The sequence below is a fragment of the Lissotriton helveticus genome, chromosome 11, assembly GCF_964261635.1.
Source record: "Lissotriton helveticus chromosome 11, aLisHel1.1, whole genome shotgun sequence".
In the NCBI taxonomy this organism is placed as follows: domain Eukaryota; kingdom Metazoa; phylum Chordata; class Amphibia; order Caudata; family Salamandridae; genus Lissotriton; species Lissotriton helveticus.
Genome location: NC_136072.1, coordinates 1,096,048,178 through 1,096,336,535, shown reverse-complemented (window position 1 = coordinate 1,096,336,535; position 288,358 = coordinate 1,096,048,178). Strand labels below are relative to the sequence as shown.

At 45.2% G+C, this 288,358-nt stretch overlaps 1 protein-coding gene across 1 annotated transcript; it reads right to left on the bottom strand.

Annotated features, from left to right (window-relative positions):
* Positions 1–106,349: 106,349 nt before the first annotated feature.
* RAB36 (RAB36, member RAS oncogene family) lies at positions 106,350–232,169 on the bottom strand. The gene is made up of 11 exons (XM_078667756.1): positions 232,068–232,169; positions 225,476–225,581; positions 159,100–159,191; positions 154,310–154,375; positions 153,048–153,149; positions 152,812–152,876; positions 146,134–146,185; positions 143,613–143,694; positions 136,437–136,527; positions 127,601–127,720; positions 106,350–111,211 (listed from the first exon to the last, which is right to left on the bottom strand). Exons 2-11 carry the CDS (start codon positions 225,542–225,544, stop codon positions 111,147–111,149), a joined length of 804 nt encoding a protein of 267 aa, XP_078523882.1. The 5' UTR covers positions 225,545–225,581; positions 232,068–232,169; the 3' UTR covers positions 106,350–111,146.
* Positions 232,170–288,358: the final 56,189 nt, after the last annotated feature.

Sequence of the window (288,358 nt, the reverse complement as noted above, 5' to 3'; positions counted from 1 at the left end):
TAAGCTGAACCAAGGTGAAGGCAGCACTGGGGGAAGGGGACCATGTGGCCAGAGGCACTGGACAACGCCATTTTGAATAAACCCAGAGGCTGGACAAGAAGGAAGGAGCAGGGGCAGGAAAGTGATGTGTCACTGTGTGATAGGGCCAATAGAGGCTTCCTGCCAGCCCCCTCCTCAAATTCTTAAAAGCACTTGCACAGGAAGAGAAGCTCTCTCTGGGGTGTGGTCTGCTGAGGCGGAAGGTGCTGGGGCCTGGCAATGGGCAGTTGGAAGGAGGTACCCCCCTGACTGCCCCCCGGTGCCCTAACAGCGCCAGAAGAAGAGCCCAGTACCGGTGTGCAGAAGCAGGGAGAAGGGAGGCCCCGGAGGAGAGCCAGGAGAAAGGCTGGCGCAGGGAGCCAGTGAAGACCGCTCCCTGCAGAAAGCACCCTCCTGGGGACCGGGGGGGGGAAGGAGAGTGCTCCCAGTGGCTGGGGGACGCCACCAGGAGCAAGAAGACGCGAAAATGGGGTAGATCGGACCCCCAGTGGCAGAGATATGGCCCCCGGAAGGTAGGCGACCGTTGACCCCTAGGAAGAGCGACGACGAAGCACTTGGGGCTCCGCCGCCAGTCTCAGAGATGCCCCTGGGTGGGTCAGGTTCCGGGGGCTGTCCCCCAAAGAAGTAAAGGCGGGGAGCGCCGTTGCGCTCCCCGTGAAGCTCCCTGAAGGGGGCCAGGAGCCCACCCTGGCCCCCGGTGTTTCCAGAGGGAGGGGAGCACCGTCGAGCTCCCCTTGAAGATTTACGGGGGCCCGGGACCCCATCACTGGGCCCCGAAGAAAAGTTGGGGAGCTCAGTCGCGCTCCCCATGAAGATTCCGCAAGCGGAGCACCAGGTGCCCACCCTGGCGCACGCCGAAACCGCCAAAGATGGGGAGCGCTGACGCGATCCCCGCGAGGAGAAGGAGGGGCCCGGGACCCCATCCCCGGGCTCCGAGGAGACCAGGTTAGAGGGGGGAGCCGTCGCAGCCCCCCGAAGATGTCCGGGGGCTGGTTGACATAATGGGGTGAGTCGCCACTGGGATGGTGCCAGTGAGCAGGGCCCATGCCACAGGCTATGAGCCACTAACTGCATTAGGGGCAAGATGATATGCATACATGGGAGTGGTAGTACTAGACCCCACCCCGTTGAGGGAGGGGTGGAGATGTCATGCAATGTCACAAAGTAATTCCAACAGCTTATGTATATTTGTAAGTTGGTGCATAGTATTGAGTAGTGTGCATGTTTAATAAATGTACTCTTACTTTTATAAAGCAAAGTACAAACTGGACAATCAATTATTGAGTGTTATTTTTGTGCACCTGCAAATGGAGATTACTAGCCCACACCGCCTCCCTTGAGTAAGCCTCTGCTATGCAACGCTACCCTCTTAGAGTCAGGCGCTACAATAGGGTGTTTGGTTCCCAGTGAAGGACAAACATAGTCATGTTATTTATGCCGGCCTCACAGATGCTGCCTCGTTTTCCAACACTGACACAGAGCCCTGTTTTACTACCCTAGCGGTTGTTGCCTAGTGTGTCAGAGAAACAATCAAATTCAATGTGGTGGGCAGTAGGCATGATAACATCTTTAGGCTATGGCGATATTTTAGTAATAGCTGGGAGTTGTAAATTATTTGTGTCATACTCCAAAATATAATTTAATAATTCTATTATAGTTACTCATTTTTAAAACCTCACAAACACCCAACACATGTTTCGATGGGAATTCCCTTTCTCAAGGCTTCAAATTAACATGTTATAACCTTTGTTGATACAGTGGCCCAGAAAGGGTATTTAAATCCAATATCCTGTACATGTTGATATTCCTAATCGAAAATCTTTGCTGCAAAAGGTTGCCCCAGATGTGAAAACAGTTTCCAATTCAATGTAAATATTAAATATTCGCCCACTGCAGGTATCAGGATATCATCTCTCCATGGTAAACAGGGGTTCCTGTGTGTGTGTATTGTATTGTATTGTAATGTAATTGCATTTATATAGCTCTTACTACCCTTGACGAAGCGTCAAATTGCTTTTTCGGTGAATAGCACGCTACTCCGGAACCCAAAAGCACTAGTGGTGACTTAGTATACTGAAATTTGAAATTAATTTGAGAGGTGGACATGTTAGTCTGTTATTTGGATTGAGAAGGATAGTGGAGAGATAGAAGAGGGAAAGGTTTGCATCGGATGAGTGATTTAGGTTCTTCGCATGGAGCGAGCATCCCATAGACATTAGCTGGAGACAGACGAGTGGTTGAATGAAGCCCAGGGCTTGTGGAGCATCAGGTCGAGGAGGATACATAAGCCAAGTAGGGGATGATTGTAAAACCTCTGATGAAATAAGTGAGAATAATAAACTAACCTTTCGTGTTTATGTATGATAGTCCTTGGCACCGGTCATAATCCTCACAAAGGAATATTGCACCTGGATCCGGGCCACCATGGTCCAACAGCCTGCCACCAAACGATTTTGCAGTTTATTGGGTGAATAAACCAAACACATTTAAAAAAATGGATCCTCTGTTTATACAGTTAAATGATGTGGTCAGAAATGGGAAGTGTGACTGAGGTGCGGCTCACCACACTATTTACTCACTATGAAACCGCTTGAATAAAACCTTGTGTAATTCCTCTTAGAAATATTGAGTAACCCACTGGCCTGGTGCCCGCGTGGTCGAGAAGTCATATTTTCTACCCGATCAAAAAACTGAATGCGCCAACCGCACCCTATCCTCCTAAACAGGAACTCTCTGTCCCATGCTGATGACATCATGTTACGTGGACGTTTACCATTGCATCATCAGCACGAGGCGCTGCAAGATGGTGTCTTGGGAGTGTTGAGGGGCAAGGAAGAGTGGCGTGCTACTCGCCAGAAAAGCGCTTCAACACCCATCAGGGGTAACAAGTGCTATATGAATGCAAATCTTTCTTCCCCTTTTATCCATCCACTATCCTTCTCACTCCAATTAACAGACTAATATCCACCATTGAAATTACCCGATATTTCACCATATGAATTCACCACTAATCCTTTATAGGCTTCCTGAATAGCGTGCGTCAACAAGCGAGCGATAAATAAATACAAACCTTTGTCCTCCTCTATCCTTCTGCTATCGTTCCAAATCCAAATAACCGACTAACCTATCCACCACTTAAACTGTACTTGCATGTTTCACTATACTAATTCAACACTAATCCTCTATGGGTTCCGGAGTAGCGTGCTACCCGCCGAAAAAGCGCTTCGACGCCTCATCAGGGGTAGTAAGCGCTAAATAAATGCAATTACAATATAATACAATACAATACGTACTAGCTACTCCCCGAGACTCATGCTCTTTTAGCCCTCAGCTACCCTCCCTCCCAGACGTTTGGAAGCTCCTGGTGTGTATGTCGCAACACAGACCTTTTCCCCAGACCAAAATGTGTGAAAAATAGATGGTCAGATGCATAAGCAGCCTCTCTATGCACAGACTATGCATTCCATGCACACCTGAGAGCCTCAGATAGTGAGTGAGGGAAGATGCTCCAGAGGCCATAAATATTTACAACAAGGGGTGGTGATGGACAGAGTCTCTGAATTAAGCAGAAAACTCTCACCCAGTCAAGAGATCAGGGCTAGATCCAACACCGTTTTTTAGCTCATTGCACCATCCCAGTTTCAGAACCTGGCTGTATGCAAATTAGTCTGTCCCTGGCCCAGTGCATCATGGGAACAGGGCAGACCAGACTACAAAAGCCAATTCTTACACTGGGAAGGAAACAAGCTTCCGGGGACCGGTTTCTGGCATTTCAGCCGTCTTCGGCCCGGCTTGCTTGAATCCTGATGGTGCAATGAGCAAGGGACTCACATCTGAGTATACCCTTCCACGCTTAGGGTGGACAAAAATATTTACAACAAGGGGTGGTGATGGACAGAGTCTCTGAATTAAGCAGAAAACTCTCACCCAGTCAAGAGATCAGGGCTAGATCCAACACCGTTTTTTAGCTCATTGCACCATCCCAGTTTCAGAACCTGGCTGTATGCAAATTAGTCTGTCCCTGGCCCAGTGCATCATGGGAACAGGGCAGACCAGACTACAAAAGCCAATTCTTACACTGGGAAGGAAACAAGCTTCCGGGGACCGGTTTCTGGCATTTCAGCCGTCTTCGGCCCGGCTTGCTTGAATCCTGATGGTGCAATGAGCAAGGGACTCACATCTGAGTATACCCTTCCACGCTTAGGGTGGACAAAAATATTTACAACAAGGGGTGGTGATGGGCAGAGTCTCTGAATTAAGCAGAAAACTCTCACCCAGTCAAGAGATCAGGGCTAGATCCAACACCGTTTTTTAGCTCATTGCACCATCCAAGGCAGGAGTGGGGTACCAGTACATCCCACATACTAGTGAGTGCAGTACAAAGCAAATGTGTCGCAACCGGGAGGTTCACACGATGTGCTTTAAATGGGCCGGTACTGAGTACCAGCACTTTTTAGGGCTCGCCTGCTGATGCGCTTCAGCGCATAGCTGGCGAAGCTCTATAGGGGCTTATCCAGTGTTTATCCACTGGCGATTCCACTGGCGATTCCTTCAAGTGCATGTGCTTTTTAGGTCATTGCGCTTGCGCAAGCCCTAAAAAGCGCGTGCACAATGCCACCAGCCGCCTGCCTGCCTGCCTCGCATTACCACATCAAAGGCAGCCCTCCGAGCGCATTTCTCACCCCCTAATTATTCACGGCCGGCCGGCAGGCACATCAAAGGCTGCTGCTGCCGTGACTCGCATTTCTCCTCCCTCCTCCCCTATCACTGCCCAGGCCGGCCGTACTTTCTCTTTACAAGGGCGCCCATTCCTGAATCACTTGAAATCTCTCCACATTATTTGCATTTTGTTAATTAAAAAAATTAACTTCAACACAGCGTTGCACATTTTTCTCGACTTCGGAAGGATGAGTCCCAATCTCATTTGTACAAAGTGTTGTAATGGGATTATTGGAGAGTTAGAGAAACGTGCTCACAAGTTACATTTTTATGCAAATCATCTGAGTAAATAAACAATAGCATGGTGCCGTTTGCGTCCTTGACTTGATCTGGTTTTTATTTTTATTTTGCTATTATTCTCACAAAGGCTAAGAAGGTCTGCCTACTTTAGTATTAAGTGCTATACGTCGCATAAGCAACAGCTAACCATTCACTCACCCACGCAACGCCACTCACCCATGCAACGCCACTCACCCACGCAACGCCACTCACCCACGCAACGCCACTCACCCACGCAACGCCACTCACCCACGCAACGCCACTCACCCACGCAACGCCACTCACACACGCAACGCCACTCACACACGCAACGCCACTCACACACGCAACGCCACACACGCAACGCCACACACACACGCAACGCCACACACACATGCAACGCCACACACACATGCAACGCCACTCACACATGCAACGCCACTCACACATGCAACGCCACTCACACATGCAACGCCACTCAACCACGCAACGCCACTCACACACGCAACGCCACTCAACCACGCAACGCCACTCACCCACGCAACGCCACTCACCCACGCAACGCCACTCACCCACGCAACGCCACTCAGCCACGCAACGCCACTCAGCCACGCAACGCCACTCAGCCACGCAACGCCACTCACACACGCAACGCCACTCACACACGCAACGCCACACACACACGCAACGCCACACACACACGCAACGCCACACACACACGCAACGCCACACACACATGCAACGCCACTCACACATGCAACGCCACTCACACATGCAACGCCACTCACACATGCAACGCCACTCACACATGCAACGCCACTCAACCACGCAACGCCACTCACCCACGCAACGCCACTCACCCACGCAACGCCACTCACCCACGCAACGCCACTCACCCACGCAACGCCACTCACCCACGCAACGCCACTCACCCACGCAACGCCACTCACCCACGCAACGCCACACACCCACGCAACGCCACACACCCACGCAACGCCACACACCCACGCAACGCCACACACACACGCAACGCCACACACACACGCAACGCCACACACACACGCAACGCCACACACACACGCAACGCCACTCACACACGCAACGCCACTCACACACGCAAAGCCACTCACACACGCAAAGCCACTCACACACGCAACGCCACTCACCAACGCAACGCCACTCACCCACGCAACGCCACTCACCCACGCAACGCCACTCACCCACGCAACGCCACTCACCCACGCAATGCCACTCACCCACGCAATGCCACTCACCCACGCAACGCCACTCACCCACGCAACGCCACTCACCCACGCAACGCCACTCACCCACGCAACGCCACACACACACGCAACGCCACACACACACGCAACGCCACACACACACGCAACGCCACACACACACGCAACGCCACACACACACGCAACGCCACACACCCACGCAACGCCACTCACCCACGCAACGCCACTCACCCACGCAACGCCACTCACCCACGCAACGCCACTCACCCACGCAACGCCACACACCCACGCAACGCCACACACCCACGCAACGCCACACACACACGCAACGCCACACACACACGCAACGCCACACACACACGCAACGCCACACACACACGCAACGCCACTCACACACGCAACGCCACTCACACACGCAACGCCACTCACACACGCAACGCCACTCACACACGCAACGCCACTCACCCACGCAACGCCACTCACCCACACAACGCCACTCACCCACGCAACGCCACTCACCCACGCAACGCCACTCACCCACGCAACGCCACTCACCCACGCAACGCCACTCACCCACGCAATGCCACTCACCCACGCAACGCCACTCACCCACGCAACGCCACTCACCCACGCAACGCCACTCACCCACGCAACGCCACACACACACGCAACGCCACACACACACGCAACGCCACACACACACGCAACGCCACACACACACGCAACGCCACACACACACGCAACGCCACACACCCACGCAACGCCACTCACCCACGCAACGCCACTCACCCACGCAACGCCACTCACCCACGCAACGCCACTCACCCACGCAACGCCACTCACCCACGCAACGCCACTCACCCACGCAACGCCACTCACCCACGCAACGCCACACACACACGCAACGCCACACACACACGCAACGCCACACACACACGCAACGCCACACACACACGCAACGCCACACACACACGCAACGCCACACACCCACGCAACGCCACTCACCCACGCAACGCCGCTCACCCACGCAACGCCGCTCACCCACGCAACGCCGCTCACCCACGCAACGCCGCTCAGCCACGCAACGCCGCTCAGCCACGCAACGCCGCTCAGCCACGCAACGCCGCTCAGCCACGCAACGCCGCTCAGCCACGCAACGCCGCTCATCCACGCAACGCCGCTCACCCACGCAACGCCACTCACCCACGCAACGCCACTCACCCACGCAACGCCACTCATCCACGCAACGCCACTCATCCACGCAACGCCACTCATCCATATGCAAAACGAAAAATGTCAAACTCTTCTATTGCGAGACCTATTGCATTTTCAATGCTTGTTGTATTTTGAGACGGAGAGTACCTGCACTGCTTAAGAGAGACATAATACTTTTAACAGGAGAGTACTGTCACTTCTCAGAAACAAGCAGATACTCAAGTACAGGGTACCTGCACTTTTTCCATTTCAAGCACTGTCCACACCCCAGTTGTGCAGTATGCAGAGTGCTTTGGCCCAGGAAAAATGAGATTAGCCAGTGCCTCAGAATCAGTGGTGTAGGAAGGGGGGTGTGAGGCGCCCCGGGTGTCATCATTGAGGGAGGTGACAAATTGGCAAAAATATGTGTTTTAAACACATTTTGTCAAGCCGGGGTGACAAGTGTCAGAAATTTCCGCACCGGGTACCACCTGACCTTGCTACGCCACTGCTCAGAATAAGTTGAAGATCAGCATGATACGACGAGGAACCCCACTGTTGCGCCCCAAGAACCAGCATGACGGACATAGACCACCATTGGTGAAACGCATCCCTAGGAGAGGTGGAGGCCAACTAAGAACAGGGTTGGGACACGATAACCAAACAAAGTGAGCGAGAAGGCCAGAGGCAAACAAGTTAGGACACAGAAAAGTGGAAAACAAATATCCTTAGGGGGTCTCACAGTGATGACAGAGGGAACTCCCATGGTGAGGGAGGTCAGACTCTACAGGAAACTCCAGCCCTCTTTCCTTCCCTATATGTCTCTCCTCTCCAAGACTAAACAGAAATCCAACCCGCAGGCAGGAACTCCGAAAAAACTGCACTGGTGGCCTGGTGAGTAAACTGCAGCTGATTCACGGTTGGATTGGCCCCAACACTCTGGGTCCCGGTATCACTGCACCGGCTGCACCACTGGTACAAACTGTAGTGGCCCTTCCAGCTGAGTAATAGCAAGAGCAGAGTCAGAACTGAAGCAAGGGCTTGACTTAGCTCTAGAACCAGATACGAGCTAAGTCATCAATATAGTTGGAAAGAAAAGTGTGTAACAAATGTCTAGTGCGAATCTGAGAAAGATCTAAAAAAAAAAAAAAAGATTTCTTTAACATGCAGAATCTAGGCACCTGAGTGGTCGTGTGTCTCCATGTGCTGGGTGGATTTTTACCATAGATGGATCAAGGTTATTGTCTATTAAACCACGTACAAGAGAGCTTTTTGTACAGCGCACACACTGAAGTGATGTACTTCAAGACGTTCTCAAATGTGATGATGAAGCAAAGGAGGCGCGGTGACAAGTTCTGGTTGATTTTCACGATGTTAACTTCCAGGGAAGTGCTGGAATGAACCTGGTTAATGAGTTTCCCTTCATCATTTAGTAGTCTTTGATCAGGAGTTGGGAGTCCCAACCCTTACACCAGGGTCAAGATACAGGCTTTTCAGAGAAAATTGAGGATCTCGGTGAGTTGATGGATCTCAGCTGCTCTAATCTGATCCTTCTTTGGGACTCAGCGACAGTAGTGACTATGGAGCCAGTCCAGTCTGTCGCCAGCTATTGGAAGATCTCGCTGGTTTGGGAAGCGCCACCTGGTCAAAGAGGCATCCCACAAAGAGGGTCACAGACAAGAGCTCATATACACCAATCGCCCTTCCACCATTACTGACCTCAAGGTCACCCCGGTGACTTGGCCAGATCATTTCCTGATCTAATTTTTGTTGACTTGGCCAACTCAGAATAGGCAGAAGAAGGCATGGGGATGACTTGGAAGTGGTGCATGCTGTTTTTAAAGACCCCTGGGCAGAGCTGACAGACTCCTGTTTCCCCTCTACACACACATAGGGGCATATTACCAAGCAATAGCGATAATTATCGCTATTGCTTGGTTAGAGACAAAAACTTACCGCTGAGCTGCGGCGATTTTTATCGCAAATAAACCTTGGTATTACCAAGGTTTATCGCAAATGCGATAAAAATCGGGCGCAATGCATGAATATCGCTGAAAAGTCCGCGATATTCATGCATTACCGAGCTAATGCTCTTAGCCATGTTATCCACCTCCCATTGGATAACATGGCTAAGAACTGCTCAGGGCAGGTGTTAGCTTTTGGAGATATTCGCGCTTAGCGCGAATATCTCCATAAGTTGGTAATAGGAGATAGCGATGTTAGCGACTGTTTCCAGTCGCTAACATCTTGGCACGCCCACTTTGCATGTCATTAGTGATAAATATCACTGACATGCAAAGTGGGGCTCAAGATTGTCGCTATCTCCTACTAGCTGTCGCTAACTGGTGTTAGCGACAGCTAGGTAATAGGGAGATAATTTTATCTCTGCTTTCTTGGCTTTTAAAGCCAAAAAAGCGGAGATAAACCCCCTTGATAATATGCCCCATAGTCTCTTTTAGTGCCATCCATAAGCTTGCATACAGACCTGCAGCCTCGCACCTGGTTCCGTCTCCTCTGAAGACCACGTTCTACTCTCTGGATCTGAGATTTGAAAGACTTAAGATCAAAGAAGCCAAGTGCCAGTGGCACAGAGGCTGTGCGAATGAGTGTAGGCTGTTTTTAAGGACGCCCTAAAGCATTACAAATGTCTGCTGAACCCAGTGAAGGCTAACTTTAGAACTTCTCAACGACTCTCAACCGATCCCTCTCAACCTCTTTTTAAGATCGTTAATGCATTTCATTATTGTATCAGCACAGAAACACATCCCTTACTCCCAGGTCCTAAGCAATAGCCCGGCTGAGATGTTTTCTTCAAAAATAGTTTCCCTTGATGAAGATATCAAGGTTAGAAATGAAGATATTTCCATTCACTATCAGTAGCCACAGTCTAGTCATCCTTCACCGCCTCCCAATCCCTTCATTAGTTCTGATCAGCCTCATAAATCTGGCTTACCGCATAATTTACGCCCAGTGGTCTTTCTCAAAGGCCTTTTCTTACTATTGGTCCTCTGCTCTTAGAATGCATCAACTCCTCCCAGAGGCACTCACGAAAAGTGGTACTACGTCTCTCCTAAAAAAAACAAGGCTTAACGGATCAGGTCTGAAAAATTATCAGAACATTATGCGGTGACTAGCTGTGGCTAAATTAAAGGAAAAACATTATTCTATGCAGCTGGCTAAACATCTGGAATCATGTGAGCTGCTAGATGAAGAGCAAGCAGGGCTTGACTTGGGCAGCGGCACTGAATCAGCGTTAACGTCCATATCAGATGATCTCTGGCAGGGTGAGGGGCAGATGGTGGGTCTCAAGTAGCTCGACCTATCTGCAGAGTTTGATGCAGTCAACAATTCCTTTTTAGTAGATTATCTCAGAGCCACAGGGATGGATTAGTGGGTCCCTGTATGGTTCTCTTCTCTCCAATTGAACTGGCCACACTCAGCGTCTCTTCCCCCATGCTACTCTGTTGAAAGGAAATACCATATGGAAACCTGAGTTGTTCAACTTATGGGTTCAGCACTCTGTGGCCTCATCAGTTCTTTCAAATCTAATTCACTATTCTGTCACACAACTGCTTCTTACATTTCATCAGTAGACTACAAATACCATTGGACTGCTACATGAATGTTTATTGGGCATCCGTAGGTGAAAGTTCACCTACTTCTTAAAGCTCAATGGTGACAGACCTGAGATCGTGTTTACGGGAGGCGATCTTTCTCACTGGACCCTGGACTTGTAGCCCTCACAACTCTCCCTTGTTCTGATTCTAGTAACCAAATTAAGGTCTTGGATGTTATATTTGATCAGTAAATAAGTTTCTTCCACAAATTGATAAAGCTTGGCTATTGCAAGATGGGTTCCGCCTATTTAGTATGCCCAGATTGTTTTGCTTTTTTGATCACCCAGTTTTGGACTTTTTTTCTGTGGCTATGGTTGTGGGATATCAACTGGTAACTGGACTGAACTGGTTTGCCGCCAGTGTCCACCTTTTAAGATAAGGCCGCTACGACACAGCTAGGGTAAGGGACACTTGGTTGGTTATACGAGAACACATGTACAGCTGGTTATAAATGATCAAGTGTACACACATGCATGCACGTGTGTACGGGCTGCAAACGTGAGACTACCATTGTGCGCAACCCGGTAACTGCACACAGGTAGCCTAGTGCAGAGGGGACTCTGCAGGGTTAGATACTGACCTTGAGTAGGCCTTGTAATAGCAGTGGGCACACAAAAGTCAGTATGATTTTCTGTTTTGTGCGCTGTGACACTTTATTATACACATTATGGAAATCTGCCTTAGAGTGCGGTTTCGCTTCCCTTTGCCGTACAAAGTCCAGCAAGATATCAAAATGGGGTGAAACGTGCGCCAAGATTGAGTATGCAAATCCCAAGCATATATAAGTGAATCTTATGGCGTATCCAGAATTTGCGTATTTCTCTGGTTCACCTGAGGATCAGAGCCCATGCCTTTTGTCACCCTTCTGGGCCAAGTTAAGTTCTCTCCTCTCCAGCAGAGGGAAAAAGGCCTCTCCGTACAAAAGAAGTAATTAACAGTGCTTCACTCAGTAACTGAGGAGAAATGGGTAGTGAAGACATTCTGCATCTGTTAATTACCTGTCGCACTGTACCAGGGCTGGAACAGCCCAGGCCTCCTGAACAAAGAAGGAAGCCCAAACAAGTGTGCCAACATAGGATAGGGCTCCTTTTTTACGTTTTGGTGGGAAAAGGGGTGATGTGTCACCCTAGGACTGGCCAGGGGTGCCTGCTTCTAGAACCTCCCACCTCCATTTAAAACTCTTGCACAAGGGAGATAGAGTGCTTTTTGCTGTTGGAATCTTGACACAAGTAGTCCGATAACAGCAGTAGCCATGAGCAACTGAAAGGACAAGCCCCAGATGCCCTAAAGGACTAAGGACTCTGCATCTGGTTGACCTCTGGACCAGTGGGTCTCTACAAGGACCAGTGAGGCTGGCTCCCTAAACACCAGTTGGGGAATATCTGGACTTCTGTGCCCCAGCAGAAGTAGAGGAGCACCAGAGACAAATGAAAATTGGAAAGCTGGTGCAGGGACCCAGTAGAACCAGCTTCCTGCAGAATGTGCCACCTTGAGGGCTAGAGCTCACTGCCAGCAGAAAAATGAGCCCAAGATTACCCAAATTGACCCAATGGGGCCCGAGTTATGGCCTTTTGAAGATCCCTGACCTTTGACCTCTGAGAAATGGAGTGTATGGGTCTCCACCACCAAAGGAAAGCAAAAAGAAAAAGACATGCTGGCTCCAAGCACAGTGGGAAATCCACTGTTAATATAGTCACTGCTTTTCAAAGGAGCGCCCCATAATGCCCTGCGGGCTTCCTTATCTACATAGATTTTACCTTCTTGTGGCCTCAAGAGGACAGGGGCACCACCGACAACATAAGAAATGTGCCTGGGGGCTGCAGGAGCACAACAGCCCCCCACCCTTACATTTTGTAAACTGACCCTATGTTTGGGGGCTCAAAGAAATGATGACCTTCCAGGATTTTCATTAAAATGTATGCATGGCTAAGATTGGAGCTTTTGCTTTATTGCTGAGAGTGCAATGATTTAATGGGGCCTGTAAGTATATAAAAAAGTATAAGAAATGACACAAGCACTTGTTATGTTGATTTTCAAGGCTTCATTGAAAGTGCTAGTAGGCTTGTCTGCATATTTGTTGTGATGATCCTTTGACAAAGCCAATGGACATGGCTGGTTTCAAATGATATCTCTCTATATTGTGATGTGTTGTCTGGTATAGGTAGGGGATACTAGGATTTTAGATGTCAAGACCCTTAAGGTGTTAAATGTCTTGCAGAATATCGTCTAAAATCCTGCCCAACTAAGCATGGTCAATGGTCGGGCCTGTGTTTTGGTGCTCGTAGACTACTGCAATGTGTCCTCAAGCTCTTCCACATACAGAAAAGCATGAGAGAATTGTGAGGGGCTTACAAAAATATGCTTCTCAGACTTGGCGTGGCTTGCTCTTGCTGCCAGTAAATGAAATAATTCAATTTAAAGCCCTCTGTTTGGTACACAGAGCTGTTCATAAATTGGGTCTGCTTCTTAAAACCCTTTACACACCAGCTGGATCTTTACGCTTCAATTCCTCACTTCTGAAAATCACATATTTAAACATGCCAGAGGAGGAGGGAGAGCTGAGATTTCGAACCTGGGTTCTGGAAGCACATCCGCCGGAGACTTCGGAGCATTACCATTTTTACTCTGTTCAAAGGTTCTCTTAAAACATACCTGCTTTAATAAAATTGTTTTATTCACCTTAGTTCCTAGCACCAAGATTCTCAGTGAATGTGTGCTTAATAAACTAGAATAATAAAGTAGTTGCCTACAATCACACACTTTTTCACAGGACTCCTAAGGGTGTTTACATCAGATCATCTGCAAATAGACAAGAGTGCAGTGCAGCACCTCCTGTGCACTAGGGGAGGGGGGCGGCTTGCGTGACCGGACTGAGAACGCAAACCACCCCGGACAATTAGTTGGACTGGACCCAGGAGGGGGGGGGGGGGGGGGGGGGTGCTGGTGGGAAACACTGCTGCTGATTTTGTTATTTTGTTACAGGGTGGGGATATTGCTGCACTGCTTCAAACCATCCCCCAGTAACAAACAAGCATTTGCAATGCAATAGGTCTCGCATTTGCGAGAGTTTGAGCTATTGGCACTGTAAATGATAATGCCTTTTATTTATGTGTTTTGAAAACCTGCAAGCGGTGTGTAAACAAGCACTTTGTACTTATAGTTGTTGCTTTTGAGAAGCAAGGCTGGCAGTAACTTCATCTCTTTTACAGCCTTTTTTCCTTCTTGTAAGCAAGGACTAGAAGTACAAAGTGCATGTTTATGCACCGCTTGCAGGTTTTCAAAACATATAAATGAAATGCATTGTGGTTTAAAATGCCAATAGCTTTAAATCTCGCAAATGCGAGACCTATTGCATTGTAAATTCTTCTTTCCTTGGTTATCATGCACACTCCGGTCAACAGGCCCCATGTCGTGTGTGGCTTCTTAAACCTGCCCTGAGTTTTATTCAGCAGCACTACGTGTAGGTGGAGTTTTTGAGCAGATAACAGTTCAGAAATAAAAAGATTATCGGCTGTGATTGATGCTGCAATGCGTGACATATGATGGATGCGTGACATATGATGGATGATGTCATGCGTGACATATGATGGATGCTGTAACGCGTGACATATGATGGATGCTGCAATGCGTGACATATGATTGATGCTGCAATGCGTGACATATGATTGATGCTGCAATGCGTGACATATGATGGATGCTGCAATGCGTGACATATGATTGATGCTGCAATGCGTGACATATGATGGATGCTGCAATGCGTGACATATGATGGATGCTGTAATGCGTGACATATGATTGATGCTGCAATGCGTGACATATGATTGATGCTGCAATGCGTGACATATGATTGATGCTGCAATGTATGACATATGATGAATGTTGTAATGCGTGACATATGATGGATGTTGTAATGCCTGACACGGTGCCACTTAAAAGATTCCCACATGCAAGGCACAGTTGTCGTGAGTGCAGTTTGGCTAGTGCCACTGCACTTCCCTGTATCTGAAATTAAAGTGAGTCAGGCTTGCAGCCAGAGGTCCTTGAGCAGCTGAGGTTTTAAAGTGCCTTTCCTTTAGTTCATTGAGTGCTGCTCTGGCAGCAAAAGCACAGGCCATTTAACAACTACCGAAACTGGGTGCAAAGTTCCCACAGTAACTTATATCAATTCTTTACATCTCAGAGCTGAAAGATTAAAGCAACTCAGTGCGTCCAAACATGCAACAAACTGATTTTCAAATATTCAACAAATGTGCTCGCTGAGATTTTCTTGCTTTACCTCTAATCTGATGAAGAAAGACTGCAACATTCTTGGAGGGGCCTGGAGATGCAAATACGACCTTGTCCTCAAAACTCAATATTGTTCTGCCTTTAAGACTTATCATAAAGTGATCCGGAAAACATGTGCTGACTATATTGCAGAAACAATATAGAACAGTAATAGTCCAGCCAAAAGCATCTTCTCCCTGCTTAACTACATTAAAAATCCACCATCAGCAAGGGCCTCGACTACTCTCTCCAATTCATAATGTGAAGCTTTAGCTACTTTTTTTGTTAATAAAGTTGAGGAGATGTATACATCTTTCCCGCCCATCACTAATAGCAAAAAGTGTACTGATTTTACCAGTGGCCCAGGCACTCTTTTATCTTCTTTTCCAGTTTTATCCTGCGAGATACTAGGGACTCTGTGCCATAAAATCAAATAAGGATCTCCAGCGGATCCTTTTAAACCTGATCAGTTTTGACAATTTCTACCCTTATTCCTACCCACGCTCTGGGAATTAATAAATCTGTCCCTTACTTCTGGCACTGTACCCACTTCATGGAAACACACCAAGGTCATCCCTCTGTTAAAGAAGCCTGCGTTAGACGCCTCCAAACCTGAAAGTTTTCGCCCGATCTCTCTACTTCCTTTTGCTGCCAAAATCATAGAATCCTACATCAACTCTATCCTTACTAAATTTATAGAGGCTAACAACATTCTAGACCCGACACAGAATGGTTTCAGGCCTGGCCACAGCACTGAATCTGCTTTATTGGCTGTGACTGAACAACTGCGGTGTACTGTGGACGAGGGCCGGACCTCCGCATTGATTCTCCTCGGTCTTAGTGCCGCGTTTGACACAGAATCTCATAAAATCCTGCTGCAACGTCTTTAGGAGATTGGCCTAGGAGATTCTGCTCTCGACTGGTTCGTGTCTTTTTTAGCTGACAGATCCTTTCAAGTCATCCTCCCCCGCATAGCTCCTAGAGGCAGCCTGTCCACTATGGGGTTCCCCAGGGCTCAGCTATGAGTCCAACATTATTCAATATCTATGTCCAGCCCCTGGTGGAAGTGGCTAAAAGCAGAGGCCTTTCTATGGTCTCATATGCTGATGACACTCAGCTTGTCATCTCAATATCCAACACCTCTGATCAGCATGTCACCAAGTTCCGCAATGACATGATGGCCATTGCAGAATGGATGATGAGCAATCGTTTGCAGCTCAATGCTAGTAAATCTGAGATCCTACTGGTGAGCTGGGACACCCACCTCTGGAATAACCAATGGTGGCCCTCATCCCTGGGAATCCCTCCTACTCCTAAAGATACTGTAAAAAATCTGGGTGAGTGGCTGGACAGCGTACTTACCTTTCAAGCACAGACAAAACTAGTGGTGGGCAGCTGCTTCGGTCTCTTACGCGGCCTGAGGCCACTGCTCACATTCTTTGACCTTCACACTCGCCAAGTCATCATCCAGTCCACCATCCTTTCTAGACTGGACTAATGTAACTCTTTGTATCTGGGTACCAACAATTCTGGCATTACCAGATTACAGAGGTTGCAAAACGCCACTTCGCGTTCCATCTTCGCACTCCCGCGGTCTTGCTCCACGTCAAAATACATGCATAAATTACATTGGCTCCCGGTGGAAAAAATAATTCAATTCAAATCTCTGTGCATTGCCCACAGAATTTTTTATGCCCAGGCCCCCTCCATTCTAACCAATCTTCTCACTCCCTATATACCAGAACGTGCCCTCTGCTCATCACACCAACTATTGGTGTGCACCCCGTGTCAGAAGAGCTCCAGCAAGCGGCCGCTCTTTCCGGGTTCTGGCTGTGTCTCTCTGGAATGCTCTCCCGAGCATCATCAGGAATCTACAAGACCATAGGGTATTTAGGAAGGCAGTCAAGACCTGGCTCTTCACCTGATTGCTCCCTTCATCTTTTCCTGCCTTTCTGGGGCATATTATCAAGAATGGGCGTTACATTATCGCCGCTTTTATCGGCAGGAAACTGCCGATAAAGCGGCCATAATGGGCTTGATAATATGCTCTATGAATTCCAATCGAAGCCCATGTTAGATGTCTTTACATCTAACATAGGCTTCGATTGGAATTCATAGAGCATATTATCAAGCCCATTATCGCCGCTTTATCGGCAGTTTCCTGCCGATAAAAGCGGCGATAATGTAACGCCCATTCTTGATAATATGCCCCTCTGTCTTTTCTGCAGGTCCAGAGCTGGGACGCCCATTGCTGGGGCAGCCATGCGCTCTACAAATCCAAAAAAGGAAAGAAAGTCTCACGAGATTATCGGCCATATTGAATTTGGATTATATGTGTAAGCTATACACAATGTTGGGGAGTTGGTAAATTTCAAACAATTCTTAAATTGTAACATGTTCAGTAACCTAACTTGTACTGGTCTTCCACTTTAATGCTTTTGCTTACTGTCCATTGTATTTGCTTTTGGGTATGCAAAGGCTATGTGTGATGGTGTGAGCAGTCCTGCTGCTTCTTTGACTTCTGACAGCTCCGTTCCCACAGAAACGGCATCGGAGATTACAGCCACAGAACCACACTTACAGCAGAACTTTGCCCAGCTTCGATGTCCTGCAGAATTACAGCCTAAACCTGCAGTGATTAATAACTGTGACCTGGACAAACTAGCTATCTCATCCGGCAAACTAGAGCCTGCCTTCAAACCCGACATTACAGAGTACAAGGCGAGGTGTGAGCAGCGCAGTACATACAGAGCATCAGCCTCAGCTTGCAAACTAGCGATACCGGGGCCTCTTACAGTATCCGTGTGAGTCTGTGCTGCATACAACCCTGATTGACACAACACTCGCTCTACCTTGCTGGAATCAAATTCACTCACCTTTGGTTTATTTTTAGTTTTTCACTTAAGCAATGCCCCAGCTCCATTGCAACTCAGTTCTTCTTCACAAATGTTGGTAGCGGCACAGATAAAGATCACCAGAAGAAGACACAGCCAGGTTCACAATTTATTAGTGGAGCCTAAGTCACATGATCAAACAAGCACTTTGTACTTATAGTCCATGCTTATGAGAAGCAAGGCTGACAGTCTCTTTTACTTTATATCAAGTAGGGAGTTAGAGGGAAGGACCAGGTTCACCCTCCTAATATTAACAGTAGACAAAAAACTATTGTGTAAAACAAAAGTCAAGAACCTGGTTGTTAATACTCGCAACGCTCATTGGGGTTGGAGTTGCAATAACTGTGATATGTACAATAGAAAGAAAAATGATATTTCTTTCTTGAGTCCCCTCACTCACCAGGGTTTCCCCACGGTGACATGCTTCATCATTGGGCCATCCCAGTCCTCTACGGGCTGAGGCGTGCTGCGACTTGCGAACTACGTAGGAGCACTTTATTGTGATGGACTATGTGTGGTGCATGTGGTGTTGTGAAAGCGGAGTGGTAAGTGTCAATGTGGTTTAAAAATACCTGCCTAGTGAGCTGTAAATAATTTATTCTGGCTCCTGGGTGGTATGTTAAAAGTGGGGTAGCGAACTAGGGATCCTACTGTCAATGGGTAAGGTATGCCTATTCACTTATGCCAACATGTTTCGAGATACCCCTATCTCTTCCTCAGGGCTACACAGGGACCAGCCCTGTGTATGCCACTCCTAAACCGTGCTATAATTAAGGAAAAAAGTGAAAATAATGAAATTAATGCTGCAGGAATAAAGCATGCATTAGTACATACGTCCTAATGGTCACGTTGTACATTAATAAGGGACCTAACTGAGCCCCATGGTCAGCGGAGGATCGTTCGTGTCCTGCCCAAATTTGGAGTACAGGATAATGTGGTATTGTCACCTACGTGTGTTCCTCCGTACCGCATATTGGGATGGCCCCAATGATGAAGCATGTCACTGTGGGGAAACCCTGGTGAGTGAGGGGACTCAAGAAAAAAATATAATTTTTCTTTCTATTGTACATATCACAGTTATTCCAACTCCAACCCCAATGAGCGTTGCGAGTATTAACAACCAGGTTCTTGACTTTTGTTTTACACAATAGTTTTTTGTCTACCAGTCTCTTTTACTGCCAGCCTTGCTCATCGTAAGCAAGGACTATACGTTCAAAGTGCGTGTTTATGCACCAATTGCAGGTTTTACAAACAAATGAATAAAAGGCATTGCATATGGCCATGTCTGAACTGGGGTGGCGTGGTGAGCAAAATAACAATGGATTAAACCCAGATCTGTGACTGCGGGTGAATGTTTTGCCAATGTGCAGCATTCCGTCCATCATCGTGTGTGTTTTATTGGCATTTACAATGCCAATAGCTCAAACTTTAAGAATGCTGGGCCAGGGGACTATGAAACCTATGACTTGAAACCAGAGAGTTGTATGAGCTGCAGCACCAGGTAAGTTCGGGAGCTGTTAGAGCCTTAGGCTGATTGGAAGGCAAGGGCCTCTGGAGCTCCAGTACCAATGAATCCAGAGGGACATTTGAGCTTGATGGGCCACATTTATCAACACTTTGCACCTAGAGAAAACATCCGGATTGGAGAGAATAAAGCTATCAGAACTACAGACAGGGACTGATAAGGCCATTACAAGCTACAAGGGAGTGAGTGGAGAGGACACAAAGGGCTTAGGGGGTGCGGGCACACAGCGATAGTAGGAAGTTCAGGATTAGGGTGATAGCTGCGACTAGTAGGAGCTATTAAGTACGAGAAGGTAGAATAAAGTAGCAGGGCCACCGAGGACAGTGAGGAAGATAACTGGGGGACAGTCAGGTGCACAAGAAGTGTGTGTGTGCCTGGCGTGAGATACAGGTGGATGAGCGCAGACACGAACATGGAAGGAAAAGAAATGCAGGAGCATCTGTAGGCATGAGGAAGAAAGAAAACCTGTACGGGAGGGAGGTAAGACGGAGGAGTGCAGAAGGATCTGAGATGAGGGAAAACAAGAACCCTGGAAGGCAAGGGATGCAGTGAACCGCTGCGAAGAGAGGCTGAGGGGGAGGAATTGGCTAAAAGACGCCAGTTGATACAGGGTGAGCCGAGCCTTCAGGTGAGGAAGAGGGGTACCGATCGAAAGAAAACAAACAATCAGGAAATGAGAGAACTGCCGGGAAGAGATGAGTGTATGATAGAGGAAAGTGGAAAGAAGAAAGGACAGATAAAGTGGCCGCATGACATTGTTAGTAGCTATAAAATGAATGGAGACTGAGCAATGGAGTATGTTTAGAGGAGAGACAGACATACGAGGAGAGGAATGCAAAAAGGGAGAATTTATGAGTGCAAGAATTGGCAAGAAGGGTGCGGAAACTTAGAAAGAAGGGCTCGGTTAAGTAAGACGCGAGCCGAAGAAGCGACGGATGCTGAGCTTAAACTACACCCTCCAAGATCACACATCTAGTAGGTAGTTAAAACAGAGTGTACATATGTGCTTGAACGTGCTGCGTCTTTTAACAGCTTCCCATCACCCCAACCCCTTTCCACCTTTACCTCGGATACCAATGTGGTCACCTCGGGTGCAAGCCTGTTACATATTGCTGAAACACACAAACATGCAGACATTGGTAAAACTGAAAGAAGTCAATCACGCCTCACATATCCTCTCCTGCCTTTCATGCGCGTTTTCCCCAGCCTCCGCCAGCTGCTCCCGAATCTGTAGCTCCGGGCAGGATCACAGCACCGGCCCGTACATCGCCCACGCTCTGCCGCAGTGCCAGCGTGTTGTCTCATTGGCTCCCTGGGGACAGTCCTGTATTCAGGGCTCAATGGTCGTGGCTGCTGGTATTGGGTGTGCGATGTAGCGTGTACATGGGCTGTCCAGGCGCCCTCGCGTACGTGCAAAAGTGAAAGTGTGTCAGAGCGCGAGAGGAGACGGGCGTGTTCACAGCCCATGTCTCCTAACGTGGCAGAGCGCGAGGAGCAAGAGGAGACGGGCGCGTTCACAGCCCATGTCTCCTAAAGCGCGCGGTCACAGCCATTGTCTGCAATGGCTTTGGTAAGCTCGTGCACATCTCATGTCCCACTTCGCTAGCTACACAGCGACAATAATTCTCGCTTCGCGGCAGCGCATGGCGCTGCATCGCTAGGTGAGACCTAAAAACAACAAGGTAGGAGAGCGGCGAATAAAAAGAGGCACGGGCACAAAACAAACAATGGCGGCCATAGTTTTTTTTTCCACAGCCGGAACCCACTTTTATAAAAGCACTGCGGCAGCTGTTTTTTTTTTAGAAGAATAAATACCTGCGGCACCTTATAAAAGCGGGCACCTGCTGTGGTAAAATAAAGCTGCGACCGCCATTGTTGCTAATCAGGGGCTGCGTGCCCGCAGTGCTTTATAAAAGCGGGCCCCTGCTGTGAAAAGCAAAAAAGCTGCTGCCACCATTGTTTGTATTGCGCCCACCCCGCCCGCGTAGTTGTGTGTATGGAAGCAGGCGGTGAGCAGCAGAGAATTGAGAAGCACCCCTGGGGTGATCAGAAGCAGACAGCAGAGAGATGAAAAGTGGCTCCTTGCAGTAAAGCATGTACCACGTGCAATAGGAGAAAGTCATTTAAAAAAAAATTATGCGCACAGACTGTAATTAAAACACAGGGAGATACAACACAAGTAAAAGGGCTAGTCCTTATGGGGGGCTAGAAAAGGAGACTAGGCGGTACTAAGGAGGGACTATGCAGCCTATTCACCAATCAAAAGCAACCATTTAGAAAGGACAGTAACAGAAGCCAATTGAAAAGATGGGCAGAACATGGGCGGAGCTTCAAGTCCATGTCCATGTTTTGGGAAAGGTGTACCTTATTTCAGAACTTCTCCTCTACTTAATGCTCACCCCTCCCGCGCAGCGGTGACGCGCAGCGGAAGCGCCTGACCCGCGCTTGAGTCAAGCCAGAGTCTGCCCGTCTGCGCCCGTCAGCGCTAAGGAGGCGTGAGAGGCGGGAGATTCTGAACAACTTAATACTGTCTACTTGCAATTCTCAGATTCAGGTATGTCACATGACTTTTTGTTATCTTTCCAAGGGCCTCAAGTACCTTGTAATTGTGCCATACCTCCGCAAAGTTGGCATGGCCCTGTTTGTTGTGCCCATTGTCACACAACATTAAGTCCTGAACCTTTAATGGAGACACCTTCAGACGCTACTTTAGTGCGGGGTGGTTTAATTAATGCACGGTCGTTAGCGAAAAAAGCTCAGAACATTTATGATCTCATCACCGAATCACATTTGGACTGGCTTTTGGTCACAGAAACGTGGCTAAAACCGTGGTCTAATCCTGCCCTAGCCATAGCCCTGCCTCATAACTTCCTTATCCAGCGTCTGGATAGACATGGACAACGGGGAGGAGGTCTTGCAATTATTTATCGAAATACCTTTAAATGTTCCACTCAAGAACTGATGCAAATAAAAGAGGCAGAAGCACTAGTATTCTCCTTGGAAATCCATGATTCTCTTGTTTTCTCTGGGGTCCTTATCTATCGCCCCCGGGTCCTCCTTCAAAATTTTTGGAGACTGTAGGCGATGTGCTGAGTGACTTAACACTCAGGTTCTCCAATTTTTCTGTACTGGGTGACCTTAACTTACACCTTGAGTCCCCAAACGATCCTGGGGTTAGCTGTTTTATGGATACAATTGAAGTGCTGGGCCTTACTCTTGTGAACCGGGAATCCACCCACCAGGCAGAACATCTACTAGATTGCATCTGTTCCAATTACCCTAGCTTGACAGTTAAATCCCTTTGTCCTCAGGTATGGACAGATCATTTTTTAATCCCTTTTAATATAGCTGGGATTTTGAAACCCACTATAAACCCTTCAAAGTGTCATGATAAACTTCTTTCTAAAACCACCCCGGATTGGAAGTCACTAGCTAGCAGACCTGACATTATTGAGAAACTTAATAACAGTAGGCCAGTCCTAGTCGATCTTACCTCGACAGATACTCAGACCTTTTGTGACTGGATTGCCGGAGCGGGTACTTTGCTAAAATCATCTAGAAGTGAGAACCTTAAACCCAGGAAGACAAAAAAGAATGCCCCTTGGTTTTCAACAACCCTAAAGCTTGAATTAGGCGAAGTTAAAACACTGGAACGGAGGTGGCGTCGAAATTACGACACCGCTGCACGTAACATCTATACAGCAGCGAGACGAAAGTACCATGCAGGAATAAAATCAGCAAAAAAAATATACTATCTACAAGCCATATCTACGGCAGGCCAGGAACAAAAAGCAATCTTTAAGATTGTTAAGGATTTCATGAATCCTCCAGCTCTATCGCAAGAGATTCCCCCATCGCAAGATCTCTATAACGCGATATCTGATTATTTTGATAATAAAATCCTGGCTATCACGAAGACCTTTCCATCAGGAGCCACTGCAACGATGGGTGTTGAAGAGATAGTAGAGATAATATCTTCCCCCTGCTTTGATGACTTCGCCCCAGTATCCTTGGAGGAAACTGCTAAAGCGATCTTAGCCAGCAAATCGGGATCCCCTTTCGATCCCTGTCCCCCTCCGGTGTTGCATCTTCTAATAGAGATGGTTAATCCAATGATCAATAAGATCATTAATTCCTCTCTAACCACGGCAAGTATCACCAACGATTGGAAACTTGCAGCTGTAAAGCCTCTCCAAAAAAGGCCCTTGCCGATCCTACTACCCTTTCCAACCTGCGCCCGATTTCCTTGTTACCCATTCTATTCAAGCTGACTGAAAAGTTTGTCAATAGTCGACTGACTAACTTTTTGGAGAAGAATAACGTTCTCCATCCTAATCAGTCAGGATTCCGGTCAGAACATTCTACCGAATCAGCCTTACTCTACACTGCAGAAACATTAAGGGCAGCAATGGATCAAGGAAAGAAGGCTGTCCTTATCCTACTTGACCTGTCGGCAGCCTTCGATACGGTCTCACATAACATCTTAGTGGACCGGTTGGCTGCCGCAGGGGTAGGAGGACAGGTTTTGGCCTGGTGTAGGAACTTCCTTACCAACAGACGCCAAATAACAGTGCTAGGCCCATATCAGTCTGAGGCTAAAGACATCAGCTCAGGGGTTCCTCAGGGCTCTAGCTTGAGCCCTGTTCTTTTTAACCTATATATGGTACCACTGATGAAACTGATCGCGTCATTCAAGATCAGTTCTATTTCATACGCTGACGACACCCAACTGATATTGGTGTTGGATAGGGAGCGGCCAGGTGCCGAGGAAGATCTTAAGGACTGTCTTGCAGCAACTTTTAATTGGATGACGAACAACCATTTAAAGTGCAACGCCGGAAAAACCGAAATCCTACCCATAGGGAATCACAATCTTTTCTCCCCAACAGTGTGTTGGCCAGTGGATGCCGAAGTGCCCCCCAATACAATTGCATCTGCCCACAATTTGGGCATTAAATTCGACAACCATTTATCTTTCAAACCCCAGGCTGTAGCAGTAGCAGGCATGTGCTTTCAGATCATAAAAGCACTAAGGAAGTTCTTTGATCTTCTCCCACTATCGGCGAGGAAAACAGTCGCAGTGGCCTTAATAAGTTCTAGGCTGGACTATTGTAATGGACTATACGTTGGAGCTAACAAAATCGTTCTCCACAAATTACAGATGGTCCAAAATGCGGCAGCCCGCCTTGTACTGCGCCTGCCCCATAAGTCATCAGCCTCAGCAGCTTTAAACACCCTTCACTGGCTGCCAATAGGTAAAAGAATCTTGTTTAAACTTCTTTTAATCACCTTTAGGGCATTTCACCAACGAGGCCCAACCTATTTATGCTACGGGTTTAAAAGATACCATCCAACGCGCTGTTTGAGATCTGCGAGCCAGAACTTACTTACTCCCCCTCACTTCAAGTTGGCCACAAAGGGTGGCAAATCCCTTTTTGTATTGGGAACTAAAGCCTGGAACAAACTTCCCCTTTTCTTGCGGTCTTTTTCTCAAGAAGCCCCCTTCCGGAAGGCTTTAAAAACTTGGATTTTTTCTTTGCCTGACGCCATTTGTAGGACCCTAGTGTAATGTTTGTGTAGAACTCAGGACACCCCTTTCCCTTCCAACTCCTCCATCTGAGTTGTGTGAGCGCCAAGATACTCCTTGGAGTGAAAGTCGCGCGGTAGAAATGTCCCTTACATTACATTACATTACATGCCTCTATACAGCATGTCTCGAAGAGATAGCGCAAGCGCTGCCTAGGCGAGACCTAAAAAACAGCCCACACCGCTCCAAAACCGGCCCCCACCCTTCTGGCCCACAGGGTAAACGTCCAGTCTGGCCCTGGAGGCTGGGCCAGTGAGATCAGAGCGTGGGCAACATAAAGGCTCAAGGATCAAAGAGAACCTCTGGCTGAGTCAGTGCCAGGCATCTTGCTCACACCTGGCATCAAGTTTTCAGTGGCTCCCTGCAGGGATCAGACCACAAGAGTAAAATCTTGCCTTAGATAAAAATATTCTGAATGCATTGTTCAAGCCTCTTACCCCTATATTCAGCAAGATCCCACGCATGAGAAGTAGATATTAACTGATGCGTTGGCTTCATTTTAAGGGCTTCTGAGGAGCCCTGGTATTCCAGTGCTTCATAGCTTACAACTTTCCCTGTTCAATGCATGTGTAGATAATGCAGGTTTCTCTGCATACAGGGATTTGCTATCTTGTTGGTACCATTATAAAAAGATCAAGAAGTCCCAGAAGCCGAAGGAAAACATCCCGGCTAGATTAGCTACTCATGCATGGACCCACAAAACTTGAGAGCTCTGCAGTAGACTCAGGTAGTTTAACGATCGACCTGCTTTCTGGCTACCTCCCATGTCCAAAGAATCTGTTTCCCCACAGAATGAGCTGCCTGTTCAAACTAAGGGCCAGATGTACGAAGCATTTTACTGGTCGCAAACGTCCCGACTGCTAAAATGCTTTTTGCCATGTACCAACCCTATTTTGCGAGACGGTTACCTATTACCAATTCACAAAATAGAGTTTGCAAGTGACTATTAGGAGGGGGCATGTTAAGGGTGTCCCTTCCTAATAGCGAGTCACACTGATATGTAGGAATATTTTGCGACCAGGAACGCGGTTGCATAACATTCGCAGTTACCACCAACTTCCAGTTGGTGGTAAGCCATTCACAAACAGGAAGGGGTCCCTTGGGGACCCCTTCCCCTTTGTGAATGTGGGTGCCAACATTTTTCAGAGCAGGCAGTGGTCACATGGACCACTGCCTGCCCATAGAAAATGAAAAGAAAACTTTTTTTTCCCTTTTTAACGCATCCTACTTTCCCTTAAGGAAAACAGGCTGCATTTGAAGAAAAAGAAGTTGCTTTATTTAAAAAGCAAACACAGACATGGTGGTCTTCTGTCCCTAGCAGGCAAACATCCCTGTGTTCTTGCCCATTCCCAATGGGTAGCCAATTGCGACACGCTTCGTGAATATTGTTGAGGCAGGTCCCTTGCAACCCATTTGGGAATCGCTAGTGTGTCTGAGACACATTAGTACATTTCATTTTACGAGTCCCTAATTGCGTGTCGCAAAATAAAAGTTTGTACATCTGGCCCTGAGCTCCAGCCATATTGGTTCAAGAGAAGTGGACTGACAAGAATAAACCAAGGAGCTCGGAGTAGAGCACTGGGCTTCATCTAGCCATCTGGACCGAATGCCTGGAAATGTGGAGAGCCCGTATAATAATGCCGGCTCTATTTAGCAGCTATGACCAGCGCCCCTTGAACTGCACAGCCATGAAGAACCAATTTATGTGGCAGAGTTGACTAAATTATGTGGCAAGAAAAGCCAAATTGTGATTTATAATCGGCACGTTCTGTAGCAGAATAATTTCACTATTTTTACGCAGATTAATACTGGATGGCCAAAAGGTTACACCTCATTAGTACCTAAATACAGCAATTGGCAACCACAAGGTGCCCAGTTAAACTCTACAATGGGCCTGCCACTCACGGTACTCTTTTAAAAATATATATATGATCTAGAAATAGTTTTTGGTGGAAATCAGCAAATTATGCAGCAGACGGTGGATTAAGGTGCAAGTGCTGTAAATCCATAATCATGCGGTAAATGGTGCAGCTGCAGTATTGCAGAATTTCAGTAGTCTTGGCTATATATGGCAAAATGTAATGTAATAGGGAGGATCGAATTTATCATGGAGGCTTTGAGTCCTGGGTGAGAGAATGTATCTTTTATTTTTATATTAGCCTGATTACTTTTGCAGCCTCCCGCCTGTGGTTGTATTTTGTTTTTTGAATCTTTAGCTAATCCCAGCTTTTTATCCAGCAGCACTTCGCATCAGGGGCTCTGCTCAGCTCACACAAGCAATGTTGATAGCAATGTACAAGTCCCAGGTATAGCTGTCTGTCTGCTAAAAACTCAGCACTGACTGAAGGTGTCACACATTTTATTTATTTATAAAGTTGTGACTTGGGACAACTAGACTATGGAATGGTAAAGCTTTATTGGTCTGTAGTTCAGCCTGTCAACTGTTCATTACACAGCTATCTAAATGTAGCGCCAAATCTGGGGCGTCGTCATAAACTACGTGAATGGCGACCAGAGTAAGCGTAGACACATTTTTATTAAGAATGCCTTCTTGATTGGCCATTCCTAGGCCAAGATAACTCTCTAATGCCCTCTGGTGGCGACCAAGGGGAACTGCAACGTGAACACCCATGTAACTCCCAGTGCTTGGCGAAATAATTCACAGGAGCTGGACTGATAACCAATCACAATCCTAGAAAAATTGTTCAAACTACTCACACCTCACCCCTCGCTCCCTTCCTGCATTTGCTTCTTGTCTCTTTCTTTATCATCCCCTTCTCTCCTCCTCTGTCTCTCTTTTTCTTGCTGTGCCTGGCTGCCAAGCAAAGAGGCGTAGTTATGAATCTTTAACAACTGCCTCCGATGGTTCTGACAAGGCTGGGTGGGACACATGAGCAATTCGACCACGGGAATTTATCCTGATTTTTATTTCAGTCAATGGGTTTTGATAAACTAAGCCCGGTAAGACACCCTTCAGCTTCCGGTGGTGACAAGGACAACAAGTGACAAGGCCCTGCCGCTTGCACGAGGGGCCCACTTCATTATACGATAATGCTCCTTCAACTCCATAGTGGCACCTCAGTCCTCTAAACATAAAGGCAGGAAGATGACTGACCAACGGGCGAAAAGACACACAAGACACGCCCTCATGCGTGTCAATTCCGCTTCACATTTAATTTTAGTATTGAACCTTCATTTCCACAGTGTGGGCCCTTGGAAACCTCTAGGGCCTCATTTGTGAGAAATGACGCATCGCTGCGTGAAAGCAGTGATGCGTCACTTTTCACTGCGTCCTCCTTGCGACATACCTGATGCGTCATATTTAATGCATGACGCATCATGTCGCAAGGAGTTACAGATACGTCATTCTGACGTATCTGTAAGCGCAAAAGTGGCGCATTGCTGGAGTGTCAAAAAAGTGACGCAACTCTAGCAATGCGTCCTCTCACATGGGGCAAACCCCATGTGAAAGGGACTGCGTCAGTCTTACGCCTGTTGTGAGGCCGGCGTAAGATTTGGACGCAACGGCGTCCTAGAAGTGACACAGTGAAATCTCATAGATTTCACTGCGTCACTTATACAAGGCTTTTTGCGGGGGAACGCCCCCGCATACATTATACCTGACGCAGGTATAATGTAGCGCAGGGGTTTACAAAGTGATGCATCTGCTTAGATGCGTCAGTTTGTAAATAGTGCGCAACAGGGGGCATGTTTTACGCCGCTGATACGTCACAAAAGAGACACATCGGAAGCGCAAAACTGACGCAAGGCCTCATAAATGAGCCCCCTTGTGCCTAGTGGTGCCCCTCATGCCAGTTGGCGCTGTAAAGGCTGGTGCGATGAGGGCAGAGATCAAGTGGTTTCCAGGAGAGACTTCCCGGTTTCCTACTTCTGGGGCCTGAAAGGGCCAAGGGCCCTGATCCCTGTCGTCCGACACCGTCCTATGCTTTTTTTTATGCAGATTTATATATCGCTAACTCGACACAAAGGTATTGGAGCGCTTTACATGAGCACCGGTTACGTTACACAAGGACACATTCAGGTACAGGGAGATTAAGTGATTTGCCCAGAATCACAGGATGTGGACGCGACCTGCAGCTCCTGGGCAGGCTCCATATAGTGCTGCATTGACAGCCTATCCTAGCGGATTTGATCTTCGACTCTGGGGAGGGAGTCCCATACCACAGAGGACCCCACTCCTGCTCAATTACAGCAGGTTGTACACTTGACAGTGTTCATCCTGACGTCGGCACCTCTCTGTATGTCCGAATGAGTCCGTCCCCATGCTCTGTCCTCATACTCTTTGCAGCACCTCACGCTTATGTGCAGTAACACTTAGAGGGGCCCCAGCCCCACCAGTACGTCACTTTTTGTGTCCTACCTGTGGCGCATTTACTGCTCCAAATTTACAAGGACAGGAAAAGCCACCCTGCGTGGCTTTTCCTGTCCTTGTAAATATGGCCCTTTACACGCAGCATTGTGCGTGAAAGGAGCGTTCCATGGGTGTTGCTGTGGGTGTTCCCACGCAACACCCATTGAACAAGACACATTTCCAGATTTACGAGGATTCGTAAATCTGGAAGTGCGTCTAAAAGCTACACCTCCATGGGACCACTGCCTACTCTTAAAAACTGTTGGCACCCACATTCACAAAGATAAAGGGGTCTCTTGTGGATGCCTTACAGTTTGCGAATGGTTTACCACCAACTTGAAGTTGGTGGAAACTGCTAACGTTTTGCAACCATATTCCCGGTCGCAAAACATTCATACATACTAGTACTATATGGCATTAGGAAGAGACGCCCTAAACACGTCTCGTCCTAATACCGAATCACAAAAACAAAATGCGATTCGATAACGAGTTAGCAAGTCCCATTTTGCCTTCTGTACTGGCAAAATGCATTTTACCGGTCGTAAATGTGACCGGTAAAATGCTTCGTATATCTGGCCCACGGTGAGGAAAGCAGGGAGCAAAAGAGAAAAAGTGATGAAGGGAGAAAATAGGTGGCATGATGGGGGCGAATAGCTGATGGAGAGATATGGCCTGCAGAGACCAGAAGGGTAGTGAAGGGTGGAGAACATAAAAGCTGCAGAGAGGCTTCTTTTTTGATTTTGCCATTTCGTCTTTAAAAGGTCATGGGTGCAATGGACTCTCCCTCCTGCCCCTTCACAACATGATTTGGAAAACATCTCTGTATAGCTGAAGTATCAACAAGGGCCCCAACATGCGAGATCTAAGGTTCACTGACGGATGTGGATGGGAGTGCAACAGAAGGATCTACAGGAAGTGACAGCAGCAAGACTGCAGGCTATGACAACAACAGGAGTTACAACAGTGACAAAAGGACTCAGAGGGGCTGCAGCAGTACTTTCAGGATGTGACGGAAAATTACTGACCGAATCGCCAGTGAAAGAAGGCGGCATGAAAAAGAGTGACAGCAAGTGTGCCAACATGGAACATCACCGCTCTTAGACCAGTGGGCAACACATGCCTATTCTCTCACTCATCCACCCATACACTCATATCTGTGGCGTAAACACCTGCTTCAGATATCGGTGTATAACCTACATGCCACTCCTACATTAGCTGTACATGTTCTGTGAGCAATGAAAGCTTAAACTTCTAGGGGCAGATTTACAAGCCCCTTACGCCCCTTTTACACCGCCGTTGCGTCACTTTTGTGACGCAGCGGTGGCGCAAAAGATGCGCCATGGTGCGGGGTACTTACAACGTGACACAACTGGGAGATGCGTCACGTTGTAAAGCCCTGCACCAGAAGGAGGCGTTCCTGCGCAGGGGGGGGCGTTCCGGCGCAGGAACGCCTCCTAAAAGTTGCTGAATGAAATCTACAAGATTTCACTCAGTCACTTTTGGGCCCATGCTGCCTCAAAACCCTGTGCCTGCTTGAAGCAGGCATAAGGATTGACGCAGCATTGTAACAATAGGGCCCCCCAGAGCATTGCTGGAGCTGCGTGGCGCTCGCGACGCAACTCCAGCAAAGCGCCGCTTTTACGGCACAGATGTGTCATGCATCTGTGCCGTTTTTGCCCCATGGTGCGCCGCATTTAGAATGTGGCGCAGGGCTTTACAACGTGACGCATCTCCCAGTTGCGTCACGTTGTAAGTACCCTGCTTGAAGCAGGCGTAAGGATTGACGCAGCATTGTAACAATAGGGCCGTTTTTGCCCCATGGTGTGCCGCATTCTAAATGCGGCGCATCCATGGTGACGGAGGCATGGCGCACAATAAGTGGCGCATCCCTGCTGATATGCAGGGATGCACCAGTTATTGTAAATCTGCCCCCTTGTGTTGTGTGGGGCAGGGTTACTTGCCCTGTGGTTGCCTTCTTGTAAGAGGATAATTGTTTTGCTGGTACCATGATGTACCTGTTCTGTGAGAACATACAGCTTGTTCTGCTGCTGTCCAATTTATGCCTATATGGTGATATGGGAAGCTTGCACTGCTGCTTCCCAAGCTGTACCTTCTCTGTGAGAGAGAGAAGCTTGCACTGCTACCACCCAAGCTGTTCCTGTTCAGTGAGAGAGGGAAGCTTGTGCTGCTGCCACCCTCGGTATTCATGTTCCGTGATAGAGGGAAACTCTCACTGCTGCCACCCAAGCTGGTCCTGTTCCGTGATAGAGGGAAGCTTGCACTGCTGCCACCCAAGCTGGTCCTGTTCCATGAGAGAGGGAAGGTTGTGCTGCTCCCACCCTCTGTTTTCCTGTTCCGTGATAGAGAGAAACACGCACTGCTGCCACCCAAGATGTTCCTGTTCCGTGAGAGAGGGAAGCTCGTGCTGCTGCCACCCTCGGTATTCCTGTTCCGTGATAGAGGGAAACGCGCACTGCTGCCACCCAAGATGTACCTGGGAGAGAGGGAAGCTTGCACTGCTCCCACCCTAGGTGTCCCTGTTCCGTGAGAGAGGGAAGCTCACACTGCTCCCACCCAAGCTGTCCCTGTTCCATGAGAGATGGAAGCTCGCACTGCTGCCACCCAAGCTGTTCCTGTTCCGTGAGAGAGGGATGCTCACACTGCTCCCACCCAAGCTGTCCCTGTTCCATGAGAGATGGAAGCTCGCACTGCTGCCACCCAAGCTGTCCCTGTTCTGAGAGAGAGGGAAGCTTGCGCTGCTGCCACCCTTGGTGTTCCTGTTCCTTGAGAGAGGGAAGCTTGTGCTGCTGCCACCCTAACTGTTCCTGTTCCGTGAGAGAGGGAAGCTTGCGCTGCTGCCACCCAAGCTATTCCTGTTCCGTGAGAGAGGGAAGCTCGCGCTGCTGCCACCCAAGCTGTCCCTGTTCCGTGAGAGAGGGAAGCTCACACTGCTCCCACCTTAGGTGTTCCTGTTCCGTGAGATATGGAAGCTCGCACTGCTGCCACCCAAGCTGTCTATGTTTTGTGAGAGAGGGAAGCTCGCACTGCTCCCACCTTAGGTGTTCCTGTTCTGTGAGAGAGGGAAGCTTGCACTGCTCCCACCTTAGGTGTTCCTGTTCTGTGAGAGAGGGAAGCTTGCACTGCTCCCACCTTAGGTGTTCCTGTTCTGGGAGAGAGGGAAGCTTGCACTGCTCCCACCTTAGGTGTTCCTGTTCTGTGAGAGAGGGAAGCTTGCACTGATGCTGCTCATTGGTAACCTTTCTATGAACATAGAACAACAGCAATTTAAAATGCCCTATCTGTGGTCCAGTTGCCAGCCACGGCCGGTGGTAGGTGTAACTGCAGGGCGGTGACGTAGGGAGGGGGCGGGGCAGGGTGGGGGGGTTGTAATGTATGGATTACGGACTTTAACAGGTAAGTAAACATATAAATAAATAAAACGAATTTCGTTGTGTGCACTGCATCACCAAATGTGATGCAGCGCGTGCAACGAAATTCGTTTTATTTATTTATTTATATGTTTACTTACCTGTTAATGTCCGTAATGCATACATTACAACCCCCCACCCTGCCCCTGCCCCTCCCTACGTCACCGCCCTGCAGTTACACCTACCACCGGCCGTGGCTGCCAGTTGCACCTATTCTGTAAGGAATGGAAGCTTGCAAAGTTGTTACCTGTGTTATTCCCATTCCGTTTGTATGACAGAACTTTGGGCGACTCCTCCTCTACTGACACCTATTCTTTACCTATTTATTGTGCTGGTGAAAGGTTCACTCATGCGGCCCAAGTAGCCCCTCTGTGGTTAGTGTAGGTTGGGATAAAACCTTTTACTATATAAAAGACAAAATGATTGACATTAACAATGCTTGATTTAATGCACAATAGAAACCAAAAATGTTATTCTCAGGAAAAAATGGTTCAATTACAGAAACCCAGAACTTTTAAAACATGAGTGGAGGACATAGCTGCCAAGTATCTCAGGTCTGTGTGTGATGTGCTTCTCCAGTCCACTTTTATTTTTTATTCTGGGACTTGTAGTCCTGTTTTATAACGGAATAAATAAGACTGCAAATCTCAGAATTCAAAGAAAAAACCTGGACTGTGGCAGCCCATCATGCATGGACCTGGGAAACGTGGCAGGGCTGTAGAGGGAGAGGTCAAGCCACCGTACGTCCTCCCTACTCAAACATTAACTCACAAATGAGTACAGTAGCTCCTGAGAAAAAGACAAATCCAGTACTACAACTCCCACATCACACTGCGGGGTTAAATGAAAGCCCAGCACTGCCAACATGGTGACCTGAGGTTATGGCGATATGGAGCTGGGTGGCTACCCTACCACACACAATGCAGAATCTCTTCAGGTACCACTTGGGGGCCTCAAAATGACTAAATATCAGCCTCACAGTGGTAGCCTCCACTGAGCAACCATCAGCTCAGCTGCCACATGATATGCCTCTTCTCCCACTTATAAAAACTGCTGTCCCATAATGCCAATAATTCCTCTCAAATGTATTCAAAAAATGTCCCCCAGATCTTATCAAATCTTCTAATAACCCTCACTCATAACGAGAAGGTCCGCTCACTAGTTTTAACCCGTTTCATCTCATGTAACCATTCATAAATAGATGGAATCTGCTCTGTACGCCATTGTTGTAACAAAAGAGATCTAGCCACCGCCATAGCAATACATAGCAATTTAGCCTCCTGGTCAGGAAAAGAAAGATCAGGATCAAAACCGTACAAAATTAATTTCTCGTTCACTACAATTTTGATACCACATTCGATCTGAAAATAGCTGAAAATCTCTTCCCAAAATGTTGCAAACTTATCACAGTGAACCATGACATGTGACCAATTAGCTGGAGAATGATGGATGCATCTAAAACAATGTGGAGAATGATTAGGATACATTTTAGAAATAGAAGAAGGTGTACGATAAAGTAACCACTAACTAAAAAATAACATTCTGCGCCAATTCGCCCCTTGTAATGTACCAAAATTAAATCTATTGATGACTGACCAAACATTCAAAGGCATTGCCTGATTTTCCTGCTCCAGCCATTTTTTAATCGCCGTTTGGCTAAAATCCAGCTTCCTACTTTGAGCAAGATGGAGCTTCCATACCCCAGGTTTTCTATCGGGTACGTCACCTAATAATTCCTTTATTAATTGGCTTTGCTGATCCAACCGAGTAATATCCAATTGAGCAAGGAATTTATACACAGTGTTATATGATCCTAATAAGATGAAATTTCGGGTAATTAATTGAGACATTTCCACGAGGGTAATCCATTTCCCATTTCTCAAAAAGTCTGAGACTTTGGAAAACCCTGCCACAGCCCAATTAACAACAAGATCTGAACATTGTGTAACACCAGTCAATGGAAGAATGCTGGATAATAAGGTTGTTAAGTTGATAACGGAGATAGAATATCTTTTAAACAGAGCCTGACGTTTTTTTAAAAACCACTATAGGGACTTATAGCGGATTAATTTGGGAGATTTAAACACCTGCAGAGGAACATGTACCTGATTTTCTTTGCACATTAGATCAATAAATGTATTTATGAATAGATTTTTTGTAGGAAGTTGAAATTTAAATCTGGATAGGTACTGTGCAAAATAAGCATTATAGTAATCCCTAAGATTTGGCAGGGCAAGCTCTCCCTGATCCAGATCCTCATATAAGGTGCTCAGTGCAATACGAGGTGTTTTCTTTGCCCAAATAAAGGCTGTAAACATTAATTCTACTCGAGTAAGGTATTGATGGGTGAAGCACAATGCCTGGCTGCTGATGCCACACCTTAGACAGGATCATTTTTTTTTCATGAGTATGCATCTCTTCCTCCTCAGTGTTCGGTCCCAATACCCACCTTACAGGAATATGTGAGCAAACACAGTCCTCCCCCGCAGTGGGCCCCGAGCAACACCTGGGACAGGAGGAACTCCGGCTTCAAGCTAATATTTACCTTCCTGCAGCGAGATGGCGACCGAGAGAGAGGCACATCCCCTGAGCGGCTCCACAGCTGAGTACATTATCAGCACTTACATTCAATATGAGGCCAAATCAATTATTAACAGGGCTCATGAATGGCAGCCTTGTGGAAGGGCTGCTTCCCACGCCTTGAAGCCATGGAAAGTGAAGAAGGACTTCAGATCTTCAGCCAGGGGTAGAGAGGGGGAGGGGCTGGCGGGCTGCACTGCTAAAGAAGGAGACATCTAGAAGGGATAGCCGGGAGGCCAACCAAATGTCTGTAGTTTCAAGGGGCCAGTGAGGCTTCCACTTGTTCCAGGGCAGGGATGAGGAGTTCACTCGACCCTCCTTCCTTTGCATTCTGGTATTTGTAGTCCTGGAGCTCTACCACCATCAAGCAAAACTACATGTCAAAAAACGAATAATGGCCATGAAGTTGTTGATCGCTATGTGTGAAGATTCAGAGAGTGGGTTGTCCAGCTAGAAGTTGTTGGCATTGTGATTTGAGGATCGATTGTGTCTGTGCAGTCACTGTGTGTGTGTGCGACTCTCAGGATACTTGGTCATGAGCATGGACCCATTCAAATCCATCTCCAGTGCTTTGAAAGGGCTGGTACTGTCCGGTACTGGTTACTGGCTCTTTTTTATTTTGAGAGGAACAGTACCTGCACTTCTAAAGAGTGATGTCATATTTTTAATTGGAGAGTACTGGCACTTCTCAGAAACAAGCAGGTACTCTGGTACAGGATACATGCACTTCTATTTTTCAATTTCAAGGACTGACCAACCCTACATCCGGGTGCGGATCACAAAGGAATTCGGCTTTGTGAAACAATTGTACTTCAGCCAGCACAAGATCGCCCTGGTGTAGGTGTAAGGAGGCTGTTTTCCCTCTTTGATCAGCTTCTGTTTTCATTCTTTCCTTCTGACAATGCTCTCGGACCAGGGCCTCTCCTTGAAGATCCATGTGGTCAAGTCTTTGGTTGATATGGGTGCCACCGGGGCAGTTTCACATTGCTTCCACATAAAGTGACTGAAACCTTACCTCCAGAGGGTGGAATTGGCTGCCGCAACTTGTGACCACTGCCCAGGTTGAGGAACACTGTGAGGAAAGGCAAGGTAGTTTATTCCCCCCTCCCAGACACACACACAACAGCTGGTGAGCTTTAGGACTGGGGTTCACTACCTTCAATCAATCAATCAATCAAGACATTTATAGAGCGCACTACTCACCCGTAGGGTCTCAAGGCGCTAGGAGGGGGGGGGGGTGCCGTTACTGCTCGAACAGCCAGGTCTTGAGCTTCTTCCTGAAGGAGAGGTGGTCTTGGGTCAGGCGCAGGTCGGTCGGGAGGGAGTTCCAGGTCTTGGCGGCCAGGTAGGAGAAGGACCTTCCTCCTGTTGTCGCTCTTCGGATGCGGGGGACGGCGGCGAGGGCGTGGCTGGTTGATCTGAGGTTGCGCTTGGGAGCGTAGAAGTTGATTCGGTTGTTGAGGTAGATCGGGCCTTGGTCGTGTAGGGCTTTGTGTGCGTGGGTGAGGAGACGGAAGGTGATTCTTTTGTTGACGGGGAGCCAGTGCAGGTCTCTCAGATGTCCGGAGATGTGGCTGTTTCGTGGGATGTCGAGGATGAGTCTGGCTGAGGCGTTCTGGATCCGCTGGAGTCTCTTCTGGAGCTTGGCGGTGGTTCCGGCGTAGAGGGCGTTGCCGTAGTCCAGTCGGCTGGTGACGAGGGCCTGGGTGACAGTCTTCCTGGTCTCGGTGGGGATCCACCAGAAGATCTTCCGTAGCATGCGCAGGATGTTGAAGCATGACGAGGAGACGGCGTTGACTTGTCTGGTCATGGAGAGGGAGGAGTCCAGGATGAAGCCCAGGTTGCGTGCGTGGTCCGTCGGTTTGGGTGCGGTGCCCAGGGCGGGGGGCCACCAGGAGTCGTCCCAGGCGGAGGGCGAGGAGCCCAGGATGAGGACCTCCGTCTTGTCTGAGTTCAGTTTCAGGCGGCTGGTCGTCATCCACTCGGCTACATCTCTCATCCCTTCGTGCAGGTTGGCTCTGGCGGCGGCGGGGTCGTTGGTCAGGGAGAGGATCAGCTGGGTGTCGTCGGCGTAGGAGATTATGTTGAGGTTGTGTTGGCGTGCGATGGCCGCGAGGGGGCTCATGTAGACGTTGAAGAGGGTGGGACTCAACGAGGATCCTTGAGGGACGCCGCAGATGACTTCGGTGGCCTCTGACTTGTACGGTGGTAGGCGGACTCTCTGTGTTCTTCCGTTGAGGAAGGAGGTGATCCATTCCAGTGCCTTCTCCTGGATTCCGATGTTGCCGAGGCGTTGCACTAGGGTGCGGTGGCAGACAGTGTCGAATGCCGCAGAGAGGTCGAGGAGGATGAGGGCCGCTGTTTCTCCGTTGTCCATCAGGGTTCGGATGTCATCGGTGGCGGCGATGAGGGCGGTCTCGGTGCTGTGGTTGGCTCGGAAGCCAGACTGTGAGGGGTCGAGGGATCCATTCGTCTCGAGGAGGGCGGCCAGCTGTTTGTTGACGGTCTTTTCGATGACTTTGGCCGGGAACGGGAGGAGTGAGATGGGACGGCAATTCTTGAGTTCGGTGGGGTCCGCTGTAGGTTTCTTGAGTAGAGCGCTGAGTTCGGCGTGCTTCCAGCTCTCAGGGAAGGTGGCGGTGTCGAAGGAGGTGTTGATAATGTCCCGCAGGTGGGGTGCGATGACAACGTCGGCCTTGTTGAAGACGTGGTGAGGGCAGGGGTCGGTCGGCGATCCGGAGTGGACGGAGTTCATTGTGCGGACGGTGTCTTCGGTGCTGATTGGAGTCCAGGCGCGGAGGGTGGCGGTGGGTGGCGTTGCTGCGGCTGTGGCGTGCGTCGGTTGGATGCTGAAGCTGTTGTGTATGTCCACGATCTTGTTGTGGAAGTAGGAGGCGAGGGAGTTGCAGAGGTCTTGTGATGGGGTGATGTCGTTGTTTCCGGCGTTGGGGTTGGAGAGCTCTTTCACGATGTTGAAGAGTTCCTTGCAGTTGTGTGCGTTGTTGTCCAGCCGGTCCTTGTATGCATTTTTCTTGGTGGCGCGGATCAGTTGGTGGTGTTCCCGGGTGGCGAGCTTGAGGGTGGTCATGTTGCCCAAAGTTGGTTCCCTTCTCCATACTTTCTCGAGGACTCGGCAGTTCTTCTTGGAGCTCTTGAGTTCGTCGGTGAACCATGGGGCTTTTCTGCTGCCGGGTCTGCTGGGCGGGGTCCTCAGAGGGGCGAGTTCGTCCGCGCAGTTGCTGATCCACTTCGTGAGGTTGTCGGCGGCCTGGCTTGGGTTCGCTGAGCCGGCCGGAGGGTGCTGGCTCAGGGAGGCGGTGAGCTGGTCAGCTGTGATCTTGTTCCAGCTTCTTCGGGCAACCTGTTGCTGGTGGTGGTGGGTCGTCGTTCTTTTGAAGGTGAAGTGGACGCAGCTGTGGTCCGTCCAGTGGAGTCCTGTTGCGTGGGTGAAGGCGATGTCTTTGCTGGATGAGAAGACGGCGTCGAGTGTGTGTCCGGCGAGGTGGGTGGGGGTGGCCACCAGCTGCTTGAGTCCGAGGTTGGCGAGGTTGTCAAGCAGGGTGGTGGTGTTACGGTCGCTGTTGTTCTCCAGGTGGAAGTTGAGGTCCCCCAGGAGGATGTAGTCGGCGGAGGGGAGGGCATGCGGGCTGATGAAGTCGGCGATGTCCTCGCTGAATCGTGTGCGTGGTCCCGGGGGTCGATAGATGAGGATGCCTCTGAGGGTGGTCTTCGGGTCGGTGTGGATCTGGAAGTGCAGGTGTTCGGCGGTGGTTAGGGTGTCGTCGGTGTTGGTCGTGACGCGGATGGTGTCCCTGTGGATGATGGCGATGCCTCCTCCCATCTGGTTGGCGGTGCGGTCCCTCCGGGTGATCTTGTAGCCCTCTGGGACGGCGATGTCGATGTCGGGTGCTGAGGAGGCGTTCATCCAGGTCTCCGTGAGGAAGGCGATGTCCGGGGCTGTGGTGTCGAGGAGGTTCCAGAGTTCGACGGCGTGTCTGTGGACGGAGCGGGTGTTGAGCAGGATGCACTTGAGGTGGTTGCTGTTGGTGTTCGGCTTGGCGGGTGCTGGTGCAGGGTAGGTCCGGATGCAGGTGAATTTGCAGGCGTGGCAGCTGAAGGGTCCGTGGGTGTGCTTCGGGGTGGCTCGGTGGCATCCCGGGATGGCGCCGGTGTCGAGTGCGATGAGTTCGGTGGCGTTGTAGGTTCGTCGGGTCAGCTTCCGTCGGTGGGGGCCAGGGGTTCTGGCCCTGGGCGCGGTCCAGGCGCGGACGGGCGCAGACGGGCTTACCTTTGGCGCGCCTTCGGCGCACAATCGGCGCGCCCGCTGCGCGTGACCGCTGCGCGTTCGCACGGTCGCCATATATGGCGAAGTGCGCGGGGGGGCGGAGCAGCTGGGAGGCGGGAGCGGGGAGGGTACAGAAGGAAAAAAGGGGCGGGGTTAGCGGCGGTGGCGGGAAGCGGGGAGGGGGGACGAAGGGCAGCAGGACAACAGGCAAAACAGGAAGGAAATTACAAGAACTAAGATTAAAAACAGGCAATATAGAAAGACAAAACAATACCAAAAACAGCAAAAACAACAGGGGCAAGTCAGGCGATCACGGACCACGCTGCTCGACGGCAGGGGGCGTGGTCACGTGGCGGCAGCGAGACAGACCGGCATGGGGGCACACGCAGCAGCTTGTGGCCGTGCGGCGCGGGGGTGTCCCAGGCTAATCCCAGTGTGCGTTCACAACATTGATCAAGGCAACAGCCTCTCTGCAAAAGCAAGGTTTAAAGGATGCCTGAGAAGCTCCGGCAGTACTTCAAGGCTGAGGTGACCAAGATACTGGACCTAGGAAGCATTGAACACCCTTGCAGTCCATTGTTCTTGGTGCCCAAGCAAGAGCTGCGAGACTTGGACTTTTGCATGAACTATTGGGGCCTCACGACACTTACCAGTAAAAACGCTCTTCCCATTTCTCAAGCAGACACACTGATGGACAAAATGGGTGGTGCAAACTACCATGGTATTCTCAGTTTGACCAGTAGCTACTGTCATTTGACAGTAGCTACTGGTCAAACTGAGAATACCATGGTTGGCACCCGGAGCCAAAGAGAAGATTGCATTTTTAATGCTGGAAGGGCTCTATCGGATTATGGGCACGCCCTTATGCTTAAGGAATTATTCTGCTTCCTTCTAGAGGCTTGCAGGCCACATACAGGCTGGTTTAGAAACTTTCTATGTCACCTCATTGGAGGGGTGATGGAAGGTGCACTTCAGATAACTGCAGAGGTCTTGGGAGCATTGCAGATGGAAAAACTGACCATAAATGGAGCTAATAGCCTGATTGCTCGGTCTTCCTTGAGATAATGTCAAGATTAGGTCAGACTCCAAAACTAGTTGGCCCCATAAAACCATGCCCAGGGGAGAGCATTTCTTGCTCTTATTGGGACTGACGACCCACTGCGACCAAATATGGGTCCAACACAGAATTCAGAACTTTAATAGATTGCTTCGGCTGTCTTTTATGTAATTTACTCCCTTAACTCATGCTGTTCTAATTGTCCTCATACGGTAACCACCCTAATTGCCTAACAATTCTCTTTGAAACTATTAATGCTTGTACTCGAATCTAAGTGTATAAAGCTACTTTATTCTATTTTTTCACTTTTTTGTAAAGCACTCTGATACCTTCGGCTCTAGCTAGCGCTATATAAAACCTATAAATAATACTCAGATTAAGTGAGTAGATGGTGGTGGTGGTGATATTGGTATTGGTGGTGGTGGTATTGGTGCTGTTCGTATTGGTGGTGGTGGTGGTATTGGTGGTGGCATTGGTGGTGGTGGTATTGGTATTGGTGGTGGTGGTGGTATTGGTGGTGGCATTGGTGGTGGTAGTATTGGTATTGGTGGTGGTGGTGATATTGGTATTGGTGGTGGTGGTATTGGTGCTGCTCGTATTGGTGGTGGTGGTGGTATTGGTGGTGGCATTGGTGGTGGTGGTATTGGCATTGGTGGTGGTATTGGTGGTGGCATTGGTGGTGGTGGTATTGGTATTGGTGGTGGTGGTGGTATTGGTGGTGGTGGTATTGGTGGTGGCATTGGTGGTGATAGTATTGGTATTGGTGGTGGTGGTGGTATTGGTATTGGTGGTGGTATACACACTTTGCATCCGCCCGTCACAGAATACAGCATTGGGCGGTGGGTCTGCCCACTTTATCAATTCGCTCCCTTTACTTTGAGTGACAGCTAAAAGCCTTTGCCCTGTATTTACACTTGCCTAAAATAGGTCCTTTTTCTTCAGTGACAAACCTGTTTCAAAATGTTCTTTTTATATTATTTTTACATTAAATTCTAAATACCAATTATTTATTTGGTCTACAGCTTGGCTGGCCAGTTAGATGGTGATTCATTTTCCCTCTCCTTTTTATAGTTCCTATTCTGAAGAATTCAAGTTACATTGTAACATTCTAGCTTCATAAAATATGATTGCTTAGTTAGTTCACAATTTAATCTTGTTCTTTCACAAAGAATAATAATGAAATGCATGGCAATGTTAAAAAGAGGTTTGATTAAAAAACATACCTTGTAAAATATCCACATCACTGAATGTTTTTTTAAAATTATTATTGCAAGCATATAAACCTCACAGTTAGGCAGTGGCCAATTTATTTGTATTTTTTGTGACACAGGCTCACAATAAAAAAACCATAAGCAATGCAGAAGCAGCTTGGCAAGTCCAGAACTACGGGCTTTGGCAATGCTTGCTATTAACTTCTAAACTGCAGATTAATTTACCAAGTGGCACTGTGTCACCTGACATCTTCACCTTGGCATGACACTTTAGCAAAAACATGTTGTCATGGATTTGCAGTGTAGTTAATGACGTAGCACTTTTGGGATGGAACACACACCATAAAAGATGCTCTGGGCTGCAAAACCTGGACTGTACAAAGGTGTTACACAACATTGCATAAAGCACGTGCCAATAATGAAAGAGTGGAGGTAGGAGCAATGTCTTCTCGATGGCAAGTATGGCAGCAAGCAATGTATTATAAGGAATAAAATACACCTAACTGTGCAGCATGAAAAGGATATTGCAAGTCACCTCGAAATACCATGACCATATAAAGACACACGGCTGCAAGTAGCACTAACTGTACAGAGAAAGGATATTGCATTTCACCTGGGAGTACAGTGACCTTATAAAAGCCCCCAGCTTGCTGCCTTGTGCCTCTATATGCTCACACAACTCTTGGGGGCTTGCAGTATCCTTCTGTTAATAGGTGGAGCTGTGCAACTGTACAGTATGTCTGGGTGCACGAGAGAGGAGGGGTCCATGGGAGTGCCAGAGGCTGCTAGGGGAGCTCCAGGCTGAGTGTCTGATAAGAAATGGGCACGTTCTGGTCTTTTTTTGTAAAACACTTGTAAATGCCGCAGGCCATGTGGCAATGATTAATCTTCTCCGCGGCTGACTGAAAATGCAACTCTTAAAACATCAATGCCTTCAAACTGGGCGGGGCTGGGAGGAGCCTGCGGCTTCAGGACAGATGTCATTGGCTGCAATAGCATGCTTCCAGAGGCCTTTAGTGGGTGGGGGGTGGGGGGGGGGGGGGAGGGAGGTGACAGTATATAAAGGGGTGGAGAAGGGAGAGAGGTGGCAGTGTAAAAAGGGGCCGGGTAAGGGAGGGAGGTGGCTGTATACAAAGGGGTGGGAAGGAGGTGGCAGCATACAAAGGGGTGGGGAAGAGACATGTGGCAGTATACAAAGGGGTAGGGATGAGATGGAGAAGGCAGTATACAAAGGGGTGGTGAAGAGAGGGGGTGGCAGTGTACAAAGGGGCGGGGAAGGGAGGGAGGTAGCAGTATACACAGGGTTGGGGAAGGGAATGAGGTGGCAGTATAAAAAGGTGTGGGGAAGGGAGGAAGGTGACAATAAACAAAAGGGTAGGGGAGGGAGGGAGGTGGCAGAATACAAAGGGATGGGGAAGGGAGGGAGGTGGCAGTTTACAAAGGGATGGGGATGGGAGGTAGGTGGCAGTATACAAAGGGGTGGAGAAAGGAGGGAGGTGTCAATATACAAAAGGTTGATGAAGGGGGGAGGTGGCAGTATACAAAGGGATGGGGATGGGAGGGAGGTGGCAGTATACAAAAGGGTGATGAAGGGAGGGAGGTGGCAGTATACAAAGGGACGGGGATGGGGGGAGGTGGCAGTATACAAAAGGGTGATGAAGGGAGGGAGGTGGCAGTATACAAAGGGATGGGGATGGGTGGGAGGTGGCAGTATACAAAGGGGTGGAGAAAGGAGGGAGGTGGCAGTATACAAAGGGGTGGAGAAAGGAGGGAGGTGGCAATATACAAAAGGGTGATGAAGGGGGAGGTGGCAGTATACAAAGGGATGAGGATGGGTGGGAGGTGGCAGTATACAAAGGGATGGGGATGGGTGGGAGGTGGCAGTATACAAAGGGGTGGAGAAAGGAGGGAGGTGGCAGTATACAAAGGGGTGGAGAAAGGAGGGAGGTGGCAGTATACAAAGGGGTGGAGAAAGGAGGGAGGTGGCAATATACAAAAGGGTGATGAAGGGGGAGGTGGCAGTATACAAAGGGATGAGGATGGGTGGGAGGTGGCAGTATACAAAGGGGTGGAGAAAGGAGGGAGGTGGCAGTATACAAAGGGGTGGAGAAAGGAGGGAGGTGGCAATATACACAAGCATTTGCAATGCAATAGGTCTCGCATTAGGAAAGTTTGAGCTATTGGTATTGTAAATGGCAACGTTTTTATTTATGTTTCTTTTTTTTTAAATAGCTAAATTAATAGCTTTGTCATTTACAATGCCAATAGTTATAACTTTCGCAAATGTGATACCTATAGCATTTGTAATGCAATATGTTTTGTATTTACAAACCGCGAGAGGACAAAAAAAAGCTCCGGACCACCGCCTCCTCCCAGGCCTTCAAAAGGGACCTCAAAGTTCTCCTCCTCCAGAGACACCTCCAAAAGTAATTCACGTCCTCTTGCTATTTGTGAGGAAGACTTCCCACTACTGATAATTTCTACTTTCCATGACCATGGAAGTGCCTTCCCAGTGTATGCCTGTGATTGGAGGGTCTGCCTTTTTGCAGTATTTTCCATGTACTGGTGTTCGGTGCCCTTTTGTAACATGCACACACCACTTTGCCCTTGCAACACACGGCTGCTACCTCTCACATGTCTTTACCTTTGATACTTGCACAAGTGCCACCTTGCCCATGTAACGCTTGTTCCTGAGCCTGAGTGTCTAGCACTTATTGCAGGACTATACCTCTAATTATACTATGTTTTCTCTTATAACTGCACACTTGTCACTTTCATTTCCTCTTGTGCACTTTTGACTACCTCATGTATTTTGGTTGCTCACAATTTTTACTCAAGTATTTTGTTTGCTCACGATTGTCACTATTAGCTTTACTACCTCATGTATTTTGGTTGCTCACAATTTTTACTCAAGTATTTTGTTTGCTCACGATTGTCACTATTACCTTTACTACCTCATGTATTTTTGGTTGTTCATAGTTTTTACTACCTCATGTATTTTGTTTGCTCACAATTGTCACTATTACCTTATGTAAGTAACGTATGTTTTTGCAACCTGTTCTTTTGTAATGTTTTTCTCATTATGTTTCATTTCTGTTCCTAATGTGAAGCGCTCTGACGCCTTCGGGTAAAGTCCCCGCTATATAAAAATGCATAAATACATAAATAAATAAATACCGCCTTCGGGTAAAGTCCGCGCTATATAAAAATGCATAAATACATAAATAAATAAATACCGCCTTCGGGTAAAGTCCGCGCTATATAAAAATGCATAAATAAATAAATACCGCAAATCAAACATCCTCGTCACTCTGCCGGCCTGCGACCAGGAAGTCAGGCAGTCCGGCGCGACAACCGGAAACAGGAAGTAGGAGGGCGGGAGCCTACCCCGCCTCCCACGGAAGAGCTGCGATTGGAGCCGTGTTTGGAGCACCGGAGCAGGCAGGAGCCTACCCTGCGCCCCGGTGCCGAAGGAGGGAAGAAGAGTCCTGCTGCCGGGCCCTGCAGCTGAGGAGAGCCGCCGCACGAAGGAAGCCGATGAGTGGGTTGCTGAGCTGCGGGGGGAGCATGTGTGTGCGCGCGTGCGGGGGGGGGGCGGCTGGGTATGTGTGTGTGCGTGCGTGTGTGTGTGTGTATGTGTCTTGGAGTGCGTGTGTGTGACTGTGGGGGAGGGTGTGTGTGTGTGAGCGAGTGTCTGTGTGTGCGTGCGTGCATGCAGAGGGGTAGGGGCTGCCTGTGTCTGTGTGTGAGCAAGGGCTGTGAGTTACTCTGCGCATGCGCGGGTCTGACGCGCGCTCCCGCGGTGAAAACTGCAAAGGAAAAGCGCGTGTCAGATTGGTGTCCTCAAAACGACATACGGCAGCATTAGGTCTGAAGCAGACACTCTCAATGCTCACGCATTGAGAGTACGTCTGCTCGACCTAAAAAGGGTGATGAAGGGGGAGGTGGCAGTATACAAAGGGATGGGGATGGGAGGGAGGTGGCAGTATACAAAAGGGTGATGAAGGGGGAGGTGGCAGTATACAAAGGGATGGGTATGGGAGGGAGGTGGCAGTATACAAAAGGGTGATGAAGGGAGGGAGGTGGCAGAATACAAAGGGATGGGGAAGGGAGGGAGGTGGCAGTTTACAAAGGGATGGGGATGGGAGGGAGGTGGCAGTATACAAAGGGGTGGTGAAAGGAGGGAGGTGGCAATATACAAAAGGGTGATGAAGGGGGAGGTGGCAGTATACAAAGGGACGGGGATGGGGGAGGTGGCAGTATACAAAAGGGTGAGGAAGGGAGGGAGGTGGCAGTATACAAAGGGATGGGGATGGGTGGGAGGTGGCAGTATACAAAGGGGTGGAGAAAGGAGGGAGGTGGCAGTATACAAAAGGGTGATGAAGGGGGAGGTGGCAGTTTACAAAGGGACGGGGATGGGGGGAGGTGGCAGTATACAAAGGGGTGGAGAAAGGAGGGAGGTGGCAGTATACAAAGGGGTGGAGAAAGGAGGGAGGTGGCAGTATACAAAGGGGTGGGGAAGGGAGGAAGGTGGCAGTATACAAAGGGATGGGGATGGGAGGGAGGTGGCAGTATACAAAGGGGTGGAGAAAGGAGGGAGGTGGCAATATACCAAAGGGTGATGAAGGGAGGGAGGTGGCAGTATACAAAGGGGTGGAGAAAGGAGGGAGGTGGCAGTATACAAAAGGGGTGGAGAAAGGAGGGAGGTGGCAGTATACAAAGGGGTGGGGAAGGGAGGAAGGTGGCAGTATACAAAGGGATGGGGATGGGAGGGAGGTGGCAGTATACAAAAGGGTGATGAAGGGGGGGAGGTGGCAGTATACAAAGGGGTGGAGAAAGGAGGGAGGTGGCAGTATACAAAGGGGCAGGGATGGGAGGGAGGGGGCAGTATACAAAGGGGTGGAGAAAGGAGGGAGGTGGCAGTATACAAAGGGGTGGAGAAAGGAGGGAGGTGGCAGTATACAAAGGGACAGGGATGGGAGGGAGGTGGCAGTATACAAAGGGGTGGAGAAAGGAAGGAGGTGGCAGTATACAAAGGGGTGGAGAAAGGAGGGAGGTGGCAGTATACAAAGGGGTGGAGAAGGTAGGGAGGTGGCAGTATACAAAGGCGTGGAGAAAGGAGGGAGGTGGCAGTATTCAAAGGGGTGGAGAAAGGAGGGAGGTGGTAGTATACAAAGGGGTGGAGAAAGGAGGGAGGTGACAGTATACAAAGGGGTGGAGAAAGGAGAGAGGGGGCAGTATACAAAGGCGTGGAGAAAGGAGGGAGGTGGCAGTATACAAAGGGGTGGAGAAAGGAGAGAGGTGGCAGTATACAAAGGGGTGGAGAAAGAGAGAGGTGGCAGTATACAAAGGCGTGGAGAAAGGAGGGAGGTGGCAGTATACAAAGGGACGGGGATGGGAGGGAGGTGGCAGTATACAAAAGGGTGATGACGGGGGGAGGTGGCAGTATACAAAGGGACGGGGATGGGAGGGAGGTGGCAGTACACAAAGGGGTGGAGAAAGGAGGGAGGTGGCAGTACACAAAGGGGTGGAGAAAGGAGGGAGGTGGCAGTATACAAAGGGGTGGAGAAAAGAGGGAGGTGGCAGTATACAAAGGGGTGGAGAAAAGAGGGAGGTGGCAGTATACAAAAGGGTGATGAAGGGAGGGAGGTGGCAGTATACAAAAGGGTGATGAAGGGAGGGAGGTGGCAGTATACAAAGGGATGGGGATGGGAGGGAGGTGGCAGTATACAAAGGGGTGGAGAAAGGAGGGAGGTGGCAATATACAAAGGGGTGGGGAAGGGAGGAAGGTGGCAGTATACAAAGGGGTGGAGAAAGGAGAGAGGTGGCAGTATACAAAGGGGTGGAGAAAGAGAGAGGTGGCAGTATACAAAGGCGTGGAGAAAGGAGGGAGGTGGCAGTATACAAAGGGACGGGGATGGGAGGGAGGTGGCAGTATACAAAAGGGTGATGACGGGGGGAGGTGGCAGTATACAAAGGGACGGGGATGGGAGGGAGGTGGCAGTACACAAAGGGGTGGAGAAAGGAGGGAGGTGGCAGTACACAAAGGGGTGGAGAAAGGAGGGAGGTGGCAGTATACAAAGGGGTGGAGAAAAGAGGGAGGTGGCAGTATACAAAGGGGTGGAGAAAAGAGGGAGGTGGCAGTATACAAAAGGGTGATGAAGGGAGGGAGGTGGCAGTATACAAAAGGGTGATGAAGGGAGGGAGGTGGCAGTATACAAAGGGATGGGGATGGGAGGGAGGTGGCAGTATACAAAGGGGTGGAGAAAGGAGGGAGGTGGCAATATACAAAGGGGTGGGGAAGGGAGGAAGGTGGCAGTATACAAAGGGGTGGAGAAAGGAGGGAGGTGGCAGTATGCAATGGAGGGAGAAGGGGGGGAGGTGGCAGTATTCAAAGGGGTGGAGAAAGGAGGGAGGTGGCAATATACAAGGGGGTGGGGAAGGGAGGGAGGTGGCAGTATGCAATGGGGGGAGAAGGGAGTGCGGCAGTTCTGGAGGGTGAGCCAGGTGGAGCAGGCCCATCCAAGGAAGATACTGACCCATCCAAGTCTATTGAGAAGTGGAAAACAGGTCCACATACCTGGGTCAACTTCCCTGCTGGCGCACAACCAGAGAGGCTGCAGCAGCTTAGGCAAGTGTGACTCTGAGCAAGCAACAGAGGCAGGCCGGTCCATCGTCATGTCCAGAGTGTAAATGGGCCGGGTAAGGGGGGACAGCACATAGTGCATCCCCCACCCTTCTCAGGCCTCAGGAAATGGCACTAAGTCCTCGGGGCAGCTGTTACCTCTGTTCAGAACAATTGGCAAATCTTAGGTGGGGACCTCAGCTTTATTTCCTCCAGCCAGGCCACAAAGATAGGATCGAAAAGCAACGGGTGCCTAAGGCCAGCCTTGGTTTAAAAACTGTGCAGTGACCAGGGATATCTTAAGGAGTTTGGGGGTCCTGGGCCAAATGTATTTTGGGGGCCCCTGTTCAGAACACCTTTGAATTTGTGAGCCAATTCCAGCTCTTTCGTGTCTTCTTTGGCAATGTCCTTGACAGTGCACACTCATTCAAATTCTAAATGTGTTTACATCATATTCCGGGATAGTGATGTGTGTTTTCAATATTGTAAAACAGCAGCAGCTCACGAATATTACTGCAAATAATCTCTGTGACACCCTCCTATGCCTCATATGTGAGTTCCTGTTTTGATCTAAAATGAACTTTTATTATGGATGCTGCACGCACCATAAGCACAATATTGCACTGCAGAATGTCTGTAAAACAATCTCACACATCACCAACATTGAAAATATATGAAAGGAAAACAGTAATTAGAACAATTTGTTTAGGAATTATTCAAAGTCATCAGGACAAGCCTCTGCAGGACAGCTGGCTCTATCACGTGCCCCTGAAAGGCTTGGCCTCTGGGCCACTGCCCACTTTGCCCATGCCTTAAGACGTCACTGGCAGTGACACACAAGATTGAGATTCGGAGTTTCATTGGGCGACTGATAGTTTCATTCATTCAATAAAATTCCATCCTATTTTGAAATGGGAGGGTGCTGTGCACAGCTCAAGAGCGCTGGAACGTTAGGAAAAAACACTAAGAACTGAAATAACTTTACATTTGAAGAAAAATATGACTAGAAATGGGTCAATAGAAAACACATTTTTTGACAATGTTACAGTGAAAGAACTCACCCACCCTCTACCTTGGAGCAGAAGGAGAGGTGAAATTAAAGAAGAGATAAGCAAAGGAAAGAAAGACAAAAGGAAATAAAATATGAAGTGGAGAGTAGAGACAAACAGAGAGAGCGAGAGAGGGGAAAACGGCAATCCGTTGAAGAGCCAGGTCTTATTGTTATTATTATTATTATGCATTCTTGATATAGCACATGGCTACCCGAAGGAGTCCCAGCGCTCTGAGTCACAGCTGTACATATCCAGTCTCACTGTAAGTGCCGGAAGAACCAGGTTTTAAGTTTCTTCCTGAATTCGAGGTGGTGGGTCACTGCCCAAATTGTGATGGGAGGGAGTTCCATAGAGTTGAAGCATTCCAAGAGAACAAGCAGCCACCCGTTCTCGCCCTCCTAATCTTAGGGACAGTGGCTTGGAGTTGATTGGAAGATCTCAAGGTCAGTGATGGGCAATAGAATGACAACAGATTTTTTGTATTTTGGGACCAGTGCCCCACAGAGATTTATGTGCATAACGCCTTCAATTTTATTAGTTCTGTGATGGGTAGCCAGTGCAGTCCCATCAGGGCCGGTTTGGCTGATACATTTCTGGGGATATTGTATAGAAGTCTCGCTGCGCAGTTCTGTACCACCTGCAACTTACTGGTGGTAGTCTTGGGGGCCCCAAATATAGGGAGTTACAGTAGTCCAGACGTGTCAGCACCAGGGATTGTACCAATGTTCTACCTGTCGTGTCTGGGAGCAGAGGCAGTATTTTCCAAAGTTGTCTAAGGATGCCGTAGCAAGTGGCCGAAACTTATACAGCTTGGTATTCAAGATTTAAAGAGGTATCAAGCCAGATTCCTAAACTTTTGTGTGAGAAGTTGGCCTGATGTGCAGTGCTCACTATTCTAGTGATCACTATATATCAGTCCAAACAACCCTTATTGATGATTGGTTGTAAGTCAACCTTATAGACCAGCTATCCTAGTAGCATGGATACGAGCAGTCTAAGGCTAAGACTCTAGAGGGCGTGTTAAGCCAGCTGTTTTACCATCACATTACCCCTTGAACACCCAGTGAAAGGACACCACACAAGTGTTATGAAAATAAACAATGTATTTATTAGAATCACAACAACCCTGTACTCTTTATGAGGACAGGGTGCTAAGCACACAACAAAACTCTTACGAAAATACTTTTAAGTTAGCACGTTACACAAATGCCCGAGGGGCACGAAAAACCATATACACTAAAAGTGGAATGCGAATTACTAGCAGGTAAGTAACAGTTCTAATAGGCTTTGGAATCGCTAGGACTGGACTAGGGAATCGTTAGATTTCTACTAGGAGGCCCAGGGGACTCGGGTGCAGAGTGTGCACTCTCACGCGGGATGCGGGACAAAGTCTATGGAGGCTAGTAAAGGCAAAGTTAGTGTTCACGGGCGAACCCGACCTGGTAGGAAGAAAACGACAGTGGATCCTGACCCTTGGATAGTGAGGCTATGCTGGGACACCGGAGTGCCGAAGTTACCTAGCCCAGGGGCTGCAGCTGCATAGGCCTGAAAAGACGTCGGGGATCTCGTTGCCGGACCGGGAGCCTGGAAGGAAGAAGTTGCTGGCAGGCGACCAGTGAAGGAAAGTTCGATGGATCCAAGCCTGGATCAAGGAAGAAGAAAACCTGAAAGCAGAGGGGACCAAGTTCTTGAATCACTAGCCAGTGATTAAGTGGGCACCAGGATGGCACCGGGCGAAGTCACCGCAGTCAGGTGAGTGGGCGCTGCTGGGCTCTGCAGTCTCTCGGACCAGGAGGCGTTGTCGGCGACCAGGATGGAGGTGCGAGCTGTCCCACGAAGGATGAAGTCGTTGGCGTCGAAGTTACCCAGGATTGGGCAACAAGCCTTGGCTAATTCAAGCCCACGCGGTGGACTCAAAATGGCGTCTTGAGTGGACCAGGAGGGTCCAGGGTGCTCCTCTTCTGGGAGGGAGCAAGGGCCAGTCTGGAGCAACCAGACTAGCAGTAGAAATGTCGTCGGGCGTCGTCAGGGAGGCCACAAGCCAACGGGCTAGTAGCCAAACAACGCGGTGAGCAGCGGAAAGCAGAAGGGCCCCACGCAGATCGTGGAGATGCTGGGGGGCTGCACTTCGGAGCTGGAGCTGCTCAGAGTCGGGGCTTCTCGGACCCCAAAGCACTCACCAGTGGAATACTCGGCGGGCTTGCTGTGCAGAAGTCGTGCAGTCTTGGCGATGGCCGGTCCCTCGAGGTCTCGTCGCACCCACGGTTCTCAGCTGTGCTGTAGAGGTGGGTAGAGGTCAGAGGTGCCAGGGAAGCCGGGTCTCGTCGAGCTGGGCAGTCGGATTCCGGAGGAAGGACGTGCAGCAGACCGCAGTGTTCTGTAGATGGTGCCTGCGGGTGCAGGGTGACTACTCCTTAGTCACAAGGGAGAAATCTTAGGAAGAAGTCTTGAGTTCCTTTCGCAGAAAGTAGTTTCAGGATTCAAAGATGATCTGATTTGGAAGGGGGCCAGTCTCTACCTTTATCCTGTAAAAAGGGGCTGGCACGCGACTAAGTCCTGCCCTATGGGTGGGACTAGGAGGGGGTGGTTACACCCACTTCCTTGGCGGGCTTTTCCCCAGCACAGGGTCTGGAGTGACCCTGGAACTGGTTCAAGCCGGTCTATGCACAGTGAGCACCGGGGTGCTACTTGCAGTCACCTTCCTCTAAAGCCCTGCCTACCTACAATACACAAAACCCTGTCTGGGACGGTGCTGGCACCGCCCCTGGCAGGAAACCCTTTGTCCTTATCTCCTGCTCTGGGAGGACTCCCAGCAGCAGGAGGGCAGACTTGTGTCTCGGTGGCAGCATCCATTTTGTGGATGCTAAGGCTCTGTCTGACTTTTAACCGGGTTATAGGTTACAGGCATGTCGTGTCCCTCTAGAAGGGTGGAATGCTAACCCCGTCGCCAGAATTGGCGAGGGGTTAGTATTCCAATTCGTATGACACCTTACTCGACATGTTTTGATAAAGCGATACCAGAGTTGGCACATAACCGCGAGGATTATAATGCACTTAAGAGTATATGGTATGCGATATCATGGAAACGGCTAAGGGATAGATCCCGAAAGCCGCAGACAGGCTCAGCTCATGCCAGAGCACCATCTCACACGATTCCAAGCACTCTGCCTTCAGGATTGTTAAGGCCTGCCATAGGAGTGACTGATAGGAGATCTGTGTGTCCATTTTAGGGTTAGATATAGGTATACTATATCTAAAGCAAAGGGTGAGTACACCACCTTGCCCCAGCTGTCGTGCAGCCAGTTGTGTCAGATTTAGGTAGTCAATCCAGGGGTGGCACAATACGTGCTTCAGCCCCTGGGAGACTTCTGGGTGCACCTCAGCCCTGGGTACAGGGACTTGGAGAGGGCCCAGTGCCAATTCAGTACCTGGGTACAATTTGGATAGAGAGAACAGCTAGGCTGTGGGTCTGATTAGCAGGCCCACAGCCAGGGAAAGTCGTAAACCAGTGCAGCAAAAAGCAAAAATCTGGGTGATCATAGGATTGCAGACCCTACTCTCCTACATGACCCCCCCCCAAACTTTGGGACAATAAACTAACCTTGACCAGGTGAGTCTTCTTGCTCTAAGTGGAAATACCTGGAGAGCCCATCAGCATTGCTGTGATCAGTCCCAGGTCTATGCTCCACTGTAAAATCCATCCCCTGTAGGGAAATGGACCACCTAAGCAGTTTGGGGTTTTCACCCTTCATCTGATTTAGCCACAAGAGGGGCTTATGGTCTGTCTGAATGGTGAAGTGAGTGCCAAACAAGTAGGCCCTCAGCTTCTTCAGGGCCCAGACCACAGCAAAGGCCTCCCTCTCAATAGCTGACCAATTTTTCTCTCTGGGTGTCAACCTCCTACTAATGAAAGCAATAGGCTGATCATTACCATCAAAATTCAGTTGAGACAGAACAGCTCCCACACCCAACTCAGAAGCATCTGTTTGGACAATGAATGGCTTGGAGTAATCTGGACTCTTGAGGATAGGTGCTGTGCACATGGCCTGCTTTAGGTCATTGAATGCTTTCTGACAGCTTGCTGTCCACTGAACTTTCTTTGGCATCTTTTTGCTTGTCAGGTCATTAAGGGGGGTCACTATGGACCCATAATTTCTGACAAACTTCCTATAGTACCCAGTCAGGCCCAAGAAAGCTCGAACCTGAGTCTGGGTGATTGGAGGAGTCCAGTCCTTGATGGCCTGTATCTTACTCTCCAGTGGCTGAACCTGGCCTCCACCTACAAGGTGGCCCAGGTATACAACCTGTGACTGCCCTATCTGGCACTTTGTGGCCTTGATAGTGAGGCCTGCTTTTTGCAGGGCCTCTAACACTTTCCTCAGGTGGACCAGGTGATCCTCCCAGGTGGAGCTAAAGACAGCAATATCGTCAAGATAAGCTGCACAGAAGTCATCCAGCCCAGTGAGGACTTGATTCACCAACCTTTGGAAGGTGGCAGGTGCATTTTTCAGTCCAAAGGGCATTACCACAAATTGATAATGCCCTCCAGGGGTAGAAAATGCTGTCTTAGGTTTGGCTTCCTCAGCTAACCTGATTTGCCAATACCCAGCTGTCAAATCAAATGTGCTTAAGAAGTTGGCAGAAGCCAATCTATCTATAAGCTCATCTGCTCTTGGTATTGGGTGGGCATCAGTCTTAGTGACTGCATTGAGGCCTCTGTAGTCTACGCAAAACCTCATCTCTCTCTTACCACCCTGGGTGTGAGGCTTTGGCACTAGAACTACTGGGCTAGCCCAAGGGCTATCTGAGGGCTCAATGACTCCCAGTTCCAACATTTTCTGCACTTCAGTTTTGATGCAGTCTCTAACATGATCAGGCTGCCTGTAGATTTTACTCTTGACAGGTAGACTGTCTCCAGTGTCAACATCATGGGTGCACCAATCAGTTTGGCTGGGTGTCAGAGAGAACATATGTCGAAAGGATTGCAGAACTTGCCTGCAATCCTGTTGCTGAGGTTCAGTGAGGCTGCCACAAAAGACAACACCATCAACTGACCCATCATCAGGATTCTGAGTGAGCAGGTCTGGGAGAGGGTCACTCTCTTCCTCCTGTCCCTCATCTGTGGCCATGAGCAAGCTCATGTCCTTCCTGTCAACATATGCTTTGAGCCTGTTAACATGGAGCACTCTGAGAGGGCTCCTGGGAGTTCCAAGGTCCACCAAGTAGGTAACCTCTCCCTTTTGCTCAATGATGGTGTGGGGCCCAGACCATTTGTCTTTCAGAGCTGCTGGGGCCACTGGCTCCAGCACCCACACCTTCTGTCCTGGCTGGTACACAGTCAGTACAGCCTTTTGGTCATGCCAAGCTTTTTGAAGTTCCTGGCTGGCCTCAAGGTTTTTAGATGCCTTCTCCATATACTCAGCCATCCTGGAGCGGAGACCAAGTACATAGTCCACTATGTTGGTTGCAGGCTTTTTGAGAGGTCTCTCCCATCCTTCCTTCACCAAACACAGGGGTCCTCTTACAGGATGCCCATACAGAAGCTCAAAAGGGCTGTAACCAACCCCCTTCTGTGGGACCTCTCTGTAAGCAAACAGGAGGCAGGGGATCAGGACATCCCATCTTCTCCTAAGAGGTTCAGGTAGTCCATGAATCATCCCTTTCAGGGTCCTGTTGAATCTCTCAACAAGCCCATTGCATTGTGGATGATAGGGTGTGGTGAACTTGTAGTTCACACCACACTCCTTCCACATGGCAGTCAGATATCCTGACATGAAGTTTGTACCTCTGTCAGAAACGACCTCCTTAGGGAAACCCACTCTGGAGAACACTCCAACTAGGGCTCTTGCCACTACAGGGGCTGTAGTGGTCCTAAGGGGAATAGCCTCAGGATACCTGGTGGCATGGTCCACCACCACCAGTATAAACTTGTGTCCTGATGCTGTCTGGGGTTCCATTGGACCAACAATGTCAATCCCCACTCTTTCAAAGGGAACCCCCACCACAGGTAGTGGTATGAGGGGGGCCTTTGTTGTGCCACCTGACTTGCCACTGGCTTGGCAAGTGACACATGAGCGACAAAACTCCTTGGTATTCTCATTCATATGGGGCCAGTGAAAGTGTGAGACAAGCCTGTCCCAAGTCTTTGTCTGACCTAAATGACCTGCAAGGGGAATCTCATGGGCCAAGGTGAGAAGGAAACCTCTCAGAGACAAGGGGATGACCAGCCTCCTGGTTGCACCAGGCTTGGGGTCTCTTGACTCAGAGTACAGGAGTCCATCTTCCCAGTATACCCTGTGGGCACCTGTGGCATTCCCTGCAGCCTCAGCAGCAGCCTGCTGTCTGAGGGGTTCAAGGGAAGGGCAGCTCAACTGTTCCTTCCCCAGGTCTGCTCTGGAGGGTCCCCCTGAGCCCAGAAACTCAACTTGATCAAGTTCAAGCTCTTTAGGCTCAGTTTCCCTCAGCTCTGCTAGATCAGCCTCCTCAGAGACTTGATCCTCAACCTGGGGCAAGGGGGAAGGCAAAGCCTTACCCTTACTGCTCTTCTTCTTGGGAGGTGTCTGGTCCATAATTTCAGGATCCAGCACCTGTTCAGTGGGGCATCTTCTGGCCTGTGACCTAGTCACAGCAAGCACATGTGCTGGCAAGCCTAACATCTCCATGTGAGTCCTCTGCTCCACTTCTGACCATTGTGATGACTCCAAATCATTGCCCAACAAACAATCAACTGGGAGGTCTGAACTGACTACAACTTTCTTTTGTCCCTTCACTCCACCCCAGGAGAAAGCTACAATTGCCACACTATGACTAGTAGTGACATTGCTGGCATTGGTCACCAGGAAATCAGTACCTGGCATGATCTGTCCAGGGTCCACAAAGTTAGGTGTCACCATGGTGACACTGGCACAAGTGTCCCTATAGGCCTGAGCCATCTTGCCATTAATCAAAGGTGTCTGCCTGTATTTGCCCAAAGTATTGGGACTTATTTCAGGGGACATATCCATGTCCCCTGTACAGACAAGGACAGCCTGAGTGAGTGTGCCAACTAAGTTGTCAGACCCCTCAGTACCCAAGGTTAACCCAACTAATGCCTTGGGAGTGACACTACCACTACTGACTGTACTAGGGGGTGCAGTTGCTTTAGGAGCTGTAGTGGCAGGAGTTTGTCCTCCTCCTCTTTTGGTGCACTCACTAAACCAGTGAGATTTACTTTTGCAGTACTGGCACCACCTTTTGGACTGGCCTTCTTGAGTCTTCTTCTTCTGGGAAGCCTGACCCCCACCCTCTTTGGTTTGTTGGGGACCTGGTGAAGACTTCTGGTCATTTTGCTCATTCTTAACATTACCCTTCTGGTCTGCTTTCTTCTGACCACCCTGGTTCTGGTTCTGGTTCTGCTTGATCCTTGTCCTGACCCATTTGTCTGCCTTCTTTCCCAATTCTTGGGGAGAGGTCAGATCTGAATCAACAAGGTGCTGGTGCAGCAACTGGTTCTGACAATTGTTCAAAATTTGTTCTCTCATCATTAGATTATACAATCCTGTGTAATCTGTAACCTTGCTACCCAGCAACCAGCCCTCCAAAGCCTTAGTGGCACAATCCACAAAATCAGACCAGTCCTGAGACTGAGTTTTCTGGGTGTCTCTGAACAGCAACCTGTACTGCTCAGTGGTTAAACCAAACCCATCAACCAGTGTATTCTTCAGGACCTGGTAATTGTTAGCATCCTCCACTCTTGTAGTGAGGAGCTTATCTCTACCTTTACCATCAAAGGAGAGCCACAGTATAGCTGCCCACTGACTCTGGGGAATGTTCTGCACAGTGCAGGCCCTCTCCAGAGCAGCCATCCATTTCTGGATGTCATCCCCTTGCTTAAAGGGGGGCACTATTTTAGTCAGGTGTTTAGTATCTAAACCCTTCTCTCTATCTCTTGGGAGATTGCTGCCACCAGTGGGAGCTAGCCCACTCATCTGCTGCTCTCTTGCTAGGGCAAGCTTCTCTTTGGCCAGGGCAATTTCTTCCCTTTCAATCCTCAGTTCAGCTTGTCTCATCCTAGCTTCATGCTCCTTTCTCTGAGGGGAAGTAAATCTCCTCTGTGGAGGATTCCTTCTCCCCTGAGAAGAGGCATTAGAGTGCAGAGATCTATTGGAGTCCCTAGAAAGAGATCTATCTCTCCTAACTCCAAGGTTAGGCCCACTTCGGGTTAGTACTGGGGGGCCCCCAGATCCTAGCCCAAGTAAGTCTAAGTTGGTCCTAGTTAGCCTTCTGACTACCTCAAGACCCTTGTCTACCTCATCCCCAGAGAGTACCTCCTCATCCTCCTCCTCAACTGCTGAATCAGTGTTGGGGAGGTCTGGATCCCCAGAGGTTCCCTCTAAGGCTGGCATGCTCTCATGTAACTGAGAGAGCTTTCTGGCATCATATGTCTCTAAGAGACCTATCAGAAAGGGTAGGGTGGGGTTAGACCCCTGTTTCAGTTTCCTGGAGACACAGAGTTGCCTCATCTCCTGAAAATTGAGAGCTGCATATCTTGAAGTGACCTGTGGAGGGTCAACACTGACCAGGGGAGTCTCAGCAGAGTCCCCCTGAGTCGACATGCTTTTCTAGTGAGGTGTAAGTGGTGCACTTACCTACACTATATGTTTGCCTACTGATCCCTTTGCTAGAGTTGTAGTTTAGGGTGTGCTAGGCCCTAGGAGCTACAACAGCTGGTTCAGTAGAACTCAGAGTATTCTAAGCTAAGTTATATGTACCTTTAGTACTTATGTGATCTTTCACAAGATATTCTTAGGGCATGTGTGGTAAAACAACAGCAAGCTCAAATCCCAACCGCTGCTCACCAATGTGAGAAGTTGGCCTGATGTGCAGTGCTCACTATTCTAGTGATCACTATATATCAGTCCAAACAACCCTTATTGATGATTGGTTGTAAGTCAACCTTATAGACCAGCTATCCTAGTAGCATGGATACGAGCAGTCTAAGGCTAAGACTCTAGAGGGCGTGTTAAGCCAGCTGTTTTACCATCACATTACCCCTTGAACACCCAGTGAAAGGACACCACACAAGTGTTATGAAAATAAACAATGTATTTATTAGAATCACAACAACCCTGTACTCTTTATGAGGACAGGGTGCTAAGCACACAACAAAACTCTTACGAAAATACTTTTAAGTTAGCACGTTACACAAATGCCCGAGGGGCACGAAAAACCATATACACTAAAAGTGGAATGCGAATTACTAGCAGGTAAGTAACAGTTCTAATAGGCTTTGGAATCGCTAGGACTGGACTAGGGAATCGTTAGATTTCTACTAGGAGGCCCAGGGGACTCGGGTGCAGAGTGTGCACTCTCACGCGGGATGCGGGACAAAGTCTATGGAGGCTAGTAAAGGCAAAGTTAGTGTTCACGGGCGAACCCGACCTGGTAGGAAGAAAACGACAGTGGATCCTGACCCTTGGATAGTGAGGCTATGCTGGGACACCGGAGTGCCGAAGTTACCTAGCCCAGGGGCTGCAGCTGCATAGGCCTGAAAAGACGTCGGGGATCTCGTTGCCGGACCGGGAGCCTGGAAGGAAGAAGTTGCTGGCAGGCGACCAGTGAAGGAAAGTTCGATGGATCCAAGCCTGGATCAAGGAAGAAGAAAACCTGAAAGCAGAGGGGACCAAGTTCTTGAATCACTAGCCAGTGATTAAGTGGGCACCAGGATGGCACCGGGCGAAGTCACCGCAGTCAGGTGAGTGGGCGCTGCTGGGCTCTGCAGTCTCTCGGACCAGGAGGCGTTGTCGGCGACCAGGATGGAGGTGCGAGCTGTCCCACGAAGGATGAAGTCGTTGGCGTCGAAGTTACCCAGGATTGGGCAACAAGCCTTGGCTAATTCAAGCCCACGCGGTGGACTCAAAATGGCGTCTTGAGTGGACCAGGAGGGTCCAGGGTGCTCCTCTTCTGGGAGGGAGCAAGGGCCAGTCTGGAGCAACCAGACTAGCAGTAGAAATGTCGTCGGGCGTCGTCAGGGAGGCCACAAGCCAACGGGCTAGTAGCCAAACAACGCGGTGAGCAGCGGAAAGCAGAAGGGCCCCACGCAGATCGTGGAGATGCTGGGGGGCTGCACTTCGGAGCTGGAGCTGCTCAGAGTCGGGGCTTCTCGGACCCCAAAGCACTCACCAGTGGAATACTCGGCGGGCTTGCTGTGCAGAAGTCGTGCAGTCTTGGCGATGGCCGGTCCCTCGAGGTCTCGTCGCACCCACGGTTCTCAGCTGTGCTGTAGAGGTGGGTAGAGGTCAGAGGTGCCAGGGAAGCCGGGTCTCGTCGAGCTGGGCAGTCGGATTCCGGAGGAAGGACGTGCAGCAGACCGCAGTGTTCTGTAGATGGTGCCTGCGGGTGCAGGGTGACTACTCCTTAGTCACAAGGGAGAAATCTTAGGAAGAAGTCTTGAGTTCCTTTCGCAGAAAGTAGTTTCAGGATTCAAAGATGATCTGATTTGGAAGGGGGCCAGTCTCTACCTTTATCCTGTAAAAAGGGGCTGGCACGCGACTAAGTCCTGCCCTATGGGTGGGACTAGGAGGGGGTGGTTACACCCACTTCCTTGGCGGGCTTTTCCCCAGCACAGGGTCTGGAGTGACCCTGGAACTGGTTCAAGCCGGTCTATGCACAGTGAGCACCGGGGTGCTACTTGCAGTCACCTTCCTCTAAAGCCCTGCCTACCTACAATACACAAAACCCTGTCTGGGACGGTGCTGGCACCGCCCCTGGCAGGAAACCCTTTGTCCTTATCTCCTGCTCTGGGAGGACTCCCAGCAGCAGGAGGGCAGACTTGTGTCTCGGTGGCAGCATCCATTTTGTGGATGCTAAGGCTCTGTCTGACTTTTAACCGGGTTATAGGTTACAGGCATGTCGTGTCCCTCTAGAAGGGTGGAATGCTAACCCCGTCGCCAGAATTGGCGAGGGGTTAGTATTCCAATTCGTATGACACCTTACTCGACATGTTTTGATAAAGCGATACCAGAGTTGGCACATAACCGCGAGGATTATAATGCACTTAAGAGTATATGGTATGCGATATCATGGAAACGGCTAAGGGATAGATCCCGAAAGCCGCAGACAGGCTCAGCTCATGCCAGAGCACCATCTCACACGATTCCAAGCACTCTGCCTTCAGGATTGTTAAGGCCTGCCATAGGAGTGACTGATAGGAGATCTGTGTGTCCATTTTAGGGTTAGATATAGGTATACTATATCTAAAGCAAAGGGTGAGTACACCACCTTGCCCCAGCTGTCGTGCAGCCAGTTGTGTCAGATTTAGGTAGTCAATCCAGGGGTGGCACAATACGTGCTTCAGCCCCTGGGAGACTTCTGGGTGCACCTCAGCCCTGGGTACAGGGACTTGGAGAGGGCCCAGTGCCAATTCAGTACCTGGGTACAATTTGGATAGAGAGAACAGCTAGGCTGTGGGTCTGATTAGCAGGCCCACAGCCAGGGAAAGTCGTAAACCAGTGCAGCAAAAAGCAAAAATCTGGGTGATCATAGGATTGCAGACCCTACTCTCCTACATTTTGATTCTATCTTTAGGTTTGGGGGGAGCCCCTAGGCAGCTAGGCCATTGTATTTGGGGGGAGCTGTGGTGTTTATCCCCAAGGATCATAAGTTCTGTTTTCTCTCCGTTCAATTTTAGGAAGGAGCGATCCATCCAAGCAGCCACTGTGTTCAGACATGACTCTAAATCGATATCCATCTTCTTAGGGTGGCTAAGGGTACAGAACGAGCTGTGTGTCATCCGCATACGTCACAATCTGTACTCCATAAGGGAGGACAATGTCGCCCAGAGGTTTGAGATAGACATTAAAGAGGGTCGGGCTTAAAGAGAAACCCCGGGGGACACCACAGGTAAGTGGGATTGATCTTGAGGAGTAAATGCCATCGAAGACCTCGAAGGTTGTCTCCTCCAGAAAAGATCTGAACCAGGCCAGGGCTTTACCTGCCATTCCTACAGCTTTAAGTCTGTCCAGTAACGTGCTGTGGTTTACAGTATCAAAAGTGGCGCTTAAATCAAGAAGGATAATCGCCACCGTCCCTCCCTGATCAAGCATAAGACGTGCTTCCTCCATAACTGTGAGCAGGGCCGTTTCCGTCCCGTGATTGGGTCGGAAACCTGTCTGGGAAGAGTGCAGGATCTCGTGTGATTCTAGGAAATTGATGAGGGTTATATAAATGTGTTTCTCTTGAATTTTGCTAGTCATGGGGAGTAAGGAGAGGGTCGGTAATTGCTCCACACCTCTTGGTTAAGGTTTGGCTTTTTTAGAAGTGCTTTAACCATGGCATGTTTCCATGTTTCCATGTCTTGGGCACCTGCGAGGTGTTAATGGAGGCATTGAGAACATTTAGGAGAGCTGGTAGCATGGCCCCTCTTTTTTCAATAGAGGCACTGGGGCTGCGTCACAAGGGGAGCCTGATTTAATAGAGTTCCATAGATGGGTGAGCGTGGCAAGGTCCAGTAGGGGGAGATCCTCTAGAACCGCTGTGTCTAGGGTCCGGAGTGGATTCTCCAGGACTGTGGGGGGAAAGGTGTTACAAATATCTAAAATCTTATTATTAAAAAATTCTGCCAGTTCTATACATCGTTGCGGTGATGGTTCCGCCAAAGAGTCAGACTAAGGGGGACTGGTGAGAGTGTTTACAATCGTTGCAATTTCCTTAGGGGCATTAGCTGATCCCTTGATTTTCTCGGCGTGGTAGAGTGCCTGGGCTTTCTTGATTTCTATTTGGTAAATTTTTATTGCTTCCCTATATGTCAGTTTCTGATCAGGGCTGAAGTCTGCCCTCCAAGCCCGCTCCAGATTGTTACATTTTTGTTTAATTTCACGAATCTCAGGTATATACCAAGGGGATCATTTGACTCTTAGCTTCTTAGTGATCCATTTCTGCGGGATGGTGGCATCCAGAGAATCCCTAATCCATCCATTGAAGTTATTTGAGGCTATCTAGGGGTTGAGATCCGCTGTGGGGCTGGAGTTAACGAGGATGTCGGCCCACTGATCTGTGTCCAAATTCGCCCATTTGCGGTCCCAACTCTTGGTGGATTAGATGTTAATTGTTAGGGCTGATGCTGCCCACCAAATAGGAATTATGCGGTGATCTGACCAAGGAATAGGGGTTGGGCAGTCAGTAACTAGATCATCCAGATTGGAGTTCCTTCGTGAACTTGGAGAGTGTCGGTGTCTGTCTGATGTGGAGTGGGAAGGTGTTCCATGCCTTGGCCGCCAGGTAGGAGAAGGAGTGACCTCCTGTTCCAGTCATCTTAACGAGGGGCACTGTTGCCAGGCAGAGGTGAGCTGAGTGGAGGGTCTATGGGGTGCGTGGAAAGAGAGGTGGTAGTTCAGGTATGCAGGTCTGGTGTTGTGGAGGGCTTTGTGGGCATGGGTGAGAAGCTTGAAGGTGATTCTCTTCTCGATGATGAGCTTGTTTAGTGTCCACAGGTGTTGGGTGATGTGGCAGTGGTGTGGAAGGTTGAGGACTAGTCTGGTGTAGGGTTTCTGGATGTTCTGGAGTCTGTGGGTGAGGTTCTTGTTGATTTCGGTGTAGAGAGCATTGCCGTAGTCGAGTTTGCTGCTGATGAGGGCGTGGGTGATGGTTTTTCTGTGTTCGAGGGGGATCCTTCTGAAGGGCTTCCGTAGGAGTCAGAGTGTATGGAAGCAAAATGGGGGTCCTTTTTGATTTCGGAGTCCAGGATGATTCCGAGTTTGTGTGCGTGGTCTGTGTGTGTGTGGGGGGGGCTTTCCGAGGGCAGGGGGCCACCAGGTGTCGTTCCAGGCATAGGGTGTGGGCCCAGGATGAGTACTTTGGTTTTGTCAGTGTTGTTGTAGGCAGCTGTTCTTCATCCATTTAGCGACTGCTTCCATTCCCTCTTGAAAAGTGTCTTTGGAGACGTTGGGTTCATTGGATAAGGAAACGATGAGTTGGGTGTCGTCTGCGTGGGATATAATGTTAAGTCTGTAGAATCTGGCGATGGGGGGCATGGGCCATGTAGACGTTGAACAGGGTGGGGCTGATGGAGGAACATTGGGGTACTCTGCAGGTGGTCAGTGTGGGATCTGAGAGGAAGGGCAGGAGTCTGACCCGCTGCGTTCTGCCAGAGAGGAATGAGCGGATCCAGTCAAGGGCCTTGTTCCGAATCCCTGCATCATGGAGTCATGGGCTAGAGTGCTGTGAGAGACTGTGTCAAAGGCTGTGGAGCGGTCCAGAACACTGAGGGCCACAGTCTCCCCTCTGTCAAGGAGGGAGCGGATGTCGTCTGTTGCTGCAAGGAGGGCGGTTTCGGTGCTGTGGTTTTTCCTGAAGCCGGATTGGGAGTTGTTGAGGATGTTGTTTGCTTCAATGAAGGAGGTGAGCTGGCTGTTGATGGCTTTTTCAATGACTTTTGTTGCAAACGGGAGTAGAGAGATGGGTCTGAGGTTTTTGAGGTCGGTGGGGTCCGCCGAGGGTTTCTGCAGGAGAGGGTTGATCTCGGCGAGTTTCCAGTCGTCGTGGAGGGAGGCAGTCTCGAAAGAGTGGTTGATGATCTTGCGAAACTCGGGGCGAGGATGTCGGCAGCTCTGTGGTAGATGTGATGGGGCAGGGGTCCGTGGGGGCCCCGGAGTGGATTGACTTCATGGTCTTCAGGGTGTCCTCGCTGGTGAGAGCCTGCACTTTTAAGTTTTGAGGGTGACCAGGAGCTTCAGCACTCTGGTGGTGACAGTACACTTCTTGCCCTTAGGGTGGGCAGATCAAAGGAGCTTATGGAAATATAGGTTTTCCAGAATCTGCTAGCGAATATGGTCGTCAGGGAAATAAGGGTGTCCTGGAGCTACCACTACCAGAGTGAGCAAGAGCTACAGGGTCTGACGGTGAACATGGAAATCAGGATCAGTTGATGAGCTGGAATCCAAATGCACCTGAGAGTGAGCTGGAACCTTCGGGGATCTGTGCCTAAGGAGGAGAAGCAGAGGACTGGAGAGTGGAAATTAGCTTTATGGTCCTTTTAATAGGTGAGTGGTTTAGAGACCAACTGATGGTGAGCAAGTCTCAGGGCCTTGGGATGAGCAACACCCATGGATTCTTTAGGGTGAACAGAAGCAGAAGAATGTGATTCCTTATCTTCAAATGACATTGTAAATAATATCATGATTTGTATCCTCTGAAAAAATATTTTTATATACGCAAAAAGTAATAAAAAAAGAGAAAAATAATGTTTTTTGATAAAGAAAACACGATCTAAATGAAAGCTACTTCTTTCTATTTTCTCTTGTATCTGTGCTGTATACTAAAATACTACAAGTAGAGCTATTGCCAGTAGTTAAATTAGATAGGTTTGACAAGAGGCTGCTTCAGTTTGCGCTTGTATTCTTTACCCTTGACTCTGCCTTGCCGCGCTGGAGCGCTTGTGTTGTTATCAGACTTGCCGCGCTGGAGCGCTTATTTTGTGTTTTCCCTTTGACATTGCCACACCGCACTGGAGTGCTATTTTTTGTTTTTTTCTTATATTGTGCAGGAGCGCTGGTTGATTTATTGTGCATTGCGCAGGATCGCTAGTTACTGTAGTACGCTGTTCTGTTCATTTCTCAAGATGGCTGCAGATCTTATGATGTCCAAGTATGAGGTAACCGCTAACTTCCGCATGAGTGTATGTTAGTGATTGGTAGAGGGTTTGTTTACGCTAATTGTAACAGGTGTTCCCTTGACTCCCTGTCTAGCTGGTGCCCACGGTTCATCCGAACAGAGGGACATCCTCTACTAACCTTCCTGACATCAACCTGCCATTTTTAACTACCTTCCCCACTCCCATCTTCATCCGAGTCTGTTATCAGATCTAGATTGGGGTAAGGTGGGCATGGGGGCGATAGCTCATGTCGTCTCTGCGAAATCTCTATGCAAGAAACAGGTAATCTTGTGGGGCACAAGACAGAATACGTAGCCCAAGTTAATCATCTTGCCCGGACGACATGAGCGATCCCGAGATCACGCTGCAAGACATAGCAACTATGCTTGCGAACATACAGGCAGAAAACCTCAGCTTGCCCCAAGACATGACGGCCTTATAGGGTCAGGTAGTGGCTGGGGTTACGGGTCCCTGGGGTCCCTCTCCTTCTGCTAAAGTTAGGCAGGAGGGACTACTATGAGGGCACCTCCTCCCCTACACAACAAGACAACGCCATACATGTTATAGCTCCCCACCCCACACAACCAGCTCCACCCAAATGCTTTTATGGGGATAGCACCAAATACAGTGTCTGTTTTCACCAGTGCCACCTGCACTTCATGGCTAGAGCAACCGCCTTTCCGGCCGACGCTTCCAAGATTGCATTCATCCTCTCCTACATGGGTGGCGACACCGCTCAATGGTCCATCTCCCTGGTGGACAATGACGACTCCATGCTATACAACCTGCCAATTTTCAAGGAAACACTGCAGCGAATGTTCGCCCATCACACCTTTGTTCAAGCCGCAGAACTGCTGAATCTGAAACAAGGCAACACCGACCTGCTCCATTACATCACGACCTTCAGTAGGCTCGTCATAGAAGCCCGTTGGCGCGAGACCAATAAAGTATCCGTTTTTTACAGGGGTCTACACGATGACATAAAGGACCTGATTTCACAGATGCCTGATCCCCCGGTGAGATAGGTCCTTTCCTCGATCTGGTGGTCAAAGTAAACTACAGATTACAGTAGCGAAGAAATGAGAGAACCAAAGGAGGAGACAACTGGTTCCTGTCCTTCAAGGACAAAACAAAAGATGAGCCAACCCCTTCCAGTGACGTGCCTGAACCAATGAAGATAGGTGGTATACGAGGACCTCTCACCAACGAGGAAAGAGAGAAAAGGAGAAGACGGAACCAGTGCCTGCACTGCGGTAAGAATGGGCACTTCGTCAGGGAATGCCCAGTAAAGCCTACCCGAGCTAAAGGAAGGAGACCGGTTGCACTGCCTGTATCTAAGATGGACAAGACGGGAAACGAGGAAACCCAGTAGGTAGCGGGGTCCAGCTACTGAGTTCTTCATCCAGCAAGACAACGACCCCTGCTTTTTTCAGTGGCAGCCACCACCTGGGTGTAGAGGTGGTCCTACGCGCCTGGACAGGGCAGGTATGGCAAGTAACCGCCCTTATCGATTCAGGTGCCACCGGCAACTTCATTGACACCCAGTATATGAAGAACCTGGGTATGACCACGGTAATGAAGATGAAACCAGAGACAGTAAAAGCAGTGAACGGTGCTGATTTCACTTCCGGTCTTATCCGGTACCAAACTGAGGACTTGAGTATGGCGTTCAAGAACGAACACACAGAAACCATTGTCTTCGACGTAATCGATGCCCCCCAGTTTCGAGTTATTTTGGGCCTTCCGTGGCAGGTGCGCCACAACCCATGGATAGACTGGGCATCCGGAATCCTAGTCTTGGATTCAGCCTACTGCAGCACCTCCTGTTATACCTCTACCGACTCCTCTTTTGTGCATGCCGTACAGGCCCACACCCTACCCATGACAGGAAAAAGCATGGCAACACAAGACAACATACCGGAAGCATACCTTGACCTGGCTGCGGTGTTCGACAAGAAGGGAGCCAACACCCTTCCTCCTTACCGTTCGTTGGACTGCAGGATCGATCTGATCCCTGGGTCCACGCTTCCTTGTAGCCGGACATACTCCTTCACCGAAAAGGAGAACACGCACCTTCGCTCCTACCTGGATGAATACCTAAGGAATGGGTTCATACGCCATACTAGGTCCCCTGTATCCTCTCCTCTTTTCTTCGTGGCCAAGAAGGAGGGGGATCTCAGAACATGTATAGACTTCAAGGCTATGAACGCCATCACCATCAAAAATAGGTACCCACTGCTGCTGATTTCCAACCTACTGGACCAGGTGAAAACGCCTCCATTTTCACCAAGCTAGATCTCAGGGGGGCTTACCATCTAGTCAGAGTCCGGAAGGGTGATGAATGGAAAACAGCATTCCGGACCAAATTTGGCCTCTTTGAATACCAGGTCATGCCTTTCAGACTCTGCAACGCCCCAGCGGCGTTCCAGTTCTTCATCGACAAAGCATTGAGGGACTACATCGATACATTCTGTATAGTGTATATCGATGATATACTGATCTATTCACAGACCATAGCAGACCACGTCCAACACGTACGCGCCGTCCTCCAACATCTGGGACAAAATGGTTTGTACGTCAAACTGGAAAAAAGCATCTTTCATACCACGTCTGTCAAGTTCCTGGGACATGTCATCACTCCAGCTGATATCCAAATGGATAACAAGAAGGTAGAAGCTATCTTGCACTGGCCATCTCCAACCACCGTGAAGCACATCCAGAGGTTTTTGGGATTTGCCAATTACTACCGCCGCTTCATCACAGGCTTCTCCAGGATTATTACTCCCATCACTCGCTTGCTACGCATGGGGGTCCAATTCTGCTGGGATACGAAAGCCGAGCACCCCTTTCCGGAGCTGAAAAGAAAATTCACCACAGCTCCCGTTCTGAGGCACCCCGACTCAGAACAACCGTTTACTGTGGAGGCCGATGTCTCGCAGGACGATCTAGGAGGTGTGTTGTTGCAAAGGGACGCTGACACGGGTCTCCTACACCCTGTAGCGTTCTATTCTAGGAAACTCCAACCAGCCGAACACAACTACACCATCTCAGATCGAGAGCTCCTGGCTATCAAGACAGCGTTCAAAGAGTGGTGCCACTAGCTGAAAGACGGCAAACATTCCGTAATTATGTATATGGATCACCGGAACCTGCAATTCCTTCGCTCGGCCCATGCCCTCACATCCAGGTAATTACGATGGACTCTGTTTTTTAATGAGTATGACTTCAACATCACGTACCGACCGGGAAAGGAGAACGCCAAGGCCGACATACTATCCCACCTTGAGGACACCAACGACTCTGTGTTCGCCGCTGAGCCATTACCCATCATTCGCAAACAATGTTTCCAGGGTGTTGTGCTGTCTTCTGATTTCCTTTCCCAACTCCATGACGACATCACACAGATCGATCTGTCTTCCTTGGTAGAGAACCACAGGGTATAACCACACAGAACGGGTTCTTGTACAAAGAAGACAAGTACTACCTTCCTCTGGTAGCCCGCCAACAGCAGGCCCTGTACATGTGTCACAACCATGTTCTGTCCAACCATCCGGGATATCACAACACCGTGGATCTGTTACAGAGACATTTCTGGTGGCCCACGTTGGAAGATGACACCAGGGCCCATATTGCACATTGTGCCATGTGTGCCCAGGGAAAGAACATGTCTGGGCCATCCGTTGGGCTGTTACATACCATTCCTGTTCCTCCTCATCCCTGGCACACCATTTCCATGGATTTTGTAGTGGAATTGCCAGCCACCACTCTATGGTACACTACTGTCCTTACCAAAGTGGACAATCTCACGAAAATGGCTCATTTTGTACAACTGAAGAGATTACCTTCGGCAGCCGAATTGGCAGTGGTTTTCCTGCAAAACATGGGTAGACTGCATGGCATACCGTCTGTGGTGATAACAGACCGGGTTCGCAATTTGTGTCTCGTTTCTGGAATGAGGTGTGCACTGCCATTGATTTGGACGTTCGTTTCTCATTGGCATACTACCCTCAAACCGACGGTCAAGCCGAGAGAACTAACCACACCATGGAGCAGTATCTCCGTTGCTTACTTCTGTCAGCAGAAAAGGAATGGGCAGAAGTGCTATGGATGGTGGAATACGCTTATAACAACAACAAGCATTCTGCCATCGGTATGTCCCCCTTCTACTGCCTCCGGGGCAAACATCCCAGAACTATGCCATGGGAAGAACCACAGAACAGTCCCTTGCCCTCGGTTCAGGCATACCATGCCAGGCTCTGCACACTCTGGCAGCAGGCCCGGTTTTAACTAGCCAAGGCCAAAGAGTACTACAAACAGTACGCGGACAATTGCAAGAAGAAGGCACCCACCTACAAGAAAGGAGACAGGGTGTGGCTCCATTCGGAATCTCAATGTGCACGGCCCCAAGAAACTGCTGCCCCGTTTTGTGGGACCTTATGTGATCAAGAAAGTGATTAAATGTGTGCCATGAAGCTCTTGGTGCCTCCTCAGATGAAAATACACCCTGTTTTCCATGTCTCCCTTCTACGTCCCGTTCACCCTGAGTGTGATGTGTCCTCCCCTCCTTCTCCAGTTCTTAGGGATGATCACATTGAGTACGAGGTCAGGGCTATACTTGGTTCCCATCGTACCCGGCGGAGGCTCTTTTACCTAATTGACTGGAAGGGTTATGGTCTGGAAGAGAGGTCCTGGGAGCCCCTGTCGCATGTTCGCCACACTTCCCGGTTGGTTCGCGCCTTCCATGTCAGTCACCAGCTCAGCCCTTGCCTTACCACCCCTGTATGATTCTGCTGTTGCAGGTGGGGGTTCTGTTTTAGGCGGGGGTGCTGTCATGGTTCATCTGGAGCGCTGTATACTTTACCCGTGACTCTGCCTTGCCGCGCTGGAGCGCTATTTTGTTATTAGCCTTGCTGCGCTGGAGCGCTAGTGTTGTTACCTGCCCTGAAGTGCTGGAGCGCTTGTATTCTTTACCCTTGTCTCTGCCTTGCCGTGCTGGAGCGCTTGTGTTGTTATCAGCCTTGTCGCCCTGGAGCGCTTATTCTGTTTTCCCTTCGACATTGCCACACCGCGCTGAAGCGCTAATTTTGGGGTTTTTCTTATATTGCGCAGGATCGCTGGTTGATTTATTGTGCATTGCGCAGGAGCGCTAGTTACTGTGGTACGCTGTTCTGTTCATTTCTCAAGATGGCTGCAGATCTTATGATGTCCAAGTATGAGGTAACCGCTAACTTCCGGATGAGTGTATGTTAGTGATTGGTAGAGGGTTTCTTTGCGCTAATTGTAACAGGTGTTCCCTTGTCTCCCTGTCCAGCTGGTGCTCACGGTTCAACCGAACAGAGGGACGTCCTCTACTAACCTTCCTGACATCATCCTGCCATTTTTAACTACCCTCCCCACTCCCATCTTCATCCTAGTTTGTTATCAGATCTAGAGTGGGGTAAGGTGGGCGTGGGGCCGATAGCTCATGTCATCTCTGCAAGATCTCTCTGCAAGAAACAGGTAACCTTGTGGGGCACAAGACAAACTGGCAGCACACTATTTTGATTCCCATCAGGGACATGTCAGGTTTTCATTCTAGTGATGCTGATAAAATGGGTGTATCTTGGTTGGCTCATAGGAACATGTGTAGGAACATGTGTGGCAACATATGAGGTAGCAGATTCCACAATAAAACAAGTGATTATATATTTAAGATTTTAAAAAGCAACAATTTCAATAAATATTAACTTTTCAACTGCTGCAGGCTACAGCACATAAGTGAGAAAATCTAAAATGTACTGAAACACATCAGTTCAGGTGTTTGAAACAAATGCATTATAACACTATACAAATGCCTTTGTCCTAAATTGCACATGAATTTGTATTACTTAATAATGATGCTCATTCAAAATTAGGTAAGCATACTGTGTTTCACTCTTATATTTTTTCTCAACAGCACCTTACCTGATGTATTTCATTGCCTGCAAGATATGTGTTTAAGGTTCATAGTGCACATCTGTTGCACCCTTAACTCCTGTTGAAGTCTTTGTATTAATTGAGTTTCAAGCAGAGTTCTGTGGTGCATGGCATGGTATTGTCTAGTCTGAGCATGTATGCTTCCATGTTTGTTTACTATAGGGCACCGCAGTATTGTTTTCACGGATGAATAAAGCTTTTGTTATCACTTAGTCCACGTGAAGTACCATTTACACATTTGCAAACCAAATACATGTTACAGAACACCCAGAAAACTCAATACTAGCAGTTCAAGCATCCTGTTACTTCTTTCACCAATGGGGAGATTTGAAAGCTGACAGTGTCACAACTAGAGGGAAGGCTACCAGAGGCTACAATGGCCAAAAAAAGCAACATCTCAGGCAAAAAACATTGATGACCTCAAAACAGATGGAAGTAAGACCAGGCCCAATGGAGAATGACTGGCAACATGGGTTATGGCCTGTGTTGTGTGCACTGGTTACCATAGCTTGTGAGTTTCCTTGCTTTTGCGCGTTTGTCAAAACCATAACCGAGCTTCTAACTGTGCTTTTGTAGTGAATGTGTCCTTAGACAGGGATAATAATTAATGGAAAAGTCTGCGGACAGATTTTGCCTATGCAAAAAATTACATTTTTTAAATGTTTCCCAGGTCTCCAAGTTAGCTCTTCTCACAAGGAATCTGATAAAACGGGCCACGCAGAAATAGCTAGTTGTTTGATCTGTGTTGTGAGTCAGACCCCATGCATCTCCTTGGCACTTTTCTCAGGTAAGATTGCAAGGATGATTTATGGTTTCAAGGACTTCCTTGTAAGTGCCCTTGAAGTTGTAAGGCAGCTAGTGTATGTCAGTAGTTCAGGTCCTGCCCAACAGTCCCCACTGCCTGATCTTCCGGCGGTCATTCTCCGCCCACCTCCGAGCTAAACATTCTTTCATTCCTGGAATGCTGTGTTTGGGGAGGTGGCACATGCCTGAGGCCTGGGCCCAGCTGTTATGCAGCGGCTGGTGAAACGTCTCACACATACCTCTGCTAGGCAGAGGAGAGGCGTTCAAACACTGCATCTCCCGGCTCAAGTTTAGATAAAGCAGGTGCAGAGGGCCAGTCCCCCTGGACTTACCTGCAACCAGTCCTCCAAGTGCTTAAGACCCTTTAGGACCCATCTCCAGCGCCTCGAGGCACTCACCTTGCTGCCTCTCTCTGTCTCCCCCCCTCTCGTTCTTCACCCTCATTCTTTTCACCTCCTCTCTCTCCGTGTTTTTGTCACTATCTTTGCTCAGCTATGCCTTTCACTTGCTCCCACTGTTCTGCACCTCTCAATTACCATGCGCCTCTGTTTTGTCTGCTTTTGTGCATTTTTTCATTTTCTTTGTGCCACTGTCTGTCTGCTTTTGCCTATTTTTCTGTGTGACCTTTGTCACGGTCTTTCCTTTGCCTTTCACTTGCCACCACTGTTCTGCGCTCTGTGCCTTTGTTTTATTTGCTTTCGACAGTTTTTTATCCGCTTTGTGCCTCTGTTTGCTCATTTTGTCTGCGTTCCTCCTCAGCCATGCCCCATGCACCCCCCTCGGCGGAGGACCTACTTATTGTTGTTGGCAGGTCGAAGGTGCCTCAAAGGCAGGCCCGTCTGTGCCGGTCCACCCCTGGACTATGCCCAGAGCCAGAAACCCTGGTTCTTCCACGACCCACCACTAACCACCTCACTTCTACACACGCTTCACCTCAGCCACCACTCAACGCTCCTCTGGTGGGCAGCACCACACAACATGGAGGAAGCCTTCACCTGCACCTCCTGCTACTTCATCTGCACCGTCTCAATCACAGCTCCTACACCAGCTTAGAACCCACCAACAACACCCGACACCTCACCCACACAAACATCTTCCAAGAAACAATCTCCCGCTCCCCACACACCAAGATGCATGCTCTTTAACACCACTCGCTCCGCAAACAGGCCATGGAGATCTGGGACTTGCTAGATGACGCTGCCCTGGTCCCTCCTGTTCCTCATGGAAACATCACTGATCGAAGCATCAACACCAAACATCGCTTCGGTCATTCTTACCGGAATCAAGAGCATCATGCAAAACCACCAAACAGAACATTAGGAGGATTTGCCATCATCTTCAAGGACATCCTCAGCTGCAACGCCTCCACAGAATCTGGAACCAACTACATGGAACACCTGAACTTTAAACCATAAATCAAAGACAATTTCACCCTGGGGCAGGACCAATATCTACCAAACTCCAGGACCCCAACCCAACTTCACCAACAACATCATGGACTTCGTTGACCAATTAGTCATCAACTCCAGGCAATATATCGTCCTAGGAGACCTCAACTTCCATCTAAAAGACCAGCCTGACCTGAACTCAGCCACTCTCCTAGACAGCCTCCGGTACCTCGGGCTAACCCCACGCATCTCAGATCTCACCCACGCTGCTGGACACATCTTGGACCCCATCCGCACATCCTTCAAAAACGTCATGATCAACACACCCACATCCATCACTTTGACTAACCACGCCATAGTTAGTTTCACAATCAACAATCCATCACCACAGATGAACCTCCACGACTAGCTCAGCGTGCTGACACTGGAGCTGAGATGGATCGGGCTTCCAGCCACAAGAACAAACTGGAGCATACAGGCCATCTAGCATGCAATATCAACAAGTTCTAAAAATGAATCATCACCAGTGCCAACACCATACCTACCCCCCTGAAATCGAAGCCACATAGCAAAAACAAGAACACAGGCCAGCTGGTACACGGAAGATCTCAGAATGACAAAAGGCACTGCAAATTATAGAACGGAGGTGGAGAACAAGCCAGGCGTGAGTGGAAAAGTACACATTCCAGTCCGCCCTGAAACGGTAGCACCAGCAAATCCATGAAACCATGAGAATGCATCCTACCAGCTCCAATAGCAGCAAATAAACCTTCACCATTGCCAAGGAATTCACTACACCCACTGCAGCAGCTAGCAACATCAGTCCAACTTAAGAACTGTAAGACAACCTCTGTTTTTTGTTGCAGCAAGATCAGAACCAGATACAGCAACTGTGCCCCACAGCCGGACCCCTTGTACCTTGACAGAAGTCTCCCAGTGATAGATAACGACAACACAATAACAACATGGGGCACTATCAGCAATGAGGAAGCCAAAGCAATCATGAAGACCCTACACTCCAGGGACCTTTGGGACCTTGCCCTCATCATGCCTTCAACGAGGGATCACCCGCCATCAGCAAGGCTTTCACACACATCCTCAACACCTCCATCAACACAGCAACCTTTCTGGAATCCTGAAAGCATGCAACTGTCAAAGCAGTCCTTAAGAAGCCCTTGGACAACCCAATCAAAACTCGCCAACTACTGACCGATATCCCTCCTTCCATACCCAGCCATGGTCCTAGAGAAAGCCATTAAGAGACACTTCCCTGACCACCTCGCCAACAACCAGCTTCTTGATGCCACACAATCAGGTTTCAGACTGAACCACAGCACTGACACTGCCCTCATTACAAGCAACAAATGATATCCGGATGATCCTCGACAGAGGGGAAACAACAGCCGTCATCCTCCTAGATCTCTTCGCAGCCTTCAATACCGTCTCCCATCCCATTCTGATTAGACAATCAATGAAACAGGTATTCAAGAATGTGCCCTCCATTGGCTCTGCATGTTTCTCATTGGAAGAACCCAAACCGTCAACATGCCACTATAGTCCTTAGAAGCATTGGAACTACTTTGCGGAGTCCCGCAGGAGTCCTCACTCAGCTGGATTCTTTTCAACGTATGTATGACGTTCCTATGTGTGCTGTTACAATGCAGTAGGTTACAACTCGGACGTTACATCGTCCGCTTTGTTACCACGCATGGCTTTACATTGCAAGTCGTTTCTACGACTTGCACTAGATGGCGCACTGGATTTAGGAATAGTATAAATTACTATTCCTACTCCAGTTAGCGCAACAGCAGGGAATGTGTTGGACTTAAAATCCAACACATTCCCTGGTGTTGCGCGCCATCTAACAGAAGTGGTTGAAACGACTTGCGATGTAATGCCATGCGTGGTAACAACGCAGCGATGTAACGTCCGCGTTGTAACCTACCCACGTGGTATTACCAGCATTGTAAACAATGTTTCCCTTTTCAACATATACATGACTCCACTGCCAGATATCATCCGGTCTCACAATATCAACATCCTCACCTATGCAGACGATTTGCAATGATACTATCCTTCAACCCCTGTTCACCGCATGCATAACCAAAGTGGCCACCTGCATGAAGTCCAACTGCCTCAATCTGAATGCGGACAAGACCAAAGTGGGTATATTCAGGAAGGACGCATCCTCATGGGACTCCATCTGGTGGCTGACAGATCTCTAACCAGCTCCCATGCCAAGCGCACAAGCAACAAACCTTGTAATCATTAACAAGAGCAAATTGGCCTAAGTCAACACAGTTGCATCATCCTGTTTCAAAACCCTCAGGATGCTGAAGAAGATTCTAAAGTGGCTACCGACCAACACCAGGAAAATGGTCACTGATGCTCTCATCACCAGCAGACTAGACTTCGGGAACAGGAATAACCAACAAACTCATAAAAAGTCTCCAGACATTCCAGAATGCAGCAGTTAGACTAGTCCACAATCTCCCACGCAGGGCTCATATCACAAGTCACCTAAGGAAATTCCATTGACTTCCGATACATAAGCGCACACACTTCCAGCTCCTCCCCCACACATACAAAGCACTTCACAACACAGGCCCTGCCTATTTGAACAGCTGTGTACAATTCCACCTTCCCTCCAAGTACCTCCGTACTGCTGGACTCTCACTAGCATATACCCCACGCATACACAAAAGCAGATCAGGAGGTATTGCCTTCTAATACGTTGCTCCTAAAGCCTAGAACAACCTTCCAAAACCCATCAGAGCCTCCTCCTCTCTTCTTTTTCAATTATTATTATAATAATAATATTGTTTTTATTATTATTATTATTATTATTATTATTATTTTTATTATTATATATGCATTTATATTAATAGAGAGCACTATCACCTCCAAGGTATCCTGGCGCTTGCTTATCCAGTAAACCTACCATTGATTGAGTGGACTTTAACCTTAAGGGGCCTATTAGGATGGCGGACGGACCTGAGTTCGTCCGCCACCCCCGAGGTGGAGGGAACGTCCGCAGGGGCTGCGGCGTTCCCTCCAGTGCAATTAGGATGTGACCGCCACCCTGGCGGTCACATCCTCTATATTTAACATTGCAGCGGGTGCTGCTTTAAGCAGCAACCGCCGCAAGGTTAAATATGCATGCTTTGCATTTGCATGCACAAAGCGGCAGGCACCGCGCTGTGCCTGCCGCTTCGCGCATGCAAATGCAGGGGGGTACCATAGGTACCCCCCATGTGCACACCCCATCCCCCTTCACCCTGGGGGCCCGCAACGGGCCCCCAAAGAAAAGACCGTATGCCTTTCCACGGCGGAAAAGCCGCCGCGGAAAGGCATGTGTTCTGGCCCATCCTAATATGGCTGGCGGTGTCTGATAGACACCGCCACCATATTAGAGCTTTTCCGCCGCGGTCGGAAGGCGACCGCAGCGGAAAAGCGGCGGGCGGTCTTGCCGTCCGCCGATGACCCCCCAGCCATCCTAATCTGGCGGGGGGGTCTTTGGAGGCACCGCAGTGATGAATCCGCATCCTCTGGGCCGGTGGTGGCTTCCGCCGGCCCGGAGGATGCGGATTCACCGCGATCCTAATCGGCCCCTAAATACATGGGAAAAGCCAGGTTTTTAGTGCTTTCCTAAATTGCAAGAGATTTGTACTGTTTCTCAGTGTTACTAGTAGTTTGTTTCAAAGCTGTGCTGCTTTAACTGAGAAAGCTCATCCTCCCTGTCTTATTTTCCAAAATTTGGGAATACAGAGGAGATTTGCGGTCGATGAACATAGGTTCGTATCATTTGAATTTCATTTGGAATGATTTAGGGCCTTTTTCCTGAATTGATTTGAAAACTATGCAAAGTGATTTATATGCTATCCTTTCCCTTATTGTGAGCCAATGAAATTATTTCAAAGCTGTGAAGAAAGTGCCATTCTTGGTCTGTTCTATGCTAGTTTTGCAGTTTTTTTATTAGATAATCCAGTATTCCTAACAAAAACGCGTTGTAATAGTCAAGTTGGCTCAGGATGGCACTTTGCACTATCAGTGTTCTAGCTGGTGAGGGTAGGATAGATAAGAGTTTTTTCAGGTTACGAAGTAGTGCAAATCAGGTAGCTGCCGTCTTGTTGACATAACCATCTGTGGGGATTCTAAGTCATCATCCTTTGCTAACAGCCCAAAATTACCTGGGAGTTCCATTTGGGCTTTATTGGTTGAGCAGCAAAAAATTTCTGTTTTAGCTCCATTAAAGTTTAAAGAGTTGTTTCTGAGCCATTTCACAATGTCTTTCAGACCATTGTGAAAGGAATCCATTGATTTTGTTTTCTCGTTTGCTAGTATCAATTGCCTATCATCTGCATAGATGATCAGACTAATATTGTGAGTTAATAAAGGCTGCATATAGATATTAAATAGGATCGGGCTTAGCGTCGATCCCTGTGGAATTCCGTACTCAACTGTTCTGAACTCAGAACGATATGGGGCAGTGAGATAGGTTGACATCTGTCTGTCAGATATGATCTTATCCACTTTAGTGTTGTTCCATCAATTTCACTTTTTTCTAATCTTGACAGTATTACTTCATCATTAATAGTGTCAGATGCGGTTGACAGGTCAAGTAGTATCAAAACCGCTGTTCAACCTTTGTCCACTGTCCTCTGGAGTTCACCCATCGGCAGTCCAAGTGCTGATTCCGTACCATGGTCCGGCCTAAAGCCGAATTGCTCCTTTTCTTGATTTTGATCTTCCAGAGGCATTGACAATCTTTTGTTTACATATTGTTCCAGGATTTTCACCGGAAAAGGTCATTGAGTCTGTAATTACTGAGCAACGAAGGGTAAGATCTGGGCTTTTTAAGTAAGGGAGCTACTACTGCTTTTTTCCAGGTCCGAGGGACTTGGCCCAATTCCAGTGATTGATAACAGATTTGTAATAATGGTGGATATAACTCTTTGGTTCGGCAATTTCATATTTTAGGCAGTAGTGGACCTAATAGAGATCCTGATAAGGTAAACATTGCTATAGCTCTAAAGCCTTCTTTTGTCATTAGCTCGAAAGTTTCAAGCTTGTTGGGGCCTGTAATTGTGATTTAAGGCTACTCTGAGGACATTCCATGCCAAGTGATCTATCGCTTGGGTGGTGTTTTCCATTTTTGATAGGCTATCTTTTGGTAATATTCTCAATGTCTACTAGAACCTGTTCAATTTTGTTCTAAAAAAACAAGGCTAAACATCATCACATAGTACTTTAGAGAGTTTCATTGTTTGCCTGGTACATTCTAGGGTCGTCAATACCCGCATAATATCAAATATCTTTCTAACTGTTTTTGGCTTATAATATTGCCTTAGCGTAGTAATCCTCTTCGTATGTACCTATTTTTTGTATTCATTTAGCCCAAACTTTAATAATTGTTTGTCTTCTTCTAAGTAGGATTTCCGCCATTTCCATTCTAACTTTTGCATGCTTGTTTTGTTACTTTTAGCAATTCTGTGTACCAAAGTGATGAAGGTCTTTGATGGGTTTTACTATTTTTGATAGGTGTTTCCTTACCTAGTGTCTCTGATATCTTAGCACATAAGGTATCGTTGTTTTCATCTGCTGTCTTCCAGGTGTCAAAACATGTTACCAAGTTAAATACCTTCCCCTTTATTTTGGTCTATTTGAATATACCTCGTTATCACGCAGTCTTTTTCTCCGCAGGGAACTACAACGCAGTCGTTACAACAACCGTGTTGTAATTCCGCATACCATTACCACGCAAGTCGTAACAACGACTTGCGGAGGGGGTAATAGTATAATTTACTATTCCAACTCCAGTCTGTGCAGACAGTAGGGATTTTAAATCAAACACCTTCCCCCCCCTCCGCAAGTCGGTGTTCCGACTTGCGGAGTAATGGTATGTGGAATTACAACGCGGTTGTAACGACCGCGTTGTAATTCCCTGCGGCGAAAAAGTTTTGTGGTAAACGTTGTTTACCGTCTATTTAGTTTGTGCAAAGCTCTGCCTGGCTTTTCTTGGCGTATTCCAAATTCTGGGATATAAGTTTTACTGCCTTTATATGAAAAACCACCAATGCATGGTCGGTCCTGCTCAAAGGTGTGATGCCATCAACTGAAATGAGATCTTCAGATGAGACGATGATAAGATCTAGTCTATCTCCGCCCTTGTGTGTTGGAACCTGTACTAGTTGTTGTAGCCCCAATATACTGCAAGAAGCTGATGACCAGGCTCTTTACGTAAGCCCACATGAGGCTAGCATCATTCACCTGCTATAGCGCCAGGATATATGTGTGATAGAATACTATAAAAATACAGTTAACATAAAATAAGATAACATACACGACTGCTGCCTGCCTTTAAGATGGCGGAACTCCCATGGTAACTGAGGGATATTCAATAGCTTCACACTACAGAAACCATGACAGATGCAGGAGGCATTTTTGTCGGCTTGCAGCAGTGGATGGAACATGCTTTTAGGTGCCACCAAATGGAGGGAAATGAAGAATTCAAGAAAAAGGAAACATGAATACAGAAGACGCTGCCTCAGAGCAAGATACAGCTGTGCCCACAGATTTTCCTTACAGTACTGTGTTGCAGCAGCTCATAGTTCAAGTTGTCCCTGCTGCTTTAGGTACATGGGTGTTCCAACCTCCTTCTAGCAATTTAAGGTAGATTCAACATTCTCGTGTAGACAATGATGCTGAAGAAGTTCAAGACCAGAGGGGTCAATGTGTGCAGGGGAAGTTTGACTGTGGAGATGTATGACGTTACCACGCGGTACATCATAACGCGGTACATCACAACGCAGTTTTTACAACGCAAGTCGTTACCACGACTTGCGCTGTAGGGTGATGGACTTAGGAATAGTATGATTAGCTATTCCAACTCCAGCCTACGTACAGTAGGGAAGGTGTTGGAATAGTAAATCACACTATTCCTTAGTCTAGAGTGCCATCCAGTGCAAGTCGTGGTAACGACTTGCGTTGTAAAATCTGCGTTGTGATGGCACTGCAGTGTTTTGACCGCATAGTAAAGGTTGTTTCCCGACTGTGGTCTTAAATCATATTAGAACAAACTTTATCTTCTCAGATCCTAGATATATGTCAGACAAGATGTTTGTGCCCAACAATATTATCAGAGCATGAAAGTCTTCTGCGCCTTCCTTCCTCGAGGCCTACCTGGATTTTGCTTCACCCTGATGCACTATTGTCGTGATGCTGTGCCCTGCTGGATGGTAGGGGGTTGGGGAGGGGAGGGCTGTTGTTTATTTTATTTTATTTAATGCGATTTTATATAGCGCAAACATTACCCGAAGGTCTCAGAGCGCTTTACAAAAGAACCAGTTGCCTTACATAAGGACTTTGGATTACATGAGTCACAATAAAAGATACAAACCGAAAAAATGCCAAATGTACAAGTTGTAAAGTTACTCAATGAAGAGATACAAACAGAAAAAATTGCAAATGTACAAGTTGTAAAGTCACTCAAGGAAGAGATACAAACGGATAAACTCTAAAATCACATAGGAATGGTAGTAAATACAAAGGTCTACTACATATACTGGTGGTTAGAGTTATATATATATACAAATAGTAAATTCACTCAGGATTACATTTTTACAGTAATAATTACACCTTAGCAATCGAAGGGGCAGGGGAAGGAAGAGGGGGGAGAACAGAAAGAAAGGGAAAGGAAGGCAGAATAAGGACAGGAAGGTGAAACAAAACGGGCGAGGGACCAGAGGTACGAACAAGATCGACAACGAGGAGTAGGTCCATGGCACAGGAGAGATGATAGAAAGGTCGCCCGGCTGGGACAGAGGAAGAGGTCAAAGATCATTAAGATGGCGGATTAGGGACAGGGGAGTTAAAGAAGAGAGTCACAAAATAGCGGGGAGCATAAGAGTCCAAGTCAGAAAGTCAAGGGAGCAAATTCCAAAACCAACAAGAGCAAATTTTGCGGAGGGTAACTAGAGAGGGAAAAGAGCCAGAGAGCCAGGAGGGAGGAGGGCAGTCGGTTTCAAAGTCATAGCCGTACTGTCCATGAGCAAAATTTCAAGGCAGCGGGGGCAGTAGTGTCCGATCCGGTGTCTATAGGTCAAGGAAGCATGTTGCAGGCGCCAAAACAGCAGTCCATAGAGCGGGAGGTAACAAAGAGCGGTGCCGAGACTTCATACCTCCGCTATGTCCCCAAATCTGGCCAGATGTCTTGCGAGGAGGCAAAACAGTCAGCAGCAACGCGGGCATGTAGTACGCGGCCCATTACCCCACCGGCTGTGTCTGCCTCGTACCGATGTTGCGGGCAGGTAGGACAACCTCGATGGCAGTCTTTCCCTACAGGGGTAAACCGGCAGAGCTGTACCTTGGGGTGAGGACGGCGAGAGGGCTCCGCAAATCATCAAAGCTAGATGCAGCGGTATCAGGCTCACGTCTTACGACCTCCCTGGTGCAAGCTCGGTATCCTCCAAACGCCATCTTAGTTCACGGTTGCTGAGGAGCATTTCGTCTCATTGCTCGGCTTACCAATGATCAAGGAAAGTGATGTTGTGTTCTGCGATAGCTGCAGACATTCTGATAACGGAATTTGTGCTTCATATGGGTTTTAAAAGTGGAGGCTGGTGTTCATGGGCGAGATGGGCACCGCCCTGCCACCCTTGGGGCATTAAAAAATATGAGCTGGAACACCGAGCAGCTAGCAATAAATTGTGCTGGCTGCTCGGTGAACAAACATGGGTAAATCCAGGTTTTTCTTTGAGGGGGTGGGGGATGATGGCATTGGCTCTTGGCTCTCTACTGTGTGTGCATGCTTTTGGCTGGGCGAAGATTTCTTACACCTTAAGCCAGAAAGCAGAGCAGTGACGACACACAAGGACGAACAAGTGTTGTTGTTCTTGCTGCTTTTTTTCTTATATATCAGAATCTTTTCTATCTTATTGCAAAGATATGCATTGGCAACCCCTGCGGGGCTTGTCTGAACTCCTTGATGTTTTGCACGGCTAACGTTTCAGTCTATAGTTGATATGTAAATGCCATTTGTTGTTTCCATATTCGCTTGCCCCAGCACCTGTTATATTATACTCTTGGCAACGCTGTAACATCAATTACTTATAGCCAGATTCATCATTGAAAATTGCGCTCGCAAAGGGCCAGATTCTCATAATCTGGCCCTTTGCGAGCGCAATTTTTGCATTCATCATCCCAAATGCAAAAATCGCTAATAGCAAAATCGCAAAATTGCGAGGAATTGCATTTAAGGAATCTCTATTTGAGATTCCTTAAATGCAATTCATTAACCATTTTTAATTTGCGAATTCGCAATTTTTGGCCACTATTTACCGCGAAGTCTGACTTCGTGGTAAATAGCGAAAAATTTGAAAAATGCACTTTAGTGCATTTTTCTAAGTTGTATGTTACACACACACATATCCTTTGCACATGTGTGTGTGCAACATCAGTCTACATTTTCATTTCAGGGGTGCTACAGGGTGTCCTTTGGACACCCCTGGCACCCTTGAAATTGCATCCTTATTTGCGATTAGCAATTTGCTAATCGCAAATAAGGAAGCTGTAGGAATCGCAATTTTTTTTGCGATTTCTACATGAATCCCATTTTGCAAGTCCTTAATAGCGATTCCTTCATAATCGCTATTAAGGACTTGCAAAACGGGACAATGATGAATCTGGGGGTTAGTTCCCTCTGAAAACCTCTGGGACTGCGATCCCACTTTAATTTGTTACAGACATTGTGGACTAAATGTACTTAACTTAAACTCGAATAAAAATATATTTTTTTTTAAATAAGAGCCTGAATGCCTTTCCTTGCTTTAGACAATTCAAAAAATCTTATCTAGGAAGTAGAAGGGAGCTCAGGAGGTTATTGGCAAGCTATTACCCCCTCCTAGCTTTACAGATGGATGTCCCTCTACCTTGAAGGCACATTCCCTGAGGCATGTACATCTTTACAGGAAACTATCCTATTAGAAGTTGCTGCTTCAGTTGATGTAGCAGATAAGAGAATGGATTCAGCTGGTAAAAGAGTTTACTCTGCTTCGAATTTTCTAATCAGAGCAAACACCTATGTTAAATGTGCAGTTCAAGCTCTGCTTAGAGACTTTCACGCTGTATCTGAGCAGAGGCCGGCTGGTGCAGACTCCACAGCTCTATGATGGAACAGCAGGTACACTTTCTATACACTACATCTCCTTTGACTCCTTTGAGTGGTAGCTGCTGGTTCCGCAATAGCTACTCAACATCACACTTGGATGAGATTGGATAATTTCCAGAAATCTATAATACTTCACTTACCCTTCACAGGATCCAAACTCTATGGCCTTGTCAAGCACTCAATAGAGGACCACAACTTACAGACCCAAGTTAGACCTCAGGAAAGGGTCGAGGAATGAAAGGGAATGCGTCAGCTCTCTTGAGGAAAGTGTTGTGTCTGGGAATCGCTGTCTCTGAGAACTCTAAGCGCGTGCCTTCCAATGCCCCTCCTCCCCAAAAGGCATGAACACTTGGCAGCAACACTCTCCACAGGTGAGGGCAACTTTAACATGTGTGAAGCTGCTTTTATTTGAAACAATTTTAGAGATTTTGGAGTTAGCAACATATACATCTTCAAATAGTACAAAGGAATTTGCAAGTTAAAAAGTTAAAAAGATACATATAAACATTAAACACAAGAACAAGCAGTCCTTGCATAAATTGGTGTAATGTCTCATCTTTTCTAGAGGTTGGTGTGGAAGGTCTTACGCTTTATATTACTTGCATCAACAGCTCACAATGATAACAGTTATTTCTTATTCATTTCAGATAGGGTTATTTTAGATAGTCAGAGCAAGACATTCACTTTAACATTGTTATAAGTTGTATCAGGATGGGGAGGGGGATTAACCAATTTCCTTATTTTCTTTTTTGTTTGTTTTACAAACGATTTCATTCATCTCTCTCAGAGGATGAATCTACATTGTCGACTGTTGTCCATTCATCATACAATTCCCTCCACTCAAATAGATCTTCTGTCATCTTAAGATCTGTGTGAACTATTTGTATTCCAATACTTGACAGAATGCCCAAAAGCCACTCTGTTAAATATTTCCGCTAGTCATGGAATGACCGTCCCAGTTCCCAGAACCATTGTATGGACCTTTTAGTTTTTTTCCTAGGAGAAGTGACAAATCCACTATTCTAAATTTTATTTACCCTCTGTTAGACCCGTCTGCTTCTGAGAGTCCCCTCACCACTATGATTTCTTTTGTTCCCCTGTACCTCCCAAAATTTGTCGCTTTTTATTTGTCTACCAGGACTTTTTATGTGTTGTTTCATGGGGTTAGATGTTCCTTGACGCCCAGTTGCTCACAAGGTTTGTGGCACCTATTTACAAGGCGCCTGTCCCAAACCTGTGGGATTACAAGCTGGGGTTGTCAACCTGTGTAAATGAACTTAAAATGGTGGACACCCTTTTTTTTCTCATGTGAAGTGACTCCCATTGGAGCCTTCATGAACCCTGGCCTCTTGAGGTTTTGGCGCCCTTTGTTTGGCGCGCATTTCTGACAGGAATTCCTTTATTTTCCTCAGGTACACAAAATGGCTGCTCTAGAACCCCAGTACGGTGGCTGTGAGTGTCCTAAATACCCCTCAAGAGTGCCATGTCATTGTCACAGCCAGAGAAGGTTCTAGAACCTTCTGGCTCGTGCCAGTACCCCAGGGCACTGGCTATATAAGGCCCAGTCCCTGGCGGCCATTTTAGATGATGATTAGAAGATTAGAAGATTGAATGAAGGATTAAGAGATTCCAGACTTGACACCAGATTGCCACCTGCCCTGTTGACCCCTGAGGTGGCTGGTAGCGCAAGCAGTAGAGCAGCAAAGGGTTGCTGGCGTTGTGTCTGACTGGCGTTCCAGTCAGCTACGTGAGAAGTGATCTAGCGCCTACAGCGCCTGCCCAGCGAGTACCTCATTGCCCCCAAAGACTGTGGCCAGATTCGTGTGCCTCCCCGTCCCCCCGGTGGTGGTGAGCTGTAATCGACTTATCGAGTCGCGAGGCAAGAGCAAGTTCGCCGCGACCGCGATCGTCAGCTGTGCCCCCTTCGCGTCAGGTGCCTCTAGAGGGGAGCTCGGACGTCTCCGAGCCCCACCAGCGTAGAGCGCTTCCTGCGCAGATTGAAGGTGAGGTGGTGCGCCGGGGCGGGGAAAGGCCGGCCTTCGTTGGGCGGGACTAGCGTCTCTGCCACTCCCCAGTGACCCGGGAGCTGTAGCTGTGGGCGGGAGCCACCCTGAATGCGGAAGTCGGAGGGAGGTCCGTGGAGCCCCTGAGAGCCCCGTCGCTAACGAGAGGAGTGCTGTGCCCGACTGAATCGTATCTTGATTGCAGCCGATGTGAGGTGGGCCCGTTTCCTCATAGTGAATGCAGCGTTGTGAAGGAACTGTGAACCGGCATTTATTTGACTGTGCGCGAAGGTTGTGTGACCTCTCCGGCAGCCCGTTCGTCAGTCTAATGACTTTGAACTGGTGCCGCCTGTGCTCAAGTGGTGCTAAAGCCCGTAGGCGCGCATAGACTTCATCGGCAAAGCAAAGATCCTATCCCGGTGACCGCCGAGTGCAAATGATGTATTTACTGTGTTTCCTTGCCTTCTAGATATACGTGCATACGCCTTGAGTGATTATTAAAGAGTCCCAAACCTTATTTTGTGCTCAGAGAAGCCGTATACCTGGTCATTGAGAACAACATAAACTGAAAGAGTTATCTTTCCCATTTGAAACGTATTGTCGATGTAATGATTCTAAAGTATTTAATTGGTGGCAGCGATACCAGAAGAACAATGTGGTTGTTTATTTAAATGAACCAATATTTATTCTGATATTTATTGTGATATTCATTCCTGAATTTATTCTATTTATTATTATTATTTATTACCAGAACTGTATGACCAAAAGAAATGTGTATGTGCTTTCCCAGTCAACCCTATTTACAACAAAGAACTTTTATATAAAGGAATCGTATTTTTCTACAGCAGTGGTGTGGTGTCCTTCTTTTTGGTGTGGATTTACAAGGAGTTATTATTGGGTCAGAGCCGGCTTAACACTACAGCCTTCACTTGCCTTGTCACTTGAGCCAAGCTACCCCCTTTGTGCTGGGCTTGCCCATTGCAGGTCCAACACCCTCGTTTCTGTAAGGGATGTAATTCCAATGAACACTGTTGGGGCAGTAGCTTCACCTCATCTCCTACGACAGATCTCAATTGTGATTTGGAAGATGTTGGAGGTTGTGGAGTCTGGCTATCAGATTCAGTTTTCAGAGGATTCAGGAACATGTGTCTACTCCACTTCAGCCCCATGCTGTCCTCAACTTCTCAGAGACCCTTTTTAAGGCACATCGGATGTATTGGACAAGACCATGTTCCAATTCCCAGCAGGGGGTGGAGTACTTTTGAATCCTCTTGGTGTTCAATAAGTCTTCTGGAAACTTCAGGCCCATTTTGGGCTCAAAATAGTAAATCAACTTATTTTACTGAACATTCAAGATGGCAACTCTGCAGTCAATTCTACTGGCTCCAGCAGGTCTTTTAGGCTCCTAGGATTTATTGGATGCATCACTTTATGCGCTCTGGGAAGTCATTACCAGTTGTGGTCCTCCGGTTCTAACTGGCCTCTGCTCGAAGGGTTTAACGAATGCTTTAGCTCCTCTGGTGGGCATACTGCATTTCTGGGGATTCCTGGTAATTTTCTACCAGTGTGCATGGTTAATTTGTTCTTATTTTTCCAGGGTGGCAAGGTTGTTCATCTGGTGTGTGAGGTCCCGCATTCCAAGGACTTTCTGCTGGGTATCACACAGCTAAAAAGCAATGCAGGACTTACAAGGAATCGCAGAATGGGGAATGATTCAATTTGGAATACAAAAAAGGGCTGAGGATAGTTTTATGTTGAGCCATTAGGTCTGAGAGCAAGGTGGTTTTCTGCAAATGTTTGATAAGGTACTCTTATTCCCTTTCCGAATTTTAGGATACATTTTGTAAGTTAATTACTGCAGTACGCGTTTGTTCTAATCAATGTTTATGGTTTTTATTAACTAAAAAAATTAATTTTGCTACCTACTGCAGCACCCACCATTTCTAGTTCACATTTATTGTTATCATTTCTCATGCTGTTCTGGAATCTAACATTCATCTCTGATCCCCTGTCTCATTCTGGATCACCTGCTGAGAATGAAGTTATGGGCCGGCTCACCTAAATAAATAGTAATACTTTAAAAATCAACTTTCTAGTGTAAGTTTTTTTTCTTGGTGCTCATTGGAGTACTGCACTACATATTTTGGCGACCAGTACGGGATACCGGATACGGGATATGGGTAATCTAGGGCCCAAAGACTGTGCGATTATTTTGTGAATAACTAATTGAATCGGACGAGGAAATGGAGAAAAAAGAACTGGTAATTCTGTTTGCCAATTTCTCAGAAATACAAGACTTCAGGGAAAAAGTTCAGTGTGTATGGTTTCCTAATAGTTGAATCAACGTCATTTAATTTCATCGTTGGCGCATGCGTACAACCAGCATGCGACTCACTGCGCTGACGATGCCTGACCTGGATAATACTTTGGGCTTCAGTGTCATTCCGCCAGTGGACACCGTGAAGAGAAGGTGCTTAAACACTTGTATGTGATTTGATAGGTGCCAAATAATCCTGACATTTTAGAAGACATACATGTGTTGTGTGTGGAAACAGACTAAGAGACACTGTTGTGTAAATTCACAAAGATATTTCAAAATCAGATTGGGACTATGAAGGAGTTTCAGCACCAAATTAAACTCAAGACCACCATCAGACTGTAGTGCCCGTACCACTCAGTGAAAACTCTTATGGATATTCTGTGGAACTAACAGAAATGCCCCCTGTTGAGTCCTCTGAGGGGGTTTTGGCTGCTGTTACTGCGTGCAAAAAACCTGGGGACATATCTCTGCATGTTGACTTGCATGCTCTAAATAGAAATATTGTAGTGGACTGTCACCCTTTGCCTGTAAGCATGTTAGAGAATTTAGGGGGCGCCAAATTCTTTTCTACCATTAACTAAAGCTCTGCGTATCATCAACTAATCTAGCTAAAGGGTCAAAATGCTTCACTGCTTTTATGACACCTTATGGGGCTTCGATGTAGTTGCGCATGCTATTTGCAACTGCGTCCCGTGCAGGTAAGAGCAGTGGGACTGGCCTGGTGGGGGTAGGTCGGATTAGACAGACCACCACAAAGGAAAATTAAATCAATAAATAATACTCCCTCATTGTCGTCTGTCAAAATCCCCCTCCATCCGGCCCCACAGCTCTTACCTGCACGGGCCGCGGCTGGCTATTTGGCCTGGCATCCCCAGCGTGTGTTCTCCCAAAAATAATGGATGTGTTGTTTGAGGGTTAAGGTGGCATTCAGGTATTCCAGGATGATATTCTGGTTCATGCACAAAATTTCAAACAGCAGAATGAGAGAAAATAAACCGAGTTATCCACAAGAAGTGTAGCACGACGGATAACAGAAAAATGCAAATGTTTCACAAAATTGTGGAATACCTCAGTGGCGTAGACCTGAGACAGCCCGGAGCGGTACCTGCGTTCGCCACCCCGCAGGCGGAGTGGGGTGCTGGTGAATCCACGGATTGCCGACAGCGACTGTGCCACACTGAAGACGGCAAGTGAGAGCTGGGGAATGGAATCTTGCCATGTTGTCACCCGCCTCAGTGACATTTTGTCACCACCCTCAAGGATGACACCCAGGGCAGCCCACACCCACCGCACCCCCCTTCCTACGCCACTGGAATACCTGGGACAGATGATAACAGCTGAAGGCATTAAGCCTAACTTTAAATTAGTTCAGGCTATTAAGAATGTGACTAAACCACAAGACAAAGAAGAGTTGTGTTCATTTTTGGGCTTAATTGAATAATACTCTCGGTTGGATGCAAGGGTATGACCTAGTGGTTCAACCTTCGAGGAATTTATTAAAAATGGGTGTCAAATAGGGTTGGACAGATGCAGTGAATGGAGCATTTTGCAGAGTTAAGAATTTAATAATTGGAGCCTCTGCAGTCAAACCAGTACATTGTCTAAGGCAGGCTATCACAGTAGATGCAAGTGCATTTGACTGGGAGTTGTGCCGAGTCCATGGTCTGATAGAAAAGAACTGTGGCTTTTGCTTCAAGGACTTTGAAGTCTGCTGAACACAATGACACTGCCATAGAAAGGAAGGTTCTTGCTTGTTCATGGGCTGTTGATAAATTCAAAATGTACATATGGGGAACAAGGTTTGAAATGTATTCAGGAGACTTTGGTGTTAAGCAACAGTTGTTCAAACAAAGCATCATTCAGGCTGGCAAGGTCTATGTCTCGCATTCAAGAGTTACATTTTGACATCTAGTATGTTCCTGGTGGGAAGAGGTTTTGGGCAGGTTACCTTTCTCATATTCCTAGTGAAGACGCTGATGATAAGGTAGCATGTGGGGGTGATTATAATTGCATTGTAGATACTTAACTAATGAAGTGAGTTTGGCAATTCACAGAAGGACTGAATGGAGGGCTACAGGAGGATCATATTTTTAATTTTGCGAAGGAGTATATGATCAAAGGAGCATATTATGAGATAGAACTCGGAGTTCGGAAAGGCCAAGTTTTTCACAGGTTGCACTCGAATTATCAATAGTTAACAAGAGTCAGGATATATTTATGCCACCAGAAAAGGTACAACACAAGTTGATTGAGGTGGCTCATGAAGGGCATTTCGGTGTTTCTGCTATCACTCGTAAACGGAGACAATATTATTAGTGGCCTGGGGTGGCTTTGGCCGGGGACAAAAGACTCTACCAGAGTATAGGATGAATCACTCTTATTTGATCTTTCTCCAATACCCATTGGGCGAGTCCATATACAAGGTTAATGAGATCTCTTCCTGTGAGGTGTGGTCCCATGGGCATCATTTAGGGGTTGCAGCTGCGCTCATGGCTTTCCCCTTGCGACCCCTGGTATTGCTTTTGCGACCACTGGCCTCAGAAATGGCAATTGTATTGTACTGTATTGTAATTGCTGTTATATAGCGCTTACTACCACTGACGAGGCGTCAAAGCACTTTTTCGGCGAGTAGCACACTTTTCCGGAACCCATTAAAGGATTAGTGTAGAATTAGTATAGTGAAATATGAAAGTAATTTGAGTGGTGGGTATGTTAGTCAGTTATTTGGACTGAGAAGGGTAGCAGAAGGATAGAAGAGGTACAAAGGTTTGCTTTGCATATATATATATATATATATATATATATATATATATATATATATATATATATATATATATCCAACGCAAATCACTCCTTCTGGATCCCTCCGACCCTAGGAAGGTGGCGTGCACGCCGGCGGAGTAGGTCCGGCTATTTCAATATTGTCCAAACAATTCAAAATCAGCGCGCTCTCAGGAAAAAAGAGGAGTATGCCAGTCTGATATAAAGTGCTGTTTAATCACCAACAGCACTTAAACAGCACTTTATATCAGACCGGCATACTCCTCTTTTTTCCTGAGAGCGCGCTGATTTTGAATTGTTTGGACAATATGTATATATATATATATATATATATATATATATATATATATTCACTGAAAAAACCATAGGTTATAGACCATATATAGTTAGGAATTAGCATTTACAAAACCTTGAAAATTCACTGAAAAAACCATAGGTTATAGACCATATATAGTTAGGAATTAGCATTTAGAAAACCTTATTTTACTCACACAAAACCATTGAAATTCCATATATAGTTAGTTGCACTAACTATATATCGCGCACCCGCAATCCACTGCTGATGATGTCACATATTACATCATTCATGACATGGTCAGTGACATCAATGATGACATCATCTAGTGTCTGTGTGCTTTTGTAAAGTTTAAATACGTTTTACATATTGAAGAATGACTGGATGGATGGAAGACTGAGTGTGTGTGTGGCTGGCTGGGAGGTGTGTGACGCTGTGCATATCAATGTGTACTTGTATCAGTGATTGTATAAGAGAGTAAGTATGTGTTAGTATATGTGTGAAAAGTATGGTGTTCTGTGTTTAACTAAAGATGAGGAAATCGAAGTGTGATTGATTCTTCACAGGACTGACTAGGTGTATGAGTGCATATGATAGTGTTCTAATAATAACTGACTGTATGTATGAGTAATTGTATGGGTGAATGAGTGAATGTGTGTGTAGACGTACAAATCAGTGAGTGCGTATGTAGTAACTGGTATTGGTGTGTCATGATGTCATCAGTGATGTCATTTGAGATGTCATCAGTGATGTCATCAGTGATGTCATTTGAGATGTCATCAGTGATGTCACTGAAGTATGGTGTTCTGTGTTTAACTGTATAGATGAAGAAATGGAAGTGTGATTGATTCTTTACAGGACTGACTTGGTGTGTGAGTAACTCCATGGATGAGTGGCAGTGTGTGACTGTCTGCATAGGTGTATGAGTGCATATGATAGTGTTGTAATAATGAGTGACTGTATGTATGAGTGATTGTATGGGTGAATGAGTGAATGTGTGTGTAGACGTAGGAATCAGTGAGTGCGTATGTAGTAACTGGTATTGGTGTGTCATGATGTCATCAGTGATGTCATTTGAGATGTCATCAGTGATGTCATCAGTGATGTCATTTGAGATGTCATCAGTGATGTCATCAGTGATGTCACTGACCATGTCATGAATGATGTAATATGTGACATCATCAGCAGTGGATTGCGGGTGCGCGATATATAGTTAGTGCAACTAACTATATATGGAATTTCAATTGTTTTGTGTGAGTAAAATAAGGTTTTCTAAATGCTAATTCCTAACTATATATGGTCTATAACCTATGTTTTTTTCAGTGAATTTTCAAGGTTTTGTAAATGCTAATTCCTAACTATATATGGTCTATAACCTATGGTTTTTTCAGTGAATTTCATTGGTTTTTTAACAGCTAATATCTGTAGCTGTAAAATGTATTCTTCTTTAAATCCAAAAATATATTTTATATGTTTATTAATAATTTTTTTTTTAAATATTTTTTTTTCTTCGTTCCCGCTTCGCGAATCGGGAAGCTTCCCGTTAGCTGACCTTGATGCCGCGAAATAGACCGCGAGCCGGTAAACGTTTCTTTACCGCAACTGCCGCGTTAGAAAACAACATCGTGACGCCTCCCGTCCGCATGACGTTTCGCGTTGTCGCGTGATACGTCATATGACGTGCTACGTTAGCGAACTGGTACGCTTACCGAGTCGCAAAGCACAGGTTTCTGGAAGCAAACCGGGAGGCCCTGCAAAGCGCTTAACGTAAACACAGCAGGTCATGTGACTTGGTGACGGAACAGCGGCACAGAATGACTAACACATCCCTGGTGATGCGCCAGTCATCATAAATCTATCCCTATGCTTCTTATCTTGTTAGAGATGAACCGCCATATGTATCATCAAAGTTTTTTGCATTTCCTAAATAGCGAACTTTAAGGAATAAATAGCGATTCTTTACCATTCCTAGTTTGCGATGAGCTATTTGCTAATTACAAATTACCCATTCATTTCCTTCATTTCCATAGGGCGGTTGGACTCACTTTTAGCTCGAACGGCTGAATGGATTTCCACGAAACTTGGCAAAATTGTAGGGACTGGTAGCCCGATGTGCCTTTGCTATGTCTCAAGATATATGCTCCAGTGGTTTTTACGAAAAATAACTTTGAAAAATATATATTGGGCTACATTGGCCTATATATATGTTGGAGCCCAAATGTAGCCCAATGTAGCCCAATGAAGCCCAATGAAGCCCAATGTAGCCCAATGTAGCCCAAAGATGGCCGCCAGAGACAAAAAAAACAAATGTAGCCCAAATATCAGCCAGATGTAGCCCAACTATAGCCCAGTGACAGAATGACCAATCAGCTTCGCAAACCTCCGTTACGCGAAGCGGAGCGCTGTTACAGATATATATCTTTTTTTGAACGTTAATTTCTCAAAATCCACTGGAGCACATATATTGAGACCTAGCAAAGGCACATCGGGCTACCAGTCCCTAATATTTTACCAAGTTTCATGCAAATCCATTCAGCCGTTCGATTATTATTATTATTTTTTTTTTTGCCCCGCGGGGCCCTTTTAAAACCTCCACATCAAACCTAGGGGGTCAGCAAGGATCTACTATGCCCCCTTATGGTCATTTGCCCCTTCGCTTTGGCCTCCTCTTGTCTCTCGATCCTACCGAGAGACAAGATGGCGGCCGCTACGGACTGTTTGGAATGTTTACAGACGCCGGAGAACCAATCAGCTTCGCTTCACAAAGCTCCGTTGCGCGAAAAGTACGCGTACTGGAGCGCTGCCCGGTCCGCTGTTACAGATATATATCTTTTTTTAAACGTTAATTTCTCAAAATCCACTGTAGCACATATATTGAGACCTACAAAAGGCACATCGGGCTACCAGTCCCTACAATTTTGCCAAGTTTCGTGCAAATCCATTCAGCCGTTCGGGCTAAAAGTGAGGCCAACCGCCCTATGGAAAACTCAATGTTAAAAACACGTTTTGGGACCCCCCTTTTTTCTCGACCCCCCCTGGACGAACCCCCCCCAATTTTCAGGGGCTGCTCAGAAACAAAATGTGCCATTTTCCTGAAAATTTCAGCCAATTCCGTCCACAAACGCCAAAGTTATTAGACATAGAATTTTCAAAAATCCCATAGAGAAAAAATCCTAACTATATATACCTACTGGCGACCGCCAGTAGGTAATATATATATATATATATATATATATATATATATATATATATATATATATATATATATGTAATAATCTCTTTTCAGATGAAAAGAATTTGGGTCGCACACCAAAACTCCATTGAGGTCAATCCAAAATATTTATTTTAACAGACTCCGAACACTCCAAACACCAACGCGTTTCGATCTCCTACTGAGATCTTGTTCACGGTGCCGCCCACATTTTCTCATTCGTTTTTAAGGCTCATGTGTTACATCAACATGCTCCTCCTACACGGAGGGCATTATGGTTATTGTAGTGCTAACTAATATACAGTGAAAATCCCAAATTTGCTCAAATTATATAATCAAGTAACAAAATAAATTATTTCTATTGTGTGATGATTGTAAACATTCTAACTAGTATTATAGTCACTCAGAATTTTGAGCGATGTACCCTGGTTTTTACTCAAACCTACTTCTAATTCATTATTTTGCTGTTCATACACAAATATTTCCTCCTATAAACTTTTCAAACATTATAAATTAATGCCTCCAGTGGCCCTTCGTATCTTTTAATCCAAATCTATTCATTTGCAAATTTATGCATCAAAATATACCTAATTTTGTACCTCTCATAATCCTTTTACCCATTAATGTTTGAACAAATTAAACAATTTTTTGTGTCATCACACTTCTAGATTCTATGTAAAAAACCTGTGCATTATAATTAATAAACTCATATTATAACCTAAACAAAATCCATGGTGCGAAAAGACATCCCTGTTTCAGCTCTGCCATATTTACATAAAGTTCATGTTATCATCTGTCCATATGTCCATTTACAAATGTATATACATCTCCTCGCTCTGATTCAGCCCATACGGAGTCATGGTTCGCAAACTGAGAATATATCTTGATTCTTTCTTTCTCAACATGATTTCTCTGTTTCCTCCTCTCACAGGTTTTTTTACAGTGTCTATGCCATATAATTTAGGCTTTTCCACTCACTGTTGAGGTGAGACTCCATATGTTTGGCAACTGCATTGCTCCTATCTTGATGTATGGTTGCCCTAACATGTTCCAAAATCCTCTTTTTCAATTCATTCTTAGTGCTGCCCACATATTTTAATTGACACGGGCATTCAATTACATAGATCGCATATGGTGTCATACATGGGATAAGTTCTTCAATGTTCCAAATTTTTCCATTTGCTAGCATAACCTCTTGGACTGGTTTACCTATCTGACACACTTTGCAGTTGTAGCATGTCTTAAAGCCATTTCCTTTCAACCATATTTTCTTGTCTTCTTTGAAAAAATGACTCTTGGTCAAACGGTCTTTTAAGCTTGGTGCTCGACGATATGTTATTTGTGGCGTATTGCCCACAATAGAACCAATAGTAGTATACATCTTCAAAATGTTCCAATTTTTCTTCAGGATATCCCTGATGCGTTTTGATTCATTTGAGAAGGTTGTTATAAATCTTATTACTTCTTTGTCACTTTCCTTGATCTCTTGTCTCTTCCTTGTTTGTAATAAGGTGTTTCTATACTTTTGGCTTACTCTTTCCCAGCCTTTCTTTATGTGACCTTTTGAGTATCCTCTCTTCTCAAATCTTTTCATCATGGACGTACTCTGTTTGTCCCATTCAGTTTCTTCCGAACAAATTCTTTGGAGTCGTAAAAATTCTCCGTATGGGATGTTTTCAAATAAGCACTGCTGGTGGAAACTGCTTGCGTGCAATGTCGCATTGGTTGCGGTTTTTTTCCTGTGCAAAGTGGTGTGTACTTCATTGGATTTGATATAGATTTCAGTGTCCAAGAATATTATTTTATTGTCACTCATTTCCTATGTGAATTTGAAATTGGCCCGTGATGAGTTGAGGATTTTGAAATATTCTTTAAATTCATCTTCTGAGCCATCCCACACTATGAGGAGGTCGTCGATAAAGCGTAGCCACAATATCACTTTATTCAACATCACGTCATTTTCAGATTGCCATGCCCACTTCTGTTCCCACCAGCCCATGGTGAGACAGGCAAAGCTTGGGCTAAAGGAAAAACCCATAGCCGTCCCTTTTGTCTGGGCAAAATGAAAAATGTTGTGATATATATATATTACCTAGTGGCGGTCGCCATTAGGTAGTTATAGTTAGGATCTAGTTTCCATAGGAAATCCACAACATTCTATTTGGAATAACTTTGGCGCCGGTGGACGAATCTTTGCAAATTTCTCCAAGAAAATGGCCTGTTCGGTTCTGCTCCTTCCCTGAAAGTTTGGGGGTGATTCGTCAAGTGGGGGCCGAGATAAAAGGGGTGTCTCAAAACGTGTTTTCCCCATGCAATTTTCCATAGGGACCTTTAGCCAGGGCTACAGCCCGAACGGCTGAACGGAATTACACCAAATTTGGCAGAGAGGTAGAGTTCGGGTTCGCAGATTGTGCTTTTTGTTAAATGGTGTAAATCCGTTCAGTAGTTTCTGAGAAAATTACAAGTAAAATCATAGCGATATCTAGAGACAGAGTTCTACAAGCGGACGGAGATCCGTTCTGTTACGAGCGAGAGCTGCATGCTGATTGGCTGTCAACTGTCTGTCAACACTCGAAACCAGGAAGTGTTGGCGACCATCTTGTGCCTCGGTAGCACCAAGTCACAAGAAAACAGTAAAACAAAGTTGAAAAATAAGGAAAGGGGGCAGGGTAGAAAAATGTTGACCCTCTAGGCCTGCTGAGGGGGACCCACATGGATCTTTAGCCCCCCAATTTATTTATTTTTATTTAAAAACCACGGGGTACGCGTATCGTACTCGTACGCGGTGGAAAAGGAGAAAAGAAAACTAGAAGTCAGTTTTATTCTTAATTAGCTCCCGAGAGGGGGGGGGGGCGAATCCCGGGGGCAATTTTTTTCTATAATGGGGGGTTGAAAGGTCCCCCGAGCCCCGGGGAACGCCACCCCGGGGTTTTATTTTGAAGTATGCAGGGCTCCCCCACAGTGATGTCATTTGAGATGTCATGAGTGATGTCATGAGTGATGTCACTGACCATGCCATGAGTTATGTTATATGTGACGTCATCAGCAGTGCATTGCGGGCACGCGAGTTATAGTTAGCTGAACTAACTATAACGGGGGAATTTCAATGGTTTTGTATGAGTGTAATGTCCAGCTAACTATAACATGTGTGAAACCTATGGTTTTTTCAGTGAATATATATATATATATATATATATATAGCGCTTGTTACCCTGATGGGGTGTTGAAGCACTTTTTCGGCGAGTAGCATGCTACTCCGGAACCCATAAAGCATTAGTGGTGAATTAGCAATGGTAAATCCATGAACAAAACAGAAAGTAAACAGTGCTGTGATGTGCAGTGTTTTGTCCAGCTGTGAAACACAAATAAGTATTCAGCAATTGAAATATATACTCTGCTGAATTACATTTTAAAATGAAATAAATGATACACATTTTTAGGAACAATGTTGCAGATTTTTATTATTGAGGACATATATAAAATGATGTGTTTGAAAAAAAACTTCACTTATCTGCTGTAGTGAGTGATCATGCCTTACAAGTGGCTCTTATTAAAAAGCATTAACAGTGCTAAGGAACAATTTATGTTGATACCATTGTTCACATTGGTCTACATAAATGAAGCTGGACAAAGCCAATAATATTTTTTAAATCATGAGTTTGAGAGGTTTGTGCGGCCTACTCCAGGCCTGGCTCCCGTCCCTGTGCACCTCTGAATGTTGACTTGTAAGGCCCAGAGTTTAATTATGGGCTCTCTCCTTTCCCCTAATCTTCTCAGACTCACTACATCATGCCCAACCTTACCAAACTGGGCAAATCCTGCTCCCTTCCTTAGTCACCCACCTGACTAGGCCCCAATCCTCCTGGAGCATGGTAGCTATAGTATTTCTCCACAAAATAATTCTTAAGGAAAAAGGGGCAACGCAGGAACCCTGTGACCTGGGTAGAACAATTAAACTGAATATGAAACATTCTTTAAGTGAAATTTTGGGGAAATGTATTGAATACCTTCTGTTTTAAGCTCAGACCAAAAACCCAACTATTGATGGTTTATTTACATGTTGCCACGGAGGATAGGCTTCTACTTGCCCCATAGGGACCTTTTTGTTCGTTTACAGATGTCTCCACAAAAGGTCAGGGTGTTGCTGTCTAATATGGGGTTGGCCCTTCCAGGCTGCAGTCCACATTGTGCAGATGGTGTTGCAGCTTCTTGTGCTTCTGGACGAAACCTCAGGCCTATGTGTCTTGTCGGGATCACTCCCAAACCGATTCTCTCCCAGGAGGGCTTATGAAAGTCCTTGGTCCCACTATGCAAGCCTCCTCTCGGTTCAGCATCTCTTACTTATTGCAGGTTCTGTTCGGGTAGATAACTAAGGCCTTGATTACGATTTCAGTCAGAGTTCCCTTCGACCAGCATCGCTGCTGGTTGGGAACAGACCAACCTCAGGTCCAACCCCCGCAATTAGGATGCGACCACACATGGTACGGTTGCAAACTTCAATTTTTCAATGGGAACTTGTGCAGCTCCCTTTCAAAAATGTACATTTTTAAACACCTTAAGGTGCCTGCCACATGATGCAGGGATGTTCAGGGGGCACCATAGGTTTCCCCACCCCCCCGGCCACATGTGGAGGGCCGGGGGCCTGCTTGGGACCCCCAAAGTCGCTTTGGGACAGCCTTTCCATGTTGGAAAGGCCGTCATGGAAAGGCTGCCAGAAACCAACATCATTATCTGGACAGCGGAAACACCGTCCATAAGGGATTATGAGGAGTTTCCGACCGACCGACGGGCTCCATGAGCCCGTCGGTTGTGTCGGTCGGTCCATCCAACACCTGCCTCCAACCGCACGCATCCTAATGCGTCGGTTGGACCACAGCAGTAGATGCGGTTCGTACTGCAACCGGCAAGCTGTCGGTTGCAGTCCGAACCGTATCGTGATGAGGCCCTAACAGGTAGATTCATCAACACAAATTGCGATCGCAATAGCTGCGAATCAGCTATTGCGATCGCAATTCCATGATCCGCAATTCATCAAAAGAAAAGTAACCAAATTGCGAAATCGCGAAATATATTTTGCGACTTTGCAAATAATATAGCAGAATCAAGGTGGAACCCCCTTTGCGATTCTGTAATTGCGATTCCCCAATGATTCTGCGATTCCATTTGCGAAGTCGCAAAATAATCGCAAATGAAATGCAGGAAAAATCGCAATTAGCAAAAAAGCTGAAAATCGCTATTTGTGAGGCGCAATTTAAGGAGAACCCAAACCAGGTCGTAACCATAAAGTAAAAAAAAAAAAATCCTAACTAGCTACAGGTGCGGGGCTGAACAAACACACTTAAGGAGACACAGTAGGAGCATGAGGACATTCACAATGCCAGGACTCTACATGGTGGTAAGGCGGCGAAGGCTCCAGGCTGCAGCAAGGAACAGACGCCGGATCCAGGAGCGAATTTTCCACCAGCGGATTACACTCCTGGGCCAGACTGAGGAGGAAATCTACTCAAAGTACAGGCTGAATGGGGCAATGATTACCAAGCTCATCCGGGACCTTGACCCCCTGATGCAGCACCCAACGAGGAGGACCAATGCCGTGCCCACCCATGTCCAGGTCTTGTGCAGCCTGCACCTCCTGTCCTCCGGAAGCTTCTAGGGGATAGTTGCAGTTGCAGGGGGGATGTCCCAGAGCACACTGTCCCGCTGCCTAAGGAGTTTCCTGGAGGCCATGCTGACACCATTACATAACATTCCCAACCACCCAACAGGACTTGAATCAAACCAAGCTACAATTTTACAACATTGCACAATTCCCCCATGTAATTGGATGCATTGACTGTACCCACATCCACATCTGCCCACCCACTGAGACAGAATACATGTACCGGAACCGCAAGTCCTACCACTCACTGAACATCCAGATGGTCTGCAACGCAAAGACTATCATCACCGACATAGTGGCACAATACCCGGGGAGCACGCATGATTCCTTCATATTCCAGCACAGCGGCATGCACACACGCCTTGGCAGGGGAGACTTTGGCGAAGGACACCTTCTAGGTAAGTACACATGCCAACAAACAGTACATCGAGACCATGTAGCTGCGCATAACAGGTACTCATCCTCTGCTCCTTTCATTCAGGTGACAGTGCCTACATCCTCCGTGAGTACCTCCTCACCCCATACCTCCACCCTGCATACCACAGCAACGGCGTTACAATGCTGCACATATTCGCACTAGAAATTGCATTCAGCGGACATTTGGGCTTTTAAAGAGCAGATTCTGCATCCTACACAAGACTGGTGAGGCCCTCAAATACCAGTCTGAGGTCTGCTGCCGCATCGTCGCAGTGTGTGCAATACTCCACAATATTGCTACTAAGTGGAGGATACCTGTGGAGATCTCTGGCAGTGAGTCGGAAGGGGACAACCCCCCACCTGCACATGTGCATCATGCACGCGGGGAGAACCCTGCTGAAGGATACAGGCACCCCAACCATATCACAATGAACTGTTTCTAGTGCACCCATTACCCTCACACAACACTGCACTCATGCATGACGAATGAAATAATGACATGAGTCGGATTAACTTGTGACTATAAATTCTTATTATTTTCACAATAATGTGTATTTCAATTTACATGAGAACTGTATTCCCTCATACAGCCCCATGTTAGAGAAGAGGGCGTGCTTGTGTAATCAGCATGGCCCTGCTGGTACAGTACATTGAGTCACTGGCGCCTCCGGCCGGACGCACCCAGTTTCCTTTCAACGTCCTCCACGACACTATTGGCCCGTGATGCTGCAGTGGGCCTGGTGCTGCGGCGGCGTTCGATTACCAGCGGCAAGGACAGGCTGCTGTGACTCGAAGTGCCCTCACTGGCATCATCCCCCCACTTGCTTGGCCATGGCCAGACGCCTGCAGACTCTGCACAGCTGTGGTGACTTGCTCAAGGGCCCTGGCGACGTCCTGGCAGCATTGCACCATCTGTATCTGCATCCCAAGAGAGCGGCGCGAAAGTTGGGAGGTGGCATTTCCTATGACATGGTTAGATCTCGTGTATGCTGACAGGCGGGTCATCAGCTGGCGGTGGCGGCGGCGGGTGATATCCTGCTGGGACACCAGGATCTGGCTGTTCACACGGACAGCTGCGGTCATGACCTGCATGCTTTCTGTGAGCTGGCCCACATTTCGCGCAGTCTTATTCAGCTGCAGGTGGATGGCTGCCAAGTGCCGTTCCTGCTTCTGGTGGACTGCAAGCATCCGGCGTTCTATGGCTAGCCCAGGATCCCGGACTTGTACCCCCCTGCCAGCGCGTGTTGGGACGTCGCGCAGCTGCCTCATCAGTCCGCTGGACTGGGATCGCACAGTGGCTGTGCGCCGTGTCTGCCTCCTGGGTGGTGGTGGTGTGGCCTGTACCACTGCCATGGGTGTGACATGGGGTGGTTGCTGGGCTCCTGTGGCTACAGGCAGGCCCTGTCCACATGGGGAGGTGGTGGTGCTCCTGCTGCTGACTTTGATGGTCCGGGTCGTGGGGCAGGATGGCCCTCTCCCTCGGTGTCCTCAGGGTTCTCCTCTATGTGAAGGGCCTCGCTGTCGGTGCTGGGTTGTTCAGACGCACCTGTGATGTAAATGGGTGCATGATTAATGGTATGTATCTTGCACATGGGATGTTGCTACATGCATGCAGGCTTGCATTCCCTGACTGGCTTTAGGAATAACTTTCACTTGACAGGTCTGGCTGTGTGTGGCTATCCGTGAATTGTGGTCACACTACAGGTTCCACAATGCAATAGGGCATTTCAGGTATGCATGGCCTGCATTACTGGGGTTATCAAATAGCTAGCTCTGGAGTCATGGGCATTGTTAGGGGACGGGGTCACAGTCGCATGGCACTTACCTTGGGATTGTTGGGTGGGTCGGGAGGAGTCCAGCCGGGTGACCCCCACGCAGCTGCAGGATTGAGGGTGTCCTCCACCAGGTCTTCCAGTGGAGTGTTGGGTGCAACAGTGGGCTCTCCTCCTCCGGTGGCAAGTCGCTCCCCCAGCCTGTCAGCGATGCGTTCTTTGGCACGCCCTCTGTGGTCGTACCACCTCTTTTTTAGATCATTGATGGAGCTCTGGGTCACTCCGACTGAGTTCACCTTTGCGCGGATGCGCAGCCAAATACGCCTCTTGTCCGCCTCAGGCACCCTCCGGCACTCCTTTCCAAACAGGCGGTCATGGTCCTTTGAGACTCCCTCAATGAGGTACTCTAGTTCCTGCTCTGAGAATTTTATTTTCCTCTTTCTGCCTGGTGCACTGCTCCCTGCTGCTTCCTGGGACATTTACAGTTGTTCTTTGTGTCCTGGTGTGGTGCTGCAGGTAGTCTGTTGTGGAGCTCTGGGCTGTGCTGCTTCCACTCTCAGGCTCTGTGTTCTGAATGAGGGAGGGAACTGCCTACTTCCTGGTTGTGATGTCATCATAGTGCTTGAAATGCGACATCCTGTTTTTGCGATCTCGCAATTAACGAGATCGCAATTTGGATTTCGGTAATTGCGAGTTCGCAATTTCTACATGGAAAACGGGCGATTCTGCAAATTGTATGCGATTTTGCAAAAATCGCAATCGGCAATTGCGGCCGATTGCGATTCGTATTTTTAACTCGCTTTTCTTGATGCATCCCATTCTGCGAATTCTAAATTGCGATTCGGTATTTTTCGCAATTTAGAATTCGCAGAATATGGGCTTGATGCATCTGGGGTAAGTCTTTTATCTCTCTTTACATTCCTTTGTATCTCTATTTCCTATGTGTCCTTTTCCCCATTCTGCATCTCCTTTTGCCAGTCACCACACTTTCTGTTTCTCTCTCGCCTGTGTTTTATATTCTTTGCTGTTCCCAGGTAAGCAATCTGCCTCCACTTCAAAGGGCCCTCCATAGATGGCCAGGTTAGGAAATTTGTTGATGGTTGTAAAGAATGTCTTATCTCAGACATACATTGAAAGACCGTGCAGAACCCTTGTATCCTGTGGTCCATGGCAAGAAGTAGGTTGGATTTTGCTAGCTCCCTATAATCTGCTGAATCACAAGTGCCTTATTGTTGCTGTTAAGAATTATTCAAAGTGGTTGTGCTTTTCTTTTGTCAAAGCAGCACCCACAATGTATATCAAGAAGCTTTTGGAGAGGATTTTCTGAATAGACTATAGCATACATCTCCCCTCTTCAGACATGGTGCAGTCTATGGGTGTGCATGGCTTGAAACATCTTAAAGAGTAGCTCTATAGTCTTTTCTCTAATGGGTTAGTTGAGAGGCCAAATCACCACTTGCCAAAGGCCATTCAGACCGTTTTATCCAACAGATTGTGTTTTCATATGTGCAAGAGAAGGTTTAAAGTTACAATTCAACGTCGCAGAGTACTAATGGTGTGCCACCTTTCCTCCTCCTGAGAGGGGGTGATCCGGTGTCCATATTGAAGCCAGCTTGGATCAATGAATCTAGTAAACATGAGCGTTCTGCAAGTTTGGATGTAGATGTGCGGAGGAAAGGTGCAATTGAAACAAAAGTCTTGTTGAAAAAAAAGCATTGTAGGAAGTATGTTGATTGTAAAAATAATCTGAAAGAGGTCAATTTGATGCACACTGTTTAATGAAAAACCTATGAGTAGCTAAAGGAGAGTCTTAATATATTGCATCAGTTAAGGTACATGGGGGCTAGATGTAGGAAGCTATTTAGCGGGCCCTAGGTCTGCAATTTAGGAACTCACAGGATTTGTGACTGATAAATGGCTTGAACAAATGTTCTAAACCCATTTAGTGAATTGGTAACATGTTGCATTTAAAAACAATAAAGTTGCTTTATTTAAAAGCAATCACAGATATGGTGGTCTGTTGACCTCTGCAGGCCACCATCACTGTAATGGCGAAGATTCCTAGTGGGTTGCAATGTGCTACCTACCTCATTAATATTCAAGAGGTAGGTCGACTTGCACCCTACTACGAATCCCTTTTTTTGCAAACCAACCTATTATCCCATAGATCCGTTCACAAAATAAAACAATGATCGCAAAAATACTGGTCACAAATTGCAACCAGTCAATAACGACCAGTTTTATGTGCATCTGGCTCTAAGTTTGCAGTTACTTTGGAGGGCAATGGATGGTGGCACTTAAGTTTCTTCTGAGCAAGCTCGTCTTATGTTGAAGAACATTTGTTATGAGGAGGTTGAGAATACTGATTAGACCATACGGTGCAGTACCCTCACACAAAGGAGATGTTCCTTGGCGTGTGAAAGATTGTCGTCAAACATCAGTACCTTTGTTGTCCGAAAGAACTTCAACAGATGTTTCTTCTCAAAACAGTACGAGTGACAAGTCTATGTTTGTTCCAGGTTAACCCATATCATACACCAGCAATGGATTTACTTCATCTCTACTATCTATATTTATAGATTACGTTGCCTGAGTTTGGTTGAATGGTTTTAACTTGTTTGTTTTAAAAAGGGAAGGTGATGCAGTATGCACAATTACTATTTGACTGTTATTATTGTTCATGGTTTCTTTATTTCCCCTAATTTACATTATTGCAAATAGTAATGCTTCTGCATGATGATATGTTTAGGGTCCCACTATGTAATTTATCATGGCGTTCTGGATTGTGACATGGATCTCTAATCCGCTGCCCCACTCTGGAATGCCACACTGAGGAATGAAGCGATGCAAAAGGGGATGATGGACGGAGCGTTTGAGCAAATCAAACACTCACCCCCAGTCAACTGATCTGGGTTTAATCCATCATTATTTCCTTAGCTCACTCAACCACCCCAGTTCAGACATGGCCATATGCAAATCAGTCTGACCCTATGCCTCATGGAAACAGTCCAGCCCGAGCTGCCAAGCTATGTCTTCCCTGGACCGGAATCAAGCATCCCGGGACCGGTTTCGGGTTCATAACCCTCATCAGCCAGGCTATCTTGAATCCTGTGGCAAAGTGAGCAAGGAACCCACGTCTGGTCATACCCTGCCAACTTAGGGCGAACAAAGCGATACCAAAGGGGATGATGGACGGAGCGTTTGAGCAAATCAAACACTCACCCCCAGCCAACTGATCTGGGTTTAATCCATCATCCACACTGAGGAATGAAGCCGTGGACCTATTCCTCTGAATAAATCCTATTAAAAACTAATTTCAAGTGGTGGATACTTCCATGGTGCTCATCAGAGAGCCACACTATATTGTCTGGGAATTTTACTCCATATTCTGGCTTCAAGAGTTGTATATTCTTTGTGCGCCTATTGTAATATGGCAGTTCACTTACATAGGAACCCTTGACCCAGAAATACTTCATACAAGTCTTCCTGTATAGGAGAGCATTTTCTTATACTCCAGTGCCTGACAAGAGGGTAAGTTGCAGGGGTTTACCCATTCTAACTCTACTTTACATTCACCTTTCCCTTTTCTATCATTTTCTGCTCTGAAAGCTAGATAATCTAGCCCTGTTCCTAACTTCACTCCTTCCTTTCAAGATACCACGGCAAGAATAACAATTGGGACATCTGGATTCTTTTGCTCCCTCTGAGCCAACAGGTGAGATGATAAGGAACACAGTGGTGGAGTTCTGTACTTCAGTACAAGTAGTGTCCTCCTCCCTTACAGATCTCCAGTTTATCTTCTGACTATACGCCCTTAACCACACATTGGATTTCTTTTTGATTTTAGTATACAATACCACCTAATAAAGAGGAGCGGTGAACTCAACGCTTCCGAGCATCATTCAGAATTCCAACAAAAGGCTAGTCTCTGTTCTGATGGATTGAATAGCTCTGTATGCCGCAAACAAGCACGTATAAAAAACACTTTCTCACAAAAATAGCAGGATATAGTATTTATTGAAAAATGTTAGCACCTTTTCCAGCAAGGTCCAAAAATGCTTTACAAAAGTAACCACAGTTGAGTTCTTACTTTTTCGCAGAGAAGACGCCCTCCATTTTTTTAAGGCAGTGATTTCGGGGCACGGGGGACACCTCATTTCGAAACGACACTCAACAACACATGATTTAAGCAAGATTCAAATTAAAGATTACAATAATAAAATACTCTGCACTTAACATCTAAAAAACATTAAACTTGCTCATGTTATTCCACATATCATTGTTTACTTTATAGCTCCTACTTCAAGTTTCCTTCTTCGACCACTCTGATCTTAGAGTCCTCTTTTCCTCTAGTCCCTATTCTATCCTGTGACCGCTCCCTGTGCAGTTTTCTTTATTCCCTATCCTGTCCTTTGTCAACTTCTAGTGTTGTTCCCATTTTTATAATTCTAATAACTCTAATGTGATGTTCAACTTATTTATTATTCATATACATTCAAAGCCTTTATTTCCACTGTGACCCTTTTCTCATGTCTTTGGTCTTCCTATAATTCCAGTCACTAGCCTTCCACATGATCTCCTAAACCCTCCATCTTATGATAATAATCTCTTATATCCTATTTCATTTGCACAAGTACTTCTTCTTACTTATTATATATAGGGTCTGATTTTAGCGCTTAATTTTCAATGCACTTCCCCATTTCCTCGTCCTGCATATCTCACCTTCAGTCGCCCTCCCTACTCCCTCTATACTTTACCCATCTCTGTTCTTCTGTGAACTCATGCCTGTTGCCTCTACCTTTGCATGCATCTATTTCCTTTGAACCACATTTTTCTCCAATACCTCTTCTGTCACACCTTGAAAACATCAGTCCCCCTCTACTATTGCTGCCCCTTACATGTACAGCATGGCAACAAACAACCCAGTACAGTACACCCAGGTGGCAAAAGGAAACACTGAAGGTATCACTGCCCTTTGCTGGTATGATGTAGTGTGAGACTGTGAAATGACTAGTCTTGTGACAAAGGTTTGCGATTTCAGATTGACGGCCTGTTAAATGTTGTCATAGAATTGTATCTCACAAGTCGTAGGCTTGGGCCACTTTATATAATTTGCGACAGAAAGTATCAGTGAGCCATCAACCAGGATTCAAAGCATTAGTATGGATTCAAACAAGAATTACAGGCATCCTTGGACCACTTGATCAAGTGCACCATTGTATCTGCCAGATGTGTGGTCTGTAAGTTTACTTGCTAACCGACACTGATACTACTTGAGAAAAAGGCTCCTTAATTCTTGTACGTGGACTAAGAAATGGTTGAGATTTGAGCAAGGAATGTGAATCTAACAATAGGTGCAGGTATAAAAGACCAGCAGAATTTTCTTCTCATGATATGCTTGCCAGATCACTGCACGTTGGCAGGATTCCAGAATCAGTACATTCTGAAAATTGCAGTCTTGCTTCACTTCAAGTGAGCTAATTGAATGAACACATCTAAAAGCAATGATTTGTAACTAAAAAGCTCATGAATGTGAAATCTGTGTTTTTTAGACATAGTGAGACCTGGCAAACTTGCTCGAAATTCACAAGCAAAAAATACAGACAATGTGTATTTTGGGTTTAAATCAAATGCCACCCTATCAATGTTTTTAAAGAAACGGTGTGTACAGTTGTCCATAGTCACTGCAATAGTCATTCACTGTCTCTGACTTTGATGTAATGTCTCTCCAGACACTAGTGCTGCACATTGCATGTGAAAATTGCAAGGCGGCTTGGCTTTGTGAACTCCTTAATCTTGTGATGACGTGTGCCAGGGAGCTGCACTTGTGCAGGACAAGGTACAAGGAGTGACAAGAGAGATCAAGGCACGTACTGATGATCTCGGGTTCTCTAAAGATGGTTCAACTAGCCATGACCCTCAAGGCCTATTCTAATATGCATACTAATACTGCTTTTATAATGTTATTGTACCTTACTGTGTTGACTAATGCTTTCAGGCAGCTATCACCATCTAGCACCACAGAAAGTGGTATCACATTTGGTGAGATCAAGGAGGTATGCAAGGAAAATGTTCCTTCATCCCATACTTGAATCAGGCACCATATCCCCACTGCTTTTAAGGAGCAAACAAAGTTTTTGCATGATTTGGATATATGCTTAGCCATCAAAATCAGACTTCTGAGAGAAGATATATTTTATTTTTGATCCCGTCTGTGCAGCCCCAGGGACGTGGGGGTAGGAGAGGTAAGTTGATTATATTGAAAAACTGATACACATTCTATTTTGTAGAGGCGAGACATTGAGAGGGTCCGGATGGCTTCAAGAAAAGAATATTTTGCTTCGGTGGAAGATGTTTGTGGCCGTTCACACACTAAATTGCCTTAGATGGCTGTTACTGCCAGAAGTGGAGAAGAAACAGCCACAGAAAGTCTTTGGAATACTCATAGAACGGAATATGGATTTTCCTGTAGAGCCCGTAACCACTCCAAACTCAGCCATGTTCAATATTTTGCCTTATCAGCTAAAGCAGCATTTTTGTGAATAATACCCATCTGTGTGATTGGGCAAGCCTACAAATACAATCTAAGAGATAGTTGACTCCCTATGTTTAAAGAAGCACACACCTGCTGGATGGAGGTGGAATCAATTTTTAGTTATTTGATTATCAAATGCTGATGTATTGGGCTTTAGTAATGGATTGATGAAACTGTGGCCTCACTGTGGCCTTTACACTACTGCATAGTACTAATGCTATAAGTGTTTGCAATAACTCATGTAAGCCGAGGAGACCACAAAGAGAGAAGCTGTAGTCAGTACCCTTTTGCACAACTACTACTCATTTAAGCAGCTGAGAAACATGAAGAGAGATTTAGTTTTCCTTCTACCAAAAGCAAAAAAATGGGTGATTGAGAAATCAGTGCAGAAGTAATACTCTGATGTTTCAGATTTTATTTCAAGATTCTGCTAATTTTCCAGCAGTAGCTGTGAAGAGATGTCCTTGAAAGTTTCTTAAAGTTTCTCGAGTCATGTATCTAAAGTTTTAATGCCTTCTATTCTAATAAGTATCAAGGCTTTAAAGTAATTTAGATATAATCGATTTTGGGGTATTCCAAATATCGATATAATTATTCAGTCGAATACCAAATAACTGGCCAAGTTTTCAGCTGAAGCTGAGACTAGAGCCAAAGAAAGAGGTGCTGAATCATGACTAACATTCCAAACATGATAAACACCTTTTTATGAAAGTGATAACAAGACTCTTGGAGAATTATCATCCTGTGCTTCTTTGGTTCTTCTTATTTTTACCAGCACCCCTGATTTAAGGCCTTCAATACAAAAATCTCAGGTAATCATCAAGTAACAGTTAGAGTTTAATGTGTGCGTGAGATGCCAATCTCTGTATTTTGGGAATATGCATTTGACAAATGCAAGATTTAATTGCTGGGCTGTGCCTAAGTATTCAAAAAAGTATTCATATTAAATCAAATATTTTACTTTTAGCCGATCTTCAGCATAATACTATTGGAAGCTTAACTCTGCTATATACCTACAATAATTGTCATACAGTATTTTTTTGAGATTTTATGTATCAAAAAGCAGAAGGGCAATATTCTCCAGACCAAATCCCACATGCGAGGATTATTGTTCTATTATGAACTGCTGTGAGACATTGCCTTAGCTAAACAAAATCCTGATTTTCCAGATATGTTCCTCTCCATCTTTTCAAGATTAGACTTTTAAGATAAAATATATATCCTAACTGCATTCGGGGAAAAGAGCTGTACGCTGTCCATCTTCCAAACTCATGTGTTTTATGATGGAAACTCCAGAGGGTTTTAACTTTCAGAGTATTAAGATATTTATGAAAGTTTGCCTACTTGATAACAAGATAGCGCTGGACAAGGGAGCATGTATCGCTGCATTTGCCAATATCTTCTAGGTATGAATCGACAGAATATTTCTAAAGTGAGGCATGTAAACAGCACAACCTCAAGAGTATTTTATTTCTAAAATGAGGTATGCAAACTGCAGCACTACGTGAAATTTTAAAGACTTATGAATGACAATCCTAAACAAAACCTGGGAAACAAATGAAGGGGATTGTGGAAATGAAAAAAATAAAAAATTGAGGGTAAGAAGACGATGAAAGGTGTATAGCAGAATTTAGACAGCATTACTGTCCATGCGCCTGACTAAAGATGAGGAATGCAACATTTTGTACATTCATTTCTCAGCCCTCGGCTTTCAGAAAAAGTTTTAGCAGTGCCTGTTTTAGTAGTTCTTCAACATTTCCTATTGTAGATGGCTGGCTTGTTGACTTTTTAGTTTCGTTTTCGTTGCCTCATGTTAAAGAGATGCCAATCTGGGCAGATCTGTGTGTGTGCCTGACTCTCACTGATGTGTGGTGTGAATGTGTGTGGTAGCCCTTTCTTTTCTTTACTTCTTTCTGAGGTAGCTTGTAGTCATGCTGTGGATATGTCCACCCCAGACATTTTGTCTCTATAGTAATGTCCCTGAGGACACTCAGTAACATGAAACAATGGTAGGACATGGAGAAGCACATGTTTCTCAAGACAGCAACAGCTATGAAAGCGCTTATAAAAAAGCGCAAGCTAAGGACTTGCATTGTGTTAGCACATACACAAACGTACACATAAACCACCACGAGCAAGCAGCAGTGAACTCTCAAACAAGACGTGAAAGTTGTGTGCACAAGTCCCAACATGCTCTGAATGATACCCATTGGTGATCATGCCCTGGGTGAAATCCAAAACTCTGTGGCCTGCCTGGGTGCTAACAGCAGTTGATGCTGGGTGGATCACTGTTGTTTGTGTTTTCCTGGGAGCTTCCGTCCAACTCTAAGAGAAAAAGAAAACACAATGTTAATGTTAAGAAACTTTATGCCATAGTTTACTCTATAGTACTCTTCCCTACCTGTCTCCTCTCTATCGAAAACATACCTCTTATCATACACTACACACCTCCTCTACCTCTCAGACATCTTCTACCAGTCTCCAACTCTCCCGATGTCTCCTCTTTCAATGTACCCATAGCAATTCTCCACTGCATTCACACTACATATACTCCTGTGCCTCTGACCACTTCTTTCCCTCCAAGTGCATCAAGCCTTTCTCTAGATTTACATCCCATCTTCTCCCTAACTCCGTCCCCTCTCAATGCATCTACTATTCCAAGGTTCACACTACATTACCTTCTAATCTTCTCCCAAAACTCCAGTCCGAACTTCGTTTAGAGGGCCTAGGGGCAAGCAGGAGCTACTGGGTATTTTACCCCTCGGCCCGCCCTACTATGGATCCTGAGCAACTGGGCCAAGTACCCCATCACCACTTGACTCTCAGTGGTAGATCACTTCGAGAAGTCCAAAGCTTCTCAAGGGTGGAGGTAGAGACAGGGGAGGTGAACACCGGCTCACAACTCAAAATATATTCAATAGCAGCAATAAATGATTATCCAGTCAAATACTTTATTTTATGATAAAAATAGTATTCATATAAGACAACAAAGTAGAATACGGCATACACACACATTAGACAAAGCCCTCTTAGGTCAGAGCTCTAGTGTTTAGTTGCAGTCCTCCGTGTCACACTTTCCTCTCACTAGTGGTAGTGGTTATTTCTCGTTCACTATAGGCGACATTCAGGTTAGGCACCACTAGCAGTTTGAGTCTCGGGAGTGCGTCTCCAACTCTGTTAGAAAAGTCAAAGGTGTTCAAGGGACAACAGGCTATCAAACAGAGAAGTTCCCCTGGGGCTTTCCGGCCCTTAGCTCAGTCTTACTTAAACCAACAGGGATGACCCCCCATGGCTGCCCAGAGTCTCGAAAAGCATCTCTTTCTGTGTTTATTGGCAGACCACTGAGTCACACTTCCTTCTCACTAGCAGTAGTGGTTATTCTCCTTTCACTATAGGCAACATTCAGGTTAGGCATCACTAGCAATCTGAGTCTCAGGAGTGTCACTCCAACTCTGTTAGAAAAGTTAAAAGCCTTCCAGGGATGAAGCGATATCTTACAGACCAGTTCCCCCAGGGCCTTCTGGCACTTTTCTCAGTCTTACCCACACCGAAAGGGATTGGCCGATTGGAGTCTCCAAGAGCGTCTGTCTCATGGGCACGGCTGCTGCATCAGATGCCTTGGGTGAGTATCACACACATGGCTCTGCAGGGGCCCTGGCTGGGTGTTCTCGGTGTTCCTCCGATGGAAGGGTATGTTTTCTTTGGTCTTGCCCACAGGAATGTGTGTATGTGGTGGGGGGGACATGTGGAGGTATTTAAAAAGTTTCTGGTTCCGATCCTCAGTTCAGGCTCAGGCCCGCACGGGTCACCATGGAGGCATCTCCTCACAACAAAGGCATCCACCAGGCTACAATCCTTGTCTTCCTCCAGTAGCCCCCGTCTGGCATATAGGGTCACCACAGCTGCTCCTCTCTAGAGTGACGGCCCATTTGGCACAGCAGCAGGTTCTTCTTCACAGCAGCCTCCTCTGGAATACACGGTTGCTGATTTGCACACTGAACACGGATGACAACATGATCATAGCATACATCACTTTGGCCCACTTTGGAATACAGGGTAGCCCACTTACACATTGAACACAAGTGTAGGTTTGATCGGCATGGCAACCTTCACATCAACTTCATGGCAGCCCCCTCTGGCATATAGGGTCACCAACTTGAATCTGCACATGGGCAAGAACCTGATTGGTATAGCAGCCGTATAGCACTCTATATACAGTTATATATAACTTTGTTTATATAACATATAGCACCTCTCTTAATTGATCCTCTCGCCAGGATTCCCCACTGGACCTCACTCCCACAAGGGCTCTCTTCTTCCTCACAAGGTTCACTGATCTTGGCAAGTAGGCAAACATTGGTGTTCTAAGCTTCAGGGACAGGTGGTCTTGGATATCTCTGGGTGATGTCCCCTCACCCAGCTAGCAGACTGCCAGGCTTTAGCATCCAGCCCTGGTCACAGGCAGAAGCCTTGCAGAGCTGCTCCTCCTCACACGCCTATCTGGCTGCTAGCCAGTTGACAATTTTGGGGCCTCAAACTACACTTCTTATAGCTATTTCAAGGCACCAAATGTGATTTAGGGTCTGAGTTTTTGATGTGTGTATTAGGGTCTGCTTCCTTTTGAGTTGTCCTTTCTTCTGCCCTGCCCTTCCTCCAGAAAGCAGTCTGTCGCAAGAGGATTAACTCCAAATCCTATAGCCCCACAACACAGACTATGGGAGTGATTAGAAGTTCACACCTGGATGTCAGCCACTGTTATACATGTATCAAAACATTACCCCAGGGGTCTCATTCAGGAGATGTGTACAGATCCCTTTTTTCAGTGGCTCCTCTCTTAATCAAAGAGCACCCTTTGAAGTGTACTGGAGAGCCTTGCTCTCCTTCCTCCAATGTGTGTCCCGCCCAGCTCACAAGAATGCAGCAAACCACAAATCTGTCTAGGGGATACCTTTACCTCCCATGCTCCTCCATTTAGCTCTGGGTCTCCAGAAATGGAACCCAGAATCTTCCATGTATTGTACCATCCACAGGAACACATACACCCAACACATGCATACAACGCACACACTGCACAGCACTACATACTAACCTGATGTAGGCAAGCAGTGAGTTGATCACACAGCAGCAGAACTTTACATGAGTGAGATTGTAGGCCTCACTCCAGTGACACAGGTAAAAAGTAGTCCTGTTCACTTCTACTGATCACTACCCGGTATGCTGCCAACATGCTGGTTAACTCCTGGCAAAGGCAGTAGCCTTTTACCACTATGAAGCTAAAGCTTTGGGCACCCTCCCGGTCCACAAAGACCTCAATCTGTGAGACAGGCCTATGTCATGGCACACATTTATAACCTGTGTGTGCCCATGAGGATACTGACTATAATTTCAATTTTATTTGATTCAGACAGCAACTGGTTCAACAAATACAAATACATGCATATAAAACAGTTATATTTGTACTTTTAAAAACGACTTTAAAAACGCATTGTAAGCTTAAACAAGTTGTAGCACTTTGGGATCGGCAAGTACAAAATACATGAGTTTGAGACCGTTAAATTTGTGCGCTTTTAAAACAGTTTTAAAAAAACTCTTAAAAAACGTAAACAAGTTATAGCAAACAAATTCATTAGGGGGTGACTTACACACTGTAATTAAATCTTGAGTTAAAATAGCATTGTATCTCCAGCAAATAGGCTTCATAAATCGTCGGCAAGTCTCTACCAAAATCGGAATTTTACAGATCAGTAATACGTGAAAAAGATCTTGTGCTCCACCATTACACAAGTCACAATTACCTGAGGGATTTTCAGGGGAATTCCATCTGGAGGAATGTACTTTTAAAGGGAAAATTCCTAATCGCAGAAGAAGGCTACAGCGCCTTACTCTATGCTCTAACTGGAACTGCAGATAGTGCTTGGGGGTTTTATATACTATCTTTTCCACAAACTTTTTATAATACTTTAAGTGGATACAGTATTCCTATCTAATTCTTATTCTCAGCGTCATATGTTTTAATAAGAGCTGGAGACCTAGCCTGCAAAAGTGCTACTGTGCATTGGGATGCCTCTAGGGCTATTTTAAGGTTCCAATTGAAAGTATGCTGTGCTGATTCAACTCTAAAAGTCTCCAATTTTAATGTATCTTAGGGTGCGAGGGACTGCGAGTAAAAGGTTAAAGCCCCACCTTATAATGTTGGAGACGGCTCATGACAACAAAAATCAGCACTATGGATCCAGAAATCATTGCAACTGGAGCACATCGGTCACCATGCAAGGGGCTTTTCTGTCCAAACAGCTCCCTTTCATCTTAACAGATTGATCTGAAAAGATGGCTCAATCAATCAACCAATCAATCAATCAGTCAATCAATGGCTTGTAAAGAGCCGCTACTCACCTGTAAGGGTCTGAAATCGCTGGGGGAAGGAGAGGAGGTTTGAGGGGCTTGGGGGGTGAGGGCTGCTGGTCTGGCAAAGGTTATTTGATTTAGTCAAAGAGCTAGGTCTTGAGGTCCTTCCTGAACTGAGGCAGTGACTGTGATTGCCTGAGGTGAAGAGGCAGGGTGTTCCAGATCTTCACTGCGAGGTAGGAGAAGGATCTTCCTCCGGTTGTGGTCCTGCGGATAAGTGGGACGGTAGCCAGGGCCATTTAGGTGAAGTGGAGGTCTATGTTGGGTACCTGGAATGGGAGGAGTGGTTAATGTTCCCAGGTCCTGGGTCATGTAGGGCTTTGGAGTCATTTGTGAGGAGCTTGAGGGTGATTGTCTTTTGTTGACTTGGAGCCAGTGAAGATCTTGGAGGTGGTTGGTGATGTGGCTGCGGCGGGGGAATGTTGAGGATGAGTATGGTGGAGGCGTTCTGGATGTTCTGCAGTTTTTTTAGGAGTTTCAGGGTGATGCCAGCGTAGAGTGCGTTGCTGTAGTCGATTCTGCTGCTGACAAGTGCGTGGGTTACCATCTTTCTAGACTCGGTGTGGATCCATTTAAAGATCTTTCAGAGCAAGAGTAGAGTGGTAAGTGTTTGCTGCTGTTATTATTTGTGGGTCGTCACGACTTGTAACCTGGGCAAAGACAACTCATTCTCTGAAGTTGGTCAAGTGAAAAAGATTACATTTGAGTACATTGGTTGAGTACAGTGCTTACGAAAGGCAAAACAGTGCTATGCAGAGCCCTATAACACAAATTAATATAATGCCGTACCCTCCCACACATAGATACCTCATATCCTCCCCAACATCTTTCACCACGCCCTTTCCTCCCACCACCCCTCTCTCTACCAATCCTCCCATCCTGTTCATTGCTTACACTATCCTGAACCTTCTCACTACCTTACCAACCCACAAACGTTTTTCAATGCTCACACTGCACGCCTCCCCCCAAATGCACCCACTTCACTGTTCAAACTCCATCCCCTTACCAATGCTTCCTGTAGCTCTCTTCTCTGGCAATTCATTTTTTCTGGCCCATGCTCACGCTTTCTTTTCATGGTGCACAGTGGCGTAAGAAACTCGAGGGAGCCTCCCGCAAAGTACATGGTGGGTTACCCTTCCGGGCTCACTCAGGAGCTCTCAGGTCAGCATACTGAGCTGAGTGTGCCCCCTGGAGCTCAGGGCCTCCAAGCCCAGTGGGGGCTGAAGGGGCCTTTCTTACGCCACTGATGCCTTGCATTACTCGCTTCTTACCCAATGCACAAATCCAGCTGAGTACTCACAGTCTCCTACCAATGTCATCCATCGCTCCATTCAATCTTAATGCATCTATCCTCTCCACATATCACAGTGCACATTCTCCCCAATGACTCATGCTCCCTTCTCTCCTTACACACCCATCATGTCTGTGCTTACACTGTCTCTCTTCATCCCTCTCACAACTCACTTCCAATGAAGCTGTCCATCTCCTCGATGCTTCTGACCACTTCATTCTCATTCTCATCTATGCTTCCAATGTTCACACTCAGGCTCTTCTCCTGTGCCCATGCATCCCCTCTCCTTTCCAACGTATCAACTGTTTACCACCTTCTCATTTTATGTCCTCCCCGGTGCTTCTTACCATTACACTTCTTCCCAAACCCCCCACACTTGCATTCCAACTGCTACCTAATGGATTACACCACTCACTTTCCTCTCAATTCATTCATCCGCATGCTTACACTAACACCAGCCCTATGCATTACACCACTCTCTTCTCAATAGAGGCATTATCCCCTATACTCATGCTATTTCTCCCCATACACCTCATCACACCATTCGCTCACAATGCACCTATCCTTCACCATACTTACTTTTCACCTGCTGCCCATTGCCTCTCATCACTCTACCCGCCCCATGCTTCTTTCCTCCTCAATCTCTTGAGCTAATCACCTACCTTTCAATGCACCCATCCTCCTCCATGCTCACGTGTACTCCCCTTGCACTTCTGCTGTCTCACTAAATGCATCAATCCCAAATCATACTCTTACTCTGTCTCCTCCCTATGGCATTCATCACTGCCTTCCTTCACTATGTACCTATTCTCTCCCATGGCCACACAATGCCTCCCATCCTTCTGACCACTCATTTCCCTTTCTTTTTAATTTTTTTTAAAATTTCTATTGAAGGTTATGGTGCAATAAAAGTATTTAACAATTAACTTAGCACAAACGAAGCAATAAAAATTTGATACAAAAATGCAATATCATGGACATGACACTCGATATATAAATAAATAAATGCACAATTCATGATGTGGGGATAAAATACATTTTACATTCAAATAAATATGTCAGTAAAATACTAATTCCAGATTCAAATTCTAGCATCCCTCCACTTCGAACGGGGGCCCTGAGACGTCTTCCCATCTCCCGTTTTTTAGCACCTTTGAATTCATATAAACAAGACTCGATATTGTGGATGCCCAAGAGTCTCGAGAGCCACATCTGGAAGGAGGGAGCAGTAACATCTTTCCAGCCTGCTGAAATCAAAATTCTAAGCACAGCAACCGACATAAAGACCAGGGCTTTCTCGTCCTCTGCCAGAGCCAATTTAGAGTCCATACCCATTAGCACCAGTGTAGGGGATAGATCAATCTTGTGACCTAGCAGCCCCTCCCAGAATTTCATCATCTCATCCATGAGTGGGCCCAACCGGTCATAGGTAACAAACATATGTACTAGGTCTGCTTGACCTGTATTACACCTCGGGCAGCAATCGTCGCTCCTGACACCCCATGCAAATTGTTTGGCCGGAGTGTGGTACAGATTAAAAACGGTTTTAAAGTGTTGAGCCCGTAAGTTAGAGGCCCGAAAAAGCTCTTTATTTAAACCAAGTGCAAGATCCAGATCAACATCCGGATTCCCCAATTTAGTTGCCCAATCACTGTCCAATTTACCGATATCGTCCTGGATTCTCACCACCAGAAGATCGTAAACCACTTTAATCTTCCTACAACCTCTAACCAGGACCTCAACCACAGGAATATCAACCGGAGGCTTCAGTTTAGGTCTTAGGGCCCTTAGGGTGCGAGCAATTTGACCATACAAAAGCCACTGGTTGGCAGGAACGCCAAACCTCCTTTGCAGATCCTCAAACCCTATTATCTTATCCCCCTCCATGAAATCTCCAATGGTCTTAACCCCCAATCCCTTCCAAACCTGGAGATTCCTAACAGCCCTCAACTGAGGAAGAAGACTTGAATTTCCCAAGTGTAGATAGGAGTTTACCTTGGGGGCGCTAAAAAATTTCAAGATAGCTTTCCAAACCAACCAAGCCCCGTATAAAGTCTTAAAACGGGCCTTCTTATAAAACCTGCGTTCGACTTCGCACAGCAACAGGCCGGTTGCTTTCCCCCCCAACAGCATCTTAAAGATTGGGGGAGGCCCCTGAGTGCCTGAGTTTGGATTTTCCCCCCCGGGTCCGACATCAGATTGAAAGAGAATAGACATTTGAATCAGGAGGCAGGACCAATGGTACAATCTAAGATTTCGGAGTGCCATCCCGCCCCTTTCCCTCAGTAATGACATAAGGCTCGTGGATCGTCTAACCATGCCATACTGCCATATAAACGCATAAAAACGGACTTCAGCTGTTTCATTATTTTTTCCTCTATAAATAGGGGTATGGCCCTAAACAGATACAGCACTCTATGAAACATTAACATTGTTAGAGCGTTAACCCTCCCTACCAAAGATAGATGCAGCACGTCTATTCTTTTTAATTCGGCCTCTATAGACTTGATTAGAGGGGGATAATTCTCTTCCACTATTCTGCCCACTGAAGCATTAATTTTTACCCCTAAATAAACTGCTGAGTCCACAAATCTAGAATCGGATTTCATAATATTTTTTGAACAAATTATCTGTGTTTTGGATTCATTTAGGAGGTATCCAGATCCCTGACCAAAAACCTTCGCCATCTGTACCAGAGCGGGAAGTGCCTGCTGGGGGTTCGTCATGATAACAGCCAAATCATCAGCATAAGCTAATATCTTATTGACATGGCCATTAAAAATCACAGGAGATATGCTGGGGCTCTCTAATATTCTCTGGATAAGGGGATCAATATACAGAGAGAAGAGGATAGGAGAACAGGGACAACCCTGACGCGTCCCTCTCCTTATATTGAATTTATCCGACTTTTCCCCCATAACCGTGACTCTTGCGACCGGATCCACATACATGGCTTTGAGCGCTCTGATGACTTTCTCCCCAAAACCCCTCCCCGCCAATATACCCCAGAGAAAGCTCCAAACAACGCGATCAAACGCCTTATCTGCCTCAAGCAGGATCATGGCGATCTCCCCCCCCCCGTGGCATCCTGGGCGTCAAACAATGTTATCGCTCTGCATGTATGATCTGTGGTGCCCCGCCCAGGGACAAACCCGTGCTGCCACGGGGAAACGAGACCGCAATGATCCTGCCCAACCTCTTAGCCCAGATCTTTGAATAGAGCTTGGTGTCGGCGTTGATCAACGATATCGGGCGGTATGACCCTGGTTTCTCCGCTGGTTTCCCCTTCTTGTGGAAGATTATAATATTGGTTTCCTTCCACGAGTCCGGAACCACCCCTGAATACAAAATCCCATTGAATAAATCGACCAACAATGGAACAATCTCACGTTCTATAGCTTTGTACACCTCTAGGGGGATCCCGTCTGGGCCAGAAGCTTTTCCGGGCGCTAACTCCCGCAATGCAGCCAGGACCTCGTTATGCGATATATCTTTGTCGAGGTCCGCTCTGGTTACATCATCCAAGCTGGGACCTCTATCCAGACACTCATCCCCCTGGTTACTCTCAGTATCCCCCACATCATACAGTTTTTGATAAAAAATTTCAAACACCATCAGAACATCCTTAACTTCCGTAAATACATTCCCATCCTCTTCTATGCGGGTAATCAGATTCTTGGATTTTTCCTGCCTTAGCCGAAGGGCAAGAGCTCTGCCAGCTTGTTCCCCTGTTTCATATCTTTTGGCCCTTGAAGCTTGAAAATCCCTAATTGCCTTCTGTGTTACCTCCTTCTGCAATGCCGCTTTAGCCGCCAGCAATGCATTTTGGCTTTCCTTACCATACCCACCAGAGACAATATCCCTGATATGCTGTTCCTCCGCAGTAACAAGCTTGCCCATTAGTTTCTCTACCTCCCCCCTATCCTCTCTTCTAAGCCTGGCAGAACAACTAATCGTCTCTCCCCTTAAAGCGGCTTTAAAGGCCTCCCACACCCCATTTCGTGACGTACTATACCTATTTGCTGCAAAAAATTCTCCCACCTATTTATTCAGGTGATCTACATATCTGTTGTCTGCCAACAATCTCCTTTCAAACGTCCAATTTGCCTTTGACCTTTCCACTCTTCCCAGGTCATACATTAGCACCAACGGGTTATGGTCTGAAATTACTCTTGGGAGTTTGATAATCCCAACTTTTTCTATTTCCGAAGAAGAGATAAGAAAGTAGTCCAGTTTTGAGTACTTCTGAGCAGGGTTTGAGAAGTACGTAAAGCCCGGATTCTGGGGCTCTTTAGCTCGCCATACATCCTGCAGCCCGTGCGAACTGATAAGAGCCTGAACTGACCTAAAAACTCTGGGTTTCCACCCCACATAAGATCTTCCATTACCCCAATCAGAAGAAATATTTAAATCTCCAGCAATTACTAAAGGGGTAGGCCAGTTAGCTAGCTCTACTTCTAAGGAATCGAAAATTTCAGGATCATCATCATTCGAGCCATATATCCCGCAGATTGTAAAACCCAGTTCCATTTCCGCTATCACCCATCTACCATTACTATCAGTTTTCACTTTCCTGGCCTTTCCCAGAGCTGTTCTTACTAAAACAGCGACTCCCCTAATAGTTGAAGATTGTGTCGAGCATGCCACCAGCTCAAAACCTTTTAAGAGCAACAAATTTCTCTTAGCCCAAGGGAGATGGGTCTCCTGAAGACAGAGGACATCTATTCTGTTGTGCTTCACCACATATTATAATCTCTTCCTTTTCTTCCAGTCGTTCAAGCCCCCCACATTCATTGTGCAAATTCTAATGTTTGCCATCTAGTTGAGCGAGGCCACCTATGACAAGAAACTGCTCAGATATTTTTAACTTCGTTATCTCTCTTTGTCCTTGACCGAAACTGCACCATTCCCTCCTTTTTCCAATTTTCATCCCAGCCCCCCTCCCCTCCCTTCCCCACCCCAAGGAGCCCTCCCCCCACCCCCTCACCCCTAGCCCCCAACCCCCCCCACCCTACTCTGTCAGGCGCTCAGACCTAGTCTGTGCGTGTGATGGAGCACGGTGTGTGCGGTGAGGGCTTACTTAAACCAATACACCCAACAACCTTCAAAAATTGGAGCCCAAAAGATCACAAATCAACAAAAAGTCAAACAATAATCCACAATCAGCTAATAGCCAACAGCCCACTCCATAATCTTTAGAGCAGCAATCCCCCTAGCTTCCTACGGAATCCAAATATTCCTTCGCTTTAATCTCAGATGAGAAGAACAATGTCCTCCTTTCGTTAATGATCTTCAGCTGCGCCGGATTTATTAGAAAAGCCTGCATCTTTTTGTCCTGGAAGGGCTTGATCAGTCCTCTTAAACGCCAACGTCTTTCTACCGTCGTGTGGCAGAAATCCGGCCGCATGAAAAATGAAAGCCCTTCACAACCCGTTTAGCGTTAGGCCTTGCTAAATCCGAGATAGCCTGTCGCAAAATGAAGTTTCCCAAGAAAATCAAAATCGCCCTGGGCTTGTCCCCTTCCTTCACATTCCTCCACTCTTTTCCCTTTCAATGCACAAATACTCCTTATTTTCTGACTGTCTCCTTCCAATGCCTCTCACAGTTCCTTAGCTCCCAGAGCATCCATTCTCACCCATTTCACACTATCTCTCCCCATATCTCACACCAGTCCATTCACACTCAATGCACCTATCCTCGCTTACACTAACACTTCCCCTGTCTTACACCTCTCACAACTCTCTTTCTTCCTCAGGCTTTTTTCCTCCCTGTGCTGACACAGTCTACACCCAAATGTCCCAAAACACTCTCTTCCCTAACTCAGAACCTTTCCCTATGTCCAAACTCCCCTTCCTGCCAATACACACATCCCTATTTCTCCCTGGGATACTCATCACTGTCCTCTTACACTAAGCCCTCTCAAGTCATTCTTTTCCACATGCCTTTCTGTATACTGTTTCCTCCTCAAGCCTCTCAATGATTCCCTCCTCACACTTGTGTCCATTGACTTGTCTCTCTCCTCATTCCTATTTATATTTTTACACCCGCTCTCCAAACTACTTTAATCCAACTTTTTTCTCGGCACTCTGTTCATCCAGGAAACATCGTTTACAACGCGGGGATTACATCGCGATTCCATTAAATCGCGTTTTTTACAATGCAAGTCGTTACAACGACTTGCGCTGGATGGCGCTCTAGGACAAGGAATAGTATAATATACTATATAACACCTTCCCTACTGTATGTAGACTGGAGTTGGAATAGTAAATGATACTATTCCTGAGTCCAGCGCCCTCCAACGCAAGTCGTTGTAACGACTTGCATTGTAAAAACCCCGATGTAAATGCATATGTTGTAACATCATACATCCGTTCATCCACCGTACAGCCTACATTTACAGAAGTCTGTAAGCATTTGCAAGTGTCTCTCCATGCCAGCCGTCTCTTTGCTATGCTTCTTAACACTTCCCACTTCCGTCTCTCCACGATTTCCCCCAAATGTCCTACTAATCCCTTTCAATGCCATACCCTTCTGCTACTCTTGTCCGCGGGTCTCTCACATCACTCTCCTCTGCATGTCCCTCTTCCCCTATCTCCTATGTCTGCCTTCCAACACTGACATCCACATCTACCTATGCCTCTAGCCTCTCCACCCCTCCTTATACAAGTCCATCCACTCCTGATTTTAGCTACAGCTTTTCCCACTGGTTCTCATCACCCTTTCTTTCTTTTCCTCATATCCCAACTACGACCAGAGACCCAAATAGAATTCTATTCCTTATGGAAAAAAATGGATATATAGGTTGCGAAGCCATGAAATTGGCCAGAACTATAACATTCCATGGAATACTCTGAATAGATTATGATCAGGTTCTAACAATACTTCACTTACTGTTTGGACCTTGTCATATGAAGGGATAGGTACAGAGTAACATATCCACCTGCTCTAAGCAATACTGGTCAATAGAGATGGGGTTGATACACTTTTTTGACTCTTACTTCCCAAAAATCTGCAGTGAACACAGTAGTAAGCACGGAAATACTCGTACCCTTGAACAGACATCAATAGAAGGTGGGAAGGAGAATATGCATTGAAGCATCGAGAAGAAATAAATACATATTGTAGGTAACCTGACCGCTTCCCTCCAACCTGACCAATACAAACCCTTTCTGGACTCGTTCTATCGGGATATAGGTATTGACTTCTACCTTAAGGTCTCCCCAGAGAGCTGGAGGTATTTTATGTCGGGGCAAATACTATACAAAGGCAGTTGGGTGACGCGCTTAACACAAACCAACTGATGGTGGCGGAAGAGTCAGCAGCCGAGTCTTTTGAGACAGAGGCTGGTCTATTACGCACTAACACGCAAGGATTACCGTTCCAGTCTTTCCAAAAACCCACCAACCTAAGAAGGCAAAATGGTTAGCGTCATAGTCTTTTGAGACAGGGACCGGAGCTGGCCTGTGATGAATTAATTTACAATAGTACCGCAGTGCACTCTGGTTTTCACTGAGTTAATCAATGTGCGTTCAGAAGCGGGAACGTACATCACACCAGTTGTTGTACTGTTATGATGAGACCCCTGAGGAAGGGTCTGGACTGACACGAAATGCATTGGGTTTTGAGATAATCACAGTCCAAACTGTGACATACATCAAGAGTATCTTGAATATAAGAATCGAAATAATCAACCTATAAAAAGAAATGATGAGTGACCAATGACTCAGAATTCATTGGAAAGTGTTTGAAATAGACTTCAAAATTTGGAAGAGAAACTTATCAGTTTTGAAGTTAAGTGCGCCCGTCAGCCGGGCAGCGGTTGATCCAAACCTGGCATTCTTGCAGCAGTCATTACTGTGATGTATTAACACACGAGGGTTACCGTTCTAGTCTTGCAAGCGTATTCCGCCGCACATGTGACACGTTCCCGTGATCACGTGGAAGGAAGTGGAGTTCCTTGGAATAAGCCTCGCAAATAACCACTTGGCACCTATGCGCCGCAGGGTTGGACACTGAGGCACAGGCAAACCCACATTGATGAAGTAAGCGGGGCACTTGACAGGGGGGAGAGAATGAATGCTTTCAGCAGAAGGGCTTAGCTCTTTAGTTCACTACAGGGAGCAGACGCCCAGGACTCGAGCGTGCATGAAAATCTTAGGGCACGTCCATCACCAGGGATGCCTAAAATAACTATAAATGTATGAGAGGTAAACAGCGAATGGGCAAAAAACTTTGTTATAGATGTGTGTCTCTCTCTAACCATCTATATATTACCCCCATTTTTAAACAGTGTGTGACTACAGGGGGTCGCCCTCATTATCGCGCCAGTTTGAGCAGATAATACAGTGAAACTCAGTAAGATTAACCGAGTTAATGACTTAATGCCCAAAAGTTTTCCATGAAGGGTACATGCATGTGGTGTTTACTCCAAGTGAGGATTTGCTTTACATAGATGTATATATACATATTTTTTTTAATATATTGATGATTATTCTTAAAAGGGATTGTAGATTTTACATTCAATGAAGGGCACCGCCCTGGTAAGCGGCGATTAAAATAGAATGATCAATCAGCTGCATCGCACCAAACGGGTTGAGAGGGGCAAAGTAAAGATTTCTTCTTCAAGTCAAGGGACATGATGTATTTGAATTGTAGTGGCTTTCGGTTTCTTTTCACTTGTGCATGTTTGTTCCCACTTACAGATCCTACATGGAGTGTGATTACAGGACCTACGTAAAATTAGAGGTGTAGTAATCAATATACAAGTTTAGGTAGATAAAGAAAGCTAGTAAGATAAGGGATCTAACAGTCCTGAAGAAAGCCGGGGAGGACACAATATCCGGCTGAAACATGTTGACTTCTCTGCAGCGTGGAAGGGTGAATGGTGCATATTCCACCTGCTTCACCACCATCCACTGGGATTGAGATACCTTTTAGCCCTGACCAGGGAATCCATGAATAAAATAGATATTGGGATATCCCTAAGTTAGTCTTAACAATTCTGTCTGCACTTATTACCTTTATCATTCCAACCTTTTCTATATGTTTGTACTGTCTCCTCCACCCTATTGCTCCACCTCATGTATTGGTCTGTGCGGAGGTGTGTCTAGCAGCCCAATAGTGAAGCATGCCACAAATTGTTGTTGGTGAGGGCAGTTTTTAAAAGAATTGTTACTTGCCAGTTTTACCTCTTTTACAAAGATATCTACACTCTCCTACTTCTCAGTGTGTGACTATCACCTATGATCTGGCATAGCTCCAAAATAGTGTCTGAGCATATAACAATTTGGAACAGCAGCGTGAATAATGTCTAACTTATCAGACACCGATGTCTGGACATGCTATACTCAGAACGCTGGTTGTCCGTTAGTTCCCATTCTCAATTTAAGTACTCATAAATCACTCACAAATCTATCCACAAGAACAAACCAGTTTCTGTATTCCACAACCCCTCAAAGTTTTGCAGGACCCTCCCTTCTCAAACATCAATGGTTCTAGTCATACCCAATCAGAAATATATTTGCTTCGAACAGTGGTCTCTGCCCATCAGATTAGAAGCACGACTAATCTTCTGCCCTTCAGGAAGAGCTTTATGAATCCTTTTCATGCAGACGCTTTCGAATCATCCCTTTCACCTCCCACTGTAGAGTAAATCAGTCTCTACATACAAACAGCCACCTCTATGTGTCCAGGTTTGAAAATGCTGAAATAGGATGTGACTGTTGTCTGTATCCACTCAGTAGAAACAGAGTTGAACATACATTAATAATCCTGTATATTAAAAAGGCAATTTCACGATCAACTACTTTTTGTGCTGTCTGGGTAGGTCAAAGCATGTCCAGAAAAGTGCTAGACCAGCAGCAATGCTATCTGGTCTCTCTAGGCTTTCAGTGCTAAGTGGAGCCCCTGACAGTATTCTCCCTTGAGTTACTTGTGTCAGTTTCGACAATGTCAGTATCAAGCCATTCCTCAGTTATTCTCCCGCACAGTGTATCACAATCACACTGTCAAACATATAACAGAGGTAACTGACCGATTCAATTGATTCATCCCTCTCTCTTCCCATTTCATTCTCTGTATTTATCTTCTCCTCAATGTTTCAGCCATCACTGCATCTCAACTTCCTTCTCCTAATTTCAATTCTAGCCCTTCGAGATCTAATATATACGCAACACAGGGAAACATCCTTTACAACGCAACTGTTACAACGCACTACCATTACGACGCAACCATTACAACGCAAGTCATTACAACGACTTGTGCTGGGGGGCGCTCTAGGATAGGGAATAGTTTTAATTTACTATCCAACACCTTCCCTACCATCCACGGGGACTGGAGTTGGAATAGTAAATTAAACTATTCACTATCCAGCGCCCCACAACGCAAGTCGTTGTAACGACTTGCGTTGTAAAACTTGCGTCGTAAAGGCATGCGTTGTAATAGCATGCGTTGTAACGACATACATCCACGCAACACATGACTCGATGATGTGATTGGCTGTTTTGTGCCTGCAGCTGGTACTACAACCCCCCTCTCTTTCTTTCTTGTGAGCCTGGCTTACTGCCAAGTGATATGCACAAGAGTCCTCCTTGCCTCTCCTTGCCTCAGCTTAACCAACACCTTACCCCACTTTGTGCCTCTTTATTTAGTGACACTTGCATGGCTGTGCTGTTACTTCAGTGCACTGAGTGGTAGGTGGAAGGTAGGTGAATGGCAAGTGTAAGCAAAGGAAGAGCAGGGGTTGTGTGAGCAGGATTCATTGGTAGACCACAAACTGTGCACCGTCAGAGCTCTTCTGAATTCGACCGGTTTCATTAAAGTCTGAGTTAAAGAGAAGGAACACTCGAATCACTGTTCTGTTCTCCCGCCGTATTAAAAATATCCTAGTCACTTAAGCTGCTGGCCAGCTACATTCATCTCTTGCGCACTTCTGTTATGGTCTGGTTGGTTATGTGCGCACAAACCCGGATCACCTCTATTATATTTCCACTGAACATAAGAAGGGTAGATAAACATACTTATGAGGTTTCCAGTTCCAATCTTTGCCAGATGAGCATTGTTCTTCTCCAGTTCTTTCAACATGGACATCTCGAAGGCAAGAGCAGCAACCCGGAAGAAAAACTCCTTCACGTTCTCACCTGAAGAAGGTAAGGGGAGTAAGTTACACACTGATCTGAAGGAGAGAGGAGAAGCATGTTCCCAACAAGGAGAACATGGGGGGTTTCAATAGGATCCCTGGTTTTACATTAGAATGAGAACACCACTGCTGAGAACTATTTGCTGTTCCAATTATTGCATGACATGAGAAATTGACTCAACATTAATCTCTTGATGCAGAGAGGGCACTATATTTGCTCAATTAAAGACTTGGGGCCAGATGTAGGTAATTTTAAATTACCACCTCTTAAATACCGATTCATACCGAATCGGTATTTAAGAGGTGGTAAAATAGAGGGGGGAGATGTAGGTATTTCAGGTTCGGTAAATACCGAATCGTTAAGATTCGGTATTTACCGAATCTGTAAATACCGAATCGGTATTGACCATTGATTCCTATGGGCCTTGAAGCCCATAGGAATCAATGGGCAATACCGATTCTGTAATTACAGAATCGGTATATACCGAATTTTGCAAGGGTGCAGGGGGTGTCACTTTGACACCCTCTGGCACCCCAAAAATAGGCATGTGCGCCATGTGGCACACAGACATGCCCTAAGGGCATGTCTGTCTGTCACATGGCTAGGTGTGCATGCACACATGTGCATGCACACCTGAATTCATTTTTTTAACACCCAATTGGATTGGGTCTTAAAATACCGAATCTGAAAGGCCTGCGGCACTCAAAGATGTGCTACCTACATAGGGCTAGATGAAGGTAAATCTATTTTACCACTTCTTAAATACCGAATTTTACCGTTTCAGTATTTAAGAAGTGCTAAAATAGAGGGGGGGGAGATGTAGGTAAATCCAGATGTGGAATTACCGAATCGGTAAAATTCGATATTTACCGATTCGGTAAATACCGAATCGGTATTTCCTATTGGGTCCTATGGGCTGTGAAGCCCATAGGAATCAATAGGAAATACCGATTCGGTATTTACCGATTCGGTAAATACCGAATTCTGCAAGGGTGCAGGTGGTGTCACTTTGACACCCTCTGGCACCCCAGAAATTGACATGTGCGCCATGTGGCACACAGACATGCCCTAAGGGCATGTCTGTCTGTCACATAGCATAGGTGTGGATGCAAACATGTGCATGCACACCTGAATTCGGTATTTTAACACCCAATTGGATTGGGTGGTAAAATACCGAATTTGTAGGGCCATTAGGGGCCCGATGTAGGTAAATCCCATTTACCGATTTTGAAATACCGAATCCTACCAATTCGGTATTCCAAAATCGGTAAATGGGATGTAGGTCCCAACATCTGGATTCGTTACCGAATCCTTAACAATTCTTAAATTACAGATTCGGTAAATACCGAATCGGTAATGCCCATTCTTTCCTATGGGCTTTGAAGCCCATAGGAATGATTAGGCATTACCGATTCGGTATTTACCGAATCGGTATTTAAAGAATTCACAAGGGTGCAGGGGGTGTCACTTTGACACCCTCTAGCACCCCCAAAACGGCCATGTGTGCAATGTGGCACACAGACATGCCCTAAGGGCACGTCTGTCTGTCACATGGCACATGTGTACATGCACAGATGTGCATGTACACAGGAATCGGTTTTTTACCATGGATTTGTATTCCATGGTAAAATACCGATTCTGTAAGCCATGTGCTGCCGGTACATAGGCTACCTACATTGCATTTTCGGTAATTTTACCGAATCGTTATCATTACCGATGCGGTAAATATTACTGACTCGGTAAATTTACCGATTCGGTAATGATAACGAATTGGTAAAATTACCGAAAATGTGCCCCTACATCTCCATAGCCCTTTACCGATCGGAAACGGCCGAAAATCGGTATTTTCGGCCGATTCCGATCGGTAAAGGGCTACCTACATCGGGCCCTAGGACTCTGAAGAGTCCCACCTACATCTGAGATTTACCGAATCAGTAAAAATACCGATTCGGTATTTTACAGAATCGGTAAATTTATCGATTCTGTAAAAATGTGCCCCTACATCCCAAATACCCATTTACCGGTCGGTAACGGCCGAAATCGTCCGTTACCGGTCGGTAAATGGCTCCTACATCTGGCCCATATGCTTTTACAGACTCGGTATTTTTACCGAGTCTGTATTTACCGATTCGGTAATTTTACCGAATCTGTAAATACAGATTCGGTAAAATACCGATTCTGTAAAGCATGCTCCTACATCTCAAAATCCAATTACCGGTCGGTAACGGCCGAATTCGGCCGTTACCGACCGGTAATTGGCCACCTACATCTGGCCCTTGATATCTATGTTCACAGTACTTTGGCAAGTGATGCTAGCTAAACAAGAGGACCTGACAACAAATTTTTATGCCCAGGATCTCTGCTCTTTTGACCTTATGCAGTTCTTTATAAATGAAGTTTGAGAGCAAGGGAATACGTGAACTATGATAGAATTCTAAAACAAAATAGAAAAAAGTAGTTCCCAAATGTAAACAGTGAAAGGATAAACGTCATACAATCATGGCATGGTTAAGGGGCAGAAAAAATTAATCAAGAGTAAGCCATGGAATAAGAAGCAGGAAATGAGAGAGACAAGAAAACCAGCCAAACAAGAGCACGGGGATGACCCAAAGTCCAGTATATTAGAATATATTTGAAAGCAGACAACTAAAGTTGTCTGTGGGTGAAACCTAAACTTGAAGAACGTCAACAAGTTGAGTTGTGTGAATGGAGGAAATCAGCTGAAATATATAATTACTCAAAACTCATAACTTTCAAAGTATCTGATCAGATTTAATTAGGTGAAATGAAAACCCATCTGTCCACCCATCGTACACAAAAAGAGGTACATACTTAAAAACAGCAGGAAAAGTTGTATTGCTTTTCTTTAGCTTTTTATGAGATGTATGATACTGGTGCTGTGCAAACTCTGCACCGGTAATTACCAGTGCTGTACAGTAACAATCAGCCAATACAGTTCAGTTATGAGTCAAAGCCCATGGAATAAGGAACAATTGTACGGACATGGCTTTACCAGAGTAGAACCACATAGATTTCCCAATTCCATTGGGTCTAAGACTCCCATTCGCCATTTGCTCTGAGCAGGTGGTAGATAGGAGCAGCGGCTTTTCTTCAGTGCAGGTGGTGGCTGGAGCAGACATGGACAGGTGGAAGGTTAGGAGACGATGTGTCATGGCAGTGAGGAACTTTGCATGCTTACCCCTAGTGAGAGGAGGTCGGGCAGGGCTGAGTACGAGGCTGAGCTGCCGTTGCAACCAAAGTCTAAAGCAATTTTAATGGCTTCTTTTTCCGGCTGGAAACATGGGTTGGTTTTCCTGCACCCACGAGTACTGGGTGCATAAATCCCGGGTCAATCATGATCAGGTGGAGTGGAATTCCATACAGGAATACTGCCCTGCCTGACACCAGCTACAAGGCGGGCATGTGAAGAAACATCCGTGGGTGGACGCCGAGGGGTTGAACTCCGACGCCGCACTGTCTGTGTCTGTTACATGACAACAGGGCGCCAGGATATCCTGCTACCAGTGCAGCATCAGGCAGAGGCATGGTAGAAAGGAAACAAGCTCACATTTCTGTCTGTGGTGTGCATGACAGGTCAAATTGGTCAAACTGACAACACCCACACACACCATTGGAAAGGCTGTCAGATTTAGATGTGAAGGTTCATATATTACAAACTAGTGTTCAGCATCAGCTGAAGCAAACGGCAAAATCTAGGCTGAGATGCCACTTGAAAGGGTTGTATGACAGAGGCACGCATGGCTAAACCACATGTGCCTCTACCAAGCAGCCTCAACAACGAATGCGTCTAAACAACGCATTCCTTTACCACACAAGCCTTTACCACACAATTTCGTGGTAAAGGCATGACTGGTAAAAGGATGTGTGGTAAAGATCACAGCCCCGCTCTGAGCCCTAAACACTACCATGACCTGTCGAGCCCTAAACACTACCATGACCTGTCGGGCCCTAAACACTACCCGACCCCCTAAGCTCTAAACACTACCCCGAACCCTAAACACTACCCAGATACCCCCCTGAGCCCTAAACACTACCCAGACACCCAGAGCCCTAAACCCTAGCACCGAACCCCCGAGCCCTAAACCCCGAGCACTAAAAACACCCCCTACCCCCTAAAACCAAGACCCACTTACCTCACCACGTCCTCTCCCGATCCATCCAGCTACTGGGCCTTCCCATCCCAGCATCTAGACTGCGCACGGCTTTAACCATGCATATGCGTGGTTAAGGCAATCGTAATTGAGCTTGCGGGGAAAGGGCACACATGGCTCTTCCCGCGTTGTTAAGGCCATTTACCCCTGGAAGTCATTCAGTGCTCTAGAATCACCCACTTCTACAGATGAGCAGCACTTGCAAGACTGTCAGAAGGCCGAGAATGGCTGCCAAGGCATCAATGAGACCATCTGTGTGAGAACTATTTGACCAATTCCAAGATTCACACTCACATTTTGAGTAAGTACAATTTCTGCAACCAATAGTAATCAGTATTTGTCTTTACCACTGTGTCTGTGTTAGTACACGCTTATTTACTTTTTTTATTTATTCAGTTTTCTGTGGTGTGAACGAGGTTCGAACACATTCGAACGCTTTACAAAGGAACATAAATAAGTTACATATAATAAGAACCAAATCAATTACACAGGATAAAAATCAACCACAAACAGAGAAAGAGGTTACCAACAAGATGGAGTAAAGGTTACCAATAATATGGAGTTGACAGTTAGACAATGGAAAGGACCAGGAAAACTCAAAAGGTGAAACCAAGAAAGGAACTTTAGAAAGAAGGTGGAGAAGGATGAAAACATTAAGAGTAGTGACAGGGTTAGGCCACAGAAGTGGGGGTATCAGATGAGGTCAACGGCATATTAGGTGTATGTATTAGACAAGTAGATAGGTGGTCAGACTCAATGTGTCTTTGGAACAAGAGGATTTTCCGCTTTTTTTAAAAGTTCCAATCCCAGAATTGGAACATAGAGCTGGAAGAAGTGAGTTCCAAACTCTTGTGTCATTGCCAGATAAGGATTGGTTCATACACTGCTAATTTTTTACTGTAAGAAGAACCAGGAGGAGGGATTCAACATTTTTGAACCAATGTTGATCTTCAGAGATTTTCAATTACTCATTCAAATAGGAAGTAGTAGACATGTGAAAGGCTATGCGAGTGATGCAGACCGCCTTAAAGTGCGCCCCTGCATCAATAGCAAGTCACTGTAAATTACAAGGACCAGAGTAATATGGTCAAATATCTTGCATCCAGAAACCTAGCGAGAGGCTGCATGTAACAAAGCTGTATGTAGTAGCTGGATGAACTTAGGGTTGGCCAGGAAGATGCGAATTCCGATAATCCAGTCTGGAAAGAACAAGTGCCCGAACTAAGAACTTCAAATCTTACTCAGATATAAACTGCCTAAAACCTCAAACAATCTACATTTTTGACCTATATTCAATGAAACAGTAGAGATTTAACCTTGTAGGTTAAGTCTGTTGATGAGAATGAAACCAAGGGTTTGGTGAGGTCTTCGTCTATGGTCTCTGGAACGGTATTTATTTCAACACACGTACATCAAAGCTTTTAGTTGCTAGCTCATCCACAGCAGGTAGCTGTTACTTATGCTTGAATAAGAAGGATTCCAGGTGTTTCCTGGACAGATATAATACAGTTTTCGTGCAAAGAGCAAAGTAAAAAGAGTTCCAGGTCTACATGGCAGTTGCAGAGAAGCCCCCATCTACAACAGTGGTCTTGTAGGGTCAAGGACTGGTTAGCAGATATTGATGAGATATTGATGAGAAGGGCGAAGAGCAAGGTTGGAGGTATACCAAGACATATCCACAAGGGAGAGACACATCCAACCTTTTACCTCTAACAGCATCTGCCTACTGACCCTGTCAGAGTCGGAATAACATTTAAAGGTACCAGATGGTAATCAGCACCACTTTGTGCATTATTGACATCCCAGATCTAAATTTCATCTGAAATATTGTTTAAATTCGTTTAAAGAATAATACATGTGAATAATGTTCCCTACACTTTCCCATAGGAAGATCTCCACTATAGAAGGGTAAATTTCCATCTATATGTCAAACGTTACTAATAATACCTTTACACTTGTAAATTTACTCTTAGATGTCTCCAGCCTACTGGTGTCAGAGAGTGGAGAAAAGTAAGTCTACCTACTCAGGGATTAATCTTCACTTGTAAATGGTGAATAGCAAAAATGCTTCGATGTACACTACGTGCAAGATTACATTTGCAGGTGAGTGAATTTACACATTTAAATTTACCTTTGTGAATAGGGCCCCTTATGTTTTAATGGGTAGAGATTTGTCCCTACTAATGTGCAGTATGCCATTATGTGTGGCTCGCCTCTAGAAAGATAATTATTTGCACATGCTGTTTATGTGATGCTCACATATGTACAGATCCGTCTGTGCACGGTGAAGCTCAGAGACTTCATGCGGACTTGATCTAGGTGTTTTGCATGATCTGTTGGCATTGTTTCTGAGCAAACATCCATACCAGGAAAAGTGAGGCTGAAGTAAGCTGCCTGTATAATTTTGTAGTAAAGGCAGACCCATTGAGTGTTTTTTAAATATTTTTGTATCAAGTGATGTGGAGTGATGATTTCGAATCCAAGCACTGCCAATTTTCTGGTGAATTTTGTGAGCCTTGATAAGTGTGTATAAGTGTATTGCTGTTTATACAGCGAGAAAAATGCTGGGTGGCATCAGTACGGTAATGATATGACATACAATACATCAACAGCACAACATATCTTTGCATGTTTTAGAGTGTTTCATGCTGTCCCTGATTGTGAAAATGTTTTGATTACTTATTTGTAATCCCATTACTCTGATTCTTCCTCCTTGTCTCAGTCCTTACTTCATAAGGGGTGCCCACACCCTGGAAACAGACACCCCAGTACCTATCTACAACAACAAAATGAAATCTTTTCCCGCACCAGGTGTACTGATGAACAACACCTCTACCCAGAAGCTTCCCGAGTTGACCACCAAAGCAGTCCAACAGACCACGATTGGCACAATATAGACGGTGGGAGAGATGTAAGCACTGGGTAGGTGATTAATAATTGAAGTAATGAAATTACAGGTAAGTAATCAAAGCATTACCTCCTCAACATGTACTCATCCAAATCTATACATCATAAGTATCTACCAAAGCAGGTACTGTCGGCATTGGTTACCCTTTAAGGCATCCCAGCAGAGAGGACAAGGTCTAGACAAAAGAGGAAGTCCCCAAATCAGAACACCACCATAACCTCAAGCATAAGAGACAAAGCCGGACGACAAGCACAGGAAGCCTAAAATATAGAAGGCATAACTAGGAGTTTGCCCCCCAACAGAGTAGATGCAGGTAAAACAGGGTGTTTTCTCAAAAACAAAAAAAGGTATTTTAAAGCCTATTGTGTGACTGTATGAGATAAACGTGTGGTTACATTTTCAATACAGGAATGCTACATAAAACGCTTCAGGTAAGTATCTTGGGTATGCATTTGTTTGTATAAATGGAAATGTTTTAAAACTTTGTTTTTTATACTGTTTCCTGTTCTTCCCAAAATTTTTCACCTTTGTTGTGACCCTCATCGTATACATTCCCTAAAGACTTCTCTCACTCCTACTCCCTTTGTTTGATCACTGTGACTCTCCCCTCGATTGTGCTTGTTGCTTCTGTCACCAAATGCAATGGTCATGACTTCCCCACTGATGTACCAGGTGCAATTACTAAAGTAATAGAATACTTTACCTTAAAGATCAATGAGACAAGTATTACTAGGTGTTGTTACTTGTTGCATAACTTGTGGATTTCATTGGTTTTTTCAGTTTCAATTCATAGCCAGTACTGTACTTTAACTGTGTTTTTAAAGGGACTTTTTTTTTAAAAATAGGGTGTTATAACCAATCCTAACCATAACTTTAATTTTAGCGCATTTCTATATTTTGATGTTATATTACATCCATTTTGATGACATACTACGTCATGATATACTCCTCTACTTGCCATGCATGGCAGGCTTGGCAGCGGGTCCTTTGGCCAGGCCCGGAACCAATCTACTTTCATTGCGTGCAACAGGTGTTGGCCAGAGAGCATGGCCTACAGTCAGGTTATGTGGATAACCCACAGTGGGCAGACAACTCATACTGCAGAGCAGGGATTAGCCGCAACGTCGTCTGGCCATGAGCAAGGCCTGGTCACAACCTACCATGGGCTCGCAATAAGGGGTTGGCTCCTTTTTTATGCTTTCCCTGTCCCCTTTTGCCTCATCTCCATTTTTTCTTACACAATGCAGGGACTGAGCTTTGCATCCTGTAATGTTAGTTGCAATAGAAAACAATTTGTTTTGACCAGAAAATTAAAGTGGTCAGGTCCAGAGATACTACTTTGGGACAATAGGCCCAAAGTGGTTGACGGCAGCAAAATTCTCCCTTGTCGATTTGAAGGCTTTCATTTTTTAAAGGACTTTCAAGTTCACTCAACACGTTTTTGTAACATTCATTTCTCTGAACGGATTTAAACCCAACCAAGAAAAAGCACTTCCCTAAGTTCTAGTTTAGGGGTAACTTGTGAAGGTGAGAGATCTCCCAATTGGTCAGAGCTATCAATGTCTCCTTGCTCTGCCTGTAGTAAACGCATGGACATAGCATCATAGTTCACTGCACTATCACTTCTCAGACTCACCCGTTTTCGCTGAAACAGACCAGTATTCAGCCTGCATCTCATTGGCCAATCTGATAGCATCGCGCTCAGTCTGCTCGCAATCAGCTACTGACTACAAAAGGTAAAGAGTAAAGCAATGTGAGTGAAACTTTCAAAATACGGCATACAGCAGCTTACTCACTGGCACAGATTGACAGCCTTTGCACATTAATGCTTCGACTTGAAGCACACAATAGTCTACATTTGTGCAACCATAACACACAGCTGGCTTTCTCCCACCTTCCAGAGTCCTGGGAATTTTTCCACCTTCCCCGGTTCCTATGAATTATTTCCCCTTTCACGATTTCCTTCTTGGTACTGGCATTCCCCTCTACTTCTTACATGCTCCTTACATCTCTGGAACACTTCAGAAGGAGGCAATTTACTTCTAAAGGAATCCGGTTAGTGTTTTGTGACTACTGACACCAGCTATCACATCATTTGGTGTTCTGGGGTTACTCCTGCCGATAAGAGCCATAAAGGTCTGCCATACTCGTCACAGTCATCAACACCATATCAGAGTCCTGGCCATTCAGCTCATCTAAAACAGAAAGGTGTTCTACTTTTTTGAAGTTTGACAAGCAAATGCATTGGCTCAAAGACAGATGCATCCAGCTAACAGGCTTTGCCATCAAATGAACTTTTCAGTAGTTTTCATTTGTTTTGACTAAACGAAGGGGAGCAGCTCTAAACATACACCTAAGCTGATATCAGACAAATGGTTCAACCCAATGTAGTGCATTTTTAAAGAGTAGAGTTTTCTAAATAATAGTTAGATATTTAAACTCACCTTTTGATGCAGTAGGGAGCAAATTATGCTTCAAAAGGTTGCACTAAATTGTACTGTATGGCAAATTTATATGGAACTTACTGTCCCTAGATGGGGCATTGAAGAGCTGGCCTACATGGACAGCACGCTACACTGTGTAGGTTGTGTGGTTGAAAGAATGTTATCTTTGTTTTGATTCTATGGGGGAAGTGTTTCCAACTTGTGCATGTTGACCACCAAGGTGCAGTTATCATGTTGTGGGATGCACTGCGGAGCAGTGTGGTGGACGATGAAGTGTGAGAGACAGACACGCTGTTATATGGTTTTCAGCTTTGAACAGCTGTACAGGTCCTTTAATGGTAGTTTTTATGATATTGTCTGCTTAGCTGGCTACTGCACTGGGTTGTCCAATCTCTGATTTTGTGTATAATTGTAGTCCTGAGCTCGCATGGCTGGAGTGAGGGAGAAGCAGAGAGATCTGCTGGGATGAGCATTTTTATCATCATCCCATATCGGGTTGTCTTTGTGAAATGTAAAGAAGCGGCCACATTGTATGGATTTGTGGGATGTGCAGTAGTGGACAGTATTAAAATCCTCTGAATTGTCCAGCATTGTGTGACACATCTCTTCAGTTATTTCATGCCTGTTAATGTGGTGATGGCTGTTTTGTAACTGAACAGTGCTGGAGAGGTACAACCCTCATTGCCGATGTCTTATGTGAATTTAAGAGGCATAATTGATAATCAGCTGCTTATTCTGGTTTTAGTATTATTGTGGGCCATAACTGATGTACATGCAGGTATATAACTATATAATGCTACAGCAAACCATAGGCCAATCCTACTTAGCTTACCTGCATATTGAAAGCAGTTTGGTTCAGTTGTTTACATTTCGTGGGTTGTAATGTGAGAATTGCACTTGAGGGTGCGTCTATATTCTGTTGCAGGAATGTCGGTGGCGCAATTAATTAGTAATTAGCAATATTTTCAACTCTCTTCGGAAGTGCATATGCCCCTGGATGCTTCTAATGTTGGCTGGTACTGTTTTCCAGAGCTTGGCGGCTTGTACCGAGAAAGCATGCTTCCTATGGATGTCTTATGGCAAGGTGGTAAGATGATAAGTGGCGCAAGCCTGGAGCCCATCGTTCTGTTTGCTTTGTGTTGCTTGAATTTAACTTGTAGGTATAGCAGTGTTGTTCCTTGAGAGGCTCGGTGGACAATGCAGAGCGCTTTGAACATTGACCTTCCAGCTCTAGGTAGCCAGTGGATTTGATTGCAGGACTGGAATCATGTGGTCTCTTGGATGAAGGCGCATAAGAGGCCTTGCAGTAGCACTTTGGGTGAGTGGTATCTTGTGTAAAATGAATGTGGATGAGCCAAGGTATAGCCTGTTGCCATAGTTGAGCGTGGAGATTACGAGTGTGAGGATGATTAGCAGTTTACGTTGGTGTGCAAGGTATGGGAAGATGCAACATAGTGTTTTCATGGTGTAAAAGGCACTCTTTGGGACGTTGTTAACATGCAGTATCAAGGATAGGTCTAAATTCATGGTTACTCCTAGATTTATCATTTCTTTTGATGTTGTTGGGAAGACTTGAATTACCTTAGACCATATGGCGGTAGGCAGGTACTTTTGCAATTGTCCGCAGGTCATAAACTCTATTCTTGTGCTATTGAGCTTTAGATAGTTATTCATCATCCATGTTTTTATGGCACAAAGACAGTCACCTTGTTGCAAATTGGAGTGGCTTTGGGGCTATCCATTTTTAAATTGGTTTGGGTGTCATCTGCATAGTTGTAACAGGGGAAGTTATGTGATTTATTCAGATCTGGTAAGGGGGTTAGGTAGATGTTGAATAGTAGAGGGGATATGATAGACCCCTGAGGAACAGCACATTATTGTGTGCGAGGAGGTGATATGAAAGGTGGTAGGAAGACACTTTTTTGTTAGATGAGAAGCAATACATTTTAGAGTATTTTCGCGTATTCCCAGATTGTGGAGTATTTGCAGAATTGTGTGGTGGTGGACAGTGTAAAATGCAGCGGTTTAATATTTTCCTAAGAATGGTACATTTGTTATGGACCTGTAGTTTGCTGGTCAGATGGGTTGAGGGTTTTCTTTTTGAGGAGAGGTCTAATGTAGGAGGTTTTCAGCTCCGGTGAGAATGAACCTAGTTCCAGAGACTTGTTGAGTAGGTATCTGGCAGCCTTCCCAGCACAGGTTCAGAGAAGGATATCACTAAAGATTTTTAGTGGTGCCGGGTCTGAAGATGATCCTGAAGGCCGGGCTGTGATGACAATCTCAAGGAAATCTTTTTGTGACAAGGTACTGGAAGTATGCATCGATGGATGATTTTTGTTGTCACTTTCCATAGTCGTTAGGTCATGTGTTGGTGTGGTGCTGTCCAAGTTCTACTTAAGATAATTTTAAATCTTTGTAATTTTTTAAAAGTATTCATTGGAGATTTTGTCACAGAAGTCTTGTGATTGTGGTGTTTCTGTGATTAGGTTCTCTGGATTGCAGAAATCCGTTAGAATTTTATGGAGTTCTTTTGAAGGACAGTCTGTTTCAGTTATGTAAAGTGAAGAGTGCTGTCTTTTTGTGGTTCTATTTCATCTCCTGATTTTCTATATTTCCGCTGTAGTATGTTGAGTTGTATTTTCAGTCTTTGATGTTGGAATTAACCAATGTGGTCTTTTTGTAGTCAACCCTGGATGTTGTTTTTGTTGGTATCTGTTTGTCCAGTGCAGTGGAGTTCTAGCTGTAAAAGGTGTGTCTTTCGGCCACATGTTTATTGTGGTTCTTTCAAAGTAGGTGTTGAATTGCTGGATGCCTAGCTTTATCCATTATCTGTAAGTTTGTTTGTTGTCTTTGGTGTTTGGTGTCTCACATGTGATATCATTGATAGGTGTGTTGATCCTGAAAGTGATGATGTTGTGGTTCGCCACCTAACGGTGAAGTTGCCAGTAACTGTGGCTTACTCTAAGGGTACCAATGTGACATCTAGTGTGTGTCCTGCAGTGAGTTAGGCCAGAAACGATCTGTATAGGTTGAAAGCATCAAGGTTGGCTGTGCTAGCTGTGGTTGTGGTTCGATTCTTCTTGTCAAACCATACGTTGAGGCCTCTTGGAATGTATAGGTTTGGGTGGTCCAGATGGGTGTTGGTAGGAAGCAATAACTTACAGTTGGGGTGGAGTGACATCTTAGCATCAAGGAGTCGCAGATGTCCATGATGAGATTTTTAATTATATAAATTTGTACTATTTTTTTTATGGATGACAGACAGACCTCCTCCACTTTTAACAATACGATTTTTGTTTCTGATGAGAAAATCAGGAATGGTGGCTTTGTGGCATCTGGGTTCAGAATCTTTTCTGAGGCATGTGTCTACAATGAAAGTGAGGTCCAGTGTTGTTTCTGAGAGTAGGTCAAAGATGTTAAAGAGTTTTTTGTTGAAAGATCTGGTGATGAAGACAAAGATTTTAGGTGTTGTGTTTTTTTCTTCATGTCCTGTAGTAGGAGTGGAAGTGGAGGTGCATAGGACATTTTGCTGTGGCTGATTTTGGGTCTATTGTCCTTTAAGCTTTTGGTGGAGGCGGAAGGGGGGTTGTTTGGATAGAAAAATGAGAGTTTTGAGATATGTTTGAATGTGTGGGATTTTTGTGACGGCTAATGGTGTTGTAACTGATATGGGGAGATGTGGGGGCCCGGTACGATTAAGGAACCTTGCAATAATACATTCATGTCTTCCCTTGATTTTCTTTCTTTCTGGCAAGTGACATTGTGTTTGTAAGTTATTTGGGTTGTGGTTTTCGAATTATTCTATTGTTTGCAATAGGCATGTGGTGTTGGTGTTGCTTTTGTTTTGGAAATGTAAGATGGTTCATTGACAGATTTATTAGTAGTTAAAGCCTCCCAATGATTGTGTATGAGAGGTGTGTATCCAGTAGTCCTGGTGGAAAACCTGTGTTGTATGCTAAAGAAATAAGTGGTGAAGGGTATGTTGTGGAGACCTTCCTGCAAATAACAAAGCACCATTAAATCTCAAGTTTGCCCCCATGGTAGAGACCTTTGTATAACACCTGCAACAGGGATGGGTTATTGGACTGAAATACGTCTGCTGAGGAGTGCAGTAAGTAGAGACCGGGGTATTTTATTGATTCCCGCAACCAGGTAAAGTCGTGTTGAGTCAGTACCGCTTGGGTGCGTTCTGCGTTGGCTGCTATACTGTTGCCACAAGATTTTATGTTGTTTATCAAGAAGCCTGTGGCATCTCTGAAGAGTGCTAATTCCACCTCCAAAGCGGGATCGAGGTGTCAGGCTCGGTGAGAAATAATAGGACAATGGCTGCGTACCCACTTGTAGTCCCTGTAGAGTTGGGTTACTCTGTATGTGTAGAAGTTGAATCAAGGGTTCCATTGCGAGGGAGTAAAACAATCTGCATGGAGAGTGAACAGCCCTGTCTGGTGCCCCTAGTGGTGGGGATCTGAGGTGAATATTCACAATTAACATGAATTCAAGGGACATGCTTTTGAAAATTTGCTAAAATTAATCGCTTTATGCTGGGGCCTAAAGGGATCTTTCAAGGACCTTGATTATTTACTTGCCAGTCTACCCTATCAAAGACCTTCAGCGTGTCAAGCAAGAGAAGATCGAGCGGTATTCAGGCTCTTTCAGCAATCGCCAATCTGATGTTATCTCTAGTATGGCGATTTCTAATGAAGCCGGATTGTTGTGGTGACATCAATCTAGCTCAGACAGTGTGGAGTTGTGAGACTAACATGGAGATGAAGATCTTCACGACCATGCTCAGGAGTATAACAGGACGATATGCCGAGCATGCAGTTGGGTCCTTCCCAGGTTTTAACAGGAGTGTCAAGTGAGATTTCACCATTGTGTCAGTGACCACCCTATTTGTGAGAATATAATTAGAAAACGCTGTTTCATGGCTGATTCAACTAGTTCCTTATCTCCAGGCTTCACTGATGTATACTATCTTAATGTGGGCAATCAAAATTTATAGTAGCTCCTCTACATGCCATACATACTGATTGAACATTTCAAGTGTGCTAAGAGAGTGGTCTATGAGCTTCATGTTCCCTTCTATGGAATCACGGATGTTGAGAAGTTATAGCAAATGTAACAGATTCTCTTTCGTAGTTACTTTGTTTTGCATTGCTTTTCAAGGAAACTCCACAATCACTCGCTTAACTTATTTAACTTATACTTCACCCTCCAGAGTAATGAGAGACCATACTGGCACAACCTTCTCTTCTGCTCTATACTAGTTTCTTTACCAACAACAGGGGCAGCCCTGAATACCCGAACCAGGGGCAATCAATACGTAGTCCTAACAGCGGTTCAAGATACTGTTTACATCGACATACACATTTTACAAACAGTCAGTGATACAAACAGATTAAATTGTTAAAAACAGAAGGAGAAAAAGAAACTATATAGGAAAGACTATATAGAGAAACCCATATACAAGGGAATTAGAAAAGTATATCAATAATCAATTCATCATTAGTAAAACAATTAAGACAGTGACGCTCAGAACAATATACTGGTACATAAAAGATGTGTTATACAACACAAAACCAGACAAGGGGCAGACAGAAGGGATTACATAGCAAAAGAGGTTCAGGACAAAGCTGAAACAACATAAAACAAGACGATGAGTCCTTCATTAGTCAGCCACATATGTACCTCTCTATATGGTTTTCTCTAAATAGTTTCTTTTTCTTCTTCTTTTTTAACAATTTAATCTGTTTGTATCACTGACTGGTTGTAAAATTTGTATGTCCATATAAACAGTATCTTGAACCGCTGTTAGGAAAACTATACTAGTTTCTGGCAGAGGACCAGACAGCACTGCATCTTTATCATCTATTCCAAACTCCTCTTTGAGGGTAGACATTACAGGCCAACCACCCCGCTCATACCAGGAGACACTTCAGGCACACAGCATGACATACACCACACTCAAGATAGTCCTCCAAGCTAACATCGCCTGCCTGCCCTTACAGTCTCACTTTCACTACACTCTCCATATAGCTGGGGCACTGTCCTGGAATGCCACTCAACATCAAACACGTTCTTATTGCTGTGAAATGACACCTCCTTGTTTCAGCCCTCTTTCCCTGGGTCAAAGGACTCATTATATATACTCTTCATTTATGTCATCCCTTGACTAGTGCTAGAAGACTACACAAACACATCCCTCCACAACCCAAACACAGCCTTATCTTCTACTACTCTATCATTTTTGTTTTGGGTCTTTCTGAGCATTTCACTCTTTTTGGGCCAGAACCAAATATAGTCGCTGTAGCTGATATAACAGTCAATAGAGCTCAGCTTTAGGGATGTCCTGTTTTTCTTCTACTCACAACAATGTCCTTCTTTGTTCCAACCAAGAAGACAGAAGCAGAGTTGGGCTCATTTTCCCTCAGGGCATCCTGCAACCACTGTCTGAAACAGAGAAAAAAAATGAAAGATGGACCGTAGAGTTATTGTAAGGGAGGATAAACGATAAAAGGTACGGAAACACTTTTCGAAGAGGCTCATAGAGACTTAGATTGACTCGGAGGAGAACAAGAGAGAATGATTCAATGCTTCTCCACTCAATGCAAAATACAGGCACTTCTGATACTGAAAGAATGCTAAACACTTCCACCCCTGGAGGATCACATGGACCTCCATCCCTGAGTGGAATCCATCAGACACTTTGTCGCCTGGAACGATTTCACGCACATCCAGCACAGGGCACCTCCAAATTGCTTCCACTCTTGGGAGTATCCCAAATTGCCTCCTTCCTTGGTAGAGTTGCCTGGTTTCACCTTTGTAAGTATCCCATGCAGATCCACTCCTCAGAAGATACCAAGCACCTTCAGTCCTGGGACCATTCACTGTACTTACATCCCTGATAATCCTCACGCATTACTCGTCTTGGAAGGCTCTCAAATGACTCCCACACTTGGAAACATCCAAATTATTTCTACCTTCTTAAAGGTCCCAAAATACATACGCTCTTTGAAGACTACTAAATCACTTCCACCTCTTGCAGAGTTCCACACAACTACCAGACGGGGGTCCATAAACACTTCAACCCCTGGGAGTTTCCCAAAGCAGGTACTTTTCTGAAGGACAACGTGTACTTCTATTTACAGGAGGAACCTATCCACATCCTCTCCCAAGCATACCCGTAAGCACATACAGTCTTGGAAGAATCCCACGGTCTTCCAACCCTGGGAGGATTATAAGCAATTTTACCCCTTGAGGTGAGGGTCCCAGACACTTCCAATGCTCTTCTAGAACTTACATTAGAAAAATGTTAAACTATTAACCCTTCATAAAATCCACAATAACTTCTGCCTCAAGAGGATTGTAATTTTCTTTCTTCACTGAAAACATTCCACATTATTTTTACCCTTCGAAGGAGCCAAACTTATTTTTATCATTGAAGGGATCATACATTGCTTCCATTCTGCAGAAATGGCAGGAGCAGGTGTTCACTGAGATACTGGTGTTTGAATGGTTTAAGATTTGTAGGTTTTCTCAATCAAGCACTCCTGGCTAATTTACATCATTTCAATGCTTTATTATACTCCTGTGATACTTCACAAGTTCACTTTGCACATTCCATCCAATTCTCTAGGCTGTGCTAACTAAACTGAAGAGAAATTATGTATATGTTCTGAACCGGTCCCAAACTAGCAAGTTAATGGCGAAGGAAATATGCACAACTGCAAAACTGTTTTCCTAACAGAATGATCATAGCATGTCTAAAAATTGCCTTGCATGGGACAGAAATAACTTCGCTGCCACTGACTTTAAGTGGTGCAGAAATCCTTTTCACAGCAATGAATATAACCCTACCTTTTATTACAGACAGTTAGAATTATGAACAATATCCACTTTTGGAGAAAATAATATTTTTATCCAAGAAACTATACTATCCTAAAGTTTATACATGAGTTGTGAACACTACCATATGGTAGAGCTAGCATATTCATGTATGATATGTTTTTTGTTTATTATTGCTATTATAAGTACTTCTACTCATGCTACAATGAATTATGTGATTACATTAAGGTGTATTCGATTAAATTAAATTAAGTTATCTACATTGTTGTTATATTAATTCTGTTGCTTTGTATTCTTTACATTTTCTATGTGCTGATAATATATTGCATTATTATATTACAAAAACAAAATAAAAAACATTACTTCCACCATTGGAAGGGTCCCAAATGTTTTCCACCCGTGAAAGGATTTTTACTTCTGTTATTGATAAGACCCCAAATTACATAGCTTCAGAAGGTATCTTACTTGCTTACTTCATTGAGAGGAGTCCAATTTTTTTCAATCCTTTATAGGATCCAAATAACTTCTACCCTTAAGATAAAACATTTCTTTCATTTCTGGGAGGACAAACATTTGCTTCCACTCCTGTACCTGTACGAGAATCAAACTTTGCATCCATGCATGCATTTGCACCATTGGGAGCCTGTTTTGTATTTGATGATGGGTATACACTCTATACGGATATATGACGTTACAATGCATACTTTTACTTCGCATGCCTTTACAACGCGGTATTTACAACGAATACCATTACAACGCATAGTGCTTTTAGGCGCTGGATAGTGATTTATTTAATTTACTATTCCAACTCCAGTCCCCGTGGATAGTAGGGAAGGTGTTGGATAGTAAATTAAATATATTCCCTATCCTAGAGCGCCCCCCAGCGTAATGCGTTGTAATGGTTTGCGTTGTAAAAGTTGCGTCATAAAGGCACTGCGTGGTAAAAGTTGCATTGTAAAGGTTGTACAACACTCTATACTGCTCCCTGGAACAGATGTATACTGAGTACTGTCTGATCAAGCAAAATGGACCAAAATTGCTTACCTGGTGTGTTCCAAGGTCTGGATATCTCCCAAATCAAATGCGGTTACTATCACTGCAAAAAAGATTAACAGGATAAATATGATTAGCAACAAATCCTGTGACTCTATCAGCTTTTTCGAAAGACAGCATGGAGGGCATACGATTCGGTATGTGGAAAGGACGCCCTAAAAACAACCCTTCCAAATACCGAATTGCAAAAACCCATTTTGCTATTCATCAACAGGTTACTGAATCTCAAAATGGGTTTGATACATCGGAAAAGCACTTGTTGAGATCACACTGTGAATAGGCCTGTTTGCAAACGCAATATTTCTTGATACATGTAGCCCGATGTATCAAACCCATTTTGAGATGGGATGAGAAAAAAATGAAAGATGGACCGAAGAGTTATTGTAAGGGAGGATAAACGATAAAAGGTACGGAAACACTTTTCGAAGAGGCTCATAGATTTGAGACTTAGATTGACTCGGAGGAGAACAAGAGAGAATGATTCAACGCTTTTCCACTCAATGCAAAATACAGGCACCTCTGATAATGAAAGAATGCTAAACACTTCCACCCCTGGAGGATCACATGGACCTCCATCCCTGAGTGGAACCCATCAGACACTTTGTCGCCTGGAACGATTTCACACACATCCAGCAGAGGGCACCTTCAAATTGCTTCCACTCTTGGGAGTCAATAAACATCCTAACTCAACAGCTTTTTTTGTACAACTTTATTGGCATTTTTATATTTCTTATTTATACAATACCAGGAGTATTACAATCAGTTTCTATATGTCAGAGAATACGTTGATAACCTGCACTGCAACAATATAATTCAACAGTTTGTTACTATCTGCATAAAGGCAACATTGTAAGTCAATTCATTGCAACACTATAATTCATAATAATTCAATCTAGTTAATTCCTGGTAAAATACACAAAAGATTTATCTAATGCGAACATTAATTGCAAAAACAAGTATCACAATCAATCATCTGAGTATGCAAAAACCTCTTTATTCAAATTCAATCCTTATTTTAATATCCTGTACAAATTCCACCTACATTCTAACCTAGGTAGTAGCAATCCACAGGACAATTTCCTAAATTGTAGGGCCACTCTGCAAATTCTAATCTAGCTTAGATACTAGTAATGTTGGTAGCACTGACAGAATTGGTGTTTGTGTTATTTTTAATTGCATGCACATTTCCACGTATCCATTATTTTAACAGTTGAATGGTTCAGACAATGTTGGATGTTTAAACTAGCAGATTATCAGATAAATAACAAATATTGTGAAACAACTGATGAATTAAGTAATATTAGTTTTCTTAAAGCTGGGGTGCTTTCAATCAGGGTCAGACTGGGAAGCAAAAGCAGCCCTGGAAAGTCTGTTGGACAAGCCCTCCCTCAGGGGGTGGAGGGTGGGGGGAGGTGAGGTTCAAGTGTGAAGTACTGCAGCTTTTGTTACTGGGGGCCGATATTGCAGCACCGCTGCAAAAGCCGCCTCCAGTAACAAAAGTGGCCCTCGCCACTGCAAAACCAGCCCCCACCCTTCCAGCTTCCCGGGGAAACGCCTGATGCCTGCTGCGGCTAGTCCAGCCTTGCTTTTAATAACTGTTTTGTGAAAAATATATGTCGTGAACCACGGAGGAAGAGGCTGGTCTCAGCGCAAAGCAATCTTGTGCTGCGAACAGGCTCTTTCGTGCAAAATCTCTGCTGTCAAAGTCATCAGTGCTTCAACATAGAAAATATCTAATTTAAAGTGGAAACTGTTGTTCTGAATTCTCCTTCATTACAGGGTTTATAGCTAGCCTCAATACAGCAGGATAAGTGGTCCCACATTAATATCACTGACTTATCAGTGATGACGTATTAATATTCAGATAATCTGATCAAATGTTGATGGATTTTTAATTTGCACAGTGAGGCACTCGAAAGACTGAATTTGGATGAAGAGTTGTCTACCTATTAATGTTATTGTCCCAAATGTTTATAGCACTTTGGCGTATTCTGATACATTATGATTGTTTTGGAATAACTGATAACAGGCTCTCAAAATTGCAGCAAATTCATTTGTGTATTTTACGAAGGGCCGTAAAAGAGGTGGATGTCTTGTCTGCTGTATTTAGAGTGCTACTGACCATTGATTGCAAAGGCTCAATGGACTCTTAATATGGCTGATGGACATTAGCTACATTTTGGCAGATGTCCTGCAACTCTAAATGAGGTCTAAAGTCTTTAAAGTAGACTGCAATATTATTATTTAGTATACTCTTTCAATGAAGTAAATTTCTGTTTAGTGACCAGGCTATTAATACGCTCTGTGGTAAGGATAAGAATTGACTAATTACGGAAAGAACTATGTATATTATTAATTTGAATTTTCATGACAAGGGTAAAATGACTGTGGGCCAAATCACAAAGATGTTGCAATGAATAGGTGAGACTTGTAGCTCTTCTGACTTACTCCTGAAAGGTATGAGTAAGTCATAACAAAATCTCTGTGAATCAGGCTTTGCACAATACTGAGCTGTGTACTGTACAGTAATTAATGTGTGCCGTTTCTCACTTCATTCTGAGCACTGGGACGTATGATGGCGTAAGGTTGTGTGCTAACATTTAGCCACAATAGTGCTCACTAGTGCTCTGCATTTGAGTAAAGACACCAGTCCTAGCCAGGGGCATTCGGATCCCTGCAAACCATAACCTACATTACTGTGCCACTTTTATGTAATCTCCCTCAAGAAAACTGTTACTTACATCTGACAATGCTATTTCTGATGGACAGATAATCTTCCTGAGTTATTCACCTTATGAACCATATTCTTATCTCCTATGACTATCCTCCAGGCACCAGACTGGATCCAGAAACTGTTTTCCATAGCAAAGTTCTCCGGCGTCTCCAGGTGGCACTGTGTGGCTTTAGCTGCAACTCCACCCGCCAGATGCAAGGCTCCAACCTGTGCACTGGTTTTGGTCTCCAGGAACATTTTCCCTAAATACAGCACATGGTGTGCATACATACCTTGGGATCATAATAATAACAGCAGTAACTCAATGGGGAAGAGTGAGGATGACTAGGAATCTGCCAGAATACTAATTTTTCTTTTACTGTATATTTTTCAGCAGACTCCTCACCTAATGAATGATCCCCAGAACGATACCCTTTAGGAGGTGGAACTGACCCTTGCAAGTTAAGCAAGGAAACTATGCAGCACAGCCCTGGCAAAGAATCACTGTGCCGTGTGCTTGTGGTTTAGGCTGAAAGGCAGTAAAATGTAGAAAAAGTATGCAGGGGTGAAAAAATGACTGCTTTGTAGATGTCAACCAATAGGACATCTTTGGTGAGGGCCATGTAGGCAGCCATTGTCGTAGAGGAGTGGGCATGAATACCCTGTGGAACATCTTTTGTGGCCAAGGTATTTTAAGTCTTGAACCAGAAGTTGGTACATGTATAGAGGTGTCCCACACCAAACCTCAGCCCCTTTATAGTTGTAGCCTATTTCAAGAGTGAGTGTTAATGTACGGTGTATGTGTGCCCCTCATTCCCAGTGGGTTCCACATTTACAATAATTACATGCAACCACCAAATGAGAATTGAAGACAGTAATCGTCCAAGAAAATGCTTAAAGATTCAAAATTCGAATATCCAGCAAGTCACAGTAGAAAAAGATTACAATTAATGCTAAAGAATACGTTGCTATTCCTTTTATGACTGACACTAGACATTGTGGTTAGGAGACCATCAGGCCAGTTGTTTTTTCAGTGGAAAAATGAGAGTGCCATAAGACTTCCAACCAAAATATCTAATTTTACCTTTAGGATTAATTATACTCTTTTTCAATCACGGGACGAGAGACATTTAAATAGTGGTGGTCAAAAGCTGAGGTCGTTTGACAGTGAATCACAGTAAACAGCTATGGACTTGCATCAAAAACAGGAAATGAAGTGAGCGCGCCCCTTGGCACCTTATATACCCCAATGTCATCTAATGTGGTAGGGAGAGTTGCGGCTGAAACTACATGGCACCACTTAGCGACATTGGAGAGTGATTGCTGGGAAATAAATGTTTATGGATCCAGTCTGGCACCAGGAAGATATCAATTGAGTCAGGATTAGTATGAAAATGCAGCCATCAGAAAGTTGCTTAAAATAAGTGAGAGTATGTTTAGTGTCCAGAAAGGGAATAGTCCGTTATTTATTTATTTATTTCTTGCATTTATAGGGCGCACAGCTACCCAACAAAGGGTTTCCCGGCGCAGTAGATCCAATTGTTAATATGGCTTCAGAATTTGAGGTGATCAAGAATAACATTGTTAAAGCACATATTCTCAAACAATGTTTTTTCTTTTTTTTTCTCCATTGTAGAGGATATTTTTCTCAAACTATTTAACATTAAGAAACAAAACATCATTATTGTGGATGCCAGAGAGTATGGCCCCATGAACGTCCCAGTCTCATTTATGGAACACAAAAATAAAATGTATTACACAGGGAGTGGCCAAAAACATTTTACTTAACACTGTAATGCATATAAAATCCTTATGTTTTTAGTTAGTCAATTAATGTATTCCACTTACAAGATCTTAAGAGCAGACCCCTTTTGTATCTGCCCAGGATTTCCATACAGTTGTCTAGTTCTTGGTATTATTTTGGTTAAATTGGGAAATACATTTTCATTGACCTTTCAAAAGTGCCCCATTAAGTCGATGTGAAAAATCAGACCTAAGTGATACTGTCTTAGCTGACAGAACCACCCAAACTATACTGGTTACCAGTGCATGTGAATATCAGTTCGAAGGGTCTAAGTTATGTCCAATGCCAAAAACTTTAAGGGAAGGCCAGGGGTCAAGCTCTCTCAATTGAGATACAACGGCTTGACACAGTCTTTCATCTGAAAGGTGTAAGACCTAGGGGCCCATTAGGATGACTGGCGGACTTTGTCCGCCCGCCATCCCATCATATATAGTGACCGCCCGCCATAAAGGCGGGGATCCCGTGCCTACAATTAGGATCCGCCCGCCACAGTGGCGGGCGCATCCAGCATTCCTGACATTGTGGCGGGCGGTGCACTCAGCACCGCCCGCCACAATGCCAGGAAGGCATGCTGTGCACTTCCATGCACAACATGGCAGGCACCGCGCGGTGCCTGCCATGTTGTGCTTGGAACTGCTGGGGGGTACCATAGGTACCCCCCATGTGCACCCCCCATGCCCCTGGGGGACCGCAACGGGCCCCTAAAGCAGACTCCGCATGCCTTTCCGTGGTGGCAATGCCGCCATGGAAAGGCATTGGAAAATGCCCATTCTAATAGGGCTAGCAGTCCCTGATAGACACCGCTACCATAAAGAACCCTTTTCTGCCCGGTCGCAAGGCAACGGGGCGGAAAAGCGGCTGACGGTCTTTCCGTCCGCTGTGGACCCCCCAGCCATGATAATATGGCGGGGGGTCATTCCAGCACGGATGGCGGGCGGATCGCCCCCGCCAGTGGCTATCGCCGGCCTAGCGGGGGCGATACGCCCGCCATCCTAATGGGGCCCCTAGTTGTTAGTGAAATGAATGGAGTGATTTGTTATCTTTGTTTTGTTCTAGGTACAGGTGCACAGTCCTTTTTCTCCTATTTTGTAACTAACTAAATTATTGTTATACATTCTTTGATTTAACTTTTTTTATTTGCATATATTTTATCCATCATTCTGGCTTGATATTATGCTGCTGCTTGGGACAGAGCTTGGGGACCTGTAAAATCGTCCATAATATATGTAGGAAATGTTATGAGGATCTAATGAAAGCTAGAAGAAAAGCCCTAAGGAGCCCCAAGCCAAGAGCAATGATGAATGGAGTCAATGAGGGCATGAATGACTGATCATGGAAGAATAATATGCGAGGTATCCTGCACAGTAGATTGGGAAGATAGATAGTATAATGACTAGAGAGTTGGAGAAAGGGGAATGAAGAGAGAGAGAGATTTGTGGAGCTAAAAGGGTAGAAGAAGAAGAAAAATGTCCTCACATGGTGACCAGCTCGCTCCAGGCAATTACAGACACTTTCTCCAGTTCACCAACACATCACTGTTTTCAGGTGTGTTGGTCTAATTTGTTTAATGGAAACAAAACAATACTACAACACCTATATTGCATTAGGCTGTCACACAGTGTCTGTGAATGGCCAGGAGGGAGGTGGCAAGCCTAGTTACTGTTGCTGATGAGATGGGAAAATGACAGCAGAGCAACAGTGAGAACTAATATTGCAGAAGAATGTGAACCAGAAGCTGAAGAGCTAGCTAGAGGGGACAGAAATGTGGAAAATTGATTGGATTGAGAAATATGAGTACGGCTGCAAGGAACAGACGGAGAAAAGGATTTGGAAGAGGCCCAAAGGGACTGGAAAGGATAGGAAGACAGAAAATAGTTTATGTAGAGCTGATGCAGCAGAAAGATTTGAATGGGGCACAGAGTGGGTGAGAGACCAGAAAAAGCAAATATGAATTAGGAGACAGCCCCATGCAGATGGATTAAGATGTGTGGGATTCAGGTAAAAAATAAAGTTCTTTGCAGTGGGATTATGAGGAGGGGTGCACTGTAGATATGTGAGTAGATAGAAATAAGAGTCAGGAAATTTGCTGGGTAGTTTCATAGAGCATTAAAATAGGACATTCCTGATGGCAGATGCAATGTTGAATACTCACCCTGTGCTCCTCTGTAATATGCACTTGCAATGCACTTAAACTTCTCCTGCCCTGCAGTATCCCATCTGTTAGAGGCGAGTTGGGGTGTCAAGAAGGAGGAAGTAGACAAGCACGAGAAAGACAGGAGTGGAGAAGATGATAATTACTTCAGTTGTATCACAGCCATTGGTAACTTTGCTCAATAATACCTTGCTTACAGAAAAAAGATAAGAAAGCAGCAAGACACCCCAACTTACATTTGAAGGTTATATGGAATCCCTGCAATTTCAAACCGTTCAATTTCAAAGTCCACTCCAATGGTTGCCTTGTAGTCACGATCAAAACTGTCCTTGCAAAACCTAGAGGAGAAAATTCAGAATGAGGCGAGAACAATTATCATGGGTCTTTAGAGGATTCATATCGTTGACGTTATACTTCCTTGTCCGCCTTTCCTACGTTCCCATATTGTTTGCTTATCTCAGAGCCTAATGAAAAGTCAGCATCCATGACCCATCAGTTTCTTGTGGAATAACTGGTAATGTCACCATCTACAAACATGCCCAAGTGCATCCAATATATCACAGAAGGGAACATGGCTTGTCCTTTCTCTATCAATCACAGACTTCTATTTTTTCAATCACTCTCGTTAGCATAGCATACAACTGCTACAATGCGTGAGAACTGGCTGGGAATGTGGGTGCACATCACTGTCGCAGAGATTATGGATCATATACGTAGCAATGTCACTTTGTATCCACAGAATAGTTGTTAGTTGGTATCTACTATATATCATTGATGTCCCTTATTAGTTTTTGATTTTAAAACTTTAGAGATGTATGGGGTTTTTTCTGCAAGCACGAATCATTAAACCTATTTATTACTGGAGTAAACCTATTTGTTACTGGATTATGTAGTTTTGCACACTCAGTGGACATTTGAGAAGTAAAGAGACAAAGGTAAAAAACAGAGACACTTGAGGTTGTGTACAGTAAACAAGACAAGATGTCAGCATTCATCAGAGTTTCTGAGCATCAATAAATATATCATTTACAAGTGCTTCGTTTTTTCATCACTTGTAGCAGTCTGGACTCAGGTATAGTGGTAAGAAGAAAAGGACATGCCGCTGGGCTTGAAGTGTGATCATTACAGTTCCGAAGATATCCAAAAACTGCCATATTTAAATAAAATATAAACCTACAATAAATACCTAGCTTTACGAAGTCTTTCTAAAAATGCTGTTGTTTAAAGGAGCTGCTTCCATGTGGTATAGTTGCTAAGTTTATTACGTCATCTCACCTAGTTGACAGGAATAGTCTGCAGCTGAAACTACAGTACAGCTACAACTTCTGAGTTACTGGTCAGAGTGGGAGCCAGTGAAACAAGATGAAGGTACACCTGATTGGGCTGCTACCAGAAGCACTTTTAAGGCTATGTTACTCGAAATATAAGTGGAACTTTCCTTACAGGTTTAGGAAGATGGAGTATTAGAAGCATCCAATGAAAGATCAAAAAGTAATACCTGTTTATGAGGCTAGTTTTTCCAACGTACAAATCTCCAACGACCACCACTTTGGACATTTTCAGCCTGAAAGAAAATAATTTTACATTTAGAAATAATCAATAATTTTCTTACAGTTTTGAAAGTTTGTTTCAAAGTTTTACTCGTGTTATTAACCAACAAGCATTATACGTAGAATCTGAAATGAAGCTGGTTTAACTTTAAGTGCCCTTAGCAAATGTGTAAGGCTATGAGATGGAGATACAAAGATTCGATGTGACCAATGGCTGAACTCACACAAGGCCCAAAACCAAGGAACATATTGAGGCAAACGACCTTCAGTAAGTGTAAACTTGGTTCACAGTTGATAAGCAGCAAGACACCGTTCAGCAGAAATGTCAAAGAGGGCTATGTTTAACAAACCCACCAATCATGAATAAAGTAAGAAATAAATATACAGCTTACAATGGCCTCACCACACTTAAGTAAAATGTAAAACAAAACTTGAAGGAAATGGAAAACAAATGAGGGACAGTTATGGGGTAAATATTGTAACAATTGTCCTTGAAGGGATAGCTGTCCATTAACCGGTTTGGCTACAAATTGACTCAATAGAAAACAACAAAATTCTAAAGCCACAATGAATAGAGTATTTTAAGGTGAAAATACCCTAACCTCTTACTCGTCAGAAGAACAGAAATGATAGAATATTCGGCACCAAGAAAAAAGTTTGCAATCAAAATTAGCCATAAGGATACAGGAGTGCATCAGGAATATTCGCTAGAAAACCACATCTTAATAGCATTCCAGAGGTAGGTGAGGCTGGGCCAAAGTCAGAAATATGGGTTCTGCACATTGCCTCACTATGTTGACTGACTGGGGATGCTCCAGAGGCCAGCGCCTCTTTACAGATACAAAGAGACAAGTTCAGACAATGGTTTACAGGCATACAGATTCCAGGAGCTAGCTCTCCAGCAAGCAAATCATCTAAAGAAGGCTATTTACAACAGCCTCTTGTCTTATTATTCTTTGAAGCCAAACCAGGAGACCAGGTCCTTAAGTTCTGGTACAAGTCCTTTGAGAAGGAATACAACTAAGATATATCAATAACTTCTAATTGCTCCACTAAAAGTGCACCAGAATTCTACATAGCTGGAGAAGTCTTCCTTTAAAAGTGGCTATTTAAAGAAACATCATAGTACACCATTGGCAGGCCTTTCCGGCCTACAATACTCTAGTTCCCACACTCAACACTTTCATTTTTTCTGTGTTATGATGTAATTGCAGTCACCTGAGATTTCCTTTCAGGCTAATTTAGCCTTGTGCAAAGGTTCTCTGGAAAGTACAAATTGCGGAGGCCATGCTCACTGAAAATTAAACCCTACCTGCAGTATACTCACAGAAAGAAAGCCAGCCCTCCAAAAGAACAAAGGTGTTGCCCACCCACTGTTAAATGTAAAGTGTTTAGCTATGATAGTATTAACAGGGGGACCTCCAATGCCCTTCATGGCTAGCAGATCCGAGGTCATTTGCTGGTTGTTTACATGCATGGATTTTCTGCAAGGTGTAGATGTTAATTTGAATGATATGGGGATGGCTCTGATGGATTAGTGATGTATCTTCTTCTCTGTTTAGTAATAGCAAGGTGTTCCTGTATTTGTATAGTCTGTGATTTGCATGTGTTCTCCTAGGTCTGGGAGACTGGCAACATACACTTTCACACGGATCACACAATGGCACTTAGGATTTAGTTCCTTATTGGTTCATATTCTCTGGCGGAGAGAACTTCCATATCCATTCATTCAGACTTCCTATTTATTGTTATTGTTCTTTCAACCTAGTGCACTGTGTTCATGGCCACAGGTGGCCAGGATCCAGACGTTAACAAGTGGGGTGTTCTTCACTACAGAGTTGTAGGAACCCTTCTAAGTATGTGGTAGTATCCTCTCAATACATCAGGATAGCTTTCTAACTTTTCTAGGCCAAGCTCCTACCTTCACTCACGCTGTCCCTTGTAGTGCTTTCTGAGATACCATCACTCCAGCCATGTGTACTGAGGGGTTGGTACTGATCAGAGAGCTACATACGTTAGACGAGACAGGCACAGATTGTGGTAGCACTCAACGTAGCACACAATGTTTCGCCGGTGTTTGCCTTCAGTGAGCCCCCTATCATTATGGTAGCTTTGAGCTTTCAAGAAAGATGCAAGGACTACAGCTACAAAAATGCTATGGGGCTTTCCTGAAGGCGTACACCTGTGAAAAGCTCTGTGCTGCTTTGAGCACCACCACAATCTGTGTCTAGATATTAGATGATGTTAAAGAATGAGTACACATACATCACACTTCTTCTTCAATTTATTGTATTCGTTCAAATCTGTTCCATACTTTCCCTGTATCACCACCACTAAACATACTTTGCCTGATAGGGACAAAGATATTGGACAGAATATGATATGACCATGGAATTTGGCCACGTGTCATTCATGCTGTGATGTTTGGTCTAGTATCGGTCCCATCAAGCATGTAGACAGATATTGGGTGTTTAGCCCTACCTTCCTTATTGTTGTACAATGCTCCATTAATGAAGGTTTTGATTACTAGCTTAACAGTGCTCTACATTGCTGATTATTTTTCTAATATTGCACTTGTGTGATAAAGACTGAACACAATAAAGCCAAACACTGATAAAATGTCCTGTCTCTTTCACAGCGGGCGTATGTGGAGGGGCTATACAAAACCAGCTTGCTGTTTACGGCAGTAACTAGTATGGGAAGAAGGGCACATAGGACGGCATGATAGGACCCTGACTAATCAAGCCCAAATGATTTCCAAACCTTACATGCATCTCCAGTGCTGCACACGTCAGGTGCCAACCAAAATGTAGGACACAGAGAATAGACTTGGTTGGTCTTGGGTGAATAAGTGATGGTTTGGCTGTGTGGCCCATCCAAAACCACAGATGTTGGTGCAGTGTTTGTCATTTTCATAACTACATTACTCATCATGTTGTGTTCTCTGGTAACTGGTAACATATGCAACCACAATTTCCAGCATGCTGAGGTTGTTCCGGAAGAAGAAAATGATAGAAGGGTAGTTAAAAGGAGCATTTTGCCATTGAATCCTTGATGGTCAGTCTGGCTTTTTGGAGTTATTGCCCCTTTCCAAAGGATTCTTGTTTCATTGGTTGAGTAAATGGAATTCTAATTGTGGCTGGGAAAATATTCAATATTTGAAGGAGTTTCTTCTGAATATTCAAAAAAGTTCACTTGATATAGTAAGTCGTAGTTAGGATAAGTAAGCGTAGTTAGGTTCTTATGATTTTCTATTGTTGGGCATTTGCATGGGCATTGGTTTGAACTATTGCTCAAAAGGGCACATCTTGTTCTAGTGTATATTTTCTGGATGTGCAGAATATTCCCTAAATGTGAGAGAAGTAAGCTTGCTACAGGTCAACTTAGGTCACTGTCACATTCCTGTCAGGCTCATATATATTGCATTTTTTGTGTTATGCTCCAGAATACAATTTGGGTAGATTCGTAAATGTGTCTCTTTTCTTTTCTGATATTGAAATCGCTATTCTGCCACTGAAGATTACCACCCTGAAACAGACAATGGTCCAGCATGCCCTTTATTTTTTATTTTTCGAAGTTTTACATAGCACAGACTTGACCCGAAATCAGGTATCAGAGCGCTTTACATGAACACCAGTTGCGTTACATGAGGATACAATAATTTTGGTTAGGTACGAGAAGATTAAGTAATTTTCCCAGAATCACAGGATGTTGAGCGTCCTTGCCGAGTCTCGAACCCGGTTCCCCAGATTTGAACCTAACCGTTAGTCTGCAACCTCACCCTTATAGGGTTTCACCCTTCTTTAAAGGTTTGGACTGGTCTATGGGGCAATCTGGCTATGCCCAAAGAGCTGGTCTCACAGATTAGTAAACAGGATGGATATGTGGATATTCGTGGGCCTTTTTTATGGTTTGTTGGACCAATTTTTACTGTTGGTTGTTTCCGATATCACCTCTTTTAATTTGGTGCCTGGGCCAACTGTCTGTCCTAGTTTCATCCTGCTTCTCTACCTATTTTAATAGTAGTAGTTGTGGTAAACTAATGAGATTTGTAGGTTTTGCTGCAAGAGTTAAGGTGACTATAAAGGCCACTATAAAATTCCAGCAAGATCTGACACACAATTGTTGGGAGATGAAATGTGTTTTTACTTGGAGACCTTGCCTCGGGCTACAAGTGTTTGCAGAGATGCATACATTTTATAGTTCCTGATTTAAAATCCCCCACTTCCAATATTCCTGACTCTGGTCGTCTCCATGAAGTTCTTAACTTTGCATATTCCTCACTTTGGTTTCCTAACCATTTTCCACAACCTGGATTTTTTCGCAGGCCTGCAGCTCTCATTTCTCAGGTCTCACTGCAGATGCACCTTTTCCAGATATCTCAGTAGGATCCTTCTACAGCTCCTCCCTTCCGAGATTCCTGATCTTGACCTCTCCGCATCTTGTACCTTACCCTGGTGCCTTCAGTACATCTTGCTGAATGATCCCTTACTCATCTTCTGACCAAGACATGATGCTCTCTCCATTACACCTTGAGAATCAACCTAGATATTCTGCTCTTTCCATTCCGAATTAATGAACACATTCTACATTCAATTCAGTTTGATGCAGAGCTCCAGTCCAGCGATGCCTCCTTTTCAGGTTTTTCTCTATTAATACATCTTCAGGAGCTTTGAATGTTGCCTCTTGGTAGGTACATTTACTTCACTTAGAGCCCATGCCCACCTCAGTGACTTACCCGACAGTTCCAGTTGTGCGTTTTTGGCAGGCATTTTTCACATCCGGGTGGAAGTAGTCTTTGTACTCGAGACAGGCTTCAGGCTTGTAACACTGCCAATAGATAAGGACAGTCACTGCTGCTGAAAACAAAACTGCTTTATCATGCCTAGTGACAAACAAAGAATGATGAACATCTAGAACAGGTGATAACATTTTGGCCCTTACCAGATTTCAGAGCTGTACTCAATTAAAGGTACCAACACATCATCAATTTAGTTAGCAAATCGGTGAATGTATAAACTGCAAAGAAATTACTCAGACTGCTCAGAATAACAGAAAGAGATAGAGAGCAAAATAATCACTCAACCTACATGCATGCTACAGGCAGTTTTTGGTATCACCGATTTACATAATCCATATAACGGGCAAATGCATGCATTTTATACAACAGGACAAATTAATAATCCCTCTTTCTGACAAGGCAGCTATAGGTAAAGGTCACAGAATTGGCCAGCCCCTACTTGGTCACTGGTAAGATCTGCGATAGGAGCAAATGGCAAGACTAAGAAAGACCAGAATTCCAGACTGAACTAGAAATCCAAATGAGGGCTCATTCGAAATTTTCTCACAACCCATGCACCATCAGGTCGGATAACTCCACTCAGAAAGACGATCACTCCAACCTCACCCCTGTAACAAGATGTAACACAGAACACACTTCTGCAGGATGTGTGATGGCTCCTTTACTCCAATGGGGCAAACAACTTTGACTGAGTAAAGAGCTTCGATAGACTAACTAATGGTGACACAAAGTGCCTAGAATAGGGTTCTGCATGCATGGAAAGGACTTCCCACCCACAGGTGGGGGAAAGGTTCTGACCGGGTCTCCAGTCAGAGTTGCAGCAGACCCAGGGCATGCACCCCAGAGCTCCAGGCACCCTTGGTGCCTCAAAATAGCCAAGACATACTTGTGTAGGCCCATTGATTCCCAGATAGAGCTCCTGTGGGTTCGGGGCGCCGGCTCCTGAGCTCCATTGACCATCCCTTGGTCTTAAGAATGGCCCAAGAGACAGAGTTCTTCAGGCCTAGTGAGTGCTTTCTGGCTCCTCAAGTTTGATAGCTCTGAAATGTCCCAGTCAGATGTCCTGGGCCCTAGGCGTTTGGCTACAGGCACTGATCCTTGGCACCCCCAAATAGCCAGGACACAATAGAACAGGACCACCATGGGCTGCCATGATTCTGTAGAGCTAAAATCTCTGACCGGATCCCAGCTAGAGCTGCTGCAGGCCTATGGCACTGACCCTGGGCTTCAAACACTGACCCATGGTAGCCAGGACATGCTTGGCAGCATGGCGAAGGCTACCTCCATCCCGCTGGGCTGAAATCACTGACCTAGTCCCTGTCAGAGCTTCAGGTGTCCTAGGGCAGGGACCCCTGGGGTTGGGCTCTAGGCATCAAGCATTGGTGTCTCAAGCTACCCAGAATACTATTCTGGAGGTCTGGGAGGCTCCCCTCCTCGAGTGGGTTGAAAAGCTCTGACCCGGTCCAGCCAGAACTCCGAGGTCTGGGCTCCATCCCCCGTCCTGCTCCTCTTCTCCACTGGAGAGGAAAACAGTAACCAGGCCCCAGGCAGTGCTTCAGGAAGCCATGTGCTTTAGGAGGATTGCCTGGGCTCAGGCTCCATCTGCCGGCCCGGGGTGGCCCTTGCACCCACTGCAGCTTTCTACAATCCTGACAGGCACTATGGAACTCAAGGGTAAAACGCTCACACTGGATTCTAGCCTTAGTTCCATTTGGCCCTCTAGCCTAGCCATAGGTTCCATCCAGCGGTCTGACGTGTCCCTCCATACCCAACCTTCCTGCTGAGTGTAAGCACAAGGTCGAGCCCAACACACTTTTGAATGTGTGGCCCAACCACTTTTGAACAGTGGCGGATCCTCCATGGGGGCGTTTGGGCACCGCTTTACTACTTTCTCGCCGTGCGAGAAGGCAGAAACAAATAGCGGCGATAAAACAGAAGTTCCTTCCTGGTTGGGAGAGTGGGTGGCGTTACTCGAGGGTAGGGGGAGTGGCTTTCCCACTGTTGTTAATACTGTCTGTTTGGGCAGCCTGAGAGGCTGTCCAAACAGACAGTATTAAATTGTATTAAGAACAGTGGGCAAGCCGCTCCCCCCTGCCCTAGAGTAACCCCTCACACTCTCCCTGTTCTCTGTATGTTGCAGCATACAGAGAGAAATGACGTAGGTAGGGCAGCCGGCCGAACCAATCACAGCGCTGTGCTGTGTGTGGTGGTGGAGGGGAGGGAGGCTGCCTGCGTGAGCGTGACGACGAGCACCATGGGAAATTCAAGAACAGGACGGCGGCAGGAGTCGGGACTCGGGAGTCTGGAGTCGGAACTTGAAGGCGGGAAGGAAGGTAAGTTAAGTTTATTGACTTCTTTACCCCTGCCTTTGAAAGGACTATGCCTACGTAACGCCTGTATGTTTTCCTTCTGTTTGCTTTATCATCCTCTCTCCTCAATACCATTACTTTCTAACTTCTTTCTCCTACACTGCTTAGTGCTCGCCATTTTCCCTTGTTTACATTTTCTTTTCAAATCGCTCCTGTGTCCCTCCCTATCCTCAGTATCCCTTCGCTCCATTTAGGACTCCTTCAGCTTGCTCGCCACAGTGCGCCGTCCACAACTTTTACGCCCCGCCACTTTCAAATGTCACCAGCCGCGACTGCTTTTGAAGTTTGGCTATCTGGCTGTCCGCCATAAGAATTTACGTCACATTTAGATATCTGTGCTGTTCTAGCACACGGTGTCAAACATATCCCAGAATGGGGTTTCTGAGGCAGGACAAGGGCTCCATAGCTCCTGCAGTGTTGAAATCTCTAGCAGGTTCCAGTCAGGTCTTTGGCAGGCCCGGGCCACAAGCCTTGGAACTGAGCTTCAGGCACCAACTCTTGGTGCTCCAAAGCAACTAAAACACAGTCATGCAGTACCAGCAAGGGTTGTCCTTCTTCTATTGAGGTGAAACCTCTGACCTGGCCCCAGTCAGAGCTGTCACAGGTCTAAAATGCTGGAGCTTGGAGGCACTATCAATGTCACAAGCTAACCAGGGTACACATCTGTAGGCCCACGGAGCCTTCCACGCTTTGGGTGGGGTCGAGAGCTCTGGACAGGCCTTACACAAAGGTCCGTGAAGCTTACGACAAAAGACCCATGGGCCAGCTCCACCGGCTCTTGGTGTCTCACGCTGTGCAGATTGGATTTCCACAAGCTCAGCAGTGGCTCCCCTGCTCCAGCACAGAAGAAAGCTCTCAACAGACCCTAGACAGAGCTTCAGGAGGTCCTGTCTCTTGTCCCCTGGCAAGGGCCCATGGTCCAGGCTCCATCTCCTGGCCAAGGGTGTTCCTTCCACCCATTTAATTTATTCAGAAGCCTGATAAGAACTCCTGGACCCCTCAGGGACAACTTACTCCTACTACACCCCAGCTAGAACTCCAGTTGCCCCCCTTAACCTGACCCTCAGGCCCAGGCTCTTGCCACAAGGGTGGGCTACCACTCCATGCCTAGCCTGCCCCCTAAATGCAAGCTGAAAGTTATGCCCATTAGAATGCATCGTATGACCAGATGCCCAGGCTCTGAGTCCAGTCCTGTGGTAATGTGCCACAGTAAAAGATTGGTATGACCAGACGGCAGTCCCTATGGGGATGTGTTTGAAGATATTGTCCAGCCAGAGCTCCAGGAAGTCAGATACATTTCTTCAAAAGTCCTCCTGGGTAACCCAGGGTACACAATTACAAAGAAAGGCTCATTACTATTCTCTGGGTTAGTAGGGACAAAGTGCTTGGGGGCCATTTGTCATCTGGTTGTTCTCCCTGGGTGTTGCGATGAATACTCACTGGTCCATTTGGAACCCCAGGAGCCCACTTCTTTGGCTAGTTAGGGTGTTTTCAGGGTTTAGGAGTGGGTAAGAGTATAGGGTGGTACAGTTATGTTTAGCATTTAGAAGTGGGTAAGAGAATTGGGTGGTAAGGGTGTTTTAGGATTTAAGGGTGGCTATAGGGAGTTGGTGGCAAGTGTGTTTTTAGCATTTAGGGGCGGATAAGGGATTGGGGTGGTATTGCTACAAAAAAAGGGGATGGGAGTTTTGAGGGTTCCCTCCAAAAATAAAATATTTATTTTTATAATAATTTTGAAAACATGATGGGGTTTTGAAGGGTTTGCCCCAGTAAACAAATAAATAGATTTATATATATATTTACAAAGCAAAATAAGTATATAAGAGGTAAGTGAACCCCATAGGCGCGCGCGCGCGCGCGTGTGTGTGTGTGTGTGTCTATATATACACACACACACACACACACATATAATTCTCACCACAACAAAATTTCACGCAGCACTCTCCCAAGGGGTAGGTTACAAAACGGTGTATTTCATTAACAAGCCAGTAATGGCTTGTTAATTAAATACGGGAAACATCCTTTACAACACAACTTTTACCACGCAGTGCTATTACAACGTAGGTTTTACAACGAAAACCATTACAACGCATTGCGCTGGGGGGCGCTCTAGGATAGGGAATAGATTTAATTTACTATCCAACACCTTCCCTAGTGTCCACGGGGACTGGAGTTGGAATAGTAAATAAAACTATTCACTATCCAGCACCCCAAAGCGCTATGCGTTGTAATGGTATGCGTTGTAAAATCTGCGTTGTAACAGCATGCGCGGTAAAAGCATGCGTTGTAATGTCATAAATCCATTAAATACATTTTGTTTTGGTGAGAAATGGAAATTCGAGGCTAGTCCTGCCTCGCCACGCGCACCAGCTGTGCAAAGCGCGCCCTTCGAGCAGAACATTGGTGGGAAATATATATATATAATATATGTAGAGTTTTCACTTACCTTATATATACTTCCCATGCATTGTAATTGCATGCGTGGTAAAGGTATATATATGGTAAAGGCTTGCCTGGTAAAGGCAATGTGTTGTAATGGATGCATGGCAAAAGCGTGCATTGTAAATGCATGTGTGCTAATGTCATACAACCCAGTCTCAATACAGGAAACGCTCCAGAGACAGAACACAGATTAAGCAAAAGGAGAGAAATCAGACACTGACAACATCTGTAACTCAGAGAAAGTAACTCTTGCCACCTTTTTAGGTCGAGCAGACTACTCTCAATGCGTGAGCATTGAGAGTCTGCTACAGACCTAATGTGGCCCGTATTCAGGAGAGTGGACAGCTACCAGACGCGCGCTTTGACGAGGTCAGATTTCACCTCGGGAGCGAGCGTCTGGTAGCTGCGCATGCGCGAATCAAATCCCTTGCTCACACACACACAGGCAGCCCCCACCCCTCTGCATGCACGCACACACACAGGCGCGCGCATGCACACGCAGGCATACGACACACATACAGGCACACATACAGGCACACTATCCCCTACCTCGCATTCTCTCTCAATCACAGTCACGCATGCGCACACACATTCCCACACGCACACACGCGCGCACACACTCCCCCTCCCCCACCACTCCCAGGCATACACACAGGCACGCACGCACGCACTTCACTTCAGCCCTGGGCCCCACTCACCGACTGCGCTCTTCCGGCGGGCTCCTCTCGCGCTCCGCGCCTCACGGCGCGTCTCGTCTCCTCTTCACAATCGGGGCTCCCTCAGGTCCGAGGAGCCCCACAACAGACGCCACACTCCTCCTTCTCCCCGGCCCCCTCCTGGGGACCCGGGCTGATTCGGACAGGCAGGGCGTTCCATGCGCCGGCAGCTCGCGGACCTCGGGAGGCGGGACTTCCGGTCGGCCGCAACCGGATTGGCCGGCCGGCCAAGAGCTTCCGGGTCGCCGCGGGACTTGTTTGTTTAATGAGTTTCTCTCGCTGCAGGCACGACATGGGCTACTTCAGCTGGTTTCACTTTGTGCTGGCGAATCCATTGCTTCGCCTCCTGTTCTGGTGCGGATACCGGCCCGGTGCGTTGGTTAGGTCACAAGGACCGATCTAGGATGGTTTGGAGGGTGACGGCGCACACTTTCATCATTATTTTTAAATTACTGCAGGGGCGCCGTGCTTTGTATTAGCACTGCGCCTGCTTTTATAAAAAAAAATTCTCTCCTCGGAAACGTGCCTTTGTGCCGCCATTCACATGTTAAATTATATACACGGGTGCCGTACTTTTTATTTTAGCACAGCGTCCGCTTTCAGCATTATTTTTAAATTACTGCACAGGCGCCGTGCTTTGTATTAGCACAGCGCCCGCTTTTATATTTTTTACACATTGTGCTCACGAACCCATCGCCTCTCCTCGTTCCTGTTGCTATGCGGGCTCTGATCAGCTGTTTGATTGTCCTAAGCTACTCTTCGAATGCCCAGCTGCTCATCCCCAGGATCCACTCATTTGCTCCACACTTCAGCGCAGTTTGAAAAAGCCAATCAGGAGGGCACTGTGGGTGGAGCTGCCATGCTTTGCCTGGAGGCTCTTCACAGAGCAACGATTGAAACTACAGTCATCATCCCGCTGCAGCTTCAGTGTGGGTCTACCTGTAGGCCATTTCAGAGGGTGAATGTACAGGGTCCGAAGCTACAGAAGTCCTATATTGTGATATTAAAGTCCACAGCTGAATTTGGTAAACTGATTCAATAATGATATACTTTGATATACAAAAATGAAGTGCAGAAATCTTGTGCCACTGTTATAAAATAAATCATTTATTTTCCAGTACAAGCACATTTAATATTTCCCTTCAAAAACAAGAAAACATAAAAATAATACTTTGGTAAAAGGATTTGCTATTTTGTATAGGCACACTTGTGCTCTGTTTCCTATAACAGTTACATTTCATTGGAAAGATGTCCGCCAAATGTTAATATACATGTGTCATCCTAGTCCTCTTACTGTGTATATTATAACGCATGCTGTGCTGTCAATCGGAGTGCCGCTCACTGAAAAAAAGTCCCAGGAATGTATAGAATAACACTTCGCTTTAGTCTTTACTGGCCGAGGGTGGAACTTTCTAAACGTTTCTTTGACTGTGGAGACATTTTATTAGGAAGTGATTCATCAGTTCCTACTTGTTGGGTCTCGCTGGTAATGCATCCAAAGGATGCATGTGTCCAGCTGGCTGGGTCTCGCTGGTAATGCATCCAAAGGATGCATGTGTCCAGCTGGAGACGTATAGTTATCAGTCTGGGGGTAAGCAGGGACAAGAAAGTGGTCTGCGCTTTTTTCCTGGATTTGTGTGCGCGAACGCGCACGTTCCGTCCTGCGCCGCGCCGTGCACTTCCCTCCCATACTCCCAGCAAGCCAGCCTAACGCGCATGCATGCACACAGACACACACACGCGCGCACACGGACTTACACAGACACGCAGGCACCCAGACAGGCACCCAGACAGGCAACCCCCTCCTCCTCCCCCACAGTCACACACGCATACACACAGACTCCAAGACACACGCACGCACGCATACACAGCCCGCCGCCGCGCGCGCACACACATGCCCCCCCCGCCCTCGCAGGCCAGCAACAAAGCGAAGCCCCACTCACCGGCTTCCTTGGTGCAGCGGCTCTCACCGGCAGCAGGACTCTTCCTCCCTTCTTCGGCACCGGGGCGCAGAGTAGGCTCCTGCCTGCTCCGGTGCTCCAAACAATCGCGGCTCTTCCGTGGGAGGCGGGGTAGGCTCCCGCCCTCCTACTTCCTGTTTCCGGTTGTCCCGCCCGGCCTGCCTGACTTCCTGGTCGCAGGCCGGCGGCGCGAGCTCTGGACGGACTGCAGCACGCGAAGATTTCCCTGCCCTCGCAGTTGTTGTAAGGTAAGAGAATACTGCAACGAATGCTTAACTTGTTTAAATCGGGGGCTCTAACATGTGTATCCTTGTGTGTTTCAGTTGCCATTGCTTCTGCTTACAGGTTTCAGAAAATCATGAGTTACGTGCCAATGCCAAGCGCGCTTTTCCTGTTTGGTCATTTCTTCAGTAGGCTTATGGTGTTTATTTTGATTTTGATTTTACTGTGCAGTGTTGGAACCTTTTTTCGAAATTAAGATATAAAAAAAGACTATTATGGTGAGACGTTTCAGGAGGCTTGCGAATTCTCAGCAGTCATTGAAGAGAGTTTAGGAAAAGAATTGTGGCCTTTTAGAGTAATGAGAATTAGCTTCAAGGAAGAAGTTGATCCAACTAAGTGTTCGTCCTTCACGAAGTTTGGCATTCATTTTCACCCATTATGAAGTTTGGCATTAATTATTCATTCAATGTTGTCTCTGCTAATTAGCTCAGGGACCTCCGCTCCGTAACATTTTGTGAACCCACAGATTCGCAAGCAGAGGACGGGGAATAGCGATTCGATTGAAGTGCACCGGTTTTCATAAGCACTTTGTCCACCTTGCACGCCTGATGCCCATCTGCTGAAGTAGGAGTCCAAGCACAATCGGCCCTTTCTATGCCCCAGCACCACATGACTACTCTGGTTCAGCGCGTGAGTCTCGAGCCTTCGTCAAATCCACCAGTCAGAACGGAAGCGTATAACCCCCTCACTAATGGCCGCATTTCCTCATTCCGGGTAAAATGTGCTCACCACGCGCACATCTAATGAACGCATTCGAGCGTCTGGCAAATACTCTTACTGAAATCATCAATCAGCGATTTAAGCCGACGAGCTCATTTGGTACAGCAGAGACCCAGTTAAAGCTGTTACTTAAAGCAGTCATTTCAAAGCGCCTTCCCCCCCTGCCATATGCTCGCCCTCAATTTATGAATGGCGATAACATATCAAATGCAGTTAAGGAGCTTTTCCGTTTGCATGAATTCTGAGGGCTTGGTGTTTCGTATCTCCAGCGACCATGTAAATACAAAACATATTGCTTTACAAATGCTATAGGTATCATATTTGCGAAAGTTATAACTATTGGCATTGTAAATGACAAAGCTATTAATTTAGCTATTTAAATAAAAAAAACATAAATAAAAACTTTGCCATTTACAATACCAATAGCTCAAACTTTCCTAATGCGAGACCTATTGCATTGCAAATGCTTGTTGTTATTGGACTCAGATTGATAGACCTCAGACCACTGGGTCTAACAAATAGAGAGAAAGGCAAAGTCTTAATTCAAAGTGACCCCCACTGCCACATCCACAATCATAGGCGCACAGACACAAACCTATAGAGGAAGTTATACAGATGCCCCTAAAACAGGTCGTAGAAGAGGAACAGCTGGAAGAATGGAAGGCAGGATTTATTATTCCCAAAAAAAGCAGTATGGTTGAAGCCCATTTGAGGCTTCAGGACTCTCAACTCGTACATAAAAAGAAGAGTTCAGAATGGTCTCTCTGGTTCACGGTTTGGCAGCACTAAGACAATAAGATTAAATGATGATTGATGTCCCTGACTTTTTAAGATGTCGATTTCCATATTCTGATTCTTCTGGCACACAGAAGGTGTTAGAGTTCTATGACGAAAGGGGGGTATTTTCAAATCAGATTTAATGATTTTGGCCTCTAGTCAATACCCTACATTGTCACCAATGGGTGGCAGATAGCGGACACACATCTGTAGTTGAAGGGAGTGCTGGTGTTTCCTTAACTGCACAACTGGATTCTGATTGAAACCTCCCAGGAAGGGGAACTAGCTACAAAGCAGATCACTGTGGCAGATTCAAAATTCAAAACTGGCATAGGCCAAGTCTCTTGGCGATGTGGTGGATATTTCACCAATGAGGTTGTTCTCACCACCAACAGAGAATGTACAGAGGAGTCTTTCTTTCTGGCTAGATCATGTGTTCAAGCATCAGTTGAGTCATGTCACATTCAGCAAGGCAGAGGATAAAATTGCTCCCATGGTGATTGCACTGGGGATGTAACACAAGTTACCTGCTGGTGAAGCAGAAAGGGTGTTTGCTTACATCTAAGGTGATGTGAGGTGGGTGATTTTATTTTTAATCGTGTAGTAAAAAGAGGCAGACAAAGCAATGAATTTGCAAATTTTGCTGATCTACTTCTGCCTTTCATGGATTAAATAAAGCAGAAGGCAGACAGTAATTGTGCAAATAATCACAAACAGCTGAGAGATTACCAGTCCGCCTATCTAATCAGGCATGGATTAGTCCAAAATAGGATTTGTAGGGAACGGCAATTCCTCAATGCGCTGGCATCTGCCATGTAGAAGGGTATAACCACAGGGACCTGTTCCGATTGCCTCTTGACACCCAATCACATTTTCTAAAATAGCTGAAACAGCAGGCTCTTTCAGCAATTCTGATTGCCAATCAGCACAGGCCCCTGTGATTAGGCTCTTCTGATCGGCTGATGGCAGACAATTCACTAAAGCAATTGGCAGCCTGTGCATTCCTGTGCATTGTGTGTTCCAGTTTGTGGACACACAAACATTAGTGGTGTTTTTGTGTTTCGAGGCATCAGTCCACCCTTTGTACTAGTTTGCCCACAGAGTGCATTTAGGCATTTATTTCCACATTCCATTGTGTAGGCAGGCGAGCTGAGAAAAAAGGTGGATTTCACCTATTGCTAAAAATTTTGTCCACCATATGTATGGTAGTTATAGAATAAGAAACAACTAAATTCTCAGGACTTGGCCCACCAAGACTGCCAGATACAAGTGGTGATGGATGCCGTTGACATGCTGGAGAAGCATTTGGAGGATTTCATGGGAATGACACTTGTTCACAATCCAGCGACTTTTGAATATTAATGTGCTGGTGCTTAGTGGGATCCATTTGGCTCTGGTGGGTTTTCTTCCCCAGGTGAAAGGCAGACAGGTCCTGGTGTTGACAATACAAGACAAGGCTTCCTTCTTGCTCCACTCTTGTGCCTTGTTTCATCACTTAACTAACAGCTTTAATTTACAGTAAAGCCTTAAGTGTTGCAAACTAGATTGCAACGTAGTACTCCCGATAATACAGAGAGAAAGTGCTTTGCCAAGGGTCCCAAAATTTGGCCACATTGGAAAACCGAAATTCTTGTCCATTTCCAACTCTCATCAAATTCCTTTGCTCGATAAAGTCAAAAGTATGAACACATTATCAGCTAAGTAAACGTGGTGGTGTGTAAGTCTTTGGACATGATTCCTCCAGTCCCTCCAACCAACATTTTTATTTTTTGTAATGTTGTATTTTTGTTATAGGTTATACTAGTTTCTGCCAGACTGTCATTTCTGACATACATTGCTTGAACACATGTATATCATTGCTGGTGCATACAAGTGATGGTTGTTGGGTTTTGTGTAAAATATTGGGATATTAAAGAAAGCTTTACCCTTACACATCTATACAACTGTTTTATCTTATCTGCCACTCTGGACTTTCTTTTCTACCCAGACAGTCACCCTCATTCTTCTGCAAGCTCCTCGCGCCTTTGTGGGGGTCTCCCTTGTATATTTTTTTTACTTTATTTTTGTTGGCGTTCTATTTGTATTTGATATTTATCAGCAACTACATGGTCACTTTTTTATGGGAGAGAGCACAACAATACTAGGATCCATCAGCTGCTCATCGCAGTATTCAGGTTTATGGACTAAACCCCCAAAATGCTGCAGATTTAGATCAGGATGAGAGCTTCCCTGACACTCTGAGGCGAGAAATAGATCTGCCACCAGACATCTATTCTTTCCTCTTGTGAAAGGGCAGGAAATGTACTTTCTTACTTATTCAATATGTATTCAATATATTTATTTACATTAAATGAATGGAACAATATCTAATAGTCTGCAATTGCAAGGATCAGGTTATTTGTTCTGCATATTTTTCTCCCACAGGACTATGCAACACTCAACGCAAAACAAATTAAAAGAACAGCTAACATGCATCTGCTAACCAAACCCAGTGGCGCCAGTCCTCCATAGCTCCGGACAATGGGGACTCCCAGAACCCACCCATCAAAAGCAGATGTATCCAACACCAACAACATGGGTCAATGGGTCAGATCAATTGGAATTTCTCAAAAGTTTCAATATTTATGGCACAGTGCTACTGGTCCTTGGGAAATGTAGTGTACATACTCCACTATGGACAGCATTGCAAGCTTTTACAGATATTTCAAATCTGTCATTGGTCAGAGCACTGTGGTTCGGTGCTCAGATGGGGAATGGGGACCTGGGCATGTTCTCGATGCAGGTTGTAATGCAGCCAGCGGGGAGAAGATGCAAAGTGCGCATGACTGTTTGGAAGGCCGGACAGGGCCGCTCAAACATTCATGTGCACTTTACAGAGTGCCACCACTCCTTCCCCTGCTCTAAGAGCAGTGCAGCACCGCCCCGCAAAGATGCAGGAACAAATAAAATAATACTAACGTCCACTTAATATCATTTTATTTTTCCTTCATTTCCACTGCTAAAACAAGCATTTACAATGCAATAGGTCTCGCATTACTGAAAGTTTGAGCTATTAGCGTTGCAAATAATAATGAAACCCCATTAGCTAAAACTTGCAGTAATGGGAGACCTATTGCATTGCAAATGCTAGTTTTTCTTACAGCTGAGATGAATACTGGGCAAATGCTAATGGAAGGAGGCCAAAATATGGCGTTCCGTATCTTATTACTGCAATGAACCCCCAATGAACCACTAACTGCTGAGCTGCATCTAGGAAATGGATAGGAGGTTGATACTACCGCCGCCCAGGCCTGTGCAGAAATTGACAGTCATCAAAAGCAAACTGTTAATTACCCGACGAATTGGACAGAGTTAGATTAATACAATTTACAGGAGAGGAAAAAGGGGTGAGTTGCGTGGGCCATCATAAGACAAACACGTTTGAACTATTGACATTGCAAATAAAAATGCCTTTTATTTTTTTTATCGTTTTTAAAACATTAATAAAATGCATTGTCATTTACAATGCCAATACTTAAACTTGCGTAAATATGAGACCTAATGCATTTATTTATTTTATTTATTTATTTATTTAAACTTGTATTGCGCACAGCTACCCCCAATGGGTTTCCCGGCGCCAGGGATAGATAAAAGGAAGGAAACAGCAAAAGCCCATAGAATAGAACCAACAATGCAGAGGGATCAGTTAAACAGCAAAGGCTTCAGTTTTTTTCGGAAAGGGAGGAGGTCAGTCTCAGCTTTCAGGGCCGGCGGAAGAGCATTCCACATCTTTGGACCGAGATAAGAGAACGAGCGGCCACCCATTTTGGCCAGTTTTATTCTAGGGACCAGGAAATTGCCACTAGTGGAGGATCTTAAAGTACGACCAGGCTTGTAAACTTGAACCAGGTTCTGCAGATATTTAGGGGCAGAACCCTGCCGGATTTTAAAAAGAAGGCATAAGGTTTTAAATTTTACACGGTTCGGGACTTTAAGCCAGTGAAGATCACGCAGAGCCTGAGCTGCGGAAGATCTCCGGGGTACATTACACAGTAAGCGAGCTGAGGAGTTTTGCACCACCTGAAGCTTATTCATTGTGGCCTTATCGGCCCCGAGATAAAGCACATTCCCATAGTCAATGCGGGAAATCACAAGAGCCTGGACGACAGTTCTCCGAGTAGAGCAAGGTAGCATCCATAGGATCTTCTGCAACCATCTCAAGGTGGAAAAACAGATTGCAGCGACCTTTGTTACCTGCTGTCTCATAGAGAGCCTGTCGTCGATGAGGAAACCGAGGTTGCGGGCTACGGGGACTGGATTCGGCAGCGGACCCATATCGGAGGGCCAATGTCGAGGGCCCCACAGATCTTTATTCTTGCCCAAGATGACGACCTCGGTCTTGTCACCGTTGAGCTTGAGCAGATGGTCGTGCATCCAAGCAGCAACGCGTGACAGGCCAGATTTCAAGGCAGAGACCTCATGGCCATCACTGCTAGAAAGAGAGAACACAATCTGCGTGTCATCAGCATACGAATACATTGTCAGGCCGGCGTCCTCAACGATGGTAGCAAGGGGTCTGATATAGATATTAAACAGCAAAGGGCTGAGAATCGACCCCTGGGGGACGCCGTGTGCCGATGCGTAGACAGCAGACTCAGCTTCTGTCGAAAACACCTGAAAGGTACGTCCACCTAAAAAGGAGGCAATCCAGGCCAGCGCAGATCCAGCAACACCAAGGGAGCGGAGAGAGTCAAGAAGAATAGGATGAGACACGGTATCGAACGCTGCACTCAAATCCAAGAGGATGAGTGCAAAGGTCTTCCCGCTATCGATGCCGTGCCGAAGCCTCTCCGTCACCCCGAGGAGTGCGGATTCAGTGGAATAATGAGCGCGGAACCCGGATTGGGACGGATGGAGATATCCCACGTTTTCGACAAATAAATTAAGCTGGGTGTTCACGTGTCGTTCCAAAATTTTGGAACATGCAGGCAGCAGGGATATGGGCCTAAAATTGGCTAAATTAGTGATGTCCGCGCCGGTCTTTTTTAACAAGGGAACGACCATGGTATGCTTCCACTCCTGTGCCACCATAGACTCTGTAAGAGATGTATTCAGAAGTCTCATTAGGACTCTCCGAGGTTCGAGATCCAACAGTTTTAGAATTTTCATAGGAACAGGGTCCCGAGGGAAGCCTGATCTAATACTGTTCAGGCACGCTAGAAAGGTAGTGTCATCAAACAGAGACCAGTCGTTGATGAACATAGAAGGGAGGGGAAGAAGACTGCCAGAAGTGGTCGCTGGTAAGGACTCAGCAGATGGCGGAGGAGTAATCAAAGATTCATAAATACACTCCACTTTAGAGATAAAAAAATCTGCAATGGCATCACACTGTGGTTTATGTGTAAAAAACAAGGACCCCCTGAGATAGTGGATATTACAAGTCCTAGGTCAGGGAAAAACAGCGTGCAAAGTAACAACCATGGCACTTGAAATGAGGATTCTTTCCGATCACATCAATAAATGTAAAGAAGAGGTAGGGGGTCTGTACTCAAAATTTATTATTGACCTTATTTAAAAAATAAAACTCACAAAATATACATAATAGCTATCAGTTTAAACAATATAAAATTATTCCTAAAATGCACAACACATCATCAAAAAGTAATAACAGATAACAATTTTTTTTTTTTAAATATAATGACGCAACAATTAATTGGAAATCACAATATTAAAAGAGGTGGCATAACAAATGGTTCTCTACGCGCTCCAGAAGAAGGCGCTGGTCGCCGAAACGCGCGTAGAGAACCATTTGTTATGCCACCTCTTTTAATATTGTGATTTCCAATTAATTGTTGCGTCATTATATTTTTTTTTAAAAATTTGTTATCTGTTATTACTTTTTGATGATGTGTTGTGCATTTTAGGAATAATTTTATATTGTTTAAACTGATAGCTATTATGTATATTTTGTGAGTTTTATTTTTAAATAAGGTCAATAATAAATTTTGAGTACAGACCCCCTACCTCTTCTTTACATTTATTGATGTGATCGGAAAGAATCCTCATTTCAAGTGCCATGGTTGTTACTTTGCACGCCATCACACTGTGGTTTATCCAGAGCCGGAGGAGAAGGTACTGTATCTGCTCCCGTTAGCCTCTTCACCACTGCGAAAAGAGTCCGCGGACAGTTCTGTGCCTGGGTAATCGTGGATGCCGTGAAGGTGGCCTTTGCCAATTTACAATTAGCATGATAGCTTTTTAATGCTTCTTTATAGGCTGCCTTGCTAGGGGTTGAATAGGAGAGCCTCCATTTCCTTTCCAAGGCCTTGCACTTGGCGCGTTGTAATTTTAGCTCCTCAGAGAACCAAGGTGCAGGAGGATGAAGAGATCTGTGGTTATTAGATGTAGAAGGAAGGAGTGCAGTTACAGCATCCCTTAACCACTGGGAGACTACAGCATTAGATTCTGATCCCGAATTTTTCCGAAGTCGGAATAGATTCAGTGAGGTGTTGATTGAATGCCACCATGTTAAGCTTGTCCCACCGATAAGACGGCTTACCCTTACCAACACTAGGCTTAGCATTGGGTAAGGATAGAGGTAACATGAAGTGTACCGCAAAATAGTCAGTCCATCCTAATGGGCGGGCCCTTTGGGAACAGTCATAAGGTAGATTAGAAATGATTGGATCTAACAAATGACCGGCCGAGTGGGTAGCCCCAGAGTTTCGCAGTAAGAGATTGAAAACTTCAAGATCAGACAATAGCGAAGGCTTGCTTGTTTACAAGGGAGCCTTACTAGCTCGAGTACCACAGGCGCCAGAGAACTGACCTGCAAAGGAACCATTCCAGGATTTCATCTTTAGAGGGTTTTTCTTTTTAAACTAAGGCTGCATTTTTTTTAACCAGGAGGAGGATCCAGACGTACAATATAAAATGCAGTGCACCTGCAGAGTCCACCTGTGAGATTGACATCCTTAGCAGACGTGTATTCTCACTGCTGGTCACTCCGTTTTGAGTCACCGAGCTGAGGGGTGCACATGGCACATGCAGGAGAGTGGTGCACAGGTACATGGTGGAGAGGGGTGCACACGGCACATGCAGGAGAGGGGTGCACAGGTACATGCAGGAGAGGGGTGCACAGGTACATGCAGGAGAGGGGTGCACATTGTACATGCAGGAGAGGGGTGCACACTGCACATGCAGGAGAGGGGTGCACACGGCAGGAGAGGGGTGCACACTGCACATGCAGGAGAGGGGTGCACACGGCACATGCAGGAGAGGGGTGCACAGGTACATGGTGGAGAGGGGTGCACAAGGCAGGAGAGGGGTGCACACGGCACATGGAGGAGAGGGGTGCACACTGTACATGCAGGAGAGGGGTGCACAGGTACATGGTGGAGAGGGGTGCACACGGCACATGCAGGAGAGGGGTGCACACGGCACATGGAGGAGAGGGGTGCACACGGTACATGCAAGATAGGGGTGCACACGGTACATGCAGGAGAGGGGTGCACATTGTACATGCAGGAGAGGGGTGCACACGGTACATGCAAGATAGGGGTGCACACGGTACATGCAGGAGAGGGGTGCACATTGTACATGCAGGAGAGGGGTGCACAGGTACATGGTGGAGAGGGGTGCACACGGCACATGCAGGAGAGGGGTGCACACGGCACATGCAGGAGAGGGGTGCACAGGTACATGGTGGAGAGGGGTGCACACGGCACATGCAGGAGAGGGGTGCACACGGCACATGGAGGAGTGGGGTGCACACGGTACATGCAAGATAGGGGTGCACTCGGTACATGCAGGAGAGGGGTGCACATTGTACATGCAGGAGAGGGGTGCACACTGCACATGCAGGAGAGGGGTGCAGACAGCAGGAGAGGGGTGCACACTGCACATGCAGGAGAGGGGTGCACACGGCACATGCAGGAGAGGGGTGCACAGGTACATGGTGGAGAGGGGTGCACACGGCAGGAGAGGGGTGTACACGGCACATGGAGGAGAGGGGTGCACACTGTACATGCAGGAGAGGGGTGCACAGGTACATGGTGGAGAGGGGTGCATACGGCACATGCAGGAGAGGGGTGCACACGGCACATGGAGGAGAGGGGTGCACACGGTACATGCAAGATAGGGGTGCACACGGTACATGCAGGAGAGTGGTGCACACTGTACATGCAGGAGAAGGGTGCACAGGTACATGGTGGAGAGGGGTGCACACGGCAGGAGAGGGGTGCACACGGCACATGCAGGAGAGTGGTGCACACTGTACATGCAGGAGAAGGGTGCACAGGTACATGGTGGAGAGGGGTGCACACGGCAGGAGAGGGGTGCACACGGCACATGCAGGAGAGTGGTGCACACTGTACATGCAGGAGAAGGGTGCACAGGTACATGGTGGAGAGGGGTGCACATGGCAGGAGAGGGGTGCACATGGCACATGGAGGAGAGGGGTGCACACGGTACATGCAAGATAGGGGTGCACACGGTACATGCAGGAGAGGGGTGCACATTGTACATGCAGGAGAGGGGTGGAAACTGCACATGCAGGAGAGGGGTGCACACGGCAGGAGAGGGGTGCACACTGCACATGCAGGAGAGGGGTGCACACGGCACATGCAGGAGAGGGGTGCACAGGTACATGGTGGAGAGGGGTGCACACGGCAGGAGAGGGGTGCACACGGCACATGGAGGAGAGGGGTGCACACTGTACATGCAGGAGAGGGGTGCATAGGTACATGGTGGAGAGGGGTGCACACGGCACATGCAGGAGAGGGGTGCACACGGCACATGGAGGAGAGGGGTGCACACGGTACATGCAAGATAGGGGTGCACACGGTACATGCAGGAGAGGGGTGCACACGGTACATGCAGGAGAAGGGTGCACAGGTACATGGTGGAGAGGGGTGCACATGGCAGGAGAGGGGTGCACACGGCACATGCAGGAGAGTGGTGCACACTGTACATGCAGAAGAAGGGTGCACAGGTACATGGTGGAGAGGGGTGCACACGGCAGGAGAGGGGTGCACACGGCACATGCAGGAGAGTGGTGCACACTGTACATGCAGGAGAAGGGTGCACAGGTACATGGTGGAGAGGGGTGCACACTGCAGGAGAGGGGTGCACACGGCACATGCAGGAGAGTGGTGCACACTGTACATGCAGGAGGAGGGTGCACAGGTACATGGTGGAGAGGGGTGCACATGGCAGGAGAAGGGTGCACACGGCACATCGAGGAGAGGGGTGCACACTGTACATGCAGGAGAAGGGTGCACAGGTACATGGTGGAGAGGGGTGCACACGGCAGGAGAGGGGTGCACACGGCACATGGAGGAGAGGGGTGCACACTGTACATGCAGGAGAGGGGTGCACAGGTACATGGTGGAGAGGGGTGCACATTGTACATGCAGGAGAGGGGTGCACAGGTACATGGTGGAGAGGGGTGCCCACGGCACATGCAGGAGAGGGGTGCACACGGCACATGGAGGAGAGGGGTGCACACGGTACATGCAAGATAGGGATGCACACGGTACATGCAGGAGAGGGGTGCACACGGTACATGCAGGAGAAGGGTGCACAGGTACATGGTGGAGAGGGGTGCACACGGCACATGCAGGAGAGTGGTGCACACTGTACATGCAGGAGAAGGGTGCACAGGTACATGGTGGAGAGGGGTGCACACGACAGGAGATGGGTGCACACGGCACATGCAGGAGAGTGGTGCACACTGTACATGCAGGAGAAGGGTGCACAGGTACATGGTGGAGAGGGGTGCACGTGGCAGGAGAGGGGTGCACACGGCACATGGAGGAGAGGGGTGCACACTGTACATGCAGGAGAAGGGTGCACAGGTACATGGTGGAGAGGGGTGCACACGGCACATGGAGGAAAGGGGTGCACACTGTACATGCAGGAGAGGGGGGCAGAGGTACATGGTGGAGAGGGGTGCACACGGCACATGCAGGAGAGGGGTGCACATGGCACATGGAGGAGAGGGGTGCACACGGTACATGCAAGATAGGGGTGCACACGGTACATGCAGTAGAGGGGTGCACACGGTACATGCAGGAGAGGGGTGCACACGGTACATGCAGGAGAGGGGTGCACACGGTACATGCATGAGAGGGATGCACAGGTAAATGCAGGAGAGGGGTGCACACGGTACATGCAGGAGAGGGGTGCACAGGTACATGCAGGAGAGGGGTGTACACGGTACATTCAGGAGAGGGGTGCACACGGTACCTGCAGGAGAGGGGTGCACAGGTACATGCAGGAGAGGGGTGCACATTGTACATGCAGGAGAGGGGTGCACAGGTACATGCAGGAGAGGGGTACACATTGTACATGGTGGAGAGGGGTGTACACGGTAGGGTAGAGGGAACAGCGAAGCAACAGGTGGGGGGGACAGCGAACCAATATGGGATGGACACAAAAGCAACGGGAGTAGTTGCAGGGGGCACAAAAGCTACAGAGTGGAAGGGTAGGAGTGAAACAACACAGGGGCTGAAGACAGAAAACAACACAGGGGTTAGGAAGCGAAGACAACACAGGGGTTGGGAAGCGAAGACAACACAGGGGTTGGGAAGCGAAGACAACACAGGGGTTGGGGAGCGAAGACAACACAGGGGTTGGGGAGCGAAGACAACACAGGGGTTGGGGAGCGAAGACAACACAGGGGTTGGGGAGCGAAGACAACACAGGGGTTGGGGAGCGAAGACAACACGGGTTGGGGAGCGAAGACAACACAGGGGCTGGCGAGTGAAAAGAACACAGGGGCTGGCGAGTGAAAAGAACACGGGCTGGCGAGTAAAAACAACACAGGGGCTGGCGAGTGAAAACAACACAGGGGCTGGCGAGTGAAAACAACACAGGGGCTGGCGAGTGAAAAGAACACAGGGGCTGGCGAGTGAAAACAACACAGGGGCTGGCGAATTAAAACAACACAGGGGCTGGCGAGTGAAACACAGCTGCCATGGGCAGCATAGCTCAAAATATTACTAAGAGAAGGCTGCTTTATTATGTGCTTGCAACTACAACTAGGAGTAAAGAGGTTCAATATTTCTCCAAGGCAAAGGCGACAGGTACCCTACAATGCCTATTGGTTGGAAATTGGTCACTCAGTCTCTGTACTCATGGAAATAATGTTTTCGCCTTGTTGGGTCATTTAGACACCCAGGTCGAAAGCATTACTAAACTGGTCAAGACCAGTCTACCAAATTTCACCCCAGAAATAAATTGATACAACCACCTATAGTGACTAACAATCTGACTGGAGTTAGACCACCAATAAAACATTGCAGTTCCAGAAGCATTCATGGTGCTCCGAAGCTACAGCCGACCACTGAAATGCTAACCTCACCGGAGCTGTGGACTTTCGACACGCCTTGCGAATGAACCACCCGTCCAAGTGCCTTAGCAGCAAACCATTGGCAGACTTGCAACAACGCACACAAGCAACTCCAAGACACCCTACACACTGTCAAATGGCAACACAGCCAAGGCACATTCTGCTGAGAGATGGACTCTAAGGGGCTCTCCTGAAGACTACCTTCGAAGGTTAAACATCACAAGCAACATGACTTTAGCAACCCTCCTTCCCTAAATCATAGTGTAATTTCTTGGACAACGACTATTAATCACCAAAAGCTTCAGCAAGTTGGACCATCTGCAAACTCTTAAAGGCTTGTTATGTAGGCTCCTGATCGCGTCTGTATACGTTTCCGCGCACTTACTTCCCACCAAGTTAAACTATGAGCACTAGCAATAACGTCCATCTGCAGCCAGCATCGACTGTCGAGGTGTCCACACCTATCATTGGGAACAACGCAGTGACCATCATCACTGGTCAACTCACTCTCCAAAAAGAGTTATCCCCTAAACTTCCCTACACCCACCCCTCCTCCACGGTGCCCGGCTAATAAAAAGAAGCTGAGTGCGCGTGATCTTACTTAAGTTCAATACTATATGCATAAAGTCTGTAACTAGTGCCGCATTGCTGGCACCACATAACACGGTAATTATCTAAAGGACAATTCTTAAGAGCTGAATTTTGTGTTTCAGAAAAGAAAAAAGAAATGATGATATCCAGCTGTATGGGAATAGAGAGGCTTTAGTTTTATATGAAGGTACAAAGGCGGGGGAATTTACTACAAGGATCCTTGGAGAGGGCACAGTCACGATCCCTTCCTCGAATTCCATTACATAGCTGCCAAGGTTTCAGATTGCTATGTGTGACATTTTCATAATGTCAGTGTAATTATGAGTGACATTTCAAGGACTATGAGTGACACTTTCTATAGAGCAAAATCAAGTACTGAAGATGAGGGAAATGTATATATATCAGAATGTACACCCATTCGAGCAACGTAAAACTCTTAGGAGATCTTAAAACAGATGCAAAGCACCAGAAATGGAAGGGAACTAACCTAGTGCCCTTTTAACCTGATCGGACAGTGGCCACAGAAACTCTGCATCAGGCAAGGCTCAGGAGAGTGAGGTTGAGGCATTCTCTTACGAGAGAATCCAAACATATGGCAGACGCTGACGGACCAAAAGATAAATATTTAAGGTTTGACACAGGCAACAAAAGGGGTGTGCAGTTTCATTTTTTTCCATTAATCCACCATACATTTCGGGAGAAGGAGCACTTCAGTTTTCCAGATGGAGCGAATGTCCCATTTATCCTAAACACAAAAGCCTAGAATATTAAAGTCAGAAAAAGAAATGGTGTTAATGTGGAAAGTGTCTAGACAGTGGCCATTCAGAAATTAAATTCACCATTTGTAAGATTAAAGAGAAGTCATAAGTACAAATATATATATATATATATTCACTGAAAAAACCATAGGTTATAGACCATATATAGTTAGGAATTAGCATTTAGAAAACCTTATTTTACTCACACAAAACCATTGAAATTCCATATATAGTTAGTTGCACTAACTATATATCGCGCACCCGCAATCCACTGCTGATGATGTCACATATTACATCATTCATGACATGGTCAGTGACATCACTGATGACATCACTGATGACATCTCAAATGACATCACTGATGACATCACTGATGACATCTCAAATGACATCACTGATGACATCACTGATAACAACATCCAGTGATTTTTTGTTTCTATAAAGTTTAAATATGTCTTACATATTGAAGAATGAGTGGATGTGTAAGTGTCTGGACGAAGGATTTAGTAGGTGCATGACTGACTGTATGAGTGAGTGATTAAATGTGTCTCACTGACTGCATGGGTTAGTGACTAAACTGTCTTAATTTGTGCATCATTATGTCTGTTGTTCTGTAAACTGCTGCATGTGTTGATCAGTAGCTATATGAGTAACTATATGGGTTATTGATTGATTGCCCAAGTATTTGTATGGGAGACTGAGTGTGTGTGTGGCTAGCTGGGAGGTGTGTGACTCTGTGCAGATCAATCTGTACTTGTATCAATGATTGTATAAGAAGGTAAGTATGTGTTAGTATATGTTTGAAAATGTAAGGTGCTCTATGTTTAACTGTATAGACAAGAAAATGGAAGTGTCATTGATTCTTTACAGGACTGACTAGGTGTGTGAGTAACTCCATGGATGAGTGGCAGACTGTGAGTGTCTGTATAGGTGTATGAGTGCATATGATAGTGTTGTAAAGATGAGTGATTGTATGTATGAATGATTGTATGGGTGAATGAGTGAAGGTGTGTGTAGACGTAGCAATCAGTGAGTGCGTATGTAGTAACTAGTATTGGTGTGTCAATGGTTTCAAAAATTATACTCTCTTTTTAACACTGGGTGAAACAGAGGTTATATTAAAATGTGAGGAGATGCATTGTATTGTCACATGAATGATATCATCAGTGATGTGGTCATTGATGTCAAATGAGATGTCATCAGTGATGTCATCAGTGATGTCATTTGAGATGTCATCAGTGATGTCATCAGTGATGTCACTGACCATGTCATGAATGATGTAATATGTGACATCATCAGCAGTGGATTGCGGGTGCGCGATATATAGTTAGTGCAACTAACTATATATGGAATTTCAATGGTTTTGTGTGAGTAAAATAAGGTTTTCTAAATGCTAATTATCTAACTATATATGGTCTATAACCTATGGTTTTTTCAGTGAATTTTCAAGGTTTTGTAAATGCTAATTCCTAACTATATATGGTCTATAACCTATGTTTTTTTCTGTGAATTTCATTGGTTTTTTAACAGCTAATATCTGTAGCTGTAAAATGTATTCTTCTTTAAATCCAAAAATATATTTTATATGTTTATGAATAATTTTTTTTTAAAATATTTTTTTTTCTTCGTTCCCGCTTCGCGAATCGGGAAGCTTCCCGTTAGCTGACCTTGATGCCGCGAAATAGACCGCGAGCCGGTAAACGTTTCTTTACCGCAAGTGCCGCGTTAGAAAACAACATCGTGACGCCTCCCGTCCGCATGACGTTTCACGTTGTCGCGTGATACGTCATATGACGTGCTACGTTAGCGAACTGGTACGCGAAGCGAGTCGCAAAGCGCAGGTTTCTGGAAGCAAACCGGGAGGCCCTGCAAAGCGCTTAACGTAAACACAGCAAGTCATGTGACTTGGTAATAACACTTTTCATTGGTTCATTTCACTTTTGGTTTCCTAATGATGTAAGACTAGGTCATATAATCTAAAATGAACACTTTTGATTGGTTGAGAACTCTTGTTTTTCCCAAATGATGAAAATCCCTCCTTCTTTCCTCACTCTGACTTTCATCATTGTGAGAGAAAGACCCTTTGTGATCACTGAGCAATGGCTTCTTTAGTAGCTTCAGCTGGTGCTTCCCCACCACCTCCACCACATCCAAGGAAGAGTGGACCACCTGCTCAAGTTATAATTCAACAAGAAGAAGAAGAAGAGGAACAGGACGACGAGCACGAAGAGAGGCAGTTTTTGCATGAGCAGCCCAGGACGTCTCACCGGAAAGAAAACTTCATTTGGCAATTTTTTAAAATTCCCAAAGGTCAGAAAAAAGTAAATGCAAGATACGTAACTTGCCTTATATGTCAAGATAGACTGTCCAGAGGAACCGAGAAAAAATACAGTTTCGGAAACTACACAATGCATCGCCATATGACTAGGTGGCATCCTAACAACTACAGTGCTGCACAGTTTCGGAACGACCTAGATAATCTCCCTATTATGGCCAGAAGATCTGTTGTACCGGAAGTAACGGGACCAGAGGGCAGGGAGATGGTGCCAAATATACAAATGAAATTTGGTGAAGTAAAACACATCTGCGTATTTTGCGATGGATTCATTTCCTACGGAGAAAAAAGCATCACTCTGATCAACAGAGCTATTGACTATCATATGCAAGTTTGTACGAAACGCCCAAAATAATAAATACTTCTTTTTTTGTTTTGTTGCTCCTGTTGAGCCCTTTACAATGAATCGTTTTCATTGCCCCCTCCAAGAAAAACCCAAAAAAATATAAAGCTGTTCAGAAAAATTCAAAAAAAGTAAAAAAAAATTCCGAAAAATAATTAAAAAAATATAAAACAACAAAAACAATTAAAAAAAAAGTTCTTTTCAGAACTACCTCCCCGTTATTAAAAAATTGGTACAATATTTGGAACTGTGCCAACCTCTATTTCTCTTAGTTCGCTTCCCAGTTCGCTCGCCGGTACGCGAACTAGAAGCGAACCAAAAACAGTAAGTATAAGGGAAGGAAACAGACACTTATGTTAAAAGAAAGACAGCTATAGGGGAGTAAACTAGAGATACTATTACCCGTAATCCACTGCTGATGATGTCACATATTACATCATTCATGACATGCTCACTGACATCATCAGCAGAGGATTGCGGGTTTTTTGGCAACGTGCCTTATCCACGGTTTAATAACGCTGCCTTTTGCTTTATATAAGTTTTCAAATTGTATGAAATATATACCAATAGGTCGTTATGAACCTTTAGGTAGTGCTTTTCTTCATGAGGTCTGGTCGCTTCCATACACATACAGATGTTTCAAAGATGATCAAGAAGTTTATCTGAATGGAGAGGAATGCACTGAGACGCCAGATCATTCACTAATGTGTAGGCACATACAGTTACACGGTTCATGCAACAAACACCGACCAAATATGGCTTGCGTGTTGCAAGGCACGCCAGTTCCTGCTATCATCCCCACGTTCAAGTTGTTGGAAAATGGTAGTTATTTGATGCTCAATAATGAAGATTGTTCTGAGTTAATTGAAAAGGGTCTGCACCTCTGTACGGGTGTTCGCTATGTGAAGCACGAAAGTTTCACGGGCCGAACTCAAGGCCACCTCTCTCTGAGACAAAAGAGCTCTTATTCTTGCCATGCCGTTGAAATCTGTCCCAAGGTTGGTATTTGTGGCCAGATTGAAAACTCCCTATGTTCATGTGTGGGAGGAAATAGAACATTTCTGCAGCAAATAACCCGTTCACTTACTGTTACGATAAAAGGAATACTTTTAATTCAGATTTGCCTTTCAATTTCAGCAAGATGGTTCCGACTATCTTTAACGCATCCTCCACAAAGACCCTGGCGCACTTTTTTAAAGTTGTTACCAGTGGTCTCGTGACTTCATTTGAGAAAATCTTTGGAGTCATCCCTGCTTCCTTTCATTCTATTTTCTCCACTCTGGTTCGTGGATTGGCATTTTTACTTGCATTACCAGCGGACGCTCTTGTGCTTTTTTACATTTTTAAATATGGATGTCCCTCCTATGCAACCTCCCACCCTGCAGCTGCTGACACTGTTCCGCAATCGCATGCTAGAATATTATGGCACAATGCCGATGGCGATATTAAGCACGGCATATGGATTATCTTTTCGATTCTCCTACTTCACCTGTGTCCAGCCTGTATTTCACTGCCTGACCTGTGATTTCGATTGGGCCATTGATTTGTGTCTCTGCGGACCGGTTTCTCCTGACGTCGACTTTTATCAGCTGATGACTCCTATCATTACTCACGAGTTGGTTTGTCCTGGCGAAAGGATTATGGCTGTGGCATTGATGCATGGACTACTTGGTCCCTGGAATTTACTGGCGGCAGCACAGTCTTTCTTGGAACAGAGCTTTCTTGAAAACCCACCGAGCTGTCCTCTGATGGTGATAGAGGATCCGGTGCTGAGAGAGCACGTATGTTCTTTTCCGCTTTTAAATTGGATGGCTGAACTGTTTTCGGATGAAGACGGTGACTTCCTATTGGAGGCTGTTGCAGCTTATTTTGCATACACAGTTATGTCATAGACCTTTTTCATGTTTGATATGCTGAGTACTAGCATTTCATTGACAATTCATTGACTTATTTGTCAAGTTTTTATTATTTACCTTGCCTATTGGCTTAAGACTCGATAAAGTACTTGGCTGTTTTATTTTTCTTTAGCATTAAATTTTCCTAGTTTTTAATGCTTTACCTTGCGGACCGTCCACATATAAACTTGCAATCTGCTCTCATGAGATGGCACTTCTATTATCTTATTCAGTTCGTTTCCGGATCATGGGGAGGTGTCATCTAGGTCCTGGATATCTTTACACCGTGTTAAGTTAGCATGGGCTCATTACCGGTTTAAACGCCATTTTTCCTTTTTTGCAACTTCTGCACACGACACTTAGTTGTTGCTTTAGCTTTCCACCTAGTAGTTCATCGTGGTTTACATGAGAATAATATGTTATTGCTCTACTATCTGCTTTGCTTGTTAAACTATATCTGTACAGCGAGTGCTAAAGTTTCAAGAACAACACGATACAGAATTGTTATGAGGTCTGATCTCCACGACTTCATACTCATAACATAAGTGCAACTTCTGCCAATTCTGGGCATGAGGCGGGTTTTATATTGCTTTGCCGAACACACATACACAACAGTTGATGCGGTTCACATGAAGAGAGAGCTGGTGTATGCTGATGTGATTCCTTCAAATCTAAGACACTAAAGTATGGGCACGCCCTAAACCAACACAAAGAGACCTTCTTAGCAAATAATATAATATGTGTATTAGGGAGGGTGAGATATAAGCAGCCGCGGGCCGTGGAGGGAGTTACGGTGAGGCAGGGAGGCGGGGAGGGGGAGAAGCAGGGTGGAGCCCTCTCTACCTTGCCCCTCCCCCTCCCCGCCTCCCTGCCCCACCGTAACTCCCTCCACGGCCCGCGGCTGCTTATAAGTGTTGCTAACTCTTATTCATTTACAGCATGTTAACATACTGTCACCATTCGCTTTTTATGTACTAGTAACTATGCTGGTAATTTTGCTACTGATAATATGTGTACTTGTATTCTCCACCCTGCTTCTCCCCCTCCCCGCCTCCCTGCCTCACCGTAACTCCCTCCACGGCCCGCGGCTGCTTATAAGTGTTGCTAACTCTTATTCATTTACAGCATGTTAACATACTATCACCATTCGCTTTTTATGTCCTAGTAACTATGCTGGTAATTTTGCTACTGATAATATGTGTACTTGTATTATCTAAGATACTACGCCTGAGAAGACGGCATTAGTAAATAAACATTTCAAATACACATGTGTTCTTCTTAACTCCATGTTCTGGTTTCTAAGAAATATATAACGACCGACTGTTCATGAGTTCCACGTATCCTGAGGTACTATAAGTTCATATTCTGGATTGTCTAAACATTGAATGAATGAATGAATTGTTATTTATCTACGCGCAACTATGCCCAATGGGCGTCAAGGCGCCTAACTCCAAAACTAGCTGACGGCAAACAGAAACCAGGAGCTCACTGGTAGGCTTTAATGAAGCACCAAGTTTTCAATGCTTTCCTGAAGAGATCCAGTGAGGGCTGTGATTTTATCTCTAAGGGGAGAGCATTCCACAGTTGTGGTGCAAGAATGGAGAAGGCTTTGCTCCCCCATCTCGCCATCATGGCGCGCGGGACTACCAGTTGGTTAAGCTCGAGAGAGCGGAGGCATCTATTTGGGACATACCTGGTTAACAAGGACCCCAAAGCATCATTCGGGCCTGCCCTCAGGGCGCTGTAAGTAAGGCAGAGAAGTTTAAACGACACTCTGGAAGGGATGGGCAACCAGTGGAGACTCTTCCTTGCCAGGGTTGCAGAGGACCGCCACGGGAGAGCCAGAACAAAACGTGCCGCGGCGTTTTGAACAACCTGCAGGCGTTGTAGAATACCCTTGTTGGCCCCGGCATAGAGAGAATTACAATAATCAAGCCTTGAGCCAACAAGGGCAATCACAACCTGTTTGCGTGCCTGTGGGGACAGATAATGAGCAATTCTTTTCAGAATTCCAATGACCCCCCAACAGGTGGCCACTGTCCTATTTACCTGAAGCTCCATGGAGAGCCGAGTGTCAAAAATGACGCCTAGGTTCCTAGCAGATTGTATGGGTGTGGGGCAGATGCCTAGCGATGAGGGCCACCACTCACCTGACCACATACCCTGGTCTTTGCCGAAGACCAGGACCTCCGTTTTGTCACCGTTCAACTTTAGTGAGTTGAAAACCATCCATTCTGCAACCAGTTGCATACAGGCTTTAAAGCTGGACGAGGTGACGTTCACGGAGTGGGTCAGGGACACCATAATCTGCGTGTCGTCGGCATACGACACTACCTCCATCCCCTGAGATCTTACTAGTCTTGCAAGGGGGGCCACGTAGATATTAAACAGGGTCGGACTCAATGCCGACCCCTGTGGCACCCCACATTGCAACGACTTAACAGGGGAGAGGTAATCCCCAAGCATCACTCGCTGCTCTCTCTGATGTAAAAAGGAGTTCAGGAGACTCAGAGCCGGACCTGCTACCCCTGCCTCCCTTAACCTAGATGTTAAAGTGAAGGGAGACAGGGTATCAAAAGCCGCTGTAAGATCAAGCAGGACTAGCACAGTAGTCTGCCCAAGGTCGACTTTCCGACGGATGTTATCTGCGACCTTAGTCAGGGCAGACTCCGTGCTGTGCAGCTTTCTGAACCCATGTTGGGACCCATCCAAAAACCCTGAGGCGTCCAAAAAGTTGGACAGATGACAGTTCAGATGAGCCTCCAACATTTTGGCAGGCGCCGGCAGCAGAGAGATGGGCCTAAAGTTCTTCAATAGACCAGGGTCAAGGGTGGGCTTTTTAAGGAGGGGTTTTACAATGGCCCTCTTCCATGCCCCTGGGAAAACACCCTGCTCCAGAGCACCATTCATAATTTCCAACATTGGAGGAAGAATAGTAGCCCTACAGATCTTTAGTATTCTCAACGGGACCGGGTCCACAGGGGAAGCAGATTTTGTTTTATCTAATAGGCGATTAAGACCTTCCAGAGAGAGCATAGGAAATTGATTAAGGGCTTGGGGAGCAACCGCATCCCCGGATTCCAGATGTTGAACTCTAGAGAAGTCCTCCTCCCTAAGAGAGTTCCTCTGTGATTGAAGAGCCACATAGATGTCATCTATTTTTTTATAGAAGAAATCTGAGATGTTATTGCATAGCTCCTGTGAAGCGACCACAGGGTCGGGCAGCTGAAGTGAGCATAAGGAGTCAACGATCTTGAAAAGCTCTTTAGATGACGTAAGAGAACAGGTTAAGTTGGTAAAGTAGTCCTGTTTCTCCTTGATTACTCTGTTCTTATAATCTCGTAGCAGGCCCTTGTAGACCTCACGGTCTTTGGGATCCCATGATTTACGCCAGCATCGTTCCTTCCTTCTACATTTTTGTCTGAAGGATCTAAGTTCTTCCGTAAACCATGGGGCTGTCGGCTTATGTCGGGCCACATGTTTGAGTGAAGGGGGGGCCAGCTCATCAGCTGCTTTAGTGATGGAGTCTGCGAGTTCTTGGGCCGATTCATCCACCATCCGCAGAGATGTAATATTCGTACTTTGAATAAAAGGGGCCAGTGTTTCATTCGTAAAGTTCCTAAAGCTTCTTTTAAAACACTTCTTGTTTATACCCGGATTCGCCTCTAAACAGGAAGTATCCAAGGACAGTGGAACAGCAAAATGATCAGACCAAACTATCGGCACCGGCACGCCGACCGTTAATCTAGAATCATTAGAGAATATCCCATCTAGGATGTGGCCAGCCTTATGGGTCGGATGGAGCACTCTTTGTATAAAATCACAGGCTTCCAAGGGGTTAACTAGGGAGGATGTATCCTTAGACTCCAGATTCTCTAAATGGAAGTTCATATCTCCCAGAATGGTAAAATGCGATCTACCAAAATATGGTTCCAGAATTCTAAAAAGCTCAGAGCAAAAATTAGTTCTGGATCCTGGAGGCCTGTATATAAGAATTCCAGTGAAGGAGCTTGAGGGGGCATTCCCGATGCAAAAGTATGGGGCCTCACATGGGTCTGCGGGGACCGATAGAGATTTTATAGTACAGGAGAGTGCGGACTTAAAGATAATAGCCAGTCCACCACCTCTGCATCGAACTCTATCAAGCCTCTGAAAGGCATATCCTTCTGGAATAGCCAACAGGAGGTCATGACCAGAAGTCTCCGAGGCCCAGGTCTCAGTAACAAAGACCCAGTCGGGTTGTCTTATGGTCACAAAGTCGTGGAAGTCTATATTGTGTTTGACCAACGACCTCGCATTAATCAGAAAACCATGTTTGGATTGGAAAGTGAGCGGGCCTAAGGGAAAAAGACCCGACTTTGAAACCGCCTGTGAAGAGATATTCAAACAGGTTTTACACGAGGGACAGACCCGCGCCACACAAAGGACCTCTGGAGGAAGCCGATGATGGCAGAGAAGTGCTGGGGGTCTGAGGGACAACAGGACGCGAGCCAAATCCTTACTAGAAGACTCACCAGACCACACAGGAGTCCCAGTGTCCAGCCCCTCCTGCAGCCCGTCCTCAGCGCGGACGGGCGCAGACGGGCTGAACTCTGGCGTAACTCCGGCGTCAGTCCGGCGTCCCCGCTGCGCGTAACCGCTGCGCGTCAGCATGACTCACATTAAGTACACGCCTAGCGTCCTTCTGACGACTAGCGCGTGAAGCCTACCTGCTGGCGCCGAAAAGCGGCACCAAGTACTTCCAATATGGCGCTACTGGAAAGAATTACGCCGGGAAGCGGACCCGCCCAACAGCGGTGTGGTTCCCAAAATTAGAGTGCAAGTGAGGGCCAGGCGCGAGTAAAAACGGTGCAAAATGCAAAGAAAACCAAAATAAAGTAAAACGAGGTAAGTTTTAAAAACGAGCAGCAGCTCAGGTCCTGAAGCGCACAGAGCGCATGCACAGGTCGAAATAACAGCTAGCAAGAGGGAACTGACAATTTTCCTGACTTAAGTACACGCCTAGCGTCCTTCTGACGACTAGCGCGTGAAGCCTACCTGCTGGCGCCGAAAGTTGAGAGTTTGTTATATCCAATGTGACACTGTACCTAGCTTGCTAAGGAGTTTTTGATTACTAACGTGAGTTTTGGGACACCCTAATTCGCCGAGGTTCCAATCCTCTGTCCACAGTTCTGTGTGAGAACAGAAACCCTGCGACAGGGGCACCCCCGACCCTTGCTGGAGCTTCATCACACTTGCGATACAACTCCAGCAATGCGCCACCTTTACGGCACAGATACATCACGCATCTGTGCTGTTTTTGCCCCATGATGCGCCGCATTGTAAATGCAGCACACCATAGGTGACGGAACAGCGGCACAGAATGACTAACACATCCCTGGTGATGCGCCAGTCATCATAAATGTATCCCTATGCTTCTTATCTTGTTAGAGATGAACCGCCATATGTATCATCAAAGTTTTTTGCATTTCCTAAATAGCGAACTTTAAGGAATAAATAGCGATTCTTTACCATTCCTAGTTTGCGATTAGCTATTTGCTAATTACAAATTACCCATTCATTTCCTTCATTTCCATAGGGCGGTTGGACTCACTTTTAGCTCGAACGGCTGAATGGATTTCCACGAAACTTGGCAAAATTGTAGGGACTGGTAGCCCGATGTGCCTTTGCTATGTCTCAAGATATATGCTCCAGTGGTTTTTACGAAAATTAACTTTGAAAAATATATATTGGGCTACATTGGCCTATATATATGTTGGAGCCCAAATGTAGCCCAATGTAGCCCAATGAAGCCCAATGTAGCCCAATGTAGCCCAAAGATGGCCGCCAGACACACAAAAAAACAAATGTAGCCCAAATATCAGCCAGATGTAGCCCAACTATAGCCCAGTGACAGAATGACCAATCAGCTTCGCAAACCTCCGTTACGCGAAGCGGAGCGCTGTTACAGATATATATCTTTTTTTGAACGTTAATTTCTCAAAATCCACTGGAGCACATATATTGAGACCTAGCAAAGGCACATCGGGCTACCAGTCCCTAATATTTTGCCAAGTTTCGTGCAAATCCATTCAGCCGTTCGATTATTATTATTATTTTTTTTTTTTGCCCCGCGGGACCCTTTTAAAACCTCCACATCAAACCTAGGGGGTCAGCGAGGATCTACTATGCCCCCTTATGGTCATTTGCCCCTTCGCTTTGGCCTCCTCTTGTCTCTCGATCCTACCGAGAGACAAGATGGCGGCCGCTACGGACTGTTTGGAATGTTCACAGACGCCGGAGAGCCAATCAGCTTCGCTACGCGAAGTTCCGTTACGCGTAAAGTCCGCGAACCGGAGCGCTGCCCGGTCCGCTGTTACAGATATATATCTTTTTTTGAACGTTAATTTCTCAAAATCCACTGGAGCACATATATTGAGACCTAGCAAAGGCACATCGGGCTACCAGTCCCTACAATTTTGCCAAGTTTCGTGCAAATCCATTCAGCCGTTCGGGCTAAAAGTGAGGCCAACCGCCCTATGGAAAACTCAATGTTAAAAACACGTTTTGGGACCCCCCTTTTTTCTCGGCCCCCCCTTGACGAACCCCCCCCAAATTTTCAAGGGCTGCTCAGAAACAAAATGTGCCATTTTCCTGAAAATTTCAGCCAATTCCGTCCACAAACGCCAAAGTTATCAGACATAGAATTTTCAAAAATCCCATAGAGAAAAAATCCTAACTATATATACCTACTGGCGACCGCCAGTAGGTAATATATATACATATATATATATATATATTACCTACTGGCGGTCGCCATTTTTTCTCTATGGGATTTTTGAAACTTCTATGTCTAATAACTTTGGCGTTTGTGGACGGAATTGGCTGAAATTGTCAGGAAAATGGCACATTTTGTTTCTGAGCAGCCCTTGAAAATTTGGGGGGGGTTCGTCAAGGGGGGGCCGAGAAAAAAGGGGTGGTCCCAAAACGTGTTTTTAACATTGAGTTTTCCATAGGGCGGTTGGCCTCACTTTTAGCCCGAACGGCTGAATGGATTTGCACGAAACTTGGCAAAATTGTAGGGACTGGTAGCCCGATGTGCCTTTTGTAGGTCTCAATATATGTGCTCCAGTGGATTTTGAGAAATTAACGTTTAAAAAAAGATATATATCTGTAACAGCGGACCTGGCAGCGTCCCAGGACGCGTACTTTACGCGCAACGGAGCTTTGTGAAGCGAAGCTGATTGGTTCTCCGGCGTCTGTCAACATTCCAAAAAGTCCGTAGCGGCCGCCATCTTGTCTCTCGGTAGGATCGAGAGACAAGAGGAGGTCAAAACAAAGGGGGAAATAACTAAAAGGGGGCATAGTAGATCCTCGCTGACCCCCTAGGTTTGATGTGGAGGTTTTAAAAGGGCCCCGCGGGGCAAAAAAAAAAAATAATAATAATAATCGAACGGCTGAATGGATTTGCACGAAACTTGGCAAAATATTAGGGACTGGTAGCCCGATGTGCCTTTGCTAGGTCTCAATATATGTGCTCCAGTGGATTTTGAGAAATTAACGTTCAAAAAAAGATATATATCTGTAACAGCGCTCCGCTTCGCGTAACGGAGGTTTGCGAAGCTGATTGGTTCTCCGGCGTCTGTAAACATTGCAAACAGTCCGTAGCGGCCGCCATCTTGTCTCTCGGTAGGATCGAGAGACAAGAGGAGGCCAAAGCGAAGGGGCAAATGACCATAAGGGGGCATAGTAGATCCTCCTTGACCTCTTAGGTTTGATGTGGAGGTTTTAAAAGGGCCCCGCGGGGAAAAAAAATAATAATAATAATAATCGAACGGCTGAATGGATTTGCACGAAACTTGGCAAAATTGTAGGGACTGGTAGCTCGATGTGCCTTTGCTAGGTCTCAATATATGTGCTTCAGTGGATTTTGAGAAATTAACGTTCAAAAACAAGATATATATCTGTAACAGCGCTCCGCTTCGCGGAGATAAAATTATATCTGTATTACCTAGCTGTTGCTAACACCAGTTAGCGACGGCTAGTAGGAGATAGCGACCATCTTGGGCCCCACTTTGCATGTGAGTGATATTTATCACTAATGACATGCAAAGTGGGCATGCCAAGATGTTAGCGACTGGAAACAGTCGCTAACATCGCTATCTCCTATTATCAACTTTTGGAAATATTCGAGATAAGCGCGAATATCTCCAAAAGCTAGCACCTGCCCTGAGCAGTTCTTAGCCATGTTATCCAATGGGAGGTGGATAACATGGCTAAGAGCATTAGCTCGGTAATGCATGAATATCGCTGAGTTTTCAGCGATATTAATGCATTGCGGTCGTTTATTATCGTATTTGCGATAAACCTTGATAATAGCAAGGTTTATCTGCGATAATTTCTGACGATGCTTAGCGGTAAAAAAATCGTTGCTAAGCATCGTTAGGGATAAATATCGCTTAACTTTGGTAATATGCCCCAACGTCTGTTAACGTTCGATTCGAAGGAAATCAGGAAGTGTTGAAAAACATTGTCTGCGCCATCTTGTCTTTTTTCAAATGCCACACTTTTGTCGTGCACGGCAGCCATTTTAGATGCCTTGACCAGACCCACTCTGTGCACGCTGTCGATCCTTAGCATGGCTCCCCACCCTCGCAAGCATCTCCCCCAGGCAGTGGTCACCCCCGCTCTCTGTCTTATGCATGGGTAATAAACCTCCCCCCATCTGCGCTGCTCTTCCCTGAGAATCACACCCTGTGCCCGCCCGACACCTCCCTTTCGCCCTATTCACTACCGCACCCTCTGACACTCCTTTTCCTCTGTGTCCGATTGTCCAGGCTGGTCCTAGGGTATCAGCTAGCCCTGCAGATGTAGTTTATGGCCCCAGCTGTAAAGAATCACCCCTCTTCAAAGGAGTTATAGTAGATCAAGGCCCACACTCGATGAGATCCGTCACAGCAGACGCGTTCCTATTATCTGAAAACCATCCTGTATTGTGATTGGGGAGGGGACCGAGCCTGAAGCGGAAGATTCCAGGGATGACTCTTTGTACATCAAAGTTTTTACAATTATGTGTCACATTAAAAATATATAGCACTCCGACAAAGTAGTAAGATTATAAAACTTTAATAACTTATAAATATATACAAGAAAACAAAAATAGTAATAACATATAAACATTTTTAGGGAAAAACAACGAAGTAGCGGTCGGCTGTGCGAATAGTCCCAACGCAGCACAACGTCCAGATTTCCGGCGTGGGGCGTCGCGGGGGTGGGTCATCAGTAGCAAACTGTTGTGCGAATAGTTCCAAGGCAGCAGAACGATGGCACCAAGGTGATGTCCAGTAAGTTGCCGCACTGGTTTTGGTATCCTACAATGCTGCTCCGAATAACGGCGTGGGGCGCCCCGGGGGAGGCGGCGTGAACGGGCCTCTCCAGGTGGAGTGTCATCTGTTGTAGTGGGGCGCCCCTTTACCGTTTCAGTTGCCATTCCGTCCGTTTTTGGTCCACTGTGTCAAAATCTGCCATTCAGCTGAGTTGCGCCCACTCTTGCGGTGCAGCGATAGGCGGCTGTCACAGGACTCTCAAAATGGCGGCAGGCTCTTTCCTTTTTGGGCCTGGTCCACTGAAATGGCCCTGGGACACCTTGGAAATCGGACGCTTGTCTGCTAGGTCTTGGACCCCATTCTCGAAAGCGTCCCCTCCGCCTTGAGGATTCATCAAAAGTTTTGGGGGCCCCCGACTCCTGTAGGCTTCTGGTGGGGAGCGGTTGCCATGATTGCTCGCGGAATGACCACGACGGAGCTACGAGATGGTGGTGCTCTCATGCTGACGCCAGCTTCAGTCTGAAACATCCAGAAACAAGGTGGGGCTTTCATCGTTTGGGAAAAAAAAAAGTTTTCATCCAATGAAAAGTGTTGTTTTTAGGTCATATGATCAAGCCTTCCATCATTAGGAAACCAAAAGTAAAATGAACCAATGAAAAGTTTTATAAACAAGTCACATGACCTGTTATGCGGCATAGGGTATAAAATGCGGAGAAAATACGTTGGCACGTGAGGCGGCGTCAGTAGCGGACCGATGTGCGAATAGGCCGAAGGCAATACAACGCGCCAAGATCCGGATGGCACCGAGGTGGTGTCCAGCAAGTTGCAGCACTGGTGTGGCCATCCTACAATGCTGAAAGTCGGCGTGGGGCGCCCCGTTGGCCTGTGAGTTTGCGTCAATAGCGGACCGATGTGCGAATAGGCCGAAGGCAGCACAACGCGCCAAGATCCGGATGGTACCGAGGTGGTGTCTAGTAAGTTGCCGCACTGGTGTGGCCATCCTACAATGTTGAAAGTCGGCGTGGGGCGCCCCGTTGGCCTGTGAGATGGCGACAGTAGCGGACCGATGTGCGAATGGGGCCAAAGGCAGCGCAACAATATTTTCGGAATAGAAGACACCACAAGGCGCTGAGATGCCAAGATCCGGATGGCACCGAGGTGGTGTCTAGCAAGTTGTGGCACTGGTGTGGCCATCCTACAATGGTAAAAGTCGGCGTGGGGCGCCCTGTTGGCCTGTGAGATGGTGTCAGTAGCGGACTGATGTGCGAATGGGGCCAAAGGCAGCGCAACAATATTTTCTGACTGACACCACAAGGCGCTGAGATGCCAAGATCCGGATGGCACCGAGGTGATGTCTAAGTTGCGGACCGATGTGCGAATGGGGCCAAAGGCAGCGCAACAATATTTTCTGTATGGAAGATACCACTAGGCGTTGAGATGCCAAGATCCGGATGGCACCGAGGTGATGTCTAGCAAGTTGCTGTACTGGTGTGGTCATCCTACAATGCTGAAACTCGGCGTGGGGCGCCCCATTAGTCTGTGAGATGGCGTCAGTAGCGGACCAATGTGCGAATAGGCCGAAGGCAGCACAACGCGCCAAGATCCGGATGTCACCGTGGTGGTTTCATAGATGAGAGGCACTTCATCTGCAGTGGGGCGCCGAGATCCGGATGGCACCGAGGTGATGTCTAGCAAGTTGCTGTACTGGTGTGGTCATCCTACAATGCTGAAACTCGGCGTGGGGCGCCCCATTAGCCTGTGAGATGGCGTCAGTAGCGGACCGATGTGCGAATAGGCCGAAGGCAGCACAACGCGCCAAGATCCGGATGTCACCGTGGTGGTTTCATAGTTGAGAGGCACTTCATCTGCAGTGGGGCGCCGAGATCCGGATGGCACCGAGGTGATGTCTAGCAAGTTGCTGTACTGGTGTGGTCATCCTACAATGCTGAAACTCGGCGTGGGGCGCCCCATTAGCCTGTGAGATGGCGTCAGTAGCGGACCGATGTGCGAATAGGCCGAAGGCAGCACAACGCGCCAAGATCCGGATGTCACCGTGGTGGTTTCATAGTTGAGAGGCACTTCATCTGCAGTGGGGCGCCGAGATCCGGATGGCACCGAGGTGATGTCTAGCAAGTTGCTGTACTGGTGTGGTCATCCTACAATGCTGAAAGTCGGCGTGGGGCGCCCCATTAGCCTGTGAGATGGCGTCAGTAGCGGACCGATGTGCGAATGGGGCCAAAGGCAGCGCAACAATATTTTCTGAAGAGAAGACACCAAAAGGCGCTGAGATTCCAAGATCCGGATGGCATCGAGGTGGTGTCTAGCAAGCTATGCAGTTGAGTTGTGTGCGCACTTGCGGCGAATAGGTCGAAGGCAGCATAACAATGTTTTCTGAATAGAAGACACCACAAGGCGTTGAGATTCGGTTACCACCGAGGTGATGTCTAGCAAGTTGCCGCACTGGTGTGGCCATCCTACAATACTGCTCCGAATAACGGCGTGGGGTGCCCGAAGGGGGGGGGGGGAGGCGGCGTGAACGGGCCTTCCTAGGTGGAGGCTCGTCTGCTGTAGTGGGGCGCCCCTTTACCGTTTCAGTTGCCATTCAGCTGAGTTTCGGCTGCTCTTGATGCTACAGCGACAGGCGGCTGCAACAGGACTCTCAAAATGGCGGCCTGTTCTTTGGATTTGGGCCTGGTCCACTAAAATGGCCCTGGGACACCTTAGAACTCGGACGCTCGATTTTTTTTCCCTTTCCTGTACATGCAAAAAAAGGTAAATGCCCGGTACGTTACACGCTTCATCTGCCACGATGAACTCTCCAGAGGAACCGAAAAAAAATATAGTTATGGTAACTATACCATGCATCGTCATATGGAGAGGTGGCACCAATTAATTATAGTGCTGCATAAAAGAGAGATTTGGAGGAGAACCCCTGACCTGCTAGTACATTCATCAAAGAAGTGGCACTGACAGCATCAGAGGCAAGGGAAACGGTCCCAAATATTTAGAAGAACTTTGGAAAGATTAAAATGACATGTTTAGATTGTGGCAAATTAATTTCATGTGGACAGATGAGTGTTACTCTAATAAATACAGCATATGAACATCATCATAGTCGATGGTTGGTAGAGACATTTTGACTATATCCTGGACCTGCCCGTCCTCGCCCAAAATGGCGCCGGAATAAATGGGACTCGTAACTCCTTGTTGTGTACTGGTTGCAGAACCTTGAAATCACGAGATACGTATGCAGTTTTGAAGCACATGGCGGGCGGGGACGAGAATTGATTGAATATTTCGACATCCCTATTGATATTAAGTTCTGATGTGTTATTGATTACTGTACTATTGAAAGTTCGAATTAACGTCACCCATGGTACTTGCCCGCAAATGTATATCTAGATAATTTTATTGTAACTGGCCCTGTCGTATTTTAATTATAAAATGTACGTCCACCGATTCCGTAACTGTTAGACACCTTAGTTCTTGCAACCTAATGGCCCGCCCGTTACGTTCCTCTACAGTGTAAATGTCTACTCATCATATACGATTACAGTTTGCTCCGTGGCCGGCCCACGTGGTTATAGGCTCGTATTTGTATAATGAAATTTTCACAATAAAGGTTTTTAAAAGAAAACATGGTAGTAGTATATACATTGGTAAAGTTTTTAATAATAGTCACTGTTTTAGAATCATTAAAAGGCAAGTGAAATAAAGCAGACCAATTACATGAAGGGTAAAAGGTATAATACGAAGGAACGCAGTAAAGATAAATGGTCAAGGGCTGTTGTGTTTTCTATTCCTGCAACATAAAGTGATCGATAAGAATCTCATATTCAGGCGTATCGGCGACTAAGACAGCAGGTCGACCCTCTTTTGCTCAACGGCTCCGTCATGGGACGAAGAAACGCTCTTTTTTTCGAAAAAAGAATATATTTTACTTGCAGGACAGTTGTAAATTTTCCGGGAAAGTACATTAGCCTGGAACATTATAACATATATTTAAGAAAAAATAATGTTCGGAAGTAATAAAAAGCGTAATTTTTAGGTCATATGACCAAGCCTTTCATCATTAGAATAAGAAAAGTAAAATGAACCAATGAAAAGTTTTATTAACAAGTCACATGACTTGTTATGCTTACGTTACGCGCTGCGCGCCCCGGATGACTTCCGGATGCGCTAACGCGGCGCGTCATATGACTCATTACGCGACAACGCAGGTCCAGAATATAGTCAAAATGTCTCCACCAACCAGCGGTCGGAACACAACCCCTTTCAGCAGGCTAAATAGTTCTGTTAAATGACAACAGAAGGGACAGGCAACAAGAACCATCAGTCAAAGAGGGGAGGGCTAGTTCTTCTCTACCGGGTTACATTGGGGCGCTACCGGAACTGATCGAATTGGTAGTCTACAGTGTTTCTGGATGTTTCAGACTGAAGCTGGGGTTAGCATGAGAGCAGTACCATTTCGTAGCTCCGTCGTGGCCATTCCGCAACCAATCATGGCAGCCGCTCTTTATCGTTATTTTGGGCGGGGTGGGTGGCGGAGCCGAGCTGTTTTGCAGCCATCATTGTGTGGAGTTCAGTTCATCTCACTAGTTTTGTATTTGTCATGAGGGGTTGTTCCTAATGTTTCTATTTTAGCGAGGTCAAAAAGAGATCCCGTTAGTGGCCTACTGATTTTGCTCGATTCCTTTTCTTTTTTTTTTTACACGATTTCTCGTTATCTGCAAAGACTAAACAGTATTGCGACTCTGTGTTTGTTTGTAAATAGAGAATGAACCAAAGAGAACCAATTCTAAAACAGTAAATACTTGGATAACAATCAATCAAATGGAGAGAGAAGCAGGCACGACGTATTACAACGGGGGCAAAGGCCTGCGTTAACTACCCTTCACTATGTGCAAAGAGAGAGTACTCCTAATAGAAATGAGGGGGGGGGGCACCATTCAAAGCAGATCAGTGTGCATAAACACGAAAATGTTTTCACTTACCACGTACTTGACATTCGACAGCTTATGATATTTGCTATTAAAAAACCATTGAAATTCACTGAAAAAACCATAGGTTATAGATCATATATAGTTAGGAATTAGCATTTACAAAACCTTGAAAATTCACTGAAAAAACCATAGGTTATAGACCATATATAGTTAGGAATTAGCATTTAAAAAACCTTATTTTACTCACACAAAACCATTGAAATTCCATATATAGTTAGTTGCACTAACTATATATCGCGCACCCGCAATCCACTGCTGATGATGTCACATATTACATCATTCATGACATGGTCAGTGACATCACTGATGACATCACTGATGACATCTCAAATGACATCACTGATGACATCACTGATGACATCTGAAATGACATCACTGATAACATCTCAAATGACATCACTGATGACATCTCAAATGACATCACTGATGACATCACTGATGACATCTCATTTGACATCAATGACCACATCACTGATGATATCATTCATGTGACAATACAATGCATCTCCTCACACTTTAATATAACCTCTGTTACACCCAGTGTTAAATACAGAGTATAATTTTTGAAACCATTGACACACCAATACTAGTTACTACATACGCACTCAGTGATTCCTATGTTTACACACACATTCACTCATTTACCCATACAATCATTCATACATACAATCACTCCTCTTTACAACACTATCATATGCACTCATACACCTATACAGACTCTCACACTCTGTCACTCATCCATGGAGTTACTCACACACCTAGTCAGTCCTGTAAATAATCAATCACACTTCCATTTTCTAATCTATACAGTTAAACATAGAGCACCTTACATTTTGAAACATATACTAACACATACTTACTCTCTTATACAATCATTGATACAAGTACACATTGATCTGCACAGAGTCACACACCTCCCAGCCAGCCACACACACACTCAGTCTCCCATACAAATACTTGGGCAATCAATCAATAACCCATATAGTTACTCATATAGCTACTGACCAACACATGCAGCAGTTTACAGAACAACAGACATAATGATGCACAAATTAAGACAGTTTAGTCACTAACCCATGCACTCAGTGAGACACATTTAATCACTCACTCATACAGTCAGTCACGCACCTACTAAATCCTTCATCCAGACACTTCTACATCTACTCATTCTTCAATATGTAAAACATATTTAAACTTTACAGAAACACACAGTCACTGGATGATGTCATCAGTGATGTCATTTGAGATGTCATCAGTGATGTCATCAGTGATGTCACTGACCATGTCATGAATGATGTAATATGTGACATCATCAGCAGTGGATTGCGGGTGCGCGATATATAGTTAGTGCAACTAACTATATATGGAATTTCAATGGTTTTGTGTGAGTAAAATAAGGTTTTTTAAATGCTAATTCCTAACTATATATGGTCTATAACCTATGGTTTTTTCAGTGAATATATATATATATATAAATATATATATATTACCTACTGGCGATAGCCAGTAGGTATATATAGTTAGGATTGTTTTCCATAGGGAAATCGCAACATTCTATTGGGAATAACTTTGGCGCCGGTTGAGGAATCTTCCTGAAATTTTCCTTAACTTTGCCTCGCGACGCTCCGCTCCTTCCCTTAAAGTTTGGGGGGGATTCATCAAGCGGGGGGCGAGATAAAAGGGGGGTCCCAAAACATGTTTTCCCCATGTTAATTTCCATAGGGCGGTTGGACTCACTTTTAGCCCGAACGGCTGAATGGTTTTCCACCAAACTTGGCAAAATTGTAGGGACTGGTAGCCCGATGTGCCTTTGCTATGTCTCAAGATATGTGCTCCAGTGGTTTTTACGAAAATTAACTTTGAAAAAATATATATTGGGCTACATTGGGCTATATATATGTTAGAGCCCAAATGTAGCCCAATGTAGCCCAATGTAGCCCAAAGATGGCCACCAGAGACAAAAAAAACAAATGTAGCCCAAATATCAGCCAGATGTAGCCCAACTATAGCCCAATGACAGAATGTCCCAGAGTGTTCTAAAGAACAACTAGAACGCTAACAGTCTTACTTATGACAAAAGTATGGCACACCTGAAGTCATCTTGATTGGAATAAAGTGTTAACACTTAAAACATTTAATTTGCAAAGGAACAAAATGAGGGGGTTCATTTTGCCATAGAAATTATGATTAGTGCTGAAGAAAGAAAAATTAGGGCACATTTTGAGTGACTTCTCAAATCCTCTTATATTTCATTAAAAAAATTCTGATATGCAGTCTCCCAAGATGGCCACCAGAGACAAAAGAGCCCAAATGTAGCCCAAATATCAGCCAGATGTAGCCCAACTATAGCCCAATGACAGAATGTCCCAGAGTGTTCTAAAGAACAACTAGAACGCCAACAGTCTTACTTATGACAAAAGTATGGCACACCTGAAGTCATCTTGATTGGAATAAAGTGGTAACACTTAATACATTTAATTTGAAAAGGAACAAAATGAGGGGTTTCATTTTGCCATAGAAATGTTATATATATATATATATTCACTGAAAAAACATAGGTTACACACCAGTTATAGTTAGGAATTAGCATTTTAAAAACCTTTGAAATTCACTGAAAAAACCATAGGTTTCAGGCCTTATATAGTTAGGTATCAGCATTTAAAAAACCTTTGAAATTCACTGAAAAAACCAAAGGTTTCAGGCCTTATATAGTTAGGAATTAGCATTTAAAAAAACCTTTGAAATTCACTGAAAAAAACAGGTTTCAGGAGTTATATAGTTAGGAAATAGTTTTTAAAAACCTTTGAAATTCACTCAAAAAACTATAAGTTTTAGTGGTGTTATAGTTAGCTGGACATTTTACTCATACAAAACCAATGAAATTGCTCCTATATAGTTAGTTGTACTAACTATATTTCGCGCACCCGCAATCCACTGCTGATGATGTCACATATTAGATCATTCATGACATGGTCAGTGACATCACTGATGACATCTCAAATGACATCACTGATGACATCGCTGATGACATCATCCACGTGACAATCACATACACCTTTTCATACACTATTACAAGTTTTTCATCACTGTTTGTAAAATACAGAGTATCATATTTAAATCCATTGTCACAGCAATACAAGTATCTACAAATCCACTCAGTGATTCATAGATGTATACACACATCTAATCACTTACCTATGGATTCACTCATACATGCTGCCAATGAACAATAGAACACTATCAAAAATACGTATACATCTATATCGACATTAAACAACAGCACGCATCCTATTCACATATGAAGTCATCCTACTCACTTATGCAAACAATGGATCATACTTACATATTTACTTAGCAAAACACTTATACACATATGAAGTCATCCTACTCACTTATGCAAACAATGGATCATACTTACATATTTACTTAGCAAAACACTTATACAAACACCACTTATTCTATTCATTTAGATAGTAAGTCATACTTAGTGAATTATAAAATCATTATTACAAGTATACAGTTATCCATACAGTCACTCACACAATCATTGTGTCTTATGTATACTTATTTATATACAACAACTGACACATACACTGCCTTTTATTTTTCTAGTTTGTTGGACCTGTACCTTTGAGAAATATATTTGCTCATCACCACACCCATAAAGAGATTCCCTCACCCAAACTGTTAGAACATGTAGTTTTAACTTCATATATCTACTGAATCAACTATTCACACATCTTTGGACAGTCACACACCCCCACCGAACCACACACACTTTCACACTCCCATACAAATACTCAGTTAACTAATCAATAACTAATATAGACTTTCACATAGCTAGTAACCAACTGTAGAATCAGTTTACACAACAACTGACAAAGTGATACAGATATTCACACAGTTTAGTCACTATCCACTATATTTAGTGAGCCATTATAAATTGGTCAAGTAAACAGGCAATTACACTGCTACTAAATCCTCCATCCAAATATTTATTTATATATATCCACTCATTCTTCAATGTAAATTGCTATATATATAATGCATATTTAAATAACGAAGCAAACCACATTCACTGGATGATGTCATCAGATATGTCATCAGTGATGTCATTTGAGATGTCATCAGTGATGTCACTGACCATGTCATGAATGATCTAATATGTGACATCATCAGCAGTGGATTGCGGGTGCGCGAAATATAGTTAGTACAACTAACTATATAGCAGGGCTCGAAAAATCCAAAAAATGGTACTAGTCCTGCAGGACTAGTACCTTAAAAAATGTCCTCGACCTAACTGCAACCTACTTGACCTTCGTCTCGGAAAGCGGAGCAAATGTGACAAGATAACAAGATTTAAAGGCATCTTTATTGCTTATTAACTTTGTGAGCAATAAAAATGCCTTTAAATCTTGTTATCTTGTCACATTTGTTCCGTTTTCACAGACAGAGGACAAACGTTGATTTGTTTTCCTACTCGCCAGAAAGGGCGAGTAGGACCTAAAAACAACTCGACCTTGTTAAATTTAGCTCGACTATGCGAGCGGTCGAGTGGAATTTTCGAGCCCTGTATAGGAGCAATTTCATTGGTTTTGTATGAGTAAAATGTCCAGCTAACTATAACACCACTAAAACTTATAGTTTTTTGAGTGAATTTCAAAGGTTTTTAAAAACTATTTCCTAACTATATAACTCCTGAAACCTATGGTTTTTTTCAGTGAATTTCAAAGGTTTTTTAAAATGCTAATTCCTAACTATATAAGGCCTGAAACCTTTGGTTTTTTCAGTGAATATATATATATATATATATATATATATATATATTCACTGAAAAAACCATAGGTTATAGACCATATATAGTTAGGAATTAGCATTTACAAAACCTTGAAAATTCACTGAAAAAACCATAGGTTATAGACCATATATAGTTAGGAATTAGCATTTACAAAACCTTGAAAATTCACTGAAAAAACCATAGGTTATAGACCATATATAGTTAGGAATTAGCATTTAAAAAACCTTATTTTACTCACACAAAACCATTGAAATTCCATATATAGTTAGTTGCACTAACTATATATCGCGCACCCGCAATCCACTGCTGATGATGTCACATATTACATCATTCATGACATGGTCAGTGACATCACTGATGACATCACTGATGACATCTCAAATGACATCACTGATGACATCATCCAGTGACTGTGTGTTTCTGTAAAGTTTAAATATGTTTTACATATTGAAGAATGAGTAGATGTAGAAGTGTCTGGATGAAGGATTTAGTAGGTGCGTGACTGACTGTATGAGTGAGTGATTAAATGTGTCTCACTGAGTGCATGGGTTAGTGACTAAACTGTCTTAATTTGTGCATCATTATGTCTGTTGTTCTGTAAACTGCTGCATGTGTTGATCAGTAGCTATATGAGTAACTATATGGGTTATTGATTGATTGCCCAAGTATTTGTATGGGAGACTGAGTGTGTGTGTGGCTGGCTGGGAGGTGTGTGACTCTGTGCAGATCAATGTGTACTTGTATCAATGATTGTATAAGAGAGTAATTATGTGTTAGTATATGTTTCAAAATGTAAGGTGCTCTATGTTTAACTGTATAGATTAGAAAATGGAAGTGTGATTGATTCTTTACAGGACTGACTAGGTGTGTGAGTAACTCCATGGATGAGTGACAGAGTGTGAGAGTCTGTATAGGTGTATGAGTGCATATGATAGTGTTGTAAAGATGAGTGATTGTATGTATGAATGATTGTATGGGTAAATGAGTGAATGTGTGTGTAAACATAGGAATCACTGAGTGCGTATGTAGTAACTAGTATTGGTGTGTCAATGGTTTCAAAAATTATACTCTGTATTTAACACTGGGTGTAACAGAGGTTATATTAAAGTGTGAGGAGATGCATTGTATTGTCACATGAATGATATCATCAGTGATGTGGTCATTGATGTCAAATGAGATGTCATCAGTGATGTCATTTGAGATGTCATTTGAGATGTCATCAGTGATGTCATCAGTGATGTCACTGACCATGTCATGAATGATGTAATATGTGACATCATCAGCAGTGGATTGCGGGTGCGCGATATATAGTTAGTGCAACTAACTATATATGGAATTTCAATGGTTTTGTGTGAGTAAAATAAGGTTTTTTAAATGCTAATTCCTAACTATATATGGTCTATAACCTATGGTTTTTTCAGTGAATTTTCAAGGTTTTGTAAATGCTAATTCCTAACTATATATGGTCTATAACCTATGGTTTTTTCAGTGAATTTTCAAGGTTTTGTAAATGCTAATTCCTAACTATATATGGTCTATAACCTATGGTTTTTTCAGTGAATTTCAATGGTTTTTTAATAGCAAATATCATAAGCTGTCGAATGTCAAGTACGTGGTAAGTAAAAACATTTTCGTGTTTATGCACACTGATCTGCTTTGAATGCTGCCCCCCACCCCTCATTTCTATTAGGAGTACTCTCTCTTTGCAGATAGTGAAGGGTAGTTAACGCAGCCCTTTGCCCCCTTTGTAATCCGTCGTGCCTGCTTCTCTCTCCATTTGATTGATTGTTCTCTTTGGTTCATTCTCTATTTACAAACAAGCACAGAGTCGCAATACTCTGTTTAGTCTTTGCAGATACCGAAAAATCGTGTAAAAAAACAAAAGGAATCGAGCAAAATCAGTAGGCCACTAATGGGATCTCTTTTTGACCTCGCTAAAATAGAAACATTAGGAACAACCTGTTGAAAATAGCAATGCGTATGTATATAAGCGGCGTTCATTTGTGTTCACAGTACCCCTTGTTGATTGTTTCAATCGAGCATTGAATTGTTCAAAGTTAATTCTCTTAAGGATCTTCTCTACCTGCAAACGAGGAAGAATAGGAATATTCTCTCTCCCTTTGCAGATAGTGAAGGGTAGGTAACGCAAGCCTTTAACACGTCGTACCTATTTCATTCCTCATTGATTGATTGATTGTCCGAACATTGACTGTTTGGGAATTAGTTCTTTTTGGAGGTATTCCCTGTTTCCAAATAAACGTAGGAAAATCTTTGCAAGTAGTGAAAGGGTACGTAATGCGGACCGTTCTCCCCCGTTGTAATCTGTCATGCCTATCTACTCCCCACTGATTGATGCACCTTTTTCACCCGGACCATTTACTAGAGATACGTCATCTGGCCCGACCAGAGAGCACCCCTAGTGAAAAGGACATATGCAATAATAACGAAGTGATCACTGTATCCTGTTAACAGAAACTTTACCATGAAACAACCTGGAAAGAAAAAAATAGGAAAACGAAAATCAGTAGGCCACTGATGAACATGAACTTTTATTAAACAACGAACAAAGAAACGATAACATAACGTAATGATAAAACCTATTAATGTCCTAGAAACAAGAAAACGTTAAAATATGCCAGTGGTGAGAGTCCAGAAAAACAGTAAGAGAAACCAAATCACCCCTCGCTGTCCGACCGCCTGCCACGCCAAAAAAATCGATAGACTAGGGAAAATGCAACTCAGTAGAACATCCACCCCCACTCTGGAAACTTCCAAGGTGGGGCAGGGTTCCGGCTACGCCCAGCCGGGAGCAGCCCATATAAGGCAGGTCCTGCTGCCACGCCTCGGCCAGGAGATCCTAACGTAGGGTGTAGCCGGAGGAGAGGCCGAGGCCAGCGGGACCCGGCCAGGGGATTGCCTTTACAACGCTGAACAGTTGCAGGGGGGGGGAATGTCTCCTCGACCCTCCCCTCTCTCTCCCAGTCCGGCCGCGGTGGCCCTTGAGAGTTGCAGGTAGTCCCGCCACATGCTCTTCCGGTCCGACCACCAACGGTCGGGGGGCCGAGGCCGACGGGATCCGGCTGCAGCCGATAAACCAAGAAACCCGTTCATGGGGCCAGAGCCAGGGCCGTCCGGCCGACATCCACCGGAAGCCCGGCCCGAAGACGGACGGGACACTTCTTTCTTTTATAATGGCTGCGACAACACTGGGGGGGGATGTCTTGCACATGCCTCCGACCCCCCCCCCTCGTCCTCATCGCCTGGTCCGGCCATAACAAATCTCAAGCGAGACGCCGTGGGGTGCACTGGGAGGGAGAGACGGTGCGAACAGGCCTCTCCCGCCTCCCCAGGTGGAGGCTTCCCAGCTGCACCCTCAGCGCTCCAGGCGCCCGGAAAAGGGTTCTTCCACTGTGGCCATGCTGCAACGTCTCGCCCGGCAGGGTGGAGCCCGTCCGCTCATGTGACCCCGCGATCGCCGGTAGCTGCCGAACTCTCAAAATGGCGGTCGACCTGGCAAGAGCGGGCCCAGCATAAAGAAATGGCCCGGTCACTGGTTGACTCCACCACCGTAGTCCTCCACGACCTTGAAGATTCTAGAGGAGCCGCGGGAGTCTCCGACCCCCGATGGGGAATGACTGCCATGATCGCCCGTGGAGTGACGAAACTGTATCCGCGGGACGTCGGCGCTCCCATGCTGGCGCCAGCCTCACTTTGAATTACTAGAATCCTGCAGACCTCACTTCCGGTGAAAGCACAGTGTGACCCGGTAGGAAAAATTATTGCACCCCCTCCCCTTTTTGACTGATAGTTCAAACCACCGATCCTTTCCTTTGCCCTTTTAACGGAACTTTGGACTGCCTCCCCCTCTTTTACATTTTCTAGAGAAAACAAAACATTAACCACTACATTAGCATAGCAGTTGACACCAGAACTGTTTTCAAATTGAAAACCAACAACATCTTCAACAGAATCCTTTTTGTTTCTGCTGTGACCCTGCTACAGCACAGGCATTGTCCCCAGCAGTAATTCTGCAATGCCGGTAAGAATAGCTGTGGTGCCTACTGGACTCACTCACCCCCGCGGCGCCCCACGCCGTTTTTTGCTGGGCGGCAACTTACTAGACATCACTTTCGTGCCATCTAGATTTCAGCGCGTTCTGCTGCCTTGGAACTATTCGCACAACAGACCGCTACTGACAAGAATATTTCATTATTGGTGCTGTCAATTTCAATAAATCTATTGGATAATTCAAAAGAAATTGCCACGGTCTCTTCGTTGTTTAAATGTTTTTACTGTTTTTGTTTTCTTGTATATATTTATATGTTATTAAAGTTTTATATTCCTACTACTTTGTTGGAGTGCTATATATTTTTAATGTGACACATAATTGTAAAAACTTTGATGTACAAAGAGTCATTCCTGGAATCTTCCGCTTCAGGCTCGGTCCCCTCCCCAATCACAATACAGGATGGTTTTCAGATAGTAGGAACACGTGTGGTGTGGCGGATCTCATCGGGTGTGGGCCTTGATCTACTATAACTCCTTTGAAGAGGGGTGATTCTTTACAGCTGGGGCCATAAACTACATCTGCAGGGCTAGCTGATAGCCTGGACAATCGGACACAGAGAAAGAGGAGTGTCAGAGGGTGCGGTAGTGAATAGGGCGAAAGGGAGGTGTCGGGCGGGCACAGAGTGTGATTCTCAGGGAAGAGCAGCGCAGATGGGGGGAGGTTTATTGCCCATGCATAAGACAGAGAGCGGTGGTGACCAGTGCCTGGGGAAGATGCTTGCGTGGGTGAGGAGCCATGCTACGAATCGACAGCGTGCAGAGAGTGGGTCTGGTCAAGACATCTAAAATGGCTGCCGTGCACGACAAAAGTGTGGCATTTCAAAAAAGGCAAGATGGCGCAGACAATGTTTTTCAACACTTCCTCATTTCCTTCGAATCGAACGTTAACAGACGTTGGGGCATATTACCAAAGTTAAGCGATATTTATCGCTAACGATGCTTACCAACCAATTTTTTACCACTAAGCATCGTCAGAAATTATCGAAGATAAACCTTGCTATTATCAAGGTTTATCGCAAATGCGATAATAAACGGCCGCAATGCATGAATATCGCTAAAAACTCAGCGATATTCATGCATTACCGAGCTAATGCTCTTAGCCATGTTATCCACCTCCCATTGGATAACATGGCTAAGAACTGCTCAGGGCAGGTGTTACTTTTTGGAGATATTCGCGCTTAGCGCGAATATCTCCAAAAGTTGGTAATAGGAGATAGATATCTTGCATGTTGTAATGCAAGTTATTGTGGTATATGGAACTCATACCATAATCTCTCAGGAAAGCAGAAACTGATCCTTTTGGGACCGCCTAAAAAGGCCTAGGGGGTGAGGAGTACTCTACTTTGCCCCCTTTTCACGTTCCGAACTATTTTATTTTACTCTCTTCTGTAATTACACAAAATAGCAGCGATAAGATGCATCGGAGACACACAGTGAGAGAAAGGAGGCCGGAGATGAAGAAGAGATGTCAAATACACATTGGAGATAATATAGTGGCAGAAGGGAAGTAAATATGAGTAAACTTACCATGTAACATAAAAATGTTGCACTCTATACTATAAGTCTCATTTTATACTACAATCACTTCGCTACAACCTCATAAATTAATAATAAAAATGAATAATGTCTCAAACAATTTTTGATTTCTAAATATAAATTTATTCTTCAGAATTTTCTAAATTTGAAAGAACTAGTAACATGTCCTCATCAGCAATGTCCTCATTAAAAGTCTCCAATGATGATTCTTGTAACTCTATGGTCTCCAAACACTCGATAAATTCGCCATCAAGAGATTGATCAAAAAAATCATTCAAGTCATCTCCTCCTTGTGACAATATTTCATTATTGGTGCTGTCAATTTCAATCAATGTAGTGGAATCATTCAAGTCATCTCCTCGTGACAATATTTCATTATTGGTGCTCTCAATTTCAATCAATGTAGTGGAATCATTCAAGTCATCTCCTCCTTGTGACAATATTTCATTATTGGTGCTGTCCATTTCAATCAATCTAATGGAATCATACAAGTCATCTCCTCCTTGTGACAATATTTCATTATTGGTGCTCTCAATTTCAATCAATGTAGTGGAATCATTCAAGTCATCTCCTTGTGACAATATTTCATTCTTGGTGCTGTCCATTTCAATCAATCTAATGGAATCATACAAGTCATGTCCTCCTTGTGACAATATTTCATTATTGGTGCTCTCAATTTCAATCAATGTGTTGGACAATTCAAAAGAAATTGCCACGGTCTCTTCATTGTGAGCCATTTTATTTTGAAATTGCTTGCTGTAAATTGCAGAAAAAAATAATCACTTTCATTTATCGTTTTTAGTAATACATAATATAAAACTAACTTTATCAAGTATTTAGTATAACAGAAGGACTGCAAATAAATAACAGAAAACATTTTTCAAATTATCTTCAAGTGTACAACATAGTTCCCCTTACAAATTAACAACTCACCTTTTTAAAAGTAGCAGAAGTGTTAGTACTGTGTAAATCAAACACCAGAAATTCACCACCAAAAATTCCTCACAAATGTACCTCAGACAGTAGTATCACAAAATGGCTGTGGTTTCCTCTCATTTGACATATATACATAACCAATTAACTTTCATCACACACAAATACAAAACCAAAGTAACATTTTAATTGGTTCTAAATTTCAACACTTTCAAATGTGTTTTCCCCATGCAATTTTCCATAGGACATTTACATACGTCTACAGCCTGAATGGCTGAACGGAATTACACCAAACTTGGCAAAATGGTACATCAAACCTAAGAGGTCAGGAAGGATCTACTATGCCCCCTTATGGTCATTTCCCCCTTCGCTTTGGCCTCCTCTTGTCTCTCAATCCTACCGAGAGACAAGATGGCGGCCGCTACGGACTGTTTGGAATGTTGACAAACGCCGGAGAACCAATCAGCTTCGCAAAGCTCCGTAACGCGAAAAGTACGCGAAGCGGAGCGCTGTTACAGATATATATCTTTTTTTGAACGTTAATTTCTCAAAATCCACTGGAGCACATATATTGAGACCTAGCAAAGGCACATCGGGCTACCAGTCCCTAATATTTTGCCAAGTTTCGTGCAAATCCATTCAGCCGTTCGATTATTATTATTTTGGTTTTTTTTTGCCCCGCGGGGCCCTTTTAAAACCTCCACATCAAACCTAGGGGGTCAGCGAGGATCTACTATGCCCCCTTATAGTTATTTCCCCCTTTGTTTTGACCTCCTCTTGTCTCTCGATCCTACCGAGAGACAAGATGGCGGCCGCTACGGACTTTTTGGAATGTTGACAGACGCCGGAGAACCAATCAGCTTCGCTTCACAAAGCTCCGTTGCGCGTAAAGTACGCGTCCTGGGACGCTGCCAGGTCCGCTGTTACAGATATATATCTTTTTTTAAACGTTAATTTCTCAAAATCCACTGGAGCACATATATTGAGACCTACAAAAGGCACATCGGGCTACCAGTCCCTACAATTTTGCCAAGTTTCGTGCAAATCCATTCAGCCGTTCGGGCTAAAAGTGAGGCCAACCGCCCTATGGAAAACTCAATGTTAAAAACACGTTTTGGGACCCCCCTTTTTTCTCGGCCCCCCCTTGACGAACCCCCCCCAAATTTTCAAGGGCTGCTCAGAAACAAAATGTGCCATTTTCCTGAAAATTTCAGCCAATTCCGTCCACAAACGCCAAAGTTATTAGACATAGAATTTTCAAAAAACCCATAGAGAAAAAATCCTAACTATATATACCTACTGGCGACCGCCAGTAGGTAATATATATATATATATATATATATATATATATATTTATATTTATATTTATATTTATATATGTACTATAGCCCATAAACAGGTAAGAGTTGCCAGCCAGACCGTCAATCACAGAGAGACAATAGTAGAGAACTGTATTCAAGAGACAGTGAGTTCAAGTACCTGAAGGTCTATAGTCAAATACTGGGCTACAGCTGTTGCCTAGGCAATAACATATAGTGTGCACTATTTTAAATAGTTTCTTGCATATGTATTCAACCTGAATTACTTTCAAACTATGTTGCTCAAGGACACTAATGCATGTTATTATTTTTTGTGCTACAGTGCTTCAGGATTGTCAATGTAAAATCTAATTAAACATTACACAGAACTTGCTTTAAATTAATTTAGGAAACAGTCACTCTACAAGACCTCTACTCGGGAAAAACCACAAACCTTTCCCTCGCAAAGCTCGAGGTTAGCACATCACAGTATGTACAGCACAATATCAATGAAAAAGTTATCTTACCATCATGGGTCAAATGCCTGCTGACGAGACTCTGGGCAACTTTAGGCAACAGGTTGGTTGCCGGTCTCCCATATCTGTTTTTAACTCTCCTAACCAATTCTGGCCTTCCGCTTTTCACACTCCATAATGCAAGGCAGCAACCATGGTCTGCAAGGCTGGTTGTAGAAGGATTCAAGCCTTGTTGAGTCACCGCAGGCCGTAGCAATTCAAGTTTGCCGCCCGGCCCCACCTGCCTCCAGTGATAGTCCTCCAGGCTGCTCAGGCAGTCCTGACTCCTGCGGGTCGTCCTGTGACAGGCTGACTTCTCTCAGCTTCCAATTGCGGTAATATAGAGAATAAAGCAGGGGAGAGCAGGTATTCACAGCTGATACCAACCCAACGAGTCCTCAAACAACAGCGAGACCCTTCCCTACGGCTGTTGGTGGCGGGCAGTGTTGAACTAACCCCCTAGAAGAGCTGGCGAGGGCCTTGCCGGTGTGGTCAGTCTGGCTTAGAGGCCTAGTCCATACTTGCACTGTGCTTGTGCCTGGGATTTACGGTGCTGGGAGCCTAACTGGCAAGAATTGCACGGCCGCTGTCCTGTAATCATCGTTTGCCCAGAGTGATTGCCTGGGATGCAGGCTGCTTCGCCACCCCATGCAGCCTGCTGACCTGCTGCGATCAGGGCCTAGAGTGGCCATAACTCTGAGGACTGCACGGGCGGCCGTGAAAGCGACGGACCACATTGGAGACCTGGCGGAGCTTTCCTAGCTGCATCTGCAGTGAGGAGCCGCCGCAGTGAGCTGCTGGGTGCCCGGAGGGAGATCTGCAACGCTGCCTCATGCTGCATAACAATACCAGTGAATGAGGCGTGGGCTGACAGCCAGACCCGGTGCGATCACGGAGGCGAGAGGTCTATAGCGGCAGGTCCAGAAGGCAGGCAGTGGCTCGGGTCGGTGCGTGCTGCAGCACCGCATGGGCCCTGAAGCCAGTCACAACATTCCACCGAAAACCTAATACCTCCAGCAGAAAAAGAAATGTTGTATCAAGCACAAAACTCACCGTGGTTCCCGAGATACTCTGATTCTGACTAGGAAGCTCTTTAAAAAAGAAGTGGCAGTGAAAGCGATCGCTATTGTAAAAAAAAGAAACGTGTGCGCCACAGCAAAACATGTGGTTTCAATTATCGCACCCGTGTCTGGGCACGATAATTGAAACCACATGGCCTTTGGTGCGCGTAATAGACACAAATAGACCATGGGCGGAGCAATGCGCCCGCCTTTGGCCTATTGCGTGCCGTGCTTGTAAAATACACGCATGCAAAGGCCAATAACGTGCCACAAAAGTCAAAGCACACGCTTGTGCGTGTGCCATTCCTAGGGCAGTCTCCTAAACCCCATTTTTAGCTACTAAATGTCTTGCGCTGCGCAATCAGTGCTGAGCACTGCATCGCTAGACGCGAGACCTAAACAGTGGGGAGACGCTCTTCCGCCTCAGTGGAGGAGCCGCCACTGATGTACCCCTGTCTGAGAAGGCTTGTGAAAAGATGATTTTAACTTTGTTATCTCCTTCCCTACCCCACACTTGTCCCGCATCAGTACCCGCCAAGTGTAAAGCCTGTAGTGCTTTAGAGGTATCTCAGGTTTGGACTTGAAGGAGTTCCTCACACTCTATCCTAGGTTTTAGTTACGGCCCATTAGTAAAATCCACCAGTCTCTGAGGGCAAAGACCAGCCCTATTAAAAAAAAACAGACCGTTTAACCCAGGTGTGAAGTCTAGATTGTAAGTGATGGGAGTGAAAAGGGGAATTTGAATGTGGTTGCTTTCATCCTTCTGATCGGATATATGACATTACAACGCATGCTTTTACATCGCATGCTTTTACAACGTGGACTTTACAACGCATACCATTACAACGCATAGTGCTTTTAGGCGCTGGATAGTGAATTGTTTAATTTACTATTCCAACTCCAGTCCCCGTGGATAGTAGGGAAGGTGTTGGATAGTACATTAAACCTATTCCCTATCCTAGAGCGCCCCCAGCGCAATGCGTTGTAATGGTTTGCGTTGTAAAAGTTGCGTTGTAAAGGCACTGCGTGGTAAAAGTTGCGTTGTAAAGGTTGTTTACCTTCTGATCAGTCCTTTCCTTCCAATAAGTAAGGAGAGTATCTACAGTGCATTAGAGGTCATGGGACCTATGTCTATGGCATAGCGAAAGCCCCAACAAATGTCAGAGAAAGGTTGGAGGACAAGCGGCATGACAGCCAGCTATGGTTTGGTTCTGTACCCATGCACTTGAGTACCAGTTAGAGATGTGCTGCCACAATATAGCAAGCTATCTCTGAGAATCCCAGGCCACCCTCTAGTGGTTTCTAGAAAAGAGTTGACCTTGAAACCCTAGGAGTTTCATTTCCCCATACGAACTGAAGTAGACAAGACTGAATATCTTTGAGGACATTTTTGGAGATTCTTAGTGAAAGGGTTTGTCACATACAGCAGAAGGGGAAGTACATTAATTTTAACCCTGTTGATTTGGCTAAACCATAAGTCCCGTTGACCTCATCTATACCGGTCGTTAAAAGAGTATTTCCAATAAGGTTGGAAACTTACTTCTATAGAGGGTAGAGCAATCATTCACGATCGTAACACCAACGTATTGTAAAGGGCCTTCCATGTAAATGAATCACTCCACCCCGCAGTGTGAGTACTCACATTCCTAATGACTTACAGTAATGGATTTTGAATCCCGGCACTTTAGAGTAAAGCTCCATCTCCACAACCAGGGCTGGTACTGAGACAGCTGGGTTCATTAAAAAACATAACATATCATCAGCGAAAAGAACAGCCTTATATGTCCTGAACTTGGTTGCAAAGCCCTTGATAGACTGATTGTTATTTACTCTTTGTATCAGAGTGTGCACAACAAGAGGAAAGATTAATGAAGACAAGGGGCACCCCTACCATATGCCCCTATTGAGAGGGATCCGCTGTGAGAGTTCATCATTGACTCTGATGTGAAACTCGGCTGCTTAATACTGTCTAAAGTGTAAGGTGTCATGATCAGACCTATTGATATCTTTGCCATCTTTGCCATCTTGGAACTTTAGAAAAAAGCAATCCAAATGTCAGGGTGCCTGGGAAGTGATCAGATAGTACCCTCTGGCCAATTGATGAATCCAATGCAGTGTCAAATGTCAGTCTGTTTGGATGTATGACGTTACAACGCATACTTTTACCACGCCTACCATTACCACGCATTTTTTACAACGCAGAATCCATTACAACGCATACCATTACCACGCATGTATTTACAACGCATATACCTTTACAACGCATACAATTACAACGTAAGTATTGGTAAGTATATAATATTTTTAAATATTTATTTTAATTAAAATTAATATAATGTAATTTTAATTTAATTTAATTTAATTTAATTAATTTAATTTAATTTAATGTAATTTAATTTAATTAATTTAATTTAATCAATTTAATTTAATGTAATTTAAATTTAATTATATTTAATTTTTACCCTGTACCCTTTTACCCAAAAACCCCAAACTGACCCTGAACCCCAAAAATACCCTTTACCCAAAAACCCAAAACTGACCCTGAACCCTAAAAATACCCCTTTACCCAAAAACCCAAAACTGACCCTGAACCCTAAAAATACCCCTTTACCCAAAACCCCAAAACTGACCCTGAACCCTAAAAATACCCCTTTACCCAAAAACTGAAAACTGACCCTGAACCCTAAAAATACCCCTTTACCCAAAAACTGAAAACTGACCCTGAACCCTAAAAATACCCCTTTACCCAAAAACTGAAAACTGACCCTAAACCCTAAAAATACCCCTTTACCCAAAAACTGAAAACTGACCCTGAACCCTAAAAATACCCCTTTACCCAAAAACTGAAAACTGACCCTGAACCCTAAAAATACCCCTTTATCCAAAAACTGAAAACTGACCCTGAACCCTAAAAATACCCCTTTACCCAAAAACTGAAAACTGACCCTAAACCCTAAAAATACCCCTTTACCAAAAAACTGAAAACTGACCCTAAACCCTAAAAATACCCCTTTACCCAAAAACTGAAAACTGACCCTGAACCCTAAAAATACCCCTTTACCCAAAAACCCAAAACTGACCCTGAACCCTAAAAATACCCCTTTACCCAAAAACCCAAAACTGGCCCTGAACCCTAAAAATACCCCTTTACCCAAAAACCCAAAACTGACCCTGAACCCTAAAAATACCCCTTTACCAAAAAACCCAAATAATATTTTTAATAAAATAATATACTTACCAATACTTACGTTGTAATGGTATGCGTTGTAAAAGTACCTGCGTTGTAAATACATGCGTGGTAATGGTATGCGTTGTAATGGATCCTGCGTTGTAAAAAATGCGTGGTAATGGTAGGTCGTGGTAAAAGTTGCGTTGTAAAGGTTGTATACCGTCTGTTTATCAGGAAGTTGATCTTGGAGTATGTATTGTGGACTCTGGAATAAAATCCATAAGTCCTAAAATGTCAGTCCCCTTTGTCAATTCTTCAAGCCCACCACTAGTCCCTAACCTTGAAACTGTACAGTCAACCGAATCATTACGCAATACATTGAAATTTCCTCCCACCACTAGCTGACTATAGGCAAAGCTTTCTATTTTGAGGAACAAGTTGGAGCAAAACTGCTTCTTATCCTCATTCGTTCCATAGTGGATATGACAGTGAAGTTACGATTCTGCAGTTTGCCTCTTATTCCCACCATCCTCCCCAGATATTCTCTGGTTACTGCCTGTAGTTCAAATGCTAGGTCCTTCCTCGACGAAGCGGTCATCACTTTTGTTTTGTTAGTGGTGCATTAGTGGAATTGTGCTGTCTACCATGATGATCTATGTTTATGGCAATCCTGGCATATCAGGTGGGTCTCCTGGAATAAGGCAACCCAACTTTTTTTTATTATGGAGCCATTATAAGGTTGAACAGTGTTTGACTGGTGTGTTAAACCCCTGGGAGTTGAGGGACCCCAGCTGTAGATCAACTGCCAATGAGGGGAACAATATTGTACGCTTGAATCACAAAATCATGCCCCAGTCCTGCTACTCTCAACACAAGCGATTTTGTCCCTGGATTTCCACTCTGGTCCCTTACAATGTTGGTTTGTAAGAGTCGTAAATAAGCAATTGTCTCTCCAAACACACCTACCTTGATCCTTATTTTATATCCTGCACAGCATAAATATTATAACTTTATGAAACCAACAACAAAAAACTTACTATAAAAAAAACACAACATGTCATCTCCGTAGACGTGCCTAGGCACATTACAAGTGTTTGGGTGGCATCTGGTTACCTACACTGGCCACGACCCTGGCTGAGCCCAGCCCAAAGTCAGTGGCCCCACCAGGAAGGTCCTTGATCTCAGATATAAGGGGCATTAAAGGTCCAGTGGAGGCAGGCAGCAAGCACTTCCACTTGGCCTACCAACGTGGATAGCATTCTAAATAGTGGCGCTTAGAATATAGTATGATGGGACGCTGAAGTTCGCTGGCATCGCCCACATGGCTAAGAGTCCTTTTGTCGATAGTTAACTGTGGTCAGAGGTGGCTGGGCATGGCTCCTCCTTTGTCTTTTCATTTTTTCTGCAATCTTTTGCTATTGTGCTCTTTTCCATCCCAGTGCACGAACATTATCCTCTGACCTCTGTTTCTGTATTTAACAGGTCCTGTTGTATCAGTGAGGCCCAGAAGTCTTCAGGCTTCCTCCAGGTCTCAATTGGTGTATGCTTTCCCATCAAGAGTAAGCATGAGTCTTAAAGAATATGCCCACTTACAGGCAATCAGCTTTTGGTGAAGGAGAGTTGTTGCATCACTAATTCTTTTGTGTTTGATGATGGTCATAGATAATATGCCCTGGAACAGAGTTACTGAGTCCTCTCAAAATTGGACTATGTTCATTGCTCATGCTTGGTCATTACTCTCTTTTAATTTTAAAAAGTGAAGCTTAATGCCACTGGGTGGTAACCTCTGTTTAGTCTGATATTCAAAAAAACCCTGTGGGTTCTATTGTACTCAATCTCCATATTATCATCTTCGTTTTGAACTTCGTATCAGGAGCAGGATGACACCCTATGTTGTGAGAGCCTTGTCCGCCTCGGGGTTCAATGCGTCAGATGTACCAGAGTCGAAGGTGCCATCACCTTCCAGCACGCCAATGGGTCAAGTTGGTGATGACAGTCTTAGGGGATTTCCCTAAAACGTTTTGCTTTTTGTCCTTCGGGTTTTTACTGACTCTCTTTTCATGGCCTTAGGACTCTGGGAACGTCCCCTCTCTACTGCAGTGGGAAAGCTTGTGCGCCCTTCCTACACATGCCAGGTAAGGGTGCTTACTTGGTTGGTTTAGGTGTTGTACCTGTGAGTGCCCTGTAAAAAGGTACACCACATCCCCAGGGAGGGTACTGCATTGACTGGTAGTGGGACGCAGCACTAATTGTGCCACTCACTGGAATAGCCTGTCAAACATGTATCATGCTCAGGTTGGCCTTTCTCACTCATCAGCCAACCCTGAGTGGGCCTTTCCCTACCACCAGAGTGCCCCTAGGGTAAGTCCTGAGGGTAGAGGACTGTAGTAGGTGAGTGGCCAGGTAGGTACAGTTCTCTGCTTAGGTAGTGAGGAACCCCCATGTAGGTTTCCCCTAGGTTTTACTGATTCTCTTTTAGTGGCCTTAGGGCTCTGGGCAATTTCCCACTGTAAATGCAGTGTGCGAATGTAAGTGCCCTTCGTACACTTAGGAGGAAGTGGTGCTTACCTAATTGTTTTTAAAACATGTCACAAGCCTGCCATTGCAGACCTATGTGTGCGCACTTGAACCAGTGATGTGTTTAAACATGTGTCAAGCCTGTCATTGCAGGCCTGTATGCGCACACTTGCACCGGTGGTGTTTTAAATATGTGCCCAGCCTGCCACTGCAGGCCGATGTGCGCACTTGCACCTATGGTGTTTTAAAACATGTGTCAAGCCTGCCATTGCAGGTCTATGTATGCGCAATTGCACTTATGCTCAGGTTGGACTATCTAAACCACCTGTCAATCCTGACTAGAGCACCCCTATGGTAAGTCCTAGCAAGTGGTAGGTGAAAGGCAGGGCAGGTACACATGTGTGTACTCTGCTCATGTAGTTAAGAATACCCCGGTGTGTTTTCACTACCTATGAGGTTTGCTCTTTCCATAGGTCAACATGGGGGAATGGGTGAAATTACTTCCAGCTGCTTGGGATTCACAATGACAAACACTACCCTCTGGGAAAGGTGGTTGTGTCATTGAGAGTTTAGAAATGTCACTCCTAGAAAGTGGGCATTTCTTTGCTCTCAAACTCTTTGTGTGCCATTTAGCTTGACTCCAGTTCACACTGGAGGCTGGGGAGCACATCTCTGAATTCCCTAGCGGCAGCTATAAATGATGGGTATGCAACTTGAACAACAGACCTCTGTTATTTGAGGGCCAAACTGGATAGATCGGATAGATTGAAACTTAGCCTCTGGGAGCCAGATCATGGCCCTACTAAAGATTAGGATCTGAATTCCACGGCATCATGGCACACAGGACTGAAATTTAGAGGAGACATCTGTGGTGCAAAGGGAAACCCTCTGAACCAACCTCCACTTCAAAGGCACACTACAGTATAACTGCTAGTGCCATACTTCAGCTTTGGAGTCATACACCTGTGGGGACGTGAGACCGGGGAACCTGGAACTGCGTGGTGCACACTGCCAGAGAAATCTGTTGTGGACAAGGAGGATTACTGCCTTTGAAAGGGACTGTGTGCCCTTCCTGAATAGTGGCTGGCTTGTGCTGACTACTTCCAGCTGTGTGGCACCCGGAAGAACGCTCTCCAAGGGCTTGTTGGCTTGACTCCTCTTCTCTTGTGGGGAGTATCAGAAACATCAAAGACCTCCCGCGATGGACCCACACCCACTACATGTGACACCTGGAGAGCGGTGCCCTCATAAGTGCCCACATTGTCTGCTGGATCTCAACTGTTAGCGCGGCGTGTTTTTGTAACTAAGATCTGTGCCTGGAGAACAGATTGCCTCGCACAAAGCCCCAAAAGTACTGTCCACATCTACAGAGTGGGACTTCCGCATCCTGCGGACCTCAACACACATAAGCATCTTGTTGGTGTTGAGAGGATTCACTGTTTGCAGGATCCAGGTTGGCCCGTTTCGTCAATCGTGCCCCATCTCTCTCATGCAACACACCGACAGTATACTCATTGTGTGCGGAGTATGATTCACAGATTGTGCCCTTGGAGGTGGGGCGTATCCAAAGTAGTTTCTCATTCTACCTCGTGTTGCATTCCTAAACCTGCAAAGAGTTTGAAGGGATGAGGTGCACTCACAATTATTCATATGGTATGATATAATAACTAGTCTGACTGTATAGTCTGTGTGGGGTGCTGCACTACGTACTAGTGATGGCTAACACAGTAAAAATCAATGCAACAATTGCAGACACAGGCCTGCAGGCAGTGCGCACTATACCCTGGAAAACTATATTCCATTATTTTCCTAGTGGAATGTAGATTTCCAGGGTATTGTGCGCACTGCCTGCAGGCTTGTGTCTGCAATTGTTGTATTCCTAAACCTGCACCTTTGTGTGTGACCAGAATTGCCTGGTGCGTTTCGTAACTATATGCACCAGGTGCTGTGCCTCATTTCCAGGAGTTACTGTTACAGGGATTCTGCTCTTGGCGCAGACCTATGCTTAGAACCATAGAACATCAGGCTGTAGGGACTGAGTCACCATGCCACCTCAGTACCTATGAGTCTGAGTCCGACTAGCTATAGTGCCCCACTTGCCCTCCTAACCTTAAGAGAGAAACAAGTGAATTGCCACCCCAGAACACGACACTCTCGACCCTTTCATGGATCGCAGTAACAGGACACACCCTTTCGGTTTCTCACTTATAATCATCCACAATAAGATAAACTGGAGACACAAACGCCGTTTAGAATATTTATTGCCAGAAGAATACTACATTTGATATTGGTTTTACCAGTGTGGCCTCGGCCCGCGGTGCTGCTATAAAGTGGTATAATTTGTTGTATATACATATTTCTGATACCTTGGATACCTGGGGTGCACCCTATAACTGTGTGGTATTGAATTATAAGAATTTACAGGGTGGGCCTAGGTATGTCAACTGTTGCACCGCATAAGGGTGCTAGGATCTTTCTGCAGTGTGTATACTACTAATGTCATTTCAACATCATTGGGCTTAGTACTGCTAGTAATATTTCCAAGTGTGAATTATACCCAGTAATACATGATGTTCATGGGGTGTTGATTATTTATGTGTGTTGAATACAATCGTTATTTACATACATCACATGTGAAGTCTCTTTTGTGAGGCTCAGTGTATTTATTGTGTGAGAGCACTGTGCCAGTGATTTACACATTGCCTCTGGGATAAGCCTCACTGCTCTCTGCCAAGCTATCCAATGGTGTGCACGGGTTATACAATGTCTGTAATCACCCAGCCCTGATGGGAGTGGTAGGTTCTGCCTGGTTATGGCCTTGCCTCAGCCAACCAGAATGTGCTAGTTCCAACAAGGATATTATCTGATATTCTCTCAGTTGGAGAGGTGGTCCCAGTTCCTCCCCCTCACCTACCAAGGTACCCAAGTTGCTCCTTGGGTGCATCCCCTTCTCCCAGCTACCCACTGGTCTGCCTATGGAGAGCACGTGAAGTGTGCCCCCTGCTTACACGTCCTCCATCTGGGCACTCACAGAGATCACCACTGTGGCCCTGGCGTCTCAATTTGTAGCATGCTCGTCACAGGGTACATAATAGGAACAAGGGGCTTGGCCCTAGGTGGCTGGACGGGCTGTATTAAACTAAGAGCAAGATGTGTCCTAGCCGTCACCTTTCAAATGCTGCTACATTAATTTAACAGACTATGAACCAACAATTGATATTGGCTTGGGGCATTTATTTGCTGCTCATTTCTATGTACTTTACTCCACATTTGAATCATGGATCAGAGAAGTTAGATATGTTTCAATATAGAACAAATTACACTTATTTATGCCACAGATCAAAAAAAAACATACAAACTTCGTGGTGAAGTAGTGTGATGTAAAAAACAATACATGAACAAGTGATACAAAACAACAAATTATACAAATATTATGTCACCAGTCTTAATTCACAAACAAAGCAGCTACTATATCATTTAACATCCACATTGTATAACTGAGTTAAGTAGCTGCTATTATGGGGAACAAAGCAATCAAACCCAGTAGTGAGACAATTCAAAAAGCATTTCCACTGGGCGGAAAAATGTAATCAAATGCAGTAGTCCCCGTGTTGCGTAATGCCGACGTGTTTCGGTTCCCAGGGTGGCTTATGGGATTCTCTTCAGGGCGTGGGCTGGTTTATCTGATCGATTTGAGTAAGCAATTTGCGTCCTGCAGGCGAAAAGATGCAAGTTAAAATGTAAGTATCACGACCTGCGCCAATCGGGCGATACTTCTACCAATACAGTAGAAGTAGAAGTAGAAGTATCGCCCGATTGGCAAAAGTCGTGATACTTACCCTGATTTATATAACAGGAATGAAGCCTTGCTGGTGACTGAATACATTTACAGCAAGCTTAGATCATTCTCCAATGCCAAGACTTCTCTGCCCATACTAGCTACATTTTGCTGACGATGTTTTGTTTCAACGATGAAAGAAATTCAAAGACAATAATGTACATACGAAAAAGAAATTCTGAACCTTCATTAACTTTAGTCCTGATTGATACAATGCTGTCTCTGCAGAGTCTCTATCACCGGTGCACGTTCTTTCTCCGTCTTCCGATGTTGCCTACTTGGAAGGTGAATTTTGCAAAGTAAGAGCTTTGAGCAGGATGGTACTATTTATGTGTTCAGTATCACAGAGTTAGCCAACATTGTATGGAACCAGTGCAAAACCAGGGACATAAATTGCACTACCTAGTGCTAAGACAGCATGTAAAAAAAATTGTGTGGCCTCAAACCTGCATCTAGTATATTTGAAAGGTAACGAATCTGTTGAAGGAAAACATTATCCATCAGAGTCAACATTACTGAAGGTATGTTGCTTTTAATTCGCCAACATACCGACTGTGTTCTATTAATAAGAGCATGCCTAACTGCAACACACCTAACTTTTTTGCAAACACATTTTATTGTCTACTTAATATGTCAATTATATTTTATTTCTCACGGTTTGATTTAAAAATTCAATTTTTACGAATGGTCAGCATGTTACAAAATAGGTGCATAAGCATACAAAGATGAATGCACCTAATGGAACAAAAAATGGCTTCTGGAAATGCCACTCAATCACAAAACCACCTAAGGTCGGGGCAAAGGCTGCACTTGCTTTCTTCCCAGAGAATTTTCAGAAGGACCCAAATGACAGAGGAGTCAATACAAATCCTGATAATTCTGTACACTGCATAATGACAAGCACCTGGTGCAAAGAATTAAGAGAGCGAACAAACTATCTAGGTGAGCCAATAGGCTGCCTTTGGTACAGACAGACCTGATGGCCCCCTTTACGGATGGCTTCAATTGAACAGTGCCAATTGTACAGGCTCAAGAATTAACACATTATTAAACTGAAGCTAATCTATATCACTTAGCAAGATATTCAATCCAGAAAACATACAGCTCACCATTGATCTAAATATCCAGAAGCCAAAATATTCAAAACTTGATAAAACTCCTGTTGAAATAAATTATTGCAATGTGTTTACCATCGGCCAGGTATTGATGACCATGAATTAGAAAAAGTACAATAACTGTTAAGGACTATGGTCAATGAAAGAGCTGAGATGTATGTTACCTTTCTCCTGGTCACTTATCTTATGGAATTGATCTCATAAATGAGTCACCTGATGCATGAGCGTTTTATCTAAAGAATGGTAGGTGATGAAAAACACCAAGAAGAAGTCAGCATAAAAACCCATTAACTCCTTGAAAGTAGAGAATAATCCCTCGCCAATTGAGTCACTTTTCCTTCTGGACAGCATCAACTGCTGGTATGTGACGGCCTGGGTCTAAATGTGCACCTGAGAGCCTGATTCTGCACCATCAGAATAAAAGATGCTGCAGGTTTTTAATAAATAGCAGCAGCGTGATACACAGCCATCAAGGCAGTAACAATGACCACTGGAAGGTTCAGTGCTAACTGAACTCATCATAGTTCTTGCTTCATATATAGCACAGTGTGGATTTCTCCTCTCTGGCCATGGGCTGTGCAGTTGGCAGAGTGCCTAGGTACAATGGCTCACACTGCACAGTTCAGTGCCACTTACCTTGGGGAAATGAGATATGACTCTGTCCTTGCTGACAGGTGGCACCAGGTGAAGCATGTCGTAACTCATTGTTCTTCCCAGAGAAGGGCTAGAGCTCTCAGTTTCCCTGTTGGTTGAATAGCATTAAAATAAGAATAGAAAACTGTCAGAAAGGGTAAAAACACTCAGCATTCAGCACTCACGGAATCCAATAAATTACTCAGGTTGCCTAGCAACTAGTAGAGCAAGTACACAAAATCAGCAAACACATTTTTAATACCACTTTTATCACACACATTGGCCTTACTTAGAATCTCATAGCACATTGTACCGTAAAGCACTGTGGCACAATTATCGCTTGCCCCAGTGGTACCCAGATATTGCACTCATTTTGATAATGTAGAAAAACATATGTAAACTATGAAACTTTTTTTGCAACCGTTTTGCAGTGTTTTATTCCCGGCAAATTATCACCAGCGTATAACCAGTGGTAAATCTACGTGATAACCCCAAGTGAGCAAGTGCAATTTGTGCTAAAGTCATAACAGGCACAAAGTATAACAAGCATTTTCAGTGCAATTGGTCTCGCATTTATGACAGTTTGAGCTATTGACATTGTAAATGACAATGCCTTTTATTTATGTGTTGTTTTTAAAACAGATGCATAAAGGCATTGTCATTTACAATGCCAATAGCTTAAACTCTCGCAAATGCAAGCCCTATTGCATTGCATATGCGTGCGGCACCCATGCTATAAAAATAAAATAAAAAAGCGTTAGGAGATACCGTGTCCTGCCTGCAACAGCAGGCAGGACAAAGCTATTACAGAAAATATTGCTCAGCGGCTGTAATTAAAGCCTACCGAGCAACAACACATGTAACAGGGGGTGTCGCCATGTGAGATTACAAAATGAGACAAGGCGATACTAAGGAAGGACTACTAAGCCTTTTGACCAATGAACATCCACAGTTTACAGTGGACAATGACACAAGCCAATGAAAAATGTGGACGAAGAGTGGGCGGAGCTTCAAGTCCCTACCTCAATACAGTATACCTCGAAGAGCAGCGCATGTGCTACCCAGGCTCGACCTAAAAATGGGGACCAAAAAATCTGTGCCTTATTTACACTTTGTGCTGTGGTCTTTGTATCATCATTACCCAGGTTCTACAACATAAACTAGACCCAGTACCTAGGAGCCACTGTATATTGCAAGTTATACATCCAGTACTTTAAACTTCAAGCTCCCACTATGTCCACTTGCACCTCATAATGCAGACACTTAATACTCTAAGCATCCCACAGCTACAGCTCCGGTGGTCTCAGTACCACCAAGTGCCAACATGCAACACTCAGAGCATCTAATAATCACAGCTCTGTTATTCTCAGTACCATCCACCAGTGCCATCTATAGAGTAGACACAGCTTTTAGTGCAGTGTGCAATACAGCCAGTATCCACCATCCTCAGTACTTTGCAACTCACACTGCCATCTCTTAAAGTCCTATACCCAGCACTAGATGCCTTGTATCAACATTACAAAAATTTAGAGCAACCAATAGACCAAATGTCTAACGTCTTCAGTCTATTACCTTTCCCAACTAGAAAATACACTGGAAGCATTTTTAATACCCAACATTTAATGCATGGGATACCCAAGAGAGTTGGGTCTCAACACCACAGATACACAATACTCACAGCATCTCATAATCCAGTACCTCAACTCCCAATACCTCACTCGTAACCAGACACTTAGCTGTCTCAGCAACTATGATCTCTGCACTCCGATATCACAAAACCCTATACATTTATTCTCCCTGATACATACATGCCTTATCAGAATGATACATCCCTAACATGGAAGATAATGCATGGACAAATAGTTATTGAAGTAATAAAATGAAAAAATTAGGATTTGGAGGCATGCTCCAGGTGCAATATATTCACATTTTAGTACTGCAATTTGATCCCGCATTCATTATGTAATTCCCAAACATTTATATTTAGATTGCATGAATAAATCTTCCTTCAAATATTAATCGGTTTATACAATTAAACATGACATCAATTCAGCAGGTGTATTTATGTCTCTTTATTTGTGAATTCTCCTTCACATTAGATAAAACTGTAGACAACGCATTTCGTCCTCTCGGACTTCTTCAGGGCAATGAGAGTGTGGCTGAACTCCTATCTTGAGTATTACATGTGTTGTTTTAATCGGTTTCCTGAACAAGTGCGAGTCCCAGAGCAGTATACTAAGTCTTGCTTCCTTCTGAGCTCTGTAAGGTGAGTATCATTAAACAGGGTAATTAACATCTGCTTTTACAGTGCTTAGAAGCTGCATAAGTGTGGTGTGGAGCACTATATCAAAAGCAAGTAATTAAATTAATTAAATTCTAGAATAAACCACATAGTTTGCTTTTAACCACATGGCATTCAGCAGAATTTGCTTTTTCCTAACGATCAATTCAGTCAACTCTGGTGGCACACTCTTTAGTACTCCATCCTGCTGAATTGCAGTACCACTGCCTACACCCCTGTGTCCCTGCCCAGTACCCAGGGATCACTCTACCCATTGTGACCTAAGGAAGATTCAACAGGATCTCCACCCTTTGCCCACATGCACTTTCTTTGCAACTCCTAGATCATAGCACAGTATCGATACACCCCTATATTTTCTTACTGCAGCCCCTTTCGTTTGCACCCTACACATCCATACTCCCATTGATACAGTACAGTACAGCCCGGGGGCCGCATGCAGCCCTCCGGACCTTTATATGGGTCAATAGCAGCAATGGGCTTCTGTTTACTCGACTCAGTACTAACAATAAAAATATGTTAAATAAACAGGCAAGCATTTATTTAAAGGTTAATTGGTGTTAAAGAAATGAGGTAATAAGGGAGTCCTGCACTGCTTAACTATAGCAATACAGTGGCGTAGCTAGGCACTTTGCCGCCCTTGTCGGCCACGGCCTTTGCGCCAGAAAAATTGTGAAATAGCTGGTGGGAGTCCTGGGGGGGGGGGTCAGCCACCCCCAAAAGTCGTGCCGCCCAGGGCGGACCGCCCCCCTTTGCCACGCCACTGTAGCAACACCTTCATTTTTAAAGACATCTTACAGCAAAAGTGTAAAAATATGACCAAGTCTCTTAAAAATTCAAAAAGTGTATTTAATTAACATGCAGAACCTTTTCACCTTAGTACAGCAGATTATATCAGTGTATTAAGAAGTATTAATGTGAAAGTGTTAGTTTGCAAACATGGGTTAGAAACATAAACACTTCCCCCCCACCCTTACAACAATGCCAATAGTGAACTAAAGAGACAAGTCAGTTGTTATGTGCACTCTTTGGCTGGCCTGGGTTCATATTATACATGAACAACATTATAGTTTATAAAATCAAACATAGAGAAGGTTTCGTACAGCAGCATCTCTTATATGTGATAATGAAGAAAACGGAGGGAAAGTAAATTAAAACAATTGCATAGGATCACAGAGTTTGGTAAAGTGGGGAAGCCGGGATTAATCGCAGGTTTTCTGGTTTCACAATGTTAATTTCGGCCACTAGATGTATATGCGTTACTTACTTACCTTACCGCCAATCCCCGATCCTCCCCCTTCCCACCCGCCACCCCATAGGAATCAATGTGACCCTCGGACCTCAGTCACATCACAGAGTGAACTTTTTAGCCCCATGGAAAATGAGTAGCCATGCTCTATATATACCATACACCCTATAGTCCACATCCTATCACCCGACACCCAATTCGTCTGCATTACTCTTTATTTTTGCATTCTGCCTAATGTGCCCAATCACCCAAGTCTTCGGATGCCCTCAAAATTTCAATCTACCGTGGAGTATACCAAGAGCACAAATGAAGATGATATAGAAGCCTTGTAGGAATCACTCAATGTGCAATTTGGAAGTATAATTGGAGAAAGAATGTTACTTTTAAAAGGTCAGGTTCTCTGAGCATGTGTAACCAGCAGGCAGACCATTACCTCTGCAGACCTTGATGCAATAAAGTGCCAAACTGTAAACGAGAAGCTTATGAACCACTTCTGATAGATTTGCATATGAAGTGTGTTATTGGTGTGAAGCAGGGCCAAAATGGCCATTAGAGCAACCAGGCAATGTCTGAGCGGGTGGTCTGACAGGTCAGTGTGTGGGCCATTTTATTGGCTGTCTCTGGGCCTATTTTAGGGTCTACTGGCCCAGCTGCACTATTGATTTCCCTAATATTAAGACAAACTGTGCCTGCAGTAAGCTCAAATCCATGCAATCTTCCATACCTTGAAGAAAACACTTATACGTATTCAAACCTGCCCGCATTTGCAAACACGGGCGATTTTTTTTAGTTTAAATAATTCTATAATGGAGGCCACTTCTTTTTTTGTGTCCGGGCCTGTTTTCTATCCAAGTTTAGAACTAAAACTTATAGCAGGTGTATAGGTATATATCAGAATTAATATAAGTTGGTGCTGCACCACACCTGGACTAGTAAACTGGTATACTAGTATGAATTGAGAGCACCCTCAGATAAGAAAGCAATATTCTTCCTGGATGGATGTTTACATACCTCACTGGATGCAATGATACCAACTGCAGCTTTATTTCATAGGACTTGCGTTTTTACTAGCTGCTCAGCAGGCCCACATTAATTGCCTTACAATATACAGCTTCCCTGAGATAAACCTTGGATTACCATCGAAATATCTAATTTGGTGAAGGCAGTGCTCACAGTTTCGTGACATTTGAGAATGAAGGTGCCTATGTAGAGAACTGAATCAATCTACACTTTCATTGTAGACACAGCCATGACCTTGTGAACTACAGCGTCACTTCCTGTCTAAACATGACAACGGATTAGCCGGGTCTGGTGGCTAGCCGGGTCTGGTGGCTAGTTAGGTCAGGTGGCTCAGTGAACGAATGTGTCCATTGCATGGGCCTGTGTGCAACCGCATGGTCACAGGTTCGAATCCCCATCGGTCCACGCAGCCTTTCATCCATCTGAGGTCGATAAAATGAGTACCGTTGGGTAACAAAAAGCATCTGTTATTCAGCGCCAAGATACCTCTGGGTGAACATGCGCTTTACAAATACTTACGTTATTAAAAAAAAAAGGCCGACCTCTAGTAAGTGAGAGATGACCATGCACTCAACTCCATCCATCTGATGTACTCTGTTTCATGAGTCAGGCATTACTGCAAAAGCTAAGCCCGAGGGTATGAACATTTATAACCAAGTGGGGAACTGTATATAGATGCTAATAGTAGGGACAACGCCGTTGCCGGCAATGCTATATACAACAGTACGCTTGGTGGTAAGGCACGCCAGCCCAAATATGTTTTGGTCCTAGCATGGTTTTAACCAGCCCCGTTTTATACGTCTGATGCAACGCTCACTATAATTTCTATTAGCTGATGGTATAGATAGTGCAGGCTCCAAAGTAGTCTAACTTTATCAGTAGAGCACATCGCGTCATCTTACGAATTATGAATGCAAACAGTCCAAAAGTCTCAACAGCATCGAGTAACAGGTGCAACAGAAAGAAAACGATCACTCCTCCCATTCCAAGGCAATGCCCTCCCACCCCCCCACATACAAGGCAGTTCTATTCCCCATACCTCATCCCAGGACTGGATTAACCATTAAGCAAAATAAGCATGTGCTTAGGGCATCAAGGGAAGGGGAGGGCACCACAGACATTTTTCATTGCCGGATTTACCAAGCACCATATGGTGCAAAACTGCAAACGGAGCAGCTGAGCCTATAAAGTGGAAGCATACAAAAATGTTCATTACTTTCCATCTTACTGTAAGTATTGCTTCATTTCGAAAAAATAACATTTCATTTTACGGTTTATTATTGTTTATATTTTGAATTAGATATATATGGGGGGGCACCAAAATCTTTTAAGTGCATAAGGCCTCTAAAAGTCTAAATCAGGCCCTGCCTCCTCCCATTACTGATGAGCCCAATACCTATTCACCCTGCACCAAAAATCCCCACACTGCCTGCCCTCTGTATCTCACACCCGTGTACCCCATACTTTCTGCACCCTTACGGACCCAGCATCCTACAGAATGCTTCTGCACTACGGACCTGTATCCTACAAGCTATTTCTTCTAACCACATTTTATAAACCCAACACCCTAAACAATTGCATCCTGTAGTCTAGCACCAATATCTCTGCACCATACACAGTCATGATGGCTAACCTTCTCCTACATATAAACCAGACACGTACACCCCCAACCACATTCCTACTTCACCTGTAGCTCTGCACAATAAACTCGCTCCCTGTAACCACCACCCCCATAACAAGAAACCCTGAAGTACTGCGCCATGGTATCACTTGCATTGTATCTGTGGGACTACAGCCATGCACTCTGTACCAACATGAACTTTGCACCCTAATATCTCGTCCACAATATATCCCCTGCAACCTATACCTCCAGCATTATAATTATACCATGGACATCACTCTTCAATCTACAGCTCTGTACCCGAGGACACCCACACCATCTACCAGCTATCCTATAGGGCCCCATAGGACCTTGCCCTCGCGTTCTCCCGAACCCCTTCACCTAGTACCGAAGCATAAGTACTCACCGAGCCTATAGAGGCACCCGTCCTCCGGTGCTACCGAGCAGCCTCCGCTGGCAGCAGTCTCCAGGCACGGAGCTGTGCAGCCGACCGCGTCTCCATAGCAACCCCGGCTCGCATCAGTAGGCGGGGCCTGGGTTGTGTTCGAGGGGAAAAGGGCGGGGCTATACTGAGAGGCCAGATCTGACCTGCCAATATGTAGAGGGCGTGGCTAGAGTCAGTGGGCGGGCAGAGAGGGAGAGTCCGAGCTGTACCAGGCTGACTGGGTTATGGCGCAAGACTTTGAAACCAATATGGCTGCCAGCTGTGTCAACGACGCTAGGTGCTACCCGGACGACCGCATTGCAATTAAGATCTCTCGTAGGCATTTAAAAAGGACAATTCAAGAGCTGACAAGAGTTTTCATTTTTTTCCAAATACCATTCATAGCTTATCGTTTATGCGTTTCGTTTTCATCATTACATTGAATCTTTTTTATTTTATTCCCTCTTTTAATTTCAAAATAAAGACTTTACATAAGGAGACATATGTATCATCGGGCTGGTTATAATATGTATGGTTTTCGTTATGTGAAATGTAGCCTTTTGCAGCCATCCAAATATCTCCTTTCCAAAATGGCGCTCAAGATTGTATAAATCAAAGTTTAGACAATCTTCGCGACGAGAAATTCAACCTCCTGCATTACTTATTCTTCACTGTGCAATAAGCGTGATGCTGGAGTTAGCAAGTTATCCGGCCAGCATCTTATTCGTAGTCAGCATATTATATATGGGTAAAGTATCGACCCCTGCCATATATTTTAAGAATATTGCAAGTCCCCGAGGAGTTCCATGACTTTATAGAGATACAAGGCTGAAGACCAACTTCCTTTGTAAGGTTATGGAACTGCAGAGTGACTTGCAGTAACCTTCTCAGGTACAACAGGAGGTACTTTATTCCTTATAATATGTGGTCACATCATCACCTTTACCAAAAACCACATAAATCCTTGGTGCTTAGGTCTTTTATATGAAGGAGAGAGCATGGTTGCAAACATGGAGAATACAAATAGAATTTCTTCTTCAAAATTAAAAACATAAAAAAAAGTTGTATATTTGTTGCAAAAATATATTAGAATTAGTTTAATACAAGATCGTTTTTTAATTTTTTTTTAAAGGTGCAGTAGAAACTTGCAGAAATATCCTAACTTTTCTATCATAACACAAGGACTGCAAAAACAAACATGCAGCCATAAATATCTCCTTTCTTCTTTTCAATGTACAGATACTAAACTAGGGCAGAAGAAAGACATTTAGTTTTTCGTTCTTTAAACTGCTCCTTTAATTATTCTCCGATACCTGACCAGCCAGGAACCTGAGAGGAAACTCAGCTGCTGGCTCTAGCAGAAAGCATTGTGACGTTAGAACTGCATTTACTACATTGCAGATCCCCTTTAGTTATAGTCTGTTATCTAGGAAATCCCAACTACTGGTATCAAAGTATGGAGGATCCATTTCATTGAGTCTATTTTCTTAAATTTAGACTTGTGTTGCATTTACCAGACAGTCTTTTGCCTCTGAGGGCAGAGGGGGCAATGTCAAGAGGCGAATAGGCTTCTGCTCCAGTGCTTAGCCTCCAACTACCTATGCTATACATGTTGAACAGCAGAGAAAGTTGTGTGCCCGTAGTTTGTTGTGTTTTGCCATATTTGATGTCACTGATTTTGAAAATGATTCCTCTTACGATTTTTGAAAACTTGAGACCTACAACTGCAGTGGCCACTTATCTCCATGTCATTACTGACACTGTTTCTAGCACTGAGCTTCTCGCACGAAAATAATGGCTATCACACGTGTTGATTTATTTGGTCTATTTTTTTAAATCTATTTATTGGTTTATCTATATATTTATTTAAATTCATTCATATCTATGTACAATTATATTATGCATAGTTATATTTATATGTATTCTAATATTATATTAATTTTACAAACGAAACATTTAATGTTAAATATATTTAATATTCTATTTAATATTTATATATCAACATTTATATTTTTATACTTATTTATACAGACCCCCGGGACCACGCACACAATTCAGCGAAGCCATCGCAGACTTCATCAGCCCGCACGCCCTCACCTTCTCTGACTACATCCTCCTAGGGGACCTCAACTTCCACCTGGAGAACAACAATGACAGCAAATCCGCCGCCCTGCTGGAGAACCTCGCCAACCTCGGACTCAAGAAACTGGTGAACACCCCCCACCCACTACGCCGGCCACACACTTGACCCCGTCTTCTCCTCCAGCAAGCACATCTCCTTCAGCCACTCCACCGGACTTCATTGGACTGATCACAGCTGCGTCCACTTCAACTTCAGGAGAACCACGACTCACCACCACCCGCAACAGGTTACCCGCAGGAGCTGGAGCAAGATCACCGCCGACCAGCTCACCACCTCCCTCAGCCAGAACCCTCCCGCCAACACTACGGACCCCAACGAAGCAGCCTGCAACTTCACACAGTGGATCACCAACTACGCCGACGACCTCGCACCTCTGAAGACCCCATCCAGGAGACCCGGCAGCAAGAAAGCCCCGTGGTTCACCAACGGCCCTCAGCGGACTCCCGCTATCCACAACAGCACCCTTAAGAGCCTCCCTGAACGCTGCCGCGAGACTCATTACTGGCTCAAGAAAGCATTCGCATATATCCCCAGACTTAAAGTCTCTAAAATGGCTGCCTTTTGAAGCCAGAATACAGCTAAAAATTGCAGTTATGACACACACAGCCGTGCACCACAATGCACCCAACTACCTCGCTCAAAAGTTGTCTATATCAGGAGGTTCGAGATCCAATAGGAGTACAAAAAATCTACTCCTGAAACCTCGTAGATTCTGGAAAGAGAAAACATACAAGCGCTCCTTCTCAGGAATGGCACCCAGGATCTGGAATGCGCTCCCTCCTGAAACCAGGCTTATCTCCTCCACTGCACTCTTCAAGAAAGAGGTGAAAACCATCCTTCTGGCCAAGATCTCCTGAACCTTATAGGTGTTGGATCAGAGACTTTGCATTGCTTTGTATCACTGTTCACCTTGTCCTTTGGCACTATACTTCTACTGGATGGGGGCACTACTACGCTACTCTCTTGCTACCGACCAATATATGATACACGCTGGTTTACTGATCCACTCTCCCGATGCCCCCACTCATTGTTCTCTCTATACTAAAACATTGGTATAAGCCATCCACACACCCTAGGTGTACCTGAACACCTCTGTAGTGGGATAAATGACTTGTGCTGTCTTTTATTACTTCTTTACCTGACTGTATATTGATATGTTTTATGTATGTTATTATTATCTTCCCCCTCCTACCAAACACCCATAGGAAGACGCTGGTTCAGGCACTAGTCCTTGGACGAGTGGACTACTGCAATAGTCTACTCATTTCTGCCAACCAGGAACAACTTCGCAGACTGCAGGTGGTACAGAACACCGCGGCAAGACTTATCATGAATGCTCCGCCCCGCACCCCCTCCCGCCCCCTCCTCTCCCATCTTCACTGGCTCCCGGTGCAACAGCGTATTCATTTTAAGCTGTGCTGCATTATGCATAAATGTATCTACGGCTCTGGTCCCAAATATCTGAAAGATATCTTTCTTCCTTACTCTCCTGGACGTACCCTGCGCTCCAGCAACACTATGTTGCTACACGTACCTAAAATAAATAGAGCAAGACAGGGTGGTCGTGCCCCTTCCCTTAAAGGTCCAATGCTGTGGAACTCACTCCCTCCCCAGCTAAGACAAATTCCTCACCTTTTGAACTTTAGGAAGAAACTAAAGACCTACTTATTTACACAGGACTAATTTAGCCCCCCCTTTGCCCTTTCCGACTTATAGTTTTGCATTACTCATTCAGAAGCCACGCGCGGAGATACCCCTTCGGGGCTGATTCAAGCGCGATACAAGACTATAAATAAATAAATAAAATAAATTATCCTTGTTATTACCATGTTATTGACTATTATACTGCTCCCATTATCTCTGTTGATTCCTACTGCCCCTACCCTGTCTTTGTGAAGCGCTCTGATATCTGTAAGGATCCTGTTTGCGCTATATAAAACTTTGAATAAATAAATAAATAAATAAATAAAACTAACTCAAAACTTCCAAGAAAAACTGCCACACCCTCGAAAAGACATGGCGCCACGACCAGACTACAGAAAACATGACAGCCCTCAAGAACGCCACCCGCCTACACCACCAGCTGATCCGCACCACCAAAAGAACAACGTTCAAAGAACGACTGGACAACAACACCCACAACAGCCAGGAACTCTTCAGCATCGTCAAAGAGCTCTCCAACCCCAGCCCCGGAAACAACGACATCACACCCTCGCAAGACCTCTGCGACTCACTCGCCTCATTCTTCCACCGCAAGATCGCCAACATACACAACAGCTTCGGCAAACAGACCACGCACCCAACCACCGAACCAACGCCCCCCACCACTACCCCCTGCAACTGGACCCCGGTCAGCACCAAAGACACCACCCGCACGATGAACACCATCCACTCCGGATCCCCCACCGACCTCTGCCCCCACCACGTCTTCAACAAGGCCGACTCCATCATCGCACCCCAACTCCGAGACATCATCAACATCTCCTTCACCACCGCCACCGCCACCTTCCCGGAGAACTGGAAGCATGCCGAGCTCAGCGCCCTCCTGAAGAAACCGACAGCAGACCCCACCGACCTCAAGAATTTCCGCCCCATCTCGCTCCTCCCTTTTCCTGCCAAAGTCATCGAGAAGACCGTCAACAAACAGCTCGCCGCCTTCCTCGAGACGAATGGATCCCTCGACCCCTCACAGTCCGGGTTCGGAGCCAACCACAGCACCGAAACCGCCCTCATCGCAGCCACCGACGACATCAGATCCCTGCTGGACAACAGGGAAACAGCTGCCCTCATCCTCCTGGACCTCTCTGCAGCGTTCAACACAGTCTGCCACCACACACTAATTCAGCTCCTCAGCAACACCGGAATCCAACAGAAGGCATTGGACTGGATCATCTCGTTCCTCGCCGGAAGAACCCAGAGAGTCCGCCTCCCCCCGTTTCGATCCACGGCCACCGAAGTCATCTGCGGCGTACCTCAAGGATCATCGCTCAGCCCCACCCTCTTCAACCTCTACATGAGCCCCCTCGCAGCCATCGCACGCCAACATAACCTTAACATCATCTCCTACACTGACGACACCCAGCTGATCCTCTCCCTCATCAACGACCCCGCCACCGCCAGAGCCAGACTACACGAAGGAATAAAAGACGTCGCCGAGTGGATGAAGAACAGCCGCCTGAAACTGAACTCAGACAAGACGGAAGTCCTCATCCTGGGATCATCCCCCTCCGCCTGGGACGACTCCTGGTGGCCCCCTACCCTGGGCACCACCCCCAAGCCAATGGACCACGTACGGAACCTGGGCTTCATCCTGGTCTCCTCCCTCTCGATGACCAAACAAGTTAACGCCGTCTCGTCATCCTGTTTCAACACCCTGCGCATGCTCCGTAAGATCTTTCGATGGATCCCCACCGAAACTAGGAAGACGGTCACCCAGGCACTCGTCACCAGCCGACTGGACTACGGGAACACCCTCTACGCGGGAACCACAGCCAAACTACAGAAAAGTCTCCAGCGCATACAGAACGCCTCCGCAGGACTCGTCCTGGACATCCCCCGCCACAACCACATCTCCGCCCACCTGAGAGACCTGCACTGGCTCCCCGTCAGCAAGAGGATCACGTTCAGACTCCTCACCCACGCACACAAAGCTCTCCACGACCTGGGCCCCAAGTATCTCAACAACCGCCTCACCTTCTACACGCCCACCCGCCAGCTGCAATCGACCATCCTCGCCCTCGCTACCCACCGTACCACGCATTCGCAGAGCCACCGCCAGAGGAAGATCCTTTTCCTACCTGGCGGCCAAGACATGGAACTCCCTCCCCATCCACCTACGGCTGACCCAGGACCATCTCTCCTTCAGGAAGCAACTCAAGACCTGGCTTTTCGAGCAGTAACGGACCCCTCCCCCCCAGCGCCTTGAGACCCTAGCGGGTGAGTAGCGCGCTGTATAAATCTGATTGATTGATTTATTGATAGTTATTTACTTATATGTATTTATCTATATATTGGTTTATATATATATTGCTCTATATTTATTGTTTTATTTGGTTTGATACCAACTACGACTATAACACCCAGAATGCATTAGTTGGCACACTAAAGCCCTGGACTATAAAGTGTTTGTAATGACTTTGAGTGAGGGTTTCAACCTGGTTAGGAACTAAGCCACAATGAAGAAAATAGGCTAGGACCCCAACTGAGATAACTTTGGTGATCTAATATAATCCCATTTGACATTGAAGTAGATAATCTAATCATTCTCCTCAATATGACTTCTGGTGCGTTTTCATTTTACAGACCACAGTATTAAATGCAGACATTCGGGTACCGGAGTTATAAAAATAAAACAAGAATGGAACTTTCTGCATTACCTCTCGTTTTCATTTTCAGCCTCTTGTGGTCGAGTGTCACTCAACATGTCACACATAAGGCATATAAATGTTACACCTAAGCAGAATACAAACATAGAACTGTTCCATATGTCAACAGAAAACATGGCAGCTCAGTCATCTATTCTATGCAACAAGGTGTGGGCAATTTACAGAGGTACACTAATTGAGAATAGGCAGGCATGGAACTTTGGGTAGGCTTTACTCATATAGAGCAGACATGCACAAGTTGGAAGGAAAGGAGCGTGTCGTTCAACAGAAAGTAAGAGGAGAATGGTTTTAAGTCAAGGTACATTTTTCATCCAGGTTTTAGGAAGGTAGTGTGAGTAGGCTTTTGGGGATTTCATGCAATCTGAAGATGTGAAGCTAGGAAACAGCTCCACTATTTCCATGTACGCTCCAGGTTACTTGTCACCAATCAAACCAGGCTGTCTCTGCTTTCAGGTTTTTATGCTGAGAACTCTTTATTTCAATTTTTGTGTTATCTGTGTAGGAAAACACGTTTCTCTAAGAAGTTTCAGGGCTAGGAGAGGCCTCAAATTAGTCTGCACCTTTTTAAAGGTTATGTTGGCCATAACTGCATTTCAGTGTGTAAAAATGCTTTTACGCTCTGAATTTATAAGTGCTATCACTGCATTTTTTAATACATCTGTCGTATTGTTCCACATGTTTACAATGGTGTGTCATGTTATTCACATTTATATAGTGCCACCACAGTAGCACATGTCTATTTGGGTACCCTGTTGTATGGACCTGGGAAGGTCATCAATTGATTGTGTCTGTTGTTTGTCGGTGTTGAATCCGTTGCAAACCCCTTACATATAGGAAAATGTGGTTATATGAAACAGATTGTTTACTGCCTGGATTTTTATGGCAGCAATTAAATAGATGCTACTCAGTTGAGGTGGGCAACCCAGAGAATGAATGCGTAGAGACTAGTCAGGACTCCGGCTTGGCCCCGGGAGCCCAAACATGGGCCAGGCCAACAAAAAAGGCAACGGTTACTTGGATTTATAAGATCAACAGTTATGCTATAGGATTGCACAACCTCACATCCATCCATCCATCCTTTCCTTCCCGCCCCTTCCATCTCTCCCACCCACCCACGGAATATATGTCCCTTTATGTAAATCCAAAGAACCCACTTCGGCTATTTTCCATGGCGTGAAACGCACCTGTTTCACAAGCAGGTGAGTGATACGTGGAAGAAGATGTTGCAGCCAATGCTTGTTAAGTTGCGGCCTGCAGCTTTCCTAGTTTGCAGGGAGCAGCTGAGAGAGAAGCCACACAGGGAATCCCTTATCAAATAATGTACCAGGACCATGCACAATGACAGTTTTAAAACTGGTGTGCCAATTTCACGAGGAGCCTTATAGGGCCCATCAGTTGTGCCGGTTTTATAAGCACCTCTGTAGAGCACTTCAGCCTGTGTTAGTTTAATGAGGGCATCTTCTACACCACCTGTAAAGCAGATACCCTTCCTGCCAGCTTCCTTGGAACTGTGCTGTGAATTGCACACTTTTACCTCAATGTCCCCCTACATTTTGCGCTCTCGGAGTACAGTTCCGCCTGGAATTTAGGCCCCAGAAGTGTCAGTCCAATAGCCACCGCGGTGGTGTATTGCTTATGCTATATTCACTGTCTGTTTCCATGTATGCTCTCCATCAATGGCACATCTTGAAGGGCTATGGAGAAGGATTCCCATGCATTGTTGGCTGGGCTTTGGCAGGTGGGAACCACATCTCATGGCTGAGTAGCATCATTCGAGTATTGTCTGGGCTCCAAAGGATGCTGTAGGACAAGACCAAGGTGCATGTGTGGGATGTTGTCCTTTTTCTTTATATTACGCTGAGCCTGTGGACTTTCTTATGGAATGTATACTGGCAGTAAAAGCGCCATACTATTTGTGTATTATTCTCCAAATTCTGGAGAGCAAAGTTGTAAACATGTCCTCAAAACTTTGCTCTATGAGCTTGAAGTTTAAATAAAAAGAGTTTAGAAGAAAAAGACTGAGGTGCATTTGGGACTGCACTGGCAGTGTTGAAATATCAGGGATGCTGTGCCACGTGCTTCGGGTGCATCAGCACAGGTGTTGTGCCCGCGTCTCAGGATTTGAATGGAAATTGGCGCTAGGATTGAGGTACATTATGAGAGCTCTGTGTTAGTCACATTGCTTGCAGAGCAAGTCTCCAATGGTCAGAATGGTGAGTGGTTCTCAGGACTGGAATAACAGGGGGTCACACAGGACAAATAGCTGCATTTTTATAGCTATGTAAGGACCACAGGACTGGAGTAGCTGGGTGGAAAAGGCCATGATTGGGTTGCAATGTTAACGTTGTGTTCCAATCCAGGGCTGGGAAGGAAGCACTGACAGGGTGTGTGCCAGGTCACTTCTCCGGAGTGTGTGAATTTCCTGGGCAATTAGGCAACCCTGCATCAGGTGTTACTGTTGTACCTGGGACCACAGAATGCAGGCACTTCTGCGAGCTGGCTGCACTGCCACCTATCTTCGTTTTAGGTGGCAGCACGGGCAAACCTTACTGCTGAAGCATGGTGTGGGGTAGGATTTCTGGCTCAATTATCACAGCCATCCCTACTGCAAATATAATGTTCAAGCAGTGCTTTTCTATTTAAAAAAGAAATACACTTAATTTATAACAAGGACATCTGCTTTGTAACATCAGAAATCTAACGATATAAAACTTGGGTTAGCCATTATTCTGTTCCTACCTCTGTGGTCTGCCAGGGTCTGCATATAGTCGAGGCGGGGACAAGCTGCAAGTTTAAGTTGGATCTTACAGCCAAAGTGCAGTGTCTAGTTCCTACAGGCACAGTCATGCCATTTGAGATCCTACTCCAGTTCTTTGTAGGGATGCTCCAGACAGAGCAGGAATTTCTCTGGACTACACTACCAGGACACCATCCACCCTGGGCTGCAGTTGTTCTTCTTCGCATTTTTGATGGCTGAAGGTGCAGCAGTGGTGGCGGAGACACACCCACCGCCCTTCCCGCTGTTGTTGGTGCTGTGCAGGGAGTGGAGGGCAGGAATTTGCTAACCATGTTAGAAATGTTCATATTGTTTTTGCTAGCCATGTCATGTATTACTGAATTTATTTTTTGTTTCTGTGTGGTTACCATGCACATTTTATGCACTAGACTTGTGTTTTAGAAATAAACATTTTCAAATGCATTCTTTGTTTGTTTGTGCTATTTTGCATGTGATTAATTTTTGTAAAATCGTTCGGAGTTCCACTACATACCTCAATTCATCTAATTTGAAAGTACTTCCTGCACAATACTGCTCAGTGGGTTGTGTACAAGTTGCAGTCCAACTGGATTTATAATTCATATTGGTGCATTGATGTGAATAGTCCTTGCACCAGGGGGTTTGAAATCCGACCCCTGTGGCTCTGATCTTGACACTACTGAGGTACACACTGTTTCCTACCAGGATTAACAGCAGTTTTAGTACACATTAAATTGTGGAGGCACACAGGTCCTCGTGCTGAGGTGAACATTGCTCAGGTTGAGATCACAGGTACAACGATAAATTGCTGAAGCACAGGAGCCAACTGCTCATAGGTCACAGGTCATGTTGGGCAGTAGTCAAAAGTATCTTTTTTTGGGGGGCGTGGCTACCGGCAGAGGGAAATGGCCGCCTAGTCCCGGAGCTCCGAGGCCGTTCCAGACCAATTATTGAAATCCGTGCACTAATCCGAGTAACTGGAGTCCGCTGAAAGGCTCCCCCAGCATCGGAACCCAAGCAGCATATATCGGAAGCACTCTGATCAAAATCCGTCACCGTCATCGGTAGCTATCGCCGCCCGAATGCATGCGGCCTAGCAGGGCCTACAAGACCGGGGGCAAGAGTGATTGAGGCGGCCGGCGGCAGACATCCGGAGGCGCGGAACTCAACACCACTACGCGCCCGGGGCATACAAACAGCGATTCCGCCCCCGTCGCTGCCTCCTACAGTGCCCGCCCTAATCCTGGAAGTGGAGACCTTGCTGCGTGAGCCAGACCCACCCGTGATGTTGCTGCTCTGACCGGCTCCTGTCTCCGGCTCTGGCGCGAGAACGACGACTCCAAGGCAGATAGACCCGGGTGAGAGACGGCGACACCTTGGAATCTCCCGCATTCTCCCTATTCCCTCCCTCTGCCACGGGCAGCGGCGGGCCGGCCTCTCAGGGACACGTTTCTACTACTCTGGACTGCACTGACCCTAGTACCCAAAACGCACCTGCTCCACGAGTGGGATCCACAACGTCCGTTTGCATACAGCGGTACAGGCCCTGAGATACAGCCCCTGAGTCACGATGGACCTCCTGCTGGACTAATGGGGGTGCTGAAAAACGGGGGTGCGCCTACCACGTATTGTTGAGGCTGCCGTACACGCTTTTTCTCTGGGGGGTGCGGGACTGACTACTGGCTCGGAGTGTAACAGCCTGCAAGATCCTTGGTGTGACGATGGGGCCTCCACACAGTTGCCAAGGGGGTACTTACTCCAACACTTGATCAGTCTCCCCCCCCCTCCACTGAGCAGTGACTCTCGCCATTGCGGACCTCATTGCACCGAATATAGTACTCGGATACTAGCGGTTTAACTTGTGGGTCACCTCCATTTACATCTGCGGCGCGTCCTACAATCCACGTTATCATGGCGGGCAGAGGGCCCAGAAACCAGGCTGTCCAGGCTAAGCTGGACAAATACGCTTACGAAAAAAGGGTCAAACACGACGCCACCTCACGGCAAAACGCAGGAGGGCGATGGAGGGAAGAAGGTTACGCTGGATGACATCATGAAGGCCCTAGCAAATGTCGAGACGACAGTTGGAACAATCTCCACGGACGTCTCTCTGCTGCGGGCAGGCCTCCACAATATGGCCGATAGGGTGAAAGAAGTGGAGATAGTGGCAAAATCCCTGGTTCAGGACACGTCAGAACTCCAAATATCGATGACCCGCCTGGAAAAGGAAAACAAGATGCTAGTGGAAAAGCTGGACGACCAAGAAGGGCGCGCTAGACGCAACAACGTAAGGATTATAGGTATTCCGGAGACGGAGGGGGCCCAGGCAATGGATCTGTATGTGGAGGAACTGATAAAAACCAGGCCACAGCCTAAGGGACTTTCGCATTTCTTCTCGGTCGAACGCGCTCATAGAGTACCTGGTGGAAGGCCGAAGCCGGGGGCCCCACCAAGACCGGCCCTGGCCCGTCTTTTTAACTTCAGGGATAGAGATGCAATTCTGCAGGCGGCGAAGATCTCCCCCCCCTATCCAGATACTGAATTCGGTCATTTCCTTCTTCCCGGATTACACGGCGGCCGTTTCAAGGAGACGTCGCAGCTTCTTCGAAGTTAAGAAATTACTCCGGGCTAAGGAGTTACAGTATTCCATGCTCTTCCCTGCAAGACTACGGGTGGTAGCTGAAGGGCAGACCTGGTTCTTTGACTCACCAGAGGCGGCACACGACTGGCTGGAGGGATGGCGTCCGGTGCCCGGAGCGGGCCGAAGACCAAGATCACATCGCCGCCGAGAGGGAGAAGATACCCCGGATGACCTGGGCTCTGGTAGCCCAGAGGCCCACCGCAAATTGCCCCTTGAAGAGGAATGACATCGGCAGTGCTGCGGACAATTCTTTGTACCTGATGCGGAAATATGGACATTTACGTTTGAGCTGACTTGTAATCTTGGACTGGGGCGAGCCTGGGGGACTCCGAAAGGCTGATGCCTCGTAGGACTCTCTCCCCTGACACACAAGTATTGCAGTTATGGGAGGGAAGAAGCACTCCGCTGAGTTGGGGTGGCGGGCATTGTAGGTTCGCTAAGCAGGGAGGCAGGGAGGGTGGGTGGGACATGGGTTGGGAAGGTAACTGATACGTTCAATTCTGTTGATTCCATTACATATGTGGTTTTCTTCTTTGGTTTTGTTGAATGCAATCTGGACAGGACAGCAATGTGGTATGCTATTTTAGCTTTACTGGACAAATGTAATTCTAGATGTTTGACACACCTCACCTTTTGCTAATGGCTGACACTGCTTCGCAACAGCTCCAGGCTCCACTGACAACCCTCACTCTACTTACCTGGAATATCCGTGGGCTAGGGGACAAGGTGAAGAGAGGTCAGGTACTGCAATATTTGAAACTCTGTGGCCCCGCAGTGGTCTACTTGCAGGAAACACATTTGGTGGGATCCGCGGTCCGGGCTATGGATCGATGGGGATATAAGATGATAGCTCATGCAGAATTCTCCTCAGGCTCCAGGGGCACGGGGATACTTATTAGGAAAAACTTCCCACTAGTGGTGCAGCAAACACGAGTCGACGACCAGGGCCGCTTTGCGGCCCTGACCTGTCAATGGGAAGGACGGCTATTTAATCTTGTCTCTGTCTATGTACCGCCTGCGCTCCACACGCAAGCCCATGCAGCCCTCACAGCATTTTTGTTGACACTACCGGTAGCGGCGCTTCTGATAGGGGGCGACTTCAATGATATACTTGATGGCACACAGGAGAGATGCCCTGTTAGATTGGACACACAGGGTGGGCGCCTTCTGCTTGGTCTGGTAGACGCCCTGGGACTTACAGATAGCTGGAGATTCAAGCACCCGAATGAGACACGTTTCACTTTTTACTCCGCAGTACACAGCTGTCTCACGCGCATTGATTATTTCCTGATATCCGCAGACGCCCTACAGGGTGTAGAGGAGGTCACTATACGCCCTAGGGGCATATCAGACCACTCCCCAATAATGTTAAAATATACCCATCACCAGACCTGTAGGAGACGCATGTTCCCGATTCACGCTGGCTTCCTCCAGGTGGCACCTATCATGTCGACACTCACACGTACTACTAACCAATTCTTCTAAGAAAATCAGGGCTCGGTGGACTCACCCAGTATGCTCTGGGAGGCATATAAAGTGGTCCTTCGGGGACAAGCAATGGCTTCCATCACAGGTCACAAACGGGAGCGGCGGGCGGACTTGGATAGACTTGAGGCTGAACTGACCATGGCCATTGCGGAGCAGGAGGCCCTCCCTTCTCTAGGAACCGCCCGTGCGGTACGTCTTAAACAAACTGAAGTTCTGACCCTCCAAAGAGAAATGGCACACACTCAGATCCAAGCCACTCGGCATAGGGTATACGAGTTGGGAGACAAGGCGGGGAAAATGCTGGCCTGGCTAGATAGAAAAGAAAGAGCGAATAAAGTCATTGTGCAGCTAGAGTCGCCTGGAGGCTCCATGGTCTCTGACCCTGATGATATAGTCAATGTCTTGGCTGACCAATTTGAACAAATCTATGCTCCCCGGGCATCCTATACGATAGCGGAGGCCCTTAACCTCCCCCGGCTCCACGTGGTTCTGGCACGCACAACACACATCGGGGAACCTGCAGTTGTCCTCTCGCTGGACGCTACTATGGCGTTCGATACAGTAGAATGGCCTTACTTATTCGCAGTGCTCCAACACATGGGGTTTGGCCCCAAATTTTGCGCCTGGATTCGTTTGCTATATACTAAACCCCTGGCGCATGTCGCCGCCAATGGGCACATCTCACGAGACTTTCCTCTTGGCCGAGGCACGAGACAGGGATGCCCGCTGTCTCCATTGCTATTTGCACTGATCTTGGAACCACTTGCGATGTGGATCAGATGGGAGCCCTCTATGAAAGGGCTCCGCTGGACCGATGTATGGGAGGATCGCATATCCCTATACGCGGATGATATCATTCTATATCTCACCTCCCCCAAAAAATCTATTCACGAGTTACTAAACGTCTGTGAGAAGTTCGGTAGAGTGTCTGGTTACAAGATCAACTGGACTAAGTCCATCCTTTATGTTCTCGCGGGCCCCCCACCTGTCTTGCCCCTGAGCTGCCCCCTGAGGACCGCAACGACGGCATTCAAATACCTGGGTATCTTCATTACACCAGACCCCGACGACTTTTACAATTTAAATCTCCGCCCCCTCCTGGAGAGGTTTAAACGTGACGTTAAAGTATGGCAGACTCTCCCTCTCACACTTTTGGGCAAGGTGGCGCTGTACAAAATGATGGCGCTTCCGCGCTTTCTGTATGTGCTGGAAAACACCCCATCAATGGTCCCTGTAGCGTATTTTAAAGCTATAGCTGCAACAGTATCCCATCTGTTGTGGGGCGGAAAGCCACCCCGAATTGCGCAAGATAAGTTAACTAGAAGTTGGTATGATGGGGGATAGCGCTTCCAAATGTTGAACTATATTATTGGGTGGCACATCTTAAGCAGATTAACTTCTGGCTGCACTCCCCACAAACCGAACCGGCATACCTCGCTGATAGACACTCTTTGGAGGTCAAGGGACTCCTTCGTAATCTTTACTGCCGCTGGCCCCCCCAGATTTGATAGGTCCGACACAGCACTCCGTGCAGTTATGGTACAAGGCCAACAGACGTCTTAAATGAAATGCTCGGGAACCATCACCCAAATGACACCACTGTGGGACTCCTACCAATTGGGCTTCCTCCGTAATAGTAAGGGGTTCCAGGCTTGGGACGCCATTGATATATCGGTGGTGGGTGATCTCTGGAAGGGGGTAAAGTGGTGGAATTTGCCCACCTGCAAACACAGTATGAGATGTCGCAGACGGAGAAGTTTAGATACTTACAAATTAAGCATGCACTGCAGTCCACTATACTGACAGGCACCGTCCTGCAGGAGCCATCTCCTCTCGAAGATAGACTCCTGACAGAACACATGCAGGACAAGGCCACTTCCTTCACTTACAGGAAACTCATTAATAACCTCCCAGACGCGACGTCCACATTGCAACAGAACTGGTCTGTGGAGGTGGGCTCCTTTGAAGACTCTGAATGGTGGGAGGCCCTCTCCTCACCACGGGAAACTGCTATTCCCTCCAGGTTGGAGCTGGTCCAACTCAAAGTACTGCATCGTACGTATTATACTAGAACCACCCTATACAAAATAGGGAAAGCTACGCATAAATTCTGCCTACGTAACTGTGGGGAGGAAGGAACATTCTTCCACTCCATCTGGGACTGTAGGCATATGACATCTTACTGGACACCAGTAATGCGCACGATTTCCCAGGCCATAGACATTTCCTTACTGCCGGAGCCTCGCCGCTGTTTGCTGAATGTGTGGGAGCCCAATGACCTTAACCATTGGCAACAAGACTGGGTGATGTTGGGCATGTTGATAGCGAAGCGCAACATCGCCATGCTGTGGGGTTCGGCAGTATCGCCGACACTTAGTAAATGGTGTAGAGACACGGATGAGGCGATGGTGGCAGAGAAAGCTGTCTGCGTCCACCGTGGCTGCCCAGGGTAGTGGGATAAAATCTGGGGGCCTGGAACAAGTTTCGGGGTAACATTTGTGAGCCACCACGTGCCGTTGGGGTGGAGGAGGACTTAGACTAATCGAATATGGTCATGATGTGGGGATGAGGCACTGTTATGGTAAAGTATTATGTTTAGTATTTGTAGCTCAAAATTCACTGCTACTGTGATATGCCCGTTGAAACAAGATTATGTGATGTAAACAAATACGTGCAAAACTGTCCAATTTGCTCTGTTTATATAAAATAAAAAATATCTTAAAAAAATATCTTCATTGTCATGTGCTGTGCCGCTGGACTTGGTTCTGGTCTGAAGGCAGACACATCCAATACATGCAATGCTATATATCTCCTCTTCTTAAGGTTGCAGAAGAACAGTTTTGTCCTCAGTCCTGGGGTGTATTCCTTGCTCTGGGGGAGACGGCCAAAGTGTCAGACTATGGCATTAGCCTTGTTCTTCACAGGTGTATGGAGCTCTTCTAAAAAGAAGAGGAGCAGTGACTAAGCCAAAGGGGTCGCTTACAGTGGAAACCGGGTGCCTGCCAGATGATCACACATCTGAAAAGGCCCCAAAATTGTGAAGTGGGCGAATAGCGTATAAGTGCATTTCATTCAGGCTTACCACAGCGCTATGACAACCAGCTCTCAAAGGGAACTGTCTCTTGCATGTTGAGGACTGGTCTGCAGGTATCCTCTGGCCAAGCAGATGCCGTTTGTATGTCATGGCTACTTGTGCAGAACAGGACAAGGGATGCAGGAGACGTGCAAGCAGCAACTCTCTGTCTAAAGTGTGCAACTTTGGTAATTTCCTTGCCCATAGTCTTTTGGTCCACTGTTCTTTCTCTCACCACCCAGGCTCACCTGCTGTAACCTGCTTGATCCAGTGAAGGTGGCTACAAAAATTATTCCTCCTCTATTCAAGGTGATATGATATCAAACCAGACACTACAATTGCCTTTAAGTGGTTTTGTGCAGGAAGGGGAAAGGAACAGAGCAGGTGAAAGGCAGAAAAGGGTGAGACAGCAGCTCTTGCTACCTCTAAATCCATTGGAGAATCCTACAACTTTTGTGGGGGAAGAGTGAGACTCCAACCTATGGGTACCTCACCTCACATATATCCTAGGACTACTAATATAGAGTTCAAGCAGTGTTTATCTATGTGAAAAAGGAATAAACTTAATTCTAATTAACAAAATCTGCTCTGTAACTTCAGAGATCTAATTATATAAAACTTGCGTTAGTGTTTCTGTACTCTGTAACTACTTCTGTTTCTGCCAGGGTATGATTGTAGTCAAGCAGGGATACAGCTGCAAGTCAAAAGTGCAGTCAGAGTCTGGTTCTGGCAGGCCGGCGATCGCTCACCTCAAGGAATCATTCCATTAACTTGTCAGGGTAATCCTCCCCCAAGTCAATTTACCTGAGCTCAACCCCCTAGTAGCTGTGGCACAGAGCAGCATTGAAAAGTCAAAACACCAGACAATAAAAATCGCAAATTTAATTATACAAATAGAATAACATTCAATAAACACAAAGATACCAAACAGACAATAATCCATTAAGGGGAACATGAATTATTAATTTTATCATTATTTTAATATTATCACCCCAATGTTGTGTGTGATAAATCGCTAATGCAAAATCCAATCTAATACAAACACACCTATTGTGAACACACTCCACCTACGTGGTTTCACTTAACTGTCTAGCTAGTGTGGTGCCCTGCTATATAAAAAACGAGTTTCTCTTAGAGTACTCTCCTTGTCCTTTAACTTCCCCTCTCTTCCTCTCAATGAGTGTAACTGATTTTAGCAGCAACGTTATGCACATCCTACCTTCGCAACATTGGGGTGATAATATGGGTATTGGGGTATAATGTCTCATTTTATAGTTCTGTTGCTGTTGTTTAGACGAAGCAAATAAGAAATGGTAACTAATGCTTTTTTTATTTATTTTTTCAGTTACCCCAGACGAAGGGCTGAAATTGCCCGAAATGCATTGGGTTTAATAAAATACTGCTTCTTTTGAACTGAATGCTTCTGTACTTGTTCTTAAATGAGGTCCGGATGGACGACTTTGAACATGAGAAAACGTTGGAAATTTGCATGAGACCATACGTGTGGAGTCTAAAGATGGACTTATAAGAGAAAATTACGCTAAAACGAAAGAGAATTATAAGGAAAAACATGCGTCATCAAGAAAAAGAAAAAGCGCAAACAGCTTATGGCTGTGCCACTGGCCTTGGGGTGATGGGTCGCCCCAAACCTTATGAGTTATTTTACCTAGGGGCCAATGGGGGAAGGCACCCACACCAGTGAGCACGCAACAGTGGATAAAAATTAGAAAATTAAGTTAAAAGAAAGAAAAAGGAGGTGTGCATCTCGTACCATTTCAAACATATATAAAAGCGACATATAGAACCATATATATATAGATACAAACATCACATACCACATTTAGACATCACCTATGTAACACATTAAAGCACATAGAAATGCATACAAAGTCCATAAAAAATACATAGAAATACATAAAAATACATGAAAAATACATTAAACCAACAACACAACCATTTATAACATAACATATTAAACACATACAAATATATGAAAGACAAGTGTGTTGTATATTATATACATCCTCACTGACCATTTAATATTTTCAAGTTAAAATAACTCTGTTAATAACTGTGCATCAGGTATAGCGAAAATGAAAGGATGATATTACAAAACAAGGGTTTAATGAATTTTTCATGTATTTTTATGTATTTCAATGTATTCTTATGGACTTTGTATGCATTTCTATGTACTTTAATATGTTACATAGGTGATGTCTAAATGTGGTATGTGATGTTTGTATCTATATATATGGTTCTATATGTCACTTTTATATATGTTCTAAATTTCCAGCCCTGAAGAAGTTCTGGTTTCAGAACGAAACTCGTTGGCTGTGGTTCATTGAAAAAGAAGAATAAAAAGCAATAAAGAAGGAATTTCATTTATCAGATGGACTTAACATGAAGTTATTTGATAATATACAATCTGAAAGTGGTGCAACTTTAATATAAGTTACAACTCTGGAGGATAGTTGGTTTGGATCCAGCCTGCCTGCACAGGGAGGGCCTTGGGGACCGATTCTTTCCCTTCTACATGTCTCTCCTTACACTAAGCTATGAATGGGCAGACCTCACCTCTGTCCCTTTCAAGTTGATACAATTCCTGTGTCCACCCCATCTGTCCTTCCTGAGGGTAATAGGGATCAAATGCCCCACACCCAATCTATCCTGTCACCAGGCTTAAGCCATTCTTCTGCTCTGGAAGCGGTTTTCACACATCATTAAATGTCAAGCACTTGCTGGGCAGCTGCTGTCTGGCTACTGTAAATTACTGTAAATTAGCTTCAATGAGTGTGAGGCAAGGAAAAGGTAGCTTCTAAAATATTTTATTGAATATTTATTAAAAATCTTAATGAATTTGAGTTTTAATACACTTGATAAACAGTCTTTGGGTGATTATTTTAACCATTCCCTGTCAACGTTTACAGATTAAAGTTTAGAATCTATAATTAGACATTCCTAGGATCCAGCTACAGCCTTGCTAGTGAAAATATCTTTAGGATTCTACTCACTGGAGGAACATGGCAACTTTAGTTTCGTGGATTTTCTTCTTTTAATTATCAGACACCCTATCTTATGGGCGACAATAATTAAAAGCAGGGTTTCCCACCTGTCCAAAAAAAGTAATGTTGACAGCTTTGACAAGAGGTTTTAGGCTGCTGCAGTTAGACTACACATGGTAGGCCTGAAGCCATGTTTTACCAGCCACTCCTGTGGATGGTATGATAGGTCCTGCAGTCCACAGGTGGCATTTAACTTCCAGGCCCTCGGTGTGTTTCCTGTACCATATACTTAGAATTTATAGGTAGTAAAATATGTCAGTTAGGTGAAGCCAATTTGACCATGTCCATAGGGGCAACAGCACAGGCTCTGTACTCCTTTTAAGCAGAGTTAAAGTGCTCAGAATAAAAACAAAACGCAGAACTACGGTCCTGAAAAAGATGAAAAATCTGGGGTGACCAGGCAGAAAAGGAAGATTGGCTATAGTGTACCCCTGTCAATCAACAGACTTGAATACTTTGTTACGGAGAAACACACAAAATCTGTAGTGCAACTGTCAGGAAACTGAAGACATGGATCATTTAATATGCAGAGTGTGTACCTGTCAGGAGACTGGCAAAATGAATCTCTTACACAGGTAAAAATCCAAAGTCCTCACAATGACAACATGAGAAACAAAACTCACATGATCATTGTTCATGACAGTTTCCCCCTTTCAGTGTGCAGGGGTGTATTTCAGTACTGAAATGCTAGTAGTTGGTCAAAATCAGGATTTTGGACGGTGCACTTGCTGCACTACATGTGGGTCAAACTAGAGAAATGCTGGGGCGATGGGACCTCGTATCTGGGAGTGGAAGGGATTTTGCCCATCTGAACTGAGAATTCAGAAGCCAATTTCAGAACAATGGTGCAAGCACTGGTCCTCTGCCAAGTGGATGACAGAAACACTCAGCTCAGCGGCCTCTCAGACACCATACTGGCACATGAGAAAGGCATCAACACACCCCTTCAAAGGCTTAAATAAGTTCTACCAACTTCAACCCAAATGCTGAACTACTTGCCTACTCTTCTAGGCTTGCGTCATATTCAGCTCCTGCGCCATCAGGGCAAAGCCATCGGAAACAACACCCCTACTTATCTGGACAAGAAACTACATCGGGCAACTCACCTGGAGCCAGAATATCACCTGATAAAGAACTGCAAGAAAGAAAAGCAGAGAAAGCCCCTGGGATCTGGATTAGCGGCTCCATGAACATCAGAACTGCTCTAATTCTCCTGCAAGAAAAAACCTGAAGGCACATTTCTTCAAGGAGTATTATTGCCAACACAACATGAACGACTTCTTACCTGCTCACTTGTAAATAATCTGGTATGGTACCAATGAGCTCTTGTCCCTTGTTCAGTGCTTTAATTTTTCCTAGGTAGGATTGCACTAAATAATAACCTCTACATACATTCGTACGTAAATATCAGTGCTTAATGCCAGAACTATCTTCAGGAGGCCACAGCAGCTTGTACCACTCGTAGCCCCTGCCAGCTGCCAATAACAGTACAAACACAGCTACTAACCATCACACTCTTACCAGCGTGTCATTTCCTTCTTTTAAAGGACCCCAAAGCTATAAGAATGGTTTGGGAGGCAGGTATTAGTCATTGGAAATATAAATTCAACTAATAAACAGCTGTTGTGCTCATACCTAAATTAACCAGACAGCGCCACTATGTGGCAGACTGACATAAACGCCAGTGCTTGCAATTAGGTACCGGCGCAGAGCACCGGAAACCATAGGCTCAAATTAAGCACTGATAAATATGTACGTAGTGATGTTCAGTGGAAGATATTTGTGTTGTTCCCTGATTGAAATAGCAGTGGCACTGCAAGGTAGGACTGAGTCCCATTGACACAGTTGTGTTCTTCCAGATGACAATCAAGGTGCACTGACTGTGTGGGTCCCATTGGGAGGTATGCTGCCCACTGTTATGTTTGGGTCGGTCTATGTATAATGGATCAGGAAATTCATCTGTGAATGAGAGATATCCTTGTGATAGGGGAGATACACACCACAGAGAGGTGGAGTTGGGAAGGGAAGCCGTGGGAAGAGAGATGTAGACGAGAGAGAGAAGTGAATGGTAGCTGCAGAAGCAAGAGGAGAAATGTGCAATGGAGAGTGAAACAGAGAGAAAAGTGCAGAGTACAGGTGAGGTTGCAGAGGTGAGGGGTGCACATAGACAAGAGAAGTCAACGCTGGAGGCTAAAATAACAAGCATTTACAATGCAATAGGTCTCCCAGCTTTAAAGTTTGAGCTATTGGCATTGTATATTACAATGTGTTACATTAACTTGTTATCAAACTCTGAATTGTTGTATAAAGATGATTTGCAAACTGTCAAATGTTGCTGAATAGTAAGCAACGTTGTGAATAATATTGTTTGCTAGTCATCCTTGGGTACCAGAGTACTTCACTTGAGGCAGCTCACTACTCTGCACTCACTACTCTGCACTCACTACTCTGCACTCACTACTCTGCACTCACTACTCTGCACTCACTACTCACTACTCTGCACTCACTACTCACTACTCTGCACTCACTGCTCACTACTCTGCACTCACTACGCACTACTCTGCACTCACTACTCTGCACTCACTGCTCACTACTCTGCACTCACTACTCACTACTCTGCACTCACTACTCTGCACTCACTACTCTGCACTCACTACTCACTACTCTGCACTCACTGCTCACTACTCTGCACTCACTACTCACTACTCTGCACTCACTACTTTGCACTCACTACTCACTACTCTGCACTCACTACTCACTACTCTGCACTCACTACTCACTACTCTGCACTCACTACTCGGCACTCACTACTCACTACTCTCCATTCACTACTCTGCATTCACTACTCTGCGCTCTCTGTAAGCTCACTGAAAAGTTTAGTTGTGCTATTGAATGGTCAAAGATCCTCTGTTCAATGGTACTCATTTTATCGACCTTAGAAGGATGAAAAGCCATGTAAACTCATGTGGAATCAAACAAGTGAACATGTGAGTATAGGAGAGCAAACACAGATCCTTGGAGTAGGCACATTAGCTCCTTTGGCCACCAGTGTAATACATAACTGTTACTATACCACATGACCCAGTAAGATAACGGTGTTCGGACAGTGTAGTGACACACACAGTAGTGTGTTTTACTGCTACTGCCTGTCTTCAGAGCAGCCTGTGACCGAAACGGGGGCTCTCTGTAAGCTCACTGAAAAGTTTAGTTGTGCTATTGAATGGTCAAAGATCCTCTGTTCAATGGTAAACATTTTATCGACCTTAGAAGGATGAAAAGCCATGTAAACTCATGTGGAATCAAACAAGTGAACATGTGAGTATAGGAGAGCAAACACAGATCCTTGGAGTAGGCACATTAGCTCCTTTGGCCACCAGTGTAATACATAACTGTTACCATACCACATGTCCCAGTAAGATAACGGTGTTCGGACAGTGTAGTGACACACACAGTGGTGTGTTTTACTGCTACTGCCTGTCTTCAGAGCAGCCTGTGACTGAAAAGGGGGCTCTCTGTAAGCTCACTGAAAAGTTTAGTTGTGCTATTGAATGGTCAAAGATCCTTTGTTCAATGGTACTCATTTTATCGACCTTAGAAGGATGAAAAGCCATGTAAACTCATGTGAAATCAAACAAGTGAACATGTGAGTATAGGAGAGCAAACACAGATCCTTGGAGTAGGCACATTAGCTCCTTTGGCCACCAGTGTAATACATAACTGTTACCATACCACATGTCCCAGTAAGATAACGGTGTTCGGACAGTGTAGTGACACACACAGTAGTGTGTTTTACTGCTACTGCCTGTCTTCAGAGCAGCCTGTGACCGAAAAGGGGGCTCTCTGTAAGCTCACTGAAAGTTTAGTTGTGCTATTGAATGGTCAAAGATCCTCTGTTCAATGGTACTCATTTTATCGACCTTAGAAGGATGAAAAGCCATGTAAACTCATGTGGAATCAAACAAGTGAACATGTGAGTATAGGAGAGCAAACACAGATCCTTGGAGTAGGCACATTAGCTCCTTTGGCCACCAGTGTAATACATAACTGTTACCATACCACATGACCCAGTAAGATAACGGTGTTCGGACAGTGTACTGACACACACAGTAGTGTGTTTTACTGCTACTGCCTGTCTTCAGAGCAGCCTGTGACCGAAAAGGGGGCTCTCTGTAAGCTCACTGAAAGTTTAGTTGTGCTATTGAATGGTCAAAGATCCTCTGTTCAATGGTACTCATTTTATCGACCTTAGAAGGATGAAAAGCCATGTAAACTCATGTGGAATCAAACAAGTGAACATGTGAGTATAGGAGAGCAAACACAGATCCTTGGAGTAGGCACATTAGCTCCTTTGGCCACCAGTGTAATACATAACTGTTACCATACCACATGTCCCAGTAAGATAACGGTGTTCAAACAGTGTAGTGACACACACAGTGGTGTGTTTTACTGCTACTGCCTGTCTTCAGAGCAGCCTGTGACTGAAAAGGGGGCTCTCTGTAAGCTCACTGAAAAGTTTAGTTGTGCTATTGAATGGTCAAAGATCCTTTGTTCAATGGTACTCATTTTATCGACCTTAGAAGGATGAAAAGCCATGTAAACTCATGTGAAATCAAACAAGTGAACATGTGAGTATAGGAGAGCAAACACAGATCCTTGGAGTAGGCACATTAGCTCCTTTGGCCACCAGTGTAATACATAACTGTTACCATACCACATGTCCCAGTAAGATAACGGTGTTCGGACAGTGTAGTGACACACACAGTAGTGTGTTTTACTGCTACTGCCTGTCTTCAGAGCAGCCTGTGACCGAAAAGGGGGCTCTCTGTAAGCTCACTGAAAAGTTTAGTTGTGCTATTGAATGGTCAAAGATCCTCTGTTCAATGGTAAACATTTTATCGACCTTAGAAGGATGAAAAGCCATGTAAACTCATGTGGAATCAAACAAGTGAACATGTGAGTATAGGAGAGCAAACACAGATCCTTGGAGTAGGCACATTAGCTCCTTTGGCCACCAGTGTAATACATAACTGTTACCATACCACATGTCCCAGTAAGATAACGGTGTTCGGACAGTGTAGTGACACACACAGTGGTGTGTTTTACTGCTACTGCCTGTCTTCAGAGCAGCCTGTGACTGAAAAGGGGGCTCTCTGTAAGCTCACTGAAAAGTTTAGTTGTGCTATTGAATGGTCAAAGATCCTTTGTTCAATGGTACTCATTTTATCGACCTTAGAAGGATGAAAAGCCATGTAAACTCATGTGAAATCAAACAAGTGAACATGTGAGTATAGGAGAGCAAACACAGATCCTTGGAGTAGGCACATTAGCTCCTTTGGCCACCAGTGTAATACATAACTGTTACCATACCACATGTCCCAGTAAGATAACGGTGTTCGGACAGTGTAGTGACACACACAGTAGTGTGTTTTACTGCTACTGCCTGTCTTCAGAGCAGCCTGTGACCGAAAAGGGGGCTCTCTGTAAGCTCACTGAAAGTTTAGTTGTGCTATTGAATGGTCAAAGATCCTCTGTTCAATGGTACTCATTTTATCGACCTTAGAAGGATAAAAAGCCATGTAAACTCATGTGGAATCAAACAAGTGAACATGTGAGTATAGGAGAGCAAACACAGATCCTTGGAGTAGGCACATTAGCTCCTTTGGCCACCAGTGTAATACATAACTGTTACCATACCACATGACCCAGTAAGATAACGGTGTTCGGACAGTGTACTGACACACACAGTAGTGTGTTTTACTGCTACTGCCTGTCTTCAGAGCAGCCTGTGACTGAAAAGGGGGCTCTCTGTAAGCTCACTGAAAAGTTTAGTTGTGCTATTGAATGGTCAAAGATCCTTTGTTCAATGGTACTCATTTTATCGACCTTAGAAGGATGAAAAGCCATGTAAACTCATGTGAAATCAAACAAGTGAACATGTGAGTATAGGAGAGCAAACACAGATCCTTGGAGTAGGCACATTAGCTCCTTTGGCCACCAGTGTAATACATAACTGTTACCATACCACATGTCCCAGTAAGATAACGGTGTTCGGACAGTGTAGTGACACACACAGTAGTGTGTTTTACTGCTACTGCCTGTCTTCAGAGCAGCCTGTGACCGAAAAGGGGGCTCTCTGTAAGCTCACTGACTCCTAGCAGTCACTGCAAACCATCCTGAGTGCTCGGTGGCAGCTATATAAGGTATATAAATATTCCATTGCCACCAGTTGACCCCGTGATACTCCGGTCCTAATGGAAGCAGCCCCTTTGAAAGTCAGCAGTATAGTATTATATTGATATAGCTCTCCCTGCCAGTGTACCTCCCTGAACCCGCGGCGCGCGCCGGTATATAGGAGTGCAGCTGACCTGCTGTGGCTGCTATTAATAAATACAATTGATGCTTCATCGTTCTGAGCTGCCTGTGCCCTCTGCCTTTAGTGAGCTGTGCAGCCGCTGCCTGGCTGCTTCTGCTCTGTTTTCAGCCTTGGCTGGCAGCGATGGGGTTAACGCTGCTCAAGCAGGAGTAGTGTTCGCCGCTGGATCTGGAAAGCGCATGCGTGCAATCACACGCATGCGCGCTAAACGGCCAGAAGTGGGATCACAGACCGGCAGAGACGGGCAGCGGGCAACGAGAGGAGAAACCGGCGGAATCCAAGGACTGCACGGAAGAGAACAGGACCGGACAACTTAGTTGTAGGAGGTAGGAGGGGGTATCGGTGCACGTGTGTGTGTATGCTCGTGTGTGTATGTATGTGTGCGACGGCGGGGGAGCCTCGGCGCACTCGTGTGTGTGTGTATGCATGGGAGAGTGTGTGTCTCTGTATGTATGTATGTATGTATGTATGTGCGTGCGTGCGTGCGTGCATGGGTGCTCGTGTGTGTGTCTGTGTCTGTGTGAATGCGCATGCGTGTAGGAGCTTCCCAGGAGACAGCAGCTGGCCACAGCGCTCGTTCGCGTGCGCGTGGCCAGCTCTAATCGCCTCCTCGGAGAGAAAATGCGCGCGCCAGGTGCTGTCTCCTGGGAAGCAGAGTCAGCGACAAAAGATCTCCTGGCGGACACAGCGCTGACGCGCTGTTAAACGCCAGGAGACCTAAAAATGTATGCATCCTCTTCTTACTCATCCCCCTGCGCAAAGTGTTCACTTTAGGCCCCACAATGCCTGTGACAACTGGGTCCATGATGCCCATTCCCATGTGTTTTGGTTTTATTGTCCCTATTCCTCAGTGTTTCCCAGTGTCTACATTTCTTTGACCTGTTGACATCATATTGCCGTGTCCTTCTGACGTAATGTGATTGCCCTGTCCCAAAACCCCATTTCTTTGTCCCAGTGCATCTCTTTTGCTATATTTGTAAAAAAAACACCCGAGCAAGGGCCCAGGATTTTTCTGAGAAGCAAGCTGCAGACCCTGCAAAATGCTGGGGTTGCCAAATCCCTAGGATGCCTAGTGTTGATTTCACCTCATGCCTCTTTCTTGTCAATTCCTATCTTTATCTTAACTAGGGCTCCCTGTTTTATATTTTTTTTTTTGCCATTTCCGTCTGTTTTTATCCATATTTATTTTTTTGCTAATTTTATCTGTATTTATCCATATTTATTTTGGGTTTTGTGGAAGAATGAATCTTAAATTAGTATATTTCCACATTTATTTAACCAATAAATATGCACTCATGCTTGAATGTCTTCCAGGTTTCAGTGCTGTGAACACCCGCAGAAGATAAATCAGTGCACTTACATGCAAATATGCAAATTTCAGTATCAACCTTGTGCATAGCTACTGCTGCTAAAGCCTCTTTACTAAAATTCCTTTATTTATTAACCCCTTATCTATCAATCCACACATCTATTGGCCTGGCCGTAATGGCAGACAGTATTTAGAATTACTCAAAAGCAACCCAATTTCCGTTTTTTTCCACATTTAAAAATAAATAAAGACAAGAAAATGAATGTTTTCTGTCTGCATTTATCTGTAAAAACCGAAAACAGGGAGCTTTAATCTTAACCAAGAAGGTTTTTTCCCTACCCGCATTCTCATTTTGCCATTGGTTTGCTATCTTTCACTTATTCCTTCTTTCTCCCTTTTCTGACTTTATCTCTTTCTTGCTCTTGGTCAAAGTCTTATGGAAAAAATAATTCCCAATCCCCACACGAGTGCTGCAGCCCACCACGTGCAGCACTTGAGTAAATAAACAGATTGCCCGTACAGCCTGTGTTTAACTTTTTGTTGACATGTGCAAATTATGCACAAGAGGGTGGATTAAGTGGCATGTGTGGCAAATCCATTACTAAGCGAAAAATGCAGCAGTTGAAGAAAGGCATATTTCCAGCCTACTTGGTTATAATATACATTTTCCTGTAGCGACTAGAAATTCAAATTTCTATTAAAAACATAAAGGCTGCCATCATCTACCTAACATCTCTCATTTGAACAACAGTTGCCAAAGCATCTCCAGATCATAATGATGTCACAAAGTAAATTGTGGTATCCTTCATTGTGCTATCCCTATTCCCTATGTATGAGTGACTTGCTGATTATAGAATGTTATCCTTAGAATGTTATGATGTAGAATGTTATGATGTAGTTATGTTGATATTCTAATTGGGGCCAGTACTGAGTCAGTTACTGCCTGCCTTTGTCTCCTGTGGATGAGATCCTTTCTTCATGAGATGTTAATAAAGAAACCTTATATCATCATCCTGCATTTCTTGAATTACTACTTCTTCACATTGGCGACGAGGACGGGATGAAGACTTGTCTTTCAACTTTCAATATTTTTGTTGAAGAGGAAAATATCTACATTAAAAGAAAATCTCTCAAAAGGATCTCAACATCAAGCCTCACCTTAAGGTACTTTGCGCAACTTTATACTTAATATTGGGCAGTGAAAATAGGAAAAAAAGATTTTACATTCTTTTGATAATTTTTCTTGCCCTTTCTTCGCATTTTTTTTTCTTGCGCTCCATATATTTCATGTCTATAAACAATATTGTTAGAACGAACTTCTCCTGGGAGGCTTGAAAGGGTCTGTCCGCTTGTTACTTGTTACGTATTTTTATTAAAACGCGGCAGACTTGCTTGGCTTTTAGAGTACATTCACCCCGTGGAAGTGTTAAACGTCAGAAAACTAGTGGCAGATATTATTTGGATTTGAGTGGTTATTCGCTATATTTCTGAGGACTAGCGGTAGAGTCGATTTGGATTTAAAGGACTTTAAAATAACAATTTTGTGACTGAGAGCGTAACAAACTTGTAAGGAAGCATAACTACCTTCACTCGCGTGTTCTCTGCTCTCGTGTTCAGTCACGCTCCAGGCACTCCAACTCTTGTCGTCATTGCGTTACTAAACAATGTACGCATTCTTCTGATGCTCTGCGTGAACGCTGCGTTCCAAACTCCTCTGCGCTCCAGCTACGTCACATTTAGACAAAGCTTCTTCCTTGGCAACGCTTGTCTTCACTTGACTACGCCGCGTTGTAGTGAGGCCCCTCAACAAAGCATCTCTTGCCGCTTACCATTTCTCCTGACAGACTTGGATAGGAGAAGAACGAGAGGAGGTAGCAATATTTTATTTTGAATTTCACGAACATTTTGAACTTGTGAGTTCTCAAAGTACTGTTTCATCGTCACGAACATTTTGAACTTGTGGGTTCAAAAAGTACTGTTTCATCTTCACGTCGTGGGATTTAAAGGCTTTTGCAATGGTGTGTCTACACTGACACACTCAGCTTTCTTAGCGTGTCTATGCTGACACACTCGTTTCTTTTAATAAGTTATTTATTGAAACGCTGATACTGAATATAATTTGTATGCCTTTTAATTATTATTTCTTTACAGGTCCATGGAAATATTTGTTTAATTATTATTTCTTTACAGGTCCATGGAAGTATTTGTTTTGATTCACTTATTAGTATCTTATGATACTTTGCTTCGCTAAGATGTCATCAGTTTATTTATACTGATATTATCTTCAACTTTTAATTAGTTGATCTCATTACTGTGAAATTACTTTGTTTTATTTCTGTGCTCACTTTTTCTTGTACTTTGTTAGTTAGAAATGTAGAACGTTACAGCTGCGCCTTTTTTCCTATCGAAACCAGGTGATCCACCCATTCGCTGGTCCAAATGGAAAAAGGTATTTATAAATTATGCGAGGGTGTGTGGTACATCTCTCTCTGCGGAAAGGAAGTCTGCACTTTTAATGCACTGTTTAGGTTCTGAGGGGCAAGAGGTATTTGAACATTTGCTTGAATTGACTACTGAGGAAGCGAACAACTTAAATGAATTTGAGATTAATCTTAAAAAACTGGACATGCATTACCTGCCAAAGGTGAGTACCATCTTAGAAAGGTACCACTTTGGTAGGCGTATGCAGAAAGATGATGAGTCAATAGAGACTTATGTCACAGCTTTACGCAAATTAGCTGCCACTTGTATATTCGATGGAACTTTAGAGGAAAGAATACGTGATCAATTCATGTTAGGATGTTGTTTGGAGAAAATTAAGGACGAACTGTGGCAAAAAGACGACCCAGATTTAAATGAGGTCATCACTATAGCCAAAAGATTAGAACATTCTCTTGCCTGTGTAAAAGTTTTCAAGAAAGAAAAGGTAACATCTGAAGAAAAAGTCCTATTTGTTAATCAGAAAAAGTCTCTTGAAAAACCAGACTCTGGAACAACAGCTAAATTTACTAAGAAACTGACTAACTTCACTCCTTCTTCTTCTAATTTCTCGAGACCCTCCACTAGTTCCAAACTGAAGTGCTTTCATTGTAATGCCTCTGACCATCTGGCCAATGATAGTTCATGCACTGCTTTATCTTCTAAATGTGGTACCTGCAAACACAACAATGATGGACAGAATGTGGATCAATGTCACACATTCACCCCAGTCCAAAGATCTGGGCCCAAATCCATCGTTTTTCCACTCCACACCACCCTGGGTTAGACAATGGCGATATGCAAATCAGCGCTGACCCTGTGCCCCATGGGAACAGTCCAGTCCGAACTACAAAAGCCATGTCCTTCCCAGAACGGAAACAAGCATCCGAGGACCGGCCCGGTTTCGAGGTAACACCTCTCATCAGCCCGGCTAGCTTGATTCCAGTGGTGTGGAGTGCCTGGGACTCACGTCTGAGCATCCCCAGTACACTTGGAGCGGTACCTGCAAACACAACAATGATGGACAGAGTGTGGATCAATGTCACACATTCACCCCAGTCCAAAGATCTGGGCCCGTTCTGGGAAGGACATGGCTTTTGTAGTTCGGACTGGACTGTTCCCATGGGGCACAGGGTCAGCGCTGATTTGCATATCGCCATTGTCTAACCCAGGGTGGTGTGGAGTGGAAAAACGATGGATTTGGGCCCAGATCTTTGGACTGGGGTGAATGTGTGACATTGATCCACATTCTGTCCATCACTGTTGTGTTTGCAATTACCGCTCTAAGTGTACTGGGGATGCTCAGACGTGAGTCCCAGGCACTCCACACCACTGGAGTCAAGCTAGCCGGGCTGATGAGAGGTGTTACCTCGAAACCGGGCCGGTCCTCGGATGCTTGATTCCGTTCTGGGAAGGACATGGCTTTTGTAGTTCGGACTGGACTGTTCCCATGGGGCACAGGGTCAGCGCTGATTTGCATATCGCCATTGTCTAACCCAGGGTGGTGTGGAGTGGAAAAACGATGGATTTGGGCCCAGATCTTTGGACTGGGGTGCATGTGTGACATTGATCCACATTCTGTCCATCACTGTTGTGTTTGCAATTATCTTCTAAATGTAGCAACTGCGGTAAGGTGTGGCATTACTCGAAGGCTTGCAAGTCTCAAACAAATAAGAAGAATAGGCGAGTGAAAGAAGTTTTAATTGATGACGACTCTGATTCTGACTGATGATTTACATTGTGGGGAAATTTCCTTATCTGATGAGAAAAAGTGTAAAGGTGCTATTGACGTGGTGCGTATTGATAATTGTGAAGTCAAGATGTTATTTGACTCTGGGGCAAAAATCACTTTAATACCCAAAGTTTTCTTTGACAAAAAACGTTATGGAAAGGTAAAAGTTTTTAAGCCTGATATAAGGCCATTAGCCTATGGGAGACAACCTATTAAACTTGTAGGTTATTTCAATGGTCAGATTGACTACAAGGGAAGACTCACTGCAGGGAAAATTTACATCTCCTGCAGGGGGGACAGCATTCTAAGTTGGTTTCATCAGGCTGACTTACATGTCTCCTTAGCTCCTGGTGAGAATCCCTGCATTATTCTGAGAGACATATTACCTGACTCTGGTGTGAATAATCCTGTGATAAATGATGTATCTCCATGTGCAGCTAGCTGTGATGTGGTTGGTGTACAAAAGGTCGCAAATTCGACTTCAAATGATGTGTCTTATCCTGATTGGCGTGGACAATTTAAGAATGTTTTTAGTGACAAACTAGGTTGTCTTTCTGATTATATACATAATATTACCTTGAAGACAGATGCAGTTCCTGTAAAGTGCGTAGCGTTCCTTTAGCCATGCAGGAACCTATGCGGTTAGAATTAGAGAAACTCTTGCGTGATGGTATCATTGTGAAATCTGAGGCGAGTGAATGGGTTTCTCCCGTTGTTTTAGCGTGGAAACCCTCAGGCGACATTCGTTTTTGTGTTGACCTTAGGGGTCTTAATAGGGAGGTTGTAGCGGATAGATACCCTCTTCCCAATATTAATACCATGTTAACTCAATTTGGGGATGCGTGCATGTTTTCCACTCTTGACCTTAGGGCTGCGTACCATCAGGTGAGGATTGATGAGACGTTCATGGGTCTCACAACATTTATCACACCCTTTGGCACATATAAGTTTACCCGCTTACCTTTTGGCTTAATCTCTGCGGCCTCTGTTTTTCAGAGAGTAATGGAGGATGTATTAAAGGGTATTGCTGATGTTAAAATTTATCAAGACGATGTGCTTGTATTTGGTTTATCACAAAGTCAACATGATCTTAGAGCTAAATCTGTGCTGGAGCGTTTTGCTGACAGAGGATTGACATTAAGGGAAAACAAGTGCAGATTTAATTTGACTGAGATTGACTATTTAGGTCACTGTTTGACCCCTGATGGTGTAAAACCTAAAGAAAAGTTGGTAAAAACTATACACAGTCTGCCTACACCAAAGTCTAGAGAGGAGTTGGTTACTTTCCTAGGTATGGCAGAGTATTATAATAAGTTTGTGCCCCATTTTGCAAATAAAACCCTTAATATGAGAGCTTTATTAAAAAAAGGAGTTAAGTTTACATGGTCTCAAGTGTGTCAAAAGGAGTATGAACTTGTCAAACAAGATTTAAATCTAGCTCCTTCTTTACAGAGTTTTGATGTGAATTATGATTCAATTTTGGTCACAGATGCTAGTTCTCGAGGTTTGGGAGCTGTGCTCAAGCAAATGAAGGATGGGAAAGAGATTACCATCTTGTTTCTGTCTAGATCTTTAGTTGGCTCAGAGTTGTCATATTCGGTGATTGAAAAAGAGGCTCTTTGTATTTATTGGGCAATTAGGAAAATAAAGAAGTTCCTGTGGGGTAATTCGTTTGTGGTTCACACAGATCATAAACCGTTGAAGGATGTTTTTTGTAAAAAGAGTTTGGATGCTATTTCTTCGCGTATTTGTAAATAGGTTATCGCTCTTCAGGATTTTGAATTTGAAGTGAGGTATTAACCAGGTGTGAATAATAAGGTTGCAGATTGTCTCTCTAGATTAGTTTTGGAACAAGATGACCGAACTTCATTGTCATCTGAGGATTCTTGGGAAGTGGATGAGTTCAAGGTGTGTGAAGTTGTTGAAGGCATTGTTCAAGAGAATGACTGGAGAGAGGCCATGAGTACTGACACTGACTTACAAGAAGTTTGTGATTTGATTAGTAAAGGGTGGCCATGTCTTAAGAATTTGAGTGTTAGTGCCAAGAGGTACTGGAATGTTAAGGACGAACTGTCTTTAAAGGATGGTTTGTTGTGGAGGGGTACTAGACTTATCCCACCTTCTCTGATTAGGGAAAAAATTCTTCACTTAGCTCACCAAGGGCATCAAGGGATATCTAAGACAAAGGAGAGAATACGGTTACATTTCTGGTGGCCAGGTATAGATATTCTTGTGGAACGAATGATACGTGATTGCGTTGAATGTAACTCATCTGATAAGGTGTGTAAGACAAGAACACAACCAATGATTATTAGAGAAAGCAGGTACGGTGTTGGCAAGATGTAGCCTTAGACATTCTGGGGCCAATTTCCTGTGGTAGTGGGCAACGGTATGTGTTAGTCTTGATTGATATGTTCTTGCGATGGCCAGAGATAAAAATCACCCAGAATATTGAGACCAAGGACATAATCAAATTTTTACGAGATGTATTTGGTAGGGAGGGGTTCCCTGAAACAATCCTTACAGATAATGGTGTACAGCTGGTATCAAAGGAGATGGAGGATTTCCTGGCCAATAAGGGTATTAAGCATAAGCGTTGTTCACTTTACCATCCGGAATGTAGCGGAATGGTGGAGAGGTTCAACCGAGTACTTAAGGAATCTATTCAGGTTTCTAAAGATCAGGGGTCAGATTGGAAAACTAATCTGATGGAAAGAGTAATGGTGTATAGAGTCACACCACATTCCACCACAGGCGAGATTCCTTTTGTGCTTTTCCGAGTTCGCACACCGAACACTTACATATTTCAAACTTGGATGAGGAATCGAGGGGTGGAAACTGAGAATCATAACAGGGGCCTAGGTTTGTTGAAGCAGAAGATCAAGTCAAGGCTTAGGAAGGAGAATTTTGATAACAGACATGCAGTTACTCATACTAAAGAGTGTATTGGGGATCGGGTGAGAATTCGTCTTCCACTTAGATCCTCAGGGGCAAAGTTCTCTTCTCCTTTTTATGTCACAAAACTCTTTCATAATGCTGTTAAACTAAATGATGGAAGGATTTGGAATTTGAATCGAGTTGCTTCATTTTCAGGTTCAGCTTCAAAAGATAAGAGTTCGAGCAATGGTGTTATTTCTGCTGGGTCGACTTTAGCAAATAACAATTCAACCGATACGGATGTTCATGCTGAGTCTGATATTCCTGTCAGGAAAAGTACACGTTTGACCTGTGCTCCTGCAGCTCTTAGTGACTATATTTTAAAATAACAATTTTGTGTTTCAGGGGAAGGTGTGTGGTATTCTTCATTGTGCTATCCCCATGTATGAGTGACTTGCTGATTATAGAATGCTATCCTTAGAATGTTATGATGCAGAATGTTATGATGTAGTTATGTTGATATTCTAATTGGGGCCAGTACTGAGTCAGTTACTGCCTGCCTGTGTCTCCTGTTGATGAGATCCTTTCTTCATGAGATGTTAATAAAGAAACCTTATATCATCATCCTGCATTTCTTGAATTACTACTTCTTCACATAAATGCATCAACTTCTTTTCAGATGAACACAAAGAACTGAAAACCAGATGATCTGACGGCATCTCAAACCATGAACTGTAAAAATGAGAACTAGTTCAAATTGCTAAATTGGAGCAACTGCAAAACACTGCACTAGGGAGGGTGAACAGAAGTAAGGTTAATATTAGCCTCTAGCCTCTGCTTGTTTAATAAAATCATATTTCTGTACCAACAAGAGAGAAATCTGCACTTTATCACACAGCACAGAGTCACCTTTCAAGTATGTTCACAGCCCTAGAACAACTTTCAAAGCTGTGCTTTTAATGGCCTAAAGTTGAAGTTTTTAGAAGTTCCGCATGAGAAGGATCAGCTGACGTCAGGATGACTTCTAAACCACCTTACACCACAAATGTCATGTAGGCATTTGCTGTTGGAGCACAATTAGCTAAAAAGTTGCTTCAACCAACACCTGTCATAAAATTTGGAGATGAAGCCTGGGAGGCAAAGGGGCACTTCAAAAGAACCCACAATAGAAACTGAAAGTTGGGAAAATGCCCCAAGGTGAACTGCCTTCATGAGCATGCATGTAACGCACAGCATAATATGTACAATAAAGTCTGGGTGCAGATGTTGTTATTTCATTTTTCTGTGCCGAGGCAGTTTTGCGGGGTGGGGCTGGGCAGCGCAGGGGGAGGAGTGGTGGCACTCTCTAAGTGCGCATGACTGTTTGGCCGGCCGTCTTAGGTTTTAAAGGACTCCATCTCAAAGATGTTTAACAAGGCTTGTACCGGCTAGAATAGAACAGTGGATTGGAGAGGAATCACTTGATATGTCAGAACCAAAAACGTTTCCAGACAAACCATCATTCTTTGGACCAGGATTTTGCCCTTTAACATACTGCACGGTAGTCGACTCTGAAGACTGAAAAGCTATATTGTTGCCTTCTAAACTTACTTGTTGCATTCGGTAAGGTGACCGTGCAACTCCTTTGTTCTAAACTACAAAAGTTCACTGTAACTCTAGCTCTTCTATGCGTTCTGAAGTGTCTGACCACAGGGCATTGAGTATGGGTGGAGCGATGGAGTTCAGAATGGCTAATGGGACGGACCATTATCCATTGAACTTAAACTGAGATGTGTACTTGCACCATTCCTGTTTAGTCTGTTTACTGTCAATTTTTGGGAAGACTTGTGAGGAACAAATTCTTTCCCACCTAACGTGGGTAGTACTAAAGTGTACATCGATAACCTACCTGTGCTTCATTACACACTGGCGGGTCTGCAAAGACAGCAGAAGGTCTTGAAGAGTTATTACTTGATTAACAAGGTTGATGTAAATACTAATAAAATTAGATGAATAGTCTTCAGAAGGGGGAAAAGGAGACCAACATCCTGATGGTTTGAAAACAAGAACCTTGAGTATGAGTACTTTGGCATTAATTTTGTTAGATCTTTTAATTTCAGATGTCGCTGGAGATGTCCAAGCAGTGCAAGCTTTGGTTAAGTTTAACTGAGAATATGGATGACACTGTAATACACCCTTCTAACCAGACCCACTGAGGGAAAATCGCTCCCACAGTGCTGCATGGAGAAAAATATTTCCACTGAGCGGAGGGAGCAATTTTGAACCCTTGGTGGGAGAATACCTAATGTGTGGGCTTCTTCAATGAAGAGTGGTTGAGAGATGTGTCTAGAGTTGGGCCTTGTAGCAATTAAAATAATGGACAAGTGTAAACTTGCTAATGGTTAAGGAGAAAGAATTGGAAGAAGACAGATACATTTCAATATTTTGCTGGTAAGAGCTCAAGAGTAGCAAAATATTTCAGAATAAAATGATTGAAAGTCACTTTGATATGATTCCCAAAGAATCCGAGCGGGTACAGAAGTGGGAAGAATGTTCCTGGGAGTCCACAGAAAAAGGAGGGGTGAGGGAGCATGGGCACAAGCTGGATTTGCCTCCAGATTTATCTGACATAAATATTAAAATGCTGTGACTTTATAAGCAAGCTTTTATCATGGTTGACTGCAGCAGCACCATTATGAAATAATTCCTGATCCATATATTAGAAGACAGTTACCTAAAGGGTGTTTAGTTATTGTCCCAATTTGGGCATGTAAAACAGTGATTCAAAGAATTTAATCTGATATTTCTTCCTGTGTATGTGAGCTAGGTTTTCTATAGAGCAGTGATTCTTGACTTCAGGTCCAGGGACCTCTAGGAGCCCGCAAAGCCTTCTCAGAGGGTCCGCTACTGATTAGGAAATTAAATAATATAAACCGGTTAAAGAAATGTCTATAAAGAAGCAAAATGAAATATTAAATATTTAAAAACGGTCTGTAAATGTGAAGGTATTTTAAATTGAAGGCTAAAAATAAGTTAGTATCCTCAGATTGATTTGTGGAGTAGTGCAAGTGCACCAAACAGAAAATAGTATGGCTGGTGAGTGGCCTCAATTGAATTATTTTTTTAATATTTGTGAATTAAATTAAATATTTCATCATTTGTGTATTTGTTTTGATGAACACTTGTTTCTGTATGTATTGTTTAGCAGTAAAAAAATCATCACAAATGCTTAGTTAGGGTCCCTGCTAGGCGCAGCTGGCATAAATCGGCGGGGGGGAGGGGGCATGATGAGCAGGGAGGGGGTTAATTTAATAAAAAAAATATATATATTTTTTTACCTTAGCCTCCAGTCCCAGACTCCCGCATTACGTCTCCTGCTCGCTGCTCACAAGAAGCAGGCAGCCTCCCTCTCTTCCCCTTCTAAACACAACGCTGCAATAGCAGCATTGTGATTGGCTAAGACGCCGCCTTTACAGGCGTCTACGGGGAGGCCGTTTTCTTCATGCAGGCAGCGCAGCAGCCTACATGAAGAAAACGGAGAGTGCTATGACTGGTTTGGTCGACCCTGGGGCCGACCAAACAGTCAGCGCCCATAACATTGGGCTAGCCACTCCTCCCTAACCCACCCACCCCCAACCAGGCATATTTTCTGCTGCTATCTCGCAGTGCGAGAAGCAGAAAGGTAAAATGGTATTCATACCATTTTACGTTGCTGCTTCTCGCACTGCGAGAAAGCAGTGGGGCAACGCTCCAACGCCCACGCCGAGGAGCCGCCCCTGGTCCCTGCCTTCCAGTAGTGCTTCAGTGGGGGTCCCCAGGTTCCAGTAATGATTACGTGGAGTCCATAGAAGTCAAAGGTTAAAAACCGTCACTATAGAGCACCCTATCCTTATTTAGCCATTCTTTCACTGTTGTTAAGAAACTGAGAAACCATCAGAGGTGGGGTGCAATGCAATTTTTATTTACTCATGACATAAAAGAAATCGCCTCGGTGAAAGATCTGTTCCTTTGAAAACTTAACCTAGCCTCGAGGTGCTGAAAAGATTGGGTGATCAGCTATTTTATACACTGTGCATGCCTGATACAATGGTACTTGCATATTTTATTAGATTGTTATGATTTCAAGTAATACTTTATAGATTAAATACACTTATTTTATTATAATCCTAATATTTTTATACAATTGCTCTATTTGCTGCTGTACATATTCTAATTTCCTTCTTTCTTGTAGTCTTGGTTTTTCTCCTGACCTTTCTTCTTTCTTTCCTATTTCTAATACTTACACATGTTGATTGTATCCTCTCATGAATTTTGTAAAGCACTTTGGCAAACACGCTAGGAATTCCACAATAAATATATAATGCATAAATGCAATACATAAATGCATACGTATAAAATATTCATACAGACTATTTACATCTGATTCAAACTTTAATTGACATTACTATTTCTTTCCCATCAGATAGTGTATTTTCACTTTGGTAAATAATGGGTTTTGCGTACAGCTGCGAATAATATATAGCAATGGCATATATTGATGTATTGGACGTCTCTCCCAGCACCCTCAGAACATCTCAGACTACGTTGATGGCCAGTACAGCCAGTCTTATCAAGAGGCGTGAGTAATGGTACCGGTCAGACCAGGGCATACCACCAAACCCTGTGGAGCGTAAGGGCGGGGGAAGGGCATACTTCCGGAGGCCTCCATTTGGTCTAAAACCTATGAATATCTGTAGGATATGGGCAGGGCACAAGCCCTAAAAAAAGAAGTGGAGGGACGCTGACGTCACAACAGAAAGTGACGTCACGAAAGGTGGCTTGCACCATCAGACTCATTGCCTTCCCTCGCTCACCCCTTAGATGCGATTGCATCAGAGAAGCCAGCGCATGAGCAGCGTTCTGAATGAACTCCGATCTCGCCCCAGAGAGGCCAAAGAGTGAATGTGTGGCTCCAGTTATCCAGCTCCCGCTAAAATAAGTGGGGGGACGCCGTCCACCCGCCTGGTACCCCGACTCGAGCCCTGGATATGGGAGTCTCTTGTGTACTTCATCACATTCTGAAGGGAAGCCCCATGATTTTGTGTTATGCTACTGGATTAGGCATGTGAGACATCCCTAATATTGCCACAAAAACCTCTGGGTACTGGAAAAGCACCATCAAAGCAGAGTTCACATTTCCAGTATTGAAACAGCATGTGTCCCTAATGTGCCTTAAGCTTTCTTCCGGGGAAATAGGGACATTGTTAGGCATTTCTATTCAAAGCCATTGTAGTTTACATGGTGATCTTGCATGGAACAGATGCCACGGAAAAAAAGGATATCTTTTTTTACAGAGTTTGACCCGAATCGGGTATCAGAGCACTTTACATAGCACCAGTTACAGTTACATGAGGACACATTCATTTTTGTTAGGCATGGGGAGATTAACAGCCAGATTCATGAAGGAAAAATCGGCTCGCAAAGGGCCAGATTCTGTGAATCTGGCCCTTTGCGAGCGCTTTTTTTGCATTTGGGATTCATCATCCCAAATGCAAAATTCGCAAATTCTAAAATCGGTAAATTGCGAGGAATTGCATTTAAGGAATCTCTATTTCAGATTCCTTAAATGCAATTCATGAACCATTTTAGAATTGCGAAATCGCAAATTTTGGCCTCTATTTACCGCGAAGTCTGACTTCGTGGTAAATAGCGAAAACTTAGAAAAATGCACTTTAGTGCATTTTTCTAAGTTGGATGTTACACACACACATGTCCTTTGGACATGTGTGTGCGCAACACCAGTGTAAATCACCATTTCAGGGGTGCTACAGGGTGTCTGGACCCTTGAAATCGCTTCCTTATTTGCGATTCGCTAATTGCTAATCGCAAATAAGGATTGACTCCCCATTCATTCCTAAGTCATTCCTTATTTGCGATTAGCAATTAGCGAATCCCAAATAAGGAAGATGTAGAAATCGCTATAAATTTTGCGATTGCTACATGCATCCCGTTTTGCGAGTCTTTAATAGCGATTCCTTAATAATCGCTATCAAGGACTCGCAAAAGAGGACAATGATGAATCTGGGGGTAGGTGATTTGCCCAGAATCACAGGATGTTCAGCGTCCTTGACGAGACTCAAACCCAGTTCCCCAGATTCAAGGTCGACCGCCCTAGCCGTTAGTCTAACTCCTCTCCCCAATATAGACCAGATAGAGCTGATCTCCATTATACATTGCGCCCGCTATGTGTGCCCCCGGGGCACAATGATATCACAGAACGGGCCACAGACACTTCTGTAATACCGATAGTGCTGATACATATGTAGCACCAGCCCTATCGTGAGAGGGTGTTCCCTCATTTGCATGGGGGTGTGGCTCCATGCAAACGAGGTAATCTCTTTGCCTCTGCAACTGTGCCGTATTATTGACGCGGATGAAGACACAAAGAGACCCTTAGGAGGTGTACTGACAGTGCGCCACTGAAAGCAAGCACACTGTCAGTGGGCCCGATTCACAGAATGAACTTAAGACTCAATCCTAAACTTACTACTATTTTGTCTTAAGTCTGTCTTAAGTCTGTCTTAAGTTTGTCTTAAGACAAACTTAAGACAAAATCCTAACTTCTGTGAATACCAAAAGTAGTAAGTTCATTCTGTGAATGCCAAAAGTAGTAAGTGCATTCTGTGAATACCAAAATAGTAGGAAATTTAGGATTAAGTCTTAAGTTCATTCTGTGAATCGGGCCCAGTGTGCCTCCTTAACGCAGGCCTCTGTAAGGCCTGTGGCCACTCCAGATATTGACCTGCGGGCAGCTGCAGTCACTCCCTGCACCAGCCTGCAGGGGGCTCTCTCTCCCCTTTCGACCTCCGACATAATGTCTAGGTACGTCGATGTAGAGCTAAAAATAGTAAATCGGTCCTACCGTGAAGAGATATTGGTCGATATTGTGGAGGCGATATATGCAGCGATTGATGTTCTTGTGCTTAAACTTGTGACATACAATAATTTCAGACAGAAGCTTGCAACACATCTTCTCTGAGACCAGTCCACGCCTCTGAGACGACTTTAACCAACAAATGAAGTCCTTGCAAAAGTGTGCCCTCCTTCCACAGTTGAGACACAAACCCACTGGACGCAAAAGTGCAGGAGCAGATAGTCACCTCTGGGATGTGACAAGCCCAAAAGGGCCAATGAAAGGACAAAGACACACCGCAGAGGTGCAGTATCTTCCAAACACACACACTCCCTTGGACCCATCAATAGTGGCAAACATAAAGCTACCTCATGTACAACTCCTTTGTGCCTTCCCCCCTTTCGCCACCCCACAAATTCAAGAGTGAATGGCACTGAGAGAAGCTGGTACTGTGGGGAACTAGGAGCTCTTTTATTTCCAAAATCTATTTTAGTTTGCATTGTAGACAATCGATACATAGCATTAACAGTAAACAATAACCCCACCTGACGGTGAACATGTGCAGCCTTCAGAACAGAAAGACATTTTCACCATCCGACAGGCCCCATCTTCCAGGAGTCTAGCTCCTCCCCGACCAGTTGCCAAGCTGTCCGCTTTAGCTCTTCAGTGCCTCACCCCTTCTTCACACATAACCAGGGCCACTGGAATTATGCGGCAGGAGTGAGCCAAATTATGTGGCAGGGTTGAGTAAATTATGCAGCAAGAAAAGCCAAATTATGTGGCATAATGCAGCATATTCTGTAATACTAATATTTCATTATTTCGTCATTTACATTTGTTAACACTGTTTGGGCATTGGTTGCACCTCATTAGCACCTGTTTAATACCCAAATATAGCAATAAGCAACAGACAGGTGACCAGTCCAGCTTTGCCAAGGACATTCCACTGCGCAGCAAGGGGTCACTGCATTTTTAGTAACTTTTGAACTGTTTAAGTTAGAACCAACATTTTTGGGGGTTTAAAATTGAAGATTATGCTGCAGATGATAGACTATGTGGCAAATGCAGTAAATCTATAATTATGCGAAAATCAAATCAGCGGCAAAATTGCATAATTTCAGTGGCCCTGCCCATACCCCATTTGTCCACCTGTTATCTGGTCCCAAACCCAGCCCTTAAGGTCGTCTCAGCTGTCAGAGTTTTCAATGACCCCCGTACTTTAGTCAATTTTGGGTGGGAAGGCCCAAGCTTTATATGTTTGCTCCTAGCATGCACCAGTTCATGTTCACTTCCCACCCACCATATAGGGACAGAGAACTGGGGATTATTAAAGGCAAAACAATCCACCAGGTGTAGAAAAGTGTCTAAAGAGTATGTAGCTCTCACCTTAGTCCCCCACATTTAAGAGAAAAAAAGCCCCCACCAAAACCTGCGGGTTAGAGTCCTTCCAGTGTCCTCTGGGAGCCACCATAGAGGGATATACTACAAACATTGTGGGACCTTAATCTTAAAAAATGTGTAAATCTATGTATGTATTGTTGGATTATGTTTACAAATCTACAATACACATGTTTACATTTTACACATACTTTGGGCTTTTTCAGTCTCCATATGGAAAAGATTTTCATACCCTCCCTTGAGAATTTTAGGATTAATCTGATTATTTCACAACTAAAGTTAGGTGTGCATTCAATTTCGCAGTAGTACAGCTACCATTGAAAGATGACGTACAGATATGACATTTTGTGTATAGGTGAGTGAGGCCATAAAGAAGCTCTCACTCTGAAATTGCTTTTCTCTTTGTTTGCATTATAATTGCCTGTATTGGGCTTGGTTGGGTCTTCTACATGCATAATTCTAACCCCTTTTTATTTGTTTCTGTGGGCTATTTCACTATTGTTTAAGTCACCAAGTTATTTCATGTGTATGTAAACAAGTTCAAACATTTAGGACCTTAGTAAAAAAGATTTTTCAAGCACTATCTGTAACTTACTGCTGTCATACTCTAAAATTTCGAAATTAATTTAAAAGGTGGTACTGAAGAGTGGAGGGTTTTTCCCATAAATGTCAGTTGTTTCTAAAAACACTGCTTTTCAATGTCTATTTATTTCACTGTTCATATATTTAGAGTCATACGGTTCTATAAAAGTGAGCTCTTTGTACCTTGTGTGTCACAGTCTAGGTTTGGCCTTAAATAGAGATGGAGAAGATTCAGTCACCCCTAAGGACAGTTTACATCTTCTCTTTAGACACCCCTATTGCATCCATCTTTGGATGGCTTTCAGGAAGGTGTTCAGAGATTCTCAAGAGTGACCTACACTGGAAATATACAGGTATTGACTGACACACTGTCACACTTTATTCTGAGCAAATGTGCGTTATGCCCTGGTTACTTGTGAAGGCAGCTGGACACTATTGCTTACAAAGGTGTTAGAAATGGGGGTCTTTATTTGGCAGGTTATTGCCCTGTCCAAGTAGGGACCCTTCTTCCTAGTTAGGATAAGGGAGTTACACTACTTAAATAACCCATGCTCACCACCTTGGTAGCTTGGCACGGGAAGTTAGGCTTATCTCAGAGGCAATGTGTAAAGCATTTGCACATAACACACAGTAATATAGTGAAACCCTACAAAAGGACACCACACCAGGTTTAGAAAAATAGCCAATATTTATCTGTATAAAACAAAACTAAAGAATTAAAATCCAACATACAGTTATAAAGATACGAATAATTCAAAAATAGACTTTAAATACAGTTCCTTGAAGTTGATAGCTCCATCTGGGTCTATCACAGCATTGTGAAGAAACAAATCTAATGGTTCAGGCAGGCCGCTGCATCGCAGGCCAGCTATGCAAAACAATACCTTTAGAAATGCAGGGCGTCGGGGACCTTGCGATGAGCTCTGATGTCTGCAGGACTCGGTTCTGGAGGTTCGTGCAGGAGTCTTTGGGCCCTTGAAGTCACACAGCAGGTGTCTGGGTTGGGGTGCGACATGCAGCGGTGCAGCATGTGGTGCCCTCAGGTTGCGGAGCAGGCGGAGGCTTGGTGGCAGCGTCCAGCGACATTGGTCAGACCAGGGCTGCGGTGTGAAGTAGGACCGTGCTCATCGTGGTGATGGCAGGTCACAGTGCAGCCAGTATCGTAGTTGAAGCACTGTCATCGGATGACGAACTGGAGACAATGGCGTCTGTGGGCCAAGACTGCTGATTTGGACTGGATGGTGCATCCTATAACTTATGAGCGGTGCTCCCAAACCACAGGCAGGCAGCAGCATTGGGGATACCAGGGCAGCAATGTGAAGCGAGTCAGTGCAGAGTGTGGTGCCCACAGGTCAGGGTGCAGGCAGCGGCTTGGTGTTGGCGTTGGTGAGACCAGGGCTGCGGTTTGAACTGTAACGGTGCTTGTCGCGGGTTTGGCAGGTCACAGTGCAGGCAGCGCCATAGTTGAAGCGCTGTTGTTGGATGACGAACTGGATTCAATGGCGCCGGTGGGACAAGGCTGGGGTTTGAGACTGGGTGGTGCATAGTATACTCACGAGCAGTTCCTTCAAACCACGGTGCAGGCAGTGGCATCAATGTTATTGTGGAGCGGCGCTGTTGGGGATACCAGGGTGGCAGTGGGAAGCAAGGAAGAGTGCGGTGCCCACAGGTCATGGTGCAAACAGCGGCACGGAGTCGGCATCAGACAGCATCGTTGGTGAAGCAGGGTAACAGTGCGACGTGCGGCGGTGCCTTCAGGTCATGAAGCTGGCAGAGGCATCGTTGACAGTGTCAGCCTGCTTTTTCTTCTCTTGCAGCACAAAAAACACAGTTCTGGTGCTGGTAGCAGATGAGCCCTGAGACTTCTTGAACAGGGGGCATGCTCTACCTCAAGCCCTTGGAGAAATTCAGGAAAATAAGATGCAGAAAGTCCAGTCGTTTCACTGCCCAAGATAGAAGCAGCCACAGCAGGCCAGCACAGCAAAGCACACAGCAAAGTGGTAGACCCTCCTCACAGGTTCTCAAGCTCTTTTTCTTGGCAGGTTCCTTGATCCAAAAGAGTTCTAAAGTTCTTGGGTCAGGGCCCCAATATTTATACCACATTTACCTTTGAGGTTGGTACAAACAAAGTTCCATTAGCATACATAAACCAGTTCTACCTGGCTCAGGCCAGGTTCACTCCAGGAGGGGAAGACAGCTTTGTGAGAGGCAGTCACAGTCCATTCAGGTGGAAGCGACAACTTCTCCCACTACTCTAAAGGCAGCCAGGTCTATTTAGCCTGGCCATGAGTCACCTAGGAGAGGCAGGACACACCTCAAACTCCCCCTTGTGTCTGTCTAGTGTGAATGCACATCCCCAGCTCGTGTCACTTTTAACCCAGACGGGGAACACACAAAAGGGCAAAGGCACACATTATAACAATAATAATAGTCCATATTTGGAAAGCCTGAACATATCACCTCTTAAGGTTTCAAGGTGCTGGGGGGCCATCAGCGAGATTAAGTGAGCTATTGCCCAGAGTCACATGGTGCTGAGCTGAGGCCGGTGCCGAGGATCAAACCGTGAGCCCCGCGCTCTGATGTCAGCTGCTCTGGCTGCTGTGCCACACCTCTCAGGATGGTTAAGCAAGAAAATGCCCATTTTCTAAAAGGGGCATTTTCATACATACAATATAAAAATCCTCTTCACTAAAAGATGTATTTTTAAATTGTGAGTTCCACAAGCCTAAACTCCAGCTCTCTATCTTGTCACAATGGAAAGTTATGTTTGTAAGATGTTACACAGCAACTCCCATTTTACCCTAGGAGACAGATAGCCTTGCAATAGTGAAAAAATTAAATGCACAGTATTTTGCTATCAGGACAAGTAACACATACCAGTACGTGTCCTACCTTTCACCCACACTGCACCCTGCCCATAGGGGTACTCCTCAAGGATGCCTCACATGAAAGAAAAGGGAAGGTTTGGGCCTGGCATGTGGGTGCACTAGCCAGGTCGACATGGCTGTAAAAACTGCACACAGCCTTTTTTTCAAACTATTGGCAATCTTATAGAATATAAAGTAGAGACTACAGACTTCACTATCCTAGGTGATTTTAATTTTCGAATGGAAAATTCTCTGAATTCAGATTGTACAATCCTACTGGACCATATGGCCGGGGCAGATCTAACACAAATTGTCCAGGGTCCCTCACACATAGCTGGTCACCTTTTGGATGGCATTTTCACAGCCAACCCTCAGCTTCACAGGCTATCATCCCTCCCCTTGACATGGTCTGACCATAAGGCAGGCAAGTTCGAACTAAATGGGCTATCTAAGGTAGAATCAGTTTTCCCTCAAATTGGGAGCAGTACGAAGTGGCGGTGGAGTACTATTGATGTTGAGCAGCTTAATGGAACCCTTATCCATTTAATTCCTCCGATCAGCCCTGATTTAGACACATCAGTTTGCAACTACCATCAATGGCTGCATACATCGTTAACTCAACTAGTCCCAGCAAAAAAAATCCCAAAGTCATAAATCCAAACCCTCCGATCCTTGGTTCAATGATGACCTTAGACAGCTAAAACAGGAATGTAGGAGAGCAGAACTTAAATGGAGACTTGAGTACAAATCAGCTGATAAAGAGTCTTGTAAAATATAGCCGCTGACTTATAAAAAGAAGATTCTTCTAGCAAAAAAGGAATACTTTGTAGCCAAAATAGAAGGAGCTATAAACTCCTCTAAGGAGCTTTTCGCAACAGTCAAACAATGATCAAAACTTCCTGACTCTAAAAACCCAAACACAAACCAACAATTTTGTAATAAGTTAGCACTTTAATTTCAAGATGAAGTTAAATCTGTCTATGACTCTCTCCGAGACTGTACTCAAACTGATGACATACATAGAAGATCTCCGAAGGGCGCTCTTAATGTCTCCATATTATCTAACTTTGGGGCGGTTGACGGTCGATCAGACACAAGTTACACTGACCCAGATCAAATCAGGTTTTCTATTGGACCTCTGGCCTGCCAGAATTATTCATCTGGTCCCGAGGGTGATAGCCACTTACCTCACGACCATTTTTAACAACCTATTCAAAGTAGGATATCATCCAAAAGACTAGAAACTGGGCTCTATATTGCCATTATTAAAAAAAAATCTAGATATTTGGATGACCCCAATAAGTACCGACCTATGACTCGTTTACAATTCCTTGCTAAACTGGTTGAAAAATTGGATAATAAGGAATTGAGCACCTTCCTAGAAAAATCCAAGTGTTTAGACTCAACACAATTCGGTTTTCGCACTCACCACAGTACCGAGGTGGAACTGATCACAGCCACGGAAAAAATCAGGCAAACCATAAATGGCGGAGGCAATGTGGCTCTGATCCTTTTGGATCTATCAGCTGCATTTGATAGGTCAACTACATTCTCCTAACTGACCCCCTTGAAACAGTAGGGATCAAAGGTAACGCTCTTAAATTCATCTCTTCTTTTTTGGAAGACCATATCCGGACGGTCTCTCTTGCTGATTTTACCTCACCACACTTTGTATTGACATGTGGTGTCTCCCAGGGCTCATCTCTGAGCCCTAATTTGTTCAACCTTATGTGACCCCACTTGCAGAACTGATCAGATCATTATGTGTCTCCCTAGTCTCTTATGCAGATGATACACAGATTGTTATATCTATCATTGACAATCCTGGGGACACGGCAGCTCAGTTTCACGATTGCTTGCTCTACATTGGTAGGTGGATGAGCAGCAACTGTCTGGAACTGAACTCCTCAAAGACTGAGTTTATGCTATTCGGCAACAATCCATATTTCTCGTCCAACAACTGGTGGCCCCAGGAACTAGGGATTCTGCCTACCCTCGCTGACAAAGCAGAAAACCGTGGGTTAATTATTGACACTAACTTATCCTTCGAAGGACAGATAAATCATATCACTTCCTCGTGCTTTTTCATCTCAAAAACTCTAAGGAAAGTGTTGCCTTATATCCCAGCAAGTCTACAGAAGAGGGTAGTCACAACTCTGATCTCCACCAAAGTAGACTTAGCAACGCTCACTACATCAACATCCGAAAGAGTTTTCTTCTACAGCTACCGACACAACAGAATGCCGCGGCACAGCTACTACTGGGCATTCCAAAACATACATCTGCTTCCCAAGCACTGCTTCAACCACACTGGCTCCTTATTGAAAAACGTATTCAATTTAAGTCACTTTGTATTGCCTTTAGAGCCCAGGAAGCTGTCAGCCCAGACTACCTGATTCAGCGTTTTCAACGCTACATTCCTTCTCGTCCTCTACGCTCATCCACAAGCGGGAATCTTATAATCCCTAGATTTAAAATAGCCAATTGGGGTTGGAGAGGCTTCAGCATTTGCACATCTAGGCTGTGGAACTCTCTTCCAACAGAACTTAAAATTAAGACAGATCTGTTGGACTTTAGGAAACATCTAAAAACCAGGCTCTTCCGCAAATAGCTGTATTTTTTCTGAATTCTCTTAGCTTTATTGTCTGCCTAGCACCTAGATACCCCCGGGTGATTGTCGAGCTTTTTAAATTTTATTTTAATTTCATTTATAAATTTTCATTTCATTTCATTTATACATTTTCATTTCATTTCATTTCATTTCATTTCACAGACTCTGCAGTGACAAGCCTGAGAAGCCTGTGAGGCTACTTATGTGGGTGGCTCAATCAGTGCTGCAGGCCCACTAGCAGAATTTGATTTACAGACCCTAGGCGCACACAGTGAACTGTAGTAGGCACTAAGTAGTAAATAAAATAAGCCAATTATGGAAAAATCAATCCATAAAAACTATTTACAGCAAGAGCACTTGCACTTTAACACTGAACAGCAGTGAGAAAGTGTGCAGAGACACTAAACCACCAAAAGCACACTGTCAAAACCAGGAGATCAGAAAGCAAAAAAGACAGTGGAAACACGCCAAAAGATGCCGGGTCTAACAAAAGGTTAACCATGACTCTTGTAATGTTAGTGGGCCTTCAGTGGTAGCTGTGGTCAAGCAGCCAAGACTTACTCAGAGAGGCCAACATGAATATTGGTATTAAACGCACTGTCATACAATCATTCATGTCCTACGTCCAGCCAGTAGTATGGCTTGTGAGAAGAATAAGAACCTGGCTTAAAGTTGGGAGGGAATGGAACATCCTCCAGTTTTTGGACTGCAAGATAAATCAAGAAGAAAATTCCCTGGTGGTGGTAGTGCTGCCTGTGGATTCTCCTACAGATTTAGGACGTCTTACATCAATGTGAGGATTGTCAACTACCACCCAAGTCTTAGATTAATATAATGAGCAAACGTGAAAACAGAAGTCTCTATGCCATACTGTTAAGGAATGGCCCAAAACAGATTTACTGTGACATGCTGTAGGACAACAAAGATAGTGGCTATACCTTATTATATGACTGGTGGAAGGGTAGGCTACGAGGCAGGCTTCACATACTCTTGAGGACACTTGAGTCATCAATCTCTGCTTCACCTCTTCAAAGCAGGCAACAGACTAATGTTACAATACAAGACTGTCAAGTATCAGGAAATTATACAGGGTCCATAACGTGGCACCTGGTGACTCAGTGCTCATCGACAGTTCATTTTACGTCTACAGCGGGATGCTGAAATTGCAGTAAGAGATTTGTTGATTTGGATTTCATTTGCAAAACAAGCTAAACTTTCTGAAATTAAAAGTGCTTCTTGTTCAAAGTTTTCTACAGCCCATCAGTACCCCAGAGTTGGATTGCAGTTATGGTTCTCATGACCATGGTATTTTGAGCATGACAATGTCAATTCCTTCTCCATCCAGAGGGGTCTGCTCACCCCCTTGAAAGTAGGTCAAAGTTGGTAAAGGAGACCTTCACTTAGGGGGAAATTGGGCAAAGGAAAGGAGAAAAAGAGAAAAACTCCTTTGGAAAATTTAGATGGGAACAATTATGGCACAACATCTCAAGTCACAAATAGGTTGGTCAAGTCTACCCCTATTGGCGAGACAACACAAATTAGTGACTAAATCAGCCAGTCCAGATGAGACAGTCAATATATAACAATTGAGGTAAATCTGAACGTACTAGGTGCAGGCAAATAGAACACTAAAACTAACTACCTGAGTGTACCACAAGTCCCACTCAAGAACCGAACTAGAATGGAAAGCCACTGCACCACCGGGAAGGTGGGAGTCTGGGATAAGGGAGCCAGACTGACAAAGAGTAAGTGTAGGAAGCTGGCTCTTTATGTGATATATCAAAAGTTTGATATACCGTGTAAAGAGTCCAAGGGTTCTCTTATGAGTGGACAGGGGCTTCCTATGGCAATCCCAAAGTGCTCTGATAGGGGCTACTGTGGTAGAGCAGCCTTAGGCTCAACACAGAAGAGTGCAAGACATCTGAAAAAAAAACACAATGGTCAATAAATGAGAGACACAACTCAAAAAGGAGATCCACCCCAATTTATAAAAATAGCAAGTATCTTTATATATGTTTAGGCATCAGAAGAAAATCCTTCAGGTATGTACGATTTTAAATATAAATCCCTTTCAGTTCAAGACACAGTGCAATTTTTGAGTTCTGCAATTTTATCCTATGGAAGGAAGAACAAGTACTGCAAACACCTACATGGCCAATCAGGTTACGGACCACCAGGTGAAAAACAGACATGGTGGGACAGCTCTGACACATACCTCTAAACTTTCATCCTTACACATACAACAAGCTCTCCACGTAAAACAATGAAAAAAAGTGATGTTAAGGAAGCCGAATGTGATTGCTTACAAAACTGTAGACAAAAGACAAGGTTAATTCTCTAATTTCTTAAAGCTCGTAAAAGTAGATCAATGTCAATGAAACATAAATTTGATGACCACGGCACAGAATTCAATATGTTGAGCTGGTCCACACGCTCAACAGATTGAATTATTTGTTGTAAGACAATCAAGTCATCGAAATACCTTTACAATTCAGGTTCCCATGCTGTGGCAGGAACGAGAGCCACAGTGATATGCAGCCATTTGTCAAGTGGCACCAAGATATTTTTTTAAATGGAAACAATATATTTTATGTTACTTTAGTAAGTCTAGAAATATTTGTGATTGTCCTTTTATGGACCAAATCTGTTGGGTCTAAATAATAATTCTTCTGAACAGTGCTATCAGGTTTTCATTCAGGGAATCCAGGAGTATTACTTCTTGAAAGTAGTTAACACATTGTCACGGGCCTTGAACATCTGCCCTGGTGCCAGGTACAGAAGGGCACCCATGGACTCCACCCACTTTCTAGTGGGCAGCATCCTAAATACTAACAGAAGATGAATTGTGCCTGGAAATTGTGGTTGTCAAGAGGTCCTCCAGAGAGCCAGTAACAACTGGATATTTGTATTTATTTATAAAGGTTTATATAGTTCGAACATGACCCTAATGGGTATCTGAGCGCTTTACATGATGAAAAGTAGAGTAACACTTGGCCTGATAAACCAGAAACATATGCGTGAGAGCCAAGCATATCAGAACGTAAAAAAAGGATAACAAGGATTGGTAATTGGTATTGATTAAAGTCAGAATAGGAAGGTCATTCACCATAAGAGTTTAGTAACTATACATTTTCAATGACTTAGGGTAAAAAAGTAGTCAGTAAAAAAGATTTGGCTTCTGTTCTGAAGGAGGAGGTAGAGAAGATTAGGTGATCGCCCGGTGGTAGAGAGTGCCATATCTTGCGTGCAATAACCAAAAAAGCTCTGGCACTCGTTTTCTTTTTATGGGTTTGTTGGGTTTCAGAAGCAAAGTGAGTGCACTTCGTGAGGATCTGCTGCCCTGGACTTTTCTAGATTTTGAGCCAGGTAACTAGGGGTATTAAAGTATGACGCTTTAAGCGTCAAGCAAGCAATTTTCAGTTGGATTCTTGTTTCTTACGGTAGCCAGTTTAAGGATTTTAGAGCCAGGGAGATGTGCGTGTTTCTTTTAGTTCCGAGGATAAGTCTGGCTGCTGCGTTGAGTGAGACTCTTAGAGGGGCCAATTTGTATCTGGGTAAGCCACATAGTGTGGCACTACCATAATCCAGTCTAGGCAATACTAGAGCTTGGACGGCTTGTTTTAGGTCTTCGTCTGGTAGGTAGGGTTTAAATTTCAGCAGAATGCTCAGTTAGTAGTTTGCTCCTTTGGTGGCTGCGCTAATGTGATCCTGCATATTAGTTTTGTCTAATGTAATGCCTAAGGAGCTGGCAGAGTCTATGATGTGAGGCGAGCATTTGAGGGCTGTAATATTTTTCAACCAAAGATCAATCTTGGGGCTGTAGTTCAGGGGAGAGATGAGAAGAAATTCGGTTTTGCCAGTGTTTAATCTGAGATGGTTATTCGTGAGCCAGAGGTGGGTATTTTGTAAGATGGAATTGAGGGATATAATGTCATCTGGGGAGGCGATTTTGAGTGTCATCAGCGTACATATGGTAGTGGATGTTAGAAGATTTTAAGAGGCTTGCCAGTGGTTCCAGGAATAGTTTAAAGAGAATTGGTGAGAGAGCAGATCCTTGACGAATGCCAAGAGTGAATGTGTGGGACTTAGACAGAGATTGATTCATTTTGACTCTTAGGGATCTGTTTTGGAGGAATGAAGAGAACCATTGTAGTACGACCTCTGATAAGCCCATCCTTTGTTCCAGTAAGTTCAGTAGATTATCGTGTTTTACAGTGTCAAAGGTAGCCGATAAATCAAGCAATATTAGAAGGCACGATTCATTTTGATCTAGCATTTATAGTATGTCATCCACTAAATGAGTAATTGCAGATTACGTGCTGTGATCTTGACGGAAGCCTGATTGGTGTTGATCAAGGAGTTGATAGTTGTCTATTTGCTGGCAGAGTTGGCTCTGGACACATTTTTCTAAGAGCTATGCCAGAGTAGGGATGTTGAAGATGGGTCGGAAGATATTAGTATCAGAGCAGTGTGTGATAGATTTTTTTTTTAAATGGGTGTGACTTGTCCTACTTTTAGGCAGTCAGCGATAGTGCCTTGATGTAATGAGGCGTTTACAATCTTGGTTCATAGGGGGAGAATACAGGTTTTGATCTCTTTGAGTATGCTAGGAGGTAGAGAGTCCATGAAGTGTTTAGCTTGTTTTAAAGAAGAAAGAATGTTGTACATGTCATGTTCGCTGATTGGGGAGAATGTGTTCCGAGATGCAATGATTTTGGAGGGGGGCCAGGATGGTTCATTCCCTACCATAAACTGGGAGGTGTATGAGAAAATTAATGGGGTATCTGGTAGTAGTTCCTTTGCTAGTTGAAGTTCGTTCTCTATCTTTGTGGTTTTTTCCTTGAAGAATGTGGCCATTTCTTCACAATTTGGAAGGGTGCTGGCTCAAGAGTCAAACGAGTTGAATGTGTTACGTGATTGCAGCTTGACTATTTCGAATAGTTATTTTGCCCTATTTCTGGCTTGGCCAAGCTGAGGTCTAAAAAAATGAGCTTCACTTGTCGTATTCTTCTGTTGTATGTGTTCCTTGTTGTTCTTAAGCTTTTTAGCAATTCCAAGGATGGGGTGGATCTCCATGCTCTTTCTGCTGTTCTCAGATTGCGTCTTTCTGTGTTCAAGTTGTCGTTTAACCAGGGCTTTGAGTTTTATTGGATATATGTTTCTGTTAAATGGGCGCGACGGAGCCCATGACTTCCAATATGGAAGTATTTTAGTAGGCTGTAAGAGCATTGACATCATCCATGTTGGTCTGAAGGATCAAGGATATGGTGGTGGTCTTGTTACAGGAAAGAAAGTTCCCGGGTTTAGGTGCGGTGGGTAGTAGCACCCAGAGAGTGGGTCGGAGAGCCTTTGACCATGCTCTCAAGGTCACAGATTTAGACAATAGTTAATTTATTGGCATTTGATAGAGCTAGAATTATCATTAGAACCTCAAAGCAGGAAGTGACCCAAGTCTATCTGGACCTCTGAGAGGGACTCTTGTGGAGATTAAAACAGGCAGTGAAGGGTTAGGCAATGCATATGTCAAGGGACACCTCTTATGAATCAAAGTTAACGTTAACGTTTACCGAGTGGTTTTGTCTTTGAAAAGATAATGAAACCCCATGCTTGGTTCAAGTTGGATCCTTACAGAGATTAGGAGTTTAACCACTTGGATGCTAAGCTGCTTCCTGGATTTCAATGTAATTTCCATTGAAATCAATGGAAACTCCATGACGAGCTGGGCTCGTCATGAGCGTCGAAGGGGTTAATGTAAACCTGAGTTTTTTGTGCAAGTCATCAGGCTAATAATGTTAATCTTAAATTTTAATTCTACCAAAATATTTTTGCTGGCCACACTGATGATCATACGTTTTGTGCTGCATTTTGTGTTTTTCTACCTGGTTGCCACTCTCCAATCGGCTTCCATAATGGTTTTTAAAGAGAAGATTAATCAGGGATTTACCATGGCATCATCCAAGCCTCCCTTTTAGTACATCGTACAAGCGTCCCTTTCAGTACATCACCCAAGCCTCTCTTTGAGTACATTATCCAGGCCTCCCTTTCAGTCCATCACCCAAGCCTCCCTTTCAGTACATCATCCAAGCCTCCCTTTCAGTACATCATCCAAGCCTCCCTTTCAGTACATCATCCAAGCCTCCCTTTCAGTACATCACCCAAGCTTCCCTTTCAGTACATCATCCAAGCCTCTCTTTCAGTACATCATCCAAGCCTCCCTTTCAGTACATCATCCAAGCCTCTCTTTCAGTACATCATCCAAGCTTCCCTTTCAGTACATATATCCATGGGTGACACTTGGTCCAGAGGTAGATTTGTTCACCACAATGGTATAGAATGTTTCCTATTTGGAGGAGCCTGAGATCTTATAGAGAACAATATTGGATTTGCTGTGGGTCTAAAATCTAAAAACAAATCTAGTATGTGTGGTGGCATCATAGGTGCCCATTTTCAATTGCTGTGTTATCAGAAGATTTTCATGGCTATATTTTGAAAGTTTCCACTTCTTAGTAAGATTTTGTGAAGCTCGGTCAGCGTGAGACCCCAAGTAGGTTTATCTCTGAGTTTTCAAAAGTAGAACAAGCTGCACTGCGGCTTGGATTGGATTTCAGAATATGGGTCACTTCCCAGGAGGCGATCGAGCGCTGCGGTCGGCACAGATAGAATGATCTGAAATCAATACAGGGATCATTGGGTCCTGATGTGGACGGTCACGTATCTGCCCTCAGTCTGCCTGCAGCTGGACATGTAATCACTTAAAGTGAACTGCATCATGCCGACTGTTGTTAGATAGGTCTTAGACCAGGTAGATAGCTCAGTGGGTGGAGCTCTTGCTGCACAGGTCTGTGCGATACATGAAGGTCCCAGGTTCTTTCTGACAAGGTCAGCTCAGCCTTTCATCCTCCTGGGGTCCATACATATTACCATTGATTTGGGTGGCGTTAACTCCTATCTGACCTATGAGTCTTGGGATGGTTCAGTTTGTGGTGCTCTTGCTGTAAATGGTCAATAGTATATATATTATTAATATCTTTACTGCTGCTCCTCTTTACATTCCAGACCTGTTGCAAGAAGCTGCTTATTAAAGAGTGAATGGGCTCAGAAACAATGTGTTTTTATTCTGTCTGTGCTCAGTTACAATGGGATTCATTGTTTAATCCTAGCTTCTTACTCTAAAGCATGAGTGTTGAGCAATATTCTAGAGTGATATAATCCAGGACATATTAAGATGTTATCTACTGACTATGTAAAGTGAATATTATTCAGAGTCTTTCTTTGTGCAGTTGTCTAAAATGTATATCCTGAATATTTGGCATCAATCCGCGCCGTGTGCTCAAAACTGGACATCCCTGCTCTACCTTATTGGTAGTAAGATGGTACTAATTCTTGTATTACCCCGGAGTGGCCACATTTCCACTTCATGGTTTGGGAGATGTATTTAATAGACATGGCTGGTCTGCAGATTCTGGCAGCCAAGTTTGACTGTTACAGAGATGTGGCTAGGTCAAAAATATGTAACCAATGTGTCTGTCATGTCTCAAAACCCTCCTTTAGGAAACTGGAAAGAAAGTGATGAACATCAGTAAAATCTGTCATTTTTTCTGCTGGAAAAAAAACTAAACTAGGAACTG

What these genes read in the sequence shown, in the direction of transcription:
- RAB36 (XM_078667756.1), bottom strand. Translation starts at nt 225,544, where the DNA reads ATGAGTTACGACATGCTTCACCTGGTGCCACCTGTCAGCAAGGACAGA. An exon ending in CAGACCTTGGAACACACCAG is followed by an intron (nt 143,695 to 146,133) that starts GTAAGCAATTTT and finishes TCTCTGTTTCAG; the next exon opens with ACAGTGGTTGCAGGATGCCC. An exon ending in GAACAAAGAAGGACATTGTT is followed by an intron (nt 136,528 to 143,612) that starts GTGAGTAGAAGA and finishes TACCTTTTGTAG; the next exon opens with TCAGTAGCTGATTGCGAGCA.